The sequence below is a fragment of the Equus przewalskii genome, chromosome 27, assembly GCF_037783145.1.
Source record: "Equus przewalskii isolate Varuska chromosome 27, EquPr2, whole genome shotgun sequence".
Classification (NCBI taxonomy): domain Eukaryota; kingdom Metazoa; phylum Chordata; class Mammalia; order Perissodactyla; family Equidae; genus Equus; species Equus przewalskii.
In genome coordinates, this window is record NC_091857.1 from 41,529,013 (window position 1) to 41,755,887 (window position 226,875).

General features: G+C 43.2%; 3 protein-coding genes across 51 annotated transcripts; 2 read left to right on the forward strand and 1 right to left on the reverse strand.

The window, feature by feature from the left end:
- The first annotated feature begins 960 nt into the window (after positions 1–960).
- DIP2A (disco interacting protein 2 homolog A) lies at positions 961–131,505 on the forward strand. Of its 37 annotated transcripts, XM_070597758.1 has the most exons (41): positions 1,223–1,353; positions 2,728–2,833; positions 9,545–9,639; positions 37,051–37,122; positions 42,517–42,636; positions 46,725–46,844; positions 48,288–48,497; positions 52,252–52,380; positions 68,832–68,951; positions 69,964–70,161; positions 78,082–78,173; positions 81,964–82,074; positions 83,954–84,077; positions 84,458–84,567; positions 85,024–85,126; positions 86,686–86,750; positions 86,998–87,091; positions 88,330–88,449; positions 90,525–90,639; positions 92,183–92,322; positions 94,878–95,014; positions 95,538–95,618; positions 96,111–96,238; positions 98,983–99,097; positions 105,152–105,353; positions 106,246–106,355; positions 106,449–106,529; positions 109,145–109,268; positions 115,823–115,944; positions 116,070–116,181; positions 117,442–117,551; positions 118,027–118,157; positions 118,844–119,012; positions 119,651–119,821; positions 120,954–120,983; positions 121,842–121,903; positions 122,656–122,713; positions 125,522–125,596; positions 127,493–127,667; positions 128,408–128,531; positions 129,199–131,505. In XM_070597758.1, the coding sequence occupies exons 6-41, from the start codon at positions 46,778–46,780 to the stop codon at positions 129,449–129,451; spliced, it is 4,368 nt and encodes a 1,455-aa protein (XP_070453859.1). In that variant the 5' UTR covers positions 1,223–1,353; positions 2,728–2,833; positions 9,545–9,639; positions 37,051–37,122; positions 42,517–42,636; positions 46,725–46,777; the 3' UTR covers positions 129,452–131,505. The 37 variants fall into 37 exon arrangements, 34 of the variants coding, with proteins under 34 accessions (XP_070453837.1, XP_070453841.1, XP_070453839.1 ...); XM_070597756.1 differs by lacking the exon at positions 9,545–9,639 and having other exon boundaries at positions 975–1,353; XM_070597757.1 differs by lacking the exon at positions 2,728–2,833 and having other exon boundaries at positions 1,007–1,353.
- A 21,005-nt stretch (positions 131,506–152,510) lies between these two features.
- On the reverse strand, positions 152,511–159,333 carry S100B (S100 calcium binding protein B). The gene is made up of 3 exons (XM_008541861.2): positions 159,036–159,333; positions 156,308–156,446; positions 152,511–153,807 (listed from the first exon to the last, which is right to left on the reverse strand). Coding segments are annotated over exons 1-3 (282 nt in total). The 5' UTR covers positions 159,038–159,333; the 3' UTR covers positions 152,511–153,666.
- A 21,191-nt stretch (positions 159,334–180,524) lies between these two features.
- On the forward strand, positions 180,525–209,529 carry PRMT2 (protein arginine methyltransferase 2). 13 transcript variants are annotated; one of them, XM_070598062.1, is made up of 12 exons: positions 180,531–180,718; positions 181,113–181,391; positions 181,903–182,001; positions 187,117–187,224; positions 187,923–188,105; positions 192,400–192,561; positions 193,557–193,721; positions 201,716–201,891; positions 205,236–205,365; positions 206,267–206,403; positions 207,987–208,158; positions 208,907–209,529. In XM_070598062.1, the coding sequence occupies exons 3-12, from the start codon at positions 181,963–181,965 to the stop codon at positions 208,937–208,939; spliced, it is 1,305 nt and encodes a 434-aa protein (XP_070454163.1). In that variant the 5' UTR covers positions 180,531–180,718; positions 181,113–181,391; positions 181,903–181,962; the 3' UTR covers positions 208,940–209,529. The 13 variants fall into 13 exon arrangements, with proteins under 13 accessions (XP_008540080.1, XP_070454163.1, XP_008540075.1 ...); XM_070598057.1 differs by having other exon boundaries at positions 180,577–180,718; positions 187,114–187,224; XM_070598059.1 differs by having other exon boundaries at positions 180,580–180,718; positions 181,900–182,001; positions 187,114–187,224.
- Positions 209,530–226,875: the final 17,346 nt, after the last annotated feature.

Genomic DNA, 226,875 nt, shown 5'->3' on the forward strand with positions numbered 1-226,875 from the left:
TCTCCTTTCTTCTTCCTGGTACAGAGAGGGAGGCACCTTTACAGATAGAGATTTACCTTACAAATGTAAAGGTGTCCTAACAAAGGGCAAGTTCCTTTCCTCAGAGCCTCCTTCCCTGTCCCAGTTTATCAAAAGCAATCAGCCTCAAATAATCCTGATGCCAAAGAGACATATCTTAGGGTGGCCAATTCCAGGTCCCCACAATACTATACGTGCTAAGGCTGTTTTGAAAAGCAAACAAGTTAACGCACAGAAACGCCTGAAAAAACGCCTGCCCACACCACGGGCTATGTAGCTATCTGTTAACATGCCAGGAGGGATGCCGAGCCAGGGTGTTAAAGTGTGCCGACGGTCTCCCAGCAAGGCTCCCAAGAGTAAAGCACACCCGTGTTGGGAAGGGAAGCATGTGGAGAAGGGTCACTTGAACCGCAGAGCCGAGCGTATCCCGAACACTCGCGGCGGGGAAATGCCTCAGCGTCCACGTCAGAACCCTCACCCGCGCCGCACGGTCAGTGTGGGACACCGAGGCCAGTGCCCACCGCTCTCTTGCCGGGGCTGCCGGTGGCCGCTCTAGCCGCTGTGGCACACGGCCACCTAGCCTGAGAGCTAAGCTTGGTATCCCCGCCTCTGGGCTGCGGCCCCGCCGCATGCCCGAGACCCCGACACCGCCGGCGGCCCCGCCTCAGGAGGCCCGAGACCCCGAAACCGGCGGCGGCCGCGCCTCAGACCGCCTGAGGCCGAAGATCCCAGAACCTGAAGCTGCCAGCTCCCAAAGCCTATCCGGCATTTAGACCACGCGGCGATCCGGGCCCCGGCCCAGAGCCTCTCGGGAGTGACGCTCTCCCGCCTCTCCCAGTGGGAGCCCGGAGCGACCTCGCCGCCTCCTCAGGGCCAATGGGAACGAGCCTTCGGTGTTGCTGGGCGGGCCGGGGCCCAGCCTGCAGTCGGCCGCGCAAGCGCGCTCCCCTCCCGCCCTTCCTACCGCGCACGCGCGCTCCGTGTGAGACTGGCCGGGCGGTCCGGGACGCGCGGGGCGGTGGCGGCGCTAGAGGAGCCCCCAGCCCTCGCGCCCGCGCCGGCGCGGAGCTGCTTCGGCCGCGCCCCTTCCCCGCTGTCTCAGCTCAGACCCGGCAGATGTGAGTCGCCCGGCTGAGGGGAGCGACGTAGCCGCCGCCCGGGCTGACCCCGACTCCTGCCCCGGCAACGGCCCCGCCCGGGTGCGAGCCGGCTTCGCTGTCCGCTGGGCGCGGCCAGAGCGGGCCATGGCCGACCGTGAGTGCCCGTTGGAGGCGGTGCCGCTGCCAGCCGAGGTGCGGGAGAGCCTGGCCGAGCTGGAGCTGGAGCTGTCGGAAGGTGAGAGGCGCGGATCCCTGCCCTCACCCCGGACCTCCGCGCGGCCCTCGCCCCGGACCCCGACCCCCGCGCGCGGCCCTTGCCCCGGACCCCCGCGCGGCCCTCATCCTGGACCCGGACCCCCGCGCGGCCCTCATCCCGAACCCCGACCCTCGCGCGGCCCTCACCCCGGACCCCCGCGCGGCCCTCACCCCGGACCCCGCCCCCAGCGCGGCCCTCGCCCCGGACCCCGACCCTCGCGCGGCCGTCACCCCGGACCCGGACCCCCGCGCGGCCCTCGCCCCGGACCCGGACCCCCGCGCGGCCCTCGCCCCAGACCCCGACCCTCGCGCGGCCCTCACCCCGGACCCCCGCGCGGCCCTCACCCCGGACCCGGACCCCCGCGCGGCCCTCGCCCCGGACCCCGCCCCCAGCGCGGCCCTCGCCCCGGACCCCGACCCTCGCGCGGCCGTCACCCCGGACCCGGACCCCCGCGCGGCCCTCACCCCGGACCCGGACCCCCGCGCGGCCCTCATGCCGGACCCGGACCCCCGCGCGGCCCTCGTCCCGGACCCCGGACGCCGCCCCCATCCCGGCCCTCACCCGGAGATCTGGAGACCCCTGCCCCCACTCCTTACCCGAGGACCGTGCCCAGGCCCTTTACACCTGGGACCCCCGTCATGCGTCTGGCACCCGGGACCCGCGACCCCCGCCTGGCTTCTCGTGATCGGATCCCTGATCCTCAACCCTTGGGCGCCCACAGGCACCCTGCGCTCTGCGCTTTGACTGGGTGGTTTGGCCTCCGCCTCGTGAATCTTGCTGGGAAAGACCATTTGTGTCCACGCAGTGAGCGGTGAATGTCAGAGCCCAAAGCAGCAGGTCAGGGCTTCACGAAGCGGGCTGACCCCAGCAGCTGCTGCCGGCATGAGGTGTGGACCTGTGAGCCCAACCTCAGCCCTGTGTGCCTTAGTTTCCTCCCCTGTGAAACGGGTTAGAACAGCACCTGCCTTTCGATTGTTTTAAGGCTCAAATACCTTAACACAAGGAAAGCGCTTAACGCTTAGAACGAAGTTAGTAGCCCCTTTTACGGAACTTTTAAAAATGAAGAAAAATGTGTCCCATAAATGGATGTTTGGTAAAAAGAGACTGGGAAAATTCAGCTTCAGGGGGTGGGTGGCTCTCGTTGTCTAGATGTCATCTCTCCCCAAGGTTTGTGTCCTGATGTTCTGTTCAGCTGTCATCGTGCAAGAGTAAGTTCCTGCCCGGGATCAGGGAAGCCTTGTAGCCCTTGAAGAAAAGCATCTAAATGTTTAACTCCTTTTTAAACTTAAATGCATTTTCATCTTTTAGAATACACTTTTTTCATAGTCTTATTATTCTTACTTTATGTTTCAGGTTGATATGTTTGGCTCAGGTTGGGGTAGTGAATTCTTGAAACAGCCATCTAATAAATATGCACTGGCTTGTGCTAACTCATTTAATCCTCACCAACCTTAGGGAGGTAGGTGCTGTTGTTATCTTTGTTTTACAGATAATACAACATCTACTTACACGTGTTTTGAATTCAGTGTTTGAATTTTTAAAAGTTCTATGATGTGTAGTGCATTGTTTTTAATGGAATTACAATAAGAAATGGGTGGATTTGAGAATTCTTGGTAACTAGATGCTCTTGGAAAGTTTGGAAAACTCAAATTAGGAATGGTTCTGACAGGAACTCCTGTTCTGAATTTGTTATAGTACTTCAGGGAAAATCATGTAGATGCAGGCTAGATTTTACACATTTCAAATAACGTTTTTGCAGATTGCACCCTAATTTCTGCTCCAGTGTATTTGTTATTCTCTGAATTCCTTGTTTTGTGGTTGTGTTTGAGTACTTTCTAGGAGTTGACTGTTAGATAAAATTGGATCCTTTCCTCAAAGAACTTCATAATTTGTACAACAGAACACACATAAAGAAAAGTACTTCAGTAAAAGAAATGCTTATCTGTTTAATCTGTTTATACTGTTGTCATTTTAGACATATGTAGAGGATGTATAGATAAGTAAAGGGTGTAAAATTATATGTAAGTGGAGAGGAACCTGGAAATGTAGCTTAAGTTGAGGAAGGGGGTGAACAAAATGTTAAAGAGAAGAGACAGAAGAGTGCAGCAACAGCCAAGGAAGTAGGAGCCCTGGCTTCTGCTCCAGCTCCTACACTGGCCTGACACCTTTCTTTTGGCCCAAATAGGTCAGTGATTACTCCGGCACAGTCATGCTTGGTCCTGCTCCCAGGGTGCTTCCACACCTTTGATGCTGGCTTCTTCAGTTTGTGTTGTGATTATTGTTGACACAGGGCTTCCCCATTGGACTTGGAGATACTTTTTGATAGGGACTGTGTCTTAGGCAGAGTTTTGACATCTTCACACAGTGGCTAGCATCTGCTAAGTGTCCATGAATCTCCACCATGAATTATAACATCTCTGAAGCTGGTTTTGGTCAGCTGTAAAAGAAGATGAACACTACCCTTATTGACGTCCCACAGTTCTTGTGAAGATTCAGTCAGATAGTATATGTGAAAGTGTTTTGAAAATGGTAAGGTGTTTTGTTTATATAATTAAAGGAAAGTATTATTAATAAAGCCCAGTTCCAAAGCAGCTGAAGTTAGTTTCATTGTCATTATTTTTATATTTTGATGAAGTAAAAGTAGAAAGTGGAACCCTCTTTGTCCTTGCATTCTCCCCACCCCCATTTCGGGGGAGAGAGAAACGTGTAATTCAGAATAAAGTAATGTCAAAGTAGGATGACTTCACAGCACTCACATTTGTCTGAATGAGAAATTGCTTAAAACTTAGAGTTGGCACTGTGCTGGGCAGGTTGGTGGGAAGAAGAAGTAACAGACAAAATGCTGCCTTCATGGAGACTGGTAGTGAGTGATAGATACCTAGATAAATCTGGAAAATCATGCATGACTTCCCCTCATCCTGTACACCAGCAGTGACTAGTTGAAAGTGTGCCGGGGCTTTTATTCATAACTCACATGTGGCCTTGTTCTCCAGCATCCTCACTGATTCTCTCCTTGTAATTGAGATTGGCTCTCAGGAAAAGTTGTGGTCTTAGAATGCACTGATTTTTTTCCCAGAGGGCAGGTTTGCTTATTACTTCTGTTATTGATTCTCAAAAGGGAAATAAGGTACTGCTGTGATCTTGCTCCCTAACTTTCCTGGCTGTTTCACCCTCCTTGACTTAGGATCTCCCTTCAAATTAAGATGAGGATGAAGGGTAGAATTGCACAGAACCACACTCTTCTTAGACTCCACCCACCATGAACACACAGAACAATTCATACATGTGGCTCCCCAAAGCTTATCAGAATGTCCGTGGATGATAATGAGGTTACTAGAGAGGTTACTAAAAAATCATGATTTTTTAGAAAAGAATTCTTAAATACTTGTGTTTTACCTATTATTGTATCAAATTACCTTCGATATACCTCACAACTGATTTTGGTACTGTACAGTATCTTGGAGCTATTGCTGCTGAACTGCTTTAAAAATGCAGACAATGGTATAAGGTTTGTTCTTTGTTTTAGTGACCTGCAGTGGTTTAGAGAGGAAATTCCGATACAATAGGCTACATTTATCCCACTCCTGTTTCTTTATTCTGGTAAATAGGTCTATTCTGTAGCTTTAACTTTAGTCTTTTTCTTGTTTTCCTGTATTCTGATAATGCAGGGGCCTCAGCCTGGGTGGAATAGGGGAAAAGCTCTCTTGTGGGTATAGAGGAAGGGACTTCTTCACAAAGCTTTTATCCTCTTTAAGCATCTTTAATTTCAAAAATTTGTGATATAATTCTTAGATTTCAAAATGACAGTCTGCCATTGCCTTTACATCACTAAACATTTATTGTGCTTCCTAAATATTTTGTGGTATATTAAAGTTGTCATGTCCAAATTCTATTCATCTGTCAAAGCCCAGCCCAAATGCCTTCTTATTTTGAGCCTTTCATGATGATTTCTTTTTTTTTTTTCAAGATTTTATTTTTTTCCTTTTTCTCCCCAAAGCCCCCCGGTACATAGTTGTATGTTCTTCGTTGTGGGTCTTTCTAGTTGTGGCATGTGGGACGCTGCCTCAGCGTGGTTTGATGAGCAGTGCCATGTCCGTGCCCAGGATTCGAACCAACGAAACACTGGGCCGCCTGCAGCAGAGCACACGAACTTAACCACTTGGCCACGGGGCCAGCCCCATGTCTCCCTTATTGATGGTCTATTCTTTGAGGCTGTACCTGGCACATAGTTGGTGGTCAACTTGTATTGAACTGAATTATTCACTCTTCTCAGGACTCTTGCCTGTGCCTGTGGTAGACTCTGGTTTGGTTCTCCATCGTGATGCTTCATGAGAACAGATGCCAAGCCTGCCTTGCTCTCCTCTGTCCCAGGCATCAGAGCCAGCTGGTGTGTTCTCTGTGTCCACTGACCTGTTATGTGGGATTCCAGACTCCTGTAAAGAAAGGCACCATTTGCTCCATCAGTTTGCCTTCTTTTAACAACTGGTAGAGGGAGAGAAGTTGGGACTTGGGGAGGTTACTTTAGACTGGTGGTCAGAAAATACCTCTGGACAGGCAAATTGAGTAACAAGAGGAGCCATCCATGTGAATAGGGAGAGAGCATCCCAAACAGGTGGATTAGCTGGGCCATGGCCACAGGAGGAATAAGCTGGGTGAGTCATGTGATGAGAGAAGATGGGTGAGTTGTAGGAGTGTTGCCCGCAGCTGCAAAGGGCAAGGAATGACAGGTACCGCCAAGGCTACTTGGTTGTTTAAGCAATCAAAGTTTATGATAGAGGAAAACAGAACAAGGAGCCAGGGATAAAGGGGAACAACAAATCAGTACTTACAACATCCACACCACAATCAGCCGGGGAAGTCTCACTGAGGAAAGGACGCTTTGCCTCAGACCTGGACAATCTGCACTCCTACCCGCCGTACAAACTATTGGGACATCCCTGGCTGATTGTGGTGTGGATGTTGTAAGTCCTGATTTGTTGTTCCCCTTTACCCCTGCTCCTTGTTCTGTTTCTTTCTATCAATAAACTTTGATTGCTTAAACAACCAAGTAGCTTTGGCGGTACCTGTCATATCCTTGCCCTTTGCAGCTGCGGGCAACAAGGAGACAGGCCAAGAAGGCAGCCTGAGGCCTGGTGGATCTTTGATTTTTAAGTGTGATGAGGAGCCACTGGAGTTTTGCTATTTTGACTATTTATGTCCTTAAAGACTCACTAGTTGTTGTGTCAAGAAGGGATTAGAGGGAGGCAAGAGTGAGTCCAGAGAGAGACAATTTAGGAGGCAGGCACTGCTGGGTGAGAAATGGTAGCTTCAATCCAGGATGGTGGCTGCAGGGGGAGGTGAGAAGTGATTGGATCTGAGGTGGATTCTGAAGGTGGAACTGAGGGGATTTGCTGATGGCCTGGATGCTTTGGGAGGAAGTCAGCAAGGAGTCAAGAATTGAATACTAGGTTTTGGGTTTGAGATGCTGCATGTACAGTGGTGAGATGAGGGGAGAGGGAATGACTGGATTTGAGGGAAAATGCAGTAGTTTATTTATTCAAGGAAGAACTTATCTGCACAGATTAACTGTGTGAAGTGTATGAGGGAGCCATGTGGGGATGTTGAGTCGGCAGTGTGATGTGCGAGTCTGGACTTTAGGGGAGTGGTTCAAGCTGGAGATGGATATTTTATTCATCATTGCTTTCAAATATGTGTTGAGGAATTATAGCAGTACACAAAACAGAAATTTCTACTCTCACAGACATATATTCTAGTGGGGGAATAAGGTGATAATACGAATAAAAATATATGGAATATTAGATTGTGATACACTTACCACAATTGAGAAAAATAAGGAGGGAAGAGGGATAGGGAGCATGCATTTGTATATTTGAGAGGAGGAGGCTGCAGTTTTCCCTAGGATGGACAAGAAAGGCCTCTCTGAGGAAGGGCATTTGAGGCAAGATGAGAAACTGTATATTTCTGGGAGATTTGTCTGGGTTGAGGGCTCCGCAGTTTGAGAGGCCACAAGGCAGATGAGGACCTGTCCTATACAAGGAGCTTCACGGAGGTCCATGTGTGTGGAGGAGAGGGGACAAACGGGGCAGTGGCGGAGATCTGATAGGGCCCTATGTGTCTCCCCAGGATTGATGGTTATTCTGTGGCAGAGAGCCATCATCTGACAGGTGCCTCATGCAAGGTCTCTGTCCCCATGATGAGACTGGTTGAATAGGACAAGGCTGGAGACAAAGAGTGAGATGATGGGTGAGGATGGTGATGCCAGCTAGTTGGCCTGATCATTTCACTGTTTTGGGATGATTTTGAAAAATTCATTCAGGAGCTGGCCTGGTGGCGCAGTGGGTAAATTCACACGTTCCACTGTGGCGGCCCAGGGTTGGCTGGTTTGGATCCCGGGTGTGGACTTGGCACTGCTTGGCAAGCCATGCTGTGGTAGGTGTTCTACGTATAAAGTAGAGGAAGATGGACATGAATGTTAGCTCAGGGCCAGTCTTCCTCAGCAAAAAAAGGAGGATTGGTGGCAGCAGTTAGCTCAGGGCTAATCTTCCTAAAAAAAGAAAAGAATTCATTCACTACTGTGTCCAGTAAATGTTTAGTAAATGCTTCGTGCAGTAACTACTACCATGAACTGATATCAAGAATTTGCTACCCTAATGCTATATCACTTTCCCTGTTAGTTTATTAGGTAGTTGAGGCCTAACCTGACTCCTGACTACTAATTGTAAAGCTATTTCTATTGAAGTGGTACTGGAAAACTGACCACTAACCCCACCCCCAGCTTGGCTGGGTCTCCCTTACGTGACTCAGCACCATCTACTTTTCTTTAGAAGCACTTATCATAAGGAGGTACTTTCAGAGAATCCTGTCTCGTGTTTGTCTTTCCTACTCAGTCATAAGGACCTTGAAGAGAGTGACGTTGCCATTTTGCTCGGTGCTGGCCGTGGGCCCCTTCCTCAGCTGGCCAGCTGGCTGCTGTAAACCACCTTGATTTCTCACACAAGGCACTTGTTGGCAGGGAGGAAGCAATGTGGTGTCTCGAGGGCACCCTTCTTGAGGGAGAGCCACCTGGCCCTTCTCCCCAGGGGCAGGCCCTCTGCGAGGTGTGTGGGGTATGTGGGTCAGGGTTGTACTCTCCGAGGCAGCCTCTATTGGTCGTTTAGTTCTCTTCTCTCCTTTGACCTCCAGTCTCACAAAATGGGGTAAATATACATCCAGGACTTAGAAGTTTGAAAAGAGACTCGGAGGTGGGGGCACTGGTCTGCTAGAGTGAAGAATCTCTGCCTGATGAAGAGTCCTCCTGGAAATATGAGCCTGGGGGAGTGGAATCAACCCCATAGCAGATACCCGGCACTCACGTCTCACATGGTGCACCTTCAGTGAATGCTGATGTGTTTTTGCTGTGGCCCCTCTCTCATCATCGGGGTCTAGGATGAGTGTTCTGTCTTTTTATTTGAAAAGTACAAAGAGTTGTACTTTTTGAAAACACATTTTTTATATCGTCTTTTAATGTCTTCTTTTACTTGATGTGACATACAACATTTAATATAAAAATGAATTCATACAAAGTATTTATTCACTTTATATAATGTAACTGAAGAAAGGGTGGAAATGAAGGTGGGTTAAGTTAATGGGAAAACTTTACTTTGTTCTGCTCTGCCAGTTAATCTTTTAAAACTAATTCTTGCTGTAGCACTTTCTTTGCGCTGAGCTTGCTTCTGAGTAAGACTAACATAATCCTTGTGGTTCAATCTTTATACCTTCAAATTTATCTAGCATTTCTGGTATTCTACTTGTGTATTAAAAAGACTAAGAAGTTACATACCAAGTACTTGGCATAGAAAAACCTGTATAGTTGGTGAAAGACAACACCTAAAAATAGTTACATCTATTGTTTATTGATAATCACTTGAAGTGATGCACCCAAGGGCCCCACTTCCCTTTTTCACACAGGAAATGAATGGTCTCTGTTCTTAAGAGTTCCTGGATTCTTGAGGTAGCACCTCAGATAATCCCTGGAGACAATAATCACGCAGAGGTTTCCTTTCAGTCTGGCTCTGTGTTGTTCAACTTTAAGGAAGGAATAGTAATCCTGTCCCTTCAGTCTATACCGACTATTCATGGATTAAGAGTACCATTTTTGAAATAGCAGAGAAAAATTTTTATTCCCTTCCAGATTTCAGAACAACTTTTTCTTCAGGATCTTTGGTAAAGAACCTTTAAATTGAGTATCTGAAACTTAAAAGGACACACTCTTCTTGTTGAAAGCAGGTGAGTAACTCAGAAGAGCTTAAAGCCTTTTGCCTATGTAATTCTTAGGCTTTGTTTCCTTAGTTTATCTCTGAAGATGAAGGAGGTTAAGGATTTCAGGAAACAACCAAGAAACGCTAAAATTAGGATCACTTTGAGATAAAGCTTAAAGAAATGAGAGATTCCAGCCTCATTATTAGATAATCTTGGTGTTATGGACTGAATTGTGCACACACTTCCCCCCCGCCCCAATTTTATATGTTGAAGCCCTAACCCCAGTGTGACTGTGTTTAGAGATAGGTCCTTTAAGGAGGTGATTAAGGTTTAAATGAGGTCCTAAGGGTGGGCCCTAATCCACCAGGACTGGTGTCCATATAAAAAGGTTAAGAGACACCAGGAGTGGATGCACACAGAGAAAGGCCATGTGAGGACACACTGAGAAGGAGAGCTAAGCAGAGAGGCCTTAGAAGAAAACAAACCTGCTGAAACCTTGATCTCAGACATCTAGCCTCCAGAACTGTGATAAAATAAATTTCTGTTACTTAAACCACCCAGTCTGTGGTATTTTGTTGTGGCAGCCCAAGCAGACTGAGATACTCAGGGTGTCATCCCTGTCATTCAGCAACATTCAAGAGACTGAGTGCCAAGAGGCTGTTGGCCTAGTGGGGGCTGAAAGACACGTAAATAGTGGCAGTGTTGTGAAATGTGTACAGGACCCATTTGGCTCAAGAAGGGGAGTGATCATCAGTACTGGGCAAGCAGGGTCAATAGCGGAAATAAAGTTTCTTCCAGCTTTGTTCTGAAGGCATGTGTGAGGAAGGTGGAGTAGGAAAGCAGGGAAGAACACGCTAGACAAAGGAAGATGAGCCAAAGCTGAGTGGGCCAGGGGATTTCCAGACAGTGCACCTCAGGCAGATGGGTGGAGAGAGCAAGTTGGCAGGGGCTAGCTCATGCGAGGATTTACACATCCTACTAAGGCATTTGGACTGGACTCTCTGGAGTCTAGACCAGTGTTGGAACAAACTGAAGTGCCTCCTGCAGCCAGGTGGGGGTTGTGGATGTGTGAGGTGACTGGGAGTAAGACAGGCACCTGTCAGCTCCGGAGCAGCACAGCTGAACTTTTCTGTGGTGATGGAAATGTTTTGTGCTGTCCAGTATGGTAGCCACTAGCTACATGTGACTTTTAAACACTTATAATGTGGCTAGTGGGACTCGGGAACTGAATAGTCAATTCAATTTACTTTTAATTAAAATTCAAATAGCTATATATGGCTGGTGGCAACTGCATTGGACAACACAGAAAATTATATGCCCTGCTTAAAGGCAATCTGAAAGAGTATTACCATCAAAGTGTATCTTATGCAATTTTTTTATCCCTGCGCTTGACAATGGGGAGAAAAATGGGAAAGATTAAAATAGGCTATGTGTACGCGTTCAAGAACCCATGAAATCTTGAAAACAGAGATGGCCAATTTTCTGTTTTTAAAAAAGGGCTAAGGGAGTGGTTATTCTTGGGTGCTTTATTTTAAACGAGTCTTCTTTAATAAATGAGGAAGCCAGCAGTTAACTTTTTTTTTTAAGGTATTGAGCAGCAGTTGGAATATTCCTGTGTGATCTCTGTCTGTCTCTTCTTCTGTCTCCTCTTCTCTCTCTCTCTGTTATATAGAATGATTTTTCTGGCAGCTTGCAGAGAATGGATTGGAGGGATATGAAATTGAGAGCAGAAAAATTAAAGAACCCATTGCAGTAATCTAGGGCAAGAGATTGTAGCGGCCTGGACAGAGGCTGAGCCAGTGGGCTGGAGACAGTGGTCTGAAATAGAATCAGGAGGCTTTAGTGTAAAGAAGTGGACATTGAAGGAGAGTCTAGGATGACTTCCAAATTTCTCAAATGAGTGACTGGGAGATGATGGGGTTGTTTACAAAGGTGTGGAACAGAAAGAATGTCTGTTTCATACCTGTTGAGTGTGAGGTATCTCTAGGAGATCCAAGCAGTGGTATCCAGGGCGCATTTGGATATGTGGCACTGGTACTTTCTAGAAAGGGCTAGTCTACAAGTAGAAATTGGAAGTCATTGGCACATAAATTGTAATAGAAGTGAATGTGATCACCCTGTAGGGAGAACTGAATAATGCAGAGGATCTAAGACGAAACCACGAGGAACCCAAACCCATAAGAGAAAGGCAAAGAAAGGAGGCCAGAGGGAAGACAGGAGAAGGTGCCACAGCAGGAACAGATGAAACAGAAGTGTGGGCATCTATGCAGCTGAGGCAGAAGAGGGTTTCAAGATAAGAAGTGTTTGTGGGAATGGAGGATTTTCTTGGTCGATATTCATGACCAACCGTTAGGTAAAGATGACTCTTCTTCCCCAAATCTCATTGAAATGGTAGAAGTTTTAAAAATTAAAAAGAAATTCACAGCAGTCTAGATTCTGAGAAGTCAGAAAGGTGGATCAGAACAGCAAGCACTATCTAGGTAGGGAAGACAGGAGTTGGGGAGATCGGTAATGGACAGTGCGTCCTTTGAACTGAGTTGGGAGGGATAGGAGTGGAAGGTGGTGGTGAGGAGAGGATGTAGTTTTCACTGGTTTTCCGGAGTCTGCCATGCCATTCCCTGAGAAGGGGCCACCAGTTGTATGGGGAAGAGGATGATCAGAGGACAAGCCCCACCTCTGCCTCAGTCACGGTGGCTTCTCCACTTCATACTCCTCAGAAGAGTTCACTTGATTGGAAGGTGTGCAGCTGAAAAGCTGGAAAAATACTGGAGTGGATGATATTTAAATTCTTCTTCGAGTTGCAAGAGTATGTTAAGTTCTAATCATGAGTGTCCAATAAGAATCATACCACAGTGTGGCTGTATCTCACCAAGTGATGTTTAAAAGCATTCTTTCTTTAAATGTCTGCTATTTCTAATAGGTTTATTATCTGTTTACCCATTTGTTTAATACAGACTTGTTAGCCAAGAGGGATATTTTTATGGGAGAATCTTATTATCCTTCTCTGTGATATTTGTTTGTCTGTCTGTATGACCTAACTGAGTGTTCAGGGTCTTACTTAGTTAAATGGGATAATTTAAATAAGCTCATGAGGACTGTAGAAAATATGGCAGACATTTGCATTGAGCAAGGACTCTTTCATCCTTGGGAGTTGCAACCTAGCCGACTGCAGAATTCAGTTTGACAGTCTTTTAAGAGTTAGAAACTGTTGAATGTGAATGACTGCTTTAAAAATTTTTTTTCTAATTGTGAAATATTTCAAACATACAGAAAACTTATGAGAATCATGGTGTACACACCCAGGTACCTACCACTGACTTAAAAAAATTAAAATTTTGCCATATTAGCTTCAGGTCTTTTTTCAAAGAATTGTTACAGAGAGAGTTGAAGCCACACACACTCTGATTCCATCCCCTAACTTCTCTCCTGAACCTGGTGTTCTGTTTTATTGCATTTCCATATAACCTTAAACAATCTTAGTGCTGTTTTGCATGTTTTAAAACTTTACATAAATGATGTACTACTATATGACTCCTTCTGAAACTTGCTTTTTATCTCAACATTTTGTTTTTAAAATTATGATAATAATTGTGGTAATACATGTAGCTGTAGCTCACTCTGACTACTACTTTGTGATATTGTCTTACATGATTATACCAAGGTATATTAATTTGTTTCTCCCAAGTGTATATATTTTTTAAGTTAATAAGCTATGTTTTAGAGCAATTTTAGGTTCATAACAAAAGTGAGTGGAAAGTATAGAGAGTGCCCATATACCCCTTGTTCCCACACGTGTACAACCTCCTCCGCTATCAACAACCGCCACCAGAGTGGCACATTTGTGACATCAGTGAACCCACACTGACACACCATCACCCCGGATCTGTAGTTTGCCTTATGGTGGTATATATCCTATGGGTTTTGACATATGTATAATGACATATATCCTCCATTTATTATATGATCTCGAGTGTATTTTTTAAACAAACAAAGGATGAGCAATCTGCATAGTTGGCACTAGCATCACTCCACAGTCCACTAGGCGAATGCTCAGGGGGAGGCATCAGAGCTTTAGCCCAGGAGCTCAGACACAAACCAGCATGGGAAGAGCTCAAAAAAGGGGGAAGTGGAAAGAGCCTTCAGACTAGGCAAGGCCCAAATGGCTGCTAGTGGGAAGTACAGGAGTCAAAATGGGCTCAGCATTGTAGGAAGCAGATCCCGGGTGGGTCAAGGCAGGTTTGGGATGAATCTCACTGAAAGCATATTCTGGCCACAGCATCTCTCTTATTCTGTACGTTGACCTGTCCCTACTAGACCATGGACATTTAAAAATGGTCATTCAGTTTATCTCTGTAGCCACTTTGTTAGGGTAGCTCTGGCATTGTTGACCTAGAGACTTTTGCCCTTCCCAAGGTAGCTCGAGGAAGCATATGTTCTTCTTCCTAAATTGCATGGCAGTTTTAAAGATCTACATCTATTTGTTTATTGGTCTCCCACTGTAGTACACTCGTTGGTAGCCCCAAAGAAATCAGATCTTAATCCCTGGAACCTGTGAAAGTTACTGTATTTGAAAAAAGTCTTTGCAGATATAATTAAGTTAAGGATCTTAAGACGAGTGACCTGGATTTTTTGGGTGGACTTTATATGCTATCACAAGTGTCTTTATAAAAGAGAGGCAGAGGGAGATTATTTGCACACACAAGACAGAGGAGAGGCAGTGTGAGCAACAAGGCAGAAATTGGAGTGATGCGGCTGCAAGTCAAGGAATGTTGGTAGTCACAAGAAGCTGGAAGAGTCAAGTAACAGATTCTCTCCTAGAGCCTTCAGAGGTAGTGTGGCCCTCCTGTCACCTTGATTATGGCTCAGTGAAACTGATTTTGGACTTATGGCCTCCAGAATTGTGAGAGAATAAATTTCACTTGTTTTAAGATACCAAGTTTGTAGTAATTTGTTACAGCAGCCACAGGAAACTAATCCACCCACCTGAAGACGTATTTAGAGGAGAAAGTATTTCTTTTTGTTTCTTGTTCTATATTACTTCTTTGTGAATTATACTGAAGGTCTGAAATATTTTTGTTTTTTCTTTTATGGTTAGTGATCTTTGTGTCCGGTTTAAGAAGTCTTTCTGTACCTCAGGATCATGAAGATATTCTCCTATATTATTTTTTAAAAAGCTTTATCGGTCTGTCTTTCACATTTACATGCATAATCCACCTAGAGTTGAATTTTGTGCATGGTGTGAGGAAAAAGTCATTTCATTTCTATTCCATGTGGTTATTCAGTTAGTTGAGCCAGCACATTTATGGAAAGTGTCGTCTTTTCCCCCACTGCTCTGGACTGATTTCTGCTCCATTGCTCTAATTGTCTATCTTAGCATGTACCCCTCTTTGTACTGTAGCTTAACTCTAAGTCTCTGTATCTGGTAGAGTAAGTCTGCCCTTTTTATTTTTCAAGTTTGACTTAGGTAATCTTGGCCTTTTGCATTTCCAAGTACATTTTAGGATCAGCTTGTCTATTTCTACACAAAAAACTTGCAAGAATTTTTGATTGGAATTACTCAGACTCTGAAGATACATTTGGAGATAAATGACATCTTTATAGTGTTGAGTGTCCAGATTCATGAACGTGCTATATCCCTTCATTTCTTTAGGTCTTGTAAAATTTATCTCAGTAATGTTTTTAGTTTCTATTTAGTGGTCTTACATATCTTTCCTTAAATTTATTCCTGGATTTGAGATATGGTATTTTTCAAATCTGGAGCGTACTTTAAAAAAATTCACAATCCTGCTTTTTAAGTCCTTGATCATATTGATCATGGTTTTTTTAAAGTTCCGTCATATGGATTCCCTGTGTATCTTTCTATTATCTATTGTTTTTCATGGTTTTTAGTCATAGCTTACCATTACCTATAGGCCAGACATTGTAGGTATAGTGATGATTTGTGACTCTAGATGATCCTATGTTTCTCCATAAAGGATTTACTTTTGCTTCTGGCAGGTGGATGGGCAGGGGCCTCATACAATCCAAAATCACCTTAATCCACATATAGAGAGAGTGATTTGAAACTAGCTCTAGTCCCTGTGAGGGCTGCTCTATTTCCAGTTCACACCCAAGGTATGGTCCCTCCAAATCTCAACAAACAACCTAGGGTGTTTTCCAGGTCCCCTCCTCCTTGGTGAGTTCTCAGTCCCATGGATCTCTCAGAGCTCTGCTCAGCTCAGCTACTTGGTTATTACTTTTCAACTTCTCAGACCCCTCCAGGGGAAAAACTGACCCCCAGTTCTTCACTTCTTTGTTAGTTCTCTGATATCTTCAAACAGATTTTTTAAAAACTTTTTTAATGCAGTCTTTCTAGTTGTTTTCATTGGTGAAGTTGGTCAGAGCCCCTAGTCTGCTGTTGCCTTAATGGAATTCCTATGTGTGTGAGTGTGGAGAAATATGTGTTAGCACACAAAGGGCACGATCTGCTTGCCACAAGATAAAAACCAATCATCAAGAGGCAAGATGGTGGCAGAGAAAGAGCATTTTATTACAGCTTGCTAGCAAGAGGGAAGATGGCCAACTAATGTCCAAAAGAACCATCTTAAGCGGGGCACAGAATCTTGAAGCAGTTATATAGGCCAGTGGGTTATAGGGGAGAGGGTTAGGAATGTTGACCCTCTGGTGTTACAGACCAGGAGTTGCCACACCAGATTTTTCAGTTTTCAATGATGATGGCTATCAGCATAGACTCTCTGTTTGGGGGGTCATCCCATTCCTGAGGAATTCAAAAGAATGAAGTTATTGTCTTATTGCAGCTGGGAGGTATATGCATTAGCAGGGGTCATAAAATCTACAGAACAGGTGGATCTCCTGGAGGGTTCATATCCACCTGGGTTAGTTAGTCAGAAGTCATTCAAAGTTAAACATGGTCTCTTTTCTACAATATGGCTTCCCTTATGTCAGCTTTGTGTTGAGCCAGTTTCGTAAGTATATAAATATATATATTTTGTGTTTAATCAACATATTTTCCATGGTTTCTTGAAAACTTAAAGGAGAGAAAAGAAAATAATATTTATTAAGCAACGCTTAGAAAATCTGCTTTTAATCACAAATGAGGCAATAGACATTTAAACCCTACTATGAAGGTATATTTAATGAATTATCTTCAATGTTGAGCATAAATAATTTAAACTCTGCAGTCCGGTTCTGCTTTTGTGCATTAGATCTGTATATTTAAGACCCTTGTGTTGGGAAACTTTAAAACTTGGAAAGTGAAATTCTTGCCTACTCATACTGAGTTCAAGAACCACTATTAACCCACACATGGTGCCACCAGGCAAAATATTAATCCTCACAGATTTTCTCCACCTTTTATCCTGTGCCACAGGCTCAGCCTGCCTGATACTCTTTGTGGTGGTCTGTCTTGAGGTTTTACAGTGGTCAGGTGTGGAGCCTGTGTGCCTCCCACTCCTCTTTTTATTGCTTCCTCCTTGTTCTCCTTTTGGGAACCTCCAGCAGGTCCTGTCCAATCCAGCAGTCATTGTGGACATCCACAGGTGGGATAACACAGAGACCCTACCTTAGGAACCTGGGTAGGCGTGTGTGGCCCAGATTGGGACCCAGTAGAGCCTTGGACCCCTTCTCTGGGGACAAACTGAGGACCAATACCCTTTCTAAAGGAATGGACACTGGTAGAGAACACTGGTAGACATGTCCAGGTCACTTGGGTTCAAGGTCTCTAGTAAGCATCTGATCTCTGGCTGGTGCTGAACTTGAAGTGGTCAAGATAAGGTTGGTCTACTCAAAGACCAACTGGACCAGAATGAATCCTGCCTGGGCCCCTGGGCCTCCTACCCACTATGCCCTGTCTTGTGGGGTGCTCCTTTTTTGGCCACACTTGGTCTTTGTTGGATCACCCAGCTGCTGCTTGCCCGAAGTACTTCTTTATGTCAGGCGTTCCTCTCAGATACAAGGGTTCTGATTTGCAACAAGTGACTTCTCTATTTACCTACCCTACATGTATGTAGGTGCCTGAGGAATGCTCTGAGGAGGAGTACCCACTTGCCTCTCTTGTCATCTCTGCCTCTGTTGCCCTAGGGCTGCCATCTTTCATCCATCCTTTCCATCCCAGCAGTCTCTCCTATGGTATATATGTTGGGGGGGGGGGGCTTATTTTTAATTATCATACAGTCAAATAAATTTTTTTCTTTTGATGTTCAGTTCTTTGAATCTTAACACCTATGTAGATTCATGTAACCACTACCATTATCAGGATACAGAACAGCTCTGCCACCCCAAAATACTCCTCATTCTATCTATTACAGTCATCCCTTCGTACTCTTAAAGCTTACAACCTGGCAACCACCAGTATGTTCATCTCCTCTATGGTTTTGTCTTTTCAGGAATGTCATACAGAATGTAACTTTTTGGGACTGGCCTCTTTCATTCAGCATAATGTCTTTGAGATTCATCCTCATTTTTGTGTGTGTCAGTATTTTGTTCCTTTTTATTGCTGAGTAGTATTCCATGGTATGATTATGCTACAGTCCATTTATCCATACACGTGACACCTGGCTGTTTCCAGTTTTTGGTGATTATGAATAAAGTTGCATAAATGTGTGTACAGGTTTTTGTGTCAACATAGGTTTTTTTTAATTCTCTAGGGTAGATAGCCAAAAGTGGAATTCCTGGGTGTGTATGTTTAACTTTATTAAAAACTTCCAAACTCTTCTCCAGAGTGGTTGTACCATTTTGCATACCCACCAGCAATATGAGTTCCCCTTGCTTCACATCCTTGGCAGCACTTAATACTGTCAGTATTATTTTAGCCATTCTAGTAGGTGTGTAGTGGTATATCTTCATGGTTTTAGTTTGTATTTCCCTAACAGAAGGAAAACGATAAGAGCAGAAATCAATGAAATTGAAAACAGAAAAACAATACAGAAAATCAATGAAACCAAAACCTGATTCTTTAAACAGATGATAAAATTGATAAACTTTCAAGAAGACTGACACAGAAAGAATAGAGAAGATGCAAATTATAAATATCAAGAATTAAAGAGGATACTAATATCGACCCCACAGACATTAAAAGGATAATAAGGGACTACTGTGAACAACTCTATCCACATACATTCAACACCTTAGATAAAATGTACCAATTCTTTGAAAACCACAAACTGCCAAAATTCATCCAAGATGAAGCAAATAACCTGAATAGTCCTGTAACTATTAACAAATTGAATTCATAGCTTAAAAACCTTCCAGAGGACTTCTGCTTTCTTAACTTTATGTGTAAGGAGCTTGGAAGTTGCTACTTGGTCTTAACAAGTAAAGAGCTGAACAGGTTGAAAAACTGAGCAACTATTCTTGGATCTGTAAGAGAGGGGAGGACCCAGGGCAAACCACTGCCCCCAAGATTGGAGAGACAGACAGGTGAATATAGGGACTCACAGATTACCAGAGCAGAGACTCACAAGCAGAAACCATTGTAGGAACCAGTGCTGGGGTAGGAAAACCTGGTCTGTAACTGGGGACTCGTTTAGAGGCTCAGTGTGGACAACTCTGAGAGTTAAAAACTCCAGGGGACCTGATCATAAGGGAGCCCCACAACATTGTGTGATTTACCCTCAGAAACTCGCCAAGGTTCCCACAGTATTTAAGAGAAAAATCCCTTCGGGCTTCTGAGAGGGGGAGGGGACAAGGAACCACTTTGAAATCCACCAGAACATTCTGTTCTTAACAAGGCCTGCCCTCAGGAGAAACTTGTTAACTAGAGCCTAACCTGTTGGGGTATTATCAGAACCTAACTGACTTGAGGAAAGGGAAATACTCAACTCCAGCCTGCTTTAGACATCCTGTACCACCTAAGTGGGGAGAAAAAAACCTGAGAAACCTTATGAAGTTCATAGTCCAGAGGCACAGGCTCACTAAAAGACTGAGACCTTTCATAGGACCATAGAACACTTCCCCTCCCCCACACCTCACACTGCATCACTAAAGGCCTATTTACACAGATCCTTTTACCCAGAACCTCATGTCTGGCTATCAAGAAAAAATTACAAGGCATACCAAAAGGCAAAAAACACAACTGGAATAGACAGAGAAAGCATCAGAACCAGCCCTAACAGGGATGTTGGAATTAGCAGATTGGGAATTTAAAACAGCTGTGATTAATATGCTACGAGTTCTAATGGATAAAATAGACAGCAGGCAAGAACAGATGGGCAACTTAAGCAGAGAGACAGACATCCTAAGACAGAACCAAAAAGAAATGCTTGAGATCAAAAACACTGTAACAGAAATGAAGAATGCCTTTCATGGGCTTATTAGTAGACAGGACACAGGTGAGGAGGGAAGCTCTGAGCTAGAGGATATATCAATAGAATCCTCAAAAACGGAAAAGCAAAGAGAAAAAAGGCTGAAAAAGAAACAGGATCCAAAAATTGTGGGACAACCGCCAAATGTGTAACATACGCGTAGTGAGAATACAGGAGAAGAAAGAGAGAAAGGAACAGAAGAAATCATTGAAATGATAATATCTGAGAATTTCCCCAAATTAAGTCAGACCCTAACCCACAGATCCAGGAAGCACAGAGTACACCAAGCACAATAAATGCCCCATAAAAGTACACTAGGCATATCATTTTCAAACTACAGAACATCAAAGATAAAGAAAATTCTGAAAGAGAGAATGATGTCAGCATCATGGCAGAGTGAACTGTTCCCATAGCCTCTCCTCCCTAAGATACAACCAGAAGAACATTCACTAGGCAACAGAGGACACCCACACAGTACAATAGGACATCTGAGAGATCTACACAGCCTTATGCCTGAAGGTTGGGGATGCTGGGTCCTTAGGAAGCAGCAGAAAGAGATAAGCAGATCTGCACCCTCCCCAGTGTCAGTGATATGCAGTGAGGGACCTCATGCAGCGGCTGGCATGTGACTCTGGAAGGAGGCAGGGGAGCAGGCAGGCCTCCACAGGAACACTTTTGCTTTTGGAGTTGCATCTCAGCTTGTGGAACAGTCCACACTGAGGCAGGTAGGCCACCGCGTAGGCACTGCCACAAGCCCAGTGGCCCAGGTGGGCCACCAGTGAGTGCAGACTAGGTGTACATGTGCACAAAAGAAAGTGCCCCTCCTCCCCCGCCTGGTGCACCAGCTCGGCTGGTCAGTCAGGGCAGTGGACCCATACCAGAGCACCTGCACCTGCGTTTAGGACCTGCCAGGCAGTGGCAGCCAACAAACATACATGAGCCTTACTGGCATAACTTGCACTGGACATGGCAGGTTCAGAAAACATAGCTCCTGCCCCTCTTCCCCCATGGTGGCAGGTGGTAGCTGACCAGACACTACCACTATGTGCTGGCAAAAGTCCACTTCATCAAATAACATGAAGAAACACAGTAACACTCCAGATCAGAAGGAAAATGACAAGACAGAAACCAATCCTGAAGAAGTAGAAATTTACAATCTAAATGACAGATAATTTAAAATAGTTACCACAAAGAAACTCAGCAAGTTACAAGAACACTCAGAAAGAGAGTTCAGTGAACTCAGGAATAAAATTAATTGGCATGGGGATTTATTCACAAAAGAGATTGAAACTAAAAAAAACCCAAACAGAAATGCTGGAGATGAAAAACACAGTGAATGAGATAATAAGCAATCTAGAATCCTTCAAAAACAGAGCTGACATTATGGAGGACGGAATTAGGAATTTAGAGGACAGAAATATAGAATTGCTTCAGGGAGCAGAGGAGAGAGAACTAACACTAAAAAAAAAAAAGATTTTCCAAGAAATATCTGACTCAATTAGGAAATGCAACATAAAGATTATAGGTATTCCAGAGGGAGAAAGGAGGAGAGAGCTTGTACAAAGAAATAATAGCTGAGAACTTCCCAAACCTGGGCAAGAAACTGGAATTACAGGTAAAGGAAACTAATGGAATTCCTAATTATATCAATGCAAAAAGAGCTTCTCCAAGGCATATATTAGTAAAACTGGTAAAAGTCAATGACAGAGAAAAAATATTCGGGGCAGCATGGCAGAAGAGAATAATCTACAAAGTTGGAACCCCTATCAGGCTTTCAGTGGACTTCTCAGCAGAAACTTTACAGGCCAGGATACCATGGAATGATATAGTCAAAGTACTGAAAGACAAAAACTTTCAGATATGATGGAGAAATAAAAACTTTCCCAGATGAAGAAAAGCTGAGGGAGTTCATTGCCACAAGACCCCTCCTACAAGAGATGATTAAGCATGCCTTCATACCTGAAACTGAAAGGAAAAGTTTTACAAAGCCTTGAGCAAGGAGATAAATAGACAGACAAAGTCAGAAAATTGCAGTTCTCTATCAGAACAGGTTAGCTTGATTATAACATTAAAGGTAAAGGGAAAGAAAGCATCAAAAATAACTATAAACAATTTATTTTATTCTATTCTATCTTTTTTTGGAAGATTAGCCCTGAGCTAACATCTGCTGCCAATCCTCCTCTTTTTGCTGAGGAAGACTGGCCCTGAGCTAACATCCATGCCCATCTTCCTCTACTTTATATGTGGGTTGCCTACCACAGCATGGCTTGCCAAGTGGTGCCATGTCTGCACCCAGGATCCAAACTGGTGAACCCTGGGCCGCCGAAGCGGAGTGTGTGAACTTAACCACTGTGCCACTGGGCCAGCCCTAAACAGTTTATTTTAATCACACACTCACAACACAAAATGGAATAATTTGTGACAACAATGACTTACTTAGACTGGGAAGAGGGAAGAGATGGAACCTGGTTAGGCTAATGGTCATAAGAGGCTATCAGAAAATGGACTGTCTCATCTATGAAACCTCATGGTAACCACTAAACAAAAAATCAGAACAGAGACACAAATGATAAAGAGAAAACTGAGAAAACAATCATAGGAAATCACCAAATTGAAATGGCAGTCACAAATACACAGGAAGAGAAACAAGGGGAATATAGAGCAACCAGAAAATAAGAGATAAAATGGCAGTATTAAGCCCTCATATATCAATAATCACTCTAAATATAAGTGGAATGAATTCTCCAATCAAAAGACACAGAGTGGCAGGATGGATTACAAAACAAGACCCAACAATATGCTGTCTCCAGGAAACACATCTCGGCTCTAAAGACAAACACAGGCTTAGAGTGAAGGGATGGAAGATGAGACTCCCAGCAAAGGGCAAACAAAAGAAAGCAGGTGTTGCCATACTTTTATCAGAGAAGGCAGACTTCAGGATAAAAAAGACAATGCAAGACAGAGGGGCAGTATATAATGATAAAGGGACAGTCCACTCAGAGGACATAACACTTTTGAATATATATGCACCTAACACAGGAGCACCAAAGTACGTAAAGCAACTAATAATGGACCTAAAGGGAGAAATGAGCAGCAACACCATAATAATAGGGGACGTCAACACCCCACTTATATGAATGGATAGATCATCCAGACCGAAGGGCAACAAGGAAATAATGGAATGAAACGAAGAAGTAGACCAGATGGACTTAATCTATATAGAAGATTTCATCCAAAAACAGCAGAACACACATTCTTCTCAAGTGCACACAGAACATTCTGAAAGATAAACAATATGTTGGGAAACAAGGCAAGCCTTGATAAATTTAAGAAGATTGAAATCATATCAAGCATCTTTTCTGACCATAATGCTATGAAACTGGAAATCAACTACAAGAAAGGCTGGGAAAGTGACAGATATCTGGAGAATAAACAACACACTACTAACAAACCATTGGATCAATGAAGAAATCAAAGGAGAAATAAAAAAAATATCTGGATACAAATGAAAATACATCATACCAACTCTTACGGGATGCAGCAAAAGTGATTCTAAGAGAGAAATTCATAGCAATGCAGGCCCACCTCAACAAACAAGAAAAATCTCAAGCAATCTTAAACTATACCTAACAGAACTAGAAAAAGAAGAACAAAGCCCAAAGTCAGCAGAAGGCAGGAAGTAATAAAAATTAGAGCAGAAATAAGTGAAAAATTAAAAAACAGTAGAAAGGATCAGTGAAACTAAGGGCTGGTTCTTTGAGAAGAAAAACAAAATCGACAAACTCTTAGCCAGACTCACTAAGAGAAAGAGAGAAGGCTCAAAGAAAATTAGAAATGAAAGAGGAGAAATTACAACAGATACCACAGAAATACAAAGGAGTATAAGAGAATACTATGAAAAACTATATGCCACCAATTTGGGTAACCTAGAAGAAATGGATAAATTCTTAGACCCCTATAACCTCCCAAAACTGAATCACTAAGAAATAGAGAATCTGCATAGACCAATCACAAGTAAAGAGATTGAAACAGTAATCAAAAACTTCCCCCAAAACAAAAGTCCAGGATCAGATGGCTTCTCTCGAGAATTCTACCATTCAAAGAAAATTGAATACCTATCCTTCTCAAACTATGCCAAAAAATTGAAGACAGAACACTTGCTAACTCACTCTTTGAGGCCAATATCACCCTGATCCCAAAACCAGACAAGGACAACACAAAGAAGGAAAATTACAGGCCAATATCAGTGTTGAACATAGATAGAAAAATCCTCAACAAAGTATTGGCAAACCAAATACAGCAAAACATTAAAAAGATGATACACCATGATCAAGTGGGATTTATACCAGGGACACAGGGATGTTTCAGCATCTGTAAATCAATCAGTGTGATACACCATGTTAACAAAATGAGAAATAAAAGCCACATGATCATCTCAATAGATGCAGAGAAAGCATTTGACAAGATCCAACATCCATTTATGATAACAACTCAATAAAATGGGTATAGAAGGAAAGTACCTCAACATAATAAAGACCTTATATGACAAACCCACAGCCAACATCATACTCAACAGTGAAAAACTGAAAGCCATCCCTCTAAGAATAGGAACAAGACATGGGTGCCCACTCTCACCACTCTTATTCAACATAGTACTGGAGGTTTGGGCCAGAGCAAGTAGGCAAGAAAAAGAAATAAAAGGTATTAAAACTGGAAAGAAAGAAGTGACTCTTGCTATTTGCAGATGACATGATTCTCTATATAGAAATCCCTAGAGAATCCATCAGAAAACTTGGAAATAACAACTACAGCAAAGTTGCAGGGTACAAAATCAACTTACAGAAATCAGTTGCATTTCTGTATTCTAATAAAGAACTAGCAGAAAGAGAACTCATGAATACAATCCTATTTACAATTGCAACAAAAAGAATAAAATATCCAGGAATAAATTAAACCAAGAAGATGAAGGACCTATATCCTGAAAACTATAAGATGTTATTGAAAGAAATCAAAGATGACATAAAGAAATGGAAATGGGTGTACATGGGTTGGAAGAATAAACATACTTAAAATGACCATATTACCTAAAGCAATCTGCAGATTCAGTACAATCCCAATCAGAATCCCAGTGACGTTCTTCATGGAACTAGAACAAAAAATTCTAAAATTTATATGGAACAACAAAAGACCCTGAATAAGTAAAGCAGTCTTGAGTAAAAAGAACAAAGCGGGAGGTGTCACAATCCCTGACTTCAAAATATACTACAAAGCTATAGTAATCAAAACAGCTTGGTACCTGCACAAAAACACACTCATGTCAATGGAACAGAACTGAAAGCCCAGAAATAAAACTACACATCTCTAGACAGCTAATCTGCAGTAAAGGAGCCAAGAACACACAATAGAGAAAGGAAAGTCTCTTCAATAAATGATGTTGAGATAACTGGATAGCCACATGCAAAAGAATGAAAGTAGACCATTATCTTTCAGTATGCACAAAAAGTTATCTCAAAATGCATTAAAGATGTGAATGTAAGACCTGAAACCATAAAACTCCTAGAAGAAAATAGAGGCAGTACACTATTTGACATCAGTCTCAGCAGCATCTTATCAAATACCATGTCTACTCAGGCATGGAAAGCAAAAGAAAAAATAAACAAATGGAACTACGTCAGTCTAAAGAGCTTCTGCAAGGCAAAGGAGCCATGACCAAAATAAAAAGACAACCCACCATCTGGGAGGAAATATTTACAACCACATATCTGACAAGAGGTTAATCTCCAGTATATGTAAAGAACTCATACAACTCAACAACAGGAAAACAAGCAACCTGATCAAAAAATAGGCAGAGGGTATGAACAGACATTTCTCCAAAGAAGATACACAGATGGCTAACAGGCACATGAAAAATGTTCAACATCATTAATTAGGGAAATGCAAATCAAAACTACAATGAGATATCACCTTACACCTGTCAGAATGAGTATAATTACCAAGACAAAAAAGAACAAGTCTTGGAGAGCATATGGAGAGAATGGCACCCTCATCCACTGCTGGTGGGAATGCAAACTGGTTCAGCCACTATGGAAAACAGTATGAAGATTTCTCAAAACATTAAAAATAGATATACCATATGACCCAGCTATCCCATTACTGGGTATCTATCCAAAGGACTTGAAATCAACAATTCAAAGAGACTTACGCACCCCTATGTTCACTGCAGCATTATTTACAATAGCCAGGACGTGGAAGCAACCTAAGTGCCCATCTACTGATGAATGGGTAAAGAAGATGTGGTATATATGTACAACGGAATACTACTCAGTCATAAAAAAAAGACAAAATCGTCCTTTTTGCAACAGTATGGGTGGACCTTGAGGGTATTATGTTAAGCGAAATAAGCCAGACTGAGAAAGACAAACACTGCAAGATTTCACTCACATGTGGAAGATAATCAAACACATGGACAAAGAGAACTATTTAGTGTCTACCAGAGGGGAAGGGGGTTGGGGGTTGGGTAAAAGGAGTAAAGGGGCCTGTATATATGGTGACGGCTAAAAATTAGACTATTGGTTGTGAGCATGATGCAGTCTATCCAGAATACTGATAAGTAATAGTGTACACCTGAAATTTCACAATGTTATAAACCATTATGATCTCAATAAAATACTTTAAAAAAGAAGAAAAAATCCTGAAAGAAACCAGGGGGAAAAAACACCTTACCTATAGAGGATAAAGATAAGAATTACATTCGACTTCTCAGACACCATGCAGGCAAGAAGAGAGTGGAGTGAAATGTTGAAAGTTTTGAGAGGAAAGAAACACCAACCTAGAATTCTAAGTTCTGTGAGATTATCTGTCAAAAGTGAAGGAGGAGATGAAGGCTTTCTCAGACAAACCAAAGTTGAGAGAATTTGTTAGGAATGTTAAATTTCTTTAGAGAGAAAGAAAATAATATAAGCCTGAAACTTGATTTTACATAAACAACAGAAGAGCATTGAAGAAGGAAATAGTGAAGGTAAAATAAAAACGTGTTTTTCTTATTCTCAGTTGATCTAGCAGATAATAGTTCAAAATAATCATACCAATGATGTATTCACTTATGTATAAGTATATATCTTATGTGTGTGTGTGTATATATGTATATATATGCACGTGTATATGTGTAAGTGAAATGAATGACAGCAATGATATAAGGGATGGGAGGGTGGAATTAAGATTATTTTGTTATCATAAGGTACTAGCACTTCCTGTGAAGTTTTTAATGTTATTTCAAAGTGGTCTTGGATTAGCTGTAAATGTATATTGCAAACTATAGAACAACTACTTAAAAAAGTAATAAAGAAGTATAGCTGATATGCTAACAAGGGTGAGAAAATGGAATCATATGAAATGCTCATTTAAAACCACAAAAAGTAGAAAAAGAGTGAAAGACAAAAGTAGGAACAAATAACAATGGCAACAAAGAAAATAGTAATGAATATGGTAGATACTAATCCAGTAATGTCAATAATCACTTCAAATGCCACTGGTCTAAATGCACCAATTAAAAGATTGTCAGAGTGTATTAAAAATAAATGCATGGTGGGGCCAGCCCAGTGGCGCAGCAGTTAAGTGCGCACGTTCAGCTTTGGTGGCCTGGGGTTCACTGGTTCAGATCCCAGGTGTGGACCTACTCACCGCTGTGGCAGGCGTCCCACATAACATAGAGGAAGATGAGCACAGATGTTAGCTCAGGGCTAATCTTCCTTAAAAATAAAATACATAAATAAATTCATGGAGGAAAATATGCAATGCTAACACATCAAAAGAAAGCAAGAGTAGCAGACAGCGGACTTAAAAGCAAGGCAAGTTATCAGGGATAAAGGTGTTACATAATGATAAAAGGGGTCAGTTCTCCAAGAAGACATAACAATCCTTACTGTGTATATGCCAAATAGTGGAGCATCAAACTACGTGAGGCTAAAACTAATCAAACTGCAGAGAGAAATAGATGAACCCACTATCATAGTTGGAGACTTCAACCACCCTTCTATTAGAAAAGGACATATAGGGCAGGCAGAAAATCAGTAAGGACATAGTTGAACTCAAAAACACCATCTATCAACCAGAAATAATGGACGTCCATAGACTGTTTCATCCAACAATAGAAGAATTCACATTATTCTCAGGCCCACATGTAGGATTCACCAAGATAGACCACATTATGGGCCATAAAACGCATCTTCACAGATTTAAAAGAATAGAAATCATACAATGTCTACTCTCAGAACACAGTGGAATTAAACTAGAAATCAATGACAGAAAGATCACTGGAGAATTCCAAAATATGTGGAGATTAAAAACACACTTCTAAGTAACACATGGATCAAAGAAGAAACGCAAGAGAATTTTAAAAATATTTTGAACTAAATGAAAATAAAGACACAACAAAATCTGTTGGATTCGGTGAAAGCACATAAAAGGGAAATTTATAGCATTGAATGCATACATGTGAAAAGAAGAAAGATAAAAAACCAATTACCTGGATGGACCTTGAGGGCATAATACTAAGTGAAATAAGTCAGAGAAAGACAAATACCTTATGATTTCATATATATGTAGAATCTAAAAAAATAACTAAACCAAAAATGAACTCGTAGATACAGAGAACAGATTGGTGGTTGCCAGAGGTGGGGTAGGGGGCATGGGTGAAATGAGTGAAGCAAGTCAAAAGGTGTAAACTTCCAGTTATAAAATAATTAAGTCATGGGATGTAATATACATTATGGTGACTATAGTTAATAATACTGTATCATATATTTGAAAGTTGCTAAGAGAGTAGATCTTAAAAGTTCTCATCACAGGGGAAGAAAATTATAACTGTGTAGTGATGGATGTTAACTAGACTTACTGTGGTAATCATTTCACAATATATACAAATATCAAACTGTTATGTCATACACCTGAAACATAATATGTCAATTATATTTTAAAGAATTTTATTTTTTATTTTTCCTTCTCCCCAAAGCCCCCCCAGTACATAGTTGTATATTTTAGTTGTGGGTCCTTCTAGTTGTGGCATGTGGGACGCTGCCTCAGCATGGCCTGATGAGTGGTGCTAGGTCTGCGCCCAGGATCCAAACCGGGGAAACCCTGGGCCGCTGAAGTGGAGCACACAAACTTAAACACTCAGCCATGGGGCCGGCCTCTATGTCAATTATATTTTAATCTAAAAAATCAATAACTTGGGACCAGCTTGGTGGTGCAGCAGTTAAGTTTGCATACTCTGCTTTGGCAGCTTGGGCTTCGCTGGTTTGGATCCCGGGTGCAGACATAGACACCACTTGTCAAGCCATACTGTAGCAGGCGTCTCCACATATAAAGTGGAGGAAGATGGGCACGGATGTTAGCTCAGGGCCAATCTTCCTCAGCAAAAAAGAGGAGGATTGGCAGTAGATGTTAGCTCAGGGCTAATCTTCCTCAAAACAAAAAAAACTTCTTTTTTAAATCAATAACTTAATCTCCCGCTTTAGGAAACTAGAAAAGGAAGAGCAAATTAAATCCAAAATAAATAGAATAAAAGAAATAATTAGAGCATAAATCAATGAAATTGAAAACCAGAAACCAATAGAGAAAAATTAATTAAACCAAAAGCTGGTTCTTTGAAAGATCAATAAAATTGATAGGTCTCTACCCGGGCTAACTAAGGAAAAATAGAACACAAATTACTAACATTGGAAATGAAAGAGGGGAAATCATACAGATCCTTTGAACATTAAAAAGATAATAAAATAATACTGTGAACAACTCTATGCCCCAAAATTTGGTAACCTAGATGAAATGGACCAATTCCTTAAAAGACACAATTTGCCAAAACTCACAAAAAGAAATAGACAATCTGAATAGGCCTATATGTAACAAAGAAATTGAATCGATAATTACCTCCCAAAACAGAAAGCACTAGGCCCACAAGGGTTCACTGGTGAATTCTACCAAACATTTAAGGAAAAAAATTGTACCAATTCTCTACAGTCTCATAGGGTAGAGGCACAGGGAATGTATTCTGACTCATCCTATGAGGCCTGCATTACCCCAATACCAAAACCAGACAAAGACATTACAAAAAAATAAAACTGTAGACTAATATCTCTCAGAAAGATAGATGTAAAAATCCTCAACAAAATATTAGCAGATTGAATCCAACAGTGTATGAAAAGAATTACACACTACAACCAGGTGGGACATATCACAGGTCTGCAAGACTAGTTCAGTGTTCAAAAATCATTTAACATAATCTATCACATCAACAGGCTAAAGGAAAAATCACATGATCATATCAATAGATACAGAAAAAGCATGTGACAAAATCCAACACCTATTTGTGATAAGAACTCTCAGTAAACTAGGAATAGAAGAAAACTTCCTCAACTTGATACAGAATATCTACAAAAATCCCACAGCTCACATCGTAGTTAATGGTGAAAAACTCGAAGCTTTTCTATTAAGATCAGATATAAGGCAAGGACTCCTTTTCAACATTGTACTGGAGGTCCTAACTAATACACTAAGATAAGAAAAGGAAATAAAAGGTATAGATTGGGAAGAAAGAAAGAAGTCTGTCTTTGTTCACAGTTAGCATGATCATCTATTTAGAAAATCCAAAATATTTGACAAAACTGGAACTGATAAGTAGTTATAGCAAGGTTACAGGATATAAGGTTAATATACAAAAGTCAATCACTTTGCTATATACCAGCACTGAACAAGTGGAATTTGAAATTAAAAACACAATGCCATTTACATCAGCACCCCACAAAATTAAATACTTAGATATAAATTAAATAAAATATGTACAAGATCTATATGAAGAAAAATACAAAACACTGATGAAAGAAATCAAAGAACAAGTAAATGGAGAAATATTCTGTGTTCACGGATAGGAAGATTCAATATTGTCAAATGTCAGTTTTTCTCAAAGTGATTTATAGATTTAATGCAGTCCTAATCAAGATCTTAGCAAGTTATTTTGTGGATATCGACAAACTGATGCTAAAGTTTAGGGGTAGAGGCAATAAACCCAGAATAGCCAACACAGTATTGAAGGAAAAGAATAAAGTTGGAGGAGCGACACTACCTGACTTCAAGATTTACTATAAAGCTGTGGTAATCAAGACAGTATGTTATTGGCAAAAGAACAGACAAATAGATCAATGGAACAGAATAGAAACCCATGTAAATATAGTCAACTGATCTTTGACAAAGAAGCAAAGGCAATACAGTAGGGCAAAGATGGTTTTTCCAACAAATGGTGGTGGAGCAACTGATCCATGTGCAAAAAAAATGAATCTAATTGCAGACTTTATACCTTTCGCAAAAATTAATTCAAAATGGATCACAAGCTTAAATGTAAAATGCAAAACTATGAAAATCCTAGAAGATAGCGTAAAGGAAAACGTAGGTGATCTTGGATTTGGCAATGACTTTTTAAGATACACCACCAAAGGCATGATCCATGAAAGAAATAATTGGTAAGCTAGACTTTGTTAAAATTTAAAACTTCTGCTCTGTGAAAAATAATGTAAAAAAAAAGAGAAGACAAGCCACTGACTGGGAGGAAATATTTGCAAAAGACACATCTGATAAAGGACTCTTACCCAAAATATACAAAGAATTCTTAAAACTCAACAATAAGAAAACAACCTTATGGGCTAAAAACCTTAACAGATACCTCACCAAAGAAAATGCACAGATGGCAAATAAGCATATGCAAAGATACTCCACATCATATGTCATCAAGGAAATGCAAATTAAAACCAACGATGAGATATCACTGTTCACCTATTAGAATACCAAAATCCAGAACACTGACAGCACCAAATGCTGGCGAGGATGTGAAGCAACAGAAACTCTCATTCATTGCTGGTGGGATTGCAAAATGGTATGGCCACTTTGAAAGACAATTTGGTAGTTTCTTACTAAACTAAATATACTCTTACCATACAATCCAGCAATCACCCTCCTCGCTATTTCTCCAAAGGAGTTAAAAACATATATCCACACAAAAACCTGCACACAGTTGTTTATAAGAACTTTATCCATAGTTGCCAAAACTTTGAATCAACCAAGATGTCCTTCAGTAGTTGGATGGATAAACTGTGGTCCATCCAGACAATGGAGTATTATTCAGCACTAAAAAGGAATGAGTTATCAAGCTGAGAAAAAACATGGAGGAAACTTAAAAACATATTATTAAGTGAAAGAAGTCAATCTGAAAAGGCTACTGTATGATTCTAACTATATGACATTCTGGAAAATTATGGAGACAGTGAAAATGTCAGTGGTTGCCACGGATTGGGGGATGGAGGGAAGGCTGAATAGGCAGAGCACAGAGGATTTTTAGGGCAGTGAAAATACCCTGTATGGTATCATAATGATGGATATATGTCATTATGCATTTGTCCAAACCTGTAGACTGTACACCACCAAGAGTGAACCATAATTAAACTATGGACTTTGGGTTGTTATGATGTGTCAGTGTTGTTCATCAATTGTAACAAATATATCACTCTGTTGATAAATGTTGACAATGGAGGAGGCTTTGCATGTGTGGGGGTAGAGAATGTATGGAATTCTCTGTACCTTGACTTCAGTTTTGCCCTAAAGCTTAAACTGCTCTAAAATAAATAAATCGTCTTAATTTAAAAAGTAGAACACAGCAGGGGCTGGCCCCGTGGCTGAGTGGTTAAGTTCGCGTGCTCCGCTGCAGGCGGCCCAGTGTTTCGTGGGTTCGAATCCTGGGCGCGGACATGGCACTGCTCGTCAGACCACACTGAGGCAGCATCCCACATGCCACAACTAGAGGAACCCACAACGAAGAATTCACAACTATGTACCGGGGGGCTTTGGGGAGAAAAAGGAAAAAAAAAAAAAAAAAGTAGAATACAGCAAAAGATAGAAGAAAAAACTCAACCTTTTGGAAAATAAATCTGTAAGCCCACATGTTTTCACTGATAAATTTTATCAGACACTTAAAAAAGAAATAACACCAATTTTATATAGTCTCTCCCATATGTGTTTGTTTACTTATTTATTTATTTTATTTTATTTGTTTATTTTGGAAGATTCAATCTGAGCTCACATCCATTGGCAATCCTTCTCTTTTTTTACTTGAGGAAGATTATCCCTGAGCAAACATTTGTGCCAGTCTCGCTCCATTTTTTGTATGTGAGATGCTTCTACAGCATGGCAAATGAGTGGAGTAGGTCCACATCTGAGATCTGAACCCGCAAATCTGGGCCACCGAAGCAGTGCACATGGATCTTTAATCACTTGGCCACAGAGCTTGCCCCCACCCCATATACTTTTTTAACTGTTTATTTTGAAATAATTTTAGTCACATAAGAAGTTGCAAAACTAGTATGTAGAATTCATTCAGTTTCCTGCAATAACATCTTACATAATCATAGTACATTATCAAACCATCTTCCATATATTCTTAATTACAAAGGACTATGTGATTATTGTGATAAAAAATTTAAAGAGTTCAAAAGTGTATTGGGGTCAGCCCAGTGGTGTAGTGGTTAAGTTTTCATGCTCCACTTTGGCGGCCCAGGGTTCGTGGGTTTGGATCACAGGCGTGGACCTACACACTGCTCATCAAGCCATGCTGTGGCAGCATCCCACATACAAAATAGAGGAGGATTGGCATGGATGTTAGCTCAAGCAAAAAGAGGAAGATTGGCAACAGATGTTAGCTCAGGGCCAATCTTCCTCATCCCACCCCCAAAGTAAAACAGGAAAAAAAAATGTGGGGGGCTGGCCCAGTGGCCAAGTGGTTAAAGTTATGCACACTCTGCTTTGGCAGCCTGGGTTTGCAGGTTCAGATCCCAGGTGTGGACCTACTCCACTCATCAGCCATGCTACAGAGGCATCCCACATACAAAATAGAGGAAGACCAGCACAGATGTTAGCTCAAAGCTAATCTTCCTCAAGCAGAAAAAGAGGAAGATTGGCAATAGATGTTAGCTCAGGGAAAATCTTCCTCACCAAAAAAAAAAAAAAAAACCTAAAACAAAAACCCAAAAACGTATGAAGTAAAAAATGAAATCTATCTCACTCACCCCACACTAAATAAATAAATCACTGTTAATTTGTTGGGCAGCCCTCCAGACGTTTTCTGCACACACAGAAATATACACACCTACATGCATATAAATATAGTTTTATTTATCTATTTTTACCAGAATTAGATCATTCTGTATATACATGGGTTTTCAGCTTAACTCTTTTTACTCAATAGGACATCCTGAATCCATGTAGATTATAAACGCCCCCAACCCACCTCTCAAATAACAGAGTATTTTTTTAGGACCAACAGTATTCTATAGTAATGATATATGGCAGTGTATTTACTTCTTTCTTCTTTTTTGATGGAAAATTAGGTTGTCTCCCATTATTTGCTGTTATACGTAATGTATCCTGCCTATCCTTGTTCCTGTGATCTTAAGGAGTTGCTGAGTGTTTTTGAGAATAGGTTTTTAGAAATTATGTTGCTGAGTTAGGGACTTGGAGATGTTATTTGGGATTTTGCATCTGTAATCCCAAGTGACTTTGGTTGCGGCAGTGGAGGTCAACTACACATTGAACCCCCACCTAAAGGGCTAGTAAGAACTAGCCTGCTAGCTCACAGACCATTAGGGAAGCATGTTCCGAGGATGGGCTGTGGTGTTTTTCCAAATTCTCGCAGGTGCCTGGGTACTCGGCCAGGGGAGAGCTCCACCTTATCTGAGACTCCCTCTGGCTGTCAGGTGAGGGTTACCTGAGTTCTGTACAGTGGATTGGGGAGCCTGGTTCTGCTGTTTGTCTCTTTAGTGTTTAATGAGCTTGGGGTCAGAAAACTTGGATTCGAGTCCCTTTATTAGCTTATTAGTTTTGTATCTGGATTCTATTTTGAAATTCTACCTTGCTCTCTGTGCGGGTGGAAGCTTTGTTTTCAATGGTGTGTTGGGTTAGCCTCTAAGCTAGATACGTGAAAATATGGTAACTGATTACACATGAAAATGTGTAGCTGGTTATGTTCAATTGGTTCAGTAAAAAAAAGTGAGACAGCTTTTGGGATATCATGAACATCAGACAGGGAGTTAGCATGTTTCATTTCTGATTGCTCTTTTGGTACCTTCACCATATCAATGTTCATTTGAAATGGGAAGGTAAGAAGGAACTCTTTCTAGGAAATGAATACCTAATTTTTAAATATCCTGGAAAATCAAATGCTCTGCTTTTCAATAAGGGTTTATCAGTTTTAGTTTAGTGTAGCAATATTTAATTTTCATTTAAATTTGTCTCAATTATGTATTTTCGTATATCCCAGAGGAAACAATTTTTTTTTAGCAGATATTGCTTTAAAGAATACATGTGCTTTAAAGTTGTTCACAAGTTGAAGCTTAATAAATGAAACAAAAAATCATATCCTAGATCCGATTGGGTGTGTGAATGTCTAGAGAGTGGGTAAGATGAGGACGACACACCCCAAGGGCCACTGCAGTCAGCAGTGGATTAGGTATCCTCACTGCATCACGGATGGGTTGATCTTAAAAATTCAGTGCTTGGTGAAAAAAAATAGACGATAGCGTGAGATTTATAATGTAATGTTATTCAGGTAAAGTAAAAATACATGGACACAAAGCAGTATACATTCTGCAGAACATAGTCAAATTAAAAGTCACTAAATGCAATAGAATAGTGTCCTGTGGGGGTGGCGGGGAAATAAGGTGGGGACAGAGGGATAAATAAAGGAAAGGATAGATGAGACTGAATGAGAGAGGCTCTGTGGGGAGGGGCCTGACTGAACGAGCTGTTGTCAAAGTGGAAGCTCTGTGCAGAGGGCAGGTGCTTGAGGCCACCAGCACTGTGTGGTAGCCTGGCCTGGACCCAAAGCAACTCATGCTTGGCTGGCAGGAGGACCCACTGCTTCCCTGACCTCAGACTCCTCTTCTCTAGGATGGCATATTAATGCCTACCCAGAGACTTTCTGTGAGGCTTAATTTAGATGTCAGGCATTCAAAGGTGTTGGCTGTTTCACACAACAAATGCTGCAGTCAAGTTTATCTAAAGGAAATACTTGGTGAAGCACTCAACAAGTGATAGCAGCCTGTATCTTCTGATTGCCAGCAGCTTGACCCTTTGCTTATTTGTTTGGGGTGAGGGAGAGGGGAGAGTGGGGAGGGGGTGAGGAGGGCTTGCAAAACACTGAAAGCTTTCTGTTGAACACGGTTCACCCAAGGAGCAAGCTACTAGTGGGAATTGTAATATGTATTTTCAGTCTAAATAAAGTCTCCAAAACACGACAGATCACTGTGAGCACTCGGAGCTCTGTCTAGAAACCAAATGATGTCCTTAGATGGAGAAGTATTTCCTTGAAGATACATTTCCTATCTTGTTCCTAGATGGTTTAATTAGTTTTTAGGCTGTTCTTTATGATAATTTATCAGGACACCTGTCCTTTTTCCTGAGTCTTTGCCCAGGGACACTGCATGGGCTGCTAGGGCTCTTTTTCTGTGGGTCCCTTACACAGTGGTTCCACAACTTGACCCTGCACAGGAATCATGTAGGGATCTTGGTGAAATGAAGATTCAGACTCTGTCAGTCTGGAGAATGGCCTCAGAGTCTGCATTTTTGCCAAGCTCCTCAGGGATGCTGATCACAGTTGTTAAACATTGAAGTGTTATTTCCATACAGTAAAATTACCCTTTCTGGTATGCAGTTCTGTAAGTTTTTAACAAATGCATACAATTCTAGAACACCACCACAATTAAAACATAGAACAGCTTCATTACCCCCCAGAATTCCCTTGTACCCCTTCATGGTCTGCCCTTCCCTCACTTCCATTTTGAAGGGACTCACTAGCCTTTGAGTCTGGCTTCTTTCACTTAGCAATAGGCATATCAGATCTATGCAAATTGTTGTTTAGATCAATAGTTTGTTCCTTTTTACTGGTGAATAGTATGCCACTGTATGGATGCATCATAGTTTGTTTATCCAGTCACCAGTTGAAGGACATTAGTCTTTCCAGTTTTTCCATTATGAATTAATTTTTAATTCAAAAATTTTGAAACATTAGAAGAAATTTAATTCTCTTTTTCCATTGTTGTTTTAGGTGACATCACTCAAAAAGGATATGAAAAGAAAAGGGCAAAGCTTCTTGCACGTTATATACCACTTATTCAAGGTAAGGTCAACACACTCAAGTGTTTTGTAACAATTATATTGTCTCATAAAACTTGATTAAAAATTGATTGTAGAGTTTAACATTTGTATGTTTCATATTTTATTAAGAAGGATTGGGCAAATGATGTGTCTAATATTAAATAATAAAATCCAAAGGCATAGTTTATAATTTAAAGCTCTGGTTTGGTATAGATCTCATTCCCAAATAGGATTTATTTTATTTTTGTCATTATAGAACATGATTATTTTTATAATTATTGTAAGGAACATTGCCTTACTTAGGTTAAGAACAAATATTGTAGAGATGTCAGTTCTTCCCTTCGTAGATTGATCTGTAGAGTCAGCACATTCATCATTTCAACAGATTTTTTTGTATGTGTGGACTTTAACCAGCTAATTCTAAAATTTATATGCAAGTTTAAAGGGCCAAGAGATTCAAAATATGCTGAAAAAAGAACGAGGATTTGGGGGCCAGCCCAGTGGTGCATTGGTTAAGTTCGCACGTTCCGCTTCTCAGAGGCCCAGGGTTTGCCAGTTCAGATCCCAGGTGCGGACATGGCACTGTTTGGCGGGCCATGCTGTGGTAGCCGTCCCATGTATAAAGTGGAGGAAGATGGGCACAGATGTTAGCTCAGGGCCAGTCTTCCTCAGCAAAAAGAAGAGAATTGGCAGTAGTTAGCTCCAGGCTAATCTTCCTCAAAAAAAAAGAACGAGGATTTACCGTACCAGCATATGAAGAATTAACATCAAGCTATCATCATTAAGACATCATGGTTTTGGGGCAAGAGTAGACAGCTAGATTAGCAGAGGACATAGAGCCCAGACACAGATGCACACATGTGGAGACTGGGCTTAGTAGAGGCGACATTGCAGGTTATTGTGCTGGCATAGTTCCTTATCTGTATGTAAGACACACAACATTGGACCCAGAAACCAGTTCCAGGTGTATCAAAGGCCTAAATGTGAAAGGCAAAAACCAAAGCACCTTGAGAAGATCATAGAGGAAAACTATCACCATCTTGAGATAGGATTTAAGTCACTAAAGTACCAAGCTGCAACCATAAAGAAAAAGATTGGTAAACTAGACTACATTAAAATTAAGAATTCCTTGTTATCAGAAGTCACCATAAAGAGATTAAAGTGAATCCACACAATGGGACAAGATAACAGAGAACTGGAAAAGAACATAGAAAACAGCACCGTCCAAGAGAACTGCCTGTGATAATGGAGATGTTCTGTAGCTCCGTTGTTCAGTGTAGTAACCACTAACCACATATGGCTGTTGAGCACTTGAAATGTGGCTAGTGTGATGGAGAGACTGAATTTTTGATTTAATTTTAATTAATTTAAACTTAAATAGCCAGAAAGTTCTCCAACATGATAAAAGTCCAGCAGAAAAATGGGCTAAAGACTTGAATAAGTATTTCATAAGAGGAAATTCTGATAGCTAACAAGCAAACAAAAAGATGCTTAATCTCAGTAGTAATCAGAGAAATGCAAATTAAAGCTATAACCTACCTCGGGGTGTTGGAGAGGATTCAGACAGTGGGGAATGTGGACAGCTGGGGCAGTTGAAGAGGTGCAGAGGTGACAGCAGTTCTCCTTCAGGTGCTTGCACGCCCTTGAGAAATTCTGTACGTTTGCACCTTATACCTGCCCTGCGCACAGAAATGTTCATTATATCCCTCAACAGCCAAGATCTCAAACGTCCATCAGCAGAATCCATACAGTGGAAATTCATACAGTAGAAATCTTTACAGGGGAATCCGTATAGGGGAATCTGTCCAGAGGAATCCATACAGTGGAAATCTGTACAATGAAAATCCATACAGGGAGATCCAAACAGTGGAAACCTAAAGACCAACATGTGTCTGCAAGGACAAATCTCATAAACATCATGAGGCATGAAAGAAACAATTACAAATGAATATAGCCAAGATAAGTTTAAAAACATGCCAAACTGCACTGTTTAGAAACCCATATGTAGCCGGTAAAGAAAGACAAGGGGCTGGTTTTCACTGACGTCAGCACGCTGTCTCCTTGTGGGGTGAGATTGGAGGGGCCAGGGGGCTCCTAAGGCACTTGAGTGTTCAAGCTTAGTAGTGTCGTTGTTACCTTGATTCTTTTCTGTGTAGTAATTCGTAAACCATACACATGCTTTATACTGCTTGTATCGGTATGATATATTTTATAATAAATCAACAAAAAGAATATTAAGAAGACTCTTTATATACTGACATTCATTCATCCAAAATAAACCAAAAACAAACTGAGTAAAATTGGAATTGGAGGAAACTACTGAAACGTCTTGAAGCCCATTTGCCAAACATGAACAGCAACTGTCAACCATGCTCTGCAGCATTTCTCTTCCAAGGGTGACGAGACAGGTGTGTTCACTGTGCCTGCTCCTGCACCACTTAATTCTGGTGGCTGCTGCCAATGCAACGAGACGAGACGACGACGAAGGATGAGTAGTGAGACAAAAGACAGCCATCTTCACTTATGGAAGGCATTATTTTATACCTTGAAAGCTCAGGTGACGGCTTACTTACTATTAGAATTAGTAAGAGTTTTTGGTTTATAGAAGACAAATATGCAAGAAATATGCAAGCTTTTCTCTGGCAATATTTCTATTAATGAAAAAACTCTTATTCACGATGATAATAAACTGTCAAACGCTTATTAATACATTTAGCAAGAAAGCCACAGAACCTGCATTTGGATTATAAAATCTTTTTGAAAGAAATAAGTAAGATTCTAAAATATGAAGAAACATACCAATTTCCTAAATGAAAAAGCTTAATATTATAAAACTGGCAGTTTCCAAATTAATGTGTGAACATAATGTAGTCCAATCTGAATACCTGTGGCAGATTTTCTTCCCAAACCTGGGATTGGAAATAGTAACCCATTTGAAGGAGAAGAGTTCTGAGAGTAGCCAATACGGTTTTGAAAAGAATACTCGTAAGAAAATAAACCTGATTATGTAAACTTCATAGTCACAGCAGGAGGGTGTTGGCAGATGGGGCAGAAGACTTAATCAGTGGAAGGGAAGCGGGTCTAGAAACGATTTAGGAGGATTCGAAGGAGGGAGGATTTATTTACTAACTGATGCCATCCCTCTGGAGGCAACAGGGCTGAGATCCTCTTCCTTTCCACCATTAGTGAACATAAATTGCGGAAGGATTAGAGCTCTAAATATGTTTGTAATTATAAAATACTGTTAAATTCAGGAGGATATTTGAATAACCTTTGAGGTGGGGTTACAAGATAGGAGAGCTGGAATTTAGAATGGAAAAGAAAAGCAAGTATGTTTGGTTCTGTAGAAGTGACCACATTTCACAATGACTGAGCTGCCACTAGCTGGGCCACGGCTCTGGAATGTGTGCATAGTCCAGGGAAGTGTCCCCAGCAGACCAGGGCTTCCTGTGGGTCTTTTAGAGGGACTCATTAGCTGAGTATAATGAATAGAAATTCAAAGAAGAGGAAATTTGGGTGGGCAATAAACATTAAATTATGTTCAACTCCACCAGTAGATATGGAAATGCAAATTAAAGTGAATCATTTTTCTCCTATCAGATTGGCAAAATTCTAAAACTTTTTATAGCATCAATGCTGCCAAGGATGTGGGGAAGTGACGCTTTTCTACATTGCTCGTGGGAGTGCGAATCACTCTAACCTTTTTGGAAAGTTATCTCTTGATATCACTTAAAACTAAAAATATACCTTTCCTTTTATCCAGTAATTTCAGATTGGCTTTTGTATCTTTGTTGAATAAATGAATCCATCTCAAAGAATAAAGGCACCCATATTTTGGAAATTAAGTGTAAGGATGTCCATGTGCATATATATTACTTTGCAACATGCCTGTTTATAATCCACAATGAATAAGATTCTATGTATTCTCCATTATGAACTTTAAAGTAGTTCTATCCAGTCGCAAGAAACAAAAAGCCAATAGCAGTACTGATCAGTATTGCTCTAAGCATGTATGTGTATACGTGCATATATGCTCAAATTTTGAAGAGCTAAACATTGATTTCCAGACAGAGTGTTCTCATTCTCTAGTGCTACATAACTAACCACCCCAAAATGAGGTACTTCAAACAACAGTGACAGTATGTGTTCTGCTCACAAATCTGCAGTTTAGCCAGGCACCGTGGGTAGCTCCTCCCTGTCTGTGGAGCCAGAGCCCGTGTCCTGTGCGGGCTCCTCAACACAGTTGTGGCGTTGGTGCTGGGAGACTCAGGCAGCCTAGAGCTGGGCTCCTGGGCTGCCTCTGTCCTCTCACATGTCCTCTCAGTGTGTTGTCACAGAGAGCAAGGTGGGAACTGTGTTGCATTTCATGACCAGCCTTGGAAGCCACACCACGTCACTTCTGCCACATTGTGTCCGCCAGCAGTCAATGACCCACTGGGTTCGAGGTGGGGGTAGACAGCCTCTTTTCACGGAGTGATGAGGGCTGGAGAAGCCAGTAGGGCTGAAATCCCTGCTGGCCAATCTTATGAGACATCTTGAAACAAAGGCTAAAGTTAAACAGATTGTTTTGATGAAGCACAGCTGAAGGCTTTGATTTGTGTCAGCAAATTAGGACTCAACACCAGGGATTCTCTTTGATGACCCTGCATGCTTGTACCCTGTTCCCTTACTCACCACCCGTTGTCCTGAGGGCCTGTGTGGTCAGGGGCTGTGGATATGAGAGCCGGCGGCCTGGCGACAGAGTGTGCAGAGCCATCCGCAGGTGGGTTTGGAGACAGCACTCAGGCATGCAGGCCGAGGCAGTGGGGCCTGATCTCAGCACTCTGCTCTACAGTTGTCCTTGTTATCTATGCCTCTCATGTCTTTTTCTCCACCGTTCCCCTTCTTTTCTGCCTGTGTCTAAGGGTGACTGGTGACCCCCTAGTGATTGCTTGTGGGCTGTTTCTCACTGAGTTTGCTAACACCATGGACAGTGCCAGGAAAAGGGGCAGGGCCATTTCCGATTCAGGAAATATTTATGATGCAGAAATGCACTTTCAAAGGACCTTCCCTAGAGAGTCTGCCCCGAGTGGCTGCCTGTTGTGCTGATGGGGCCTGTGATGGCTCTGTGATGGTCACCCTTCTTGTGGATGGTGGAGAAGAGATGGTGGATGGAGGCAGGGCTGGGCTGGGCCAGGCGCTGTGGGGAGAAAGAGAGCTCAAAGAGGACATCCACAGCTCTATCTCTGACTTCTAGACTCGGGTCTTCTGGGCTTCGAGGGCCACCACAGGGTACATACGCTTGGATCATTGTTTTTGGTACATGTATGCTGTGTAGCAACATATAAGAAGTTGTTTGTGCTGTTTTAAATGGATTTTTCCATAATTGGAAAAGCAAGTTGTTTAAATAAGAAATTCCTATAAAATTGTGTTTCAGGAGTAGATCCATCTCTACAAGCTGAGAATAGGATCCCTGGGCCCTCACAAACCACGACCACAGTGCCCAAACAGCAGAAGCCTCGGCCCACCAACTCACGGGATGAGCGCTTCCGGTCAGGTAGGGACCAGAGAGGGGGTAGACCTCAACTTTTGGACTCTAAGTCTTCCGGTTTTTTCTTTGCTAAAAATGTCTACTGAAGAAATTATCTTCTCTTGAACGATAATGTACCATATCATCATATTCTCCAAGAAAAAATTTAACCTTAATATAACTACAGTATGTTTGAATGTAACCTGTAGTGTAAGTGCTCTCTTCTTGGGGGATGCCTATAAAAGTCTCTGGAGAAATCTTCCTTCCCCCCGATTAGAATAATTTCTTTGGACATTTTTTTTCCATTTTTTTGCCTAGAACTTTGGGGTTGGTATAAGTAATTTTTGTACAGTATGGAGCAGCTTTACTACCATAGATGTTTTAGTATTTTTTGTTTTTCTAATTTTGAAGATTTCCTTCTAATTAGTTTTCTGCCATTCTGTCAGTGCTTTTATCAACGTTTAAATTTGTCTCTGATATTTTATTTAAATTATCAGAATACCCATGGGAAGAATTCATGTTTTAAATTACTAGGTTACATATCAACAACTTTGGAGCACTCTATTTCACCTGTTTAATAACATTTTCACCATTGTGTGATTGTATATTTCCTTTATATTTAAGCTCTTTTGATAAGCCTTTTTTTTTATAAAGAAAAACTTTCAACAGAGATAAAGAAATGGCCATTTTGTTTTAGGAATATCCAAAAAGGATGTTAAGATTTTAGATGTTATGTCAACATGGGAGTGTGATGAACTGATTTGAGAAATTTTTGATCAGATAATTTCTTACCAATTTAATACACATTTAAAAAACTTTGTCACACTGATAATAGTTTCTTTTCTGATTATATAAATAATACATGTAATATAAAATATTACACCAAGTTTAAGGACACCTGAACTCTCTGAGTCCTGAGACAACCACCATGAGCATTTCACTGAGCACCATCTTTTTCAGCCCTCAACGCAAAAACACACACTTGCGTGTATTTGTTCCATGAGTGGGATCACATAAAAAGTTTCCCTCCCCTCCCTTCCTGTCTTGCTCTTTTCCTTACTCCCCATCCTCCTCCAATCCATTTCCATGTAACCCGTGTTAACAAGCTGCTTCTGCCCTTGTGAACTTTATTCTAGTTCTAATTCTTTATTTTATGAACACAGACCATTATCATAAATACAGTTTGCTAATATTTTCTCCTAGGCTTTATCTTGTCTTTGCATTCTCTTCAAGTGACTTTTGAAGAGCAGAGGTTTTAATTTTAATGAAGTCCAACGTATCAATTTTTTTTAATGCATAGTGCTTTTGTTCTTGTATCTGAGAAATCTTCACCTAACCCAAAGTCACAAAGATTCTCACCTGTGTCTTCTGTAAGTTTTCTAGTTTTAGGTTTTACCTTAAATAAAATAGGATCTATGATCCATAGTTTAGTTAATTTTAGTATGAGTCCAAGGTGTGGGTCAAAGCTTATTTTTCTGCATATGGATATCTGGTTGTCCCCCACCATTTGTGAGGAATACATTGCCTTTGCTCCTTTGTCTGAAAGCAATTGCACATATATGTGTGATTCTATTTCTGGACTCTATTCTGATCTATTGATGTAATTGTCTTTATGACAAAACCATGCTCTCTTAATGATTGTAGCTTAGTAATAATTGTTGAAATCAGTATTGTCATTCCACCAAGTTTGTTTTTTATCACTGTTCCCTGGTGTGTAATGTGTCTTTTTTTCCTCTGGCACTTTTAAGATTTTTCTCTTTATAACTGGTTAAGAGTGATTTGATTAGGATGTGCCTTGGCATGGTTTTCTTTATGTTTCTTATGCTTGGTGTTTGTTGAGCTTCTTGGATCTGTTGGTTTATATCTTATTGTGTTGATATTGTCTAGATTTTTAGTTCTGGGTGTTTTTAATCTTTTTGTATGTTTTTATTTGTTTCTAAGACAGCAATAAAGTTTAAAGTGTGTGCTCACAGTCACTGCCATATCTGTTGCTGTTGCTCTTGGATTTGTCTCTCTCTCTCGAGCACCTTCCTCCATGAGTGTTTCAGTTGTATGCCTGGGAATATTTTTATTAGACCTTCATGTTCAAGTGATAATTTGGCTGGATACAAAATTCTGGGTTCAACACTTTTCTTCTGACTATGTTGCCTACTTGCATCTAGTGGTTACTATTGAGTTATATCAAGTCTATTTCTTGATCCTTCAAGATGATTTACCCTTTCTCTCTGGAAGCTTTTAGAATTGTCTTATTGTCTTTGATGTTGGCAGATTTTATTTTAATACATCTAGATGTGAATTTTTCATTTTTCCTGACTAGCACCCTATGAACCATTTCACTGTAAGTTTTCTAAATGTTTTAAAAACATTTTGTTGGAGAAAAATTTAAACATGTACAAAAGTGGACTTAATAATGTAATAACCCCTCTGGATTCATCATCCACAGCTCCCAAGCGTGCTCAGTCTTGTACTCATTCATCTTCACCCACCTACTTCCTCTCTTCCCATATGATTTTGAAGCAAATCTCAGAGATTGTGTTATTTCATTTAGTTGTGATAATATTCCTGGTCTCTGTATCTGAAAAGAATGTATGTTCCTCTAAAAGATAATGTTATTATCACAAAATAAACAATAATTCCTTAATATCAAATATCCACATGTTTGTATGGCTTTTTAAAAAGTTTATTTGGACCCAGGATCCAAATAAGATGTATATATCACTAATGGTTGATAGGTGTTTTTACTGTTTCTTAATTCATGGATTCCCTCCCTCCAGTCTGTGGAAGAACCTGGGCTATGTGTCTGATGGCTCCTCTATGATGTAGTCCTCAGCTCCTCAGCTTCCTAGGCTCCATGAGGGTCAGGTGAGGGTTTTCAGTTGTTCATAAGACTTCTTCAGAGATGGGACTGTGTTCTTCCATCAAGAGGCACAGTACGCCTGATTCTCTTCCTTGGGGTGCTGGCAGCCAGTGACACTCAGTTCCTCGATCTGTTAATTCATTAAGGTTGCAAAATGGTGAAATGGATTCTGTCATCCGTCCTCATTCATACTGCTGTCAAGGGAAACTTCTCCTCACTTACTACAGGAGATCCAGGATAAATGCTCAATTCTTTTCATTTATTTACTCCTTTCCAAAATAATGGGTTGGGTCACTGGCATCCTTTCATGGCAGCCAATTGATTTTGCTTCCTCTTTTCCTTCCTTTTTCTTTTATCTTGTTTTTTAGTATCACATTTGATATTCAATCCACTCTAGCACTTATCCGTATTGAGATTCAAACTGTGTCATCCTTAGCCTTTGCAAATGTCTTCCACTCAGCTCCACAGCCTTTGTGTTGTTTGATCCTGTCCTCATTGGCTGTTAGGATAAGATGTTCTAGGCTCATCTGTGCATCTCCTGCCCCGGGCCTAGAATCTGCCATTTCTCAGAGTCCTTTTAGTAAGGATGGAATTTTAAGACTACAGTCTACATACTAGGGATAGTCCTTGCTGTTGGGCTGACTGTTGTTTCTAGACATTTTCGGTGGATAGAGGTAAGACATTCTGTTTAAAGACAAAGTACCACATGCGTCCATACTGATATTTTCCATTCTGATTCAGGACTGCAGAGTTTTCGTCCCTTCTTTTACCTGCATTTGTAGCTCTTCTCTCTTTCCTGAGTGTCTGGGTTCCCAGGGATGATAGAATCACACTATCACGCCACTCTTCATTTGTGCTACAAACATTGCAGTGTGACGGTGGCCTCACTACCACAAACAGTGTGACAAGGGTTTAAATTTCTTATGCAGTTCTTTTTGTCTTGAGTAGATATCTCTAGAGGAACAGGTTAAACAGTCTAACTGCAGTGTTTTAAGTCATTTGGAATAGTTCATGCCAACAACTAGAGACACATTTAGGTTCATTTTATTTTCAATTTGGGGGATTTCTTTTTTATTTAGTTTTGATTTATAACTATGAAAATATTTACATGGTTCCAAAGTCAAATCTGCAAACAAAGGGATATTTAAAGAAATGTTCCTTTTGTACTCAATGAAAACAAATAAAAACAGGAAGTTCAATTTTATTACTTTGTAACCAGTCTTATGAAAAGTATTTTACTGCTGTTGTTTCTGTGTAGATGTTCACACTGAAGCCGTGCAAGCAGCTTTGGCCAAGTACAAAGAAAGGAAGATGCCTATGCCTTCGAAAAGACGTTCTGTTCTTGTGCATTCGTCTGTGGAAACCTACACCCCTCCAGGTAATGATAAACAATCTCAGGAATGGGTTATGTGGGTGTTTCACAAGCCTGATGTCCTAACATTTGTTTCCCATTGAGTTGGAATATCCTTCTGACCTGTGGTGAGAATTTGGAAAAATTGAAGGTTAAGACTGTTTGTATATGTGCAATATTCCTTACCTGAAAATCCGTAGTCTACATGGTATGACTCTTACCCACAGGGATACTTGCTTTCTACAGATTTCAATTTTTTATTGAGGTGCTATTTGTGTCTTTTAGTAAAGAGAAGAACCTCAAATAAGTGCCTAGTAGAATGCTAAAGTTCCCTGAATTCACGATTTTAAAATTGTTCTCATCTTATTAACTATTATTTACTGTGTTGTTACCAGGCTTTAAATGGGAAAGTATAAGGCTATTTGGAGGGTTTTTTGATTTATTTTGTTATTATTGTTTTGTTGATGTTACCATTAGAAATGAAGATTTATATGGAGCTTCTCTTCACCAGTAATGTGTTTTAATAAACTACACAAGATGTTGATAGTGTTTAGCGACTGCGTTATCTGTGCACTTAACTACTGTTGCCCAACTTATTATTTAAGTCATGAAACTGGTGACATTAGTTTTTGGTTTGATGATATAGTAAAAACGAACACACCAGATTCACAAGATAGTTTAGTGGTTTTGATAACGCTTCCTTGCTACAGAAAAAAAGAAGTTTACATTGTTGAAAAAAAATCTTAGAAATGGCTGTCAAGTTATTGTTTTTACTAAATATAACTATAGATACTACCCACTTTTTAAAGAACTTTTTAATAATTGTGAAACCCATAATAAAATGCACAGTTGTACTGACTTAATAGAACCTTAATTCACAGTAAATTTCATTGACTGAGGCTGTTGTATTGGGAAGGAATTCTTTTCAGAGCTCATTCCTGCTTCCCTAACAGGATTCAGGTAGACCCAGCAAGGCCTTGAGGCAGGGCTCTGGGCTGTGGCCCCTGTGGCCACCACTCTGCCCCAGGAGGTGTAGCTTGGCCCTCCCGAGGAATGTCCAGCCGTGTGTGGAGGTGGTGTGGGGCTCAGAGTGGACACTCAGTAGTAATACTGAGTGTTCACTGAGCACTCAACACTTGGGTCTCCTTTGGAACTGGAGACCCCACTGAGGAATGTGCTGAGGCTGGTTAGGAGTTGGGGCTGTCTTTACTGCCAGTGTGTGGTGCCCCGGAAGCTATGTCTTCTGGGGAAGCTGGAGTTGTGAAACCAGTGTCCTGAGTAGGGCCCTTGGATCTTATAGTCGGTCAAATGTAGGCCCTGGTAGGGTGAGGGCAACCACATCTGGGCGCAGCTGTACAAGTGCACAAAGCATGTCCAGTGCAGGCCTGGGCAACCCAGGTGCCAGTGTGGGAACCACCTGCTCATGGACTTGTCCCTACATCATGCCTGTCGTCGTTATTTTAACCACAGACACGTCGTCTGCCTCAGAAGATGAGGGCTCTTTACGGCGACCCGGGCGACTTGCCTCCACTTCGCTCCAGAGCCATTCCAACGTCGAGCCCTGGCTCGACCGGGTCATTCAGGGCTCGTCCACCTCATCCTCTGCATCCTCCACCTCATCTCACCCGGGAGGGAGACCCGCCGCCACGCTCGCAGGCTCTGCGGCCCACGCCCACATAGGTCAGTAACAGCTGCCATGGCCCCTCCAGGACAGGGGTGCCTCTGCGCTCATCAAGACCCACCTTCTCTTTTTCATCTAGAAAAATGTCTTTTTGGTAACAAAAGTAGTTCTTGATGCTTCTGTGGTCTGGCAGTCCCAGATCCTGTGGCTTGTGGGCCTCCCCTGTGGACCCCGAGAAGTGCGCGGAGTTTCTTGATGTCTTGTCTCCTGCTCTGGAGGGGTGGTCTGGCACAGGTGGCAGGTGCAGGGTGCATGGTCAGTTGGATGTGACCGTGGTTGCTCCTGAGAGTTACTCTTGGCCTGTGGCCTCTACACTGTCTCCCTTTGCTCATTGCTTTGTATGCACAGCTGTGGAGCTGTCAGTTGTCCCTGCTCCTGGGCGGTCCCAAGGCAGGGAGCTGGGGCTGTAGCCATGGTCTGGCTTTTCTTCTTCCACATACCGGATTAAACAACTCTTCAACCTGAAAAGAGATGTCAGTGAAAGCTAAATCATGAAGATACGTATATCTTTTCCAAATCATCTAATCCTTGAAATTATATTAAACTTAGAAAGGAAAATATTGCAAACTTGTCGTCATTTGAAATGATATTTTTTAAACAAAAATAGTAGCATAGTTAGTTAGCTGTGTGTGGCTGGCATGCAAAGCCCACATACATTCTCGCACTAGTCCCTTAAAAAAAATGTACTCCTTAGATCGTGCAATCAATATTGTTGAAGCCTCATCTTAACCCCCTCTTTTTTCTAGATATGGATGGAAGACACAACATCAGGTTGATTGTAACTTGCCTGAGATCACACAGCTGGCTTAGTGGTAAAGCCAGGGCTAACACACAGTTTTCTTGATTCTTGTTCATTTTCTTTACTGTCAGTTGCTGTTCTGCTAAAATTGAAATGGTGTACCAGCAGTGCACCCAGGAAGGATGGTGTTTGCAGTGGGGTCCTAGTGAGTGAAACAGTCTTCAGGCAGGCACTGGTGCTGAGCTGCTTTTGTGTAAAATCTTGGTCATTTGGCTGGACTGGGAGTAAATCAGGTGTTTTTAGTAGCCAGCAACTTCTGTCTCAGCGTCCTCTGTGAGCACATCGCTGATGCTCCTCATTTTTTATTTGTTGAGTCAATATACGAAGTCTGCACATTTCTGTTGAGCATTTGTCTTCTGCTGTGATGTAAGTCTTAGGTGAGAACTCATGACTCCTCACTCTGCTTCCTGCACACAGAGAAGCCACCAAGATCCCTAGGGTAACAGGAGAGTCTGGAGGTCGGGCTATCAGGGCTGTGCCAGGCTGCTTGTTTTACAAGAAAAGGACCCTTTGGAAAACAGCCCACCAGATTGTTTTGGTAGCTCTCCTTAGTGTCCTTTGAATGACTAGTGGTTACTGTGCACCTTTCCTCAAGGAGTTTAGAGTGGATAGCTTGAAAAACAGCTTTTGCACTGTTAAATTTTTTCTCTGTTTGTGACGGTGATTTGACTTATTTGAAATACACAGATATTTCTGGTGTGAGAAAAAGTAGTTTTGGATGTTCTTTTACCTTATTTCTGCTTCTTGAAGCTCTGTTGCAGGTGAGACAGTGTAGTAAAGTAAGCAGAACATTTATAGTTTGAGTATATTAGCCATTGCTGAGCTGTTGTAAATGTTGTTTCCTGGTGGGTTAGAAATAAAAGCATATTTAGCATAACAGATTGGCCACAGTTCAAAATGTTTAACCAGACAGCCCTTGACTTTCAGTGGTTCTGGGCTCTTTTAACAAAGCACTTAACCGTAAGGCGTGTTTGAGTTAGGTGTTTTCATTCTCTGAAAGGCTCTGGCTGTAAAGATTTACAAGGTGGGTTTTCACCTCCATGGATGGAGGACTCCCAACTTCTGCAGGTGTGGCTTTGACCATCTCTTCTCCCATCCCACTCGGTTGGCCTCACATACACATTGTGTGATTAATTTAACAGTCTTAACTTGGGCTGTATTTAATACCTTACTGTGGATTGTAGCCTTCATATGCTAGATGTTTGCTGATATGGTTGACTTGAATTTCTAAATCTGAAAATACTCAATTTCCCTCTCTATATTATAATAATCATCTTAGAATTCTTCAGTTTGGGCTAAGGAAGGAAATATAGAAAGAAGAATATATTAGGTAAAAAACTTGAGGTAGAATATATTAGGTAAAGGTAATTTTAAAAATATGTCATTTTCAATTTTGGACTAAGGAAATCAAATATGTAAAACATTTGGACACAAATATAAATACCTATATTTAAAAGCAGTATTTTTAGTTATAGTAGTTCATTTTTATTTTGAATGTAGTTCGTTTATTTTTAAAATAGCTATTTTAAAAAGTGCTTTGTAGTTAAGATTATCATTTATGTCTTTTTTCATGAATACTGTTAAAATCATTTATTCTTTTTGCCAGATTTGGAAGGGTGGAGAGATTTCTTTTTAAACTGAAAGAACTTCGTGATAGGCAGATTTTAAAGTGCATCAACGTTAAGGTTTTTCAAGGGTTGTGAAAACACTGTCTCTAAAGTTAGATTTTTCCAAATAGTGTATTTTGCTATGTAAATAGTGAGTTTGTGTTTTGCTTCCATATAATTTAATCTCTCTACATAAAAAATTCTTAGTTTGCGTTCTGCCTTGGTTATAAAATGATTCCAAATGATTGGAATTTAAAAATTAAACTCTTGGAGGGGCCAGCCTGGTGATGTAGTGGTTAACTTCGTGCACTCCACTTCCGTGGCCTTGGGGCTGCAGGTTTGGACCCTGGGCGTGGATCTAGCACTGCTCATCAAGCCATGCTGTGGTGGCATCCCACATAAAATAGAGGAAGGTTGGCACAGATGTTAGCTCAGCAACAATCTCCCTCAAGCTAAAAGAGGAAGATTTGCAATAGATGTTAGCACAGGGCCAATCTGCATCACCAAAAAAATAAAAAAATAAAAAGAAATAAAGTGTTACGGTGCCGTTTGTGATAGCAGGAATATTCATTAGAAATTAAACAGATTATACAGATCTCTACTGACAGAGACTAATGTTGATTCTTACAAGCGGACAAGTGTCTGCACACAGTGTTATGGTGGGATACGGACATGGTGCCTTTCCAGTGGTAGACCTAATTGTAATGATAATGCTGTAGCAACTTACAGTCAGCCAGTGTTCCCAACAGATAAATGTGCCATACACTGAAAATTAAACACAAAGATGGAAAGAGTGATTTTAAACATTTTCTGTATCTAACAGTTTGTCTTTAAATGTGACATTAATACATTCTGCTCTAAGAACTTGATTATAGTCTCTTAATAATGAGATGTGTTAAACTGGCAGTGGGGGTAGTTTTTATCTCTGTTGATTTATTCTTTGAAGCCAGCATAGGTCTTTTGTCTTCATGACATCCAACATATTTTTTTAGGGAATGGGGGGTAGTTTATAGAAGCCTGGCTATTTTTTTGTAATATAACAAAAAATGGTCCAATAACAATTGATTTTAAATGTCTCTATGCTGTAGTTGGTTGTTCTGGTCTAGATCCCTTTGAGAACTGAACAATGCACACGCACACAGATTTCTACATGCCATGTCTGGGAGTTCATAGTTCACAGGGTCCCAGTGTACGTTGGTCAACTAGAAAAACAAAATCAATCAGAATACTGCATTCCTTGCTTAGAGCTCAGCTAGTGAAGCTTTGGTTGAATGAGGTTGAAATAGCAACTTAATACTCTTTTGAATTAACAGCCACTTTTATTTTGGGTTTGTTTTTCAAAAGCAGATCTGCACTCTGCCCCTCCTGATGTCACCACCGGCCTTGTGGAGCATTCACACTGTGAGCGTCCACAGCTGGCTTCTGTGAGAGGTGTCCCTCGGGGGTACAGCGGGAGCATCCTGGAAACAGCGGGTGGTGAGCATGCCTCTCTCTTTTTCAAACAGCAGAGCACAGGTTCTCTCCTCAGGTACTGAGCTTCGCTTTAGTGGATTTGCTTCAGCAAACCTGAGCCAGTCATCTGTTATAATACTCAGTGCATGTAAACTGAGACCAGTGTGTGCACTGAACATTGCAGAAAGCATCATGTGGAGAAGTAATCAGGAATATCCATGGAATTGGTCAAATGGGGAACATGGAGAGTACGGAGGAAAAGCCTCCAAATTTTAATTGAGTGCAAAGGAGTTTGATCTATAATATTGTAGGAAAACGAGAAGCTGTGGCAAGTTTCTTTGTTTGGACTCAGTGTGGCCACGTGGAGCAGGTCTCCCTGTGAGTGTGCAGCTGGATGCATCAGTAGCGCACTCTCCATCCTCAGCAGCCTGTGAAATCGGCACAACAGCAGTCACGGCTTCTGATGTGCAGGATGGGGATGTCAGCCTGATTTTTATTGTGTCTTCGTTTATACCATTTCCTTTTGGTATAAAGGTATAAGTTTCCAGTGTCTTTATCAAAATCATGTGATGTTTTCTTTCCAGTGTACCAGATTTGAATTGCAGAAAAATCCAGAGGATCTCAGATCTAAGACTTTAACATGTATTTTGATACTTCTAAGTGGTAGCTCAAATTTTGTCAAAGTCTTTCAGCTCCTTGTCCAGGTGCAAAAGGAAAATACTGAGTTAGCACGAAGCAGGCTTTCTCTTGGTTAGATATATTTTTTAAAATTTTATTTATTATTCTTTAAAAAAAATTTAAGAGCTTAGTTGAGGTGTAAGTGACATATAATCAACTGCACATATTTAAAGTGTGCAATTTTATAAATTTAAGACATGTATACACCTGTGAAACCACCCCTATAATATCAAGATGGTGAACACACTCAAACAGTCCTAAAAGATTCCTTGTGCCCCTTTGTAATACCTCCCTTCTGCCCTTTTTGGCTTCCCCTCAGGCACCCACTGATTTACATCCCAACACTAAAGATTAGTTTGTATTTTCTAGAATTTTATATAAATAGAATCATACAGTATTTACTCTTTATTGTCTGGTTTCTGCCACTCTGCATAATTATTTTGAGATTCACTCATGTTTTCATGTGTATCAGTAGTTCATTCCTTTTACTGATGAGTAGTATTTCATTCTATGGATGCACCACAGTCTGTCTATTTACCTATTGATGGATATTTTTGTTGTTTCCAGTTTTGGGCTATTACGAATAAAGCTGCTATGAATATTCTTATACCAGCCTTTGTGTGGATATATACTTGCATTTATTTTGGGTCAATACTAGGAATAGAATGGCTGGCTCATATAGTGGGTTTATGTTTAACTTTTTTAAGAAATTGCCAAACTGATTTCCAAAGTGGTTGTACTGTTTCACATTCCTCATCATTGGTGATGAGAGTTCCATTTCCTCCGCATCCTTTCCAACAGATGGTATTGTCAGTTTTTAAATTTTAACCATCCTAATAGATGTTTAGGGGTATCTCATACGTCATAGTTTTAATTTGCATCTCCCTGATGACTGATGGTGTTGAGCATCTTTTCATTGGTTATATGCCATCAGTATGTCTTTTTAGAAGAATCTGTTCAAATCTTTTGCTTATTTTTTTTATTAAGATTATGATAGTTAACAACCTTGTGAAATTACAGTTGTACATCATTATTAGTCATGTTGTAGGTATACCACTTCACCCCTAGTGCCCTCCCCCCACCCCCCCTTTCCCCTGGTAACAACCGATCAATTCTCTTTGTCTGTATGTTAACTACCACCTATGAGTGGAGTCATACAGAGTTCGTCTTTCTCTGTCTGGCTTATTTCACTCAACATGATACCCTCAAGGTCTATCCATGTTGTTGTGAATGGGATGACTTTGTCCTTTTTTATGGCTGAGTAGTATTCCATTGTATATATATATACCATATCTTCTTTATCCAATCATCAGTTGCTGGGCACTTAGGTTGGTTCCATGACTTGGCTATTGTGAATAATACTGTGATGAACATAGGGGTACCTGGAATTTTTGGAATTGCTGATTTCAGTTTCTTAGGATAGATACCCAGTAGTGGGATGGCTGGGTCATAAGGTATTTCTATTTTTAACTTTTTGAGAAATCTCCATACTGTTTTCCATAGTGGCTGCACCAGTTTACATTCCCACCAACAGTGTATGAGGGTTCCTTTTTCTCCACAGCCTCTCCAACATTTGTCATTCTTGGTCTTGGATATTTTTGCCATTCTAACAGGTGTAAGGTGATACCTTAGTGTAGTTTTGATTTGCATTTACCTGATGATTAGTGATGATGAGCATCTTTGCATGTGTCTATTGGCCATCCGTATATCTTCTTTGGAGAAATGTCTGTTCATGTCCCCTGCCCATTTTGTGATTGGGTTGTTTGATTTTTTGTTGTTGAGCTGTGTGAGTTCTTTATATATTATGGAGAGTAACCCTTTGTTGGATAAATAACTTGTAAATATCTTTTCCCAATTATTGGGCTGTTTTTTTGTTTCAATCCTGTTTTCCCTTGCCTTGAAGAAGCTCTTTTAGTCTGATGAAGTCCCATTTGTTTATTCTTTCTATTGTTTCCCTCATGTGAGGGGTTATGGTGTCTGAAAAGATTCTTTTGAAGCTGATGTCAAAGAGTGTACTGCCTATATTCTCTTCTAGAAGACTTGTTGTTTCAGGCCTAATCTTTAGGTCTTTGATCCATTTTGAGTTTATTTTAGTGAATGGTGAAAAAGAATGGTCGATTTTCATTCTTTTACATGTGGCTGTCCAGTTTTCCCAGCACCACTTGTTGAAGAGACTTTCTTTCCTCCATTGTAGGCCCTCAGCTCCTTTGTCAAAGATTAGCTGTCCATAGATGTGTGGTTTCATTTCTGGGCTTTCAATTCTGTTCCATTGATCTGTGCACCTGTTTTTGTACCAGTACCATGCTGTTTTGATTACTGTAGCTTTGTAATATGTTTTGAAGTCAGGGATTGTGATGCCTCCAGCTTTGTTCTTCTTTCTCAGGATTGCTTTAGCAATTCGGGGTCTTCTGTTGCCCCATATGAATTTTAGGATTCTTTATTCAATTTCTGTAAAGAATGTCATTGGGATTCTGATTGGGATGGCATTGAATCTGTAGATTGCTTTAGGTAGTATGGACATTTTAACTCTGTTTATTCTTCCAATCCATGTGCATGGAATGTCTTTCCATCTCTTTATGTCGTCATCGATCTTGTAGTTTTCGTTGTATAGATCTTTCACTTCCTTGGTTAAATTTATCCCAAGGTATTTTATTCTTTTGGTTGCGATCGTGAATGGGGTTGAGTTCTTGAGATCTTTTTCTGTTAGTTCATTGTTAGCGTATAGAAATGCTACTGATTTATGTATGTTGATTTTATACCCTGCAACTTTGCTGTAGCTGTTGATTGTTTCTAAGAATTTTCCTATGGATTCTTTGGGGTTTTCTATATATAAGATCATGTCGTCTGCAAACAGCGAGAGTTTTACTTCTTCGTTGCCTATTTGGATTCCTTTTATTTCTTTTTCCTGCCGAATTGCTCTGGCCAACACCTCCAGTACTATGTTGAATAAGAGTGGTGAAAGTGGGCACCCTTGTCTTGTTCCTGTTCTGAGAGGGATGGGTTTCAGTCTTTGTCCGTTGAGTATGATGTTGGCTGTGGGTTTGTCATATATGGCCTTTATTATGTTGAGGTACTTTCCTTCTATACCTATTTTATAGAGGATTTTTATCATAAATGTATGTTGGATCTTGTCGAATGCTTTCTCTGCATCTATTGAGATGATCATGTGGTTTTTGTTTCTCATTTTGTTAATGTAGTGAATCACGTTGACTTGTGGATGTTGAACAATCCCTGTGTCCCTGGTATAAATCCCACTTGATCATGGTGTATAATCTTTTTGACGTATTTCTGTATTTGGTTTGTCAAAATTTTTTTGAGGATTTTTGCCTCTATGTTCATCAGTCATATTGGCCTGTAGTTTTCCTTCTTTGTGTTGTTCTTGTCAGGTTTGGGGATCAGGGTGATGTTGGCTTCATAGAATGTATTAGCGAGTGCCCCATCTTCCTCTATTTTCTGGAATAGTTTGAGAAGGATAGGTATTAAATCTTCTTTGAATGTTTGGTGGACTTCTCCAGAGAAGCCGTCTGGTCCTGCAGTCTTATTTTTGGGGAGGTTTTTGATTACTGTTTCTATTTCTTTACTTGTGATTGGTCTATTCAGATTCTCTATTTCTTCCTGATTCAGTTTGGGTAGGTTGTATGAGTCTAGGAATTTATCCATTTCTTCTAGGTTGTTCAATTTGTTGGCGTATAGTTTTTCATAGTATTCTCTTATGATCCTTTGTATTTCTTCGGTATCTGTTGTGATTTCTCCTCTCTCGTTCCTAATTTTATTTATTTGAGACATCTCTTTTTTTTTTCAGTGAGTCTGGCTAAGGGTTTATCGATTTTGTTGATTTTTTCGAAGAACCAACTCTTTGTTTCATTGATCCTTTCTACTGTCTTTTTTGTTTCAATATCATTTATTTCTGCTCTAATTTTTATTATTTCCCTCCTTCTACTGACTTTGGGCTTTGTTTGTTCTTCTTTTTCTAATTCTGTTAGGTAAGATTTTTCTTGCTTATTGAGGTGAGCCTGTATTGCAATGAATTTCCCTCTTAGGACTGCCTTTGCTGCGTCCCAAATAAGTTGATATGGTGTGTTTTCATTTTCATGTGTCTCCAGATAATATTTGATTTCTTCTTTAATTTCTTCAATAATCCATTGTTTGTTCAGTAGCATGTTGTTTAGTCTCCACATTTTTGCCCCTTTCTCGGCTTTATTCTTGTAGTTGATTTCTTGTTTCATAGCATTATGATCCGAAAAGATGCTTCATATTATTTCAACCCTCTTGAACTTATTGAGGCTTGCTTTGTTTCCCAAGGTATGGTCTATCCTTGAGAATGTTCCATGCGCGCTTGAGAAGAATGTGTAACCTGCTGTTTTTGGAGGAAGTGTTCTATGTATATCTATTAAGTCCATCTGGTCTAATTTTTCACTTAATTCTATAATTTCCTTGTTGATTATCTGTCTGGATGATCCATCCATTGGTGTTAATGGGGTAATGAGGTCCCCTACTATTATTGTATCGTTGTTGATGTCTCCTCTAACTTTGTTAATAGTTTCTTTACAAATTTTGGTGCTCCTGCCTTGGGTGCATATATATTTATAAGTGTTATGTCATCTTGGTGGAGTGTCCCTTTTATCATTATGTACTGCCCCTCTTTGTCTTTCTTTGTCTGTTTTGCTTTGAAGTCTACTTTGTCTGATAGAAGTATGGCAACACCTGCTTTCTTTTGTTCATTATTAGCTTGGAGTATTGTCTTCCATCCCTTCACTCTGAGTCTGTGTTTGTCTTTGGGGCTGAGGTCTGTTTCCTGAAGGCAGCATATTGTTGGATCTTGTTCTTTGATCCATCCTGCCATTCTGTGTCTTTTGATTGGAGAGTTCAATCCATTTACATTAGAGTGGTTATTGACACCTGGGGGCCTACTACTGCCATTTTATTACTTGTTTTCCTGTTCTTTTGCATTTCCTTTGTTTCTCATCCCATGATTTTTGGATTCCTAATTCAAGTAGGTAAATTTCTATATTGGCTTTCTTCTTATTTGTAATTTGTGTCTTTATTCTTGTTATTTGTTTAGCGGTTACCAGGTGGTTTGTATAACACATCTCATAGATGAGATAGTCCTTTTTCTGATAGCCTCTTATTTCCTTAAATTAAAACGTTCCATCCCTTTTCTCTTCCCCTTCTAGGTTGTTATTGTCAGATTTTTTTTTTCCCTCTTCTTTTTTGTGTTGTCAGTTTGTGGTTAAAATGACTAGGTTATATTTATTCTTGGTGTTTCCGTTCCATTTATCTTTAATGTTTTATTTAACTTTTGCTAACCTGTTCTGATGGAGAGCTGCTACTTTCTGTTATTGTCCTTCTACTTATCTCCTTTGTTGTGGATTTTGTAACCCTTTTCATTTTTTTGATTTTTCAGGAATGAGGTTCTTCCTGAGTCATTTCTTGAAGAGGAGGTTTTGTGGCGATGAACTCCCGTCACTTTTGTTTATCTTGGAAAGTTTTTATTTCTCCATCATATTTGAAGGATATTTTCGCTGGGTAGAGTATTCTTGGCTGCAGGTTTTTGTCCTTCAGCGTTTTGAATATTTCATTCCAATCTCTTCTGGCCTCTAAGGTATCTCCTGAGAAATCTGCCGATAGCCTTATGGGGTTTGCTTTGTAAGTTATTTTCTTCTGCTTGGCTGCCCTTAGTATTTTCTCTTTGTCGTTGACTTTTGCTAGCTTCACTACTATATGCCTTGGGGTTGGTCTTCTTGCATTAATAAAGTTTGGAGATCTTTTGGCTTCTGTCACATGAGGTTCCATCTCTCTTCCCAAGTTTGGAAAGTTCTCAGCCATTATTTCTTTGTACAGGCCTTCTGCCCCCTTCGCCTTCTCTTCTCCCTCTGGTATATCTGTAACCCTTATGTTCCATCTCCTAATTGAGTCAGATAATTCTCGGAGAGTTTCTTCATTTCTTTTTAGTCTTAGTTCTCTCTCCTCCTCTGTCTGCAGCATTTCTATATTCCTATCTTCCAAATTGCTAATTCTGTCCTCCATATTATCGACCCTACTGTTCAGAGAGTCCAGGTTTTTCTTAATGTCCTCCATTGTGTTCTTCATCTCCAGTATTTCTAATTGGTTCTTCTTTATAGTATCAAGCTCTTTTGTGACATAGCTCCTGAACTCATTGAGTTGTCTATCTGAATTCTCTTTTAACTCATTGAGTTTTTTAATAATGGCTGTTTTGAAATCATCGTCATTTAGGTTATAGATTTCATTGTCATTGGGATTGTTTTCTGGGTGCTTATCATTTTCCTTCTGTTCTGGAGATTTAATATATTTTTTCATTCTGCTTGATGGCATGGATTTGTGTCTCCGCATAGAGATAGAGTTTAGTCGCTGCTTCCACTTGTTACAACTGGTGTGCAGGGGGAGCAGCTGTTTAGACTGCACCAACCAGGAACCCTGTCAGCTGTTACTGACTGGACCTGGGCCTCTCCTTGTAGTCACAGTGGTCCTGTGGGGTCCCTAATCAGTTGTGGGGGCAATCGCAAGGGGGCCTCAGGTTGCTGGTGCCTACTGTTACAGCCCACCCAGACGCACTCCCTCCTTGGGGTCTGCAGGGGTGTTATGGGCTTTCCCAGCAGCCGGGAGCAGGATCACCTATAAACGCAGCTTTATCACTGTCAGAGGCCACACAATCCCACGTGTCCACTATAGGTCCCAGCAGAGCTATGGGTATCTTCTGCAGTATGTTGTTAGCTCACCTAGCTGTGCTACTTTTGCCCCAGGGCCTTCCAGCCTTGTGATTGCCAGTCAGGACCTCTCCAGTAGTGCTGTGCAGAGGCTTTTGCTGAGGCTGCTGTGGGAACATGGAGCCATTCCACTAGAGCTCCACCCAGTCCCTGGGCCACGTAGCCATTCCACTAGAGCTCCACCCAGCCCCACACCAGTGTCACAGAATCTCTGGGAGCCCCTTGCCTTGTCTGGGACACGGCCAGAGTCCGTGGGCCTGGCGGTGGCTGGCAGGCCACTGCCTTGTGGGGAATTCTGCTCTTTGGGAGCTTCCTGGTGTTCTGAATGCTGGGAGGGGCCTCCCTGCTACTGGTGAGCAGAGGCCTTCCCTGCCGCTGCGTGCGGGACCCTGGAGTTTCCCCCTGGGCCGCGGAGCTGGGCGCTGGAGCTCCACCCAGTCCCCAAGCACATCCACGGGAAGTCTGGGCACCTCCTGCACTGTCCGTGCACAGCCGGAGACCGTGGGCCCGGCAGCCCCTGGCAGGCTGGTGCCCTGCCGGGGAATCCACTCCCTGGGAGCTTCCCTTTGTTCTGATTGCTGGGCGGCGCCTCCCTGCTAGTGGCAAGCAGTGGCCTTCCCTGCCAGTGGGTGCGGGACCCTGGGGTTTCCCCCTGGGCCGTGGAGCCGGGCATTGGAGCTCCACCCAGTCCCCAAGCCCGTCCACGGGAAGTCTAGGCACCTCCTGCACCGTCCCATGCACAGCCAGAGACCGTGGGCCCGGCAGCGGCTGGCAGGCTGGTGCCCTGCCAGGGAATCCGCTCCCTGGGAGTCTCCCGGTGTTCCGTATGCTGGGAGGGGCCCCCCCGCTAATGGTGAGCAGAGGCTTTTCCTGCTGGTGGGTGCGGGACCCTGGAATTTCCCCCTGGGCTTAATTGTAATCGCAGGGGGCTTAGGTAGGGCTGTTGTCACCTGTTTCCACTGTCGCTCCGCCGGTGAGTGCACACTCCCACCCTTGGTGCGTGGTGATGCTGTGGGGGAGTCTGCTGGAAGAGAGCCTCTTGCAGGTACTAGGCTGTCTGGGGCTCGGGGGTTGGAGAGTTTTCACCTATTTCCACTTCCTCCCGGGGGGAAGTCTGTCCGCCTTCCAATGTATAACAGCATGCGTCTCTCAGACGTCTTGAGATGCTATCTGGATATCCTTTGTTAACTGGTGAATGTCGAATTAGTTGTAGATTTGAAGGGGGAGAGACAAAGAAGACCGGTCACTCCACCATCTTGGTCCCGCCTTTTGCTTATTTTTTTAATGTGTTGTTTGCTTTCTTGTTAAATAGTTTGAGAGTTCTGTATATATTCTGGATACAAGTTCTTTATCAGGTTTATAATTTGTATTTTCTCCCAGTCTGTGGCTTGTGTTGTCATTCTCTTAACAGTGTCTTTCAAAGAAGAAAAGTTTTTAATTTTGAAGAAGTCCAGTTTACCAATTTTTTCTTTTATGGATCGTACTTTTATGTCATAGCTAAGATATACTTTCCTAACCCAAATTCATAAAGATTTTCTCCTAGAATTTTGTAGTTCTAAAGTGTTTTATGTTTAGGTGTATGATTGACTTGAGTTAATTTTAGCATCAGTGTGCGGTATGAATCAAAGTTCACTTTTTTGTATATAGACATGTAGTTGTTCCAGCATCATTTATTGTAAAGACCATTCTTTCTCCACTGAGTTTCTTTGGCGTCTTTCATGAAAATCAGTAGACCATATATGAGAGGAGTCAACTTCTGGGCTCTGTATGCTATTCCGTTGCTCTTTGTCCATCCTTACACCAATGCTGTACTGTCATGATTACTGTGGTTTTATAATCTTGAAATCATGTAGTTTGTATTCACCTCTGCTTTTCATTTAAAAAGTTGCTTTGGCTTTATTTTTGCAGAGGCTTTGTAGCTCCTTTGCATTTAAATACATATTTTAAAATCAGTTGTTAGTTTCTAACAAAATTCCTGCCAGATTTTGATTGGTATTTCATTGACTCTCTAAATCAATTTGGAGAGAATTGACGTCTTAATGATATTGTATATTTCAATTGACAAATACGATATATCTCTCCATTTATTTAGCTCTTATAAAAAACTTTTTCACCACTGTTCTGTAGCTTGCAGTGTGCTGGTATTATATATATTTTGTTAAAATTATCCCAAAATATGTTATATTTTGATGCTATTTTAAGTGGTATTTAAAATTTTTTCCAATTGTTTTTTGCTAGTCTATAGAAATACAGTTGATTTTTGTATATTAATTTTATATTGGTTCTAGTAACTTTTTGGGTAGATTCCTTAAGATTTTCTACATGCATGATCATATTGTCTATGAATACAGTTTTACTTTTCTTTCCAAATTGTTTACCTGTAGAAACACTTATTTTTCTGGCTTTACTGTAGTATCTAGGAGTTCCAGTGATGTCAATTAGAAATATCAAGAGTGAAGATAACTTGCCTTCTTTCCAATTGTAGGGAGAAAGCATCCATTTTCCCTTTTTTAATTGTGATGTTAGCTGTGGGTTTTTCATAGATGCCCTTTATCAGGTTGAGGAAGTTCCCTTTTTGTCCTAATTTCCTGAAAATTTTTATTGTGAATTTTGTTAAATGATTTTTTTGATCTATTAAACTCATCATGTGGTTTTTCTTCTGTAGTTTGTTAGTATAGCAAATTTCATTGATTGATTTTTGAATGTTAAACCAAAGTTGTATTCTCAGGATAAACCCCACTTGGTTATGATGCATTATCTTTTTTATGTATTGTGGATTTGATTTGCTAATATTTTTTTGTAAAGGATTTTGTGCCTGTGTTTGAGGTACATACTGGTCTGTAGTTTTCTTCTCTTGTAATATCTGTTTGGTTTTGGTATCAGGATAGTGCTTGTCTCAAAATGAATTGAGAAGTGTTCTTTCCTCTTCTGTTTTCTAATCAAAAAAAACTTATTTTTCTATTCTTGAGTCAGTTTTGTGTCTTTGAAGGAACTTGTTCATTTCATCTATGGTCTCCAATTTATGGGCATAAAGTTGTTCATGATGTTCCCTTATTATCCTCTGATATATGTGGGATCAGTGGTGCTGTCCCCTCTTTTATTCCTGATATTAGTTATTAGTGTAGTCTCTCTTTTCATTCTAGCTAGAGAGTTAATTGAATTTTATTTATCTTATCTTTCAAAGAACAAGTTTTGGTTTAATTGATTTTATCTATTGTTTATGTTTTTCCTATTGTGTTTATTTCTACTCATATTTATTACTTCCTTCCTTCTCCTTACTTTTGGGTTTACTTTCTCTTTTTCCAGTTTCTGGAAACTTTTTCCAGTTTCTAAATGAATCTTTGGTCTAAACTCACTGCGTTTAGACCTTTTTCTTGCTTCCTAATATAAGTATTTAAAGCTATAAATATTCTTCTAAGTGCTGTTTTAGCATCCCACATATTTTGGTATGTTGACTTTTTTAATATTCAATTCGAGATATTTTCTAATTTCCCTCATGCTTTCAAAATTTGATGCATGATTTATTTAGAACAGTGTTGCTTAATTTCAACAGATTTCCAAATATTTCAGATGTATTTCCCTTATATATATAATTTAACTCCTGCTGCATATATTGAAACTTTTTTTTTTTTTTAAAGATTTTATTTTTTTCCTTTTTCTCCCCAAAGCCCCCCAGTACATAGTTGTGTATTCTTCGTCGTGGGTCCTTCTAGTTGTGGCATATGGGACGCTGCCTCAGCGTGGTTTGATGAGCAGTGCCATGTCCGCGCCCAGGATTCGAACCAACGAAATCTTGGGCGCCTGCAGCAGAGCGCGCGAACTTAACCACTCGGCCACGGGGCCAGCCCCATATATTGAAACTTTTTAACGGCCCAGCGCTTTGTCTATTTTGATGAGTGTTCTAATCAGAAATAATGTTGTTGGGTAGATTTTTCTGTAAATGATAGTTATATATAGTTGGTTGATAACATTTTTTTGACTCTTCTCTATCCTTATTGACTTTCTGTATACTTGTTCTATAACTTGTTGAGAGAGGGATATTGAATTTCCAACTATAATTGTAGCTTTGTCTGTTTGTTTGTTAGATCTGTCAGTTTTTTGTTTCATTTATTTTGAAGTTCTGTTATTAGGTGCATACATATTTAAAATTGTTATGTCTTAGTGAATTGGCTCCTTTGTCTTTATAAAATTTTCCTTGGCTATAGTTCCGAAATCTCTTTTGCTTGATATTGCCTTCAGCTATTTTATGGAGTGTTTACATAGTAAATTTTTTTATCCTTTTACTTTTACCCTACCTGTGTCTTTGAAATTAAATATTTCTCATATTTAGTTTTCTGTTTGTATTTTTTTCTGAGGAAGATTCGTCCTGAGCTAATATCTGTGCCCATCTTCCTCTGCTTTTTATATGGGTGATGCCACCACTGCATGACTGACGAGTGGTATGTAGGTCTGCGCCCAGGATCCAAACATGCGAACCCAGGCCACTGAAGCATAGAGCACTGAACTTAAGCACTATGCCACCTGGCCAGCACCTCTCGTGTTTAGTATTTTATTCATTCTTGCTTTTTTCTTTAGGCAGACAATCATTGCCTTTTCATTGGAGTGTTTGGGTCATTTATAGTCGATGTAAGTGGTGGTTTGGTTGGGTTTACATCCATGATCCTGCTACATTTTCTCTATTTCACCTATCTGTTAAATTCACCCCTTTCCTGTCTTCTTTTGGTTTATATTCTATTTTATCTCCACTTTTATTTTTTTTGTGGCTGCTCTAGGATTTACAATATGCATCTTTGCCTCATTGGTGTGTGCCTTCAAATAGTATTTTACGACCTCAGTGTGGCAAAGGTGGTCTTTTTAAGAAATGTTATTGGGACTACTGGAAAGCTTTTTGGGAAAAGTTAAAATTAGATCCTTTCCCCACACCACTGAAAAGGAAAAACTTCAAAAGATTCGGATATCTAAATGTAAGAAATGAAGAATAAAGGGAAAAAATTGGTGAATTTCTCTTTAACCTGGTTATAAGTAAAAGCTTTCTAAATTTAATTAAAAATCTACATGCAATAAAAGTAAAGATACATGAATTTGACTGCATGAAACTAAAAACCATCCTTTACATGTCAAAATAATTTCATAAAGTCAAAAGAAAAATTGACAAACTAGGAGAAAATATGTGATGATAGATAAAGGTCTAATAGTTCTAATTCAAAAAGGACTTTTTTTTTTAGGAAGATTAACCCTGAGCTAACATCTGCCACCTATCCTCCTCTTTTTGATGAGGAAGACTGGCCCTGAGCTAACATCTGTGCCCATCTTCCTCTACTTTATGTGTGGGACGCCTACCACAGCATGGCTTGACAAGTGATGCGTAGGTCCGCACCCAGGATCTGAACCGGCGAATCCCGGGCTACCTAAGCAGGACGTGCGAAATTAACTGCTGCGCCACAGGGTTGGCCCCTGAAAAGGACTTTTAAAAATCAAGGGGAGGGGCTGGCCCCGTGGCCGAGTGGTTAAGTTCGCGCGCTCTGCTGCAGGCGGCCCAGAGTTTCGTCGGTTCGAATCCTGGGCGCGGACATGGCACTGCTCGTCAGACCACGCTGAGGCAGCGTCCCACATGCCACAACTAGAGGAACCCACAAGGAAGAATACACAACTATGTACCGGGGGGCTTTGGGGAGAAAAAGGAAAAAATAAAATCTTTAAAAAAAAAAAAAAAATCAAGGGGAAAATACGCAAAATCATATGGATCAGGGATCAACGAACTAAGGCTTATGGACCAGTATCCTGCATTTGCAAATAAAGTTTTCTTGGAACATTGCCGTGCCTGCCCTTCCCGTATCATCTGTGCTACTTTCATACCACAATGGCAGAGTAGGGTAGTTGTGACAGAGACTGTCCCGCTGCCCAGAATATTTACTATCTAGCCCTTTAAGAAACGTTTGCCAACTCCTAGTATAGGAAAATGGGCAAAAAATGTAAAGAAACAGTTTCACAAAAATAGATATAAAAATAAGTCTTAAACATGATGTTTAGCCTTTTTATTAATTAGAGAAATACACGTTATTGGTGGGAATGTAAAATAGTTTAACTTCTTTGGAAGGGAAATTGGTAAAATTTATATATGGACTTACATTTGGACCCAGCAATGCCAATGTAGGAATTTACCCTGAACACACACCTCCAAAAATAAGGAAATACGTGTGCACGAGGTTGTTCACTGTCGTGCTGTTTATAATTGCAAAATATTGGAAACTACCTAGCTATCCAAGCCTCACAAATTGGTTGAATAAACCTAGTACGTTCACATTGTGGAGTACTATGCAGCTGTTAAAAATAATGGGAATGATCTTTATGACCTGGAATGAGGTAATTTTCCAGAAGCTATTGGTAAGTGAGAAAACAAAGAGTAAAAGAACATTATAGTTCCCCACTTTTTGTGTGAGAAGCAAAGGAAAGTAAACTGTGACATATCTGCTGGTCTTTGTAGAAGGAAACACTGGAAGGATAAACCAGAACACAGTGAAGGCCACCCCTGGAGGTGGGGTAGGGTGGGTAGAAGGAGTTCAGGAGGGAGTGATAGTTCTTCATCTTTTTGTATAGTTTTGACTTTTTAAAAGTTTGTTAATATTATACATATTCAAAACATAAACTTAGAGGATGGGAAGAAGGGAAAAAGCCCATAAAATTGAAAGCAAGCGGACATAAACTCAATGGTATTTCCAAGAAGTACCATAGCCACACTTAAGGGAGTGATAGCAAGAGCTGATATAGGTAAGTTGTGAACATGATATTTGACCATGCACCTCAGTCTTGGATGGGGTTGAGTGTCAAGGGCAGCAAACAAACCCTGAACTCTGGTTAGCAGGTTTGTGTTCTGTAGTGGTATTGGTGAAGAAATTTGGAAATTACTTTATATACATTATAGTGTTGAGCAAAGGTGTGGATGTTGTTGGGAGCCAGAGTTCTAACTGTGGAAGAAGGGACATCCAGGTGTGAATGGGACAAGGCAAGAAAGAACCCTGTGGGGAAGACTGGAGTTGGAGGTATTGGTGTGGACTCACGATTTCCAAGATATAAATGTATATGTTTATGCTTGTCTGTGCACACATGTATATTGTATGTGTAGGTGTGTATGTCCATGAATACATACATGTCTCTATACATAGTATTCTTTTTTAACTCTGTGTACAAAGAGAAGCAAAGACACTGCAGTAGCACCAAGCACACGAGTGACCAGATGTTGGTTTTTAATGTTTCCCACTCTCAGAAGAACGAGGGCTCCTTGGAAAAATGACTGATTCCAGGCCTGGAGCAGGGTAGCATAAAATGACTCTAAAGTATCTTATGACAGAACATAAGGCAGTGCTCAAAAAACTGTTGGGGGCATGTCACAAATCAATTTGCATGGGATCCTACTGGCTAAAAACAGAACAGTTTTATGCATCAAAATAGTTAAGAACTGTACTGATTTATAACAATTGCGAAAATAGCAATCCATGAGTCCTTCCTGATGGTTGATTGATTGATTGACAGATAGATAGATAGATAGATAGATAGATAGATGACAGACAGAATGCTGGGTGCCAACTAGTAAATGTAAATAGAGAGCTAAAGTTGGGAAATAATTTTGCAACCATTGCAGTAAAAATTTCTTCTGGAAAGAATGATCCAGTGTCTGTTAAATGCAGGAAGAAAGTTATGTGAGGATCAGGATATTCATGTGGTCTTAAAGTTTCTCCTCACACATTGCTTATTCATTGCATAAGAAAAAACAGTAACGATGTAGTGGAGAACCCAGACAGCACTCTGGGTGATGAAAACCGTCTCCATGAGAGCAGGTGGACGACCATACATCTGGACATGAGATTTAGGTAGTATTTCAGCCAGGAATGCAGCACCTGAATTAAACCATGAGAAAACCTTGAGCAAACTCAAAAGGAGGTATGTTCTAGTTAGTAAAAAGAAAGAACTGTAGTCTTTCAAAAAGAAATCAGTGTCGTAAAGGACTAGGAAATGTTCCAGATTAAAGTAGACTATAGAGTTGTGACAAGTGAATACAGTTCTTGATTCTAGGCTGGTTCCAATATCAGAGGAAGGAAAATGCTATAGTACATTGTGGTGTTGGCTGCCACACTTGCAGTTGGATGGTGGATCAGCTAGCTGTCTCCACCCTCAAGAGGGGGTATCTGGGGCTCAGGGGGCCTTCCTTAACTCCTCTTCCATGCGTGCTCTTGGTCGTCTTCCCACGTCTGTTTTCCTTAGAGCACTCATCAACCATGTCAAGTGTTTTTGTTTATTTGCATGTGTACATATTTTTGCTGATTTTCACCCAGGAAATGGTGAGCTGGTTGAGGGCAGACTCTTATCTGTCTTTTTGCTGACCTTACAGCTCCCAGAACAGCATTTCTTAATAATTTTTGAGGACATCAAACAGCTTTGTTTATGTGGGTTATACCTCTTGATATTTACCATATTAGAAATGAAAACTAATGACTTAAAAAAATTTATTAGTTCATTTAAAAATAATAAACTCATTATGTCTTAACATATATACCACTTATTTATGAAAAAATTTCTAAAACAACAAAAATTTATGAGAAAAATGAGCTTATTTTTTGCCAATCTCTCCCATGACTGGCATAATAAAAGCATCTGGGTTCTTATGTCTCGTCTCCATTCGGTCTGTTGTAATATCACGTGCTGAGGCCTCTGGGATTCTCCACTGTGTGCTTGTGGGAGGAGGAGAGTGAGAAGGGCAAATGACATCCTGATATGACTATGGAAGTAGTTTTGACCTCATGAACTCCCTGAAAGGGTCTCAGGCCACCCCCAGTGGTCCCTGGACCACTTTGAAAACTGTTAACTTAGAACAAGTCCTAGTTCCTGGAAGGCATTCAGTAAATATTTGTTAAATGAATTAATAAATTGCAAAGTGGCTATTTGATGGGGCCAGCTCTTGGTGGGATTTGTAAGTTCCGAAGTGTTCATGTGGTTGGTCCCTGGACCTCATTTCCAGGTCATGTTCTCCAGAGGGTTTGGTGTGTCCTAGCCTCAGTGCTCTTCTTCCTATGACAGGTGTCCCTGTGAACAGCAGAGTGTCCTCCAAAATCCAGCAGCTTCTAAACACCCTGAAGAGGCCAAAGCGCCCTCCACTGAAGGAGTTCTTTGTGGATGATTTTGAGGAGTTGTTGGAAGGTGAGATTGCTGACTTTGGCTCTTGAGCTTGTGTGACCCGGGTGGCTGTTATGTCTGGAGACATAGGTTAATGTTCATCATATGTGGGTTATTGCTATGATGTTATGACACAGTAAAGTGATATTCTCTCTGTTCCCAGATGCTGTGGTCACTGTCTATGATGGTGAATTCAGCATCACACTTGACTGCTAGCTTTGTTTGAGCAGGTAGAAAATTCATTGCTCACAGTTAAGAGACTTAATGTTTCTCTGTGCCTCCTTTTATTTATTTTTAAAAAGAAAATTACCAAGAAATGGAAAGAAGTGTAAACCTGTAGAAAGGGAACAGAAATAAAGCCTAATATGAGATTGAAGTGTATGAATGTGTTGTTAGAGACTTGGGGGCACATGGCCAGCCCACCCCTCAGCTGCTGGCTGCTCTTCTGCACAGTCGCCGCCCCACAGACCAGCTCCAGGTGTCTCCTCCGTACATAAGGATTAGACACGACTGTTATAATCAGATAACAGCTTTCAAATTCAGAGTTCAATGGGTAGTCTTTTTAGGGTAGTCTTTCTTAAACTTGGGCAAATTTGGCTTACATATGCACTGGAAATATAACTGACTGTATTTTATTTTTTTCTTTCAACATGGTGATCGTTGTTTTGAATGCCCAAACTACTCACTTTCGTCCTGTACAAGTGAGACTAGTGTCTGCTTCTCAGGTGTCATCAGAGTCGGCTGTAACCCCGTGAAAGCCTGGCTATCACTGCCATTGTTCTGGGGATTGTTGTATGGAGTCACAGTAACCAGGATCCGTCATTATCCATGACTCCATCCATGATGAATCTCCATCCGTCCTTTGGGCAATCGGTCTGTGACTATTAGAATGAGAAGGAAATCTAAACAAATTATTGTAACCTTTTTATAACTGGTACTTTTTTAAAAATAAAATTATAAAATATCAATGCTTAAAAAGAGAATATGTGCATAGTACTATGAAATGTTGATTTTTAAATTCCGATTTTGCTTATAGTTCAGCAACCAGATCCAAATCAACCAAAGCCTGAGGGAAGCCAGATGGTAGTGCTGAAAGGGGAACCTCTGGCCCTGGGGACTCCCTGGCCGCCGTCGCTGCTAGCTGCCTTGCAGCGGTGGGGTACAACGCAGCCCAAAGCCCCCTGTCTGACTGCCTTGGACACAACTGGGAAGGCCGTCTACACCCTCACCTATGGCAAGTGTCAACAGAAGGCAGTTGGGCTCTGGTTGAGTGTAAAATATTACATGTGTCATACAGCACAGACATACAGCTTGATGAACATGATAGAACAAATTCCTGAGAAACTGACGCAGCTGTCAGATAAATAGAACATTGCCTCACTCCAGGTCTCCCTCCTGGACCACTGCCCCTTTCTCCCACCAGAGGGGACCACTGAGTGACCAATGGTGACTGGCTACTGCTTTGGTTTTGAGTGTTCACATCTATATATGCATTCCTGAAAAATGGAGTTTAGCTTTGTCTAATTTTGAACTTTGTATGAATGGAATCATACGGTATGTATTTTTTGTGTTTGGCTCTTTTTGGTTGCATATTATGTTTTTATGTAACACAAATGATAAGCATATAGCTTGATGCATTGTCACAGAGCAAAAACATTCCTGTAACCAGCACCCAGCTCAGAAGCATTTCCAGATCCCTAGGCCCTTGTGTCCCTTCCAGCACTCACATCCTACCGCACACAGAGGTGACCTGTCATGCTGACTGCTAGCACCTCTGGCTTTACCTGTCTCTTAAGTTTAATGTAAATGGATTATATGAAAGGTATCTGTGTCTGTTTTCTTTTGCTCAGCATTGTTTTTGAGACTTATCCATGATGTTGTGTGAAGTTATAGTTAGTTTATTCTTATTGATGGATTTTTTTTATTGCATGAAAATGCCAAAACTTACTTATGCACTCTATGGTAGATGGACATTTGGCTTGTTTCCACTTTGGGGCTATTGTGTATAGTGCTGTTATGAACATGCTCATGTGAGTCTATTGGTGAATGTATATAGGCGTTTGTGCTGGGTATAAACGTAGAAGTAGCACTGCTCAGCTTTGGGACACACTGCCAAACAGTTTTCCAAGTGGCTGCTGCAACCTTCACTCCCACCAGCAGTGTGTGAAGAGTTCCAGTTGCTCCCCACCCTCTCCAACACTTGCTAATGTCGTTTATTTCATATTAGCCTTTCTTATAGGTGTGTCAAGGTGTCAAGTTATCGTACTAGTCTGCATTTCCCTGATTGCTAATGATGCTTTTCATATGCTTTTTAGCTATTTGAATATCCTCTTTTATGAACTATCCAAAATTTTGGCTCATTTTTTGATTCAGTTGCTAATGTTTTCTTACTTCTATGTTTCAGATACACATCTTTTGTCAGAGACATGTTTCGCAAATATTTTCTTCCACTCTTTAGACTTCCTTTTAGCACTTTTAATTGTGGCTTTAGATAAATGAGAAGTCTTAACCTAATGTGGTCTAATTTATCTATTTTTTTCCCTTTATTGTACTGCTTTTTTGTCCTGTTTAGGAAGTCTTTGCCAAACCTAAGATCACAAAGATCTTCTTCTAAAAGCTTATCTTAAAGTCCATCTACAAATGAATAGAAAAAAATTTTTCACTCATTCCATTGTAATAGGAATAAATCTAATGAAAGATTCTCAAGACTTTTGTACTTCTGTTGTGACTTTGTATCTAGTAATCTTGTTAAATTTATTCTTTTTTCTTTATTAGTAATTTGTCATGTATCTTTTGGAGATCCTGTGTACAGAGTCATGTCATCTGTGAACAAATGACGGTATTGTTTTGGCCTTTTTAATTCTTACACCTTTTATTTCTTTTGCTTGCCTCGCTGCATGAGCTAGACCTTCCAGGACAATGTTGACTTGTGGGCATTCTTGTCTCCTTCTCCATCATAGGTGGAAAGCTTTTGGTCATGAGTAGGATGTTTGCTGTAGTTTTTTGCTTGTTTTATGGTAGAAATTCTTTGTCAGATTAAGGGAGTTCCCTTCTAGTCCTAGTACGCTAAGTTTTTCATCATGGTTTGGCATTGGATTTTATCCAGTGCTTTTTCTGCTCTGTCAAGATGATCGTATGATTTCTTTCCCCTCCTCCATTAGTTTGATGAATTGTATTGATTAATTTTCAAATGTTAAGCAGCCCTTGCATTCCTAGAGTAAATTTCACTTGCTATGATACATTATCTTTTTAATAAATGTCTGGATTTGATTTTTCAATATGTTGGTTAGGATCTTTGTATCTGTGTTCATTAGAGACTGGTCTGTACTTCTTTAGAAAGGAACTCATGGCTTATTTGTGAGGAGTGTGGTTTGCTGACGGCCTGCACCTGTTGAATTCGGCTTTCAGATCTAGGTTATGCCATAACCAGGGCAGTCCCGACTAATGACCGAGCAAGGTGGTGGCCAGGGCCTGTGTTTCTGCTCAGCACGGCCTTCCTTGTGAGCAGTCGGCTCCAGTGCCCCCTGGGATTGCAGAGGCTTCATCCCAGCTGCGTTGCAGTCTGACAGCATCTCCCACCCATCTCATTGTTTCTCTTCACAAGTTTTACTCCCCAGGAGTGCTTTTTCATGCCTAACTCTGTCTCGGTGTCCACTTCCTGAAGAACCCAACCTGTGACACCCTTCTCTCCTTTTGCATTCTCCTTGCATTTTAAATGTATATTCATTTATGCCCCGTAAGATATTACTGTTGTTGTTTTTTAGGTCAGTGGTTGTAACTATTCTTTCCTTTGCTATTTATTCCTTCCTGTCATCCCATGTCTCCCACTGTAACCTCTCCTTTTTGCCAGCAGAACTCCCTGTGTATTCATTTTACTATATGTTGCTGGTGAGGAAGTCTCTCAGTATTTGTCTGACAACAAGTTATTTCATCTTCATTTTCAAAGACTGTGTTTGACGGTGGTCATTTATCTTCTTTGAGCACTCTAAAGACATTATTACTATCTTTCCAGAAGTAAGATACCAAACACTTGTTTCTTTTTTGATGATAATGTGTCTTTTTTCCCTCTGACTGCTTTTTAAAACTTTCTCTTTCTTGGGCTTGGATCTCTTACTGTGATATATTTAAGTGTGATATCCTTTTAAATTTTCCTTCTTGGAGTCCACAGGGCTTCCTGAGTCTATGGAATGGTATCTTTCATCAGTTTTGGAAAAAGTGTAGCCATAATCTCTTAATATATTGCTTATCCCCCATTTTCTCTTTCCTCTCCTTCTGAGACTCTGATTAGACTTATATTAAACCTTTCTTGAGTCCCACATGCCTTTAATGTTCTTTTTTATATCTGACATTCTTTTTTATGTATACTTCAGTTTAGAGACTTTCTATTTTCCTTTATTCAAATTCTTTCATTCATTCTTCTGAAATTTCTAGTCTAATGTAAAACTGCTAATGAGTTCCTATTTTTAGATACAGGCATACCTTGGAGATATTGTGAGTTTGGTTCCAGACCACTGCAATAAAGCAAGTATCGCAATAAAGCGAGTGTCACAATAAAGCAAGTCACATGAATTTTTAGGTTTCCCAGTGTATATAAAAGTTATGTGTATGCTATACTGTAGTCTATTAAGTGTGCAATAGCAGTATATCTTAAAAAAAAATCCACAATGTACATACCTTAATTAGAAAATACTTTGTTGGAGCCAGCCTGGTGTTCTGGTTAAGCTTGCGTGCTCTGCTTTGGCAGCCCAGGATTCGCAGGTTTGGATCCTGGATATGGACCTAGCACCACTCATCAGGCCGTGCTCTGGTGGCATCCCTCATAAAATAGAGAAAGATGGGCACAGATGTTAGCTCAGTGACAATCTTCCTCAATCAAAAAGGGGAAGATTGGCAACAGATGTTAGCTCAGAGCCACTCTTCCTCACACACACACACAAAAAAAACCACAAAAAACTGCTGCTAAAAAATGCTAACCATCATGTGAGCCTTCAGTGAGTTATTATCTTTGTTGCTGGTAGAGGGTCTTCAAAAAATGCAGCATCTGCAAAGCACAATAAAGTGAATCACAATAAAACGAGGTATGCCTGTATTGTCTTTTTAGTTGAGAATTTTCATTTCTTTATTCTAATTCCTATACTAGTTCTCTGGGAATATTCTTTATCATCCCATGCATCTTCTCCATCTTTTCCTCTGTTGGACACATACATTCCTTGCGGTAACTGAAAGTCTCTGTCACTTTGTCCAGTCACCTCTGGGTCTGTTGCTCTTGTCTTTGCTTTCTCTTGGTTTTGGTCTGGGGAACTTATCTTTTGGGATGCCTAGTACCTTCTTGATTGAGTGTTGATCATTGTGTATAAAAAAATTATAGAGGCTCCAGATGATGTCATCTTCCTCAAGAGACATCCTTCCTCCTTCCCCTAGGCAGATGTAGTGGCTGGCCACTACAGTCTGGAGAAGGCCAGTTCAGCCCACCTCTTCTCCCCGACTGGCCCCCAGACACCTTGCTGTGCCAGGGATATTCTGTGTGTCCTTTTCCTCTGGGGCTCTCCAACCATGGCTTTTATCTCATGTGGCTATTTAAGGACTCCACCTTTCTTTTCAGAGGTTTTCTACGTGAGTTTTTAGTGTCCTGCTACACGCAGTCCCAGGATTCAGCAGATTTGCCAGGAGGAAGCTGGCTATGCTCTCGGGGCCCCCAGTCTCTGCAGGAAGCTCTGCTTCCTCCGTGCCCCAGCAACAGGGCTCTGCGGGCAGAGGCAGCGGGATAGATGCTCAGTCTCCCCTGGGCACCAGAAGCCTACACCGCCCCAGCTTTTGTAAAAGCAGCTACGGAAGACAGCTCCCCTCCACATGGTTTTTCCTCTGGAGTCTTAACTCTTCTAGTTGCCTTTGCTGCCTCCCACAGATGTTTTCTGCATTGTTTCCAGTTTTTAAAATCATTTTAGGCAGGAGTGCTGGTCTACCACCAGTACCCTCTCCTACTTGGAAGCAGTCTCTTACCATTATGCTTTTAAGATCCATCCATGTTATTGTCTATAGTTGTAGCTCATTCACTTCAGTTGAGGAATGAATATATCAGAATTTACATATCCATTGTACTGTTGATCGACATTTGGGTCATTTTCACTTTGGCTGTTACATACAATGCTGTTAAGAACATTCTGGTGTGTGCTACCTGGTACAGTAGCATGCGTTTTTGTAGGGTACATACTTAGGAGTGGAAGTGCTAGGTCTGGGATTATGAGTATCTTCACATTTATCAGATAATGACAAACTTTTCCAGTTTACACTTACCCATCAGTGTGTGAGTCCCACCTGCTCCCTGTCATTGTCAGGCATATTTTAACTAATCTGGTGATAATATGGTGGTATTTCATTGTGGAGTTAATTGGCATTTTCCTGATGACTAAGTAGGTTGAGATCTTTTCCTGTTTTTTCAGTCACTTGGGTTTTCTCTTTTGTTAAGCACTATTGAATCTTTTGCACATTTTTTAATATAAGGTTGTTTGTGGAAATTTTTTGTGTGCTCTGGATCCCAGTCCCTCAGTGACACGTGCTACAAGTGTCTCCTCCTGTGTGCCTTGGCCCATTCTCTCCTGAATGGCAGCTTGGTGAGCAGAGCTCTGTCCAACTTCACCTTCTTTTCTTTGATGGCTTGTTCTTTGCATGTTCTCTTTAAGGACTCTTTGCCTAGGCCGAGAGTGTGAAGCAGTTCTGTTATGTTGGGAAAGCACTGTCATTTTGGCATCCACATTTAGACCTACCATCCATGGAAATGAGCTTTTGTGTATGGTATGGGGCTGGGTCCCATGGGACAATAGCTGTCCCATTCTTCCTCTCACAGTGCCACCATTTTTCTGCAGTGCTGCCTGGGCCATAAATAGAGTTGTCCACACGTGAGTGGGTCTTTCTGGGGTTCTGTGTTTTATACCATTTATTTGTATTCTATCTTTATGCCAATATCACACTCTCTTAATTACAGTAGCTTTATAGTAAGTCTTGACATGTGTAGAGGAAGTCTTGCCATCTTGTTTCCTTCTTCAAGAGTGTCTTGACTGTTCTTGCCCTGTATCTTTCAGGGTCAGTTTTAGAATCAGCTTGTCAAGTACTACAGACATACCTGTTGAGATTGAGATTATCATTGCTTTGAACAGTTTGAGAATTAACACCTTTGCATTATTGAGTCTTCCAGGGCATGGATATAATGTATCCCTCCCTTCATTCAAATCCTTTTCACTTTATCTCAATAATATTTTATAATTTTCTGTTAGGAGACTTTGCATATTTTGGGGAACACTTATTCTTAGGTATTTGGCATGTTTATTTTAATTGTACTGTAAGTAGTATCATGAAAATTTTTTACTTACTGTTTTTGCTGGTTATATAGAAATCAACTGGTGTTTGTATATTGTTTTATATCTGGCAGCCTTGCTAGTTTCAATTATAAAAGGTTCATAATGTACACAGTCATGTAATCTGCAAATAATGACAGCCTTATCTGTTTCCAATTGTTTTACCTCCCTCTCCCCCCTGCACCGTTATTGCTTTGGCTGAGACTTTCAGTAAAAAGGCAAATTACTTGACTTCATCTGATTTCAGAAAGAAGCTTTTAGCATCTGACCACTAATGATGATATCTCCTATAGGATTTTTAAGGATGGCGTTTATCACAGGAAGGAAGTTCCCTTTCATTCCGAATTAAGGAGGAGTTTTTTAAATCATTTAAAATCCTGAATGATTGTTAAATTATTTTACTTTTTTTCACCTTTATTCTGTTAATATGACAAATTATGTGGATTTTCTGTAAAACCTCTTGCATTCTTGAGATAAAACTAACTTGGTCATGGTGCATTATTCTTTTTATATATAGCTGGATTCAGTTTGGGAATCTATTATGCTCATTAACATCTTGAATTGACCTTTTTATATAGGCAAAGACAATGATTTTTTTTTTGTTTTTGTGTTTGTTTTTTAAAATTGGCACCTGAGCTAACAACTGTTGCCAGTCTTCTTCTTTTTCTCTACTTTTTTCTCCCGAAATCCCCCCAGCACATAGTTGTATATTTTTAGTTGTGGGTCCAGCCATGATGTTTTGAGTTGAATATTTTTTCTCATTTATTTCTCAGGTCTCACAGTTCACTTATTTCACAAAGTTGCAGCTGAGTTTAATGTTACTTACAATGAAATTTGAGCATTTGTTTGGAGGGCATGGCTCCTCAAACTGCATGTGAGTGTGCCACAGGAATTTGAGAGGGGCTAAATTATGACTTCTTTGGTACACTGCATAGGGTAAACGTTAGGACTGCTTTGGGTGTTGAGGGTGGACTCAGGTTTTTCTATCTTCCTACCCCATTATCACTACTGCCTCTGTCTGCCTCCCCAGATACCTTCAATCCTCTTCACTTTTCCTTTGCCTCTTCTCCCATCCTTCTCATTGCAGCTCTCGCTTGTTGAGCATTCACCAGGCCTGGGCACTGTACAAAGAGACCACCTGCCAGGAGGGAAAATCTGGTGGGCAGGACCTCAGACAGGGCTAAGGGCTGGATCCTGGGATTTGTACCAGGATGCACCTCTGTAGCAGTCAGTGGGTCGGGGCAGGTTACTTAACATCTCCCTGACTGTCTTCTCTTGAGTGAAAAGTGGAAATGAAGATGTAACCGCTTCATGAATTGTTCTAACAGTTAAATGAATTGTATGCCACTCTTATAAGGGATGTAATTGAGACATATTTAATGATGTGAAAATGCATTCACAATGCAGTGTTTATTGAAAAAAGCAGGGTGAAATATGATCCCATTTCTTTAAAATTACACACATGTATATGTGTGTGTGTGCATATGTATGTGTATATATATGTATATACCTACGTAACAGAAAGATTGCTGACTTCTTTCTGCTGGCTTTTCTATATTCCAAATTTTCTATAATAAAATCCTGTTTTATTTACGTGTTACGAAAAATAAATCTATAAGTTGTTTTTAAGAGAAAACTATGATGTTCATTACAGCATTGTGCAAAATGGTTATCATTTGGAAACTACTGAACTTCTAGTAATAGAGTGATGGTACATTATAGGGTATTATGATCGCTACATTAAAATGTTAATTATTAGTTTCTTAAATTTTACATTGCTTAGTATTTTTGTTTTATTTTAGGCAAACTTTGGAGTCGGAGTTTAAAACTAGCTTATACTCTACTTAATAAACTGACTAGTAAGAATGAACCACTACTTAAACCTGGAGACAGAGTAAGTAACTAGAACATAACTTTATTGGAGTGAGCAAAAACAGAGACCTAAAAATCTGTTTCATTGAAATCAGTATCCTATCAGTTGGTTAGACTTATAGCATTAATACAAGGGATTTAAAGTCAATAAAAAGTAAAAAATATGAAAAAATATTAAATTTGGAAAAAAGTTTGTGATGATGTAGGTAAAGTGATTGCTTTTTATTCTCCCTCGTTGACCATCCACTGATTCTTCAACTTCTTTTCTCTTTGACTTCGTATATGTTGATTTTAATGAAGATGTTAATATCAGAGATTACTAAATGTTAAATTCCCAAAGCTTAAGTTTTATGAGGAAACTCTGACCTTACTTTGAAATTCTTTGTACTTTATATTCATCTCCTTCACTATCCATGTGGCCAGGCAATGTGCTCTGGTCTACCTGCCAAAATAGAATGTGGAGGAGGCCAGAGGCTAGTTCGTTGTCCTACGCTGCCCAACATAGTTGGCAGTAGCCACATGGGGCTATTTAAATTAACCAGAACTAAATACAATTAATGATTTAGTTCCTCAGCCACAGGAGCCACATTTCAGGGGCTCAGTAGCCGGACGTGGCTAAAGCTTCCATGTTTGATAGCTTGGAGACAGTACCCTTCCATCATCGTAGAAAGTTCTGTTGGTCAGCACTGCTTGAGGTGAACTAGGAACCCAGGTATGCCAGAAGGTTCAGGATGGAAAACAGGAGAAAATGGTGGAAATCAACATACTTACCCGTGAAATCCCATAGTGAAGAAGGTGGCCTTTGGTCAGATCACCCAGCAATGGGTAAGTTGTTGACAAGCTGACGTAGTTTCAGGCAACTCTTTGAGTGCCTCACTCTTTAATATGAACCAATAGCCAAGGACATTTAAAGAGGGAAACTTCAGTGGGAAAGAAAACAACCAAAGGGCAAAGAACAGGGAAAAAAAGGAAAAGAAGGTGGGGGGAGGAGAGAGGAGGAGGGAAAGAGGGAGGGGGAGGATAAGGATGGGGGAAGGAGAAAGGGAGGTAGGGAGATGGAGGAGGGAGAGATGGAGGGGGAGGGAGGAAGAGAAGAAAGGAGGGACAGGGAGGGAGAGAGAGAGAAAGAGAAGGAGAGAGGGAAGGAGGAGAAGAGGGAGAGAGGGAAGGGAAGGGTAGAAGGGAGAGGGAGAGAAGAGGGGAGGGATGAAAGGGGAGGGAGGGGTATGGGAAGGAAGAGGAACCAAACAAGCTTGGAGAAAAGCTAGATACAGAAAATGCGTTTAGAAATTAGTGTTAATATCCCTGGAAATCAAAGATGAAGATGTTGCTCTATAAATTGAGAAAAAGTTGCTACTAGGGAAGACCAAGAGATAAAAAGTAGAAAGGAGAAACAGTGCAAAAAGTAGACTTGATTAAAAAGGCCCAACATCTGACTAATAGGAGTTCCAGAAAGAGAGAGGAGAAAGAGAGTAGACAATATTAAATGATAATGATAAGACGAGACAATATCTTGGAGTTGGAGAGCATGTTCCAGAGTGAGAGGACCTGCAGGGAATACAGTGGACCCACACAGCACATCACTACATTACTGCTTAAGACCAGGGATGTGGAAAAGAGCCTCAGAGCTTTCGGGGAAAAGTGGGATGTCTATAAAGGGTCAGCAATCGCAGTGGCTTTGGGACTTGTCAGTAGTAATACTGGAAGAGACCAGAGTGATGCTTCAAAGATCAGAGGGAATATGATTTTAACCCACAGTTCTATTCATAGAGATTCAACAAATGTGAGGGTGGTGTAACCATTTTCAGACATGTGGGACTCAGAAAAAATTGGACTCCCAAGCATTCTTTCTTGGAAAGTTCCTAGAGCATGTGCTTTAGCCAAATAAGTGAGTGGGGTCCAAACAGGAGAACCACAGGGGCCATCCCAGGATGACCACTAGAGCCCAGCAGGACTAAGAGGATGCAGGCCCCAGGATTGGGAGGCGCCGGTGAGCAGCTGGTGAAATTTACGGGTTTATCTGACTGGTTGGTTGTTTGGAAAATATTATTGATAATTCTTTGACACATTGGGTGGAGCATTTTCAAACAGATTGGCCAGTGCATACGTAAAAGCAAAGCAAGTAAAAATGGTGGTACTATTACCATCAGAAAGAAAGAAAATGTGTACTTAGCTGTAAAAATGAAAATAGTACAAGAATGGTACTTTATGATAAGTTGTGCTTTAGAATGAACCTGTAAGAATCCCTGACTTATCTTGTGCTTTAAAATGAATCTAGGAATCACTAGTTTATTTTTCTTGATAAAATTCTTGCAAGGACAAAGACTTCCAGATAACTTTCTTGACTTGCGAGAGAATCCACGTAGTTAGGTTAATTATAAGAATATTGACAAGATTATGGTGAGTAGGTTAATTGTCAGACATGGGTGGCAAAACCATCCCCCTGTGATAATATACTTTATGAAAATGAACAAACGTAACCCTTTAACAAGTTCTCTAAAGACGTATTTTCTATACCAAATATCTAGTCTCAAGGCTATAGGTCACAGTTCTGGGGCAACCCACTCTTAACATTGGCTTTTGAAGGAGAGCTTTGCCCTTTCCACCAAACAGACTTGTTAGAAACTTGATTTCCAGACCTCAAGTACACAACAAATATAGATATAACTTAAGTTTTGCCTTATAAAGTGGAGGATTGTTAGTTATCCATTGCTGTGTGTTCTCAAGGGCACTGTATTGACAGTCTGTTCACATACTGTTTTGACCAACAGTCATGGTTTCAGGCACACCTGTTACTATATTTGGGGCTTACAAAAATCTTATTCCATAAGTAGCTTTTCATTTAACCAGATATTATAAGAAATGGAAATTAGGATGGTGGGAGAAGGGAAAGGGAGAGGAATGCAGAAGGCTGGATACTTATCACAATAACAGGAAAGAAAATTGGTACCTAAATATTTTCAAAAAATAAAACATAACAGTATAAGCATAATATTTTAAAATGTGGGAGCAAGTAGCGAAAGGAAGATGTAAAATATTTTAAAACAGGTTGCCTTGGGGAGTGGGGAAGGGTGGAGCATGGGGGTATTGTTTTGCGTTAGTCCTTTTTGTAATTTTAAATTCTGTGTTTTAAAAAATTTTTGATAAAAATAAAAATATAAGATAAATAGAGTGGAACATAGTTTAAACAGTGGCAGCATGGTGACCGGGTGGGAACTGGAGTGGGCCACCTTTGGGAGCTCAGAGGGAGGGGGCGGTTGTGGGGGGTCTCAGGCGAGGTGTTCTGTGCCCACCACTCTTCCTGTTAAGTTTTGAGTGAAGATCTGTTCAGTTAAAACTTTGGTGCTAGGACTTTTTTCTTTTGGAAGATATTTTAGATATGATTTGATTCCTTGTTCACTTTTCATGTTGGGACAGGTGTTTTTTTTTCTCCTGGGCTAATTGGTGGTGGGTGATGGTCCATCACTTCCCTCTCTAAGTTTCTGCTGCCCAGATGGTCAGAGTGGATGGGAGCTGGATCTCAATCCCACAGCCAGACCTCTGCTGGACTGCCTTTAAACCCAGAAATTTAAAATTATTTTGTTGCATGTGGAGTAAAGACCTCAACCTAAAAACTATTTGTTAAAAGTTATGTGGTTGAGGAAATTTAAGGAACAAGAATTAACTCCCAAGTTACATTTCCTGAACTAAATTTGAAAAACTATGAGATAATCTAAAATGTCTAAATTCCATCTAATAGCAGATATTCTGAAAGTTGAGATGACTGAGTCATTCACGAGTAGATTTCATGATTGTTCTCTGTACTGTTGTAGGTGGCGCTGGTGTTTCCCAATAGTGACCCTGTGATGTTCATGGTTGCATTTTATGGGTGTCTCCTGGCAGAGCTGGTTCCTGTCCCCATAGAAGTGCCACTAACCAGAAAGGTAGCCGCTGGGTCCAGGCCGTGGGCTCAGGTTCCTGAGGGGCATTCTGAAGCTGACAGTTTGGTGGTCTTCTTTCTCCTCTGTTCTAAGGAGCAGTCTGCAGATAGGTGGCTGATGACAAAGGAGAGGCGCACAGGCAGGAAAGGCCTTGAGAGAGATGTTAAGTAGAGCTTTGTCTACAGGGCTGCTTTTTATGTGTCTTGTTGGTGAGAGGGGCACTTAGAACAGCTATAGATGGAGCTATTATATCACCTATTTGAATTTCCCAAAGAAATGATGAGCATTTTTTCCTCTAATGAATAGAATTTGGGATTTGATAATATTTTGTTAAACTTTTTCTGAAAACTGTATGTTTATTGATAATTCTCATTTCTTGGGGGTAAATAAGTCATACAGTGATATATTATAGCTCACTTCTCAGTGATGGTTTTGGATATATGAGATGGAAGTTTTCTGGTGTTTCTGTTTGCTTAGAAGAAGGTTTTTGTTCTTTTTAAAGATTGGCACCTGAGCTAACAACTGTTGCCAATCTTTTTTTGTTTTTTTTCCTGCTTTTTCTCCCCAAACCCCCCAAGTACATAGTTGTATATTTTAGTTGTGGGTCCTTCTAGTTGTGGTATAAGGTGTTTTTTTTTATGCTTTTTTTGGGTGAGGAAGATTGGCTCTGAGCCAACATCTGTTGCCAGTCTTCCTCTCTTTTTGTTTTTCTCCCCAAAGCCCCAGTGCATAGTTGTATATCCTAGTTGTAAGTCATTCAAGTTCTTCTAGTGGGATGCTGCCATAGCATGGCTTGATGAGCAGTGTGTAGGTCTGCACCCAGAATCTGAACCTGCGAACCCTAGGCCACTGAAGTGGAGCACGTGAACTTAACCACTCAGCCACGGGGCTGGCCCCACAAGCAGTTTTTATTACTGACAAATGATTAATGTGGGGACTTGCTGATGTTCTAGAAGCTCATACATTTTAGGTATAAGTATCAGTGATCTGATTCTTGAAAAAAATGCCATTTTAGGAGTAGACTAGGCTTGTATTTTAGAAAATCAGAGTTTTCTATTGTATTCCAGCGTTCAGGTATTTGTTAATGTGAGCACTGTCAGCAACAAATATTCTAGAATCCCAAAAGTAAAGTTTGCAAATAAAACCAGTACATCTCATAGAATAATATATGGTGAACAGATATTTAAATACAGGGATTCTTAGGAAAAAACTAGAGATTTTTCAAACTTAAAGAAGAAAATGATAAAACTTTACTGAGGGATGTATGTAAAAGAAGACTTGACTAAAAGAAAGTGTGCATTTCTGTGTGGAAATAATTAATATTGTTAAAGGTTAGGCCTCCCCAGATTAATCTATAAATTTCAAATGCAAATCAAGTGGAAATTTCAGTGCTGTTATTTTTGGAGTTTGTTAAAATACTGCTCAATGTCATTTACAAAAGAAAACTTTGAGAAACTAGCTCATTATCCAGAACTTTATATTTCACTGCAAAAGCATATCTTTTAAATTTAAAAACAATTATATTTTGGGGCCAGCCCAGTGGCGTAGTGGTTAAGTTCACACCCTCTGCTTTGGCGGCCAGGGTTGGCAGATTTGGATCCTGGGCATGGACCTACACATCACTCATCACGTGCTGTGGCAGCGTCCCAGATACAAAGTAGAGGAAGATGGGCACAGATATTCGTTCAGGGCCATTCTTCCTCACCAGAAAAACAAATTATATTTTATTTTCATGAAAATATAGTATAGAGTTGAATTGTTCTAGAAGTTTTATGAGGGGTGAAAAAAAGAGCTCTACTTTCCATGTGTGGGCCTGAGCCATGAAGGGCAGTGTGGCAGCGCCCTTGAGTACCTCATGCCCACCTTGCTGTGTTCTCCACAGGATGCTGGCAGCCAGCAGGTTGGGTTTCTGCTGGGCAGCTGTGGGGTCACCCTGGCCCTGACGACGGATGCTTGTCAGAAAGGCCTGCCCAAAGCACAGACTGGAGAGGTGGCGACTTTCAAAGGTGGGCCCCAGGGCAGGGGAGTCAGCCTGCTCCATGCTCTTCCTCAACCTGCACCCTCTGGGCACAATTTTCCAGCAAATAAGCTTTAGTTATGGAGGCTGAAGGGTCTTCAGCAAAAGCAGAGTCCTTGTTTGAGGCCTTGGTGAGTCTTGCTTCTCACCTGGTTCAGGGTCTAGACCTGTACTGTCCCTCCGGTAGCCACTGACCAGAGGTACCTATTAAGTTAATTATAAGTTAATAGAAATCAAATGAGACTGAGGCTCTGCTCCTCAGGCGCTCAGTAGCTAGGGCTGCACGTTAGACAGCGAGGCCCTGAGTGTGGGGGACAGAGACCCTCTGACCACCTGCCTGTTCTGTGTCCTTTGTCTGTGCCCTCACAGGCTGGCCCCCCCTTGCCTGGCTGGTGGTCGACGGGAAGCATCTGACCAAGCCCCCCAAGGACTGGCACCCATTGGCCCAGGACATGGGGGCTGAGACTGCTTACATCGAGGTAGTGACCCTCCTAATGCATCTAAACAGGCCCAGGGGCTTAAGTCTTGTTTTTCATAAAGACCATAAGCTGCTATTTTTTTTTTAGATTACAGGCTAAAACTTCTCCTTGTGTTTTATCCTCATCCTAGAAATACAGAGTGGCATGTGGAAACTTACCCAGCTCCTTTCAAGTGTCACTCTTACCTAATTCTCCCTTCGCTGGCTCCCCTGGGGACAGTTAAGAGGGAGCCTGCATGCACTGTTGCACCGAGGCACCTGCCCCAGGATGATCCCCAGCATCATCTGAGGGTGTTGCCTCGAGGGTCAGGGCATACAGTGAGCCCTGGTCTAACGGGATGGTTGGTGAAGGAGAGACGACCGACGGCTGCTTCTTTCCAGAATTCCGTCAGCTTCCATTCTGTGTGCTGTGGCCTCCAGAAATATCACATAATAGACTTTTCTTGAAATCTTTCAGTATAAAACCAGCAAAGAAGGCAGCACGGTGGGGGTCACAGTGTCCCATGCGTCCCTGCTGGCACAGTGCCGGGCTCTGACCCAGGCATGCGGCTACTCAGAAGGTAAGGCATGCGAGGCGGCTCTTCCAGATGTGCACAAGGCACCCAGAAACTGTCGCTGCGTGTGTCAGGTCCAGCCCGGTATGAGGGCTCCCTTTAACCCGGGCTTTAATCCAGGCCGTGCCAGGTGCTGCCTTGCTCGGGGCTCTGTGCTCCCACTGACACGTGGATGTTAGGTCACCTGGGCAGCCCCTCTCAGGGTCCTTTTTGATAAATTCATGTGTATGTTGGTTTCACGGAGTGTGAAATCCATATTCCACCAAGTCATCTGTGCCCACTGGGCTGGTTCAATCTGTGATGCAGTTAGGGGGTGGTGCATTTTACATTTTTGAAAAAAGGAAAATCGTCTTACTGAGGCACGCTTTCCTGTGACTGTGGTTTTGGCTTAAGCTGCTGTATGTGCAGACCTACAAATGGAATCTTTGTGGCCATAGCTTATCTCTTGGTAACATTTGGTAGCCTACTCATTTATCAGATATTTAACTTAGGGAACTATTATTTTAAAAACTGTAAAAACAGATACATGGTAGCTTTCTTACCATTACAATGCTGGAATTGAACAAAACCACAAAGTAAATTGAATGGTACTTTTAAATATCTAAAAGATGGGTGTTAAAAGCAAGGAGTGGCTTGAGGGCACAGCTGAAGGCATTGGTAGAGGTTTGGAAAAGGGTGTTAGATATGTTCAAGGGCCTGAATAATTTTTTGAAAATTAGATCTATCACATCAAGTCCCATGGTTTTCTTTCTCTTCTGATCCAGTGCTAACCCTACATGGCTCACATGTAATTTGGGCTCTTTAGCTAACAAAGAAGCATGTGCACAGTATCCTTATTCAGAATGAAACAGCATTTCCTGACACACACAAATCAGACTACTTAATCCTCGTTGAGTGTTTCTCCTGTGGGTGCACCTAGGGGTTGCTGAGGTGAGGGACCAGATTTGCTCATAGCCCCAGGCTCCGTCCTCTGCCCAGTAGCCTCTGCCTGGCCTGGAGCCAGGTCCTGCAAGGACCTGGCTAGGAGCTCTGAGCACAGGGCTGTGCTGGGAGCCCCAGAACTCCCATCCTCTCCCACCCTCTAAGACGCATCGATCACACTCTCTGGAAGAGAAAAGGGGTTACTTCCTGAAGGGAAGTGACAAGAGCAGCATGTGACGTTTCCTGAAGGTGCAGGATGATGGCCTTGGGTGTGGGAAATGGGAATCTGGATGTAAAGTTGAGAAGAAAGAGTATCCATGACAGTACTCATCCCCACCTCTGACAGAAACGTGTATAGCCTCGTACAGGCTCTGGAGTATATGCTGTTCCTTGTGTTTTCCGATTAGTAATCAGCACAGTTCTCCGTTTTAATACAAAATTGTATGACTATCTCCTTTTATGTTTTTCCAGTAATTTGAATAGATAACCAAGATTATTGGTTAATTGGTGCATGGTATTTAGGAATGCTGTATATGTTTCCTAAAATTCTTCTACATCGATGATGTACTCAGAGTTTCTCTGAAAATGCATGTGACTTGTGAAGAGGGTCACTCAGCGGTTTAACCATCTTTGTCCACTTTCAGCTGAAACATTAACAAACGTGCTGGATTTCAAAAGAGATGCTGGTCTGTGGCATGGCGTGTTAACAGTGAGTGTCGTATGCTAAGTGATCTAATGGTTGGAATGAGGGGTTTCTAATGTTCCATATCAAACCCTGTTTTTTTAGGTGATGTAATTAATCCTTAATTGCTGATTGACTTGAATGATGTATCTAAGCTGAAATGTCATTGTGAGAGGAGTACTGATGCTGTCTGGTCCTTTCTGGTGCGGTATAGACTCTGCAGTCTGGATGCTGCATGAGGCCTGCCCCCTGAGTGCCTTTGTTTCCTTCACAGAGTGTCATGAACAGGATGCACGTGATCAGCATCCCATATGCGCTGATGAAGGTGAACCCACTCTCCTGGATTCAGAAAGTGTGTTCATATAAAGGTAATAGCAAGTAGCATCGTTACTGGATTCATCCTTCATTAAGGAAGTCGCTTTGAATTAATCTTTGGTGATTAAGAAAAAAATAAAGGACAACATGCAGAACTGCAGATGTGGGTAGAAGAGCCTGGTGACCAGCATGCCATGGCCAACTCTCAGACATACCTGTGGCTATCTGGACTCGCAGGCACTGGCTGTAGGCTGCCGTATGGTTGGACCTGCATGTGCAATACCTCAGTGTTAGCTCTTTTCTGCAAGGACCATGGGCTCCTAATTTTATTCTCTTGAAATTTCCCTTACAGTCACTTCGATCTTCTAATTCTTGGTGTTTGAGATGGTTTTTACTTGAAGTTAGAGCTTTTCAAGCCACCAATAGCAAAATGGCTTATTCAAACGAAGAAGTCTAGACACAGAGCAATGGGGCTGCCCTTGGGGCCTTGCCCCACCCTGCCCTCCACCTTCGGTCAGTTAGTGCTTCCTGAGCACGCCTACACCTGTACTGGCTGGGCGTCCCTCTGGCTCTGCTCTGGTGGAGCTCAAGGCCACCTTCACTAACCCCTGAGGCTGGACCTAGGGTCTATCTTTGCACTAACTCGTTCTGGGCACCGTGTTTACTTGTCTACCTGCGCTGACAATAGTACCAATTACTGAGTGCGGATGTGGGACATGTGCTCTGCTGGTATGTCTTCAGAGCAGCCTTGAGGTGGTAGCTGTCTCTGTTTATCCTATTTTATGGAGGAAAACTGAAGCCTAGTGGGAGGATTTGGCGGGTGCCGCCCAGTAGTCAGGGCATGACCAGGACTGAGGGCCAAGTCCACTTGTTCACATTGTGGCATCCTCCCAGCACACCTCCTCACATCCCGAGACTTTCAGCACACAGTAGACTTGGCCACATGGCTGTGTGAGTTAGCAGCTCAGGGCAGGACAACATGAGACAAGAGGCAGATATGGAAAGAGCAAGATCGTGCTCTTAGGAGAAAATTAAAGTTGAAAGCAGATCTGAGTTTACTGTATCTTGAAATCAGACCTCAAAGTTGATGTTTAAGTGAAATGGCTTAGGGTGGGTTAAGCTGCCTCTGAGACAGGGCTGCAGGGAACACGTGGCCTGAAGCAGCAGTCTGTGTGTATCTGCTCTTGCATGTGCACTTGAGTGCAGGATGAAGGGCTGTGTGTGTGTCTGTAAGATTCCAGGGTGCCAGTTTCGCAAGACTCAGGGCACGTCTGTATCCCCTCCTCTGCAGCCCGTGCTGCGCTGGTGAAGTCCCGAGACATGCACTGGTCTCTCCTAGCTCAGCGAGGTCAGAGGGACGTGAGCCTCAGCTCGCTGCGCATGCTGATTGTGGCCGACGGAGCTAACCCATGTGAGTAAGCCCATCTGATCAAGGCCTGGCCCTTGCAGCATCCCCACCTGTAAACCTGAACTCTAGAGGGACAAGGCTGAGAGAGAACATGTTGAGAAGCAGCACTGCAATGTTATGTAAACATAAATGTCCTATAATGTTCTATAACATATAACCTCTTGTTGGTGACTCACTGGTATATCTCGTGCATGTTTATTAGGGCACTGAATTGAAAAGCAGTTGACAGAAGGTACATTTTAACACAGTTGACACAAGGTACCTGCCTGGATGAGTCATCTTTCTTAAGAAATGACCAGAATGTAGATACTAACTAGGACCCTCCTCTGAGCCTCCCACCCTTTAGCCTTGTGCCCCCACTGCAGTCCTTGACCTCTCCATATGCCTGGCCCCACTCATCCTCCCAGCTGGAGCTCCCCTGGCATGCTGCTGGGCACCCTGGGCTCTACACGGGATTCTTTTTTTTTTTTTTTGAGGAAGATTAGCCCAGAGCTAACTACTTCCAGTCCTCCTCTTTTCTTGCTGAAGAAGCCTGGCCCTGAGCTAACATCCGTGCCCATCTTCCTCTACTTTATATGTGGGACGCCTGCTACAGCATGGCGTGCCAAGCAGTGCCATGTCTGCACCCGGGATTCGAACTGCCCAACCCTGGGCTGCTGAGAAGCGGAACGTGTGAACTTAACTGCTGTGCCACCGGGACAGCCCCTACACGGGGTCCTGAGCATAGCTGCTTATTGGGGGTTGTCCAGGGCCTGCCTCAGGCGTCCTCTGGGCAGCCTTGGTTGACCTTTGGTGGGGATTTCTGTGCAGCACAAAGCTGTTGACCAGGTAGACTTGAGTTTTCTCAGTTTAACAGCTGTGTATCGCTGTTATGCATTGAAACCGCCCTGAACCAGAGGCTGGCCTTTCAACTAATCCCCTGTCCACTGTGGCCCCGACACCCCTGCACTCCTGGATACTCCATTGCTCAGGAGAGCACCCCACCATCCAGCGCTTCAAAGCCTCTCATTCCCTCCATCCACACTTGGGCCCACAGGGCCCCTATGTCCTGCCTGCAGAACACTGCAGCGCCGCTCACGTCTCTGCATCTCTACTCATTCTCTCAGCCCCACACTTCACTCCTGCCTGAACCGGGTCAAGCAGCCCAGTCAGTGCGTGGCACTCCCCTGCAGGGCCTCCATCTTCCCAGCTGCTGGGCTTTCCCGCCAGGAAGGCCCTCCCCAGGCTGGCTCCCCTGCAGACCTCAGACCCCTACCCCACCAAGTGCTTGTTGGTTCTCTGTAGCACTGACCCTTCTGGATTGTCTCGTTTGTCCTCTGCTGTCCCTCAGTGCCTAGCATGAGTCTGGACACAAGGGCACTTGTGAACGGGTCCCTTCCTTCCTTGGGCCTCGCCATGACAGAGGGCTGGAGGCCTGTGGTACAGCCTTCAGGTCCCGACAGTTGTAGCCCAAGCAGGCAGCACCCAGGCTCCTGAGAGCTGAGTTTTCATACCCAGACTGTGGCTAGGATGATGCTGGGGGAGAAGCAGGGACAGCCTGGGGACAGAAAGTGTAGGCTACCCTGCAGGGGGAGGCGTGGCAAGACCACTTGCAGACTGTGCAGCTCATGGCACTTCTGGGAGCAGGGTGCTCACATGTACCTGGGGCCTTGTGACATGGATGGTTCAACTCTATAAACGCTCCTTGGTCACCTCCCACTTGGCAGACCTGCCAGGACATGGGGTGAGGCTGCATGTGATGGGGAGGGCAGGGCTGGCTGTGAGTTACACCTCAGCAACAGCGTAGGGGTTAAAAATAGGCTTTCTGTGAGAAATTTCCAACTCTTCCTTGCTGGTGATTTGAAAATGCATCATGTTTTTCCTGGAAACAGCCCACTCCCTCCCCATAAGGCTTTTGCCTCTCTGTGTTGTGACAGTATTTTACGTCATGATGACTTAAACGTGAAATGGAGCACGTGCAGCCTCCAGGCTTGTCCCTGCGGCATCCTCACAGAGCTGTGTGCCCAGTGTGTTGGCGGTCGAGGGCTGTCCCTGTCGGCCTTCCAGTTACCTCTTGCGTCCCGCTCTGTCGCTCACAGGGTCCATATCCTCCTGTGATGCATTCCTCAACGTCTTCCAGTCCAGAGGTCTGAGGCCGGAGGTCATCTGTCCTTGTGCCAGTTCTCCTGAGGCCCTAACGGTTGCCATCCGCAGGTAACTTAATGACTTGTAAAGACTTAATTCTTACTCATACAGCTATTACCTGTGGTACCAAATTTGGTTAATTTGTTTCTAAGCAGTAGAAATCATGAAGCAATGCCCCATCCTGTGCCAGCTTCCCAGGTGTGTTTGCGTGGTAACAGGGCGACCCCCTTTTGGCCACATGTCCCACACAGCCTGGATTCCTGGTGGGAGTTGGGTGGGGGCTCCCTGGGCCATAATGTCGGGATTCTTGCAGTTTGTGGGCTTGTTTTCCCCGAGTGCTTCCTCTCACATCAGCAAGGCCTTGCCAGCTTGCTCTTAGCCACAGTAAACATGTCAACCCCAGAGCTCTTCGCTGTTCTGGGGTTGGGTGAGCAGCGTGGAATGGGGTCCATGCCTGTGGGCCCGTCGACCTTCCTGGAGAACTCCCCTGCCCCACTGCTCTCACAGCTGCCTTCTCTTTGTGCTCATCTATTGCAACTTAGAGGGCAAGGTTGGGAGGCCTCAGAGACAGCAGGCTCGTCTTCTTCCTGTGCTACTTCCACACCCCCTGTTGCTCCCGAGGCCACCGCAGATGTGCCCCTTGGTTCACTTTTCCTGCCGGATCAGCTCTTGCCTGCCCTAGGGCTCGTGTCCACACTGCCCCAGCACCATGCTGGGGTGGAGGGCAGTGGGCTTTTAGCTGAGTCTTCTATGTTAATTTTCTACTCTCAACTCAATTGTTAGAAAATTAGTCTCAGTTGTGATCTTGTATTATGTTTATATATTCATAAATAATATGTGCTTTCATATGGGTAAGGATTAAGTAATCCTAACATTTTAATAATGACTTAGCATTAAAAATCACATTTATATCCTTCACAAACCATAAAACATCCTTCATTCCTTTGTTATGTGGTGATTCCTTTTGCTCGACAGTATGATTTCTTACTGGAGAAAATGCTGACCTTTGTTTCTCAGTGTTCCAGTCACTACTGCTGCATAACAGATCACTCAGAAACTTGGTGGCTTAAAACAGCAACAGTCATGTTCTTATTTCTTGTGCTTTCTGCAGTCAGGAGTTTGGGAAGGGCTGCAGTGGGCGCATCTGGCTTGCAGGCAAATGGTCTCTGGACTGGAGCGGGGTGGGGGAGCTTCCAGACGTTTCTTCCTATGTGCAGGCTTGGGGCTTTTCCCTCTGGTCTCTCGGAGTTCCTCACAGCATGTCATCTGCTTACCTGGCTGCCCTGGGCTCCAGGTCAGTGTCCCAAGGCAACCAGCATCACTTCCACTGTCATCACAGGGCTACCAGATGAAGGGAAGGGACGCAGACCCTGCCTCCAATGGGAGGAGTGTCAAGGTCCCATAGCAGAGGAGTGTATGGGATGGAGACGTCCTTGCGGCACCTTTAGGAATGCATCTGCCACACACAGTCCTGCAGCCACTGTCCTGACAGTCTGTGACTCAGAACAGGGTCTCTGTGCAGCATCACCCTGCAGGCAGGGTGGGCCATGGGTCCCATCTCCTCCCATGGACTCTCTATCCCCTTGTCAGTTAATCTGGTTTTGTTTTCTAGGCCACCTGACCTGGGAGGACCTCCTCCAAGAAAAGCTGTGCTATCCATGAATGGTCTCAGTTACGGTGTGATCAGAGTTGATACTGAAGAAAAGTTGTCAGTCCTCACTGTTCAGGATGTTGGTCAGGTGATGCCTGGAGGTAAGGGATGCAGGAGTGTGTCTGGTCCTGTGGATGATTAATGTAACAAAGAGTCATAATTGCCCCAGCCTTTGTAGGAGTGCTCTAGAAGCACACAAGTAAAAGATTTCTTAAAAATGTTTTTCCATGTAAATTGGGATTTTAATTTGTACCATACTTTTTCAATTTTTTGCCTTCCCTTTGTATTAAGTTTAAAGTTAAGCTAAAATCCAAGGGTCTGTTTATGGCTGTGAACCTGACTTCTGGTTCTCCAGTGCTGGGGAAAATGGTGACAACACACGTTCCGGAGTGCTCTCCTTACGCCAAGCTCATACTTGTTGAGGCATTTAACCCCACAGCACCCTATGTTGTCTGTAAATAACTCGATAATTAGATTATCTCAGGGGGTCATAAATAGTGTGTGCTACGTCAGGAGCTTGACTTTAAAGGTTCCCAGAAATCCCCATGGGTTCCAGAAAGGCCCCTGTGAACCATCCTGCACATGGGGCCTGGTGAGCCTGAATGTCACATGAGTCGCTGGGAGTTCCCTTGCTGCCCCAGGGCAGAGCAGTGGGGAGAAGTTGAGAGAGCAGTCTCCCTGCAGTTCTGCAGGCACATCCACACAGCATGACGCTGCGGCAAAGTTCCACAGAGGAAAAGTAAGACTAGAGCCTGGCCAGGAGCCCCCAGTGACAGTTGTGAGTGGGGGAACGCTCTGAAGCTGCTCTGAGGTCGTCCCTCATTGCTGCAACCCCGCAGCTGCTCCAGCTCCCCTCCTCGCCACGCCAGCCCTTCTGGGGTTCGTGCGTAGCTGTCTTGACCTACCCTGGTGACTTCCAGAGGCAGGTTCCCACCTCTCAGTTAGTCACCCTGTCCCTACTGCTACCGGGACTGCATTCGACATCACAGGGCCTGCAGGTGCCCCTTGTGCCTGCAGCTCTGCCTTCTACAGGCCCCCTTGCTGACAGGACGTGAGCCTCTCAGGTGCTGTGCTCGGGCATTCCAGACGCAGAGCCCACAGGCAGGGGCTCTCTGATCCTGTGCCTGTGCCAGAAGTTGGGACTCTTAGAACAAGACTGGAAATTTAAATTTTATTTCTAGTTTCCACAATTATAATAACATGAGTTATATTTTTTCCTACCTATAATTCTTCCAAAATATGGAGTCATTGGTCCTGTAGTATGCTTGGACATGAGGAAAAAATATTTTACAAAGAGCAAAGAACAAGAGTCTATTTTTAGTTGTCATGAGGCAAGCACAAGTAATTTAAGAGATTGACCAAAAAAATAGGTGATTTCTTTTGAATGAAAATTTAAGGGACTTTCATAGTAGTGCTCATTTTCTTTTATTAGTAAAATGTGGACCATGATGAACTGTGTGTCTCTGTGCATAGAGCTCCCTAGGTGTGTGTGCACAGTGCTCCCCTAGGCGTGTGTGTGCATTGTGCTCTCCTAAGTGTGTTCACAGAGCTCCCTAGGTGCATGTGTGCATAGTGCTCTCCTAAGCATGTGTGCGTAGTGCTCTCCTAAGTGTGTGCACAGAGCTCCTTAGGTGTGTGTGTGTGCACAGTGCTTCCCTAGGTGGGCATCTGTCAGCTGGGACAGTTGTGGAACTGATAAACTCGTTGAAGGCTGATGGCGTCTTGTCTTCAGCGGACATACAACCTCCCACTGTGTAGCCCCACAGGGTTTGTGTGTACTGTGATGCGAAGTGGATTTGTTGCCCTCTGCCTTTTTGTGATTTAAATCAGGGTCTCTGTCACCACTGTGAGTGCATGCATGAGAGAGTGCCGGGTGTGAGCTGAGGGCTGCCTCACAGTGAGGTCCACATCCACACCATGGTTCTCTTCAGCCAAGTGTTTCCAGTGTTCTCTCTGCTGAGCCTTTGATCTGATTGTGAGCAAACAGAAATAAATGACTGATTACACCTCCTTTCTCTTCTCCTTGCTTACTGTCTTTGGAGATGAAAATATATTAGAAAAAACTCAAGAAGAGGTGAAAGAAGGATGATGCCTAGGTGACTGCAGGTTATTTAACTCATCACTGAGTGACTGAGCTTCATTTAATGGACCACCGCACATTGTGGTGTGTGTTTCGCTCTCTTTGTTGGAGGCTATTTCTGGGCACTTGCACTGTGGCAGGGCTGGGTGGCCTGGGGCTTCATTAACCAGACAGGCAAGGTCCCCAGTGCCGAGGGGTGGGCAGCAGGCAGGAGCGTCAGGGATGGGGACCCTCAGCAGCCAGGTCAGCCAGCATCTCACATGGGCTCGAGAGGGTGGGGCAAGAAGAGTGAATACAGAGTCTGCACATCTAGTAAAGACCCTGTCGGTCTCAGCCTGTTATGTGAAGGGTGCATTGTACTTTTTCATCAGCTCACATTGGTTATATGCCATATATAAAATATAAAGACTGATTAGATGGGTATGTTATACATGTCAGAAAACTTGTTATAATAACCTACTATACATATGATGTTTTGTTTCCATAATTGCAAATATAGCAGCAAGTAGATCTTTAGGAATGAGTCATTTAAATGTCTATTTTGTTTATGATTTTGAGGATTTTTTCCCTTTTTAGCTAATGTATGTGTTGTGAAGGTAGAAGGTACCCCTTATCTTTGTAAAACTGATGAAGTTGGAGAAATATGTGTGAATTCCAGTGCAACTGGTGCAGGATACTATGGACTGCTTGGAATCACGAAGAACATCTTTGAGGTTTGTTCCTTTTCCCAACGTTTAGTGGAATTAAGTTCTACAAGCATCAGTGGAGTGGCAGTGGGAAGGTGTGCCAAGAGAACAAAGCCCTCGGGCCGGCCTGCCTCCTGGGCATCCGCACTGCTGGGGCTGCAGCCGTGACGGGAGTTGAGGTCAACCCAGGGAAGCCAGCACTCTGTGCTGGCATTGTTGGGTTGTTGGAGGAGTCCAGTGAGTGCCCCTCTTCTGGGCCAGGCACTAGGAACACAGAGACAAGGAGATAGGAGGAGGAGTACAGGCCTTTGGAGGCCGTGCTGGGCACGGGAACCCAAGGAGGGACTCGTCAGCCAGCAGAGACTCCAGCCCTGGAGCAGCCTCTTCCACTCCAGGGAAACCCCAGTGATAGCCCCATCTGAGGAAGTACACTCTGGCTGGCAGGCAGTGCACATGCTGAGCTCTCCTGCCTGCCCACTGGGTCTTACTGACTGGTTGGTAGATTGTCTGTGGACCACAACCTGACCGGTCCCCTCTCCACTCTGTGCAGACCATCCCAGTTACTGCAGGAGGAGTGCCTGTCTCTGATGGGCCTTTCACCAGGACGGGGCTACTGGGCTTCGTTGGGCCTGTGAGTATGTCCCACTACCAGAACCTCAGCCTCCAGACAGGTCACAACTCAGGGGAGGAGATGCTGCTGGCATCTAGTGGGCAGGTATCTAGAGGCCAGGGATGATGTTCCATGTCCCGCAGTGCAGAGGACCACATCCCGACAGAGTACTGTCAGCCCAGAATGTCACTGGTGCCGAGTTTGAGAACCCTTCCCACGGCCCAGTAGCATTCAGAGTCCTTTACAAACTTCACCTGTAATGTATTCCCACCTCTGACCGTTCTTGTAAAGACTCCCTCCCTGGATGTCCCCTCGCCCCCACCCCAGCCCACTAGGCTGTAGGGACCCCTTCATCCCACAGTCACCCCTGGCCCTATTTCACCATGTGCATGGGGTATGTTGATCCTGTGTGGAGTTACTTGGCTTCCATGTACTATCTGCTCCTTGTAGCAGAGCCTGACCCACAGGGCCTGCCTGCACGTCCTGAGTCCTGACCAGTGTCCTTGCCTTTAGGATAACCTGGTCTTTGTTGTGGGCAAGCTGGACGGGCTGATGGTAGTCGGAGTTCGCAGACACAACGCGGATGACATCGTGGCCACTGCCCTAGCCGTGGAGCCCATGAAGTTTGTCTACAGAGGCAGGTGATGCGCTGCGGGTCCCTGTGCTGTGGCTTTAGATCCCTTCTCTGCTTGAAATTGGAGAAGTCTGTCTGCAGTAGAAGGGAAGCCCAGTGATTTGAATACACAAAAGCTAAAAATTCCTGTTCATCAGAAAAACTTCACAAAGAAAAAGATGACATTTGCAGCAAGGGCGCCAGAGTCAGTGTCCTCACTGTCTACAGAGCTCATGCAGTTCTTTAAGAAGGTGAGATCCAAATATATAATTGGGCAAAGGGGCCACAGAGGGTGAGTGACAGCAAAGGAGCACTGGGCCCCCTTCCTAATAGCCACCATGTGCAGATTCAAACAGTGAGGTGCCATTGTCTCTGAAGTCGGCAAAGGCCAATTCTCTTTTCTACTGAGGTTTAGCAAGACACGTGGAGTGCTCTACATTGCCTGTGGGATAAGAATCATTCATGGGCCGGCCTAGTGACATAGTGGTTAAGTTTGCACACTCCGCTTTGGTGGCCTGGGGTTTGCAGGTTCAGATCCTGGGCACGGACCTACACACAGCTCATCAAGCTGTGCTGAGGTGGCATCCCACATGAAATAGAGGAAGACTGGCACAGATATTAGCTCAGAGACAATCTTCCTCACCAAAAAAAAAAAAAAAAAAGGAATCATTTCATTCAATCAATCTCATTGCCCCTGGGATAAGAATCAATTAAACTTTTCTGAATGTGTTGGGCAAGCACTTTAAAGATTCTCGTTTCTGTTGACAAATAAATGGACCTCTGGCCCAGGCCTTTGGGTGTCTGTGGGCAAGGAGGGGAAACCCTGTCTAGTTCTGTTCAGCTCCCAAGCTCTCTGTCCTAGAAGAAGTAGCCCCTTCTTCTAGTTGGTACACTCAGCTATCTGCATTTCTTAATTTTATTCTCAAGAGAGTGCTTTTGTTACTCAAACTAGGGTGCCTCTGAGCCTGGCTAGACCCTGCCTGCCTTTGAATATACCTTAAAGAAATCCTTAGGCAATTCTGACAAATGGTGGGTCAGCATGGGCTTCAGGCCCTTCCCCTAGGTCAGGATGATGGCTATGGGACAACTGCCCAGGAGAAACTAGCAGGGCAGGCCTGTGTGGGTGCGTGCAGCCTGGAGCATGGGTGCCCAGGACATCATGACCTGCCCTTACAGCATAAACTGAGGACACCATTGCATAGGTGTCCACAGGGGTAATATCAGGTAGCCCACACCTGCTTCTGAGGTGGATTAGGGACACCACCTCCTTACATGGCCGTCAGAACCTGGCAGTGCCTAGAGGTGAGGGCCCCACCTGATGAGGCAATGCCAGCCCCGGTGATTAGCTGGGGTATGGGGTGATGGCCTCTGCGATTGGACAGGGTAGCCTGCCTGTCCCCACCAGGGAAGAACTTGGGGACTACACCCACCTCAAAAGAGAACCACAGTCAATTAAGCGTAAGTGCCACTGGAAGTAGAACATCCAGGAATATTAGCAACGTGTAATGAGGTCAAGAAATCATAACAACAGTTGTTTAAGCAAAGAACACAACAGACGGAATAAATAGTAGGATGGATACAGCTAGAGAACAAGTTGATAAGCTGGAAGGTCAGATTAAGGAACTACTCCAGAAGTAAAGGAATAGAAAGTTTAGAAGAAAAATTAAGAGAGATGGGGAGAGAGGAAAAAGGGCTGGCATCCCGATAGCAGACTTGGACATGGCGTGTGCACAGAGAAGCGGGGTGTCTGGGAAGCGGGAGGCTGGAAGTGTCCAGATGTGAGAAGGTCCTCAGAGCTGCTTTGGCCACGTGTCTCAGCCAACACAAGAACCAAGCAGATGCATCAGACTTCCCATTGGTGGCACTGCTGCAAGAGGATGACAGTGCAGTAATGTTTTCAAGTTTTTGAAAGGAATTTTTAACTTAGACTTTATGTTCATCCAAATTGTCACCTCATTGTGCAGTAATAAGTAATAAAAATATTTTGGGGCATATAAGTTTCAGAAGTTTTGTTACAAAAAGACTCTTTTTGTGAAAACACTTTCAGATGAGACACTAAGGGAAACAAATACAGGAAATGCTACAAGATGTATGAAAATAAGGAAAATTTAATACTAGGTAAGGTTTGTTGTATAAGAGTGTGTGCATGTGTACACACCAGGCTAAGGAGAGAACAAGAGAAGGTATATGTCCATAACAGCCCAGAACTAGAACAGTGGACATGCTAGCATGATGGGTTTGATGGGAAGACCAGCTTCTTGTCTTACAAGGAAAAAGATAGTGATACCAAGTCAAAGTCTAAAAGAGGAAAAAAGGCAAGACAAAAGAAGGAGAACGTGTTGAAATTCTTAAAGTAAGAGAAACAAGTCCAGATATATCAATCACAATAAGCGTGAGTAGATGAACTCATGAAAGATTTAATTAGTTGGATTTAAAAATATAATTAATAGAATTTCTAGACAAAGATTTTTGCACCAAGAAATGTATCACATGTATTAACGTGATAATTAAGGAAAATTTTTTTTTAAATGTGTGCCTGGTTGCTTTGCTTTACACCAAAGTCCTCTCTGTTTTAGTGAATTGAAACTTATTTCAACCATACTTGAGGTTATTAATGACTGCTTACTTTTTAAATTCTCAACAAGCAGCCCATTGTTAGATTGACTTTTACACACCAGCACTTCTGGATCTCCCATTTCAAGTAAGAGGAGGCTCTGCATCCCATCTGGCATCCTTTGCTGGGTGGTCATCTTTGTTCTTGTCCTCTCCCAGGATCGCTGTGTTCTCTGTGACGGTGCTGCATGATGACAGGATCGTCCTAGTGGCAGAGCAGCGGCCTGATGCCTCCGAGGAGGACAGCTTCCAGTGGATGAGCCGCGTGCTGCAGGTGGGCGCAAGGGTATGCTCCTTTTCCGGCCTCTCTAAGTGTGTGGTTCAGAGGAATCCAGGTGTTTGGGGTGTTCCACATTCCATTCCTCTAGAGTGCAGGCGGTGAGCCCCACCTGCCTGTCCCTGTCTCCAGCTCAGTTTTTGAAACACTTTCACCTTTTTGTGACTGTGCTGAGCAGGCCAGATGTCCAGTTGCTCCACACTTGATCATGGGGTTGACTTGCTGAGACTCCTGGCTTCCAGGACCCCTCTTCCACCTTGCACGTAGTAGGCACTAAGTAAACACGTGCTTTGTAAGGATGAGGGAACAGCTATGTAATGCTGTTCATATGTAATGCTAGACGAAGCTTAGTGTGTCCTTGTTATTCAAAGAACAGTCCCATAAAGCTGCTGTCAACTAGGATGATTTAAAATGAAAATATCACTTAGATTCAGAGTAGGCCGACACCCAGGGGTGGACTGGTGTGAAATGAGAACTTGTACACCTCTCTACCAGTTATTTTTTCATTTTATTATGAAAATGTTCAAACATACAGCAAAGTTGAAAGAATTGTACAGTGACTTCCTAGTGCCCAGTCTCTGGGTTCTGCAGTGGTCTACATGTTGTAACATTTGCTCATCGCATGTCTGTCCCTTTGCCCGTTCATCAGGGTGGCTCTGTTGTGACACATCGCAGCATCACCTTCCCCTCTATGCTTGCATGTTCATATCTTTGAATACTGAACTAGGGTTCAACATATTCTTTGAGGAGAAGGAAGTAGAATTTACATTCATTAAAGTGCACAAATCTTAAATGTAGTACTCAGTGAGGAGTTTTTCAGTCAACTTTATTGAATGTAATTTACATGTAGAATGAGCCCATTTTTAAGTGTGCAGGTTGATGAGTTTTGACAAATGTATGCACCCAGGTAACCGCTGCACATGATAATTTAAATACAGAGCATGTGCATCACTCCAGCAGGTTCTCCCGTGTCCCTTTGCAGTTGGTCCCAGCCCAGAGAACCACTGGTCTGCTTGATGTCACGGCCAATGAGTTTTTCCTTCCTGCCTGATGCTCTGTGTAGATGGTGTCACCGTGTGTGCTCCTCCATCTGGCTGCTCTCCCTCAGCAGCGTTGTGAGATTCCTCGTGTTGTATTTGGACCAGTGGTTCATTCCTTTTATTGCTGACTGGTATTCCTTTGCTTATCTAGTCACATCTTGATGGACGTTTGGGTTGCTAATTTCTGGGTGTCCCGAATAAAGCTACTATGGACAATACTGACTCTTGGTTCTGGCAGCTTTTCAGAGAAGCTCTCTGGTGTCCTGACATCTCTAGGTTAGTTGCATGAAGTTGTGTGTAGCCCCACAGCCACCTGACAAAGGAAACAAACTTCAGAGTGAGTTTTTCCCACATATGATTCACAACATTTATTTTTGATAAAAACTTTAATGTTTTTTGTGGAATATTTCTAATACACCAAACATAAAAAGAAGAGTTCCCATCGACCTGCTTCAACAGTGACCATCCAAGCCCTGTCTGCACCTCCACCTGCCCTCCTCACTTCTGCCTCAAAGGTGTTTTGAAGCAAATTCCAGACATCACATCATTTTTTCTGTAAAGATTTTAGTATTTATTTCTTTAAAAGAGAAATACTATTATCACATTTTAAAAGTTAACAATAACATCTTTATTTTTTTACTGAGATATAATTGACATATAACATATAGTTTCAGGTGCACAACATAATGAATTGATATTTGTATATATTGTGAAGTGATCACCACACTAAGTCTAGTTAACATCCATCAACACGCTTAGTTACAGAATTTTTTCTATTGTGATAAGAACTTTTAAGGTCTACTCTCTTAGCAACTTTTAAATATATAATACAGTATATTAACTGTAGTCACCATGCTGCACATGACATCCCAGGACTTATTTATCTTATAACTGGAAGTTTGTACCTTTTGGCTCTCTTCACCCATTTCACCCACCCTCCACCCCCTGCCTCTGGAACCACCAAACTTTTTTCTGTATCTATGTGCTCAGTTTTGTTTTTTTTTTAAGATTCCACATATAAGTGAGATCATACAGTATTTATCTTTCTCTTTCTGACTTATTTCATTTAGCATAATGCCTTCAAGGTCCATCCATGTTGTTGCACATGGCAAGATTTCATTCTTTTTTATGACTGAATAATATTCCTGTGTGTGTGTGTGTACCCCATTTTCTTTATCCATTCATCCAACAGTGGACACAGGTTGATTCCATATCTTGGCTATTGTAAATAATACTGCAGTGAACATGGGATGCAGGTATCTTTTTGAATTAGTATTTTTGTGTTCTTCAGATATGTACACAGAAGTAGAATTGCTGGATCGTGTGGTAATTCTTTTTCTTCTTCTTTTTTTTTCGTGAGGAAGATTCACTCTGAGCTAACATGTGTTGCCAATCTTCTTTTTCTTTTTTTGCTTGAGGAAGATTAGCCCTGAGCTAACATCTGTGCCAGTCTTCTTCTGTTTTGTGTGTGGCTTGCAGCCACAGCATGCCTTGACAAATGGTGTAGGTCTGCACCTGGGATCCAAACCCATGAACCCAGGCCGCCAAAGTGGAGTACACTGGACTTAACCACTATGCCACGGGACCAGCCCCAGTAATTTTATTTATAATTTTTTGAGGAACTTCCATACTGTTGTCCATAGTGGCTGCTCCACTTTATATTCCCACCAACGGTATACAGGGGTCCTTTTTCTCTACATCCTTGCCACATGCTTGTTATTTCTTGACTTTTTGATAACAGGCATTCTACCAGGTGTGAGATGATATCTCATTGTGGTGATGTGTATTTCCCTGATGATTAATGATGTTGAGCCTCTTTTCATGGACCTGTTAGCCATCTGTATGTCTTCTTTGGAAAAATGTCTATTCAGAGCCTCTGCCCATTTTTCAATTTGAGTTTGTTGTTGTCGTTATTGAGTTGTATGAGTTCTTCATATATTTTGGATATTAACCCCTTCTCAGATATATGATTTCTCTCATTCCATAGGTTGCCTTTTTATTTTGTTGATTGTTTCTTTTGCTGTGCAGAAGCTTTTGAGTTTGATGTAGTCCTGTTTGTTTATTTTTGCTTTTGTGGCCTTTGCTTTTGGTGTCAAATCCAAAAAATCATTGCCAAGACTGATGCCAAGGAACTTACCGCCTTTGTTTTCTTCTGGAAGTTTTACGGTTTCAGCTCTTACATTCAAGTCTTTAATCTATTTTGAGTTAAATTTTGTGTGTGGTATAAGACAGTGGTCCAGTTTTCTTCTTTCACATGTGGCTGTCCAGTTTCCCCAACGCCATTTATTGAAGAGACTGTCGTTTCCCCATTGTATGTTCTTGGCTTCTTTGTCATAAAACTGACCATATATGCGTGAGTCTATTTCTGTTCCACTCCATTCTTTTCCATTTCTGTTCCACTGATCTGTGTGTCTGTTTTTATGACAATACCATATTGTTTTTATTACTATAGCTTTGTAATATAGTTTGAAATCAGGAAGTGTGATGCCTCCAGCTTTGTTCTTCTTTCTCAGGATTGCTTTGGCCATTCAGGGTCTTTTGTGGTTCCATACAAGTTTTAGGATTGTTTGTTCATTTCTGTGAAAAATGCCATTGGGATTTTCATAGGAATTGCATTGAATCTGTAGATTGCTTTGAATAGTATGGATATTTTAACTATTAATTCTTTCAGTCCATGAGCACAGAATATCTTTCCATTTCTTTGTCTCTTCTTCAATTTCTTTCATCAGTGTCATATAGTTTTCAGTGTACAAGATTCTTACCTCCTTGGTTAAATTTATTCCTAGGTATTTTATTCTTTTTGATGCAATCGCACATTGGATTGTTTTCTTAATTTCTGTTTCTGATAGTTTGTTGTTAGTGTATGGAAATGAAGCTGATTTTTGTATGTTGATGTTGTATCCTGCAGCTTTACTGAATTCATTTTTTAGTTCAGTTTTTTTGTGGAGTCTTTAGGGTTTTCTATATATAACATTGTGTCATCTGAAAATAGTGACAGTTTTACTTCTTACTTTCTAATTTGGATCCCTTTTATTTCTTTTCCTTGCCTGACTGCTCTGGCTAGGACTGCCAATACGATGTTGAATAAAAGTGGTGAGAGTGGGCATCCTTGTCTGGTTCCTGTTCTTAGGGGAATACCTTTCAGCTTTTTGCTGTTGAGTGTGCTGTTAGCTGTGGGCTTGTCCTACATGGCCTTTCCTATGTCAGTGTAAATTCCCTCTGTACCCACTTTGTTGAGAGTTTTTATCATAACAACAAGTTTTTGATGTAATTAAATATATAGTCACTATTCAAATTTCCCTGATTGTCTAATTTTAGTTTGTTTGTTAGACTCAGGATCCAAATGAGGTATGAAAAATTGCACTTGGTGGAGACAGGTCTGTAAGTCTTTTTTAATCTATAGACTCTTTTTCTGTCATATTTTTCTTGCAATTTTATTGTCAAAAATGGGTTGTTTGTCCAATACGTTTCTCTAGCCTGAATTCTGATGACTGTGCCTCTGTGGTGTCATGTAATGTAGTCGTCTGTCCTCTGTGGTTCCTGTGCATTAGTGATTTGATCTAGAGGTTTGATCAGACTCAGGTTCAATTTTCTGGCAAAAATTCTCTATTGTTTAGCACGCCTATGTTGTGCTGATTTGTTAGGACTTCATGGTGCTGCTCCTTTGATCCTTCCATTCCTTCTTCATTATCAGCTGGAGCAGCTTTAGAAGTTTCCTCTACAGAGAGTGCACGTCCTCTTCAGTCAGCGGAGACCTGGAGGGCAGGTCATGCAGGAAAACAAGGTTGAGGATTGATTTCAGAGTAATGAGCTGGTTTCCCACAATCCTCTAAAAGTGACCACTGAGTTTTGTTTTGTTTACTTGTTTCATTATGAACTAGTGGATTTAAACATACTGGATGTGTTTCAGTCTACTATAGTTATTATTTTCCTTTTTCAGTGGTCAGTAGGAGCCTCTTCAGGGTGGCTCTTAAGTCCCTTTAACACCCACCTGGGATTCTCTGAGGCCACAACAGAGAACAGGAAGATCAGACACTTGAGGCAGGCAGTGCATTTCATGTCCTCGACCTGTCCCGGCCAGGACCCCAGGGGCCCTGCTGCCTCCCAGGGGACGTGGGGTTGGGACCACCATCTGGACACTTGATGTTGCTGGCTTAGTCACTGTTTCTGGGCTTTTTTCAGGGGACATGGTAGGAAATGATGTCTGTATGTTTGTAAGATTACCTGCATCGTGAGTTTATACTGCTAATTCCAAATCACATTCAAGACCACAGGGTTTTATTGATCTCATCGAACTCCTTTCTCCCACACAGAAAAATTGCCTTTGTCCACGACTCCAGCAGAACTACTCACTTAGCGCAGGCCACTCTACACACACTGCGGTCTCATAATAGCGATCTCCACACTACCTCTAAAACGTGAGATTTCTGACAGCAGCTTATGATGTTTTTGCAATTCTTTTTGCCCATATGGCACATCCCATGAGTGGTGGACTAATTGAACTACAGTGTTTAAAGTCACTGTAAATAGATTCTTTCTCTGTGGCTGTGCCACCAACCTGACTCCAGCTCCATTGAGTTCATTTGTTTTATTTCACTTTCAGTTGTTAGGAATTGCTTTTTAAAATTTTAAGTTTTTTGTATGTAAAATATATACATGGTTCCAAAGTCAAACCTGAAAGAGGAGTCCAGCTTCTGCCCCTGCCTGTTCGCTCCTGCCCCCACAAGAAGTCCTCTAACACTGCTTTTATGGCTTATCTAACCTTCCATTGTTTAAGCATATGTACACATGGACAGTATGTGTATGTGCATGTGTGTGTTCAATGATGGAGCATTTACATACATCTTCCTGTTTTCTCATTTAACAAAATGTCCCAGAGAACACTCTATGTCCTTGACTTTTGGATCTGAAGGTTGTCCCCAGTGCAGTTCCCAGCCTTCCAGCTTCTTCCCAGCCTCGATTTGGTCAGCATGTGCTCAAATGCAGTTCCTCTTATCTCATGTCCTTCCAGGCAATCGACAGCATCCACCAGGTGGGCGTGTACTGTCTGGCCCTGGTTCCTGCCAACACCTTGCCCAAGGCTCCTCTCGGAGGGATCCACATTTCTGAAACCAAGCAGCGCTTTCTGGAGGGGATGCTGCACCCGTGTAATGTGCTAATGTGCCCTCACACTTGTGTTACCAACCTTCCCAAACCTCGCCAGAAACAACCAGGTTAGTTGTGTATAACAATAAGTGTCTATTCAGTCTTAAAATTGGTGACAGCCACACTCATGGTTACATCTCTGGGGTTGGGGTTAAGTGCCAGAGCTAGTGACACACCAAGTTGGTCACCACCTCCTGCCTCCCTGGAACCGAGCCATGGATGAGAAAACTTTACCACATCACTGGTGGTGGTTTCCACCTGCCTGTTAGAACCCGTCTCAGTAACTAAACTCAAGTGTAGCATCTCAGCTTTGGAAGGCTAGGCGATGGCTCCTGGGAGTAGAAATGATGCCCAAGAGCAGACTTGGAGCTTGGGGATCTAAACAGCCACTGTTGGCCACTGCTGTGGCCAGCCACACTGAGGCCACAGTTGTGTGCTGCTCCCCTCGGCCCTGTGATGTGCCACAGCCACAGGGTTGATGGGACCTAGGAGGTCTTAACAAACAGTAAATTTACCTTCCCTGGTTTAACTATTATATACAGTTTTCCATTCCTTTGATTATGTAAATTTTTAATAAATACTAACTTTTACTGATTATTGAACACATAAAATATCGTTAAATAAAATACATTTAATCAGGAAGATTTAATTTTCTGATTTATACATAAAATACAATAAAACAATGAAATATATTAAAAGTTTGGCTGTGGCTGAGGTCAAATCATATCTCCCCAGATAATGCCATATGGTAAATTTTTCAATCTGGCATTGTTTATATTTAAGAGAGAAATTCCGTTTGTCACTTAGCATAAGCCTTGTAGCTGGTTTCCGGAACAGCTCCGTGTTAGTGAATAATCACATGCCTAATTCAAACAAAAAGTGTGACGGAAAGAAAGTCACCTGATGATTATATATCTGGAGTCATCAGCTTCTCATCCAGAACCCCCCACTGTTTTCTAGAGGTTGGACCAGCCTCCATGATTGTTGGCAATCTGGTTGCTGGGAAGAGAATTGCACAGGCCTCGGGGAGGGAGCTGGCTCACCTGGAGGACAGCGACCAGGCAAGGAAGGTAACAGCCCAGGCCCTTGGAGGGTGAGGAGGTCCTGCTCCCTCCTGCCTCCTGCGTGAGGCTGCAGGAGACTGAGCCAACCTCTCTGCGCAGTTCCTGTTCCTGCCAGACGTGCTGCAGTGGCGGGCCCACACCACTCCTGACCACCCACTGTTTCTGCTGCTGAACGCCAAGGTGAGGGCAGGGCCTGTGCCCAGGTGGGCGGGTGGAGCCCACTGGTCCTGCAGCGCTCCATGCTCTGTCCTTGTGATTTCACGTTCAGAGATTAGGCCTTCACGGGCTGGGTTCTCTCTGCCTGCCTTTCTATGTAGAGCCCTCGGCTTTCACACAATTCACACAGTAACATTTCTGTTGATTTTGTATTTAACAGGAAAATTCTTGTTAGCCTGTTTTTTGATAAGAACACCATACAAATCCTCCTAAGGAAACTAAAAGGAAATGCTCATGTTGTAAAAATTAGAATTTAGACTTTCTGCATTTGTTTATGGCTTTAACATGACAACAATGCTTATTGCCCTGATCTTGGTGCAGATTCAGAAATTCACTTTTGTGAATTTTGGATACTTTTTAATGTGTATGATACTGTACCTGGAGTTTTAGGATATAAAGAAGGAGAAGCTGTAATCCTGACATCCAAGTTGTGGGCCAGTAGACAAAATACGAAAATGTGAAAAGTTAAACAACAGTATAAGTCCCCGCATGACTGTTAGGTGTGTCCTACAGACCATAAAATTGCTTGCACTTTGACGTAGTAAAGGGCCAATCGCAGTGGTCTTAGAAAATGCAGGTCTAGCTCTTGTTACTGCTCATTACTGGTCACTATTTCTTCATTCAAAAAACACTTATTGATGCCTACTCCATACACTATGTTAAATAAGATAAAAAGGGCCCCTGTTCTCAGGACACTTAAAGTAAGTCTTCCCTGCTAGAAAACTAGTCCATAAGAGAGATTTATGTTCCTTGTTCACTGTGTATCCGCGGATCTAGCACCGTCTTCGGTAAACGTTTGTTTGATGACTGACTGAGTTCTAAAGCATAGAGACAGCCAATAATTAACAGTTGACCAAGGTAAAATCAGCTCATGATGAGAACCTGAAGATTAGTGCAGCAGGGCTGTGACCGTGAGCACAGGGCTCTGAGGCAGGCGAGGCCTGGGCGCTGGGCAAGGGTGTGGTAGGAAGCCCTGGATGGGGCTGAGCATGATGGGCATGATGCATTTCAGGATTCTGGGCGATTCCTCTGGATTGTAAGAGAGTAACTGTGGGAGCAGAAGGACACGGAGGCCACAGTCCAGACATGAGATGGCAGTTCAGAGAAGAGGAGAGCAGTGGAGATGTGGACAAGTGTGAGACGTGGTCAGAGGCAGGGCCTGCAGGACCTCCTGAGTGTGGGCATGATGATTTGGCTTTGGGCTGTTAGCTGAACAGATGGAGCACTTCTCAAGGGAGGAGGGAGCCACGGGTGGGGGTCACACAGAGATGCTTACCAGGCCTGCGTTTGGAGAGGTTGAGCTCAGTAGGGTGGTCAGCCCACACGAGCCCAGGAGCATCTTTAAAGCTAGGAGAGAGCTCAGGAGGAGCCAACAGAAGACAACCAGGCCTTCTCCAAATCCATTCCAGATTTTTCTCAAAGTTACTTGTAAATTTTTGTATTTCTTTTAGTTTTAGCCTTCTCCAGGTTTGAGTTGTCCTTAGGTTCCTGAGGATGTGCTGGCCTTTGACCTGGGAGGTGGTCTGTGGCCATGGCACAGGGTGATCTCTGGGCCTTGGGGACTCTGAGTCACCTGAGGGAGCTGGCGGGGCTCTGAGCATTTGGGTTTCCAGCATCTGCCAGTGCTGATGTTCTCCACCTCAGCTTGGGTTGTGAGAAGTGAGTCTAGTTGGCTTGTGTGAAGCCTCCAGGGCCTCTGTCCTGGCTCGACATATAAGTGCATTGGCCTATGCAGTGGAAGCACCAGTCAAGAAGGGGTTTTGACGTTAGGCTGATCTGTCCTGGAGAAATATGATTAGACCAAGTTGCACTTTTAGAGGCCTCCCTGACTCAGGTCAGCAGAGGGAGAGAGCGTTTACTGGGAGCTGGTCCCCAGCCCCGATGTCCTCACAGAGACACCAGGTGAATAGATGAACTGGTGTAGGTGTGGAGAGGAGCCCTGTGAGTCAGCACAGGCACTCTGAAAAAGCAAATTGCAGAACGACACGCTCACCTGGTGGACATGAAGTTTAAACATGCATAATCTTATTGTTTAGGGATGCTTGTTTATTTATTGTTTACTATTTATTTATGTGTTATTTATATTCAGGATAATGGTTGCTTCTGGGGAGGGAGAGGATGAAATTGGGGGTGGTATGCAGAGTAGTAATGATCTATTTTAAAAAACAGAAATTGAAAGAATGGTAAAATATTATTAGGTAATGAGAATCTGAATATATATTGCATCATTCTTTATAAAATTGTTATATTTAAAATATTTTATCAAAAGTCCAAAAGGGTTTTCTTCAGTTGCTGTGTCTCTGACTGTCCCAGACAGGTGGAGCACCCACTGCTCCAAGCTCTCAGGATACACTTGATGGCTTGTCCCTTCATTGCTGGCAAAAGAGCCACCGTTGGGAATTGTATTAGAGATACACATGACTAGCAAAGAGAGCAGATGTGTCTCTGGGCCTGGCACCTTGTTCTGGTTCCTGGCACTAGGAGTTCTGAGTACAGAGTATGCCCAGTGTGCACACAGGAACCCAAGGAGCAAGCATTCTCTGCTCCACAGCTTGGTGGTGACTCGATTGCTTTCCTAGGGCACAGTCACGAGCACAGCAACCTGCATCCAGCTGCACAAAAAGGCGGAGAGGGTGGCCGCTGCCCTGATGGAGAAGGCGAGAGTGAGTGCTGGGGACCATGTGGCTTTGGTCTATCCCCCAGGTAAGCACACTGAGTGGTCCTCAGCCCTCCTCTCTGCACATACCCACCTCCCTTGGCTCTTCCCTCACGGGGGCAGTCCCTGGTGGTACTGGTGCTGTGGCCACCTTTCCCAGACTGCTGTCGTAGGGGCTTCTGGTGAGCTCCTGGACTGCAGTCCTGCACCCCTGCAGCCAAAGCAGTGCAGCTTCTGACACTTAACAGCGGGTTTTACTATTTACAGTGACCTTCTTTAGACATCTGTGCCTCCATTGTGATTATGACTTGATTGTGATTTTCCACATGCCTTTTAGCACAACCCACACTGTCCTGCTTTGTTCATCTGTTCTTCTTTCCCAGTCTCTCCCACAAATTTTATTATTTTATTTATTTATTTATTTATTTATTTGAGGAAGATTAGCCCTGAGCTAACTGCTGCCAATCCTCTTTTTTCTGAGGAATACTGGCCCTGAGCTAACATCTGTGCCCATCTTCCTCCACTTTATATGTGGGACGCCTGCCACAGCATGGCTTGCCAAGCAGTGCTATGTCTGCACCTGGGATCTGAACCAGTGAACCCAAGGCCACTGAAGCGGAACGTGCGCACTTAACTGCTGCGCTACTGGGCCGGCCCACATTTTATTATTATAAAGTAAACACCCTTGTGACCACCAGCCAGGTCGAGAAAGGGACCCTTGCCAGGTACCCAGAAATCCCTTTGCACTCCTGTCCCTACCACAATCCCCTCCCCTCTCCCAAAAGTAGCCTCTCCCCGACGCCCGCAGTCATCATCGCCTCCATTTCATTATGTTTGATCACCCCAATGAGCATCCCTACACATCATAGTTTAGTCTGCCAATTTTCTTTAAATTTGATATATTTTTTAAGTCTCCTTTAGTCTGCAGACTCCCCTTTCCCTCTCCTCCTTACACTTATCCACTAGAGACCTGGATTGACCCTGTAGAGCTTTTCTCACAGCCTGTAAGTAGCTGAGTACATGCTCTGGGTGCATTTCCTGCAGGTTGGCAGCTAGATCCAAACACTGGATGGGACTTGGGTTCAATTCCCTTGCCAGGACTATGCATGGTATTGAGTTATTTTATCAGAAACCACGTGCTGGGTTGTCTCTCCTTTTGCAGTATTAGCAGGCGTTGATGCTCAGTGTTCTACATTCATTAATTCCTTAGGGCGTCACAAAACAGTGATATTCTATCATTTCTTTTACATTTATTAGCCATAAAACTAATAAACAGACACTTCCTCTCATCTGGTATTTGGTCACCCAGTGGTAGAATTCATGCAGGAAGGGCAGGAAAAGTGTTGATTCCTTCCTTTTCTCAGTTTTCAGTAAAATGGATTTTGTTCCCTGTCATACTCCAAAGGTAGCCAATCAATGGATTTAAATATATATATATATATATGTATCTCATTATGAACTCATAGATTTAAACATATTTGTGGGTTTCAATCCTTTGCAATTGTTTTCTTTATTGAAGCTCAAATGGACCCACTTTGGCCAATAGGAGCCTCTCTAGCTGGCTCCTGAGTCCCTAGGACATGACCTCTGGTCCCTGATGGCTTCCTTGCCGTCTGGTGAGACTAGGTATTCCATGCTCATTTTGTGCCTGTCCTACCCCAGACCTGGAATCAGCTGTCTCTCCATAGAGCACCAGTCCTGGTGTTCCCACGACAAAATCGAGGCACAAGGGATGGGATGCTCATTTCTCCTGGGTTGGCTGCTATTTGTTAGCCTTTTCAGTGAGCAGAGCTAGAAATTATAAATAAATATAATTATATCTCTTAGAGAGGCAGTTCCTCATGAGTTCATACTGTTACATCCAATTCAAATTCAAGGTTATAGGATTTTTATTAAACCTCTTCTACATTGTATCTATATTTCCTTTTCTCCATAGGAGAAAAGAATCTTGATTCTACAGGACAGAGGGGATGACAGAATTGAAATATCCTATAATTACTTACTTACTTTATCCCACATCACACGCAGCATTCCCAAAATAACAGTAGTAATACCATGACTACCTATATGATTTTTGAAAACAGTTTAAAATTTTGTGCACATTCTTTCTTGTCCCCCTCTTTTTCTTATAGCTGTATGCTGTCTATATTGTCAGAGAGACAGCCTTTACAAATCCAGCCTCTCTGTTTTCACCCTGGTTTGGTTTCAGTTCCACCATGACTGTAGTTCATGCTCATCTTCAGTCTGTGCATCTGTGTCTTTCTGGACAGGTTGTAACTGTGTTTCATGCTCATCTTCAGTCCATGGATCTGTGTCTCTCTGGACAGGTTGTAACTGTGTGTTTCATGCTCACCTTAAGTCCATAGGTCTGTCTTTCTGGGCAGGCTAGTTTTCTGAATCCTGTTCTCTAAGTGATTTCTCAGGAAGGGTTCATGGGAACAACACCCCAGGGTTCTTGCTTTTGATAACAATTTGTACCCTTTATAATCAAAAGTCATTTTTGCTAGATAAAAAATCCTTGATTCACATTTCTTTCCTCGAGTTATCTTAAATTTGTTGCTCCATTTTGTCCTGGCATAAAGTGTCAACAAGCCTGATGATAATCTAATTTTCTTTCTCTATGAGTCACTTGCTGTTTTTGCCTGCATGCCAAAAGGATATTTTTCTTTTTCTTGAGGGCCAGTACATAATCTTGATGTTGGTTGTTACGGGTTAACATTCTCATGTATAAGGTATCTTTAAATATGTAGCTTCACAACTCTTTTTTCTAATTTCAAGAACATTTTCTAAAATCATAGTTTTTTTCTACATATTTTCTTCCCTTGCTGGATTTTCTTCATGCTCTCCTACTTGTCATCCGTGTGTTAGAGCTGCTTTGTCTTCAATCACTGTCGTTTTTTCTTGAAGTGTTTCTGTTTCTTACTAAATTTCTTTTTGAGCTTTAAAAGTTCCTTCCTTTTTATCTGTTGTCTTTATTTGCTCTTGTGTTCCTTCTGGTTTCATCTTCATTTCTGAAATGATTTTCAATAATTTCTAGTTCTTTCCTCATTTCTGACTTTTTTCTAATTCTGATTTCTGTTATTCTTTTGTCTTGTATCATTTTCTTAATGTATTTTAGCACATTTTGTAGTAGATGATTATAGTTTTTATTTGCTGTCTTTGTATGGACAGATGATATTCTGCTTTCGATTCTTTTTTCTTATAACTGTGTGGGACTTTGGCTTGTGTGGTAGCCTGGTTTTCAAGATCTCCCAGCTGGCTCTGTCCCCTTCCCCATGCTCACTGTGGCCTCTCCCTCTTGTTTCTTGTCTCTACACCACACCCCGCTTAAAGCAACAGTCTCTTGCTTAAAGCAACAGTCTCTTCCGTGTAGGGCCCTTCCCCTTGTTGGGTTGAATTGCTGTTTTCAAATCCTCATAAGTGTTAATTGTCCCCAGTGAATGGCTGAATGGTTCCTTTCCTCTCCCTGCCCTCTGGTCTTTTGGAAATAAGATGCAGTGATCTCCCCAATCAAGAACAACCTTGCCTCCCACTGGGTGCTCCATGTCCTTCCTGCTCCCTCCCTGACCTCAGAGACTTGTAGAAATCTCCACTTGTCCCTCCCCTTCCCTTCTTTCCTCATCCCCAACTCATCACTTTGCTGAGGGCTTTTGGTTCTCATGAGAACTTCCTCACTCTTTTCTCTCAGTGCATACCCCAGACAGTGTGTCCTTCCCATTAGATGGGGTCTTGTCCCCTCTCCTCTTCCCCTCCCACTCTATTCTAGCCTACCCCTGTCTTCAGGTCTCAGTTCTCTGAGTTTGTTATTTAGCTATTAGCAGGTTGTTTTTCTTCCAGATCTGGGCATGGGCCAAGCACACTCAGAATATCTTTCTTTTGCACTGGCGACTCATGCCTCAGCTGTAATAGGAATCTAGGTTTCTCGCTGTTTCTCCTGGTTGTGCATGTGCTTATCCAGGCGTTTGGGTGATAATCCACTCTTTCTTTTTCCCTTTGTAAGTTGTTGTTTTGCCTAGAAGCTTGTTAGTTTTCATTCTTGCCTCAGAGTTCAGGAATTTTACTAGGATATGCCCAGGTGTGGGTCCTTTCTTACCTTCTTGCCCATTTAATCTATGGACTCTCATCTTCATCTCAGGAAAATGTGCTTTTTCATTACTGCCTTTTTCCCCCTCTTTTTCTCCTTCTGGAACTCCTCTGACTCATGTTTTGTATCTACCCTCCGAGTCTGGGATCTCCTCCATGGTGACATCCATCGTGGGTTTGCTCTGTGCTGACATCTTTCTCCCCTTATCTCCAGGCCACATGTCCAGGCCCCAGCAGTGACCTCTCTTTTCAGCTTATCTGGTGGGACACTGGGTTGCACTCGACACTTTCTCTTTATGGGAGCTGGGGGCCTCTTCCCCGGGGGGCTGCCCTGGAGTATAGACGTCCCTGTGACCATCTGCCTATGTGCTCCCCTGCTTAGGAGCCAGGGCAAGATGGCAGCCTGGTTTATTTCTTGACAGAGATACTTGGTAATCTGAATACTCTAGAACTTCTACTGGCATTTCAGTTCCTTCTACTCTGTCCAATCCCTGGAATGTGAAGCTATTTTTCCCAGGGGCACTTGTAATTCCCACACTTCAGATACCCACTGTGTTCCAAGGTGCTTTCTGCAGCTCCTCCATGTAAGGTGAGCATCACCCTGACAGAAAGCAGGCTGAGACACAGCCCTGCTGGAGCACCCCCTTGCCGTCTTGCTGTCCACACTGGCAGAGTGGTGCTGCGCCATGCTGAGAGCCTGGGGGATGAGGGCATTCCCCAGGCTTAGGGCTGGGGCTGCAGGCCAAGCAGCCCGTGGGAAGACATGCTCAGGGAGGGGCAGGGCTGAAGTGATAGGGTGTGTGGGAATTGCCTTCAGTGCTTCAACACAGGAAAAAAGAAGAGGTAGGTGGTAAACACAGTGCCATCATGATAATTGAGAACCTGAATGATGAAGATGGGGGCTGGATGCTCTTCTCTGTTTTGGGGTATGTTTGACACTATCCACAAAAACATTTTAATGAAAAAAAGAAAATGCATGGTGAAGTTCTAAATTTACATTTTAGAAACTTAGTAGCAGGTGGAGAGTATAATAGCTGGAGGGTAGAGCTGGGCCCTGCCTGAAGGTCTGGAGCTTCCTGAGGTGCGGATGGTTTGCAAATGCACACAGGCACGTGCATTGTGCATTTTGGGGGGTGAAGGGAGAATCCAAGACTTTCTTCCAATTCTCAAAGGGGTGTGTGACCCAAGAGATTATGAAGCAATGCTGCAGAAGGCTGGGGTGCTCACTGGGTGATGCCAGGGACGAGAGAGAAGATACATATGCAGGGAACAGCAGGAGCTTTATAGGCTCAAGGAAATGAGTTCTTGGTCATACCTTGCTCTGGTTTAGTTTGATATGTTTGTGGCACATGGGGCAGAGTGACCGTGCGCAGTGTAAGACTGCCCATGTGCATTGGCCTCAGCATCGCCCCCATTCACTCCTTGCTACCAGCAGGCACAGAGCAGATGGGTGTTGCCATGGCAGTAGTACTGGTGGGGCCAGCCTGGCTGAGTGGGTGGGCTCAGGCCCTGCTAATGACCTTGCTAAGCTGACCTGGCCCCAGTAGTCACTTTCCCAGTTACTGATGGAGCACTGGGAACTTGTAATTTGGTGAGACACATAGCCGGGTTAAACATTGCATATTTATTTTAACTCTGGAATCGAAACAGTCTGAGGCTGGTTGTCTTGGTGTCTTGTAGCCAGAAAAAGCCAGGTAAGGCCTCACGTGATTTGAGGGCAACATCTGGAGCTGCCTCCAGGGTGTGGAGTGCAGGTGTTCTCAAGTCAGACTGAATTCAAGATGGGAAAATAGGCTTTAAAAGGATTCCCCCCAAGTTTTAAATAGGGGGAATTTTAAATATATAGCAAAGTCGAAGGAACAGTGCGTTGGCCTCGCGTTGCATCATGTGGTTGCGAGCCAGGCGGAGCGTACTGGCCGGTGCCCAGGGCTGGGGGACTCCCTGCACACCCTCCAGTGCCTGTCCAGGAGAAGCTCCCGGGCCGCAGCGGCATCCGGGCACAGAAGCGTGGCTAGGAGGTGCTGGGCCTCTGTGGCACTGCCCTTGCGTCCTTGGGTTCCCTCCACGTCCATCCTCACATCTTCTCCGTGGCCGTGGTGGGTGGCACTGCCCCTGCGTCCTCGCCTCTTCTCGCGGTGGACAGACATCTCACCCCTCAAAGGTTTCCTCGCTGCCCTCATTCACCCACCCCGCCGTCCGCCCTGGCGCACTGGGATGGCGGGCAGAGCGCTGCTCCATGAGGCCCGGGCCACGGCCCTTGGGGACCTCCGCTGTGCCATGGCTGTGCCCCTTCCACCTGCCTGGCCTCCCAGGATCTAAGAAGGGGGACGACCTGCAGTCAGGCTAGCTTTCTGTCCATCTCTAACACCCTTGTGTTCGATAAATACCCTATTCATTTGATAGAGTAGTAGCTTTATCCAAGTAAGGTCCCCTTGTCATTTTCACCATTCCACGGCATTAAACGCCAGGAGCCACACTCGGCCCCACGCTGACCCTCTCCACCCACATGTCTCCCCAGGGGTCGACCTCATTGCTGCCTTCTACGGCTGCCTGTACTGTGGCTGTGTGCCTGTCACTGTGCGGCCCCCGCACCCCCAGAACCTCGCCACCACGCTTCCCACCGTCAAGATGATCGTGGAGGTATGTGTGCCCCAGACGGAGATCTCCTCTCCTCCCGGCCTCTGGTCAGCTCTTTAGGGCTGCATGGGTGGGTTTGCTCCCAGGTGCCACGTCTTACTCGTGCCTTCAATCCCCGGGCTCCACAGGTGAGCAAGTCTGCATGTGTCCTCACCACGCAGGCCATTATGCGACTGCTGAAATCCAAGGAAGCAGCTGCCGCTGTGGACGTCAGAACCTGGCCGACCATTCTAGACACAGGTGCATCCTCAGCGCCCTTGGTGTGTGTGCTGGTCCCACCACAGGGAACTCCCTGCCCTTTCCTTGTTATAGGGATTGCATTGTTGCTCCCCCAAAAATAAAAGTCAGGTAAGAGCAGCTGAAGTAAATGGTAAAGAGGTGCTAAAAGGAGACTCCAGCTGGGTGCTCAGAATGGAGAGAACCATCGAGCTGGGTTCACTTGCCGCGCCGTCTCTGTGGCCAGCAGTGGTCCAAGGTCTGTGTGCCTGTAGCCCAGCTCCTCTGCTGCCTCTGGTGCCTGCCTAGAGGTTGGCAGTTGTGAGCACACAGACAGTTCTCGCAGTGCATACGCACACACCCATCCCTTGTCCCCATCATTGGTGAATGCTGCCACACACTGTGAAAGGCTTGTGGGCCAACCTGGAGGGGCTGAAACCCCCCACCACCACCGTGGCTGTGGGTTCAGCCTAGGCCTGAGAGAGCTTTGGCCCTCCCCAACAAGACAACCCAAACCAGCATCACCCCACAGGCTCCTTCAGTCACTTGGAATACACAGCCACATGGGTGCCGGCCAACTAGCAGACAAGAGTCTCCCCTTCCCCACATCCTTGCCCTCCAGGACACCACCTGTGAGAGAAGGTCACGGACTGTGTTGTTTGCAGCCACCTGCCTGATATCCATCAATAGGCACGAGGAACTGGTCCAGGCAGCCGGTGTGGGGCCCGGGAGGGGTTGAGAGCAGACTGGCCCCAGAGAGTCCCATCACCTCACTGGCCTGCTGCAAAGTGGGCAGCCTCCTGCCCTTGCCTCACCTGTGTCCACTTGTAGTTGGTCAGCAGCTGTGTCCACCTCATGGTCTTAGAGGACTTAATGAAGCACTGTGAGCCCATCCATGGCATTCTCGCTGTGGCTGGAGTTCTTGTTAAGCCTGGCTCTGCCATGGGCTCTGCACCCTCTGACAAAGGCCTGCTCCTCTTGACCTTTCCCCCGGTAACCAAAGTGACTTCCCACACAGTTTTCAGGGCCTGTCTTCTCCACTCCATGTCCACCTTGCCACGGTCCCTGTCACCACATGCTGAGAGCAGTTATGGTGGGTCTGCTCCCTGTGACGTTTACTTGAAGGTTAAAATAAGCTTCCCCGCCTACAGACGCAGCCTGCTTTCTTGTAGCCTAACTTCCATCTGAGCTCACTCTCAGGACTCCCCAAGCATGAATCATGTCTGTCTCTCCCTACAAGAGTCTGAAGCAACATTAACATCAGTGGTATGTTCTGTCCAACAGATGACATACCAAAAAAGAAGGTGGCTAGCATTTTCAGGCCCCCCTCCCCAGACGTGCTTGCGTATTTGGACTTCAGCGTGTCGACTACTGGAATATTAGCGGGTGTGAAGGTTGGTCCTCTGATCATAGCTCCTGTTTGCTTTAGTCCCTGACATGGGGGTGGGCAGAAAGGATATTGGATGCAGGTTTATGCAGGCCCTTCCTCTTATCCAGAGCTTGAAGCAACAATGTTGTTCCTTAAAGTCTGTGTTAAAGACCAATAAACCACAAAATTAGATTAGCCTGAGAGTAATCATATTTTGATGTTTTATGGTAATATCTAAATTTTCTGATTTATGACTGGCCTCGAGGAGCAGGTGGCTTTGATGAGTCTGTCTCCTTATCAGGAGCCAAGAGCTGCATTAATATGCTTTATTATTCTCATTTAGAAGATTTTCAATGTGCTACTTCCTGGATATTATTTCGCTTATAAGAGATTTGAACCAGCCATCTTTTAAGGAAGTAAATATGTGTGGACAGCAGCACTGTTCTTAGCCCTCTCTCTTCCTTCACATCACTGAACAGAACTTTTATTTGGTTCTTCAGATGTCACATGCAGCCACAAGTGCCCTGTGCCGGTCCATAAAGCTGCAGTGTGAGCTGTACCCCTCAAGGCAGATTGCCATCTGCCTTGACCCTTACTGTGGCCTCGGCTTTGCCCTGTGGTGTCTGTGCAGGTGAGTGCTACAGGTAGAGTGTGCAAGTAAGAGGAGAAAGAGTGTGCAGCTGAGAGTACAGGTGAGTGGAAGTAGGGTGTGCAGGTGAGTGGAGGCACAGTGTACGGGTGAGGAGGAAGAGTATGCGGGTGAGTGGAGGAAGAGTGTGCGGGCGAGTGGAGGCACAGTGTGTGGGTCTCCTGCTGCTGCGCCAACCAGCTGGGCTAGAATTGCTCCTATAGGTCTTTAGAATCTTAACATTCTAAGCATTTTTGATGCCCAGGAAGCCAAAGATACACGTTTGTTTGGGGGTGACATGGGTTGGAGTCTGGGTCTAAAATTGAGTCAGAGAGTAAAAATAGGCGTTTCGTTAAACACAAACACAATCCATTAATAATAATTGGGAAGAGATTTCTTAATCCCATCAAGACTAGGAAGTAGTGACAGATCTTTATGACACTGAGTCCCCAACCAGCAGGCCCTGACGCTAACTGTGACCTGGCTCCTTATAAAGTGCTTGGAGGGAGACCAGGACCCCCTGTGTGTCACACCCTCTCCCTACAAGCGTGTTTTCTACTGAAACTCCCACTTGACATTAGGGCAGAATTGTGCCCCTGTCCTGGTTAGAAAAGAAGTGTCCTTGAAGAAGGAAAGAGGCGGCCGCCCCGTCGCCCTGGGGCTGTGCTGACCTCCGCGGCCTCTCGTAGTGTCTACTCTGGACACCAGTCTGTGCTGGTGCCCCCGCTGGAGCTGGAGAGCAACGTGTCCCTGTGGCTTTCGGCCGTCAGCCAGTACAAGGCCCGTGTCACCTTCTGCTCCTACTCAGTGATGGAGATGTGCACCAAGGGCCTTGGTGCACAGACCGGCGTGCTCAGGGTAAGTGCACACAGTCCTGAGGCCTGCCCACCCCGCTTTCCCTCATCTCTCCTCAGGAAGGGCCCCAACCGGGCCCCTGGAAACCTTAAAAAAAGATTCCCAAGACTTGTCCAAGCAGTTTGTTGAAACAGAAAAAAACCTTTCCGTGTGCTGAGCAGACTCGCTCTGTGTCCCCTCTGCGTGCCCACCCTGCTGTGAGCTCCTCGCACACTCCGTACCCTGCTGTGCTCCCACCACGCCTCTGCAGAGGTCCCTCCTCTCATCCACACACCCTATATGGCAGGAGGGGCCGGTGCACAGGGCAGGGGTGGTGGACTCCAGCTCTGAGAGTGTTGCTGGGTCTTCGAGGCCTCAGGGTCGGGAAGGGCCTGGGGCTGGAGCCAGGGAGCTGTGGAGGGTTGGGCCACACAGGAGAGCAGCTGTGGGTGTGGAGTAGATGCATACTCTTTAGTGCTTCCGTAGTTAGAATTTTGAGGAACCAAGACCAGGGCAGAGGAGGCGGGGTTTGTGTTCAACTCGGCCTTTGTGGGCCTTTGTGCGCCTTTGTGCACTTGCTCCTAGGGCCAAACCACCTGTGGTCCCCGAGGAACTCCCTCAGACAGTGCTCAGGGCCGAGGTCTCACCCATTCCTCCCACAGATGAAGGGGGTGAACCTGTCGTGCGTGCGCACATGCATGGTGGTGGCTGAGGAGAGGCCCAGGATCGCGCTGACGCAGTCCTTCTCCAAGCTGTTCAAGGACCTGGGCCTGCCGGCGCGTGCCGTGAGCACCACATTTGGGTGCAGGGTCAACGTGGCCATCTGCCTCCAGGTAAAGCGGCTGGGCCGGAGCTCAGAAGCTTCCTGCTGCCCTGAGGTGGGCGGTTTCTGAATCGTTAACGTGCTTGTCGTACCTGCTGCGTCCATTTCTTGTCCTCTGAGGCTTAGATGTTTTATTTTCCAAACAGCAGTTTAGCTTTGAGAGCTATGAGGGTTTTATTTTAGAAGATGTTCTAGTCTCATTAATGAACAAAGGCTTATTTGGAAAAAATACAAATTGTTCTTGAACAGTGACTGTTACCTTACCTGGAAGAATCTCTAAGTTAGATACAATATGCAGCTAATTTTTTAAAGCAAGAATAAACTTATTTTTTTAGGATATCTACCAATTTTAAATTGAAACATTAGGTGACATGATAATTTGTATTGCCCCGAGTGCATTTTTGAGACAAGCTATTTCACTTACTATAAGGAAACACAAAGTTTCAGAAATGGAGCAGCATTGTCTAGATTTTGTACTAGTATCTCCATTTCACTTCTTTCTACAAACATATTGAATGCCTTCCTCACCCACACAGGACAAGAATTGTTGGGAGGGGAGGTATCACGGAAGCAGAGCAGGGCACCGTGTGGGGCTGCTGCTCCATCTGCAGGGCATTTGCCTGGCTGCAGTGCTCCATCCTGGGTCAGCCTGCGCCAGGCACAGGACAGGTCTCAATTGCAGAGACTGTCATCCTGTTTTCTTGGAGTTTCTGCTCATGTCCTCTCAACTGTGAAAAGACTCTGCTGACCACTCCGAGCCTCCGTCCCTGCCATGTGGCAGGAGGAGGTGGGGTAGGGTCCCCTCCATGTCCCTTGCTGTTGTAGAAAGTAAGACTGAGCATCAGGCTACTGCCAAGTAGTTCGTGGCTGTAAGTGAAGACTTTACTGTCTGCTCAGCATCTAAAAGCCTGTGTCCTCCTTACTCAATATTTGAAGGTATCTGTTCTGTTTGTCGGCATGTGGGATACCATGTGTGATTGCAAAAATCTTAATGGGGTATTCATGTTTTTGCTTTGAGATGCAGTGACACATTTTACTCTCTCTTACTGTGTGTTTCTCACATGGCCTGTTGCTTTCTGTTTGTGTTTCCTGTGGCTGTTTCCTCCCTGTCTCACTCTGCTGGCCTCCTTTGCCTCTGTCAGCCCAACAGGCTGGGAAAGCTGGCTGAGCAGGTAGGACCTTGACCTTGGCCTCGAGGCACCTCTGTGTATCCCCCTTGAGTTCATGTGGCCTTCTCATGAATTCCAGACAAATATGTGTTTCTTTTGCTGTCTAACTTTGCTCACAGTGGATATTATCTGACATATTACAAAAGCTCCTTTGTAACCAACTTAAGAGCAAAACTATTTTCAAAAGAATTTAACATTCATAGCATTGGCTGTGGAGGAAGGGCTTTGTTTAGTCTCAGTGAAGAAGTTTTTGTTTTAATCCTAGGGCAGACATAGGTCATGTTGTCTGGGACCTTCAGAGAATGATGTTGAGCAGATTGTCCATTTAATTTGATGTTCCTTATCTAATAAAACAGAACATAACCATCCTTTAATCAGGATCAATGTCAAATGTCACATAAGAGGAGAGAGAAGTGAGGAGTCATTTGGGCTAATCTCTGAGAGAGCTTCTGCTGTGCCAGCCCTCAGGAGAGTTAGCTCCTCTGGTGGGGGGCCAGGCCCCACCCGGCGGCTTGGTGGAGACGTCCCCCAAAACCCCTAGCGGTGTTTTCACCATATTATACAGCATAGAGACCAGTGGGAATAGAGAGCTGTTAGAACTGAAATGTAAAATTGTAGGTTTTGACATCTTCATTCAGTGTTATTGGATGTTTCACTCAATATCAAGCCATGTAGGTGTTTGGATGGAAGGCATCAGGGCCCCTGGGCAGACTCACTGCTGGGAGCAGAGCTGCTCCCTCCCAGGTGTCCCCACTGGCAGGAGCTGCCACACGGCTGTGCCACATAGATGCAGACACACTCCTGAAAATGAGTTGAGCGTGAGGACCCTGAACAGAAGTTCCTCTGCTGCTCTCCTTCCAGGGCACTGCCGGCCCAGACCCCACGACCGTCTACGTGGACATGAGAGCGCTGCGCCATGACAGGTAACGGCCTGTCCACACCCACCCTGACGTTCTGCAGGCTGAGTCTGCCCTAACTGGACCTCCCGGCACCCAGATGTTAGTGGACGGCTGGCTGAGTCAGCGTGCTCTGCTGGGGGAGCCTGGGCTTCCTTTTCTGCTTCCCTGTGTCCTCAAGGTTCAGTCAATGTCCCTTTATCTGCCATCCCACAACCAAGGAGGATGATAAGAGTGACCCAACAATTGACATTTATTTTTTTATGGGGTAGAAGACAAGTAAGCAGCTAATGGTAAGGACATTTTTTACATGATACCATTTTAAGGAAGGATGTAGTTTTTACATCACTAAACTTGTGCTAGGGCCACAGTGTGTACCTGTGGCTCTCAGCCCCTCCCAGCTTTGAAGTTCAGATCCCAGTTCTGGATCCTCAAACATGGTCACACAGCATGGTGAACAGGGGTGGAACTTACTGAGGGTGGGGAGACAGCTGTTGAGAATGGCCCCAGAGAGACCTGGAGCAAGGTCCTACCCTGAGCCTTGCCAGGTGAACTGGGCAGGTGGTGCTGGCACACGGAGCAGGTAGAGGGTGAGTCCCCTGTGGCACCTGAGGTCACTGCTCCAAGGTCATGATCAAAAGGCTAAAGGCTTGGCTTTTGTCAATAGACTGACCGTCACAATGGTAATCAATTTCTGATTACCTTATGAGTTACCTTTTTAGACATTGTTATCTGTGTAGTAAGTTTTATTCTGAAATTTTTCCCTTGTTAATTTTTAGGGTACGTTTGGTAGAACGGGGTTCTCCACACAGTCTGCCGTTGACGGAGTCTGGAAAGGTAGTGGAAGCTGCAACTTATGCCTCTGTCACATGCCTTAGTCCTTTCTGTCCTTTCTTAGTTCTGGAAGGTTCTAGGAGCTGCAGTTCTCCTGATGAACACAGATCGACTGTGGTTGGGGTTGGGCTGGGTTGATGCAGAAAGCCTCCGCTCCTCCTCACTGCAAACACACACAGACCCTAGGCTGAGTCCTTAAATACACATCTGAGTTCAAAACCAAGAAACCCAGAAGGAACTCCCACAGCTGGGGCTTGAGGCCGCAGGGCCCTCGGGTCAGGGCCCGATGCGTTCACCATGGTCCTGGAGCAAGAGCTGGCACAGGCACACAGCTAGAGTGCATGGTGGCCCTGACCCTGGACTGGGGCGTGCAAGAACTCAGCCCCTGACCCAGGTGACAGCCAGAAAGTCGTCCCCACTACGGTCTTAGGCAGTAGGTGGAGTCCTAGCCCCTGCATTGGCAATTTACCATTAAAGCCAGTCCAGGCCTGGTAAGGCCCTGGGAGCCCACATAGCTTTTGAGGGAGGGGGCTGTGCGACCACTTGAGGGCACCCAAGTAAAAACTGAGCTGCCATGACAGGGGATCAGCAGATGTAGACCCAGAAGAACAGGCATCCTCAGAACCAGAGAAGATTGGAAGGAAGGAAGAAACTCATATGGCCCCATCTGGCACTGTGAGAAGGGGGACGGACTGGTGATGGGTCTGAACAGCAGCCGTGTGCTACAGCTGACCACCAGGAGACAGCAGGATAGAGGGCAGGGCTTTGTGCCCACTGTGGCCAGGAACAGACAGCCCCCCAACCTCAGGGCCTTGCCCAGCTCCTGCTGCACATCCATGGTAGGTCAGGGTGCAGGTGGGGCTCTGTCCGTCTCTGCACCTGCACAGTCCCAGAGGCAAGAAATGGAGCTTGGTGCAGCCCACGCAGCCTAGAGGGGCCAGCCTGACTCTGCTCACAGACCCCATGGCCACAACTGCCTTTAGGGAGGCAGGGAGGTGCCCAGAGAGGGACAGGGCAGCAGGGGCAGCAATAGGACGAGGCTGTGGTGGATGTGCTGGGGATGAGTGAGGAGGAGTGAGCACTGCAGGAGCTGTGTAGCTGCAGAGGTGGCTGGGCTTGGTCCCCTGAGGAGCACCAGCTGTGGAGATATGGGGCAGCTGATGCAAAGGTCCTGGGTTGGGAGCATGGGCCACAGGAAGGCCAGTGTGGCTGGAGCTGAGCTGGGGGAGAGGAGAAATGAATGAATGAGTCAGTGAGTGAATGAATGAACTCACATGCAGTGCAGGGCATGGGAGCACACCCCCCATGTATCTTGTGTAGTGCTGCTCCAAGTAGAGCAGCTGAGAGAGGGATGTAGGGTCACTAAGGCTGCTGGTTCCCTCTCATCCTTTTCTTTTGTTTTTGGGTGAGGAAGTTTGGCTCTGAGCTAACATCTGTAGCCAATCCTCCTCTTTTTGCTTGAGGAAGAGTGGCTCTGAGCTAACATCTGTGCCAATCCTCCTCTATTTTGTATATGGGACGCTGCCAGAGCATGGCTTGATGAGCAGTGTTTAGGTCTGTACCCGGGATCTGAACCTGCGAACCCTAGGCTGATGAAGTGGAGTGTGCGAACTTAATCGCTACAAACCACTGGGCTGGTCCCTCCCATCCTTTTCTGAGCGCAGAAACATGCGTACACTGGAGCTCGCACCCAGCATCCCATTTTGCATCATCCTTTTTGTAATCTTAGCATATCTTCCCCTGATCACTAAGCCTCAAAACAGTTTTAGTGCCTTTTTTGTGTCACAAGTGGCTGCACCAGGATTGTTTTAATCACCTTTTTTTTGTCGGGCTTTTCTTCCCTCTCATATTTTGCTTTTACAGTAACTTGGGCCTGACAGATGTGTGTTCTGGAAAGACAGCTCTGGCTTCAGGGTTCAGGTGGGCCACACAGGGAGAAGTTGGAGGCTCCACTAGCATCCTGGAAATCAGGATCGTCCCACTGGGACATTGTGGCGAGGGTGTGGCAACAGCAGGAGGAGAGGAGGGCCTGGCGCTGACCGTTGGCAACAAAGCCTGCATTCACGCCTTCCTGTGACCCCTTGTCCCTTCCTCCCACCTGCCCGGAGGTCCCCAGTGTCATCTCCCATTTTATATGTGGGGCAAGTAAGGACACAGAACAGGTGTCCAGGCCCAGAGCAGCCAGGTGGTCTGACCTGAGCCCACTGAGGGCCCCCCAGGACCGGGTGTTGGGAAGGTCCCTGCCCTGAGGAAACCTCCCCTGGAACATTCTCATGGTTCCTGGAGAGCCAGTGCCTCCATTTGTCCTGAGTCAGTGGTTGGACTGACTCCGAGTCACAGAACAGGAAGGGCTTCTTCATAGTTAGGTTCCAGGTCCAGAACTAGGAGGCTTGATGGAGCCCATGGACAAGGCCCTTGCAGGCTAGGCTTGGGGCAGCCGAGTGTGGTGCTTGGATGGCCCCTGCACTTGTGTGCCCCCATGAGCAGCAGGTGCTCTGCGTGTGGCCCTAGTGCAGGATCCTAGGGAGAGCACATGCTTATGTAGACCCTTTCTGCCCTGCTTGACCTCAAAATAGGGTCCATTCTTGGGAACTGTGGTAATTTTGCTAAGCTTCACAATTTAATTTTATCTATTAAAGTCTCTTCTTTCTATTAAAATTCAAAATCACATTTAGGTTGGCTTCTGAACCTCCTGATCACTCCCATGTGCACATCATGTCATTTGGACCCGTTTCTGAGGACATTATTTTTAATGCAGTTGAATCAGGAGTCTCATATTGTCTTTGACACGAGGCATCGTTCTCCTTCCAGATCCTCCCTGGGGTGAAGGTCATCATTGCACACACCGAGACCAAAGGGCCGCTTGGAGACTCACACCTGGGAGAGGTGAGGCTGGAGGGCCTGGGCCCCAGGGGGACTGTGCTCCGGAGCCTCACACACTGCTCCTTAGCCCCCTCCCCTTTCTGCCCCAGATTCAGGAATTCTAAACCCTTTGGGGTCACACATGCTTTGGGGAATCTGTCAGAAGCTGTTTGGCACTTCCTCCCAACCCACATTCATGCTCCCAGACCCAGTCCCTGGGTAGGATTTTGGGGTCCTGAGGATGAGCTCCCCAAGGATTGCCCACCAACAGAGGAAAACCTTGAGTTGTTTTTTTTTTTTTTTTTAAGATTTTATTTCTTCCTTTTTCTCCCCAAAGCCCCCCAGTACATAGTTGTGTATTCTTCATTGTGGGCTCCTCTAGTTGTGGCATGTGGGATGCTGCCTCAGCGTGGTCTGATGAGCAGTGCCATGTCCGCGCCCAGGATTCGAACTGACGAAACACTGGGCCGCCTGCAGCGGAGCGCGCGAACTTAACCACTCGGCCACGGGGCCAGCCCCGGAAAACCTTGAGTTTTATAGGTACTGGGAGGCCTAGGAGCCACACATGAACCAGCAGCAACAGAAAAAGCAGCTTCCCCTTCAAAAGCAGTTCCTGCACCAAGCCAGAAGCTGCACCCTCGAGGGAGAAACTAGCACAGGGCAGACACTGAGGTTGGGAGGGAGGGGTCCTCTGTGTCCTGAGGACACAGCGTGGGGAGGTCCTCATCATCCCAGGACACAGGCCATGTGGGAACTGTGTTGACGTGCTTTTATTTATGCACATGTGTCTACAGTAACTTGAGATAGGTGGGACCTCTTACCTGGAGGCCAGGATGGCAGGTAGAGTGCATGTCAAGGCCTGAGTGCCCCGCTTGGTCTGTTAGGATGGGAATGGTCTCACACTCCCAGTTCCAAGCTCTGAGGACATGCTGTGTAACCAGTGTCCTGGTGCCAGGTGGGCATAAGGACCCTTGTGCCCTTATGCTGCAGACAGCTTCCAGGGTCCCAGCAGGCCCTGTTCATGTTCAGGGGTATTCACAGAGATGCTGTTCAGTCTCTGTCAGATCGGGACGGAGACATCCATGAACCCAGGGGCCTCCCTGGGGCCGCATCTCATCCTAAGGGGAAGATATCCCAGTCCCAAGGCTGGGTGTGGTCGGCGGGGGGCCTTCCCCCAGCCATCCCCCTTCCTGGCCAGTTGGACCTAGGCCTGTTAAGACAACAGTGTGCCCCCAAGATGGTCACAGAGGGTCTGTGCCAGGCTGGGAACCTACCTCGTGGTAGAAGGCCCTGTCAGCTGCCCCATCTGCTCTTTTGGATGCTGCCTTGTGGGGACGTCTAGAGCCAGGTGCTCAGTCTGGGGAAGCAACTCTGGGTGCTGGATAGGTCCCATGTTTAGAAGGACACCCCAGGGGTGTCCCAGGGGTGTCAGGGGCCCCATGACACTCTGGGTACCATTAGTACATATATGGCCAATAAGGGTATGTGGATGCATGTAAACTTACGCATGCCTGCGGGGCAAGTCTAGTGGCTCTCATCCTCCACTCTGAGCCCTCACTCACTTCACTTGTACCTCTTGGAAATGCAGATTGCTCCCAGTTCTTTCTCACTGTTGACAGTAGTTTGATGTGAGGAATGGAGCAGTACCTCTCTGAGCTCATCCACATCGCAGAGTCCCACAGATGTCATTCCTGGTCAAAGGCGAGGAATGCTTCAATGGAAGGAGAGAAAAATTACTCATTTGCTTTCCCTGCCTGCAATTTTAACTTAGTTCGCAAGATAAGAAACACTGAAAACAACCCCTCTCCCCCTGCATTGTTCAGTTTTTCTTAAGCACTCTTGGCTAGCGGATGTCACATGACAGAATCTGTGTTCAGCGTTTGTGACGCACCAACACTCTTGTCCTCTGGGCCCCACCAGATCTGGGTGAGCAGCCCCCACAATGCAACTGGGTACTACACAGTCTACGGGGAGGAGTCACTTCACGCTGACCACTTCAGTGCCCGGCTGAGTTTTGGAGACACTCAGACCATTTGGGCAAGGACTGGCTACCTCGGCTTCCTTCGAAGAACAGAGCTCACTGATGCCAGTGGAGGTGAGGGGTTACCGTGAAGCCCCTGCATCAGCGCTGTGTGTGTTGGAGGGGGGTGGTCTGTCCGCACCCCACAGGAGTTCTGGTGCTGCAACCTATGAACCCAACATGCACACCACAGCATCCTGGAGATTCCTGCTGACTCACCTCACCCATTGCTGTGCGCTTGTATCTTTAGGTATGGGGTAAAGGACATGTTCAGATAGTGGTTTTCTCTGAAAATTACTGTTCTTCCCTCTGTGGCTGTGCATGACTGTCCTTGGACCCTTGGCCTGCTGAGGCTGTGGGGGTATTAGTGATAAGGCCATCAGGTCTTTCCCAGGCAGAGCCACCAGCACATTACACCAACTGTGTGTGGCACCCTCCTGATGCATGACCACTCAAAGTTGCAGAATCCCCTAGACCACAGCAGGCCCACCAAAGTCAGAACCTCTAGTCGCCATTATAGGTGCTGTTTTGTTTCCAGAGATAGTACAGATTATTTTTAAACATATATTCAGACACCGACATAACTTTTCTGAGGTGGTTACTGGCTGCAGAGATGTAATCACACAGAATCGAGGTTTTGGACAGCACATCAGGCCGCCTGAGGTCTCACCTGGCAGAAGGCTCAGATATCACGTGATGTTTGAGTAGCCAGCTCCCTGTCCCAGAGAGCAGTGACTTAGGGCTGACACAGACATGCAGAGAGCACCCAGCTTTCACTCTGCCTTTCTGAGGTGTGTGAACTGTGCTGTTCACAGAGCGACACGACGCACTGTATGTTGTTGGGTCTCTGGATGAAACACTCGAACTGAGGGGCATGCGGTACCATCCCATTGACATCGAGACATCCGTAATACGAGCACACAGGAGCATCGCAGAGTGGTAAGATCCCAGGGGAGGGCGAGTCCCACCCCGTTCACCCATCCTCTCCTCTGGGGCAGAGCCAGGGACTGTGGGCTTCCTGCCTGCTCACGTGGTTCCAGCAGACCCTCTCCACCAGGGACGTGCCAGCAGCTGCTTGCCTTTCCAGGAGCCTACCCCAGGCCTCTCGCAGGTTCTTCTCCCTCCAGATACACTCTGTGAAACACACCACACACCCCTTGGTGCCCTTTGCTTGGGTTTTGCTTGGTTTTTCATGTTTTCCTAATCAGTTTTCAACTAAGAGTCTGTCCCTGAATGCACAGGCAAAACCTGAGACCTCCACAGTTTATCCTGAAGTGTTTCTGCTTTTAATGTGAATTTTCTAATTTAAATCGTTGTGACTCAATTTCTTCACTTTGCAGGGAGTTTGCGTTGAGACAGGTACAGCTTTCAACGTCAAATAATACTCTTGATTCTTAGGAGGAACTTTAATTAGACTAGATATTCCTATAAAAGACATTTAGCCTAACCTTTAAATTGTAAATGATGTTAAGCAATAGTGTGATGTCAATGAATATCCTTCAGTTTTTTTCACTATTCTCTATTGGGCACCGTTTCTTGCATGTCCAGTGGCCCCCAGAAGCCTGTGCCCATCTCCCATGTGATGCCATCTGTCTTCTCCCTGCAGTGCTGTGTTCACCTGGACCAACCTGCTGGTGGTGGTGGTGGAGTTGGATGGGCTGGAGCAAGATGCACTGGATCTGGTGGCCCTGGTGACAAATGTGGTGCTGGAGGAGCATCACCTGGTCGTGGGTGTGGTGGTCATCGTGGACCCGGGTGTGATCCCCATCAACTCTCGGGGCGAGAAGCAGCGCATGCACCTGCGTGACGGCTTTCTGGCCGACCAGCTGGACCCAATCTACGTTGCCTACAACATGTGAGCACAGCTCGCTAACCCCCAGGTTCCTGAGACAGGCGTGATCCAGGTTTCCCCAGCATTGGAACCAGTTGAAGGTGCTGGAATATGTGAAAACACTGCAGTGTCTGCACCACTGGGAGAAAGGATTCCAGTCTTCATGGAACACCGTGCCCCTTCCTCTGCTTTTCCAGATCCATCTCAAGGTTCCCCAAATCTCATTTTAGAACCACTTCTTGAATTATTTGAAGAAAATTTTTAATCTTCAAGGACATTTATAAAAACACAAATGTCAGTGTTTTACAGGCAGGGTAACTGGGAAAGGGAAGGCCTGGTGTGGGCATCGCAAGGAATTGCAAGTGCACGGTTGCTCTCTGCAAGTTGCGAGTTTGCACTTTCTTGGCTAAAAATATAGTTCTTAATTTTAAAAATTCAATTATTTATTCCCACTTCAAATGACAAGTTCATATATAGAATTTATGCTAGAAAGAACTTGAGGCCTCTAAGAAAGCTGCTTCACAGGGAAGAGCAGAGCCTAGAAAAGCTGGTGGAAAGGGAGCGAGTCCCAGCCTGCCGTTCCTGCTCAAACCCCAGACCAGGCACAGCCTCACTTCCTTTATTGAAACAGGTATGCCCCATTGTCTGCATATGTTGTCACTAATACTCAGTAAGTGCCATTTGGGGCTGTCAAGTTAGATGCTCTGTTTTGGAAAGATAAACCAGCATTTAGTTTTAAACCACTTTCGTAGGTTTGTAACTTCATGCTGTTTAGTTGAAGTGCTTGTTTTTATAACAGTACAATGTAAATTCTCAATACATGGAAGTGTACTGAATTATTTTTATTACAAGTTAGCAGATTTAGAAGCATTAGTGGCAGCATGTGAGGTTTCACGTCCTCAGTGCTCTTTGCTGAGCACCTGCAGTGCAGTCAAGGAGCCGTAGGGAGAGCCTTGCCCCAGGAGAGCTTTCACATTTTGAGTTGCGTGCTTATAAAATTTGGCCAAACCATATTCAGTTGTTTTATTCAAACTTGACTAAACTGAGTGATCTAATATTATAGTAAACCTAAATCAAAGAAGAGAATGTAAAATCCTTTAGATACTTCTAAGAATTTGAAGTGAAGCTCAAATCTAAGATATAGATTATTTTTATATAGCTAATAAAGAGTGTGTTATGAAGTTGTTGGGTTTTGGGGGGACTGAAGGTGGAAAGTTTATGAATCATGCATGCTTCATAGAAATAACCAGGTTTTTCTAGAACTAGCCTGGAAATTAGCCTGGACCAGTGCCTAAGAAAGCTGTTAATTCTCTACCAAATGGGTCTGGCTAACTGGGCCGACTCAGATCTTACTCTTACTTGGCTACAAGTAACACATGCATAGTAGCTCTATTTGCCTGTGGTGATGGACTGAGGTGTAGTATATTCCAACATACTGGAATTCTAATAATCCTATTGTAATTATGTATATAATCTGTGTAACTTATTGTTTGACATACAGAGGTTCTAGCAGTGGACTAATGGACATTCCTTATAATAGAATGGCCAGGAGGAGAAAGAACTACCTAACCCTAATCTTAATACTGTAGTTTTATAGCAAACAAATATTGTAAAATCTTTGTATTGAAAGGTCAGTGGCAGTAAGGCAAGGTGTCTTGTAAATTAAGATTTTAAGAAGTGCATTAAAATGTTTTAAAATTACTCTTTGGGAATTGTGTATATCACACTAAAATTTTTTTATATCATTATGTTAATAAAAGTTATTGACTTTGTAATTCTGCATTTTGAAATGTGTGAAAAGGTTTTCAAAGTTACCCCAAATAGGATGTATTTTATTATGCATTCCTTTTTTCTGAATATAAAAGCTTTTATGCTTACAGCATAAAATCTACAAAGTACATTAAGATGTAAAACAGAAAATTAAAATCTCCTATAATCCTACCTCTGAGTAATAGCAGCATTAGTATTTGACATAAATCCTTTAAGGGATTTATTTTTTCCTTTTTAAAATTTTTACAAAATTAGATCATATACTTTTATAATCTGCTTTTGTACTTAATAAATTACAGACTTTTTAATCTATAACATATATTCTTCTACATGTTTCAACGACTGTGTCATATGGGTGTGCCATGACAAAGAGAGCTTTTACTCTGTTGCTGTACATCAATGTTGTTTCAACAGTGCTGCAGTGAACCTCCTTGTAGGTGTGTTCACACTTCTGTGATTACAATTACTGCCTCAGGCTCAATTCCTACAGGTGGAGTGAATGGGTCAGAGTTCATGCCAGGTTCGAAGCTTTGGGTGCCTGCTGCCCTGAAGAACAGCAAAAGGGCAATGTGAGAGTGGTCTCTTTCCAGCAGCCTGATAGTGCTGGCAATGGACTTTTGCTCAAGATTGAAATAAGTCCTTGCCAATTTGATAGTCAAGTAGTGTCATGTCACTATAGAAATACAAAGGATTATGAGAGAATACAACAAAAAGCTATATGCCAACAAATTGGATAATCTAGAAGAGATGTATAAATTCTTAGAATCATACAACCTTCCAAAACTGAATCAAGAAGAAATAGAGAATCTGAATAGACCAATCGCTAGTAAGGAGATCAAAACAGTAATCAATTGGGAGAAGATATTTGCAAACCATGTATCAGATAAGGGGTTAATTTCCAAAATAAGCAAAGAACTCATGAGTCTCAACAACAAAAAAAAACCAACAACCCAATTAAAAAATGGGCAAACGATCTGAACAGACATTTCTCCAAAGAAGATATACAGACAGGCAACAGGTACATGAAAACGTGTTCAACATCATCGGCTATCAGGGAAATACAAATCAAAACTACAATGAGATATGACCTCACTCTCATGAGAATGGTTATAATTAACAAGACAGGAAACAAGTGTTGGAGAAGATATGGAGGGAAGGGAACTCTCATACACTGCTGGTGGGAGTGTAAACTGGTGCAGTCACTATGGAAAACAGTATGGAGCATCCTCAGAAAATTAAGAATAGATCTACCATGGGGCTGGCCCCGTGGCCGAGGGGTTAAGTCTGCACGCTCCTCTGCAGGCGGCCCAGTGTTTCGTTGGTTCGAATCCTGGGCGCAGACATGGCACTGCTCATCAAACCACACTGAGGCAGCATCCCACATGCCACAACTAGAAGGACCCACAATGAAGAATGTACAACTATGTACTGGGGGGTTTTGGGGAGAAAAAGGAAAAAAAATAAAATCTTTAAAAAAAAAAAAAAAAGAATAGATCTACCATATGATTCAGTTATTCCACTGCTGGGTATTTATCCAAAGAACTTGAAAACACAAATGCATAAAGATACGTGCACCGCTATGTTCATCACAGCATTATTCACAATCACCAAGGTTTGGAAGCAACCTAGGTGCCCATCAAGGGATGAAGGGATAAAGAAGATGTGGTATATATACACAATGGAATACTACACAATGGAATACTACTTAACCATAAAAAATTATGAAATCCAGCCATTTGTGACAACATGGATGGACCTTGAAGGCATTATGCTAAGCAAAATAAGTCAGAGGGAGAAAGTCAAATACCATATGATCTCACTCATAAGTGAAGATAAAAATGACAAACACACACAGCAACAGAGACTGGATTTATGATTACCACAGGGGAAGCAGGGAGGGAGGAGAGCAAAAGGGGTAATTAGGCACACGTGTGTGGTGATGGATGGTAATTAGTCTCTGGGTAGGGAACATGATGTAATCCACACCGAATTCGAAATATATTATGATGTACATCTGAAAGTTACATAATGCTATAATCGTATGTTATTGCTATAAAAATTAAAATTAAAAAAAAAAAAAAAACTAATCAAAAACCTCCCCAAAAAAAAGTCCAGGACCAGACGGCCTCCCCAGTGAATTCTACCAAACATTCAAAGAAGACTAATTATCTATACTTCTCAAACTCTTCCCAAAAAATGGAAGAGGACAGGATGCTTCCTAACTCATTCTACAAGACCAACATTACCCTGATACCAAAACCAGACAAGGACAACACACAAAAAAGTACAGGCCAATATCACTGATGAACATAGATGCAAAAATCCTCAACAAAATACTAGCAAATTGAATATGACAATACATTAAAAAGATCACATACCATGATGAAGTGGTGTTTATTCCAGGGATGCAGGGATGGTTCAACATCCACAAATCAATCAACATGCTACATCACATTAACAAAATGAAGAATAAAAATCACATGATAATCTCAACAGATGCAGAGAAAGCATTCAACAAGATACAGCATCCATTTATGATAAAAACAATACAATGGGTATAGAAGGAAAGTACCTCAATGTAATAAAGGCTATATATGACAAACCCACAGGTAACATCTTACTCTAATGGTGAAAACCTGAAAGCTATCCCTTTAAGAACCAGGAACAAGACAAGGATGCTCTCTTTCACCAATCTTATTTAACATAGTATTGGAAGTCCTAGCCAGAGCAGTCAGGCAAGAAAAAGAAATAAAAGGGATCCAAACTGGAAAGGGAGAAGTAAAACTGTCACTATTCGCAGATGACATGATTTTATATAGAGAAAACCCTAAAGAATCTCCCCAAAACTAAGAGAAATAGTAAACAGATACAGTAAAGTTGCAGGATACAAAATCAACATACAAAAATCAGTTATGTTTCTATACACTAAAACTAGCAGAAAGAGAAATTAACAATACAATCCCATTTACAATCCCAAGTAAAAGAATAAAATACCCAGAGAATAAATTTAACCAAAGAGGTGAAAGACCTATACACTGAAACCTATAAAACGTTATTGAAATAAATTGAAGAAAACACAAAGAAATGGAAAGATATTCCATGCTCATGGATTGGAAGAATTAACAGAGTTAAAATGTCCATACTTCCTAAAGCAATCTGCAGATTCATGGCAATCACTACCAAAGTCCCAATGACATTTTTCATGGAAAGAGAACAAAGAATCCTAAAATTTATATGAAACAACAAAAGACCCCAAATAGCTAAAGCAATCCTGAGAAAAAAGAACAAAGCTTGAGGTATCACACTCCCTGATTTCAAAATATACTACAAACCTATAGTAATCAAAACAGCATGGTACTGGCATGAAAACAGACACACAGATCAATGGAACACCATCAAGAGCCCAGAAATAAACCCACACATCTATGGACAGCTAATTTTTGACAAAGGAGCCAAGAACATAAAATGGAGAAAGGAAAATCTCTTCAACAAATGGTGTTGGGAAAACTGGACAGCCACATGTAAAAGAATGAAACTAGACCATTATCTTAGACCATACACAAAAATTAACTCAAAATGGACTAAAGACTTGAATGTAAGACTTGAAACGATAAAACTTCTAGAAGACAACAGAGGCAGTATACTCTTTGACATTGGTCTTAGCAGTATCTTTTCAGATACCATGTCTCCTCACGCAAGAGAAACAAAAGAAAAGGAAAAAACAAAACAAAAACAAAAGAGACTACATCAAACTCAAAAGCTTCTGCATAGCAAAGGAAATCAACAAAACAAAAAACAACCTAACAATTGGGAGAAGATAATTTGCAAATGATATATCTGATACAAGGTTAGTATCTAAAATACATAAAGAACTCATACACCTCAACAACAAAAAAATAAACAGTCCAATTAAGAAATGGGCAAAGGATCTGAACATTTTTCCAAAGAAGATATACAGATAGCCAACAGGCACATGAAAAGATGTTCAACATCATTAATTATTAGGGAAATGCAAGTCAAAACTACAATGAGATATCACCTCACGCTCCTCAGAATGGCTATAATTAACAAAACAAGAAGTAACCAGTGTTAGAGACGATGTGGAGAAAGGGGAACCCTCATACACTGCTGGTGGGAATGTAAACTGGTGCAGCCACTATGGAAAACAGTATGGAGATTCCTCAAAAAATTAAAAACAGAATTACCACATGATCCAGCAATTCTACTTCTGAGTATTTACCCAAAGAACACGAAAACACTATTCAAAAAGATACTTGCACCCCTATGTTCACTGCAGCATTATTCACAATAGCCAAGACTTGGAAACAACCTAAGTGCCCCTCGATGGATGAATGGATAAAGAAGATGTGGTATGTATATACAATAGAATACTACTCGGCCATAGAATGATGAAATCTGGCCATTTGTGACAACATGGATGGACCTTGAGGGTATTATGCTAAATGAAATAAGTCAGACGGAGAAAGTCTAATACCATATGATTTCATTCATATATGGAAGATAAAAACAACAATAACAAACAAAGATTAGATTGGTGGTTACCACATGGGAAGGGGAGAGGGAGGAGGGTGAAAGGGGTGATTAGGCACATGTGTATGGTGATCGATGGTAATTAGTCTTTGGGTGGTGAACATGATGTAGTCTCCACAGAAATCAAAATATAATGATGTACACCTGAAATTTATATAATGTTATAAACCAATGTTACCTCAATGAAATAAACAGCTTTGGAAGAATGAAAAAAAAAGTGTCATGTCTAGTCATGTTGAATATGTTTTTATGTGTTCATGGTCATTTTTTTTTTTTTTTGAGGAAGATTAGCTCTGAGCTAACATCTGCTGCCAATCCTCTTTTTGCTGAGAAAGACTGCCCCTGAGCTAACATCTGTGCTCATCTTCCTCTATTTTATATGTGGGACGCCTACCACAGCATGGCTTGCCAAGCAGTGCCATGTCTGTACCTGGGATCCAAACTGGCAAACCCTGGGCTACTGAAGCGGAACGTGAGAACTTAACTGCTGCACCACCAGGCCAGCCCCCATGGTCATTTCTCTTTTGATGCATTCTATTCAGACTTGGCAGTCTTGGCTCAAGGTTTTGTCTTTTTTTTAATTGATTTGTAGGAGCCATTTTATATTAAGAATCATAACTTCCATATAGTCCGTACATTTTCTAGAAGGTTGTTTGTATCTTGATTCTTTTTAATTCAGATTGTTTTTTAAATGTTCTAATTATTTAATCAAACTACGGTTACTTGTACTTAATTTCAGATTATGAATACAGCTGATTTGTTTCAAAGCGATTCTACTAGGATGGTCTATGTGGGAGTACCTCCAGAGAAATAATTTACCTCCAGTGTTTGCTAAGTTCCTGCCAGGATCTGCCTTTAGGCCTTCCAAGCTGTTCTAAAGAAAGGGCTAAGAGACCTGCATGTGCCTCTGTGTCTGACAGTGTATATGGTCAGTGAATCATGCACACCTTACTTGCTGTGTACCAAAAGAGAAAGCAGCATTCTCTTCCTATCTGAGGCCATTTTACATAAGTTTGGGATTTTAATGGCTTAAGGAAGAAACACTTTCCCTTTAAGTTGGATGTAGTACCAGTGTTATAACACCATGTATAACATTCATCCTCTTTTGTATGATGTTCAATTTTGGTAATGGAGAATTCTTTTAAAAAGTAACTACATGCAAAATTTCAAAACCAACTGGTTTTCAACTTTTTGCTTCTTAGTAAATTATTCATGTTAAATTATCCATGCAGGTGGCTGGACTATCCTCCCTCCTTCCTGTGGATGGTCTGAGAGCTCACTCCCTTTCTTACTCTGATCCTCTCCCTTTTCTCCTCGCATCCAGCTCTGTCTTTGGAGGTTTAATGAGGGGAATGTTTTACGTGAGCCCCTGAAATGTTTTGGAAGTATCATTGTGGAGTTTGCCAAGGGTGGTGGAAGGAGAGAAATTGAGAGGTTATTATTAGTTTCAAGTGACAATTGAGTGTGGTGTACCTTATTCTGCAGACTCTCAAAGTGACTGAAAAGGCCAGATATCATGAATGTTCTTGACAGATGCCACTTAAAAGCAAAAAATTTAAAAAGGACCCTGAGGGCCCAGATGAAGTTTTGAGGGAAACAGGGAGTGCAGATGCACTGTTACTGTCACCACTCCCAGCAACAGTGAGCTGGACTTCCAGGTGGGCGCACCCAGATGCTGCAGGAGACTCCAGATGGACAGCAGCAGAGGGCAGGCCACCTATAGGCTGTTGTGCTCTGATGGAGTGGAATACAGTTCAAAGACAAGCAAAGTTTAGCATTCATTTTACATTAAAACGCAGGGAAAGAAGATTGACTTCTGGTATGACAGGCTGAGAAGCTCTGTGGACATGCTAGGCAGTAAAACTGGTGAGAATTATTTTTTTTTAAACTAACTATTTAAAGCCTTTGGAAATGGTCCTAAGGGCATATAGCAAATGAAGAAACATTCTGTGTGAAAGTTTAGTAAGAAAAGCAAGAGTCTGCCATTTGAACCATTACTGCTCCTTCCCTCCTACCTCCTAGGTGAAGCAGGTAGAGACTCCACTTCAAGCTGGTGCAGCCAAGAAAACAGGCTCCTGCCCTCAGTTACCTATTGATAAGGCTAAGTTCTGGGTGAGTGCATCTGAGAGGTGGGAGATCTCTTCTATCCAGCCTCCACTCATGGAATGGTGCCTCTACATTGGGTGAAGTGCCCCTGAGAATACAGCGGCCCAAATCACCCTTGTCCAGCTCATAAGATGGTGGTTCTTAGCCAGGAGAGGCAAGCTGAGATCTCAGGCTACTGCCCCCCACTTCACTGAGCACTCAGCTCCTAAAGCAGGGTGTCACTCAGAAAGAAATGTGCCGTTGTTCCCACTCTGGGTCCAGAACCCTGGCTCAGAGATTTTACCTGCTGGGAGAAGCAAGCTATAAAACAAATAGCCCCTTGTCTCTTCCCAAAGGAACTGACTTCATTTGCACCCAGATCATGGAGAAGTTCAATCACAAGTGTACTCTCAAAAACAGTAGAGGTGGTGATGAAAGGCAACTGGGAGGAGTTCGTAGGTTCAATGAAGATACAGACTAAATTGTAGGCCAGCTCGTTTTCAGGAGAACTAGGGAAAGAGACAGCTAGGAAGAGTCCTCCTGGAGTTAGAACAAATCTCAGACACTGATCTTGGGAAGTATTCCTTCAGTAAATCCTGAACGGGGATCAAATTAGGCTGTAGAGAAATTATGTCCCCAGAGCATTGTTGAAAACCATAGAGCAATCAGCTGGCAACTGGTGAAGCTTAACAGCTGGGTGTGGTCAGGGAAGGGACTAGAGAGCCCTGCCAAACCACTGTCATTCCAGGGTGACTGTGGCTATACTCAAAGCTGCACCTCCCCGAGGAACACCACCAGAAGTTTAACACGGGGAGAGACGAAAATGGGGACAGAATTCACTAAAATACTCCAACCAGTCACTAAACAAATAAAACAATAATAACAAGCCCTGGGGGGGGGGGGGAGTGGCAAGAACCCAGAATTGATATAATATATTATTTAAAATGTCCAGTTTACCAAAAAAATTATGAAACATGTACAGAAACAGAAAAGTATGACCTATGCACCAGGAAAAAAGAAGACAACAGAATTCCTGAGATCAACTAGATGTCAGATTTAACAGACTTAAAACTAGTCATTTAAAATATGTCACAGGACTGACGTCAGCATCATGGCAGAGTGAACTTGCCTGGGTCTATCCCCCCTCCAGCATACAACAAAAAGGAGCATCCATACTCGAACAGAAGACATCCTAACAACACAAAAATATTGGAGAGACAGGCAGCCACACGACGGAGAGTGGAAAGGCTGGAGCCCCCTTGGAGGAGCTGGAACAGGGTAAGAGAGAACTTCACTCCCTCCCCTAATTGCTGCCATGGGAGGATCCATGAGGGAAGAAGTAGGGAGGGGTCGCTCATCCATGGGATCACGCAGGACTCCCATGGGCCCTTGCAGCCCAGAGGGAAGCCCTCTAATGGGGCAAAAGCTTTTTCAAGCCAAGACCCCAGGAGACCAGATAGCAAGAGCTGATTGAGAAATCTCGGACTGCAGGCAGGAGAAAGCATGCCTCCCCCGACTGGTGCCATGGGATCTTGGCTGAAGGTGGAGGGCTCAGAACACATGGCTCTCAACCCCCACCTGGTGGCAACAGGCTGTAACTGCAACCGAATAATATCAATGAGAAACAGCTGACCTTCCAACATCAGGCACTACATCAAATCTCCAGACCACAGAGAAAAGACAAGCAACCAGAACTCAGCCCTGAGGACACAGAGATATGTCATCTAAACGACAATGAATTCAAAATAACTATCATCAAAAAACTCAATGAAGTAAAAGAGAACGTAGAGAAGCAATTCAACAAGTTCAGGAGCTACTTCACAAAAGAGACTGAAACTATAAAGGAGAATCAAGCAGAAATATTAGAGATGAAAGACACAATGGAAGAGATAAAACAAAATACAGATTCCCTGAATGCTCGAGTGGACATCATAGAAGAGCGAATAAGCATAATTGAGGACAGACATGTTGAAATGCTCCAAACAGAGGAGGAAAGAGAACTAAAACTAAAAGTAATGAAGACAGTCTCCAAGAAATATCCGACTCAATGAGGAAATGCAACATAAGAATTATAGGTATCTCAGAAGGTGAAGAGAAAGAGAATGAAGCAGAAAGCATGTTCAAACAAATAATAACAGAGAACTTCCCAAATATAGGGAAAGAGAGGGAAATATGTGTGGAAGAAGCTTCCAGATCTCCTAGATCTGTCAGTGTAAAAAGACCTACTGCAAGGCATATAGTAGTAAAACTGGCAAAAATGAATGACAATGAATACGCAGGGCAGCAAGGCAGAATAAAATAACCTACAAAGGAACCCCTATCAGGCTTTCAGCAGACTTCTCTGCAGAAACCTTACAAGCTAGGAGACAACAGAATGACATATTCAAAACTTTAAAACACAAGAATCTTCAGCCAAGAATACTCTATCCAGCAAAAATATCCTTCAGATATGAGGGAGAAATTAAATCTTTCCCAGGCAAACAAAAACTAAGGGACTTCGTAGCCATGAGGACCTATCCCCCACACCCCAAGAAATCCTCACGAAGGCCCTCAGACCTGAAAAAAAGAAAAAAAGGGAGAAAGGGGTCACAAAACGTAGAGTAAGGAGATAAGTAGGTAGACAGAATCAGAATAGGATAGCAAATATTCAACTATAGCATTAGGCTAAAGGGAAGGAAAACACCAAAAACAAAGACAATCTTGTCACTTTAACCACAAACTCACAACACAAGTTGGAATAAGATATGAGACAAACAACTTAGGAGGGAAGGAGGAAAGGGACTGAATCAGTTTAGACTAAGGAAATAAGAGGCCATCAGAAAATGGACTACCTTATACACAAAATTCTGAATACAAACCTCAGGGTAACCACTAAACAAAAAAGCATAACAGAGACACAAAAAATAAGGAAAAAACAAAGAAACACATCATTTAAAAAACTACATAATTTAATGGGTAGACCAAAATATGCAGAACGAAAAACAAAGGAAATGCAGGAAAACTGGAAAATGAGTGATATAATGACAGCATTAAGCCCTCATACATCAATAATCACCCTAAACATAAATGGATTGAATTCTCCAAAAAAAGACACAGAGTAGTGAGATGGATTAAAGAATAAGACCCAAGAATATGCTGCCTCCAGGAAATACATCTCAGCTCCAATGACAAACAGGCTCAGAGTGAAGGGGAGGAAGACAATACTCCAAGCTAATGGCAAACAAAAGAAAGCAGGTGTTGCAATAATTACATCAAAGTAGACTTCAAGATACAACAGGTAAAGAGACACAAAGAGGGGCAGTATATAATGGTCAAAGGGACACTTCATCAAGAAGAAATAATACTTATAAATATCTATGCACCCAACTCAGGAGCACCAAAGTTCATAAAGCAACTATCAACAAACCTAAAAGAAGATATCAAGAATAACACAATAATAGTAGAGGACCTTAACACCCAATTCACATCAATGGACAGATCATCCAGACAGAAAATCAACAAGGAAACAGTGGAATTAAATGAAAGGCTAAGCCAGTTGGATTTAATAGGTATATACAGAACACTCCATCCAAAAACAGCAGAAAACATTCTTCTCAAGTGCACATGGAACATTCTCAAGGATAGACCATATGTTGGGAAAGAAGGCAAGTCCCAATAAATTTTTAAAAATTGAAATAATAACAAGCATCTTTTCCAATCATAATGCTATAAAGATAGAAATTAATTACAAGAAAAAAGCTGAGAAAGGGGAAAAGATGTGGAGACTAAACAACATGCTATTGAACAAGCAATGGATCATTGAAGAAATTAAAGGAGAAATCAAAAAATACCTGGAAACGAATGAAAATGATAACATGCCATACCAACTCATATGGGATGCAGCAAAAGCCATATTAAGGGGGAAATTCATCACAATACAGGCACACCTTAACAAAGAAGAAAAATTCCAAATAAGCAATCTCAAATTACACCTAACTGAATTAGAAAAAGAAGAACAAAGCCCAAAGTCAGCAGAAGGAGAGAAATAATAAAAATCAGAGCAGAAATAAATGCTATGGAAACAAAAAAGGCAGTAGAAAGGATCAATGAAACAAAGAGCTGATTCTTTGAGAAGATGAATAAGATTGACAAACCCCTAGCCAGACTTACAAAGAAAAAAGAGAGAAAGCTCAAATAAACAAAATCAGAAATGAAAGAGGAGAAATAACAACATACTCCAGAGAAATACAATAGACTATAAGAGAATACTATGAAAAACTATATGCCAACAAAATGGATAACCTAGAGGAAATGGAAAAATTCTTAGACTCTTACAACCTCCCAAAACTGAGTGAAGAAGAAACAGATAATGTGCATAGACCAATCACAAGGAAAGAGATTGAAACAGCACTCAAAAGCATCCCAAAGAATAAAACCCCAGGACCAGACGGCTTTCCTGGGGAATTTTACCAAACTTTCAGAGAGGATTTAATAACTATCCTTCTCAAGCTATTCCAAAAATTAGGGAAAAAATTAGGGAAAATGGAACACTTCCTAACACATTCTACGAGGCCAACATCACTCTGATACCAAAGCCTGACAAGGACGGCACAAAAAAGGAGAACTACAGGCCAATATCACTGATGAACATAGATGCAAAAATCCTCAACAAAATTTTGGCAACCCGAATACAGCAATACATCAAAAGGATCATACATCACGATCAACTGGGATTCATACCAGGGACACAGGGATGGTTCAACATCTGCAAATCAATCAACACGATACACCACATCTACAAAGTGAGGAATAAAAGCCACAGGATCATCTCAATAGATGCAGAGAAAGCATCTGACAAGATCCAGCAGCCATTTATGATAAAAACTCTTAACAAAATGGGGATAGAAGGAAATTACCTCAACATAATAAAGTCATATATGACAAACCCACAGCCAACATCATACTCAAGGGGCAAAAACTGAACACCATCCCCCTCAGAACAGGAACAAGACAAGGATGCCCACTATCACCACTCTTATTCAACACAGTATGGGAGGTTTTGGCCAGAGCAATTAGGCAGGAGAAAGGAATAAAAGGAATCCAAATAGTGAGTGAAGAAGTGAAACTCTCACTGTTTGCAGATGACATGATCTTGTATATAGAAAACCCCAAAAACTCCATTGGAAAACTAATAGAAATAATTAACTACAGTAAATTGCAGGGTGCAGAATCAACTTAGAAAAATCAGTTGCTTTTCCATACTCCAATAATGAACTTACAGAAAGAGAACTCAAGAATACAACTCTATTTGCAATCACAACTAAAAAAATTAAGTACCTAGGAATAAATCTAACCAAGGAGGTGACGGACTTATACAATGAAAACTATAAGACATTACTGAAAGAAATTGATAATGACATAGAGATGGAAAGAGATTCCTTGTTCATGGATTGGAAGAATAAGCATAGATAAAATGTCCATACTACCCAAAGCAATCTACAGATTCAATGCAATCCCAATGGCATTCTTCACAGAAATAGAGCAAAGAATCCTAAAATTCATCTGGGGCAACCAAAGACCCCGAATTGCTAAGGCAATCCTGAGAAAAAAGAACAAAGCTGGAGGTATCAGAATCCCTGACTTCAAAATGTACTACAAAGCCATAATGATCAAAACGGCATGATACTGGTACAATAACAGGCAGACAGATCAATGGAACAGAACTGAAAGCCCAGAAATAAAACCACACATCTATGGACAGCTAATCTTCAACAAAGGTGCCAGGAACATACAATGGAGAAAAGATGGTCTCTTCAATAAATGGTGTTGGGAAAACTGGACAGCCACATGCAAAAGAATGAAGGTAGACCACTATCTCACGCCATACACAAAAATAAACTCAAAATGGATCAAAGACTTGAAGATATATCCTGAAACTATAAAACTCCTAGAAGATAATATTGGTAGTACACTCTTTGACATCAAACTAAAAAGGATCTTTTCAAATACCATGTCCTCTCAGAGAAGGGAAACAAAGGAAAAAATAAACAAGTGGGAATTCATCAGACTAAAGAGCTTCTGCAAGGCAAAAGAAACTAGAATCAAAACAAAAAGACAACCAATTGGGAGAAAATATTTGCAAATCATATATCTGACAAGGGGTTAATCTCCATAATATATAAGGAACTCACACAACTAAACAATAAAAAAACAAACAACCTGATCAAAAAATGGGCAGAGGAGATGAACAGACATTTTTCCAAGGAAGATATACAGATGGCCAATAAACACATGAAAAGATGTTCAACATCACTAATCATCAGGGAAATGCAAATCAAAACTACACTAAGACACCACCTTATGCCTGTTACAATGGCTATAATCACTAAGACTAAAAATAAATGTTGGAGAGGGAACCCTCATACATTGCTGGTGGGAATGTAGACTGGTACAGCCACTATGGAAAACAGTATGGAGATTCCTCAAAAAAACTAAATATAGAACTACCATACTACCCAGCTAACCCACTACTGGGTATCTACCCAAACAATTCGAAGTCAACAATCCAAAGTAACATCTACACCCCTATGTTCATTGCAGCACTACTGACAATAGCCAAGACATGGAAGCAATCCAAGTGCCCATCAACTGATGATTGGATAAAGAAAATGTGGTGTATATATATACAATGGAATACTACTCAGCAAGAAAAAAAGACAAATTCATCCCATTTGCAATAACATGGAAGGACCTAGAGAAAATTATGCTAAGTGAAATAAGCCAGTCTGAGAAAGACAAACACCAGATGATTTCACTCATATGTGGAATATAAACAAATACATGGACAAAGAAAACAGTTCAGTGGTTACCAGGGGAAAGAGGGGTGAGGGGTGGGCACAGTGGGTGTAGGGGAGCACTTACATGGTGACAGTCAAGAAATAATGTACAATTGAAATCTTATATTGATGTAAAGTATTATGAACTCAATAATAAAATAAAGTAAAATAATAAAATATGTCACAGAACTAAAAGAAGCCATGATTAAAGAGGTAAAGGAAGGTATGATGACAATGTCACATCAAATAGAGTGTCAATAAAGAAGTTAAAATAAAATATCACATATATTTTATATATTTATCTATTACATAATATATATTACAGTGTAAATTATATAAATATCTACTATAAATTATGTAATGTATATAATAAATTTATATATATAAAAGAACCAGATGGAAATTTCTGGAGTTGGGAAAGTAAAATAACTGAAATGAAAAACTCACTAGAGGGGCTTAACAGTAGTTTTGAACTGTTAGAAGAAAGAAGTGCATACTTGAAGATAGAGCAATAAAGATTATGCAATCCAACAAACAGGGAATAAAGAATGAAGAAAAATGAACAGAGCCTCAGAGAAATATGGGACAACACTAAGCTCAAAAACATATGTGTAGTGGGAGTATCAGAAGGAGAGAGAAAGAGAAAAGAGAAGAAAAAAATCTGAAGAAATAATGGTTGAAAACTACCCTAATGTATTGAAAAGCACTAACCTACACATCATGGAGCTCAAGAAACTCCAATTTTAGTAAACATCAAGAGATCCACAGACATATATAGTAAAAATACTGAAAATCAAAGGGGAAATCTTGAAATCAGCAAGAGAAAAACAACTTGTCACTTACAAAGGAACCCTAATAATATTGACAGCTGAATTTTTAGAAGTAATAATGGAAGCCTGAAGACAGTGGGATAACATACTCAAAGAGCCAAAAGAAAAAAAACTGTCAACAAAGAATTGTATATCCAGCAAAGCTTTCTTTCTAAAGTAGAGGCAAAATAAAGACATTCCCAGATAAAGAAAATCTGAGTGAATTTATTACTAGCTGACTTGCATTACCAGAAATACTAAAGAAAGTCCTTCAGGCTGAAAGCAAGCGACCTCAGATGGTAATTTAAATTCACATGAAAAAACAAAGAGTACTGGTAAAGATAAAGGTAATTATGTAATTATAAAGGACTATACAAATGCATATTTTTTCTCCTTAACTGACTTAAAAAGCAATTGTATAAAATAATATGTACCTAATATTTGTCTTATACATATAGAAATGTAATGTATGTGTAATATTTTTGTCAATAACAGCACAAAAGAAGCAGATGGGAGCAAAGCAACTGGGCTACTTTTTGGGATGGTAAAGTAATAATTATAACAATGTATTTTTGAGTTTGTAACATTAATAGATGTAATATGTACTACAATAATACCATAAAAAGGAGAGAAATAAAATAGATATGCAGGAGTAACACTTCTAGATCTCACTGGAATTAAGCTAATATAAATCTGAAGCTGATTCTGATAAGATGTATATGGTAAGCCCTAAGGAACCACTAAAAAAATAGCTCAAAAAAGTAAAATGGCAGAGGTAAATCCAACTATATCAATAATAACATTAAATGTGAATTAGTTAAACGATTTATTCAAAAGGCAGAGATTATCAGACTGTACATATATAAAAAAGACTCAACTGTATGCTATTGACAAGAGATATGCTTTAGATTCAAAGATACAAATAGATTGAAAGTAAAAGAATGGAAAAAGATACTTCATGCAAACAGCAACCACAGGAAAGGTGGAGTGGCTACATTAATATCAGATAAAATAGACTTTAAAACAAAAAAAAATTTACCAGAAGAGATAAAGAGGAACATTTTACAGTGATAAAATGATCAAGCCACCAGGAAGACCTAATGTACATGCACCTAACAATACAACACCAAAATACATGGGGCATAACTGACAGAAACGAAGGGGTGACAGCTGGAGACTTCAATACACCACTTTCTATAATGGATAAAATTACTAGGCAGAAGATCAACAAGGAAATACTGGACTTGAACAATACCGTAAACCAACTAGACCTAAGACATCCATAAAACATTCCACCCAAGAACAAGAGAATATACATTCTTCTCAAGTGTACATGGGGCATTCTCTAGGCTAGACCATATGCTAGGCCATAAAACAAACCTCAATAAATTTTAAAAAGATAAAAATAATACAAAATATGTTCTTCAACTACAATGGAATGAATTTAGAAATCAACAGAAAAAATTTTGAGAAACTGACAAATATGTGAAAACTGAGCAACACACTCCTAAATAACCAATGGATCAAATAAGAAATCAAAAAGGAAATCAGAAAATACTTTGAGGTGAACAAAAATGAAGACAACATATCAAAACTTATAGGATGTAGCTAAAGCAGTGCTTAGAGGTAAATTTATAGCTGTAAATGGTTATATTAAGAACAAAGACCTCAAATCAATAACCTAACTTTCCACCTGAAGATACTTTTGGAAAAAGAAGAGCGAACTAAACCCAAAGCAAGCAGAAGAAAGAAAATAAGAGTGGAAGGAAATTAATGAACTAGGTAATAGAAAAGCAGTAGAGAAAATCAATGAAACAAAAACCTGGTTCTTTGAAAAGATCAACAAACTTTTAGCTAGGTTGACCAGGCAAAAAAGAGAAGATTCAAATTACTAGAATTAGAATGAAAGAGAGACATTACTACCAACCTTACAGCAACAAAAAATATTATAAAAGAATACTATGAATAATTGTATGCTAATAAATTAGATAACTTAGATGAAATGGGCAAATTTCTAGAAACTACAAAACCTGACTCAAGAAGAAACAGACAATCTGAATAGCAAGTGACAATACTGAATAAGTAATCAAAAAACTGCCCACCCATGTGGCTTCACCACTGAAGTCTACCATTTAAAGACAATATCAACTCTTCACAAACCCTTCCTAAAGACAGAAGATGGAACACTCATTTTACGAGGCCAATATTACATGATACCAAAACCACAGACATTATAAGAATAGAAAAATACAGGCTAATATCTCTTTTGAGTATGGACACAAAAATCCTCAACAAAATACCAGCAAACCAAATCCATCAACATACAAAAAGAATTATACACCATGACCAAGTGGGACTTATCCCAGGAATGTAAGGTTGATATAACATCTGAGAATCAATTAAGGTAATACACCATATTAATAGAATAAAAAACAAAACCACATGATCATCCTCAGTAAATGTAGAAAAAGCATTTGACAAAATTCAATGCCCTAGGAAAGGGAAGTTACTTAACCTGATAAAGGACATCTACAAAAACCCCACAGCTAACATCACACTTAATGGTGAAAGACTGGATGCTTTCCCCACTAAGTTCAGGAATCTGACAGGGGTCATACAAGGTGTGATCACCAGGAAAGGGGATGAGGGGCATCTTATGTATATCCACACCCCATCAAACATTCCTGAATGAAGAACCTGCAGTCCAGAGGAGCCCAGCTGCAGTGAGCCCAGCCAAGGACTGTGCTCTCTCTGCTCAGGGGTCCTCAAATGTTGAGGATGGTGAGGTCTCTCTCACCCTCTGCCTTGCACACAGTCTGCTCTTGAGTGAGAGGCCCGCTGTACAGGGAGGGTGGGCACAATTCCTTTAGAAGGACCATCTAGGTGGACAGTGCTGCCTTACTAACCCGGCATTTTCTAACTTCCTTGAGGACAAGAATCACCCGAGTTCTTGTTAAAACAGTCCTACAGCCAGGCAGGGTCCCATCCCAGATCTGGGAGGCCTGGTGCTGGATGTTTAAGAAGCTCCCCACGGAGATTCGTGTGCAGGGAGCTGTGGGGCCCACATGACCCAGCACTCCCTTCCCAGCGTCCACACCCAACCCCTAACAGTGGGGAAAGTTTCAGGAGTGGCCTCCAATGTGTGAGAGGTACTCCAGGGATCTGCATGTGAAATGAAGGATACTGGGGTGAGGGGTCTTCAGAAAAGCCTGGGGGCATTGGGCTTCATTCTTGAGGTTGCCAGCCTCAGTCTTGGCTCTGATCCATGTCTAGCCCTGTACCCAAACCTCCCTGCTTGACCTCCTGCCAACTTGCTTGAATGATATGTATTTTTCACACTCCTTTAGATAGAGGCCAGTCCTTTTCTTCCCAAATGCAGTGAAAGGAGGATGTGACAGGATGTTACCTGGCCAGACTGCTAGTGGACATGGCCGTTAGGATCATATCAAAGGGGCACAGGACCCCTCTCTTTGCCTGTAGGATAAGAGTCTGGGCAGCCCCTGCTTATGCCCACCTGGCCCCCGAGGCAGCCCAGCTATCAGTATAGGAGCTGCACCAGGCGATATCTGGGCTCCCTCAGGATGGGGATGAAGGGCAAGTGGAATCTTAGCCTGATCAGTCTCCTGATGCCCAGACATTCACATCTATCTGCAGTTACAAGAATCCAAGTTGGGCCAGAGAGGGATGGAATCCCTAAATTTGAACATCCTGATCAAGAAAATCTCAATACTATGCAACCAATAAGAATTTGCATATATAAATTGGCTGCTGAGGCACATACAAGATGATGATGGTCATCTAAGCCCCTAATTTTTGGTAGTCATCAAAAGAGACTTGTTTTTCATTGAATTTGAATAAATATGATAAATTTGAACTAAAAATAAATAAGTAAAAATAAAACTCCTGAAACAGCAGCAAGCAAACCCAGGAGCCTCACGGAATAGAGATGTGGGCCTTTGCAGGACTTCCTGGGAAGACTTGCCAAACTCTCTCCAGGGCCTCAGCTATGGGCTGGTGGGTGAGGGCTTGAAGGCCCCCCGACCCCTTGCCTTGGAGACCAGGGTGGGGTCTTGCAGGACGAAGCTTCAGGGAAAAGCTCACAAGCTCATGGAGCTCACAGGGGTGTCAAACTGCAGAGGCAAACTGCCAACAAGGGAGACACCCAGAATGGGGCCCCAGTTGACCAGGGGCAGTCCCTGTGCCTGCTGGCAGGTGAGGATGGGGTGTGGCTGGACTCTCTGTGAGGACCTGAGGCCTCGTTCCCACTCCCCTCCTCATGCTAATGAGACGAAGATGAGCGTTCCTCCTCTCGGTGGCAGGAAAGTCTGCTGATTATGTTGCCTGGACTGTGGACATGGACAGCAGCACCTGGTGGGGTGGTCCTTGTGGTCCAGAACGTGAAGGATGGGTCACCAGTGGGCCCCAGACTCTTCCACAGCACTTGTCACTGAAGGGCCAACAAATGGGACCCTCAGCTTGACCCCAGGCACTCAATGCTGCTGTCAGGGACAGATTCTCTGGGTGACTGTGGCCCAGTCTTGTGGATCAAACTGACAAACTGATGGGCACAGGACATTCTGTGTGGCTGAACTAAGGCCCTGTGAAAGGGAACCTGAGATGACAGAGTTCATTTAAAATGGAGAGTTTCCATTGTCCTGTTCTTAAGGTCTGAATGAATTGCATTTGCTCCTGGCTAAAGTTGGGACCTGATTTTCCCTGGAGATGCCTGAGACGGTTGATCCGCCCCCCTGCCCTGCCCCAGGCACCCCCCTGCCTACCTGGGGATGCCTGAGACAGCGCTGGGGCAGGTCAGACTGGGGGCTGTGTGGGGACCAACACGACCCATTCAGGGAACTAGATGGTGCCGCTAAGTCAGGGCAGGTCACAATCTGCTGAGGACAGGTCAGGGGAAGATGGATGTTTTACCACCTGGAGCTAATCGAAGCCTCCAAGGATAGCTGTGGAGATGTGCTGAGGAGCTGCTTGTCTCCCTGGGGTAAAGGAGTACTTTTCCCTTGGATGTAAGGTCAGGGGGCATACTAAGTGGCTGCCTTGGGCAGGCTCCTTGAGGGCTGGTACACTCGTTCTTTCCAGTCTGGTTTGGAAAGAGGGTGGATGTCTGGGGACTGTCACCCTGGGATTCTTGGATCAAGGCAGGCAAGGGAGGTACCAGCAGGGACCTCTCAACTTCTGGCAAAGCAGCGCGGCTGTCTTCTGGCGACGGAGGTGTAGAGCTGAGGTTTGAATGCAAGCTGGAGAGTACACACAGGGCAGGCACTGCAGCCCAGGGCCGGGGCTCCAGTGCACAGGGCCACGCTAGCCTCTGGGCCTCCGAAGCCTGCTCCTCTTCGTGTGTTCCCCAACCCAGTGTTTCCACCACTGCCCAGTGCCCAGGACCGGCTGCATAATCTGTAGGGCCCAGCGCACAGGGAAAACGCCGGGCCCCTTGTCCAAAAGTTACCAACAATCTCAAGACAGCAACAGCAGAGTGCAGAACTGAGGGGGCCCCTGCGGACTCCCCAGGCTGACCCGTGTGGGGCAGCGGATGGTGTCCCGGACGTGCACTCAGCAGCTACCACACTGGCCCACCTCTCTCCACCCTGCTGCCCCCATCTCTCCAAAGACCCCCGTGCTGTTCCCGGCTCTGCTCCTGCCCCTCCCATCCACACGCCCCGCACTAGAGAGCTCTTCCCGAGGTCAGCCTGGCGCGGACCGCCCTGCTGGAAGCCCCTGGAGCGCCCCTGCCCTGGGGATAAGGCCCAGAGCCCTCCCTGTGCCGGCTCCTCTGGCCCCTCACACTCAGCCATCCCCTGGGGGCCCCACTCCCTACTTCCGCCCCGCCCCTGCTCCTGCCCTGGGCGACTCCTGCTGCTCCTGCGGCCTTGGCTCCCCGTCCTTCCCGAGACACTTTCTCCCTCCCCGGGACAGGGAGCACGGGGCCTTCTGCGCCCAGAGGGTTTGAGTCGTCTCCCTGCGTGTTCGTGCTGCCGTACTTACACTCGCACTGCAGGATCCTACAGGCCAGCCCCACACGCCGTGGCCGAGCCGGGTCTCTCCCGGAGAGGGAGGCTCAGAGTGGGCCCTGGGCTCCAACCTGCGTTGCCTCCTTAGAAGACGTGAGCGACACCCACCCAAACACCTGTGGAACCGGAAATAGGCCTGCGAAGCCAGGGCCGCAGGACAAGCAGGAGACACTGACCCCGCGGGGAGCAACTCGCCAGGGCAGAAGCCCCTCAGGGCGACGCGGGTCCCAGGCACACACACGCCCTAACTCCTAGACATCCACTTCCCGTCTAGGATGCGTCCCAAGGCGGGGAGCACGTGCCCGTCTGGACCAATCGCAGCTCCCCTCACTGGCGATTGGTTCAGGGAAGGCCACGTGACACCAACGAGGCAGGAAGTTCCCGGCAGGAGGAGGCGGCCGACTGAGGAGAGGGAAGATGGCCCCACCTGGCACCATTGCGCTGCGTCCACTCTTCCACGGCCCTCCTCTCCCGCCCCTCACACCCCACCCCTCCACACCCCTGTCCTCCCGGTTCACAGGCCCCCCCCCACACCTCAACCCGGAACACCTCACCCCTTCTTACCCCACCAAACCCCACCCCATCCCTCCTCGCCCCACCCTCTACGCCCCACCCCTCCACGCCCCTCCCCTCCACACCCCACCCCATGCCCCACCCCTCCACACCCTACCCCCTTCATGCCCCACCCCTCCACACCCCACTCCTCCACGCCCCTCCCCTCCACACCCCACCCCCATGCCCCACCCCTCTACGCCCCACCCCTCCACACCCCACCCCCTTCACACCCCACCCCTCCATGCCCCTCCTCACCCAACCCCACCACACCCCACCCTCTGCACCCCACCCCTTCACACCCCTCTGTGCTCTGCCCCTTCACGCGGGTCTCATCCAAGTGTCCCCACCTCTGGCCCCTGCCCCGGCTTTGCAGAATGCAGCATGTGCTACCATGGTGAAGCCAGGCCGCACTGACTTCGCTCGTCTTCCCAGTTTTGCAGGTATTTCGCTTTTATTTCATGTGTAGTGTCTACAGAGACTTGTTACAGTGCTCTTTTTATTTAATGCAAATACAAGCAATCAATTAGTTTATAAATTTCCACATATGTGGCCTTAAAAAATAAAGCAGGAAAAGGGTTGGATAAGTTAATTTGAATTTTCCTGTGAAAATTTTTCTGTGATTTTTAGTATTTATAACCTGCGTATTTGAATTATTTGAAACTTGATTTATCTGAATTCGTGGATACAAGAGCAAAAGTTCAGCTTTCCACTTACACTGACTTCACGAATAGCCATGAGCGGACCCTGTCTCAGCACAAACAAGTCAGGCGTGACATTCACTGACAGGCCAGGCACATCATTAGTAACCCATCATTTTACAGACAAGAGAGGAGGCCAGGGAAATGAAATTACTCGCAGTACCCCTGTCTCCAGAGTGTCGGAGCTGAGCTCTGGTCTGAGCCCGGCCCTGCTCCTTCTGCTGCACACGTGCCGCACAGATCCAGCACACTGATCCCATCAGGAGAATTACACTGAATGTAGAATTTGCTTCTCAGTTCTGATGAGAGTTAAAATGTCAGTACTTGTTGGTTTATGAGACATGTTTTTTCATTTAGAACTGTTGGCATTAGATATTTACTCAGCAATCACAGCTCCCCTTAGGAAAAGGAGTCTGGCTGTGACCAGGCTCTTTATGTAGGTGGGACAGCACTGTCAGATCACCTAACTACTTTATGTTTCAGTTACACTGATGATGAACAAATTTAAGGAAGGGCAGTCTTTTCAAAGGATGGTGGACAAAACTTTGTATTTTTAAATGTAGTGGAGGCAAGGAAACTACACACGTCTGGAGTCATTTTTGGTAGCTTGTTTTTCTGGGTTAGGATTCTATACAGCCACAGCAGTCAGTATAGCACATGCTTTATGACTGAAACTTGACTTTCCTAAATGATTATTACCAAGAGTCCCTGGGACCAGCCAGCTAACACGTATGCCTAATATAGCGGAAATAATGACGGGAGCCATTAAAAACAGCCCCTGGAAAGACGTTTTAAATTTTTCATTTACAAAGCAAATCAAGCTTCCTAATTAGCTACAACATACTGGAAAGCTCAGCTCCTACTAGCCTGCAAGCCCTTGCTGTCTGCTTCCTTGGGTCGTCTCTGTTACACGAACAGCTTGACTGCTTTCTTTAGTTCACTCGTGTTCAAAGAACTCGTGGCAGGCAGTGGTAACCATGGCAACGAAGGCCATAAATTCCTGGAAGTCACATTCACCGTCTCCATCGTTGTCCAGTGTTTCCATGACTTTGTCGACAACCTCCTGCTCTTTGATTTCCTGAGAGAGAAGAGAAGTTGCCCAGCTTATTTTTAAAGGAAATTTAGGGCCATCAAAACGATTAAAAGTTGGCTGGCTTTAATAATTTGTGTCAGAAACAACCTAAGATATAAAATGCAAAATGCCGGAAAAGATTTCTCCTGTGACCAGGGGCTGTTGGCCCTGTAGAACGCTCTGGGGATCTGTGCCTTCTCTTATATCTACCTTTAGGTCCACTGGGACCTGGGCTGTTTAAAAGACTGTGGAACAACCAAGATCTAAAAAACTGCAGGTTGTTATCACTGTGCTTAAAACAAAACACCCAGAAAAGAAGAATACAGCCTAGACCAGCATGAGCATATTATATGCAAATGTCTTGAAACGAACAAAAAACCCCCTAAGGTTTTCGTTGTTTCTGTGTGCGGAAGTCCCTATAGTGAAGGCTTCCAGTGGATTTTCATGTTTTGAAAGTGTTTTTTTGGCTGAAATAACTCTTGGGAACATGTCCTAGATTTGCTAACTCTTTGTGTTCTTTTTGCCACTTGAGTTACTTTCTACTTCATGGAACTTTTCCGGACAGTTCTCCCGCCCAACACGGAAGCCAAGAGAATGGTGTTGCAAAGTCTCAAGGAGCAAACACAGTGCAGGACTACAAATGTGGTGGCAGGAATGTGGTGCTGAATACTAAAGAAGAGCATAAATGCAGATTGCTCAGAATAACCAATCCCTAGGGCAGGAGATCTTTGCCCAAAGAAGTCAAGTGAAATGTACAATGGCTGCCTTGAATATAAAACATGAAAGACTGAGATTCCAGTGGGGGTTGGGGTGGGCCCTATAAACATCTGCTAAAAGATGGATGGGAGTAGTGCATTAATTTCAGTACATTCTAGATTTGCCTCCAAACTGAAATTACCTTGATAAAAAAGGCCAACAAGTTTCATGATATCTTGATACACTGACTATGAATTCTTTATCTTTTATAAATTGTGGTTCCCATATGCTGAGCACTTTCTATGTTTTAAAATCAATAATTAATAATAGTAGCTACTAATTGTTAGGCTTTCATTATATGTTAAGCACTTAACAAACACTGTCTTATTTCATCCTTACAACAGTCGTTTTTACAGAAGAAACTGGAACTTTTTGATTGTTAATTTGGAAGGCAGGATTGGTGGGACTAGATAATTGAACATGCAAGTGAGGCAGCTGCCACTCTGAACTTGGATGCCTGAGAAAATCATTCCCAGAATCAGACTAAGGGATGCCACTCTCCTTCAAGCCTGCAGGCTGCTTCCCCTGCTCTGGCGGTGCCATTCACAGCAATGGAGTGTTTGAGTGGGAGTAGGGACAGGAGAACCCCAGCTAGCCCTGCAGACAATGGGTGCTGCCTTGTTGCTGGAACCTAGGGCTTGTTCTGTACTGAGAGGCTCAGCTAGCTCAGGAGAGCAGCTACCCATCACTGTGCAGCAGGACCCTGCCCTGGTCCTCTAGTATCTTCCCCTTAGCTCTTGGTCAGACACTAGGACACTGGTTCATTGTCTGGCCATTTCCCCTGTCTGTGATTGGTCCCTTCAATGACCTTGGTTCTGGGCACTAAGGGAAGGTCACGTATCAGGTGGATTGCAGTTCTTTGCCTCAAAGGCACAAGACTGATATGCAGTAGAGATACTAGGTGGCTGATCCAAGGGTAGTAGAGACAGTGGGTAGGGAAGTGAGTTCTCGATGAGGTGTCTGGACATACTTCCACTACAGGCCAGAGCAGGAACTGCCTGGCGAAGGACAGGGCTCATCGGGGCCCTCATGCAGCTTCCTAAGTTAGGGTCTCAAGCTGAAGGCAGTTCCTCTCCAACATCCCTTGCTCCATGGAGCCCCCTGCAAGGTCTGAGGGCCTCCAAAGGATGCAGGGACCTCTCTCATGCCCTCAGTCAAGTAGGTTGTAGCTGTTCACTGATGTGCCAGGCTAGGTACCCCAAAAGCAGAGGCCATGTCTTCGGGCCTGTGTCTCTCCAAGTATTGAACATAGTGACTGCTCAGTAAATATCTGCTGTGTGAATGGCATATTTTATCACCATGGTGCATGCTAAACGTCTAGCTAAAATAGTCCTTTTCCCAAAAACAAAAGCTTATTTATAACTACTTTTTTTATATGTTCACTATGCCCATGATAAGTCATGAGTGTATTTTCCATCCCATTCCGCCGTCATTATTGCTATAAATTCTTAGATTTTTTTCAGAGAAAAGTCAGCATTATTTGGAACCTTTGAGACAGTTTTGAGACAGCAGTTTTTCCTTGATGTTTCTATTAGAAGCAAAACAGATGAAAACGAAAACAATGGGGCCCATCTAAGCTAGCCTCCATAATGAGAGTTCAATTGTGAAAGTAACTTTTCAGAAGCAACCTAGGAATCCTGAAATGGAACTGGAATCACCTTCAGGCCAGCTCAGAAGAGAAAATGTGCAGGTGGTTTTATAAGTGGAAAGGAGAGTAGTTACACAGTTGATTTTAAAAAGCAAGACTCACCTCTAAAAAATGAGAAAGCTCATTGTTGATGAGCTCTTTGAGTTCGGATTTCTTCAGCTTGTGCTTGTCGCCCTCCCTTCCAGAATATTGATGGAAAACATCAATGAGGGCCACCATGGCCTTCTCCAGCTCAGACATCCTAAGGATCCACAAAGGAAAAATGCCTTCTCATGCTTCTGCCTTGTTTGTACATAAAACAGTTAAAGTGTTATCTATACAGAGCTAGCCAGAGGAGGAGGCTAGGCTGGCCTTGGCTCATCTCCTCTTTCACGCTTAGAGAAGGGCATTCTGGGACCTTGCACAGTTGTCAAAATTCTCCCATCTGCCTCTTAAATCCATTCTTCCACCCTCTCCTCCCTTCTCTGTGCCTGTGGACCACACTGATAAGTTCCCATGCCCTCTGGCTTCTGGTTGGCTTTGGCCAATGGGAAACTTCAGCAAAAATACAGAGGCAGAGCAGTGAAGGAGCACAGGGGTTGGTTCCTGCCTCCTCACTGGCAGGCCACCCTCTGCCCCTGCAGGGCTCCAAGATGAAGTGACAGAGTGTGGGTGAGCAAAGCATCAACTGTAAGCTGTTAGAATTAATCAGAAAGAAGGTGACCAGGAGCCAAATGAGGATACAAAAGTCTATGGTATTCCTATATTCTATCAGTAAACAGAAAACGTAGTAGAAAAGTCCTATTCCTATAGCAACACAAATATTACTTAAGAATAAGTTTAGCAGAAAAGTGCAGGTTCTTCGAAAAGATTCTAAGGATCATACAATGTAGGAACTTGCTTTCCTTTGACGTAATATATAAATTTAGCTCATTTTTAATAAAAATACTTATGGAATTTTTTTTGATGGGTGAGGAACATGACCAAAAAACAGCGGTAAAATTCAACTGGAAAAATAAATGTAGTAGAATTGCCACAAATTTTTTTGCAAAAGATCAATGAAAGGTACTTTGACCTACCAGAAACAAAAATGTATTATAAGGTTACATGATAAGCTGGTTCTGAGGCAAGAAGCTGAGCCACAGCCAGGTATTTAGTATTCGTGGAGGTGCTGCCTCGAGTGAATCAGGATGTGGCACTTATTCACTAATGTGATGGACAAGTGCCGGAATAAGTGTTTCTCTGCTTTATCAATGTGAAAGAAACTTCCTACATCCCTCACAACATGTACCTTATCCCATAGCCTGCAAACTGAGGAAATATCTATTTAATCCTGTGAATTAGGCACATTTTACAAAGGATGGCTTGCCAATTGTCTCTTAAAACTAAGACACTCAGCCAGAGAAATTTACCAACTTTTGGCCTTGAGTTCTAATCATTAAAGAATCTTTGCACTGCCATAGTTAAAGATAATTCAAAAGTTACGTCTAATCATTGAAAAATCATTCCCACGTTAAGTCTGTCACATCTTTAAAATAAATTGGAATAAAATTTTTAAAATTTTATTTATTTCTGATTTCCTAAAGGAAAAAGGATTGAGAATTTTTGTCTTGGCCTGATCTTTGCTAAATTTACCCTGTTAGTAGTCAGTATACTTTGTTTTGCTCTTAAATCCCTAAAAATAAGATATATCACATGTAGGTAGAACATTTACGTGGATTAAAGTCTTTAGTATGTCATACTTTCTTATTGTTTGCGCTCAAGTTTTTAATTATTAATTTTTTTTTTAAGTAACAAAACAAAAACCCCAGGAAAGTTTTGCATCATCTTGATGCTTCTTAAAGTCTGTGATAATTTGGGGAAGGGGAGCCTAAACTATTTTTTCATGAAGAATGCCTTCTGGAATTTTTTTAAAGGAAAGGCATAAAACATATATTCTGTATATTTGAAAACTCCATAAAATGTGATTTTCTTCCTAACCACACACTACAAGTTAATTAAAAATTTTTTTCCTGTTAAATTCTTCACTTTGACTGTGAAACAATTGATGGTTTAAAACTTGTTTTTTAAGAAAGATGTAAATCAAATATCTATGTTTCCTTTTCACTTCATTCTGTGAATGTTCTGCATTAATCTTTTTATATCAAAAACAAGAGAACTTTGGGGCTTTAATTCCTTAGAAGGACACATCACACGTGTGTTCTAAGGAAGGGGTCCTACCTCCCTGAGAAATTGTAAGAGTCAGGAAAGTTAAATTCACTATAAGTGCCAATTTCTTTGACCCATTTTGTATTTACTTTTAAATTGTAAATTTACTTGTAAATTTACCTGCACAGTTGTCATGTAATTTCTGAATGGTGTGCTGGGGAACCCTGACATTTCCCGTTGAGGGAAACTGGAAAACCGTGAAGCAGGTATGTACCAAGGGCCAGGGCAGAAGCCACGAGAAGAGAAAACATTTCTTTATGAGATAGAGTTAAACTAGCATCAGGTTGCCCGTCATTCTCAGCACCCCCAGGGAAGCAAAAACCCTGCTCTTCAAGGAGCAAAGATTGCAAAATATTGCAGAGAAGCAGTATTTGTAGTACTTCTGGAGAGATGTCAGCAATCACCTCTGAGCCACCAGACCTGATGTTTCTCCAATTTATAGTAATAAAAATATAGGCAAAATGAACCTCTAGCTATCTAGAGTTGAGGTGGTCATGTCCACAAAACAGTAGTAAGATCCACACTTTTGAAATGATGCCAGTTATCCTAAAGGGACTTTTTAAACTGCTGCCCAGTTCCCAGCCCCACCTTCTCCATCCCCTGCCCCCAAAAAGAAAAGAATAGCTTTTCCTGAGCGTCTCACATCAGTGGTTGTTGGTTGCAGCTCCTCGTCGCTGCTCCTCGTTGCCGCTGGCTGCAGAGTCTGGAGTAGCAAGAGTGATGGGCAGAAGAAGCCTCTTATTCCTTGCTCCCTGGGCGGTCAGGGCGTAGGCCCAGTGCAGTCTCACTGCAGACCGAGGCAGCCAATGGGGGCCGAGGGCGGGGGTTGGGGTGGCTGGGGCGGCCGGGCCTGCACACAGGGCTGCATTGACCAACAGCCACAGCCACCCGGGGGCTCGCGGGGGAGCCAGGACTGCACATGGGGCAGGAAGTGGGGAGTCAGCTTTTTGTGCTATTTTTTAATTTATACATGAATATTGATGTTCCTCTAAAGGCAAGGTTAGGGGTGGGGAGAGGAGAGAGATTAATTGATTCAGACAAGGCAGATATGCAGCCAAGAACATGAAGCTTTCAAGTACAGGCTGAATGCAGGGGATTCAACCCTGAATGCAGGGTTGACAACAGAAAGGCCCTAAGCTTCTCTCCCCTGGTCTGGCCCCCACCCACAGACAGGTCGCCCTGTGGACATCAGTACTCTCAGCCAAGCAGGGCTTCCTTGAGAAGCCACTGAGCCCGGCCTCTGCAGGAAGAGAAATGTGTGGCAAAATAGAAACTTGATGTTTTTAGGGAAAAATCCTTGTTTAGTATGATTGAGGGGACATGGCAGGCACACCCCAAGGCCTCTTTCATCCCAGGGTGAACAGTCACAGACTGTCAGAGTTATACAGTACCCTGGATGTGTTATAGAGAGGTAGAGGTGGTGTGCCCTTCTCTGAGGCCCCACAACCAGCCACAGGAAAGCTGAGTGCAGACTCCGCACTGCCCATCTTCAATGGTACCCTACCTGAGCTATTTCCAAGCAGAAACGTGAACGGTAGGCATTCTTTTAGGCAAATTATACAAAAAGCATTTGCCCAAACTCATCAAAGGACGTCTGAACCAGAATCAGGGCCCTTGTGCTGACTCGGGTTTATAGTGGCCACAAAATGATCAACACACAAAGAAGTCTGTGGACACAGTTATTTTGTTGTCATCTGTTTTACCAGGAAATTCTTGACTGTTCAACGCCCAGACATATGCCCTGGAAACATCAGGGGGCTGTGAGCCTTGGGGCTTGAGTTGTCCCTCCCTCGACCTGTCAGCCTGTCCCTACACCCCCATGAGTGGGACGTGAGCAATGTAATTTGGCCCTACTTCCTCAGCTGCCCCACAGGCTGCTGTCTCCTGAAGGGTCAGACACCTGCTTGCTCTGTGAATCACAGAACTTGCCCAAGTCCAAGGAAGGAGCAACTGTGTGCTGGGTGCGTTGTGTGTGCCAGGTGCTATGGCTGAGGGAGCGCCACTCCTGCACACCGTAATCATGTCCCCTGAGTGCAACCTGGACTCTGGGTTTACCCTTCAGTGTGCACAAAAAAGCTTCAGCCTGCTCATGCAGGGGTAAAAAAAATAGTTTGAAATCCACTCATCCAACTGCTGGACACGTGGGCATGGTGCCTGCCCTCTGTACACAAACCTCACAGCCTCCTGGGACAGCCAAGTGCAGTGCCAAGTGCCTACTCTGTTCCAGGCTCTGTGGGAGCAGGCAGGGGCAGACGTTCTTCAGAGAGGTGGGAGAATGGTGTCAGGGCTCACAGGCTGCGAGAAAAACCGCCCATCTGGAGGAGAGGGGCTTTCAAGTGCTGAGGGGCCTTCAAGATGGTATCCCATCCACCCCCAGGAGCTCACAGACATGAGACCTTTCGAAGAACACAGGAAGGACGTATATGACCTCTCCAAGTTTCCACACTCACAGCTGCAAGGCTTAATCTCAGTGCCTTCACTTGACGGAGGTGTGACTTAGGACAAATTAAAGCTGTTCTGTGAGAGGAGTGATCATAGGCCTCACCTCAAAGGGTTGTCTGGGCCCAGAAGTCCTTCTCAACTTTCACACTTCCAGATTACCCTGGCTCCTTCTCCTGACACCCCAGTTTTGAGTCTCCTGTCATCAGACTAGATGCCCTGATCTAGTCATGTGTGACTTGCACGTTCACTCCCTCCCTCTAACCGTATTCCACAGGAGGGCCCTACATTGAAGCAACTAGAAATATGTTATTGCGTGGGACACCCAGGAAGCTCTTTGTAGTCTACGTATGACCATATGGGATGCTACCATTGAAATAGGCTCCCTGATTTCAACGGGGATCATGGGATTTCAGGGTAGTAGAGCTGAATGACTGCACTCAACCATCAGACTGGGTGGGTGTGTCCACTGTGAAGGTCAGAGGGACGTACCAGAAATCAGAATGCCTTAGTCCACAGAGATTTTAGGCAGTGGCTCACTGATTACAGTGTACCCAAGAATGAGACAGATGGATTGCCTCCTCAAGTAGTCCTTAACCCACACAACAGGAAAAACTCTAGGTCTAGTAGCCAAAACCTGACTTGAATCACCACAGTGGAGAATCACAGCCTCTCTCTAAGTTTCCAGACCTAAGTTGGGTGGGACCCAGAGCCTCTTGATTGAAGGGGAGGCAGGCCCCCTTGAGAGAGACCCTGCACTACTGCCAGTATACACACATGAGTCTTCTCCACACCCTCCCCACCTGAGCTGCAGACACTTACTAATACGACCATGTAGTGGGGAGAAGGAAATACCCAGATCTCTCTAGGGACTATTAGATATAGGCTCTGAGTTGATGCTCATTCCTGGGGCCACAAAATGGCCCACTGGTCAAGGTAGGGATTTCAGTTGACAGTCTTAACTTACCAACTCACAGTGGGCCAGGGTTGTGCACAGATTTTTTTCCTGTAGTTGTTTCTTCATCTCCTGAATGTGTAATCAAAACAGACATACTTGGCCACTGGCAGAGTTCCCTCACTGCCTCTCTTATATGTGGGGTTTGGGCCATTATGATAGGAAAAGCTAGATTAAAGTCCCTAGAAACTCCCCTTCTTATTATGACAGGAAACCAGAAGCAATGCGGCACCCATGGGAGAATTTCAGAGATTAATGCTTCCATCAAAGAATTGACATCAGCAGGGGTGGTGATACTTATTATAAACCCATTTAACTTGCCAGTTTGGCCTGTGCAGAAGTTGCGTGGATTATGGAGAATGACTGTGGACTGTCGTAAAGATATCAGCTCGTGACTTCAACTGCAGTTGCTGTGCCAGATGAGGTATCACCACTGGAGAAAATCAACACAGCCCCCGGCACTTGGTACGCAGCTACTGATCTGACTAACACCTTTTCTCTAAACCAATTTTCAAAGACCACCAGAAGCACTTTTTTACCTGTCAGGGCCAAAGGTGTACCCTTATAGTGTCACCTCAAGGACATGTCAGGTCTCCTGCTCCTTGCCATCTTATTGTCTGCAGAGATCTTCGTCATCTCAGCAGTCCACAGAGCATCACACTGGTCACTCTATTGATGATAGTGTTCTGATTGGGTCTGATAAGAAGGAAGTGGCAAGTACTTTGGATGACTTAGTAAGACATATGCAAACTAGAGAATGAGAGATAAGCTACACAACGATTTAGGGGCCCACCACCTCAGTGAAGTTTCTGGGAGTTGAGTGGTCTGGAACATTTTGAAATATCCCCTTCAAGTGAGAGACAAATTACTACATCTTGCACTGCCTGCCAGGAAAAGAAGCACAGCATTTAGTCGGGGTTTGGGAATTTCAGATATGAATATACTATATTTGCATGTGCTACTTCAACCCATGAGGCTGGCAGTTTCAAGTGGGGACCAGAGCAGGTTTAGGCTGCTGTGAAAGCTACTTTACCATTGGTCCTTAGCATCCAGCAGATCTGATGATATTCAAAGTGTCTGTTGCACTCTGGGATGCAGTATGGACCCTCTGACAAGCACCAGTAGGAGAATCCCTGCACAGACCTCTAGGATTTTGGAGCAAGCCTGTGTCCTCTTTGGCCGCTAACGGTTCTCATTTTGAGAAGAGCTTCTGCCTTGCTAATAGGCCTTAGTAGAGACTGAACACCTATCCCTGGGACTTGGGGAGACCATGCAACCCTATTGTTGTCTGACCCACCTAGCCATAAAGTTGGGTGTGTGTACCAACACTGTATCATCAAATTAAAATGTCTAGGAAAGGAGTAAGTGGCTCAGACTTCGTGGACCCCAATTCCTGTTCCATCGCCTCCCCTCAATCCATGTCTGTGGCCTCCTACGGTATTTCTTAGAACCAGTTGACTGTGGAAGAAAAAACTTGAGCCTGCTTTACAGGTGGGTCTGCATGATATGCTAGTGTCACCCTGAAGTGGACAGATACAGCACTACAGCCCACTCAAGGGTTAATCTGAGGGACAGTAGTGAAGGGGAATCCTCTCATGGACAGAGGTTTCAGCAGTACATTTGGTTGTCCATTATGTCTGGAGTGAGAAGTGGCCAGAGTATGGATCTCGATTAATTCATGGGTGGTTGCTAATGATTTGATTGGTCAGCAAGTTGGAAGGAACAGGATTGGAAAATTGGTGACAAGCAAGGCTCTGGAAGAGGCGTGTGGATGGACCTCACTGAATGAGCACGGTTTGTGAATACATTTGTGTTCCGACTGAATGCCCGCCAGTGGGCATGCACTGTGGAACAGGCTCTTAACTATCGCGGTGGAAAATGATCAACCTTGTGGGTGTCAGCCAGCTCTTACTGCAGCCACTCCAGACCTTGCTTAATGTGTCCATGAACAAAGTGGCTATGTGGCAAGGATGGAGGCATGCATGTGCTCAACAACATGGACTTCCCCTCACCAAAGCTGACCTGGCTACTGCTGCTGCTGAGTGCCTGATCTGCCAACAGCCAGGACCAACACTGATTCCTGTGGTGACCAGCCAGATGCATGGTGGCAGGTTGATTATTTTGGACCTCTTTCATCATAGAAGGGGCCGAGATCTGTCCTCCCTGGAATAGACATATGTTCTGAATATGGATTTGACTTCCCTATGGGTACTGCTTCTGCCAAAACCAACATCCATGACCTCACAAAAGCCTTAGCCGCTGTAATGGCATTCTGGACAGCATTGCATCTGATCAAGGAACTCATTTCACAGCAAAGAAAGTGCAGGAATAGGCTCATGCCCATTAAATTAACTGGTCTTATCACACATCCCATAACTTAGAAGTGGCTGACCCAGTTGAAAGGTGGAATAGCTTCCTGAAGAGTCAGTTATAGTGCCAGTTGGGAGACAACATCCTGAAAGAATGGGGCTCTGTATTACAGGATACAATATATACTTTGAATCAGGAACCCTTGTATGGTACCGTGTCCTCCATAGCCAGAATTCATGGGTCTGGGAATCAAGAATTGGAAGTACACTTAATAACCTATTTGCAGAATTTTTGTTTCTTGTTCTGGCAACTTTGAGATAGTTTGGAGATCTTAGTCTCCAGAGGGGATGCTTCCACCAGGGGTCATAGCAATGGGCCCACTGAATTGGAAGCTGAGACTGCTACCCGGCTACTTTGGGCTCCTTATGCAAAAAAGGGTTAATCTACTGGTTTTCATGATTGATCCCCATTACCAAGGGGGAAGTTGTGTTATTGCTCCACCATAGAAGCAAGGAGGATTATGGAACCTGGAGGTTCTCTGAGGCATCTCTTAATACTTCCATGACCAGTGGTAAAGGTTAATGAGAAACTATAGCAACCAAAAAAAATAAAAATAAAGCAGGACTATTGAGGACTCAGGCCCTTGAGGAGTGAAGATTTGGGTCCCTCTATCCAATATGGAACCCAGAGGAGGTTCTTGCTGAGGGCAAGGGAGACATCGAATGGATAGTTGAAGAAGGAAGCCACAGATGTCAACTATGAACTCCTGACCAGTTGTGTAAATGAGGACTATAACAGGTTTGTATGTTTTTTGCTTGTTATATTCATGTGTTTATTTATTAACCATTTTCTTCTCTCTTCTTCACAATTTTTATTTTATAAACAAGTTGTTGGAGGTTAGCATTTCAGTTTAATCTTTAGGTAACCAAATTTTCAGTGCAACCATTATTTGAGAAGTAATTAATATAGCCAGTAATGGGCACAATGACTTTTGGAACTGTGTATCTTCTTATTTGGAGAAGGGTAAGCACTACTTCACTTGTGACAAAGATAGCTGTGTCTTTTTAGGTAGAAATATAGAATGATTTAGTTGTTGTAAGGGAGTCCAAATGTGTGTAGAATGTTGCTGATGGATGCTGAGTAGCCAAATTTGTGGACTGTGTCTGTTACCCATTTATTGCCTCTCAGGTCTGCCTCTCTGCTTCTGTACTTTCACCACATTCATGGACTAGACTCTCTAATCATGCCTCCTTACAGTGTGCGTGATTTTCAGTTTGTACTGAGGGTGTTAGAAGGGCACTGCAGGAGGAAGGGGCTTCTCTTCCTGCTTCTGGTGGCGAGGTCTTGCTTTTTCTCACTCCTGCTTCACAGTCCTTCACAGCATCTGATGGTGCTCTGCTCCAGCCACATGTCCAGAGAGGTCAGCCCTTGGTGACCTTGCAGCTTGGCCTGGGCCTGTGGTCACCTCACTCTGGTTTTCCTAACATGGACACTGCGCACTTGAGAACTTTCTTTCACAGCAGTCCCCACTGCCAGTGCACATGCACCCACTGGCCTCAGCCTGCTTATGCCCTGGAGGTTGTTTACCGTGACCTTCCTGGTGCAGTCACTGGACAGCCTGGGCTCATACCCACAGTGGCACCCCAACACCCTCTGTGTACCCGCCCACCAGCCTTGGGCCACATTTACTTCTGACAACCACCTATAAATTGGGGCTTCCCACGACGCCTTCCTCAGGTTTGAGAATTTGCTAGAACAGCTCACAGAACTCAGAAAAACAGTTAACTTACTATTATTGGTTTATTATAAAGCATACAACTCGGGAACAGACAGATGGAAGAGATGCATAGGGCAAGGTATGTGGGAAGAGGCTTGGAGCTTCCATGCTCTCTTCAAGTGCACCACCCTCCCAGCACCTCCACGTATTCACCAACCTGGAAGTTCTCTGAACTCCATCTTTTTGGGTTTTCATGGAGGTTCCATCACACAGGCATGATTGAGTAAATCTTTGGCCATTAGTGATTAACTCAATCTCCACTCCCTCCTCCATCCCTGAAATTGGAGGTGGGGCTGAAAGTTTCAACCCTCTAATCACACAGTTGGTTCCTCTGGTGACCAGCCCCCTTCCTGAAGCTTTCTAGGGGCCCACAGATTCACCTCATTAGCGTAATCTCAGGCATTCTTGGAAGGAGTTTATTATGAATAACAAAAGATGCTCCCCTCTCCCCTCTTCCTCAGGAAATTACACAAGTTTTAGAACTCTATGCCAGGAACGGGGGACAAAGACCAAATATATATTTCTTGTTATATCACAATGTCACACGACGTAATAAGACATTGTAAATATAATCAGCCCAACTATAAAAGGAATATGTACTATTGCCCAAATAATAAAAGAGCTTAGGGAGACAGAGTACCAACAAGGAGCTGGTTGTTGGATGGCAATCACTACAGGTGTTTTCCAGGAAGCTGAGACCAAGGGACTGCTGAGTGTGACACCTGGAAGAAAAGTGTCTACTGTGAATAACAATGAAGCGACTCCTCTGGTTTTACTGTCTCTATAACCAAGAGCCATCCACTGGGTTAGTGGTCATGGCATTGTTGAGAAATGCCCAGCATTTCAATCTGCAAATCTTTGGGGGTAATTGGGAGGGAGTGAGGAAGCTCAGACCCTGCTGCGCCTAGTCCACAGCACCTCTTGGTGCCAGAGGCATCTTGTGTGACCTGATGATGACAGTCTGCTGGCTGAGGGAGGTAGGCTCCAAGAGTGGAGGTTCCAGCATTGGTTATGGTAAGGAAGAGGTCCACATCCCAGACAAGAGTGCTTCTCCACCCAAGCAGTGGATGGAGATCTGGCGGATCAACAGGCACCTCTTTCGGATGCACAAAGGTTCTACCAAGGTCTTCTTCCATCACCTAGATCCTCCTCCCTTCAGCCCACCCTTCATCCACTCAGCAAACCCTTAGCACCAATTAATTCAGTAACCAGACCCAAGCCTAGCTGAGTCTGCTCAGGGTTCAGGAAGAGTCGTTCTGGCTTGAGTTTTCCAGGAAGAAGGGCCTTGGGCAGTGACATTGTTCTCTCGCACAAAGGACAGTGCCATCCGCCACCAAGCTGCTCACGAGGTTGGTTACAGTGACCCATGTCCATAGAGAGAAAAGGACGCCTGTGTTCTAGAGGGATGTGGGAGAAGGGACAAAAGGCTTCTGTTGTAGTGAATGCAAGTGTCAAGGCAATGAGAATTAATTGCCCTCCGTGTTACAAAGAATGCTGCCACCAGCCAGCAGGCTGCCATGGGTTGAGGGGCTGGAGTCTTGGAGCTGGGTTCAAATCCTGCTGTGGAGAGACCTTCATCAGATGACTTAACCTTTCTCATCCTCAGTAAAAGAGGGGAAAAGCAGTACCCCCTCAGAGGATTGTTGGAGGAGTAAATGAAATTTTGCACACACAAACATGTGCTCATGTATATATAGTATGAAGTGCCTAATGCACTTAATTAATGGTCATTATTATTATCATAAAAGTTCCTATTCTTGTCTATCAAAAGAACCTGAAACTGTCTGGTGAACTCCTGGTACAGAAGGCAGACAAAGCAAAGCAAAGAACAGAAGGATAGAGATTTCTTTTTGAGCCAGTAGATTAGGGTCCAGAAGTGCAGAGTGAACTCATTGGCTAATTTAGAATACTTTGAGTCCAGTAGGCTCCCGATTTGGCAAGTTGTGATAGAGTATCTGTCTTTCATGGGTATCACATTTTATTTTTTTATACCCCATCAAATGCCATGAATCCATTTGGTTTCTAGCCAGTCATTCCAAAGTCGGTGCTCCCTCGCAGAAGGGCAAGCCCAGCGTGAGCAGAGCTGGCATCTGCCCCCGTGCTGGGGTTTGCTTTGGATCCATGGCAACGTTAGGGGCCAGCTCAAAACAACAGGGCTTTTGTTTTTGTTTTTGTTTTTAGACTTTTTTTTCGTATTTTGAGAAGGAGCTGGAGGTTGGAGCAGAATGAGCACACCCCACAAAAAACGACTTTCCTCAGCCTGCTTTGTGTGTGTGAGGTTTGTTGCCCAGGAACTGGTCTCGGTGAGATGTGAGATGACGTGTTGAATTGGTGCCAGGGAAAGACATCAACAGGAAAATGAGGAGTTTTCCTCTTGGTAGAACTCTGCCACAAATACTTTGTTTATACTTTTTATAACGTTTAAGGACTCTTGGAAATTTGCCCTAAAATCTTGTCAGGTTTAAAGTTTAAAAAAATCACCAAATTAGCCTATTTGGTTTTTTACTCAGTGGGAACATTTTTTTTTTTAATTTAACTACTTTGTAGGCTTCACACATTTTTGTGACTTCGTCCCATTGTGGGCCCAGAGCAGCACACAGTATTCAACCACATTAGGCCAAATGAACAACAGCGAAAACCTAATCAGTGGACTGTTAAAATTATTTAACTCATGAAGATTCATACAGCTCGATTTAAAAAATGCCTGTGTGGAACTGAACTATCTCCAACAAGAGTGATCCAGGAGGTGGGATGAGTTAACTTATTTACAGATTTAAAGAAAGAATGTACCAAACACAGCAGAGAATATGAAAGAGAAGGACATGTAAATCAGAAGCCTAATTCCCAGTAGTTTTTCTACTGCAGGACAGTAGTATTTTTTGCTTTTTAAAAACAAACTTTAAGTTAAAGACATTGTAAAGGGTTGGCACTATATTTAAAATTTTAGTGTCACTGAAATATATCCACAGGTATATTTATTATCTAGTTGTTCAATTGAGTGCTAATATAATAATGATGTAAAGGATGCTTAGGTAAAATTATAGGAAGAATGAACTATTTTTGGAAATTAGAACTTAAAGTAGCCTCCACAATAAAATTGAATAAGTTGGTATAATTCTTATAATGTGTGTATTAGCACTGTTTGTTAAACATCTAAAATTATCTTTCCTTAGACTTCTAAATGTGTCTTTGTAATATTTTTATATCACTAGCTCAACTGATGCATTCTTAATATATTGAAACTTTTTTCAAGATTTCTTGAGGAGGCTCTCACACCATGCTTCTGGATGCACCTTGGTGTACCTGGAATGGTTTTGGCCTACCCCACTGGGGCTTCCAGAAGGCCCAGGAGATGCTCAGGTTATTAGAAGGCCTATTTACTCAAGAAGGTGTGAGAGGTGCATGCACAAGTTCCACAGAAGGCCTTTGCCCATCTGTGAGGCACCAATTAGACCCTGTTGGAGTCTTAACAGACTGTCTTACAGTCCCTCCCTTGGCTACTTTCACTCTGAAACCATTTTCCCAACAGTGCCATGGGGTCCATCTTTGCCCTGAGTTCTTTCTCTCTTTGAGAATCTTCTGCTGAGAGATGCTGGGGATGAAAAATAGTTTCATTTTTTGGCCCAGTCAATCCTGGCTCCTTTATAGTTCTTTTGAAAATTGAATACTTATTTATTTATTTATTTATTTATTTATTTATTTATTGGTGAGGTAGATTCGCCCTGAGCTAACATCTGTTGCCAATCTTCCTCTTATTTTTTTGCTTGAGGAAGGCTAGCCCTAAGCTAACATCTGTGACAATCTTCCTTGATTTTTTTTTGTATGTGGGACACTGCCACAGCATGGCTGACGAGTGGAGTAGGTCCATGCCCGGGATCTGAACCTGCGAACCCGGGCCACTGAAGTATGTGGAACACTGCCACAGCATGGCTGACGAGTGGAGTAGGTCCATGCCCAGGATCTGAACCTGCGAACCCGGGCCACTGAAGTGGAGCATGAAACTTTAACCACTTGGTCACGGGGCCATCCCCTGAATACTTCCTTCTTTAGCTCCTCTCTCTCTAACTATTGTGCAGTTACCAGATACCTGTTGACACTTTTGACACTCTTCCTGGAAATCTCCTCACCAGCTCTATCAGTTAATTGGGATGGTTTCTACTTACACTCCCATGCAGGCAACCATGGTGCCAGACTTTCTACCACTGAATAACAAGAGGCTTTCAATGACATTTCCTTTCTTTTCCCTGGGCCTTTGCTGACAGCCTCCTCAGTCCTGTCTCCCACCAACAGGGTCTGAAAGGCCCTTCCAGCCTCTACATGTTGCCTAGGCCCAAGCTAATGCAACAGGTTTTAGGCTTTTGTTATGGCAGCATCCTAATTCAAAGTACCAAGTTCTGTTCCACAAGAAGTCACCAGTTAATATCAAAAAAATCTCAACCACTTTCTTATTCTCACCAGCACAGCAGGTCAGGGCATAGGGCAACTGTCTGGCTCAGCTCCACAATGTCTGGGCCTCAGCTGGGGAGACTGGAACAGCCGAATGGCTCCAATGATGGGGGTGGGATCATTGGAGGCCTCCTCAGTCACATGTCTGGCACCTAGTCAGGGATGACTTGAAGGCTGGGCTCAGCTGGGACTGATGTCTGTAGTGCTAGTTATGGTGTCCCTGGGTGGCTTGGGCTTTTACAGTGACTGGGCTCTGTCGGGGTGACCTGAGAGCAAGCATTCCAGGAGACCCAGACGACGCTACATGGCCTCTTGTGAGCTGGCCTTGGAAGTCACTACTGGTCTGGTATCCTATTGGTTAAAGCAGATACATGCACACCCAGATACGAGGAGAGGGAATGTGGACCCTATTTCCTGATGGGAAGGATATCAAAGAATTTACAGCCATTTTAAAAAACCACCACAGTTCACCCACTAGCCACAAATTATTTATAAACAGTAGAGGACACAAATCTTTTTAAAGACATTGTAAAGATTCATTTCAATTGAGGTAAATTTTACATTGTGTAAATTACATAATTTTTATCGTAATTACACAGTTATACAAATTTTTATACATTTGAAGATATAGAACATTCCAGGATCCCAGAAGACTCCTTCACGCCTATTCCCTCCACTATGAACCTTTCCTGTACTTATGTTTTGATGGACATATGCAATTTTCTTTGGAGGGGGTAGGGTATATACCTATTAGTGGATTTGTTGAATTGTAGGATAGGCATACGTTTAACTTTGCTAGAAACTGCCACATGGTTTTCTAACATAATCATACCAGCAGTGTATGAGAACTCTAATCGCTCAAGGTACTCACCAACAGTAAGTGCTTTCAGTCTTTTAAAATTTATCCATTCTGATGGTTGCGTGGTGGTATCTCATTGTGGTTTTCATTAGCATTCCTCGGTGTATCAATTAGCCTTTGCTGCATGTCAAACTGTCCCAAAATTGTGTTTTAAAACAACAATCATTTATTTAGCTCATGATTCTGTACATTGGCTATTTGGGATTTGTTCAGCTAGGGAGTTCTAATACTGGCTTCATCTGGACTCACTCACGTGTCTATAGTTACTACTGGTCAACTAGGTGGCTCTGCTTCTGGAAGTGGTTGGTTGTTAAGTGTGTACGTGTGTGTGATGGGTATGTGTGTTTGTTTATGCACGTATATATGTGTTTATGTGCACGCATGTATGTATGTATACATGCATGTGTGCGTGCACATGTTTCTGTATGTTGCGTGTGTGTTCCTGCGCATGTGTGTGTATTTCTGTGTGTGTGCCTGTGTGTATGTGTGTGACTTAGCCATAGGTCTCTCATCGTCCAGCAGGTTCACCTAGGCCTTTTCACCTGCTGGTGCAGGTTTCAAGAATATGAGAATGGAAACTGAATGGCCTTTTGAATCCTATGCTCGGAAATGGCACAAGATCACTTTTGCTACTTCTGTAGGTACATCATGAGACCAGCCCAGATTCAAAGGGTCCATGTCTCACTGGGAAAAACTGTAGAGTATTATGGCTGTTTTTGCCATCTCCCATTCTTAGTCCTCTGGACACAAAATATTTGCCTCAAACACAAAGCTCATCCTATCCCAGGACCCCTAAAACTCTCATCCAGTTATGGCATCAGGCTTGAAGCTCAGGACGTCATGATTTAAATCAGGTCTAGAAGCAGCTGAGACTCCCTTGGTGCATCTCTTCTTGTTTGAGTGTCCTGTGAACCTAGAAGCCATCTGTCCTCTGCACACACATCCAGCTTATGCTGGTGAGATGGGAAGATAAACACAACAGATACTCTCATTCTGAAAGGTGCATAATATAAAGCACATAGTCATTACTGGTTCACTACAATCCTGAAATCTCGCACACAATGTTCCCAGGGTCTCCTGGACCAGGGCAGGAAATGTGTTTAGATTAGAGCCTGGTTCTGCTTGCTACAAGTGGCTCACCAATCCGCTGTTCTCCATCACTCCCTGGGAGTGGCACCACAGTCCACTGTTTTCAGAGCGCTAGTCTCTGCCCATGAGATGTCCTTTCTTTTCCATAAGAAGTGGTCCATGTTTGCCGCTGAGTGGCTTCCTGAGCGTGATTATGGTCCATACAAAGTTGGAGGTCCACAGACATAGGCCTTGTTTCATTTTGAACCCTCTCAGTCCCTCTTAGTCCATGCTGGTAGTGCTTTTAGGAATATAAATTTCCTAAGTGGTGTTCCACTGTAGGAATATACCACAATTTGTATATCCATTCTCCTGGTGACTGATATTTGGAATAGTACCAACTTTTTTGCTTTTACAAATAAAATGCTATGAACATTTTTGGCTAAGGCATTTTTTTGGACATATGTTTTATTTCTCTTGGACAAATGCCTTGGAATTCTTCTTCTGGGCCTTAGGGTAGCTGTAAGTGTTGTGGACTGAATTGTGTCCCCTCAATATTCATATGTTGAAGCTGCAACCCCCAGTGTGAGCATATTTGGAGATAGGGCCTTGAGGGAGGTAATTAAGGTTAAATGAGGTCATAAAGATAGGACCCTAATCTGATAGGACTGATGTCCTTATAAGAAGAGGAAGAGACACCAGAGCTTTCTCTCTTTTTCTGTTATGTGAGGACACAGTGAGAAGGCGGCCATCTACACGTGAGCAGGAGAGCTCTCACCAGAAACTGAATTTACTGGCACCTCGATCATGGACTTCTAGCCTCCAGAACTGTGAGAAAATAAGCATCTATTGTTTAAGCCATCCAGGCTGCAGTATTTTGTTATGACAGCCCAGGCAGACACATATAACATGTTTAACTTTATTAGAAAAGGCCAAACATTTTTCCATAGTGGATGTAATATTTTATACTCTCTCAGCAATGTATGATAATTCTGGGTGCTCCACATCCATGTCAACATTTGAGTGTAGTCTTTTTAATTTTAGCCGTTCTGTGTAAAGGTATCTCATTGGGGTTTTAATTTTCATTTCTCCAGTGATCAATGATGTTGAGGAATTTTTTCATATACTTATGGACTATTTGTATATCTTTTTTCATGAAATGTCTGTTCAAGTCATTTGCCCATTTCTATTTATTTATTTGTTTGTTTGCTTTTTAATTTAGTTGTTGAGTTTTAGAAGTCTTATGTATTTGGTATACAAATCTTTTGGTAGGCAGATGTTTTGCAAATGCTTTTTTCCCAGTCTATGGTTCACCTATTTGTTTTCTTAATTTGTTTTCTTAATTTCTTAATTTTTATGAGCAGAGTCTTAAATTTTGATGATCTAATACAGCAAACTGGGTTTGTAAATAAAAGTTGTATTGAAACACAGCTGCATCCATTCATTCACGTGTTGTTTATGGCTGTTTTCATGCTACAACTGCAGGGTGGAGTAGTTCTGACTGAGACTGCCTGCGAAGCTTAAAGTAGTTACTGTCTGGCCCTTTATAGGAAATGTTTGCGGACCCCAGTCTAATATACCAATTTCTAATTTTGTTGTTAGTGCTTTTTACATCTAAGGAAAGCTCCTGCCTCTAGCTTTAAAGTTTTAGCTTTTACATGGACTTCTGTGATCCATCCCAAATAAGCTTTTGTGTAGTGTATAAGGTAGGCATCTAGGTTCGTTGTTTCTAAACAAATACCCAGTTCTTGCCTCCCATCTTTTGAAAAGACTTTCCTCACCCCCCGTCAAACTGCTTGGGCGCCTTTGTTGGAGATCAATGACTATAAAAGCTTGGGTCTACTTCTGGACTTTATTTCCTGTTCCATTGCTCTCTTTGCCTGTTATTTTGACAATACCGCATTGTCTTGATTATTGTATCTGTGTAATGATTATTGAAGTCGGAGACTGTCTGTCTTACGATGTTGTCATTTTCTTTTAAAATTGTCCTGCTACTCTAGGTCCTGTGCATTGCTCTATGCATTTTGGAAGCAGTTTGTCAGTTTCTAGGAAAAAATCCTATTGGGATTATGATTGGGATTGTTGTGGAAAATTGACTTCTTAAATATATTGAATTTCCAGTATGGACATGAGATCTCTCACCGTTTATTTAGATATTTTAAAGTTTCTCTCAGCATTTTAGATACAGTTTTAGTATAAAGTCTTGCACATATTTTAGTTAAATTTATTCTGGAGCATTTTATGTTGATACTTGTTCTGGGTCTGTCTCAGCCTGTGGATACTGATGCCATCCACTAGAAATGCCTGGGGGCACTCACCTTGGCCTCTACTATTTGTAGAGAGTTCCTACAGACATTTCCAGTGTTGTGTTTGGACTGGCCCTCATGGTTCTTATTATGATTGCAAGACACACCTCAGCAACAACTATAGCAGAAATTTGAAAAGACAAGGTTTATTACTCACAAGTCCTAGAGGGTACACACATGCCTGGGCCCACACAGCAAGGTTGCAGGTAGAGAGAGAGTGCGGGCATGAGCACATGCCTGAGGTTCTGCCTGTATTGGGGTGAAGGGAGGGTGCCTAGAGTTTCATGGGTTCACTCTTTATTGGTGAATTTAAAACCTAAGAGGTGGAATTAAAGTGCAGGAAGGGAAAAACAAGTGGTCAAAAGGTCAGTTATCTAGGTTACCCAGGGCTTTCTAAAAAAGGGAGCTTTATGGGTAGGGTGGACTGGCTCTTTATCTAGTTGTGTAGCTGGCAATGTGTTTATTCGTTTATTGAAGTGGATGCCTCAGCAATCAAAAGCTTAATGTCAGGTACTTATAATCAAAAAAGCTAATTGTCAGGTGCTTACCCTACAGTGCTATTATAAATGGGTTTTAAAAAAAGTTCATTTTCAATGTTTTGCTCCTAATAAATAGAAATACACTTATTTCTCTATGTTGATCTTGTATTCCACAATCTTGCTAAATTCACTTATTTGTTCTAGTAGTTGTTTTGTAGACTTGTTAGGCTATTCTATGCAAACAATCTAATTTTCTGTGAATGTACATAATTTTATTTCTTCCTTTCTAATAGTTATTCCTTATATTTATTTGTTGCTTTACTTGCCTTATTGTATTGGCCAGGATTTCTTATAAAATGTTGAATAGAAGTGGTAAAAGTGGATACATTTGCCTTGCTTCCAAAAAAAGCTTTCAATATAACATCATTAAGCATGATTTTAGTGATAGAGTTTTTGATAGATGCCTTTTACAGATATAAGATGTTCTATTTTTGCTGATATTAAAAAGAAATTATGATTGGGTATTATTTTGTCAACTGTTTTAAAAAATTTATTGAAATGATCATATGATTTTTTTCCTTTATTCTTTTTAAATAGTGAATTACATTGATTTTTTATTCTATTAATTTTTTCAAAGAACCAAAGTGTTAGACCAATTTTACACTACTGGGATAAACTCAACTTGGCCATAATGTATTACCCTCTGTGCGTATTGTTGGGTTTGATTTGCTAATATTTTGTTAAGGGTTTTTGCATCTATTTTTATGAAGATATGGGTCTTTAATATTCTTTTCTTGTATTTGTCAGGTGTTTGTATCAGAGTTATGTTTGTCTCATAAAACAAATTGGGAAGTGTCCATCCCCTATTTTCTTTAAATTTTAGTAATATTGGTGTTATTTCTTCTGGAGGGGAGGAAAACAATTCCTCTACTCTCTAGGTCCTTCTGGCTGGTCTAAGAATTAAACTGACATGAGACAGAATAACAGAAGAAAACCAAACAAAGTTTAATAACACATAGACATGGGAGAGACCCAGAAAAACTGAGTAATTCATTAATGGCCAAAGTCGCCACCTTAAATACCATTTTCAGCTAAAGACAAAGGAGAATGTTGGCGTAGTGGTTTGAGGCTTCAAAGGGGAGGAAGGCAATTTACATGGAGATAGAAATGTAAATGTTTGTTCAACAAGTGTTTGTTGGGCCCTCTATAGACAATGTGACCAAGAGACAGAACTTTGATAAGAATTGGCTTAGCAAGGACCCTCTCAGTCTACTGACCCCCAGAGTTATCTAGGATGATGGCCTGTCCCGGGGTCAGGCCTTCTATCTTAAATTCTTTCAGGCAATTAGGGGAAAGGTCAAGTTTCTTTCAGAGTCTCCCGCCGTTAAAAATAATCAAGCCAAAGAAACACATTTTGGGGTGGCCAATTCTGATCTCTCACACTTCCTTTCACATTTGACAGGATTCACGGTGAAACAATTTAGGAGTGGAATTTTCTTTGTGGGAAGGTTTTTGGTAACAAATTTATTATATATAGTACATTTTTTATTTTCTCTTGTGTCAGTTTTGGTAAGTAATGCCTTAAAGGAGTTTGTCCATTTCATAAAAGTTATCAAATGTATTGGCATAAAGTTGGTCATGGTCTTCTATTTAATCTTTTTTTTTTTCTTTTTAGGAAGACTGGCCCTGAGCTAACACCCATGCCCACCTTCCTCCACTTTATATGTGGGACGCCTACCACAGCATGGCTTGCCAAGCGGTGCCATGTCTGTGATGCAGGGTCAGTGAGCCGAGGAGTCAAAAGAAAGATTTCTTAGACTCTCAAGATCTGGCAGTAGTGCTCTTTTATTTAGAGAATAGTGTGGAATAGCATGGGGACAGGACCCATGGGCAGTCAGAGCTTCTGCTGCCACCGCTTCTGCTGCCCCTGCTGGCATGGGGACAGGGCCCATGGGCAGGCAGAGCAGCTGCTGCTGCCCCCACTGGCATGGGGACAGGGCCCACGGGCAGTCAGAGCTCCTGCTGCTGCCCCGAGTTGAGGGTGAGGGCTAATTTTATAAGGCATGGGTATGTGACTTATTTTTATTGGAGAAAAGAAAAGATGATGTAAAAAGTCATTAAATGATTTCAGTGCAGATGGGGTCTGGTTATTGTGCGGTCATATAACTTTAGATACAAATCTGGCCATATAGATCGGCATGTAGGTGAGGATGCCCTGGGGCAGCCCTAATTCATACCATAAAAAAAGTCCACTGGGTCATATAGTTTGGCATGTAGGCCAGGTCACCTTGGGTTTCTCTAGCTGGGGCAGCCTTAATCCACATCATCTGCACCCGGGATCCAAACCGGTGAACCCCAGGCTGCTGAGGCAGAACGTGTGCACTTAACAGCTGCACCACCAGGCTGGCCCCTATTTAATCTTTTTAACATTCGTGTGATCTTGTAATAGGTCCTCTTTTTTATTTCTAATATTGATAGTCTTATGTTTTCTTTCTATTTCTCTTGCTAAATCTTGCTAGGAATTTAACAATTCTATCAATTTTTTCAAAGAACCAACTTTTGTCTTTGTTAACCTTTTCTATTGTTTCTGTTGTTCACTGATTTATGTTTATATTTTTAATATTTCCTTACTTTGACTTACTTTGGTTTTAATTTGCTTTTCCTTTATTTTTAAATTGTAGCTTAAGTTGGAAGTTTAGATCATTGGCGTTAACTTTTTCTTCCATTCTAACATAAGCATTGAAAGCATTGATTTCTCTAAGTCTGCTTTATCTGCATCCCCCAAATTTTAATATATGTGTCTTAGTCTGTTCAGGCTGTTGTAGCAAAATTACCTTTAAACTGTGTGCCTTACAACCAACAAACATTAATTTCTCATAGTTCTGGAGGCTAGGAAGTCCAAGATCACAGTGCCGACACATTCAGTGTTTGGTGTCTTTTCATTGTGTCCTCACATGGTGGATGGGTCAGGGATCTCTCTGGGGTCTCTTTTATAAGGGCATTAATTCCATCATGAGGGCTCTGCTCTAACGATCTAATCTCCACCTCAAGCTCCGCTTGCTAACACTATCACCTTGGTGTAGGATTTCAACACATGAATTTTCGGGGGACGCAGACATTCAGACCATAGCAGTACATTTCCATTATCATTCAATTTGAAATTAAAAGAAATATCTCTTTGGTTTCTTCTGTTGGCCCATGGATTATTCATATGTATGCTGCTTAATTTCCAAATATTTTGGGCTTTTCTAGATTTCTTATTATATGGATTTCTAATTTATTTCACTATGGTCAGAGAACATGCTCTTTAAGATTTTAATCTTTGTGATTTATTGTGACTTATTTTATGGGCCAGCATGTGGTCTGTCTTGGTTGACGTTCCATGTGACCTTAATAATAAGGTATATTCTGCGGTTTGGCGTATTATTTATGATTATTAATGAAATCATTGGTGTGATAGTGTTATTTAGATCCTTTATATCCTTACTGTGTTTGTTTGTCCAGTTGTTCTGTCAGTTACTAAATGACAGATGACATCTGATGTTACTTGGTGCTATGGTACATGGAATTTTTAGATTGCAGTTTCCAACTGCTGATTGCTACTATATTGGCCCTTCATCTGGAGACCTTGGATATTCACTTATTAATTGTAAGATTTTATTTGTAGATTACTTTGGATCATATGCATACACAATCATGTCATCTGTGAATAATGGCAGTTTTACTTTTCCCTTTTAATCTCCACATTTTTTGTTTTTCTCTGGCTTTCTTGCATTGGATAGGACTGCCAGTACACTGTTGAGTAGAAATGGTGATAGAGAACATCTTGTCTTGTGCCTTAATCCAGGAGGAGAGCATCCACTATTTTGCTATTAAATATTATATCTGTGTGTTTTTTTTTTTTTTAAAGATTTTATTGTTTTCCTTTTTCTCCCCAAAGCCCCCCGGTACATAGTTGTATATTCTTCGTTGTGGGTCCTTCCAGTTGTGGCATGTGGGACGCTGCCTCAGCGTGGTCTGACAAGCAGTGCCATGTTCGCACCCAGGATTCGAACCAACGAAACACTGGGCCGCCTGCAGCGGAGCGCGCGAACTTAACCACTCGGCCACGGGGCCAGGCCCCCTATATCTGTGTGTTTTTAGCAGATATCTTTTCACAGATGAAGATACTCCTTTCTATTTCTAGTTTTGTGAGTTTAGTGGGTGTTGAATTTTATGAAACGTTTTTTCTACACCTGTGTACATGCTCATATGGTTTTTGTCCTATAATCTGTAATGTGGAAATAACTGATTTTTTAATATTAAACAATCTTCATTCCTAGAATATACCATAATATGTAATCATTTCTTTATCATTGGATTTTTTGCTAATATTATATAGCAGGTTATGCTGGCCTTATAAAACCAGTTAGGAAGTATTTCACTTTTCTCTATTTTCTGGAAGAATTTGAGTAATATTGGTATTATTTTCTCCTTCTATGTTTGGAAGCATTTACTCATGAAACCATGTGGGCCTTGAGTATTCTTTGTAGAATGGTTTTTAATTATGAAATTAATTCGTGTAACAAATATGGAACCACACAGATTTTCTAAATATTCTTCAGTGTTGCTAAGTTGTGTTTTTCAAGGAATTTGTCCAATTTTTGACATAAAGCTTCATATCAGTTTACTATCTTTTAAAAAAATCTATAATCTGTACTGAATTCCTTTTTCATTCCTCATATTCGTAATTTGTGTTCCTGCTTTTTTTTATTGTGGTAAAATACACAGAAAATTTATCATCTTAACCTTTCTAAGTGTACAGTTCACTGGTATTAAATACATTCACATTGTTGTGCAACCAGAACCAACATCCATCTCCAGAACTCTTCATCGTGTAAAACTGAAACCTCTAAGGCTAACGTGATCTCCCCGTTGGCCCTCCCTAGCCCCTGGCAACCACCTCTGCTTTGTGTCTCTGAGATTTCTGACTACCGCGTCCGAGTCTTCCCGGACTGCAGCGCTGCCACCGGCCAACCCTCTGGGACCACCACCCAGTAACCGGCACGAACGTTATCCTATTTTCCTTTTAATCCCTAAGTTCCCCTTGGTGAAATAAAAACTTAATCACTCTGCTTCCATTTGTCAAGTGGAAAGAATGACAGACTGTTCACACTTTACAGCCGTAGATGGGAAGGTTAATTGAATTATTAGAAAAAAAAAAGCAGGAGAAAGGCGGTCTGGCTCCAGAAATGTCAGCATTTCTCTTGCCATAATAGCGTTCCGATCCCCAGGCCAATATGTGCCCGGCCCCGTCGCTCCCTCCCGGACCACCAAGGTCCCCTCCCCGGGTCAGGCGGCGCCGGGACGCGAAGAATAGGCCGCACGCCAGCGGCGCAGCCCCTCAACTCTTGCGACCACAGGAGGCGGGACCCAGGAAATGCGCCTGCGCGGGCCGCTCAGCCCAGGCCAGCGCTCCGCCAAGGGCCTGAGCGCACCGCGCCTGCGCACGACGAGAGAGGTGGCGCCGCTTCTCACGGCGGGGACTGGGCAAGCGCGGGACGCCGAGCCCAGGGCGGGGCCCACTCCGCCGATGCGCGCACCGCGTCTGCGCGGGCCGAGGGCGGCGGCTCGTGTCTTGGTAGGCACCGTCCGCCCCTCCGCGCCGGCGGCGAGGACGCGGAACTCAGGGCAGAAAGGCGGCTGAGGTAGGTTTCCCGTTTCTCGGCGGCAGCTCAGGCGGCTGGGCGGCGCGCGAAACGGGACACGCCAGGTGAGGGGGCCCGGCCAGGCATGTGCGTCAGCTAGCGGGCCGAGGCCTCCGCCCTGCTCCGAGACTCTCCGGCGCTTTCCCTGCCTCTCCTCCGCGCCCGGCGCTGACCGCGGGTTCCGCGCCCCGCCCACCCCGCTGCCAGCCCCGCCCACCCCGCTGCCAGCCCCGCCCACCCCGCTGCCAGCCCCCGCCCACCCCGCTGCCAGCCCCGCCCACCGGCGGTGCCTGCCTCGAGCCACGCCCACTCCCGGCGGCGCCCACGCGCGTCCCTGCCGGCCGCCGGCTCTGGCCGCGTCACGCTCCCTCTCCTCGCTTCCCCGTCTCCCCAGCGCCCTCCTTGGCCGGCCGCCCTCAGGAGCCTCGGCCCTCGCCGCCGCAGCGTCCGGAGCCCGCGCCCCTGCGCCCGCCGGCCGCGCCCGGTCCCGCCCTCGCCGCTTCAACCAGGTCCCAACCCCACCGCATCCCGGCCCCATCCTGCCCCCGCCCCATCAGCCGGGCCGGTCCCGGCCCGGTCCCACCCTGGCCGCAGTGCGGTGTTTTCCGATGAAAACGCAGTGTATGTATTTTCGTGTTTGTGATGACAGATATCACACAAGTATTGGGTCTTGGTAAGTGAATCACACATTGTAAGCAAAGAATTGCTGTGTAATTGAAAAAACGTTCATCTCAGCCTAGTACGGCTTACACTGTCACTGAAAAAATGAGAATTGAGAATGAGAAGGAAGAACCTCTAAAGATGCAGCGATCCTGTTAGTGGAAATACTTTAAAGCCCCAGGTAGGGAATTTCAGTTGGAGTTAAAGCTATCAGGATTCCCAGAAAAGATTTGACATCGATTTGTTGTTTTAAATCACCCCAGTGATCTAACAGAAACTAACAAGCTTCAGCTAATGAGTAAGTTTGACACCTTGCAGACTAGTGAAGAAAACACAGGTTAGGGTTTATAAATATTAAATGCTTTCGATTGTTTTTGTAAAGAATTGTGTCTGTAAACTTCATTTTTATTTCATTCTTTACACGTGCATGTTTTACTTCCCTTTGGTAGAGAAACTTTATCATGGACCTTAGAAGTTAAGTGTTGTAAAAAGCATTTTCTCATTCTCTGTCCTTTTAAAAGTAGGAATGGAGGGGAAAATGAAACATTAAAAGCGGCAGCTATGTGGCAGATCCTAAGAGAACTATGGCAACACCAGGTGACTGCACCAGAAGTGAACCGCAGGTAATTTTGGTTCTGCTTGCAAGAACCTGTATTTAAAGACCGTGAACATCACTGAGCTCAGCCCAGAGTGGTGGCACTTTCCTTGGACCTTTGAAGGTGGCCACCAACCATGGGATGCTTAAGTAGTGGAAGTGTAATGTTTGTAAGGGTCACAGCTGACATTCTGAATTGGGCATTGTAGACACCTCCCAGGAATCTAGGGTTCCATTTTTTGTACCTAAGCTGGTGAAGCAAGCACATTTTCTTAGTAGTTTGATGAAGTCCCAGGCGTAATATGTTAAAGGCAGGTTGGACACATTAGAAAAGATTTATGTATTCATACTGCTTTTCTTCCTAGGATACACATAAGTTTCATTCAAGTTAGCAGTAAAAAGAAAAGTCACCTTAAATTTCAAGGAATGTTGATTATGTGAATTTAAAACCAGATAAATACTCTAATAAATAATGTTTCTAAAAAATCAAACATTTTCATGTCTGTGATGTCAATTTTAACGTATCTTTTTTTCCTTTCCTTCTAATGATTGTTCTAATTTCATTTGAGTTTTTGTATATAGGAACTTTATTTATAGTGGGTCATTAATCTGTTTCTGAAGATTGATTATAAAATGTTTTAATTCCATGGATGTCTCATTTTTCTTTTGAGAATTGAAAAATACTGGAATGGTTACTGAATAATGTTGCAGACATCAAGTACATATTACACAGAAGTGAAAACTTAACATTTTGTCATATTGCTAAAGAATATATGTATAAATAAGTATAAATAACAAAACCATAGGTACAGTTTGTTCTCCAGCCCCAGAACCCCAGTCCCATTCTTCCTCCTCTTTCTCTAGAGGCAAATACTATTGTGAATTATGAATTGATCTTTGTACTTCTGCACCATTTTTTATACTTTCATACTTTGTATAGGCATCCTTGAGCAATATATGATGTTGGTCTGTGTTTCTTAGAAATTTCCCAAGTGGTGGTATATTCTGTGTGTCATCTGCAGCTTGCCTTTTCCACTCATGTTACTTTTGGGGGATTTGTCCTTGATGTGTGTGTAGGGCTAGTTCAGTCCTATAGGATGCTCCTGTAGCATGTTCCTTATATGAAGGTATTACCTTTGTACATATGGTTATAGTTCTTTTGCAGTCTTACTGTTATACAGTGTGTATACACTACATTTTATTTATTTCCTTTTTGTTGGACACTTAATGTTCTTTGCAGTTTTTCTCTATTTCAAACAGTGCTACAGTGAACATCCTTCTCCAGGTCTCCTTGTGCACATGTGCCCTAGGGTATATTCCTAGTAATGGCATTGCAGAGTGGAAAGGATTGCATACTTTCCTTTTTACTAAATAATGATCAGTTGTTCTCCAGAGTGGCTTTACCAGTTCACAGCTCTGTCGGTAGCCCACATAGTGCTTGCTAACACTTGAGAGCATCAGACTTTTAAATTTTGGTCAGTCTGTTGGGTTAGAAATGGTATCTTGTTATTTTAGTTTTCCTGATTACTTGTGAGTTATGGTAGTATTTCAATAATATTTGTGTTCATTCTCTTAATAGCACCTTCCATTACAGAAGAGGTGCCTTACATTCACAATTTGTTATATCTTTTTTCCTCTTGATCAGTTTTTTAGAGTTTTGTTAATTTTATATTTTCAAAGAACCAGTTTTGTCTTTGACTTTATCTTTGTTCATCTCTTTTCTGTTTCGCTGATTTCTGCTTTGATCTCTGTTTCTTTTATTCAATTCTATTTGGGTTTAATTTTCTCTTTTTATAGCGTGTTGAGATGGAAGCTTGGATCACTGATTTTAAGCCTTTCTTCTCTAATGTAGCTCTTTAAAGCTATGACTTTTCCTCTAATCACCGCTTTTGCTGCACTTCACACATTTAAATACATTGTGTTTTCATTATTGTTGAGTTCAAATACTTTCCAATACAGCACAATGGAAATTGGAAATTTTCTGGGCTATTCAGTAGTGTGTTGCTTAATTTCCAAACATTTGGGAAATTTTACTTATTTTTTTGTTTAATTTTGGTTTGATTATGTTTGGTCAGAAAATATAACTTAGTCTGTAAAGTTTCAGTCTTTTGAAATTTATTCAGGCCTGCTTTCATATGGGCCATTTTGGTGAATGTTGTGTGTGCACTTGGAAAGAATATGTAGTCTATAATTGTTGGTTATAGTGTTCTATAAATGTCATTCAGGTCAAGTGGGTTATTAGTATTGTTCAAATCTCTGTATGTTTTCTGAATTTTTGTCCCCTTGTTCTATCAATTACTGAGAGAGATGAGCTTCAAAAATCTCAAGTATGATTGTGGATTTGTCTGTTTTTTTGTTTGTTTTCTTTTGGATCTATCACTTTTTGCTTCATACATTTTGAATCTCTATTATTTGGTACTTAGATTTAGGATAGTTTTTGTTTTCTAGATTAATTGACCCTTTTATTTTTATGAAACCTCTGTTTTTGCCTATTAATACTTATTGCCTTGCATCTAGTTTGTCTTATATTAATATTGCTGTACCAGCTTTCTTATGGTTAGTGCTTGCATAGTACACACACACACACACACACAAACACGCCCCCTATATTTTCAATGTAAGTCCTTATATTTAAAGTGTTTGTCTTATAAAGAGCCTATAGTTCTGTCCTTTTTTTCCTGTCAGATAATTTCTGCCCTTTAATTGGAGTATTTAGTCTATTAGCATTTAACATAATGACTGATATGATGAAGTCTAACATTTTGCTCCTGTTTGTCACATTTCTTTGTTCCTTTTCCCATTCTTGCCTTCTTTTGGTTTTATAAAGTATTGTCTGTAATCCCACATTATCTCCTCTATTGGCTTTTTAGCTGTACCTTTTTGTATTATTTTAGTGGTTACCCAAGAAGTTGTGATCCTTAACCTATTCCAGTCTTTTTTTTTTGACCACTTCACAATGTAGGAATCCTCCAGATTAGTTCCATTTACCAGCTCCTATTTTTTGTGCTATTGTTGTAACATATTTTACTTCTATATATGTTATAAACGTCACAATAAATTATTATACTATCAAAAGTCTTTTTTATAAAGTATATAAGAAATAGTGTATTTCCTCACATTTTTTTCTTTTTCTGGGGTCTTTGTACCTATCACTCTGGCAAAAATTAAAGATAGTGGTAATGCCTGTTGTTGCTGAGTATTCAGGCAGAAGGTACTCCATGCATTGCTGGTGAAGTGTGAAGTCCTACACCCTTTATGGAAAGTCTGACAAATATTTGAATGAAAACGATGTTATTTTTTAGCCCTGGCAAAATGTGATCACATAAGGAAAAATGTGCACAGATGTTTGTGGCAGTGTTGTTTATGGGGGTAGAAAACTAGACACCAAGAGAAAGTCCATTAATTGAAGATGGCTGAAGAATCAGGCAGAATTCCTGCTGTAGGGTATTATATAGCCATTGGAAATTATAAGTTAGAATTCTAACAGTTGGGAAGTTTTTCACAAGATGGTGTATGAGTAAAAGAAGCAAAATTAAAAAGAAGGCTCTGTGGTATCCTTGACAGAAAACCATGTCAAAGAAAAAATAAACCGTGTGTGTGTGTTTGTATATGACACGAGCATGGAGAAAGTTTGGGGGATACCCACCAGGGGCCTAAAACAGACTTGGATGGTGGTGAGAGGGTGATGATGTGGTGAGCAGGGACAGGGCATGGAGGCAAGCTAAAAAGAACAAGATAGTGTGCCAAAACTAATCTTGTTCCTGTAACAGGAAAGTGTGCAAAGGATACAAATAGTGAATTAGCAAAATAAAAAAGATGACCAGTAAGTACTTAAAAAACACGTTTGACCTCACTAATAATCAGAGAAAGGGAAATGGAGGTAACAATGACAGGCAATTTCTCCCCATCAAATTGGCAGAATTAAAGTGGTGAATCAGTCACCTACTCTCACAGAGTTAAGTCCTAATCTCAGGTAGGAGTCTAAGGAACCGCCTTTCTGGAGGGCATTTGGTGGTGATATCAAAAGTCATAAAAGTATGTATCCTCTTAATTGACCAATTCCACATTCAGGAATTTATCCTAAGAATGTTATCAAGGACAGTCGAAATGATTTATGTTTAAGAAAGTTTGTCTTAATTTATAATAGTGAAAACTGAAAACACTTTGTCCAAAACTAGGAGTTTAGATAAGTAAGTTACGATAATTCATAGAATGGAATACTATCAGATGTTAAAAACATGGTGTTTAGAAGTCTAATAATGAGGAAAAGGGTTCAGAATTTAACAAGTGGGAAACATGTCACAAGGCAGAATTATATGATCTGAATAAACAGCCTTATGCACGTGTTATATGTACACTTAAAAAAAAAGCCTGAAAGGATATGAATGAAAATGTTGACCAGCATTATGTCTGGCCAGTGAGCAAGATTGCAGATGGTTTCAATTTTCCTCTGTGTACTCTTGTGCTTTCACACATTTTCTAGGATGAATGTGAATTATGTCTGTGTTTAAGGAAAATTTGTTTAAAGTGTATATGTTGGAACAGGATTGCCCCAGTGAACTGGAACGTGTGATTGGAGGTTCTGCCACCTCCAGTGGGTGTCTTCCAAGGAAGCCTATTCTGAAATAAAGCGGAGGTGGGGTGTGTGCAGGGCCCCAGGTCTAGGGCATGTGTCAGCAGCATTGCAGTCTGATTGAGGCTAGCTGCTTTTGCCAGGTCACCAGCACCTTTCCTGGGCCATTGTTGAAGCCCGCCCAGCTCTGTCCTCGGGTCTGACGCTGTGCCCAGAACACAGCACTTCAGAAACAGGGCTGCTTTCTCCTGGGGCTGGTCATCACTTTCAGGAAGCATTGCTGATGATCAGGGCTCAGTCACCAAATAGACACTAAAAGCACCTCTGTCTTGTTTCTTTGAGTTTTCTTGAGGATGCAAATCGTTTTGTAATAGAGACATAAAGTAAAGGTGCAGTTAGGATGAGATCTCTTGACTTTGCTAGTGAAGATGTCCCAAATTGTTTGTATGATGAAAACTTGGCCACATGGATCTTCATTTGAAACCATCCTAATGACCTGCCGCCAAAAAAAAAGAGAAAGAAAAAGAAGCCACACAGTCATTGCCTTGTTCTTTCTTTGGCTTTAAGCAGGAGGGACAAGAACCTGTTGGGCATGGTGAAGAAGAGCATCTCCAGGAGGGTCTGCACCCCGAGGAGTTTGTGGCCATCGCAGACTATTCTGCCACCGATGAGACGCAGGTAGCCATGTGCACTCACTCACATGCGGGGCCCGTGTGCATCAGGTGCATGTTTTATGGATTCAGAACGTTCAATGACAGAATTAGATTAAGTTTTGCAAAAGTCATACCAAATTTAAATAAAGAAGTACTCAGATTTTTAGAGCCACGTGAGACCTGTGAGTGACCTCTTCCTAGCCTAACAAATTCTGGTCCCAAGTCTGATATGAAAGATATTGGGTAAGGAATGGAGGGAGGAAGCGCCTATTCCAGTTTTTGCTTGGAAACCTTGGTTTAGAATCTATTTTAGTTAATAGAAAATGAAGCTATAAAATAAAAATATTTGAATGTAGCTTTCTTGACATTTTTAACGGGAATTTCTTAGTGTAAGCCTCCAGTAACTGAAGCAGCTACTGCATAGCTGAGTTATTGGGAAGAGGCTTTTGAGAAATTCTGTCCTAAGCCATCTGAAAATGTTTAATCTTTCTTTTAAAAAATATCAATTAAGCTATGCTCTTCTTTCATGTAAATGTTCCACAAAAATCTCTAAATCCTGGTATCATTTTCATAAATTGTCAGTTGGTGTAAATTACCCATTGACTTCTTTTTGAAATTGCTGTGATTTGGGCCCCAGTGATGGGGGATTTCTCGCTGAGCTGTGGTTGAAATACCAACTACAGGTTTTTCTTGAATTTTCACTTCTGTATATATTTTTTCCAGCTCAGTTTTTTGAGAGGAGAAAAAATTCTCATCCTGAGACAAACTACTGCTGATTGGTGGTGGGGTGAGCGTGCAGGCTGCTGTGGGTACATCCCAGCGAACCACCTGGGGAAGCACCTGGAGGAGTGTGACCCTGAGGACACGTGGCAGGATGAAGAGTATTTCGGCAGCTATGGAACCCTGGTATTGCTTTCCACACTCCCTGTTCACTGGCCAGGTTGTGGTTTCTTCTTTCTAGTTTTAGGTTCTGACTTCAAAAAATAATATCTGGGCTTGTACTCATTATTTAGAGCAGACTTTTTCTTCTGATTAGCAGGCTGTGTGATCTGAGTCACGGCTGCTTGGCTCTGCCATCGTAGTGCAAAAGCACCCGTGAAAACACAGAAAGTGAGCATGGCTGTGTTCCAATAAAATTTCATCCATGGACATTGAAATTTGAATTTCATATAATTTTTGTGTGTCATATCCTTCTTTTCATTTCTAAAAACCATTTAAAAATCTAAAAGCCATTCTTAGCTTCCAGGCCATACAGAAGCACGTGGTGGCCTGGATTGGGCAATGGGATTATGAACTTTTCTCAGTATTTAAAAAAAAGTAATAAATTTTACTTTAAAAATAAAATACAAAAAAGTTATATAAATCAACAATAATAAGTCTAAATAACTGCCTTATTTGTTTTTTTAAAATATGGCTAAAGACCCATAATCCTATGGTCTGGATAACCCGTTTATATCTTAAAACTAGATAAAAACAGATAATTGTAGGATGAATGTTGCAAACATAATGTTGAGCGAAAGCAGCAAGACATCAAAAATATCTGATGTTTGATTCAGTTATATAAAGGCACCGTAGAAAGATACTTTTTATGAACAGTGTGTAAGTGGTGAGACTCTAATGGAGATCAGGGACCTGGTTCCCCTGAGATCAGGATGGTGGTGACTGGTGAGGGAGGCCGTGATTGGCAGACGGGTGGGAAGGTGCTGGCGCTGCTCTCCTGCTGGTCGTGGGAGTGTTTGCTGTGTAACCGTATTTGATACACTGTAAGGCACCCTTTGAGATACTTTTTTTTTTTTTTTGAGATTTTATTTTTTTCCTTTTTCTCCCCAAAGCCTCCTGGTACATAGTTGTATATTCTTCGTTGTGGGTCCTTCTAGTTGTGGCATGTGGGATGCTGCCCCAGCATGGTTTGATGAGCAGTGCCATGTCCGCACCCAGGATTCGAACCAACGAAACACTGGGCCGCCTGCAGCGGAGCGCACGAACTTAACCACTCGGCCACAGGGCCAGCCCCTGAGATACTTTTTTGTAGGTCCTATTTCACAATTAAAAACGTTAAAATAAATGAAAATCTGTGATACATGTACATGGTTAGAGGTTTCAATCTATTAAGAGAAACATAAAGTCTGTAGTCTGTCTCCTCAGTCTGCTGCCCCCACCCAAGAGCCCCACTGCCCCTTGAGGTTTCTTTCAGCAACTGTATGTTTCCTTCTTCCAAGTATAAGCTACATCTGTGTTATTTTAAATTTATAGAAAAGGAATAGTTCCACACACAGTTTTCACCTCATCTTTTCACGCAGCTATATTATTTTGAAGGTCTATTCTTTACAACAGCTGCAGAGTATTGTGTTGATTTTAAAAGGACCATTGGTGTTTTTCTTATTTAACAGCTTTTTATCATGACTGACAATGCCGTAACGGACATCCTCCTACATACATTCTGGTAAACTTTGCTAGAATTTCCACTGGGTGAATCCATACAGTGTATGTATGTGCGTTTTGCTTTGGCGGGTCATGCCAATTTGCTCTCCAGAAAGATTCACTGATGTTACACCTACCAAGGGGGTGTGAACACTTCATCGCCACAAATCATCAAAGTGAAAGATTTCCACTCTTAAGGGTGAAATATGGTATCTCTTGATTTTGATTTCCATTTTTTATTTTTATTTTTTATTTTATTTTATTTTTTTAAAGATTTTATTTTTTCCTTTTTCTCTCCAAAGCCCCCCGGTACATAGTTGTATATTCTTAGTTGTGGGTCCTTCTAGTTGTGGCATGTGGGACGCCGCCTCAGCGTGGTTTGATGAGCAGTGCCATGTCTGCGCCCAGGATTCGAACTGACGAAACACTGGGCCGCCTGCAGCGGAACGCGCGAACTTAACCACTCAGCCACGGGGCCAGCCCCTGATTTCCATTTTTTAAAGTGAGATTGATCATCTTTCGTATTTTATTGGCAGTTTGTATTTCTTCCCTTTTGGTAAACTTTCATATAGTTTTCCCATTTTTCTTTTGATTTCTGTCAGTTTATGTCTTAAATAAGTAGTTGAGCCTATATTTGTGATATGTATTACACTTATCACTTGCCACCCTTTTTTTCCATGGAATTTTTTGTCTAGTCTAACTGGTCCTTTCCTTTGTGGCTTCTGGGTTTTGTGTTCTACTTTGATGGCCTTCTTCACTCCAAGATTACAAATATCCATGCTTTCTCTTAGGACCTTTATGATCTCATTATTAACAATGAAAGATTTAAATCAACTTGGAATTTACTTGTAAAAAACAAGGTAAAATTCCGACAGTTTCCACAACTATCGGGCTGTTCCAGCATCAGCTGTTGGATAATCCTCCTTTTCCTGGTGATGTGAAATGCATGTTTATCATACGTTAAATTTCTGGGGTCTGTTTCTGGAATCTCTCTTCATTTCATTGGCCTGTTTATTTCTTCTGCAGCTCCAGACACTTACTTTTGTAGCTTTGAATGTCTCAGAGAGCTTTGCCTCTTGCAGTTCTGTTTTTTTAGCATTTTCATGGCTAGGCTTGGCTGTGTAGTTTTTCAAAACTAAATTTATCATCATTTTCTTGTCCACCCCCATGCCAAATTGGTTAGCATTTTAGTTGGTATTACATGGATAGTGTACATTAATTAAGGGAGAAGTGACATCTTTGTAACATCATGCTGACTGTCCCATTTCTTAAACTTTGTTCTATTCTCTCAGAGTTTTAAAGTTTTGATCATACAGGGTTGTGTACCTTTCTTGTTAAATCTATTCGTAGATATTTTTGTGTATTATTATTGTGAATGGTTGGGTAAAGTGTTCTCTGAATACCAACTAGATTAAGTTGGTTGATAGTGTTGTTCAAGTCTGTGTCCTTATTGATTTTCTGTCTATGTCTGTCAGTTACTGAGAGAAGGGTGTTGAAGTCTCTGACCACATTGTGAATTTGTCTGTTTCTCGTGGCCTTTCTGTTGGTTTTTGCTTTTGAAGCTCTGTTGTTAGGTACAAAAATATTTAGAATTATTATGTCCTTTTGCTGAAGTGATTCTTGTGTTATTATGAACTGGCCCTCTTCGTCCCTGGGAATATTCTTTGCTCTGAAGTGTATTTTGTCTGATGTTAATAGTTGCTCCAGTGTCTTTCCTCTGGCATCAGCACGGTGCCTTCGCATCCTCGTTCTGACTTTCTATTAGGTGATTCCTGCAGGCAAAATGGCTGGGTCTTGACTCATCCACTCCGAAGGCCTCCCTCAGTCCACCCCTATGTTTTTGTCAATGCCATCTTTGTGAGGAGCCGAGATGGGCTTGTGAAGACCCCGTCCAGATCTCATGTTTGTGCTGACACGGTCTGGGTGGCCTGGCTGTCTGTCTCCCTCTAAGTGGTGCCGTTTCTAGGCTGGGTTTTCTGCAGCTGAGACCTGAGGAGTGGGGCATGGGGAATGGGCGCTGGGTGCAGCCTGGCCAGCATTCGGGGCTCTGACCACCGTCCTGGCTTCGTGAACTGTCTGGAGGAGCCTTCCTCTGTGCCGCTGGGAGTTGGCCCAATTCCCAGGGGGTGTGTCCTTGGGTTTGAGATATTTTCCTTCTGGACATGGCTGGGGGCCTTAGGCTCACGCCCGAGGGTTGGGTTGGTGGGGTGTCATTCCCCTCCAGAGCTGTAGTTTCTGCGCTTCCCAAGCAAACAAAGGGCAGATTTATGTGTGAGAGTAACTTTTGGGCCCTGCATGCAGAGGACTCTGGCGTGGAGCCCTGTGTGCCTCCTCTAGCATCTCTCCTGGTGGCTTGTCCATGTTCTCTCTTGGCAGATACTTGCCCAGGTTGTGTCTAGTTGGGAATGTGGTGGTTCCTCCTGTCTCAGGTGGGAACAGTGGTCAGGAGGGTGATGTCTACACCACCTCTCGAGTGGTCCACACCTGCTTCTGTGCTTACCTGGCTCCTGGAGGGTTGCAGGGAGAAGCTGCAGGCAGCACCACACTGAGCTGGAAGGATTCCAGGAATTTCCATTTCATTCCTTCATTGTCTTCTCTTATTTTTATCTATGGACATATTTTGGTCTTTTGATTTTTTTAAACCTCTTTGTTGCTCACATTTTTAGGTGTGGGGTGGTGGGGTCAAGGGTGTGAGCTCAAGCTCTAATCTTCCATCTTAAACCAGAGCTCAGCAAAGCTGTTGTTACAAGCAATGATTCTTAATGTCTGTTTCCTGTAGAAACTTCACTTGGAGATGTTGGCAGACCAGCCACGAACAACTAAATATCACAACGTCATCCTGCAGAATAAAGAATCCCTGAAGGATAAAGTGATTCTGGATGTTGGCTGTGGAACTGGGATCATCAGCCTCTTCTGTGCACATTACGCGCAGCCCAGAGCAGTGAGTAGGAGGCAGCTGTCCTTCCAGCAGCTTCTGAGCTGCATCTTGGTGAAATGTCCTCCGTGTGAGCAAGGCACCGTATCGTTGGAATGGGCAATGTGTTCTTGTAGGCTGAGCCCATCAGAGGCAGTGACGTTGGTTTAATGAGTCGCAACAGCACATAGTGGACTAGGACAGAGTAGAAAATATCTGAGTGAGCTGCATGTGGTGGGATATTTTTTGTGAAAAGTTCATTTCAGTTAAATATAGGTGCACATGTGTCCATGTGTCTGGGCTTGCCACTTATATAGATCACCATTCAAGTGTCATGCTTGCATGACTGCCTGGCAGGGACAGGACAGACCATGCCCCATGACACCTGCTGGACTCCCATCCTGCTCTTCCCTTTAAAGCATGCCTGGGCTGTGCAGAGTTGCAGCCTCATGGTGGCTCCTGGCAGAGGTAGATGGAATTCCTAGTTTACAGGTGAAACTGCAGTTCAGTGACTGCCTGAGTCCAGATCCTGCTGGAACCAGGACGTAGAACTCGGGACCTTCCTATAAGAACCTGGATTTGAAATTGTCTCAGAAGCCACTGATATCCTAAAAGTCCAGCTGTTCTCAGTTGAGTGCTAAGGAATGTGTTAGTTGTGGAATGTGTTGCTGTGTGTATGGGGGCCGGGCCCCTGGGCCTTACCCAAGAGGGCTCCTGGGATGGACGGCCCCGAGAGTGTGCAAAGCTGCTATCTACCCACAGCCCCATGTCTGTGTCTTAGGCACAAGATGGAGTTAGAATTAGTGGCAGCTCCCTTCTGAGGGCTCTGTCTGGTGGAGGTGGCACACCCTGGCCTGGCCACTGCTTGCCACTGTCCACACCTTCCTTCTGTGGCTGCTGTTTGCTGTTTCCTCTGATGCTGGTTCTGACTTAGCCCAGGAGACTCAGGCTTGGGGAGAGTAGATGATAGGCCACTAGTGCAAGGCCGGGACACACACTGATGGTGCTTCTGCCACATGCAGGTGTATGCGGTGGAGGCCAGTGAGATGGCCCAACACACGGGGCAGCTGGTCATGCAGAATGGCTTTGCTGACATCATCACCGTGTTCCAGCAAAAGGTGGAGGATGTGGTGCTGCCAGAGAAGGTGGATGTGCTGGTGTCTGAGTGGATGGGGACCTGCCTGCTGGTAAGGAACTGCTGTGGGATGGGGTGGGGCGGGTGGGCTGATCTCTGGAATCTTAACAAATCATCATTAATTTTGACTTTTTTCTAAGCTGCTGTGTTACTGACTTCTTGTATGAACATTGGCTCAGTGTCTTGAATTTTTAACTGATTCAAAAATGCCTTTATGAGAAATCTAAGTCAAAGTTAATGTAACTTTCTCATGAGTGTGTACATAAATTCTGTTCTCTTTGGGAACCTGCGAATAGCCAATGCTTATTGTCTTAGGCTGTTTTTTTAATAGCAGCAGTCTTTGTCTATTTTCCCTAGCCTAGGTCTCCCTTCTTTATGAGGCCCCTAATTAGCCTAAGTGCCACCCAGGCTGGAGTTCAGGCTCCCCCAAGTCACTCTCCCCGAGGCTCACACAGATGGGGGTGGACAGTTTTCTGGTTATGCACCGGCCCACTCTCTTCAGTGCTTTATGTGCTCACAAACTCTGTGAGCTCGGAGGGCACGTTGAGAGGTGGGTGGGAGCCAGGCCTACAGGTCTGCATTTTCTCCTACCCTATGCCCAGCCTTCTCTTGGGCTCAGCATCTCTGGACCTAAGACAATAAAGTGAAACATCCCAATCTGAAATTTAGTTTGTAAAAATCCAGAAAAATAACATCTGGGTGAAGGTGAGAAGAATATGGCTGATGTTTCCAGGAAGAAATCCGTTTAAATAATAAGCAAGTAGCTGTTGAATGTTGCCCCAGCTCCTTATAGATTGCAGAGATTGAGGGAGATGACGACAAATGACCTTGGGCTTTTAGCCCTGTTGAAATTATGTTGTCTGAAGGTGAAGTGTACACAGAGTCAACATCCATGATAATTGGGCTTATTAATAACCTCTGTGGATTCGTAAGATGATACACAGGGAACAAAGGAACTAGCTACACCGTTAATGGGTAAAGTGGGCATTGGCCCTTGCCCCCCAAACACCAGTGTTCATTCGGTAAATATATATTGAGCCTCCTGGCCACGGGGGCCTGGGGAGCCAGCCTGCAGTGGAGATGTGTCCCCACGCCCAGCGCAGTTTGGGCAGCCTGGGTGCCAAGGGTCCAGCTCTGCCCCTGGCCGCGTGGGAGGGACGCGGGAGGCAAAGAGAAGGAGGGGCATGAAGAGGGAGGAGGATCATGAGAAGGTGAGAGGGGAGGAGGTGGAGGCGAAGGGGATGACAGCAGGGACCCCTGGGTGGGGCGGGCCGAGCCTGGGGGCGGCTCGCTGGACTGGGGAAGGCTGGCTCCGCGCGGACTCCGTGGAGCCGGCTGGTGGGGCGGTGGGTTTGCTGTGTCGGAGGCAGAGGAGAGGCCCCCTGGGGAGGGGCTTCCTGATGGGGACGTGGGCGGAGGGGGCCTTGACCTCGGCGGGAGGCGGTGGCGAGGTCTGTTCTGCCTGCAGGCGCAGGCGTGGGTTCCGCGGAGGGGTGGAAGGAGGAGTGGAAGGTCCGCAGGGGCGGCCTGAGCGCGGCGCCCGGAGGGGACCGGGGCTGTCCCGTCGAGGCCAAGCCGCCTGGCGCTTTTCCCGGCGCTGCCTCGCGCCGTGAGCTGCGCAGTGCGGGACCGCGGTGGGAACGATGGAGGGCGGCGCCGAGTCCCTGGGGACGCGGGGCGGGAGCAGGTGGGGCGGCGGGAGGCCGGCTGCGCGCGGGTGCCGGGCGTCCCGGGGAGACCGCGGCCTGGGCCTGCAGCTGCGGGTCTCCGGTGCCGCGCGCCCGCCGCGCTTCCGCCCCGCCTGTTGGTTTTCGGCGCCGCTCCTCGAAGAGACTCTTCTTCCCCATTGAGTATTCTCGGCTCCCTCGTCAGTTGTTGGTTGACCGTGTATTGGGGGTGTGTGTGTACTTGTTTCTGGGGTCTGTTCTGTCCCATTGGTCTGTGTCTGTTTTTAGGCCAGTGCCGCGCGGTTTTCATTGCTATGGCTTTGTAGTATAGTGTGAAACCAGGGCGTGGGATGCCTCCAGCCTTGTTCTTCTCGGGATTGCTTTGGCTCTTTGGGGTCATTTAAATTTGGGGATTTTTTTTCTCTTTCTGTAAAAAATGTCCTTGGAATTTTGATAGGGGTTGCATTGAATCTGTAGATAGCTTTGGGTAGTAGGGACATGTAAACAGAATTGTTTTTTCCTGTCCAGGAATACAGGGTATCTTTCCATTTGTTTGTGTCTTCAGTTTCTCTCATCAATGTCTTATAGTTTTCAGTGAACAAGTCTTTCACCTCCTTAGTTAAATTTACTCCTAGATATTTTATTCTTAATGCAATTGTGAATGGGATTGTTTTCTTAATTTCTCTTTCTCGTAGTTTGTTAATGTATAGAAACGCAACTAATTTTTGTATATTGATTTTGTATCCTGCATCTTTGTTGAATTTGTTTATTAATTCTGACAGTTTTTTGGTGGAGTTTTTAGGGTTTTCTATATATAATATCATGTTATCTGCAAATAGAGACAGTTTTACTTCTTTTCCAATTTGCGTACCTTTTATTTCTTTTCTTGCGTGATTGCTCTGGCTAGGACTGCCAGGACTATGTTAAATAAAAGTGAGGAGAGTGGGCATCTTTGTCTTGTTTCTGAGCTTAGTGGAAAAGCTTTCAGCTTTTCATTGTTGAATATGATATTAGCTGTGGGTTTGTCATTATGTGACCTTTGTTATGTTGTGGTATGTTCCCTGATACCCATTTTTTATCATGGAAGGTAGTTGGATTTTATCAAATGCTTTTCCTGCATCTATTGAGATGATCATGTGATTTTTATCCTTCATTTATTTAATGGGTTATATCACATTTATTTCTTTTGCTGGGAAAGATTTGCCCTGAGCTAACATCTGTTACCAGTCCTCCTCTTTTTATTCTCTCTCCCCAAAGCCCGGTACATAGTTGTATATTCTACTTGTAAATCCTTCTAGTTCTTCTCTGTGAACCACCACCACAGCATGGCTTCTGACAGACAAGTAGTGTGGTTCCACGACCAGGAACCAACCCAGGCCATCAAAGTGGTGAGAGTGCCAAACTTTAACCACTAGGCCGTCAGGGCTGGCTCTGTATATCATGTTTACTGATTTGCTATGTTGAACCATCCTTTTGCATCCCAGGAATAAATCCCACTTGATCGCGGTGTATGGTCTTTTTAATATACAGATCTTCCTCAACTTACAATGGGGTTACATCCCAATAAACCCATCATAAGTTGAAGATACTGTAAGTAAAAAAATGCATTTAATACACTTAACCTAGCGAACATCATAGCTTAGCCTAGCCTACCTTAAATGTGCTCAGAACGCTTACATTAGCCTAAAGTTGGGCAAAATAATCTAAACATAAAGCCTATTTTATAATAAAGTGTTGAATATCTCCTGTAATTTTAGTGGCTACTGTAGAGTAAAAGTGAAAAGCAGAATGGTTGTGTGGGTACACAATGGTTGTAAGTGTATCAGTTGTTTATCCTCATGATCACATGGCTGACTGGGAGGTGTGACTCACTGCTGCTGCCCAGAATCATGTGAGAGTATTGTACCAAATATTGCTAGGCCAGGGAAAGAGCAAAATTCTAAATTTGAAGTATGGTTTCTATTGAATGTGTATTGCTTTTGCACCATGGAAAGACAAAAAATTGTAAGTTGAACCGTCATAAGTTGGGGACCGTCTGTACTGTGAAATTCAGTTTGCTGATATTTTGTTGAGGATTTTTCCATCTCTGTTTATCAGAGATATTGGCCTGTAATTTTCTTTGCTTGTAGTGTCCTTGCCTGGCTTTGGTATTGGGTAATGCTGGCATTGTAAAATGAGTTTGGAGAAGTTCTGTCCTTTTCAGTTTTTTGCAAGAGTTTGAAAAGGTTTGGTATTAATTCTTTAAATGTTTGGTGGAATTTACCATTGAAGCCATCTGGTCGTGGACTTTTATTTGTTGGGAGGTTTTTGATTACTGATTCAATCTCATCACTGGTAATTGGTCTGTTGAAATTTTCTATTTCTTCATGATTCAGTCTTGGTAGGTTATATGTTTCTAGAAACCTATCCATTTCTTCTAGGTTGTTCACTTTGTTGGCAAATAATTGTTTGTAGTAGTCTCATGATCCTTTGTATTTCTGTGATATCAGTTGTATTGTCTCCTCTTTCAGTTATAATTTTATGTATTTCAGTCCTTTTTTTTTTTTTGGTAAGTCTAGCTAAAGATTTGTCTGTTTTCTTTATCTTTTCAAAAAACCAGCTCTTAGTTTCATTGATCTCTTCTATTGTCTTTTTACTCTCTATTTCATTTATTTCTATTCTGATCTTTGTTATTTCCTTCCTTCTAATAACTTTGGGCTAATTTGTTCTTTTCCTGTTCCTTGAGGTGCAAAGTTAGATTGTTTATTTGAGATCTTTGTTTTTTCTTAATGTAGGTATTTATTGCTGTAAACTTCCCTCTTAGAACTGCTTTTGCTGCATCCCGTAAGTTTTAGTATGTTGTGTTTCCATTTTTGTTTGTCTCAAGATATTTTTTGATTTCTCTTTTGAATTCTTTGATGACGCATTGTTTGTTCAGGATTATGTTGTTTATTCTCCACATATTTGTGAATTTCCAATTTTCTTCTTGTTTTTGATTTCTACTTTCATACCATTGTGGTCAGAAAAGATGCTTGATATCATTTCAGTCTTATTAAATTTATTGATTTGTTTTGTGACCTAACATATGACCTATCCTGGAGACTGTTCTGTGTGTGTTTGAGAAGAATGTGTGTATCCTGGTGCTGTTGAATGGAATGTTGGATGGGGTGTTAGTCCATCTGGTCCAATAGGTAGTTTAAGTCCAGTGTTTCCTTCGGATTTTCTATCTAGATGATCAGTCCGTTGTTGAGAATTCCCTGCTGTTATGGTATCACTGTCTCTTTCTCCCTTTAGATCTGTTAGGATTTTCCTTGTATCTTAAGGTGCTCTGCCTTTTGAAGTTTTAATTGAGACTTTACATGACTCCATTTTCTACAAAAACCTGCAGCTGAAGGATCAGTGCCTTCACCTGAGCACAAGAATGAGTCAGGGTCACTCTGCCATTCAGTTCAGCATTGTTCTGGAAACCTAAACAATGCAAAGGAGAAAGAAGAAATAAGAGGACATAGACTGAAAACAAAAAAAAAGAGACCGTCCCCATTGTCAGACAACGTGAGTGTCTTTGTGGAAAATCCCAAGGAATCTCCATGAAATTTCCTAGAACTAATAGGCAAGTTTAAGAAGATCACAGAGTGCAATCAACACACAAAAATCAGTCATCTTTTTGTATACTAGCAATGTACAATACCATTTATAGTTGCATTTATATCACAGGATACTTAGAAATCTAATAAAACATGTTCAAGTGCTGTGTGCTGAAGACTGTAAGATGCTGTGAAAGAAATCACAGAAGACCTAAATGAGTGGAAATATGTACAGTGCTCATGGACTAGTACACAGTCTGGTGAAGATGTCTCTTCTCAAATTAATCTATAGATTTAATACAATTCCAGTAAAACTCCAAGCAGGAGTTTTTGATAGATACAGACAAGCTCATTGTAAAATTTATGTGGAATGTAAAGAAACTAGAATAGCTGATATAATTTTTAAAAGAAGAATAAAATTGGAAGAGTTATACTACCTGACTTTAAAACTTAGTATAAAACTATAGTAGTCAACACAGTGTGGTATTGGTGAAGGATAGACACACAAGTCAATGCAACAGAGTGGAGAAATAGACTCCTACATATATGGTCAATTGATTTTTAACAGAGGAACAAAATCCATTTAATGGAGAAAAACTGGTCTTTTCAACAAATGAAATTGGAACAGTTGGCCATCCATATGCAAAAAAAACCAACAAAACTTCAGCTTTAAGCCTCATTCTTCACACAAAACAATTAACTCAAAATTGATTTGAGATCTAGTTGCATAGAGTATAATACTTATACTGTTATAGGTATTATAACTTTCAGAAGAAATCGTAGGAGAAAATCTTCATGGGTTAGGCCAAGAGTTTTTAGATGTGACTTCAAAAGCAAGATCCATTAAAGAAATTGATAAATTGGACTTCATCAAAACTAAAAATATTTGCTCTATAGCAGATAGTGTTAAGAGAATGAAAAGACCTGCTAAGATTAGGAGAAAATATTTGCAAATCACATATCTGATATGTATCCTGAATACACAAAGAACTCTCAAAATTGAACCGGAAGAAAATAACCTAATTGAAAAATGGGCAAAAGACTTGAACAGATATTTCACCAAAGTGGATATATGGATGACAAGCACATGAAAAAACATTCAACATTATTAACCATCAGGGAAATACAAGTTAAAACCATAATGAGAAATAACTACATACCTATTGAAATGGCTAAGATTTTAAAAAATACTAACAGTATTGCCAAGTGCTGACAAGGATGTGGAACAACTAAAACTTACAATGGTGGGAATGTGTAATCATACAGCCACTCTGGAAGACAGTCTGGCAGTTTTTTATAAAGATGTAAGTATACTCATCATATGACCCAGCAATTATACTCCTGCGTATTTCTTAGAAATGCAAGCTATGTTCACACAAAAACCCGTATGTGAATTTCATACTAGCTCTAATTATAATTGCCAGAAAACTGAAAACAACCCAGGTGTCTTTCAGCAGGTGACTGGATAAACAATTGTGGTCCATCCGCTTGATGGAAGACTGCTGAGTAATACAGAGGAATGAACTGTGGGTACGTGAATGACACGGACAAACCCCAAAGACATTATGCTGGAGGGATTAAGATTACTTAGAGTAATTAAAAAGTGTGATACTGTAACAAGAAAAGATAGATGAACAGAACAGGATACACGACACAGAACACGACTTTTTAGTATATGAAAAAGTTGGTATTGTGAATGAAAGAAGCCAGGCTCACAAGATTATGTACTGTATGATTCCATTTATATGACATTCTCAAAAAAGACAGCACCACGGGGATGGAGAGCAGATCAGTGATCGCAAGAGGATGTGACCACAAAGGATAGCATGAGGAATGTTTTGGGGTAACAGAGCTGTTCTGTATCCTGATTGTGGTTGTGGTTACACAGATCTATGTAAGTGTTAAAATTCATGGGCTGTAAGTGATTTACTATATGATAATTTAAGAAATAAAAAATTGTACGTATATAATTTTTACATGTGTGTATATTTGTGTGACTGAAGGAAAATCCTTGAAGATAAGCAGCCGAGTGATAACAGTGTTCCTTCTGGGTGCTAGTTTACTCATGATTTTTATTTTTGTTTGTGCTTTTCTAAACTTTTCCATACTGAACATGGGTTACTTCTATAATCAAACCTGCCTGAGGTTATTTAAGAAAAACAAAACCCTTCTGTGGCTTCCCATTAGCCACAGGATGAAGGGCCTCTGGCCTCCTCCCTGGCACGCCCTCCCAAATGCAAAGCGTGGCCTCTGGGGGCTGTCAGCGTCCCATGTCCTCAGTCGAGATGGCACATGCCCCCTTTGCTGGGGCATTCTGAGCTACGCAGGGTGGTGCGTGGCTGCTCTTCTGACTTAATGAACGTGAACCTCTGTGGCACTCCTGCTTTGACTTTTCATGTTTTTAAAAAGTGATTTCAGTCACAGGGTTGTAAAAATTCTGAGAATACCCCAGACCAAACTGAGATCATTTGACAGTTAAAACGCTGCAGTGCTGAGGGGCTCTTTAAAATATAGTAGCAACTGAGTGACTGAGGTGGAGCCAGAGGGAAGGTTTCTCCTAACTCAGCCGTGCCCCAGTTCTGAATTCTCATGTGAGTTGACGTGACTTAAATCCAGACTGATAGGAATCGGTGACCATCAGTATGTGGGTACAAGATAATTCCTCCAAGACTTGTTGGCTGGGCAGTGCTTATCCTGGCTGGTAATGGTGTCAGGGGTGAAGCTTATAAAGATGCCAGACTGTCTGCAGCCAGGGAGGTCTGCACAGACATGGGCCTCAGTCACCGTGTCTCCTGTGTGTCTCTCCCTCCGTGCAGTTCGAGTTCATGATTGAGTCCATCCTGTATGCCCGGGACACGTGGCTGAAAGAGGATGGGGTCATCTGGCCGACCACAGCCGCGCTGCACCTCGTGCCCTGCAGTGCGGACAGGGACTACCGCAGCAAGGTCCTCTTCTGGGACAACGCCTACGAGTTCAACCTCAGTGCCCTCAAGTGAGTGTCTGCAGCTAGGGCACATCCAGCCGCTTTATTGGGCCTCTGGGCAGTGCAAACCACAGACTTTCTTAGACACAGAATAACTATACTCTGTAGTAGAACATGCCGCAGATAATCTAAATTTACTCACGTGCCTGAGAATTTTGCATGTTTCCTTTAATGCCTTTAAACTGATAGCAGATGTGATGGGAATTGAAATGTCTTTTGCAGTCTTAAGTTCCCCAATGTAATGGGAAAAATAAGGTCATGTTTAGAAATGAGGCCTTTATAAATGTGTGGGCCGTTAAAACACAAATGTATATTCCCAGTAAGAGCTGTAAATTTTTAATAAGGATCAGAAAATGTATTAGTGAAGTCATTCCTTGCATTTCAGAAAGAAAGCAGTGCTCCAAAATAGCTGATTTCCTGGTTTTTAAGATACAGACACACTTGTACAGTTGAACTTCAGATTCTAACATAAGGTGATTTCTCGATAAGGCTTTTACATTTCTAGTGTTTCCTTTTCTGAGAAGGATGGTGACGTAAACGGGCTGCTTCCCCTTCCGAGGGTGCCGTGAGCATTAGGAGAAACCCAGCATTGGCCCTGGAAGTCAGGGAAGGGTCACTGTTTGTCAGAAGCTGCAAGAAACTTTGGTTTGTGCAGCCAGGGCCAGAGGAGCCTGGACGCCTGCGAGACACCCGGATGGAGAGTTGGCAGCAGGACAGGGCCTCTGGGACTTTTTGTTTTATTGAAAAGTTTTAAAAAAGAGAAAATAGTAACATAAAGGTATGAAACTTCCCTGGTTAACATGTTGAGTCGTTTTGTCTTCCATCCATATCCCACCGTGGGTGGGGGGAAGGTCCCTGACAGAGGGGTCCCATAGTTCCTCCAGGAAACAGTGAGTAGAAAGGGCTGGGAAGCTTCGGAACAGAGCAGTGAGGATGTTCTCACGTGGCCAGGCATTAGCATTCAGTGGTCAGAGTGATTGACACACTGTGCTCCTGAGACCAGAAAAGACAGCAGAACAGGCCGTGGCCAGCACAGACCTCATGGTGTGTGGAGGAGGTGGGAGTGAGGGCCGGGGCAGCACATTATTCTGGGGCACTTGCTTAGCCCCTTGGAGAAAGTTCTTTTCTTCTCACACCATACATTAAAATTTAATTCCACATGGATTTAAGAGTTTTGTGTTAAAACATCTGCATCAACTCCAGGAATCTGTGGGGGCCTGTGTGTCAGGTCCTCAATGGAAAGAAAGTCAACAGAAACAAAGAAAGAGGCACTAGACTTAAAAAAAATTGACAGACTCTGTGTTAGAAAGCAGCAAAAATGTAATTAAAAAAGGCAATGACTACATACTTAGAGAAAGTTACCAGCTGCCAGATCTTAACAGTCAATTAGAATAAAATGAATATCCAGGGACCAGCCCAGTGACGATGTAGTGGTTAAGTTCATGTGCTCTGCTTTGGCAGTCTGGGGTTTGCAGGTTTGGATCCCAAGTGCGGACCTATATACTGCTCATTAAGCTATGCTGTGGTGGCGTCCCGTGTACAAAATAGAGGAAGATTGGCAAGGATGTTAGCTCAGGGAAAATCTTCCTCAGGCAAAAAGGAAGATTGGCAACAGATGTTAGCTCAGTGCCACTCTTCCTCACCAAAAGGAAAAAGTCTATACATATGAAATTATAGCCAAGTCACGGAACAGGCAACTCATGAAAACTAAATAAAGTTACCAATAAATATTTGAAAAAAATTGCAACATCATTAGTAATTAAAATGCAAATTAGAATGAATGCCATTTTTTGAGGGGCTGGCCCAGTGGTGCAGTGGTTAAGTTTGCACATTCTCTTTCGGCAGCCTGGGGTTCGCTGGTTCAGATCCTGGGTGTGGACATGGCACTGCTTGGCACGCCATGCTGTGGTAGGCGTCCCACATATAAAGTAGAGGAAGATGGGCACTGATGTTAGCTCAGGGCCAGTCTTCCTCAGCAAAAAGAGGAGGATTGGCGGCAGGTGTTAGCTCAGGGCTAATCTTCCTCAAAAAAAAAAAAAAGAATGCCATTTTGGCCTACTAGATGAGCAAAGATTAAATTAAAATTCAGTGTTCATGCTGCGTGAGCTGCAGGTGTGATGGGAGAGAGAGAGCACCATCTGCCCAGAACCGTGGGTGCAGGGACCCCGTGGGTGCAGGGACCTTGCAGGTCGGGTCCACCCACCACCATCAGACCCTCCTGCTGAAGATACACATCACGGAGTCATGGTGCTCTCGAGTCTACACGCAAAACACTGGAAACAAATGGCTCTCCATAGGGATGTGGTTAAATTGCTGTATGTTCAGCTGATGGAGAATTGTGCCACTGTTTAAAAACTGAGTGTTTTTAGGAATATCTAATGATACCAGATAGTGTCAAGAGACTTAAATGGGGAGGACACAAACTGTTTATACAGATGGCTTCTGTTTTGCACAAATATATGTACGTATACCTATGTCTTTGGGGGAGAAAAGTGAGTGAATATATCAAAGTCCTATGGCAGGAGTATGGGGGATTTAAATTTTTTCTTTATGCTTTTCTGTATTTTCCAAATTCTTTATAAATTTATAGTTATTTTTATCATCAGGAAAATATTAAAAATGTGTCCATAAAGTGGAATGTTTACTAAAATGTTTACTTTTATTTGCTGTGTCAGAAGTTACTGCTGGCTTAATCTTTGGAACATTTCTGTGGTAAATAATAGATTACCTTCTGGCAAGCACAGGGTTCAGCCAGTGAGGTGGGGTGTTAGACAGGGGCTGCAAGCAGAGGGGTCCCGCAGGAGGCCCAGTATCTGTTGCTGTGTTTGTGTCGAAACAACACAAGGATTTCTCCTGAGAGCCGGGCTCAAGTGAGCAGCTTCAGTCCTGCTGAGGCATTACGTTTATTGTGGAGTGACCTAGAACAGGCATTTCTTTTTTATTTGCTGTGTAATAGCAGATCCATGAGAGGTATTTTGAAATGAAATAGATTCTAAAACTGAAGGGAACACACTGCAGCTCCCGTGTCTCCTAGGTCTGTGGTGAAGGTTGGTCTCTGTGTGTTCAGACCCCATGAATAGGACAAAAGGGAGGCACCCCATTACTCATACCTTGGCAGAGGTTCAGGAAGGCTGCAAGTAGCCCCCGCCAGGCCGCAGGGAGGGAGGGAGGCCCCAGGGCTCGGGGGCTCTTAGGGTTGGACCCTCCACAGCGCAGCCTCTGCCCTCGGGGCTGCAGACAGTGTTTTGGAATTCCTGCTAACACAGAAGCAGAAGGCAGGTTGTCACGCGTGTGTGTCAAAGCCTGAGATGTTGGTAAATGCATTTGAGCAATTACTTTGACCTTTTCCCCAGATCTTTAGCAATTAAGGAGTTTTTTTCGAAGCCCAAGTATAACCACATTTTGAAACCAGAAGACTGTCTCTCTGAACCATGCACTATATTGCAGCTGGACATGAGAACTGTGCAGATCGCTGATCTAGAGGTGAGAAAAGATGAATGCTTCCTTCTCACGTTAAAAATTAACATGTGCGTGAGAGAAACTTGTTATGCAAGTAAATGAATTTATGAACTCTTTGCTATGGATTTTCCCAGTCTTTTTTTTTTTTTAATATTAATTTCCTCTTGTATTTTTACATTGTTTTCTTCCTAGTTAACTTCTTTAACATCTTCAATTATTTTTAGATGTATGTTTAATATTCTCAGAATCTTCAGATTCAAATAAATTATATCTAATTTCATCATGGAATTTGAATCAAAAATTTTTTAAAGATTTTTTTAGCTACCATTGATGACAGAATTCTTAAAATTCTTTCTTTTATTTACCCTCTGCTGGCACGTGTGAGTTCAGGGTGATCTCATTTTAAGGGTGTGCTCTGAGGCAGAGGAGCAGGAGGTCACTGTGTGAAGCTCCTGTCTGGAGCTTTGATGGCAAAACAACGTGCGAACTGAACTTTTGAAGCTTTAGTTGGTTTTGGCATTGTAGAGACCCAGCCTGGAACTTTCTATGTATGGAGAGTTGAAAAGAGAGAGTATTGTGCTTGAATTTGGGGGTGGAAAATTAGGCAGGTGAGGCCCATGTTGCTTGAAACCTTTCTGATTATCTGCCGTATTTGAATTCATAATGCAAGTTTTAATATTTACTTTCCCTAGAAGGAATTTTATGTGGTTTTTGATGTGTTCAGCTAAACTAGCAAGTTATGAATTTGTTTCATAATTACTGAAATAGATGATGTGCCTGCTTAGTTCAGTGCATTGTTGTGGCTTTATGAAATGTGGCCAAGCGGAGGACAGAGTTACTAATTCTCACTCACAGAGAGCCCACGGCGGCCTCACGTCACGTGCTTATGGAACCCATGTCTGTTTTCTTGTTTGCTTGAACACAGACAATGAAAGGTGAGCTGTGCTTTGATATCAAGAAAGCTGGCACCTTGCATGGATTCACAGCCTGGTTCAGTGTCTGGTTTCAGAACCTGGAGGAGGACGAGCCGCAGCTGGTGCTGAGCACGGGACCGTTCCACCCGTGAGTGCCTTCCCCTCCCTGGCGGGCGGTTGTGCAAACACAGTGGCTCTCAGAGGGGTGCAAAACGGTTTGCCTTCAGGTTGTTGGCATGACAGGGACATGAAGTGAAGATCTACTTATGCTGAAGTTGACCTAAACTCTCCAGGCCAGGCTGAATTCTGGTGGGGAGCTGTGGCCTGGAGCTAGGGCGTGCGGGTGGTAGGTGGGCGCTAGGGCACAGGCTGTGTGTACAGGTGCGTCTGTTGTCTGTGCCCCCACTTGCCGCTGCCGTGGGCTGCCGTAGGCTGCTCCTGGAACCTGTGAATGAGCAGACACAGGGCTGCGAGGGAGCAGGCTTAATCTTCTCTCAGTTGCCCTAAGCGCTGCTGCAGCTTTTTATGGTCTAACACAAAACAGTCAACAGAATTTTAGGGGGTTTTACTCAGACTTTTTCGGGGAAGGCAAATGTTTCTTGAGACAAATTTTTTGTGTGATAACATTCTGTGGCTGTGTGCGTGCTTGTGTGCCCACTGGAAAGCTGACATCTGTGGTGTGGTAGACAGCAGGCCCTGTGGAAACACCGCCTTCATCTAGGGGCTTTCGTTGCCCTTTCAGTAACTGCCCTGGAGACTCCCTGCAGACGTAGCAGTCAGGTGAAGTGAGCAAGCACCATGGGGTCGTAGAAGTGCCTGGGTTTAATGCTGGCTGTGCCATTTGGGCCTGGAAGGACCAGCCATCCTTTTGTGAAAAGAGAGCAAGGCCGAGGGGCTGTTTGCCCAGAGCATACTATGGAGATGGCAGGGCTGGGACTCTGGCTGGTCCTCCTTCCAGAGCCCACCAGCGCAGATGGGAGCTGTTGCCCGATGAGGGCAGGAACCTCAGAACCCACCAGGGGACAGTGGTGTGCCTGGGTGGTGGTCCACCTCAGTGTCTGCTGAGGGGTTGTAGGTGGGGACAGTCAGGGTGCAGGTGCAGATCCCGAGGATGCGCTCTTAGTGATGGGCCATGGTGGCTGAGCAGGAGTAGCCCTCGAGTCAGGGAGGATGTGAGAAACAGGGAGAGGCAGCCAGTGCCTCTCTGTGGGGGGTGATGCTGGGGCCCTGGGGCCCATGCCAGGTGCACTTGGGCCGAGGACAGTGTGGGCATGTCTGGGGGTCAGATCCCACAGAGCTTAAAGATTCCCAGAGTGTAACTATTTTCTCCCATACGTTATAGTCATCTTGCTCACATTCAGCCTAACTGTCACAAAAACGACTTTTTGGATCATGATTTCATCAGTGTAATTCCTGCTTTAACTACGGGAACAAGAACCTTGGGCATCAGTGGCTTAGAGAAGGAGCAGGATGGCCCTGGGTGGGTGACCGCCATGCACCCTCTGGGCCACCAGGGTGAGCCACCCTCACCCTTCGTGGAACCCGAGCAGTGTCCAGGAGCCGTGTCCTCGGTGGGTTGTGTCTGGAGTTGGCCTTGTTGTGACTGGATCCCAGTGTCCCATAAAGGCCATCTTGATCATGGGGCTTGAGTGTGTGTCCCGTGGTAAACCTGACAAGTCAAGGCTCCCAGAGAGGAACAAGCTCCAGGTAACGCCACGCTCTGTCTTACAGCACCACCCACTGGAAGCAAGTGCTGTTCATGATGGACGAGCCTGTCTCCGTCCAGACGGGAGATGTGGTCACAGGCTCAGTTGTGTTGCAGAGAAACCCAGTGTGGAGGAGACATATGTCCGTCGCTCTGAGTTGGTCTGTTGCTTCCAGGCAAGACCCCACTTCACAGAAAGTAAGATATTTGCATGTAAAGTCATATTCATCGGTGCTGGGTCTGTGGCGACACAATGGCAGACACTCGTTCCCACTGTGCCCAGACCCCATGGCCACGCCTTGCCTGCATCATTTTTCTAGTCCTCGAGGTGGGAACTGGATGCTGTTATTTACAGAACAGGAAATGGAGGTGCAGGAAGGTAAGTCATGTCCTCTGTGACACAGCCAGTCAGTGAGACCACAGACCCACACCAGCCAAGAGGCCACCCCTTCCTCCTGTCCAGGGGAGCCCAGGCTGGAGAGAAGGGGTGGAGGGCCGAGCCATTGCGCAGCCCTCCACACACCGTGGTGCCTTCAGCAGAGGGTACTGTGGATGTGTGGTGTGAGTGTCACGTTTTGACTGTGCCAGTGGTTTGAGGACTGAAGAGCCCATTGTTCCCACAAGGAAACAGTATAGCCGGGCGGGGGCTTCAGGCTTCATGTCTCACAGAGGCCACTGAAAAATGGATTCTCTTCTTCAGACTAAGGGTTAATGTAGGAGAAAAAAGAAAACAATTAATGGTCTCCCTTTATTATTTAATACCTGTTTTGTGCTTTGCTTATGATAATTTTACGTTAAAAGTTTAAATGTTTGTCATTTAAAAAAAGATTCTGCACCTGAATGCCATTCTCTTGTCCAATATTAAATTATTGTTAGGAAATACCACATGTTAATCAAATTGAAACAATTTATTATTTGGTTGATTTGTTTTCTTTGTCCTTGTCAGGTTGGAGAAAAAGTCTTTCCAATCTGGAGATGACAGTTGAAGTTCTGTTTGGGAAGCAGTGTGCATATAGCAGAGGAGTGAATATGAGTGAATGAAGACGCAGCTGATGCGAATGCACGTTCTTGTGAAAGCCCGTGAACTCTTACTTGCCTGAAAGGTGGTAACACCCTTATCTGTGGGCTTGGGGCCATTGTGAGGGTCCTTCCCCAGACAAATGTATGTGGGCTCAGCAGGAACTGCCCTCACCACTGTCACTGCCCAGGTCTCTCCTCTAGAGGTAGGCTGTGTTTCCAGGTGTCCACCAGTGGTGTCCACAGTGCCGACCTGTGGGTAAGTTGGTGGCACAGTGTTCCTAAGCTAGTTTAGTTCTAAACTCGTGGGACACACACATCAACCTTGTACTCCTGTGAAAGTGACTGTTCATGCATCTTGTGTTAATGGTTCCTTACTGCCCTTGCTTCATCCACTCAACATGCGGAATGTGGGGTTGTACAAAGCCTTGCAGGACCTAGAGGTGGCAATGCATGCGATGGGACTGCATGGGATAGTACAGTTATAGAGATGTCTTCCAGATAAATTACGTGTTGGATATAGTACATGCTCAATAAATATTTTTTAATGAATATTGGTGTATATCCTATTTCTGTGTGTATATGTTATTTTTTCCAAGCATGGATTGTGCTCCATATTGCTTTGTAACCTTCCCTCATCTAATATTATGAAGAAACTTCCATGCCAGATCTACATTTTTTGTTGTTGTTTTGATTTTTAGTTAAATTTTTATTGAAATATAAAAAATATACCCCAGACTGCACAAGTCATGAGTATACAGATGGATGAAATTTCAGCAAGTGGACACACATGTAACCAGCTCTCTGGCCAAGATCCTTCAACAACCAGAAGGCCCCAAGTGCCCCTTCCTCTCAGTACCACTCCTGAGGGTAATGCTTGACTTCTGACACTTATAGATTACTTTTGTGTGGTGTTGAACATTGCATGCATGGAGTTACACATTGTGTATTTGTTGTGGACTGAATGTTTGTGTCCGTCCAAAATTCATATGTTGAAACCTAACCCCCAAGGTGATGGTATTAGGAGGCAGAGCCTTTGGGAGGAGATGGGGTCATGAAAGTGGAGCCCCTGTGAATAGGATTACTGCCCTTATGAAAGAGACTCTAGAGAGTGCCTTGCCCCTTCCGCCATGTGAGGACACATCAAGAAAGTGGCTGTCTGTGAACCAGAAAGTGGGCTCTCAGCAGGCACCAAGTGGGCCTTGATATTGGTCTTGCAGTCTCCAGACTGTGAGAAATAAATTTCTGTCGTTTGGGCCACCCGGTCTGTGGTGTTCCGGTATGGCAGCCCATAGGGTCTAAGACAGTGCTCTCTCGTGTCTGCCTTTTTTAGTGCACCTATGTTTGTGAGATTCATCTGTGAGTTGTGTGGTGTGGTTGCCTTCCCATTGCTGTGTAGTCTACTCATTGCATGTTCCACAGTTTACGTGTCTTATTCCACTGTTGGTGAAGTTGGGTTGTTTCCAGGGTCTGCTGTTTTGATTGGTGCAAATGTGAGCATTTCTGTATGTATGTTTTGGTTCATATATGTATGTGCATATTTCTGTTGGGTATACACTGAGGAGTTCAACTTTATTGGAAATGACCAGATAGTTTTTCGCAGTCAAGAACCTTCCGTCCCTACTCGCAGTGCATGAAGTCACAATGCTGCACATCCTCCTTAGCGCCCGCCATTGTCTGTGTTTTCATTTTACCCTTTCTGGTGGGTGTATGGATTTCTATGCATTTCCCTGGGGGCTGATGCAGCTTCTTGTGTTCACTGGTCATTGGGTAGCCAACTTTTGAAGTGCTTCTTCAAGCCTTTGCCCGTTTTGCTATTAAGGTTGATTGTCTGTTTCTAATTAATTTTGCAGGAGTTCTTGATATAATCTGGCTGTGAGTCCTTTAACGTATTTATTTTTTGTATATCTTCTGCTCTGTGGCTTTTTTTCATTCTTTAGAGTATTTTGACAAACAGAAGTTTTTAAGTTTTATGTTGTCCAATTTGACGTTATTATTTTTTAGGATTAGCGTTTTTTGTGTCTTATTTAAGAAGCTTTGCCTGTTCCAAGATCATAAAGATGTTTTCCTATATTCTCTTTTACAACTTACATTGTTTTATCCGTTGCATTTAGATCGATACTCCACTTGGAATTGATTTTGTCATTGATGAGAGGGAGGGGTTAAGATTTATTTTCCCCATGAGGTAGAAGCTTAGATCATTGATTTCCAACCTTTTTCCTTTTCTAATACATGAATCAAAACTGAATTTTCCTCTAGAACTGCTTTAGCTACAACATATTTTGATATATTTTCAATATCATGGAGTTTCAAATATTTTCTAATTTCTGTTATGATTTCTTCTGTTGTACCATGGGTTATTTAGAAGTGTGTGGCTTACTTTCAAAAGGCGGGATTTTCTAGTTATCTTTTCTTATTGATCTCTAGCTTAATTCCACTGCTGTCAGAGAACAAACTGAGTGATTTCAAGCCCTTGAAATTTCTTGATCTTGTTTCGTGACTCAACATATGTCAGTTGTATTCATGTATACTTGAAAAGAATGTGTATTGTACTCTGAGTGCAGAGTTCTAAATATGTCATTTAGATCAAGTTTGTTAATTATGTTGTTCAGATAGTTGGACCTTGACTGATATTTTTGTCTACTTATTCTGTCAGCTACTGAGAGGGAGGATTAAAAATCTCTGTCTTAGACTGGTCAGGTTGCCCTAACAAAATACCATAGGCTCTGTGGCTTAAACAACAGGAATTTATTTCGCAGGAATGTTATTCTCAGGAATTTAGTTCTAGAGGCTGGGAAGTCCAAGGTCAAGGTGCCAGCTACTTTAGTTCCAGGTGAGTGCCCTCTTCCTGATTTGCAGACAGCTGCCTTCTCGATGTGTCCTCACATGGTGGGGAGAGAGAGAGTGAGCTCTGTGGTGGATCTTCTTATAAGGATACTAATTCTGTTGGATCAGGGCTCCTCCTTTATGACCTCTTTTAACCTTAATTACTTCCTTAAAGCCCCTATCTCCAAATACAGTCACATTGGGGTTTGGGGCTTTGCTATACAGTCATGTGTCACTTAACCACGGGGACATGTTCTGAGAAATGTGTCCTTAGGGGATTCTGTCGCTGTGCAAACATCGTAGAGTGTACTTACGCAGACCTAGGTGGTATAGCCCACTACACATCTAGCCTATATGGTACTAATCTCCTGGGACCACTGTCGTGTAAGTGGTCCACCATTGACTGAAATGTCGTTATGCAGTACATGACTATATACTGTTTGTGTCCCCACAAAATTCAAATGTTGAAACCTAACCCCCAATGTAATGGTATTTGGAGGTGGGGCCTGACGGTGGTGATTAGGTCATGAAGGTGAAGCCCTCATAAATGGCATTAGTACCCTTATAAAAGAGGCCCCACAGAGTTCCCTTGTCTCTTCCACCATGTGATGACACAGCAAGAAGATGGCCATCTGTGAACCAGAAAGTGGGCCTTCACCAGACATTGAATCTACCAGTGCCTCAATATTGGACTTCCCAGCTTCCAGACTGTGAGAGATAAATTTATGTTGTTTATAATCTACCTACTATTTAATATTCTCTTATAGAAGCCTGAACAGACTCAAGACAGGCCTCAACATATGAATTTTGGAAGGACACAATTCAGTCCATAACATTTTGCCCCCTGGCCCCCAAATTCATATCCTTCTTGCATACAAAATACATTCACCCCATCCCAACAGCCCCAAAAGTCCTAACTCCAGTATCAACTCTAAAGTCCAAAGTCTCATCTAAATATCATCTAAACCAGACATATGTGAGACTTGAGGTAGGATTCAACCTGAGGCAAAATCCTTTCCAGCTGTGAGCCTGTGGAACCAGACAAGCTACGTGCTTCTGAAACACAGTGATGGGACGGGTGTAGGATAGATACTCTCATTCCAAAAGGAAAGAATGAAGGGGCTGATGGGCCCCATCATGTCTAAAACCTAGCAAGGCAAATCTCATCAGTTCTTGAGGCTGGACAGTAATCCTCCTTGGTCTGATGCTCTGCCTGCCAGGCCCCTGTCCCCATGGCTCTTGATTACCACAGTTTCTTGCTTCCCCAGTTGGTGACTGTAGATGGTTTACTTGTTTGCTGCCTTTTTCTTCACTGAATGTAGGTCTCACAAGGCAGGTGTTTTGTCTCTCTTGTCCTGTTCTATCATCCCAAGCACCTGTCTCCTGGCACATCGTCGAAGAATGTTTGTTTAGTGAAGGATCATTTGTTACAGGAGGAACGGAGAACAATGTGAGCACAGAGGGAAGTATTTAGTGCATTTTTAAACCTAGGCCAGGTCCAGTAGCCAAAAAACTAAACAAAACAAAAGGAGCAAGTAAGCAAGAACATCTTCTCTTAAATTATTCTTAGGAAATACAAACTACAGTTACAGATGCGTGATTAGAAATAATGGAAACAGCAATGGCACAGTAGTGACATAAGGCACCATTCCAACTTGTGTTAAAGCGAAATTTGTGAATGTTTCACATCTGCTTTTCAAAAGCAGCTTTTTTTGAGAGATAGTTTACATATCATACATTTCACCCATTAAAGTGTACAAGTCTGGTTTTTACTATATTCACAGAGTTGTGCAACCATCACTACAATCTAATTTTAGAACATTTCATTACCCCCAAAAGAAACCTTGTACCCATTAGCAAATACTCCCCTTCTTTCCCAACCTCCTGATTCTCAGCCCTAGGCAACCACTAATCTACTTCTGTCTCTATGGATTTGCCTACTTTGGACATTTCATATAAATGAAATTCTGCAATATGTGATAGTTTGTGACTGGCTTGTTTCATTTAGCATCATATTTTCAAGGCCACATTTTGTGGCATGTATCAGAACTTCATTCCTTTTTATGGAGGAATGATATTCCACATTTTGTTTATTCATTCATCCATTGATGAACATTGGAGTTGTTTCCACTCTTTGGCTATTATGAATAGTGCTGTTACAATTATTCATGTACAAGTTTTTGTGTGGGCATATATTTTCATTTCTCTTGGGTGTATACCTAGGAGTGGAATTGCTGGGTCATGTGGTAACTCTGTGTTTAACTTTTTGAGGAACTGTCAAACTATTTTCCAAAGTGGCTGCACCATTTTACATTCCCATCAACAGTATATGAGGATTCTAATTTCTCCACATCCTTGCAAGCACTCGTTTGTCTTTTAAAAAAATTATTATTATAGTCATCTCAATAGGTATGAAGTGATATCTCATTTTGGTTTTGACTTGCATTTCCATTAGGGAATGCCTAATGATGTTAAGCATCTTTTCACGTGCTTATGGTCCATTTCTGTATCTTCTTTGGAGGAGTGTCTATTCAGATCTTTTGCCTGTTTGTTATCTTTTTGTTATTAAGTTGTAAGAGTTCTTCATATATTCTGGCTACAAGTCTCTCATCAGATATATGATTTACAAATATTTTTTTCATTCTGTGGGTTCTTATTTCATGTTGCAGCACAAATGTTTTTAATTTTGATGATATCCAATTCATCTGTTTTTTTCTCTTGTCACTTGTGTTTTTGGTGTCATATCTAAGAAACCACTGCCTAACCCAAAGTCATGAAGATTTACTCCTATGTTTTATTCTAAGAGTTTATACTTTGAGTTCTTGCATTCAGATCCTGACTCATTTGGAGTTAACTTTTGTGTATGGTGTAAGGAAGGCATACAATTTCATCCTTTTGTAAGTGGACGTCCAGTTATCTGAGCACCACTTTGTTGAAAAGACGATTCTTTCCCCCCGTCTAATTCTCTTGGTGCCCTTGTAGACAATCTTTCTCACATAAAATGAAAGAGAATGATATGATGAAATGATGAAAGAGAATAAAGACAAGTGAAGCAACCATCAGTTGAAGAAGTTTAAAAAAAAGCAAAGCAGGAAAAGGCACACATAAAAATGAAAACAGAAATTAGAAAGACAACAAAGATCTCTGGGAAATGCTCAAATATTTGAAAAGTAGAAAACATCCTTCTAAATAACCCATGGCTCAAAGAATGGGAAATTATAATTTTGAACTGAAAGAAAATGAAAATATAACAATTTTTGGGATGCGGCTAAAGCAAGACTTAATGGAAACTCATACCATTAAAAGTCTGTGTTACATATTTAATGCTCCTGAACCGTACACTTAAAAATGGTTAAAATGGTGTATTTTTTATGTACATTTTACCACAATAAAAAAGTATGTCAGAAAAGAAGAAAGGTCTCAGCTTCTACCTGAAGGAACTGAAAGAGAAGAGCAGACTAAACTCAATAAAGTGGATAAAGTAAATAAAAAATATCAAAGGCAAAATCAATGAAATAGAAAACAAAAAGATAATGAGGCCACAGCTGGTTCTCTGAGATTAATGACATGGATAACCCTCCAGCCACGTGTAGGGACAGGGATCCAGCTGTCCCTTTAGACCATCACCACACTGCCAGCTGTTATAGTCTGTGCTTGCCCGTCCCAGGAGGTTGACAGGCTGCCACTTGCCCAGGTGATCCCCACCCAGGGGATGTGCAACCCTCTTGTAATTTGTAGAACAAGTGAGTTGATGTTGAAAGGATGGACATGACTTTTTTATTTTGTAACTACTGGGGGCACAAATGCTCACCTGGGTACCAACTGTATTCCACGTGTGTGTCTAAAGACCTGCGATGATGGTGAGAAATGTATATGGAGGGTCAGAGTGCTGTGTGTTCCTGCTCTGGGCTGAGTCTGGGCAGGTTCTTATGAAGGCTGGAGTGTGTGTGTGTGTGTGTGTGCATGTGCCTGTGCACGTGAATGTATGAGCCTGGCCTGGGCGTGGGAAGCAGCCCCAGCTCGGCATCCTCTTACTTGCTATGGTGACCCCTTTCACACCTTCCCTGGCTCTGCACAGCCCTGACCCCAGTGAGCCCCTGGTAGCAAATCTTCAGTCACCAATCTGCAAAGGACAGCACTTATGGTGCAGTTTTGATATTCTCTTTTTGTGGGCATCTTTAAAAATCAAACCTGCAGTGAATGTCTCAGACAGCAACCCAGGTGGGAGAAGAGATGAGGGAATGTAGGAGCAGGCCACTGTCCTGGGGGCCCAGGTGGGCACAGGGGCTGCCACTGGCTGGCTCCAGGGGCTGCCTGCTGGTCCTGGTCAGTGTGGGGTTAAGGCAACTTTCGGTCTATGGTTCCTGCTGTGTGGTTTCTGTCCACTGGGTCCTTACATTCTCAAGCTGGCAGCTGTGAGTGTCTGACCCCAGAGGCCATGAAGCAATCTCAATATTGTGACAGGAAGGCCTCATCTAAGATGCACTTGGCTGGTTCTTTACAAAATATGCACTCCACACATGCAGACGCATGCCTTGTGGTGCCCCAGGGGTCCAGACGGTGCACTTCCAGCTTCTTTCTCTGGAATTCAGCTGCCAACTGCATCAGCGGCCTTTTTGCACAGCAGGGAGTTTGCTAATGTGAGTGCAGCCATGTGAACTCAGATGAAACTCCAGCGCCAGACAGCAAACCACCAGCCACCATGATCTCTCTGCAGGGTGATGAAGAGAAATCATCCTAAAGGGTGGGTTCTTGGATCCATCCTTCCTCAGGCAGACCTGGCAGGGGCATTGGAGGGCCTGTTGCTGGCCTAGGGGTCCAGTTTCTCAGGTTTTGCCTTCATCTTGGTCAGTTTGCTTACTGTGAGTTCTCTGAGCATGGACGGACAGGCTCAGCATGGGGGACGCAGCCCCATACCTTGCCCACCTCTGTGGGGCCCTGAACCACGACGTGAGAGGGATGAGATGTGGGAAGGCCCAGAGTGAGTTTTCAGCCCTGTGTCCCACACCTGGCACCAAGGACAGGAACTCTATCCTCACCAAACAGTCAAGACGGGCCCGGGCACAGACAGGTGTAAGCCTGAACAGGGAAAACTGACGATGTGGAAACAGAAGGACGCCAAGGGAGAGACTGAGCAACGCCGCTGTGTGGGCAGACTGAGAGGCTCTGCCCATCACCAGAGGCACGTGGGCCGGCAGACGACCTCACTTAGGCACAAAGTTAGTCTCTACACCGCATGACCCTCTTGAAGCCCATTGGAGCCTGTGGGTTCTTTGCCTATGGAAGGTTCCCTGGAAATTTCCTTAAGCAGGAGGCTCTTGGAGGTTCCTTTAGTAAACTGGAGCCTGGACATGGGATTTGGAGGTCAACTTGGTCAAGTTTCAACTTTGGATCAATCTCCCACTCTCAACCTGCACCTCAACTGCTGTTGGCCCTGGTGCACCTGGAACTGAGTCCTTCCAGATGTCCCAGTGGAGTCCAGGAGTGGCTGCTTTATTCCAAGGCTAACCAGAGGGATCACCATATCCATCAGCTTCTGCTACACTACTGTCTGTGGAGTAGTTTAAGAAGGGGCAGCAGATAATTTGGTGATTGACCTCCCACCCCGCCATGTGGAAACACGGGTCCTTCTTTTCCTCCCACTGATCTTGCATGGGCCTCCTCCCTCACCGCCTCCTCCCTCACAGCCTCCTCTTTCATGGGTTTTGTGGAAAAAGTGGAATGCATAGCCTCCAACCCAGTGTCCCCCTTTGAGCAGGGTTACCCCTTGGGGTTGTGCCTGGTGGGGGCTGGAATAGGGGGCTGTGACTGAGGGGCTTTGGATCTGCACACTTCCAGAATGAGCTTGCACCCCTCTCTGTTGGGCCCAGAGGGGCTGCCTTAGCTCTCCCATCAGGACCCTGCGTCTGAGTGACCCTTAGTCCAGTGGTGGGACCTGGGCTCATCCTCCTGGGTCTATTAAGGATTCAAATTCATACCCATGAAATGAGCAGGTGTGGTGGGCTCTGGGTTCCCTCCACTCTGAGGCTGACACTCAGCCATTGGCCAGTGGCTGGTGAAAGAGGAGGGAGGGGCCAGGCTCTGGGCCCCCAGTGGGCCTGGCAAACACCATGGTCCTTGCAAACAGGGGCCTGCAGAGAGTTTATGAGAAAACCTGCAAGTGGCTTTGGGGCCAGCCAAGGGAGAGGAACACCACCAATTGCCTCTCACTTCCTGCTCCCATTGGCTGAAACCAACCAATCAAAATTGGGGACCAGGGAACCTGCTGATGCTGTCCCTACAGGTCAGCCTCCAGGGTAGAGAGGGGGAGAGGGTGAGGATGCATCTGGAGGGCAGGCAGAAGGAGTCCTGCCTGGTCACCCAGGCCAGGCCAGAGGACCTCAGCAGCCCTGGGGCAGGTGTCAGTCCTCTGTCCCTCAAACTAGCCTCCATAGGGAAGGCTGGGTCCCTGGACAGAACCATCAGTGGGCAGTGCTTGGCTGAGTCCTAGGGAGAGCCTGTGTCTGTCCTTCCTGCCTTGAGTGAAGAGCAAGCTGGCTGTACGGGGCAGGAGGGGGCTCATGGGTGCGCACCCTCCCCAGGAGTGAGGGGTCAAGTGTGAGGACAATTATGGCGGAGGGAAATCAGAGGGTAATGTTGGAGTTCTGCCCTGGCAAGGATTGGGACATTGTGTTAGACGTTGCCCTTTCCCTCATCTGCAGATCTCTCCTGGGAGTTAAATGTCACGATATTTTCTCTGTGATGGCCCAAAATGTTGATAAAAGCCCACCTGGGATTGAGCAGTGTCCCAGCTTCCTGCCATATGACCAGTGCTGTGTGAGCGTTTGTGTTCATGACCACTCAGGGGCTAAGAAAAGTCACTCTCATTTCACAGAAAATGAGGAAAGTACAAAGTAGACCCCATGCAAAGGCCCCATGACCCTGGACTGGACCTGAGGAAGGAGGCAGGAGCCCTCCAGGCTGAGCAGCACATCACAGGAATATTCCCTCAGGGGTACGCTGCAGCCCAAATGCCATAGGCACAGGGGATTATTGGTATTCAATTTATACATTTGTTTTGAGTTTATGTTTAGTTTATATTAGTATATATTTAAGCTATATGATAAAAATAATTTAGGTTGACCCTAGTGAGATAGAACTTTTTTCTTTAGAAATTGTCCATACATTATTCACGCAAGAAATACTGACCTAATACAAGACACGTGTCCACAGCTTTGCAATGTGGTAAGAATTAATCAGGATATGCCACACTCTATCTTGAAACCCAATACCCCCATTCACTCCCACCAGGATCTTGGAACAGTTGCCTTATTTTCAAGGGGACTTTACCTCCGCTGCCCACTTCACAAGGATGTGGTGAGGATCAAGTATATGAAAATGCTTTGGAATCTGCAAGGCGAGTGACACACTTCATCCATCCACCCGTCTATCTGTCCATCCATTTGTCAACTCTTTTAAGCCCTTTCCTAGAGTCAGCCCATTCACACTCATGAATGTGGATGCCCAAAGAGTCCTGAAAGTAACATCATCTTTTTTTTACAGATTAATAAGTGGAGCTTGAAGAGGTTAAGAGGTTTCCCTAAGGTCACCCAGCTGCTAGGCAGATATCAGACTGACCATGTGTTGTGACAGGCCCTGGAGTGATGGATGGTCATTTCGGGTGTTAAGAGAAGGTCCCCTGTGGGTTGGGAAAGGGGTGGAGATGGGCAGGCACCAGCAGACTTCTTCATTGCTCTGCAGTCCTTGCTTCTTCCCTAATGCATGAACCTCATTTGAGCTGTTCTGCTCCACTGCACACAGTCCAGAGGGCCGTGAGTAATGCTGGAGGAGCTGGGACCTCTGGGGAAAGCAAGGATCAGCTTATGGGGAAGACTAGCCACATAAGCTGGGAGTACTATAAGTGTGGCCTGGGAAATTAGTCCCATTTTTTAAAAACTAAAATGAAATTTTATGAATTCACACTGAAAGTGAGTGCATTCTCTGCTATGTGAGGAGCTCTGCATGGATTCAGAGCAAAGCAGATTGTGGTGATGATGATGATCTTGCTGATAGTGATGATGAGGATGATGATGATGGCGGCGGTGGTGGTGATGATGATGGTGAGAAGGATGCTGATGATAGTGATAATGATGATCACTATCATTTATTGCTCTGTATGAGCCGCACTCTGTATGAAGCATCTTAAAGCAGGTATTATTATTGCCAGTTTTACAGAGAGGAAATGGGTTACACATTAAAAAATACATTAAAGTGGAGGTTGAGTGAAGCTGTAACAGGAATAAGTGTGTTTGTTTTTAATATACTAAGACAAAATTAATATTAAATGACTTCTACTAAAATAAATAAATAGGAAAACATGGCCACAGCCCTCAACAATTTATTCTCTTTCCCATCCAAAGACAAAAGTTCACCTCCAAAATTCATGAAAGTGAAGTCTGAACATAGAAGAGACAAAGTGGGGGCAAACATAATTTCAACATTTTCAATAATTTGACATTTCAAGTTGCTCTTTTCATATTTTAGGGAGGTATATTTGTTTAAATATTTTTCCACTAAAGTTCCCTTAAAAAATACTGTATTTGTCAGAGTTCTCCAGAGAAGTAGAACCAATAGGATGTACGTATGTATCTATATCTATCATCTCTATCGAGAGAGAGAGAGAGATTTTAAGGAATTGGCTTATGCGATTGTGGAGGCTGATAAGTTCAAAATCTGTAGGGTAGACTGGCAGGCTGAGATCCAGGAGAGTTGATGTTTCAGTTGGAGTCTGAAGGCAGTCTGCTGTCAGAATTACCTCTTCCTAGGGGAGGTCAGTCTTTTTTCTATTAAGGCCTTCAATTGACTAGAAGGCCCATCCACTCTTTGGAGGGTAATCTGCTTTACTCAAAGTTTACTGATTTAAATGTTAATCACATCTAAAATATACCTTCATAGAAAAATCTAGAATAATGTTTGACTAAATATCTGGGCACCGTGGACTAGCCAAATTGAAACAAAATTAACCACCATGAGTGTCCTTCATTTATTTTGGAAAAAGAAAACATAGTTAGTTATTTAAATATTCTTGGGGAAAAAAAGGAGCTTAGATATAATCAAGTATTTAGAGCTAACTTCTACTCTGCAGAAAACAGATGGTAGAAGGACCAGTTAAATAGCAGTCCAAGGAAGCCAGAGCTGAATTTAGGAAATCTGTGGGATGAATGACTCAGTCACCTGAACATGTCAATGACAGGACAAATCCATACACACAAAGAGGGGAGAGAGGACTGAGAGAGAGGTCTGTGATAATAAGAGGTTTAAGAGACACAGGAACAATTACAATGTGTGGACCATGTTTGAGTCCTGATGGGAATAAAACCAACTGTGAAAAGATATTTTCTTTCTTAGACAATATAGGAAGTTTGAATTTGAAATGGGTACAAGCTGACATTACAAAAATACGGTACGTTTTCATAGGTGTAAAAATGACATTGTGGTTAAGTAAGAAAACGTCTTTTTTTGTTTGCTTATTTGAGATGCAACGGATGTTTTTGCAGGTGAAATGACACGATGTTTGGGATTTACTTTCAAATTACTCCAGCGAAAAGAAAGGTGAGGATTAGTGAAACAAATATGTCAAAATATTGTGATGACTGGTGATTGTCGAAGCTGGGTGATGTGTATGAGGTCCACTGCGCTTTTTATTTTTGTGTATGTTTAGAAATTTTCAATAAAAACATACAATAATTAAGTCTATTAAATATTAAAAAATTGTGTTTACATATACATATAAATGATATAAATAAATCTATTAAAACATTATACCAATTTTCCTTATCAAAAATATTATATAACAATTTGAATTTGTATTGGTAAAATTATATTTCTTGAAATTCTTTTAGGCATCATTCAATTGCACCTTATACTTTCTTTGTATCCAAGATTAAAGCCACATGCTGCCAAGTTACATTACATCAACTGTTCACTCTACATTCCCATCTCTCCACTGGGATATAACTCATTAGGGCAAAATGTTTGTTCACTGATATATCCTAATACCTGTAACAGTGACTGGAATATAAATGCTTGTTGAACAAATGACAGATTTTTCCAGAAAATACTCTTAATTGCACATAAACAAATTTGAACAATGTGTCTATTAAACACAGTCTGCTGAGGAGCCAATCCAACTTTTAAGTAATCAATAAATGAGTTAGCATCAGTTCTGTACCTTCCTGTCAGAATTTTTAAAATAATCTATACATTTTACAAGCCTAATGATACAGGATGATCACATATTAAGATTGCTGATAGGTTACAAAAGACTTCCATTAAATTGTTGTTCTGAAAGCATATTTACGAAACTCAGCAGAAAACATTTGAAAACATCTTGCACTTTTCTCAAATACAACCTGACACACACACAGCTCAATAAAGGGAAGTCAATTTGGTGTCCTGACCAGGTGGTTTACTCCTGGGTGTGCCCTTCATAATCTGTTTCATCTTCAAAATGGTGTCACGTCAGGAAACTTCGGAAGTGGCTTACAGCGCTGCAAAGCCCAAAACAACATCAGACAAAGACTGGCTTTAGAGTAAAGAAGAAGTGTTTTCTGAAGGACAAAATTCCTTATTGGTCGCTTCTTAAGGCCATGTAGGCAGCAAAATGAATGCTAGTGATGTGATTTACACCGTTAACTGCCTATTCCGCCCAGGTCACCAAACAAACGAAGATGAGAGATGAAATCGTCTGAAAACGTCGAACCGGTTTCTCCACTTTCCACGCACGGCTGGACGATCCCGGCCTGTACGGAAGAGGGGACGCGAAGAGGCGGCCGCCGAATCCGGGCTCTGGGCCCAGCACGCGGCTCCGGAACCTCAGGCAGGGGCGGGCGGCGCCAGGGCGCAGAGCGGACTCGCACATGCGGCCCCCGAGCTCCGCAGGAACGCCGCCGCCCGCGGCCGGGGAGGCCCCGGGCCGACCGCACACCTCCACCCCACGTGTCCTTCGGTGACATGACCCGCCACGCCTCCTCCCCTACACGTGGGCCGGGCCCGTGACTGCCGGGACCAGCAGATGCCCACGAAGCGACGTACGACAAGGCCCTTGCCCGGCCGACCCTTCCACTTCCGGTGACTTCCGCTTCCGGCCTCATGGAGCCTGCGTGGCCTCGCGAGAGGCGCAGGTGGCTGAGCGGGAAGAGCGTCGTGCGTCACCGTGCGGCCCGGGGAGCCTGTGGGTGATGCAGCCCCAGTGGCGCTGACGACGGCCGAGCAGTGAGCCCGCCAACCCCGAACGAGCGAGAGAGCCCCCAGGGCTGCTTTAAGGGACACACCCGTTCGGCCCCGCCCGGCGTCTGCTCTTCAGTCCGCGCTGCACGAGGCGCTGGGGAGCCTCACGGAGGAGGCGGGGCTGGCGCGCAGAGCAAGGACAACGCGGGTCGACGGCGTGACGCTGCGTGACGCGTGCTCTTTTCTTTCTTACGGGACTTGGTGGCGTAGAGAAGGTCCGGGCAGAATGTAGTTGGTTTTTTTTTTTCCCTCTCCCCTTTTAAGTAAGGAAAAAACCACTCAGAAACTTTCCATGACAATCTGGATGCCATGCGGCCCTGATGCTCCTTAGTGACCAAGGACTTTCCTTGGGGAGATCCCTTAACTGCTGCCATTTATTCATTCAGTGACTGTCCAGCTTCTGCTGTGCTGGGTGCTGGGGACACCACCGTGAACCAGATGACAAGGACCTTCACCCCTGGAGCCTGTGGTGTGGCGACGGAGAGATTCAGACGCAGCACAGTAAAGCGTGAATGAGATAAGCTTAGATGGTGAGCAATGGGGAGAGATTTCAGAGGTGGAGTGGACTGGTTACTGGCCCTAGGTGGTCAGGGATGGTTTCTCTGAAGGTGACATTTGAGCAGATCCCAGAGTGACCAGCAGGAGAGCACTGGGAAGATCCAGGAGAAGAGGTGAGGTCAGAGGTATGACACATGTAAAGGTCTTGAGGTGGGAATGAGTGTGGAGTGTTGAGGGCAATGGTAAGACCTGCTTGGGAAGCAGGGAGTGTGTGTGAGAAGTGGGCAGGGCCAGAGCAATGCAGGACACTATAGGCCAAGCTAATAAGCTTGGGCTTGGTCTTAACTGTCACGGAGGGCCATGTGCACGTGGAGAGCAGGGAGGGGGTGGCAGGATCCAGCATATGTTTTGAAAAGCATACATGCTGGGTGCATAAGGAACAAGGGTGGCAGCGGGAGCCCATATGAGGGGGCAGAGATGGGGATGACTGAGACCGGGTCCCTATCGTGGCTTTAGGAGAGATCTAAGGTGGATTTGGCAGGACTTGCAGAAGAATGAGATTTGGGGTGAGGAGATGGGTAGAGTCAAACTCTGGGTATCCGGGTAACTTTGCTTCATCTCCCGTAGTAAATCCTTCCAGCTAAGCTAAGCAGGTGATACAGACTGAATGTGCCCCTGAAATGCATATGTTGAAACCCTAACCCCCAATGTAAAGTTTATTAGGAGAGGGGCCTTGGGAAGTGAGTACGTCATGTGGGTGGAGCCCTCACGATGAGATTGGTGCTTTTATAAAAGAGACCCGGGTGAGCTCCCTCCCTGCTTCTGCCATGTGAGGACAGCGACAAGGCACCATCTCTGAACCAGGAAGCAGGCCCTCCTCAGAGACTGAATCTGCTGGCACCTTGATCTTAGACTTACCAGCCTCCAGAACTGTGAGAAATAAATGTTTGTTGTTTAAGGCGCCTGTCTGTGATATGCTTGTTACAGCAGCCTGAACAACTAAGACACGAGGTAAGAGTTTTCCTGGGAGGAAACTCAGAATGGAAACTTATGGAAGTGAAAAATCATTCCAAGAAGCAGAACGAGTCCTTGTTGGGCACTAGAGACACTTTAAGGAGGAGATTGTGATTTTGGAAGCCAATTTGACTTGCTTTTGGGCAAGGGAGGAGCTGACATGTGGTGGATTTCAGCATAGTTACCAGTCCCTCCCATTCCTGTAAGCACAACCCCTTTGCATCTTGCCGTTTCCTCTGCTTCCATCAAGAGGTGGTGTCTGTTCACCTCCAGCCATTGACTCTGGCCTCATCCATGTGATTTCTTTGGCCAATGGGACATCACAAAGGTGACCCAATTAGAGGCTTGAAAAGTGCTTTTGCATTGGGGCCTGGCTTTTCCTGCTGCTCTATGGGACCTCAGACACCACTATGTGAATAAGCCCAGGCCCATTTGCTGGAGACACATGGCCCAGGTGACAGCTAGCACCAATGCCAGTCAGAGTGAGATTGTCCTGGACCCATATAGTATTAGTTTCCTGTGGCTGCTCTAACAAATTACCACAGACTTTGTGGCTTAAAACATTAGAAATTTATTCTCTTACAGTTCTGGAGGCCAGAAGTCCAAAATCAGTTACACTGGGCTAAAACCAAGGTGACAACAGGACCACACTACCCCTGGAAGCTGTAGGAAAGCCTTGCCTCTCCCACCTTCTGGAGCTGCATTCCTTGCATCCTTGGCTCTTCACCTCTGATCCCATGGCCTTCTCCTCTGCTCCCGCTGCAGCCTCCCTCTGCCTTTCTCTTATCAGGACACTTGTGATTGCATTTGGGGCTCACCTAGGTAGTCCAGAGTAATCTCCCCATAGCAAGATCTTTAATGTAATTATCCACAAAGACCATTTTTACATATAAGGTAACATTTACAGGTTTTGGGGATTAGGACCTGATATTTTGGGGGGCGATTTTTTAGCCTACTTCTACCTCCAGCTCCACAAGTTAAGCACCAGCTGACTGTTGATGTGGGAGTGAGCCTGAGTAAGAGCAAGCAAAGAACCTCAGCCACCCCAGCCAGAATTGCTGACCACAGAATCCTGAACTAGTAAATGATCCTCATTTTAAACCATTAAGTTTTGGAGAGGTTTGTTATGCAGCAAAAGCTGCCTGATACATGATGCTTTTGTTTAACTGACAGACCCTGAGAGCAAATTCTCACCCCACCCTGCCCCTCTGGATTTGGTCTATTTTCACAACGTGCCTGTGAAAATCTTAGTTATTTCCTTAGTAAGTGGAAGTATCCCTTTCCCACATTTCTCTTTGTCTCTCATCACTAAAATCATGAACTAAATTTTATAAAATAAAATCAGTCTCATATAGGCAAGATAAGAAAGTAGCAAATACCTTTCTAAATTTTTTATGTTATCTATGTATTTATGTCTGCATGTATGTACTTTTTTTGCTAATCATATATGGTACAAATATGACTGTTTTGAGACACAAAATGTACTATGACAGTAGGTAGCAACTTGGTTATATGAAAGGCTATTTTCTAGATATGATCATATTAATGCCAAAGGTTTTACCTTTATGCATGAACTCTTAGAATTCTCTCCAGAACCAGATGTTGACTGCATTCTCAAATCTGTATATGTGTATGTGGTGTGATGTGTGTTTGTGCAAGTGTGTATGTGTTGTACATATGGTGTGTGTGTTGTATGTGTGTAGTGTGTGCAGTGTATGGTGTGTGTGAATGTGTGATGTGCAGTGTGTGTGGTGTGTGAGTGTGTGTGTGCCTACTAAGATCTCCACTGATCACCCTGTCAGGTGCCCCAACTTCTACCTCATACTTAACACCTCCTGACTCAAACCTGGGCAGTCTCACCTTTTGTTCCATCCCATGTCGCTCTTGGCCTGTGGTTTCCTCCTTTAACTCAAATTCCACTTGCTTTGGTGTTTTGGGTCTTGAGTTTGTGAAGGAGTTGCTGATCTATTTGTTGAAAGCATGTCTTTTCTGTCATTTTCAGGGTTTTGGGTGGGACCGGTGGCTCCATGCTGGCTGAGGAGGTCTTGTGTTGAGCAGAGCATCGTTCTATTAACAGCATGTGAAATGCAGCACAGACAAGGCACTCTCTGGTACTTTGCAAGCCCTCAAGGGCACAGTCAGGGCCACAACAATGGCAGCTCCTGGAACCCACCCAGTCTTGCTGCTGAGAGGTCTCCACTCCCCAGAGCTTCATTGTTCTGAGGGTCCCACGTTTTGTGGACACTGAATAGTCTGCCATCTGTCCTCTGCTGAGGGCCCTGCTGAAGCCTC

Coding starts and splice junctions, on each gene's coding strand:
- DIP2A (XM_070597735.1), top strand. CDS start 1,263: ATGGCCGACCGTGAGTGCCCGTTGGAGGCGGTGCCGCTGCCAGCCGAG. Junction 48,498..52,248: donor TGCGGCCCACGCCCACATAG/GTCAGTAACAGC, acceptor GTTTTTCAAAAG/CAGATCTGCACTCTGCCCCT. Junction 52,381..68,831: donor CATCCTGGAAACAGCGGGTG/GTGAGCATGCCT, acceptor TTCCTATGACAG/GTGTCCCTGTGAACAGCAGA.
- S100B (XM_008541861.2), bottom strand. Junction 153,808..156,307: donor AGCTTTCTCATTTTTTAGAG/GTGAGTCTTGCT, acceptor CTTCTCTCTCAG/GAAATCAAAGAGCAGGAGGT.
- PRMT2 (XM_008541853.2), top strand. CDS start 181,963: ATGGCAACACCAGGTGACTGCACCAGAAGTGAACCGCAG. Junction 201,892..205,235: donor TTCAACCTCAGTGCCCTCAA/GTGAGTGTCTGC, acceptor CCTTTTCCCCAG/ATCTTTAGCAATTAAGGAGT. Junction 208,159..208,906: donor AAGACCCCACTTCACAGAAA/GTAAGATATTTG, acceptor TGTCCTTGTCAG/GTTGGAGAAAAAGTCTTTCC.